Source organism: Coptis chinensis, unplaced genomic scaffold (assembly GCF_015680905.1).
Source record: "Coptis chinensis isolate HL-2020 unplaced genomic scaffold, ASM1568090v1 utg1761_pilon_pilon, whole genome shotgun sequence".
Classification (NCBI taxonomy): domain Eukaryota; kingdom Viridiplantae; phylum Streptophyta; class Magnoliopsida; order Ranunculales; family Ranunculaceae; genus Coptis; species Coptis chinensis.
The window spans coordinates 161,656-432,686 of record NW_028238113.1 but is presented as its reverse complement, the minus strand read 5'-3'; the positions used below and the strand labels follow the sequence as shown (position 1 = coordinate 432,686).

The 271,031-nt window shown below is 35.8% G+C and overlaps 26 protein-coding genes, 4 long non-coding RNA genes and 3 pseudogenes across 42 annotated transcripts; 15 read left to right on the top strand and 18 right to left on the bottom strand.

Moving 5' to 3' along the window:
• The first annotated feature begins 31,536 nt into the window (after positions 1-31,536).
• Positions 31,537-41,234, top strand: LOC147473852 (uncharacterized). Its single transcript, XR_015210275.1, has 3 exons — positions 31,537-31,747; positions 34,733-34,821; positions 41,062-41,234. It is a non-coding gene; the product is annotated as an uncharacterized LOC147473852 (long non-coding RNA).
• Positions 41,235-52,480: 11,246 nt separating this feature from the next.
• Positions 52,481-58,768, top strand: LOC147473851 (pentatricopeptide repeat-containing protein At4g15720 pseudogene; annotated as a pseudogene).
• Positions 58,769-86,481: 27,713 nt separating this feature from the next.
• On the top strand, positions 86,482-91,731 carry LOC147473850 (U11/U12 small nuclear ribonucleoprotein). Of its 4 annotated transcripts, none has more exons than XM_086587004.1 (5): positions 86,482-88,173; positions 88,383-88,497; positions 89,372-89,479; positions 89,602-90,466; positions 90,555-91,731. In XM_086587004.1, the coding sequence occupies exons 1-4, from the start codon at positions 86,876-86,878 to the stop codon at positions 90,448-90,450; spliced, it is 2,370 nt and encodes a 789-aa protein (XP_086443130.1). In that variant the 5' UTR covers positions 86,482-86,875; the 3' UTR covers positions 90,451-90,466; positions 90,555-91,731. The 4 variants fall into 4 exon arrangements, with proteins under 4 accessions (XP_086443130.1, XP_086443131.1, XP_086443129.1 ...); XM_086587005.1 differs by having other exon boundaries at positions 86,622-88,173; positions 91,393-91,731; XM_086587003.1 differs by having other exon boundaries at positions 86,750-88,173; positions 88,365-88,497; positions 91,393-91,731.
• A 1,809-nt stretch (positions 91,732-93,540) lies between these two features.
• Positions 93,541-96,494, bottom strand: LOC147473849 (isopentenyl-diphosphate Delta-isomerase I). Its single transcript, XM_086586982.1, has 6 exons — positions 95,889-96,494; positions 95,500-95,555; positions 94,611-94,702; positions 94,368-94,470; positions 94,149-94,286; positions 93,541-94,038 (listed from the first exon to the last, which is right to left on the bottom strand). Exons 1-6 carry the CDS (start codon positions 96,149-96,151, stop codon positions 93,785-93,787), a joined length of 906 nt encoding a protein of 301 aa, XP_086443108.1. The 5' UTR covers positions 96,152-96,494; the 3' UTR covers positions 93,541-93,784.
• A 593-nt stretch (positions 96,495-97,087) lies between these two features.
• On the bottom strand, positions 97,088-101,109 carry LOC147473848 (26S proteasome non-ATPase regulatory subunit 13 homolog B-like). The gene is made up of 6 exons (XM_086586981.1): positions 100,812-101,109; positions 100,270-100,716; positions 100,066-100,146; positions 99,159-99,355; positions 98,967-99,066; positions 97,088-97,546 (listed from the first exon to the last, which is right to left on the bottom strand). The coding sequence occupies exons 1-6, from the start codon at positions 100,959-100,961 to the stop codon at positions 97,361-97,363; spliced, it is 1,161 nt and encodes a 386-aa protein (XP_086443107.1). The 5' UTR covers positions 100,962-101,109; the 3' UTR covers positions 97,088-97,360.
• A 1,991-nt stretch (positions 101,110-103,100) lies between these two features.
• Positions 103,101-106,433, top strand: LOC147473847 (CDT1-like protein a, chloroplastic). Its single transcript, XM_086586999.1, has 7 exons — positions 103,101-103,462; positions 103,558-103,677; positions 103,752-103,986; positions 104,688-105,377; positions 105,597-105,798; positions 105,896-105,986; positions 106,149-106,433. Exons 1-7 carry the CDS (start codon positions 103,158-103,160, stop codon positions 106,204-106,206), a joined length of 1,701 nt encoding a protein of 566 aa, XP_086443125.1. The 5' UTR covers positions 103,101-103,157; the 3' UTR covers positions 106,207-106,433.
• Positions 106,434-107,138: 705 nt separating this feature from the next.
• LOC147473846 (uncharacterized) lies at positions 107,139-111,785 on the bottom strand (annotated as a pseudogene). Its single transcript, XR_015210278.1, has 8 exons — positions 111,778-111,785; positions 111,347-111,412; positions 110,583-110,687; positions 110,355-110,423; positions 109,377-109,866; positions 108,901-109,167; positions 107,482-107,691; positions 107,139-107,365 (listed from the first exon to the last, which is right to left on the bottom strand). The product of XR_015210278.1 is annotated as an uncharacterized LOC147473846 (transcript).
• Positions 111,786-112,108: 323 nt separating this feature from the next.
• On the bottom strand, positions 112,109-123,998 carry LOC147473843 (uncharacterized). Its single transcript, XR_015210271.1, has 3 exons — positions 123,875-123,998; positions 112,497-112,628; positions 112,109-112,386 (listed from the first exon to the last, which is right to left on the bottom strand). It is a non-coding gene; the product is annotated as an uncharacterized LOC147473843 (long non-coding RNA).
• Positions 114,295-117,287, top strand: LOC147473845 (CDT1-like protein a, chloroplastic). The gene is made up of 7 exons (XM_086586989.1): positions 114,295-114,599; positions 114,695-114,814; positions 114,890-115,124; positions 115,827-116,002; positions 116,183-116,510; positions 116,741-116,942; positions 117,040-117,287. The coding sequence occupies exons 1-7, from the start codon at positions 114,295-114,297 to the stop codon at positions 117,132-117,134; spliced, it is 1,461 nt and encodes a 486-aa protein (XP_086443115.1). The 3' UTR covers positions 117,135-117,287.
• LOC147473844 (uncharacterized) lies at positions 118,276-118,871 on the bottom strand. The gene is made up of 2 exons (XR_015210270.1): positions 118,629-118,871; positions 118,276-118,512 (listed from the first exon to the last, which is right to left on the bottom strand). It is a non-coding gene; the product is annotated as an uncharacterized LOC147473844 (long non-coding RNA).
• Positions 123,999-125,425: 1,427 nt separating the features above from the next.
• LOC147473841 (CDT1-like protein a, chloroplastic) lies at positions 125,426-128,793 on the top strand. 2 transcript variants are annotated; one of them, XM_086587008.1, is made up of 7 exons: positions 125,426-125,748; positions 125,846-125,964; positions 126,058-126,292; positions 127,060-127,675; positions 127,961-128,162; positions 128,260-128,350; positions 128,513-128,793. In XM_086587008.1, the coding sequence occupies exons 4-7, from the start codon at positions 127,280-127,282 to the stop codon at positions 128,568-128,570; spliced, it is 747 nt and encodes a 248-aa protein (XP_086443134.1). In that variant the 5' UTR covers positions 125,426-125,748; positions 125,846-125,964; positions 126,058-126,292; positions 127,060-127,279; the 3' UTR covers positions 128,571-128,793. The 2 variants fall into 2 exon arrangements, with proteins under 2 accessions (XP_086443134.1, XP_086443133.1); XM_086587007.1 differs by having other exon boundaries at positions 127,060-127,744.
• Positions 125,444-127,263, top strand: LOC147473842 (CDT1-like protein a, chloroplastic). Its single transcript, XM_086587024.1, has 4 exons — positions 125,444-125,748; positions 125,846-125,964; positions 126,081-126,292; positions 127,060-127,263. Exons 1-4 carry the CDS (start codon positions 125,444-125,446, stop codon positions 127,261-127,263), a joined length of 840 nt encoding a protein of 279 aa, XP_086443150.1.
• A 702-nt stretch (positions 128,794-129,495) lies between the features above and the next one.
• Positions 129,496-135,236, bottom strand: LOC147473840 (uncharacterized). Its single transcript, XM_086586976.1, is given in 9 exon segments — positions 129,496-129,727; positions 129,844-129,866; positions 129,868-130,053; positions 131,271-131,532; positions 131,747-132,240; positions 132,729-132,797; positions 132,957-133,062; positions 133,727-133,750; positions 135,100-135,236. Coding segments are annotated over 9 exon segments (1,236 nt in total). The 5' UTR covers positions 135,105-135,236; the 3' UTR covers positions 129,496-129,660.
• A 770-nt stretch (positions 135,237-136,006) lies between these two features.
• On the top strand, positions 136,007-141,289 carry POLH (Y-family DNA polymerase H). Its single transcript, XM_086587023.1, has 16 exons — positions 136,007-136,382; positions 136,634-136,754; positions 136,850-136,961; positions 137,054-137,221; positions 137,372-137,536; positions 137,669-137,772; positions 137,940-138,059; positions 138,262-138,385; positions 138,722-138,835; positions 138,931-139,146; positions 139,387-139,495; positions 139,604-139,734; positions 139,811-139,919; positions 140,022-140,104; positions 140,662-140,770; positions 140,881-141,289. The coding sequence occupies exons 1-16, from the start codon at positions 136,307-136,309 to the stop codon at positions 141,147-141,149; spliced, it is 2,130 nt and encodes a 709-aa protein (XP_086443149.1). The 5' UTR covers positions 136,007-136,306; the 3' UTR covers positions 141,150-141,289.
• Positions 141,290-141,515: 226 nt separating this feature from the next.
• LOC147473838 (uncharacterized protein C630.12-like) lies at positions 141,516-147,976 on the bottom strand. The gene is given in 14 exon segments (XM_086586963.1): positions 141,516-141,849; positions 141,852-142,006; positions 142,143-142,412; positions 142,503-142,660; positions 142,732-142,806; positions 142,955-143,012; positions 143,114-143,148; positions 143,307-143,407; positions 143,487-143,597; positions 144,144-144,240; positions 145,231-145,366; positions 146,052-146,230; positions 146,640-146,702; positions 147,705-147,976. Coding segments are annotated over 14 exon segments (1,665 nt in total). The 5' UTR covers positions 147,843-147,976; the 3' UTR covers positions 141,516-141,760.
• Positions 147,977-154,219: 6,243 nt separating this feature from the next.
• Positions 154,220-158,145, top strand: LOC147473837 (putative protein phosphatase 2C 33). Its single transcript, XM_086587014.1, is given in 7 exon segments — positions 154,220-154,364; positions 154,458-154,650; positions 154,653-154,829; positions 155,333-155,719; positions 155,840-155,957; positions 156,037-156,260; positions 157,287-158,145. Coding segments are annotated over 7 exon segments (1,608 nt in total). The 5' UTR covers positions 154,220-154,353; the 3' UTR covers positions 157,785-158,145.
• A 531-nt stretch (positions 158,146-158,676) lies between these two features.
• MED6 (RNA polymerase transcriptional regulation mediator-like protein) lies at positions 158,677-162,040 on the bottom strand. The gene is made up of 5 exons (XM_086587015.1): positions 161,674-162,040; positions 161,256-161,430; positions 161,050-161,119; positions 159,186-159,295; positions 158,677-159,042 (listed from the first exon to the last, which is right to left on the bottom strand). Exons 1-5 carry the CDS (start codon positions 161,919-161,921, stop codon positions 158,896-158,898), a joined length of 750 nt encoding a protein of 249 aa, XP_086443141.1. The 5' UTR covers positions 161,922-162,040; the 3' UTR covers positions 158,677-158,895.
• A 3,237-nt stretch (positions 162,041-165,277) lies between these two features.
• On the bottom strand, positions 165,278-170,676 carry SCPL20 (serine carboxypeptidase-like 20). The gene is made up of 14 exons (XM_086586998.1): positions 170,055-170,676; positions 169,824-169,969; positions 169,256-169,332; positions 169,027-169,149; positions 168,596-168,698; positions 168,478-168,515; positions 168,283-168,384; positions 168,034-168,114; positions 167,683-167,925; positions 166,781-166,849; positions 166,573-166,688; positions 166,031-166,144; positions 165,872-165,917; positions 165,278-165,639 (listed from the first exon to the last, which is right to left on the bottom strand). Exons 1-14 carry the CDS (start codon positions 170,201-170,203, stop codon positions 165,556-165,558), a joined length of 1,491 nt encoding a protein of 496 aa, XP_086443124.1. The 5' UTR covers positions 170,204-170,676; the 3' UTR covers positions 165,278-165,555.
• Positions 170,677-172,291: 1,615 nt separating this feature from the next.
• Positions 172,292-173,456, top strand: LOC147473834 (uncharacterized). The gene has a single exon (XM_086586996.1). It carries the CDS (start codon positions 172,429-172,431, stop codon positions 173,317-173,319), a length of 891 nt encoding a protein of 296 aa, XP_086443122.1. The 5' UTR covers positions 172,292-172,428; the 3' UTR covers positions 173,320-173,456.
• Positions 173,457-173,900: 444 nt separating this feature from the next.
• On the bottom strand, positions 173,901-174,382 carry LOC147473833 (uncharacterized). Its single transcript, XR_015210274.1, has 2 exons — positions 174,249-174,382; positions 173,901-173,964 (listed from the first exon to the last, which is right to left on the bottom strand). It is a non-coding gene; the product is annotated as an uncharacterized LOC147473833 (long non-coding RNA).
• A 20-nt stretch (positions 174,383-174,402) lies between these two features.
• Positions 174,403-175,546, top strand: LOC147473832 (PHD finger protein). The gene is made up of 2 exons (XM_086586997.1): positions 174,403-174,603; positions 174,746-175,546. The coding sequence occupies exons 1-2, from the start codon at positions 174,537-174,539 to the stop codon at positions 175,051-175,053; spliced, it is 375 nt and encodes a 124-aa protein (XP_086443123.1). The 5' UTR covers positions 174,403-174,536; the 3' UTR covers positions 175,054-175,546.
• Positions 175,547-175,717: 171 nt separating this feature from the next.
• On the bottom strand, positions 175,718-182,915 carry LOC147473831 (aspartic proteinase 36-like). The gene is made up of 10 exons (XM_086586994.1): positions 182,534-182,915; positions 181,694-181,823; positions 180,982-181,229; positions 179,642-179,866; positions 178,603-178,765; positions 178,448-178,521; positions 177,626-177,716; positions 176,684-176,759; positions 176,428-176,499; positions 175,718-175,942 (listed from the first exon to the last, which is right to left on the bottom strand). Exons 1-10 carry the CDS (start codon positions 182,749-182,751, stop codon positions 175,797-175,799), a joined length of 1,443 nt encoding a protein of 480 aa, XP_086443120.1. The 5' UTR covers positions 182,752-182,915; the 3' UTR covers positions 175,718-175,796.
• Positions 182,916-183,733: 818 nt separating this feature from the next.
• LOC147473830 (aspartic proteinase 36-like) lies at positions 183,734-186,867 on the bottom strand. The gene is made up of 10 exons (XM_086587006.1): positions 186,512-186,867; positions 186,109-186,238; positions 185,757-186,004; positions 185,290-185,514; positions 185,007-185,157; positions 184,849-184,922; positions 184,553-184,643; positions 184,304-184,379; positions 184,038-184,109; positions 183,734-183,944 (listed from the first exon to the last, which is right to left on the bottom strand). Exons 1-10 carry the CDS (start codon positions 186,745-186,747, stop codon positions 183,784-183,786), a joined length of 1,464 nt encoding a protein of 487 aa, XP_086443132.1. The 5' UTR covers positions 186,748-186,867; the 3' UTR covers positions 183,734-183,783.
• A 9,881-nt stretch (positions 186,868-196,748) lies between these two features.
• Positions 196,749-198,783, bottom strand: LOC147473829 (biotin carboxyl carrier protein of acetyl-CoA carboxylase 1, chloroplastic-like). The gene is given in 8 exon segments (XM_086587022.1): positions 196,749-196,992; positions 197,083-197,148; positions 197,507-197,578; positions 197,654-197,820; positions 197,823-197,977; positions 198,087-198,235; positions 198,312-198,365; positions 198,640-198,783. Coding segments are annotated over 8 exon segments (831 nt in total). The 3' UTR covers positions 196,749-196,968.
• An 896-nt stretch (positions 198,784-199,679) lies between these two features.
• LOC147473828 (S-adenosyl-L-methionine-dependent methyltransferases superfamily protein) lies at positions 199,680-204,934 on the bottom strand. Of its 2 annotated transcripts, none has more exons than XM_086586984.1 (10): positions 204,773-204,930; positions 204,538-204,685; positions 204,235-204,325; positions 203,546-203,763; positions 203,173-203,418; positions 202,344-202,475; positions 201,749-201,816; positions 201,528-201,589; positions 200,604-200,742; positions 199,680-200,242 (listed from the first exon to the last, which is right to left on the bottom strand). In XM_086586984.1, exons 1-9 carry the CDS (start codon positions 204,874-204,876, stop codon positions 200,609-200,611), a joined length of 1,203 nt encoding a protein of 400 aa, XP_086443110.1. In that variant the 5' UTR covers positions 204,877-204,930; the 3' UTR covers positions 199,680-200,242; positions 200,604-200,608. The 2 variants fall into 2 exon arrangements, with proteins under 2 accessions (XP_086443110.1, XP_086443111.1); XM_086586985.1 differs by having other exon boundaries at positions 200,207-200,332; positions 204,773-204,934.
• A 3,537-nt stretch (positions 204,935-208,471) lies between these two features.
• Positions 208,472-210,127, top strand: RGP5 (Alpha-1,4-glucan-protein synthase family protein). The gene is made up of 2 exons (XM_086586973.1): positions 208,472-208,601; positions 208,678-210,127. The coding sequence occupies exon 2, from the start codon at positions 208,773-208,775 to the stop codon at positions 209,829-209,831; it is 1,059 nt and encodes a 352-aa protein (XP_086443099.1). The 5' UTR covers positions 208,472-208,601; positions 208,678-208,772; the 3' UTR covers positions 209,832-210,127.
• A 70-nt stretch (positions 210,128-210,197) lies between these two features.
• TIC22-III (Tic22-like family protein) lies at positions 210,198-213,438 on the top strand. The gene is made up of 7 exons (XM_086586974.1): positions 210,198-210,775; positions 210,853-210,927; positions 211,857-211,913; positions 212,363-212,422; positions 212,515-212,595; positions 212,671-212,706; positions 213,128-213,438. Exons 1-7 carry the CDS (start codon positions 210,296-210,298, stop codon positions 213,227-213,229), a joined length of 891 nt encoding a protein of 296 aa, XP_086443100.1. The 5' UTR covers positions 210,198-210,295; the 3' UTR covers positions 213,230-213,438.
• Positions 213,439-213,807: 369 nt separating this feature from the next.
• ATX2 (trithorax-like protein 2) lies at positions 213,808-230,028 on the bottom strand. Its single transcript, XM_086587021.1, has 28 exons — positions 229,607-230,028; positions 229,315-229,487; positions 229,176-229,227; positions 229,015-229,089; positions 228,665-228,884; positions 227,378-227,501; positions 227,106-227,210; positions 226,191-226,381; positions 225,879-225,971; positions 225,671-225,768; positions 224,930-225,097; positions 224,093-224,236; positions 223,584-223,631; positions 223,274-223,391; positions 223,135-223,200; positions 222,978-223,039; positions 221,959-222,015; positions 221,672-221,740; positions 221,314-221,512; positions 220,480-220,761; positions 219,687-219,748; positions 219,528-219,605; positions 219,014-219,109; positions 218,642-218,745; positions 218,348-218,536; positions 216,279-216,333; positions 215,848-216,174; positions 213,808-214,768 (listed from the first exon to the last, which is right to left on the bottom strand). The coding sequence occupies exons 1-25, from the start codon at positions 229,925-229,927 to the stop codon at positions 218,395-218,397; spliced, it is 3,147 nt and encodes a 1,048-aa protein (XP_086443147.1). The 5' UTR covers positions 229,928-230,028; the 3' UTR covers positions 213,808-214,768; positions 215,848-216,174; positions 216,279-216,333; positions 218,348-218,394.
• A 2,447-nt stretch (positions 230,029-232,475) lies between these two features.
• LOC147473824 (uncharacterized) lies at positions 232,476-235,295 on the top strand. Its single transcript, XM_086586975.1, has 2 exons — positions 232,476-233,077; positions 234,739-235,295. The coding sequence occupies exons 1-2, from the start codon at positions 232,592-232,594 to the stop codon at positions 234,799-234,801; spliced, it is 549 nt and encodes a 182-aa protein (XP_086443101.1). The 5' UTR covers positions 232,476-232,591; the 3' UTR covers positions 234,802-235,295.
• Positions 235,296-235,646: 351 nt separating this feature from the next.
• On the bottom strand, positions 235,647-237,185 carry LOC147473823 (uncharacterized; annotated as a pseudogene).
• Positions 237,186-239,106: 1,921 nt separating this feature from the next.
• On the top strand, positions 239,107-248,648 carry LOC147473822 (lipase class 3 family protein). Of its 5 annotated transcripts, XM_086586967.1 has the most exons (15): positions 239,133-239,317; positions 239,430-239,541; positions 239,639-239,780; positions 240,326-240,545; positions 240,638-240,738; positions 241,462-241,583; positions 241,668-241,759; positions 242,098-242,203; positions 243,097-243,251; positions 244,681-244,802; positions 245,728-245,849; positions 247,002-247,099; positions 247,295-247,545; positions 247,692-248,094; positions 248,233-248,648. In XM_086586967.1, exons 1-15 carry the CDS (start codon positions 239,298-239,300, stop codon positions 248,306-248,308), a joined length of 2,142 nt encoding a protein of 713 aa, XP_086443093.1. In that variant the 5' UTR covers positions 239,133-239,297; the 3' UTR covers positions 248,309-248,648. The 5 variants fall into 5 exon arrangements, 4 of the variants coding, with proteins under 4 accessions (XP_086443092.1, XP_086443091.1, XP_086443090.1 ...); XR_015210265.1 differs by having other exon boundaries at positions 239,107-239,541; positions 247,651-248,094; XM_086586966.1 differs by having other exon boundaries at positions 239,111-239,541; positions 244,684-244,802.
• Positions 248,649-248,890: 242 nt separating this feature from the next.
• On the bottom strand, positions 248,891-253,036 carry LOC147473821 (Pentatricopeptide repeat (PPR) superfamily protein). Of its 3 annotated transcripts, none has more exons than XM_086586968.1 (5): positions 252,872-253,036; positions 252,619-252,787; positions 252,417-252,530; positions 250,168-252,149; positions 248,891-249,657 (listed from the first exon to the last, which is right to left on the bottom strand). In XM_086586968.1, exons 4-5 carry the CDS (start codon positions 251,783-251,785, stop codon positions 249,005-249,007), a joined length of 2,271 nt encoding a protein of 756 aa, XP_086443094.1. In that variant the 5' UTR covers positions 251,786-252,149; positions 252,417-252,530; positions 252,619-252,787; positions 252,872-253,036; the 3' UTR covers positions 248,891-249,004. The 3 variants fall into 3 exon arrangements, with proteins under 3 accessions (XP_086443094.1, XP_086443095.1, XP_086443096.1); XM_086586969.1 differs by having other exon boundaries at positions 252,417-252,524; XM_086586970.1 differs by lacking the exon at positions 252,872-253,036 and having other exon boundaries at positions 250,168-251,526; positions 251,615-252,149; positions 252,619-252,760.
• Positions 253,037-254,778: 1,742 nt separating this feature from the next.
• Positions 254,779-255,318, bottom strand: LOC147473820 (uncharacterized). The gene has a single exon (XM_086587020.1). The coding sequence runs from the start codon at positions 255,316-255,318 to the stop codon at positions 254,779-254,781; it is 540 nt and encodes a 179-aa protein (XP_086443146.1).
• Positions 255,319-271,031: the final 15,713 nt, after the last annotated feature.

Here is a 271,031-nt window from a genome sequence, read left to right as displayed (position 1 = left end):
CTTAACTCAACTTAACTTACTAACGGCCGATTAATCGTCAGTAATCCGAATTGAACTGCTACGCAGAACAATTGGTTCTTTCTAATCCCTAATTACACATGGCACTTCTACCAATTCATAACTAGCATGTGAACGATTAAACCCATTCTCATGGTGAATTAATCGTTTCTAGAGTGGAATAGAAATTACGACGACTCTACGATAATCGGAATCAAGCTTTCATCAAGGCTTCTCAACCCCCTCTAATGGAGGTTTAGCCGAGAATCATTCGCAATAATTTCCATATAAATCTAAACTAAACATAATATTAAGATTCTAACTTTACTAAATTTAACAAACAATAATTGAAATCTAATTACTACATAAGAAATGATATCAACAAGAATTTAAACTAGATCTATAAATGTAATGACAGAAAACGAATTGAATAATAATAATACTATTTTATTTATCTAATCAATGAATAACAATAGTTTTAAAGGTTTAATCTAAAACAAGAAATGAAATTAACTAAACTTAATTAAAAAAAACAATTAAAAACTAGATCTAGAACCTATTCTAATGGCTACTTTCTATCCTAAGCTCCCAGATATCTTAAGAGTTAAGTCTTCTTTGTTGATATGGAGGAAATCAGATCCAAAATCGTGCATGGGCTTGGAGCCATATTTTGGGCCAGAGAATCAGGCCTAAAACCCAATTCCTTCAGTCCACAGACCCCTTTTTAGTTGGATTCGGCTTCAATAGAATTTTTGTCCACTTCTACTCCTTTGATTGGGCCAAGACTTATACCATTGGAAAGCTCTTTCCGAGCCGGTCGTTTTGACATAAGGTAGGTCCAAATCCGAGGTCTGAGTCCAAATATACGGTCTTCAGAAGTTCTGCTGATTTTGTGCACTATTTCTGCCCGCGTGGACTTTGACTTTTCACCTTTTGACCGGGCTTTACAAAGGCTTTGTCTTCTTGAATCTTGACCTTTAATCACATAACTCCTTAGCAACCAACCATTGCTCCTTTATATCATCAAAGTGGCACATTTCTGCACATAATTGACTTTGAAGCCTAAAACGCATAAAAACACATAATCAGTATTAACTCTTAATTATTACTCACATAATTGGTCTAAAAGTATGATTATTAAGGGGTTAAAACTACAGTTTTGGGCTCTTATCAAACCACCCCCAAACAGCATTTTGCTTGTCCTCAAGCAAATATGAGAAATTAGAATAAGTGACAAAAAATGGAGTTCTAACTACTCTCGTTTCGCTGAGTGCGATTGCATTGACCATATGCAACAAGGCCTTAAACCACTAGGAATTCCCTAGTGGACGAGTTATAGCCTCGTGGGAGTTTTCCAGTGAAGGTACTCACAAACTTCATCTATACTACAATGACTAAGAAATAAAACTATTGTTTCCTTATTCATGCTCCCAATTATCTATACATCTCACTAGTAACGCATACAGAAATATCAAGTCGAAACCTAAGTTAATATATGCATAATAATCGATCATCTACGAATAAACATATATACAATGAGTAATACTATGAAATGCATTAACAGGTCCATTTCTGAAACTCGGAATAGCGTCCTTAAGTAGGTTCTCACAATAATAGTCAAGATACAACACTCTGATTTTTCTACTCAAGTTTCGCTACTCCAGTGTGTATTGGGCACACTTTACCTTACAATCTCAATGACAAACAAGGAAGCCGGAGTCGATCAAACACATCTGCCACTTACTATCACACTAACATATTCCTAATTGAGCTAGAAGTCTTTATTAGGTGTTGCGGGGATTAGGAGATGGTTTAAGAAGGAAGGAAATGGATATTCAAAAGGACAAGTCTGAGATAATAGAGTCTTCATATTATGTAACTAGAGAAAACCTTGTTATTTTCTTTTTGCTTCTATACTTTGTTTCAATCCTTAGCCATATTTTTCTTTTTTCTTTTCTTTGGCTTTTGACTCCCTTTTATTCTATTTTTGGAGTTTTTATTTATTTCTATTTTTCTTTTTATTTTCCTTGGATGGAAACTTCTTTTCTTTTCCTCAAGCAACTAACTAATTTTTGTTTACACGGTGTTTTCTCTTCTTCTTTCTTCACTCATTCTATTCTCAGACTTATTCTAGATTGGGTAAGTTGAATTTTTTTATTTTGTTTTGTTTTGTAAACAGGGTAAAGGAATTGTGGTTTATGGAAGGCTAAAGAAAGGCTCAGAGGGGCGACTAGCGTTTAATAATTCATAGGTTTGAATTTCTGGCTATATCGATCCAAAGAGGGCCTAAATTCTCGCTTAGGATATGGCATAGTGATCAAGCAAGTGGACGTGTGATTTCTCTATCCGGATTTTACTTCTCCCTTGTGTCATTTCTCAAATGTTTCGCTCATATAAGGTTTTAGGCTATATTCTCACAAGATTTGTAGAATAAGTACTCTAGCCTAGATTTCAGAAACTTACTGCTAACAATCATAGATACTCATGTAATATATTTATAGATAGATGCAAAGATTATTGCCTACATATTAACCTAAGTTTCTAACAATTATTCTAATGCAACACTACATGAGACTTCTAGATTATTAAGAGCATAAAGAAAGAACAATACCGATATTCCTAACTGTGTAGCATAAACTTTTTTTATTTATATTTTTGAATTTTTTTTTGAAATTTTACTAGAAAACAAGTGCATATTATACATATCTATATCCTAACAGATGCCTTAATTACACGTGTTTCTATGTCCACCCCCAAACAAGAAATATGCTTTGTCCTCAAAGCATTTAAATAAATAGGATAGGAAAAATACCATGGAAACGCGTGAAATTCTGGAACATCAGCAAAACAAGGTTAGAACATACTAATATAGGAAATAAAAACTGACGCAACTCTATAAGAGTTTCACCCATTATGGGGTTAGCGAGAATAAAATTGCTTGGGACATAGCGGACACTAACCGGAATTAAAACTGACCTTATCTCCCGCTTTTATTCTTCATCCTCCTCATCCTCTTCTTCTATAAAGAAGTGAGGTTCCTTCACGTCCTGCCATGCCATGATAATTTGCCAGGCTTCCCGCCATTTATCATCTATTATTTCTAACCTATTAAGCGCCACTTGGTCTGACGGGGTGTAGGGTGCAACCTGATGAGGTTGTATCCTCCACCCTTGCCAAGTCATTGCACGAAAAGATCGAATAATACTATTGGTGGGTCGTACAGTGTCGACTGTAATCCAATCAGTGAAACGTGTACAAAAAATAGGAAAGAAACATAGCATAATACGGAAAATTAGAACAGGCATAAGAAGGTACTTATGCCTCATGCTATGGGCTCGAGCTAAACTAGACATCAAGAATCTGGGAAGGTCATGGCACATACGTCCGATTGGCAAAAGCAAGGAAGACACTGCAAGTGTCATCATTCACAGAAGAAAAACGCCATTCCCCTAAAATGTTTAGCATGATCCAAAACATAACAGTTCCTATGTTCATGGACAGGCTACCAAAGGCGACGTTATATTCCCCTTGGTCCTCGATATGGAAAATGCCTACCCCATATGACTCATGCAAAAACTCATAAGTGTAGACATGCATATTATCTACCCAATAACACCATGGGTCTTGTATTTCAGCGGGCATAGCAAGTCCAAGAATAAATGCTAGCAAGAACCTGGTAATTTCCATTGGTTCATCATTGTTCTCCATCCGATCTCCCAAAGAAAATGCAATTATCATAAAAATAAGATGCAAGTGCTGGAGAATAAAGTTCATCAGGCCTTACTATAAGTGGTTCCCAGCCTACGTATGTGATCACCTCGCGAAACCAAGCACCATAATTAGTGCTTTGGAACAAATCTTCGAAAGACTGTTCCGGTATTATTGTAGGAGATGTCATCTCAAAAGCGACCCCGGAATACCGCGAATCGATCCGGGAACAACCCCAGAAAACTGGAAATTTATGGTCTACGGAGGTCGAGCCAGTGCTTTCGGGTGTTTTGGATTTACAGTGTTTTGAAAGTGGAAAGCGCTCGATTATAAAATTCGACAATGGCTTAGTAAGCAGTGCGTTCCATCTGGGGGCAGCTGCAGCCCGAGGTCTTGATTTGTGAAAATGGTGAAGAACAACGGGAAACGTGGGAGTGAAAGGTTAGAGATAGAAGTTAGGTGTAGTGTGGGTTGTGGGTGTAGAATGAATGAAGTTTTTATAGGTTTTAAGTTGCTAAAACGAATTGGAAAGTTGCCAAAAAGCTTACGGCAATTTCCGAAAATACTAAAATTTTCAAACCCGAAACGGAAACAACTCATATTCTTGATTCTAAAACAACCCTAGTATCTTTTAGGTTGAATTTAGGATAAAACTACATAACTTATCGAGATTTCATCCTAACCAATATTTATTCATAGATATGCCCAAATCGGCAATATTGTCACCCTAACTCCGAAATAACTTCTAAAAATGAGGGCCATATAAAAATCATGCTGGAATAGATAATACCACCCCCAAACAATTTGGGAAGGTGGGATCAATATTAAACAACCACGCACAATGAAAATAACCGCATCATATTAAATTTTTCATTCAAAGTACATTTCACTACAAAATTCAAATTACCGAATTAAAACTTACATTAAAACAACTAACAATAATAAAACTACAAATAAAAATCATCAAGCTATACTATCCCTAAACACGCCGGTCGATCGGTAGCGGAGGGCACACGCCGGAGATGGCTCCTGAGCTCCCGATGGGCTAGCACCATTCGTCTTTCGGCGATGACGCTCGTGCCTCGATGATGTATCCTCAGAAGGAGAATCCCCGTGAGGTGGAAAGCGTGCAAGCATATCATTTCAGAATCTGGCTACCGAGATTCAGCTCGACCCTCATCTATTCCCACCGCTCATCCCTCACTGGAGTGCGAATCTCGAAGTTATGGTGTATAGTAGCTTTGTCGAGTCCGGAGGTCTTCGCAGATAGTATTGAGTGAACGCGATGCCACGATGAATCACAGCCATCCGTTTACGTGATCCGACCAACCTCTCCAAGGTATCGGCATCAAAACATGTCAAGTCCTCCTCATCCTCCGAAGTCATTCTCATTTCGGACGTCCTCCTCGCCGACTACCCTATCCTCGGGCAACCTCCAAACTTGTTGGATACACTCCTTATAAATCCGAGGATTTCGGTGTAGGGTGAGGCAAATCCTATCAGACGTCGGAGTCGCTCTCAACTTCAGCATGATTTTGGTTATCAAAGTAGGGAGAGGTGCAATAGACTTCCCCACTCCCCTAATCATGTTAAGCAAAACTCCAAGATCACGTAACTCATACTTACGCTCCCCGGAGTATCCATAGAATGTGAAGGCAGTTCGGGCACCGATGTCGACGACCTTCTCCTTCCCTATGACATTCCTACCAATCCATCGAAGCTGCGGCCATTTGGTTGGTTCGAGGATGCCTGGCGAACACAATGCGAGCTCACATTGTAGTTCCCTTCGGTAACAGTCGTGTGCATCAAAGGCTCTACCCCAGTATATTGGGACTCCTGTAACGTGGCATCAAGATGGATTCTAGGCGGAATGCCTAGAATCTTAACCAACAACCCAGTAGTTACTTCTTTCCTCCTCTTTGCCACTGTAACAAAAATTATATTCCCCTCCAACTCCCTCGTATTGTAAAACCGTCGGACTAACTCTTCGTGGTAAAAGTCGTTGGTCGAGTACCACAAGCTATTCCAATCTCTACTAACCATTTCGTCACCGTAAAACGGCGCGAAGTGGTTGCCAGTAAATGCTTGCTCTGGCAAAATCCGACGTCTTTGAGCCATTGGAAGTTTGAACTGATTTGGGGTTTGTAGAAGGTGTAGGAAGCAATGAGGAACAACCTCACTGGAACAACAATGGTGGTGGCGCGGTGGTGGATCGGCAGCTCCAATCTTTGGATTTTTCGGTGGTTTTTTGGTTTTGCAAAATGATGGAGGTGGTGGTGGAAAGGTTTTTGAGAAGATTTGAAATTGATTTGGATGTTTGGCGTGGTGTAGTTAGGTTTCTTTTTTATTTTTTTATTTTTTTTTTGTTAGGGTTTGAAGCTTGGATGTTTGTCCATGGCAGTTTGGAATTGAAAACTCACGACTGTTGGTGGAAACAAAAGGCTTGTACCCGGTCGGTCTTGTATGAGTTGGGCCGAAGCCCAATTCAAATTTTTCGAATTTTTTGTCGATTTTTAGCACGACTTCAAACTAACATTGCCGCTTCGTTATCGGTCCGATTTTTTGCGAATGAGATATGGAAATGATTAGGAGAGAATTTCCAATCCAATGATCCATAAAACACTCTATTCCGACCGTGGATGACATATAAGATAGTGAAAAACACCTCGAAGTGCGTGCATAACGTAAGTTATGCAAACGAATGAACTCTAAATTCATAGATTATGTCAACCCGAATCGGAATACAATTAAATGGCCTAAGCAACTCTAATGGGACATAAAACATTCTAGGAAGGAAACACGAACACCCCACCCCCAAACAAATTTTTTTACAACAGAGTTTAGAAAATTTGTTTTTTTTTTTATTTTTAAAAGTGGGTCTTTTAAAGTCAGATTCCCGAGACTTCCTAGATTACTATGTTTATTATTTAATATATATATATATATATATATATATATATATATATATATATATATATATATATATATTTTTTTTTATTTTTATTTTTATAAATACGGATTAATATATAGAAAAACAATAAGCAATAAGGATATAATTCACCCCATAGAGAAACATGACTCAAAAACCGAGAAAACATGCATGAGTTTAAAACGTAAATTATGTTAAACGTGGACTTAGGATCCGGTACTTACAGCCACACACTCCATAGGGAGGGCCCGGTTACCTTAATGGTGCACTCACCAATATCTGGAAATGAAAGGAAATGCACCAAACACAAAAATTGAGTCGTTTATAGTCAGATACTCGAGACTTTATCTAAACATATGTATGAACATGCAGTTTATCATATATCAACAACCGAAATAGTTGTGGATCATTCCATAAATAAATATCACAAAAAACATACCCAAACATAATCAAGCACCAAGACTTCCTATGACGCAACCTAGTGAAATGAAAGCGAAGTCGGATAAACCTATAACGTAACCTAGCATGCACCTTCTTTTTCATCTTTGAACGAGAGGGTGTCCTAGTGAATAAGTGTGGAAAAGTGAATGGTTGTGGAGAATATGGTGGATATGGATAAGTTGTAGAAGGAAAGCATGGAAAAAATGAGGATGTGGGTTTAGCACAAAACGCATTCATGGTGTAGGTAGGGACTGTCTCAATTCTGAAAATAAAGGTGTCAAATAGTTTGTCCTTCTGAAGTATTTGTTTTCTAGGAGGATTTAAAAAATTATGAAGCATAGGAGAAACAAAAGGATCGAGTGCAAACTCGAGATTCCTTTGAAAGGGTAGAAGGAGGGGAGTCGAGGCGGATGTTGTGCAAAGTAGTTCTTGATAGGGTGACTCATCACCTGCTCTAAGAAACTCATCGAATTCTTCATCTAGCTTGGTCATATCCACATTACTATGGTATTCCTCTATATCTTTGAGAAAGTCATCTATCTCGTCCTCATCCATAATATGTGTATCGACTAGTGTAGGGATGAAAACGCGTTGGAGTCCGAACCTTCAAAGGAAAGAAATTTGGGCATCGATTATCGGGAGCGTGTTGTTGAAATAATCTCGGCGAAGCTCTCGATCGAGCTAACCTCTCCATCCATAGGCTAATCGAAGTAAGCTTGTGTCTTTGGTTTAAACACATTTACTTCAATGAAAGATGGCCAAAAGACATGGACATCGAACCATTCGCGGTAATTTATGGCGCATTGGCAGTTGCTAGGAAAGGGCCCTAAGATGATTGGGACAGAGTCGTTAGCGACCTTCGTATCGAGGATGACGAAATCACCGGATAGTAGAAATCCGAACCTTTACCAAAGCCACATTTTCAACCACACCCTTAGGATACTTAATAGACCGATCAGCTAATTGCAACGTCATTTTAGTGGGTTGCATCTCTTCTAGACCTATTTGTCTATACAAATAAAACGGGAGTAGGTTAACACTATCCCCCAGGTCTAATAACGCGGTCGTCGTATATGAATCTCCTAAGGTGCATTGTCTGATAGGGCGACCGGGGTCCTTGTACTTAACAATTCCGTTATGTTCAGATAGAGTTGGGAATTGTTCTGTTAAAAAGGCGTCTTTTGGTATATTGGTCTTACGCTTAGTAGTACACAACTCCTTAAGAAACTTAGCATGGTGTGGTAGCTTTTTAATAGCTTCGAGGAAGGGAAGGTTTATAGTTAGATTCTTGAAAACGTCCCTAATCTCCTCATAATTTGTATCCCTAGTTAACATGGCTAATTTTTGTGGAAATGGTGGTTTCTCTCTATATTTAGCATATGTATCACCTGGATGTTTAACCTTGGCTTTCTGTTTCTTAGGTTGTATTGTAACTAGTACCTCTATAGTGGTAGGCTCTTCAGTTTCTGCCCGGGTATCTAGTAAAGTAGCATGTGTAGGGGCTACTGATGGGGTAACTATAGGCATAGTTACTTTGTTATCAACCACTCTACCAGAATGGAGAGTGGTGATGGCATTTAGCTCACCTACGTTTTCATTTTCATTACTAGTATTACCGGTTACCTCAAAGGCCGTGTTTGTTGTTTTAGGATTAGGTATCGCGTGACCTGGAAACACACCTTTGGGTTGGGCTTTATCTTGGGCCAACTGTTAGCCTAAATTATTAACGGATTGTAGAAGCTGTTGGTTAGGTTGAGCCATGGTTTGGAAGAGTTGTTGGCTCACCTGTATGAAGGTGTCAAGACGATCCGGTTAGGTGGGTGTAGTGGTCACGGGTGGTGTGACTGGAACTATCCCGCGTTGATTATTTATGGGCGGATTGTGATAGTTATTATTTACTGGAATGATACCTCTATTAGCATTATAATTATTATAACTACCTTGACCTTGTGCTTGACCTTGTCGAGGTTGCGCTTGGTTGTTATAATTATTATAATTACCCTGACCCAGTCCTTGTCGTGGTGGAGCTTGGTTATAACTGTGTGTTGGCCTAACATATTGATTATTGTACCCTGGAGGTGTGACTTGTTGGTTATTTCTCCAACCGAAGTTGGGATTTTGTCTCCAAGGGGTGTTAGGTTCACTATTAATGGAACAAGCATATTCATAGACTATAGGACCGGTGAGAGTCGGGATGCTCGGGACTCAATGTAAAACTATATGGATTGGAATTTACATTCATGACGGGGATAGGCTTTTGTTGTGTAAATGGCCTCTACCTTTTAGTGAGTGATTCGATTAGAGTTTTAAGCTCGGGATCGTGTTTCATCTCAAACATACCAAATGCCTTAAGCGTATTAGAAGAACTAGCTGAGCGGTCGATATCGTCACTACCCCCCAGTTGTTATTTCGCTTAGTTTGATCCTCTAAAATTTATAAGCCTCCGAGGCTCCTTTACTTAGGAAACTACCCCCATTCATTATGTCAAGGACTTCTTTATGGTGGTGTAGAAGTCCTTTGAAAAAGGCACGAACTAACGTGTCTTTCGCTAGGTTATGATGTGGACACTCTATAAGGAGATTGGTGAAACGATTCCAAGCCTCACGAAAATGATTCATGAGGATTTTGTCGAAAAGAAATGAATCTTGGAAAGCATCTCATCCGTCTTTAGGGGTGGGTAAAAATGTTCCATAAACAATTTGAACAAGTTTAGCCCACGAGTCCACAGATTTTAGGCTTTGGGCAGTTAACCAAGATGCCGCCTTTATCCGCTAAAGTGAAGGGAAATACCACTCGAGTTTAATTTGTTCAAAGACTCACCGTAGGATGGTGGAATGTTGTAAGAACTTGTTCAATCCTACGCGATGTGCCGATAAGGTTTTTCATGGTCTAAACCATGGAAAACGGGTAACAAATTAAAATATTTGGGGATTCGAAATCCCCAATCGGTCCGCTAGAACGATGCAAGATTTGGGGCTATCGCTCAAGGCTTTATAAAAGTCGAGAGAGAGTCTCTCTTCTTCGTCGGGCATCGCGGTCGTAGAGTATGTGTGGAATAGTAGCTAGAGGTGCAATGAGTGGTATACTAGATAGGCGTGCTTGTTAACATTGCCGTGTAATTACGTTAGGTGTTTTTGTTCGACCAGACCTTAATCTCATACAAGGTTAAGACCAAACTTAACTAAACACGACAACCTCCAAACAATCCTGATATTCTAGTATAAACCTCTAACAGAAGATGCGAGGTGTGGAAGAAAGGAATACATGATTGCGTCCTTACTTCGCTTATGAATAACGTCTTGTTTACGCGTGCTCAGTGTGTATAACAAGTTAGAACACTGAAAACTTGAAGAAATGGAAGTTCGAAACAAACCTGTGGAAATCCGGCAAAAATCAGCTAAGGGCGCAGGTGCGCTCACTTTGGGCGCAGGTGTGCTCAGTGTAAACTTCGAGTTATAGTGTTTTGAGCGCGGGTCGTGCTCTGTTTGGACGCGGGTCGCGCTCAACTTCCAGTAACTTTAGCGCAGGTCGCGCTCCTTTTGGGCGCAGGTGCGCTCCGTGCAATTTTTGTGAGGAAGTTTAATGCTGAAAAGGACAACCACAGTTAGAATCGAACAAGGGCGGGTGGGTGAAATGGGATTTTAAGAAGAGTACTTATACTACGAAAACAATGCGAAAGTGAAACTAAGATGGCAGCAGCGCCATTTGATAAACGTAAAAATGATAGTTTACCTACAAAATGAACGATAAAACTCGAAACGTAAGTAAAACTAAATGAGATTACGTGCCTAGTTTTTATCAAAGATTGTTCTACTCTCTATCTATTGAACAGATATAGTGGACTAGGAAGTTCGTTCCACTCCTAGTTCTTTCACATGTAATGTTTTCTAAGTCTAATCAATCTTAACTAAAGTCTAATGAGAGATTTACGAATTATAAACTACGATGCAACTACCCACAAGATACGACCACTACTAAAAAAAGGGCTTTCTATGACGGCTATTTTTTTTCTACCTTGACGACTTCCGTATAACCCGTCATTATTTCTAACTCACCATTAATTTTATGACGCTTGATGTCAAATGTTGACGGTTATAGGTCATGCGTCATAAATATATGTGACGTTTTTTATCAATGTGTCAAGTTAGTGACTAACAATTATATACATATCGTTCATTTTATGACGCATGATGTTAATGTTGACTGTTATACGCTAGCCTTCATAAATATCTTTGACGTTTTTTATTAATGTGTCAAGTTTGGTGTCTAATTTATGAGTTCATTCTCACAAACGTCAAGTAAAAAATTGTCTAACTTTTTCCTTCTGGCACTAACCGGTGTTTAATTAATTGTCTAACCATTTGGGAACAATTAAAAACGAAACCATTGTAACCGACCGGGTCGAAAGTGAACTGTGAATATGAATAATTGGGTTAAGTCTCGGGTCGGTAATAGTATACCCATAGTTAAGTAATTCGAACGAAACTTCGAATTCACCAAATTTCGGTTTTCAAAAACGAAATTCCAAATAAAGAGTCGAAATATCCAAAATTTCGAATGTGATAGGGGTCGAAATTTAATGAATTTTGGATTTTGGATTTGTCGAAATTCGAGAATTCCGAAATTCCGAACTATGAGTATACCCAATTCTTAATAACCAAACTTTTTTTTTTGGTAACTCAATAACCAAACATCCCAAATAACCAAAACTGTGATTCCCTATCTAATACCGAAGGTAATAAAATCAATATGGAGAAAGAATTTCCCCGCTCAACAAATATACAACGCTAATTCCCGGATTCTCCTAAACCCTAACAGTTTATTATCGTAAGTTGTCAAATTGGGATTGGAGATTGGTTAACGCGCGAAAGAGGTAAATATTCCCCTTCACTCTGATTCATAGGGATTTGCTTTGGAAACCCTAGCATAGTATCTCAATTATATATAAATTTAAATGTCTGCATCTTTTAACTCATCTTGAATTTCAGAATCGTAGCAGTGTTCTCTTAGAGTCGAACTTGGAGTGGAGTGCGTTGCTTTTTCCAAAGAAGTGATTTCTTTTTAGCAAGTAAGATTTTACTTTTGTTTTTTTGTTATCCGTTAAGCATTCTATAAAGGTTTTATAATGTTGTTTTGATTTAAAATTTCATTAAATAGGGTGTTTGGAATTTTTTAAAGGTATTATCTATACATAACCTGTTTTGGGCTGCAATCTTGTTTAACACGATCACGGATTCGGATTGCTTTAGTGATTCTTTTTGGATACTATTTGGATGCTTATCACCGATGCTATTTTTGTTGGTTTGTTTGTAAAACTCTTACGAACCATGCCATAGTTTCCGAGGGATGTTTTAACATTATATTTTTAAGTGAACTTAGTTCTCCTTATTGAGTTTTATTTGAACTTATATTCTTCGCATTTTTGTGTGTGTATATATATATCGATCAAGTAGTAAGAAATGTGTCGTCAAAAATTACTTTGTTAACACTCATATACGAAGCCTGAACAGATTGGCCATCAATTTTGGTCACACTAGCCTTCTCGAAGTTAAAAGCTTGTTTAGAACCATTAACCTTTGCATCACCGTGGGGGTAGCAAGTTTGGTCAGTTGGGCTTCTTCGCTTGTTTAAAACCACTAATCTTAGCATCACCGTATGAAGGAAGAAGAGTACCGAAACTTCTTTTAGTTTATTCTTATTTGCCACCTACTTCTTTTCCCTAAGCTTGGTCTTTTTATATTGCCACTACCCTTAGTTGGAGTCGAAATGGCTACTTCCACCTTCGCCTCCTTCTCTCCATCTTTGGGTTTGCCACATTAATTTTTTTTCGCGACCGATTTGGTAGTAGCATCCGAAGCACTCTTTTTGATGACGACCTGCGAACGCCCATTAGAACTATCGCTACGAACAATAAATGCCTTTGCCCCTTTTTACTTAAATATACCAACGGGTTAGCAATAGCACTCTTCACTCCATTCTTGTCATTTAACTTGGTCGGTTTAACTGAAAAGAACCTCCTACCGATACATTCTTGCGAACCAAAATTGAATCTCACGGTACTCTCTAGACGCAGTATATGTTGTGATCATACAAGATTTTTCCGCCGTCTGAATGCTTTCTCTCCTCCTCGGCTAATGATCAATGAAAATATGGTGGAACTAGCGGATCGAGATCGGCGCACATCGCATTAGTTTTAGTTGGCTTCGCAAGAGCTATTCGTGAAAGGTAGCTATAGGGGAAAGCAGTAAGTAAGGGAAGCAACGCTCGGGTAAGCGGTTGTAAGGTAACTGAAGTCGACTATGACTTGTCATTGTCCTTCCGATCGATCATTCGAGCATAACCCGTTCCACTGGTGATAAAAGACTGGTCCGTTTCGCCTTGTTTGAGGGCGTTAAAGGTAGAAGATAGGCCTTGTAGTTCTTAGAGTAGGCGTTATTGATCGATATGAGGGTTGTATTTATTGTTGAGGGAGACAGTTCTTGTTGTTGAAGTAGTCAAGGCCTTCTTGTAAGAACTATAGGTAGAATGAGCTAACATAGAAGCCAATGTCATCATCACTTTTGATGTCTTAACCAAATCAAGAAATCGAACCGAGTCCGATCGACTCGAGATCCCGTGCCTAGGTAACTGCGGATAGAGTCCTACCTTTATGAGAGGTTAACGAAGTTTCGGGTGCGGAAAGAGAAACGGGTTTCCTCCGAATTGATGTTTTCACAAGTGAATTATACAAGTGCCCCTTCTTTTCTAAACTTAAGGTGCGAACTACATTTACTATAGTTAACACTATTATTGAATGGAGAATATTGTAAACAACTCCCCTGAATAATTCTGCGGTGTCTGCATTGTATTTGTCGAGCAAAACCACAAATAAGTGTAAGAGAATTGCTAGCGTCCTCACCCCTTTAAGGGGTAGGACCATCCTACCTCTAATTAAAACAAGAAAAGGTGACCAGTAAATGTTTTGAGCTGCTTTCTTTAAAATCATTTTTTTAAAGTGGGTTGAGTCCAATTAAAAACAAGAAACAAGAAAAGGGAAATAGAAGAGAATTCCGAGACACAAAAGGCTATGTAATTTCTTTTGATGTTTGAGTTGGTCTTCTTCAAATTGATTAAGTCATTTTCTCTTGGTTAGTTATGAACAATTATCAACATATCTTGTGGCAAAGTTGCTTTCCAAATCTGTTCCTCTTTAAATTCATAAATCTTCCAAGAAAGGTTCTTTACAACATAAGCAATCCACTAAAGCATTTGAAATTTGAACAAATCACACAAGTAGTTATATCTTGTATTGTGGTCATAGTGGAAGTGTGGAACCATGATGGGATGGAACAAAGAAAGTGAGTGCTCGGACCAGATCCCATTACAAAATATAAGAGAACGTTATGACGAATTCAGTGGTATGATATGTTCATCACTAGACCCGATTTCGGTGGGTCTTTCGGTGAGGGGTTGGTCTATTTTTAGTTTGGATGAGAAGGTAGTGAGTCAACTCACTTCTTGATTTTTGGTCTTTACTTCATTTAGTTTTAATAAAAGAGGAACCTCTAGAAATGGTCAACAAGTAAGTTCTTTTGTCAGATATAGAGGTAGGATGGTCCTACCCCTTAAAGGGGGAGGATGCTAGCAATTCTCTAAGTGTAAATAATAATAATAATAATAGTAAAATGAATAGAATTAGAGTGTGAAAAGTTAGAAGAAATAATTATTACCATGATTGGTAAACGAGATGAAGTAGAAAACTTGCCTGGTAAAGAACCGAATACAAAGAGTCTATTAAGCTGAAACGCCATTTAGAGATAATGATTATAATAATATGTTGGAATGATAATTTGTTTAGCAGTCAAACAATCCATTTAGAGTGGAGTACGCTCATTGCGTGAAAAATGAGAGAGAGAGAGTCATAGAGCAGTGTCTCCTTTTATATATAGAAGAAGTGTGAACAGTGTGTTACGGACTTACAGTGAACTAGTAATCAAATTGAGATTGTTAGTAAGTAAATTAATTTGCTCCACTGCAAATGCCTACTGGAAAGTAGTAGTGATACAAAAATTAGAGCACTTTTATGGTGCCTATGATAATACATAGTAATAGAGAAGAATAAAATCACTAACAAATTTAATGATCTTGAAGCGATTATTTTTATTTTTATTTTCTTAACTAAAAGAGTGCAAAATTTGGGTGTTTTCAGGATTTTTGTGTTATACTTTATTCAAAATGGACAAAATGTGGATGTCCAAGGATAGGCTAACAGATGAATATATGTAGGGGTTAAGAATTTTCTTCTGTTTGCAAATCCAACAGAGAGTGAGACCATTCTCATAAGATGTCCATGCAAACACTGTGTGAATCTTTGTGAGTTTACTCAAAAGGAGGTTAGAAACCACCTTTTTGAATCTGGTATCGACCAACACTATACTAACTGGATATATCACGGGGAGAAAAGTCATAATGCAGCCCCTTCTAGTGTCGATGGAAATGGAGACCATCAAGATTATCACAACATGGAAACTCCGGAAGATGCAAGCAAGTACAAAAACTTGCTAGATCTTTGGGCGTGACCAATTCACCGGTGATCTGTAGAGTTTGAACAATTGCTCCAAGATGCCGAGAAACCATTATATGAAGGGTGTACAAAGTTTACCAAGTTATCAATGGTGGTTAAACTATTCAATCTAAAAGCCAAAGGTGGGTGGTCGACAAGACTTTTTCAGAGTTCTTGAAATTGTTTGGAGAGGCTTAGGAAGGTCATTTACTACCGTCTTCACTTGAATAAGGTCAAGAAGACATTGTCCGTCTATGGAATGAAGTATGAAAAGATACATGCATGTCCTAACGATCGCGATCCTCGCATGAGGTGACACGTATAAGGATCTTACTCTGCGGTCCTACTTATGGAGCGTCAAGATATAAGGAGAATAAAAATATGACCGAGACAAGTAAAAGGTGTGCCTACAAAAGTTTTGTGGTATTTTCCACCCATCCCAAGGTTCAAAAAGATGTTTGATGCGGCAAACAGCAAAGGATTTGACATGGCATCTTTGATGCAAGAGAAGTTGATGACAAATTGCGTCACCCGCCAGATTCCCCAAAGATGGAAGACTATAGATTGCATGTGGCGAGTTTGCGCAGATTCACAAAATCTACGTCTCGCGACTCTCTATAGATGGTGTCAATCCCACCGGTTCTATGAGTAGTAGGTATAGTTGTTGGCCGGTTATGTTGATCACTTACAACCTTCCACCATGGTTTGCGTGAAGAGAAAGTTTATGATGCTTACATTGTTGATATCAGTCCACGACAACCGTGGGAACGATATTGATGTGTACTTGAGGCCCCTTGATTGACGACTTAAAAAATTTTATGGAATCTCTTTGGGGTCGATGCTTATGATGCTTACCGACATGAATCCTTTACATTGAGAGCTGTGCTAATGTGGACAATAAATGATTTTCCCGCACTTGGTAACCTATCTGGCTGTTGCGTTAAAGGATATTATGCTTGTCCAATATGCGGTGAGAATACACCTTCGCTCAGACTGAAGCATTCTAAGAAGATTGTATACATGTCCACCAGAAGATTCCTCCCAAAGAACCACCCTTACAGAAAGCAGAAGAAGATGTTTAATGGTAAACAAGAGTTTCGATCACAACCAGAACTATTAACCGGTGAGAAAGTAAAAGAAAAGGTTAAACTGCTTAATATTTCTTGGGGGAAAAAAGTTAAGAATGTAATTGCGAAGAATTTAGCAAAACCGAAAGGGCGGAAAGAAGTTACGAAACGAAAATTGAAGAAGTCAATGGGTAAAAGGAAGCGACAGGGTGCAGAGAAAAAGGCAAAGACGCCAACCACATCAGCAAGGGTTGATACTGGAGTCGATGATATTTTGAAATGTTGGAAAAAGTCGTCAATATTTTTTGAACTGGACTATTGGGAGTATTTGCCTGTTAGACACAACTTGGATGTCATGCATATTGAGAAGAATGTTTGTGACAGCATTATTGGTACATTGCTTAACATTCCTTTCAAAACAAAGGATACTGTTAACGGTCGTCTTGATCTTGAGGATATGGGAAGGGCGGAGTTGGCACCAAAGATAGGTAAAAGTAAAACTTTCCTACCCGGCTTGTTTTACATAATCTAGGGATGAAAAAGAAGAGTTTGCCAAACATTGCATGAGTTGAAAGTTCGAAGGATACTCTTCTAATTTCAAGCCCAGCGTTTCAATGGATGATCTAAAATTACAAAGGGCTGAAGTCACACGATTGCCACGTTTTGATGCATGAGTTGCTTCCCCGTGGCTATCGATCCGTCTTGCCAAAGCATGTGAGATATGCAATTATCAGGTTGTGCTTCTTCTTGATTGCACTTTGTGCAAAAGTAATAGATGTGCAGCAACTGAGTCAAATTCAAAGAGATGTTGTTGTCACCAGATGTATGCTGGAAAAATACTTTCCCCATCATTCTTTGACATCATGGTTCATCTCACGATTCATCTTGTTAGAGAGGTGAAGCTTTGTGGTCGTTTTTCTTCGATGGATGTACCCATTTGAGAGGTAAACCAACTTCTTGAGCTTTCCTTTATCCTTGGTTCAGTATGACATAGTAAGCATCATTGTACCATTTTCCCATTGAAATGTCTTAGGTACATGGTGGTGTTGAAGGGTTATGTCTGAAACCGCAATCATCCGAAGGTTGCATTGCTGAAAATTATATTATTCTTGAGAGGAAGCAATTGAGTTTTGCAGTGAATTCTTATCTCGACTTGGATGCAATTGGAGTTCCTCCCAATTGTAAAATCCTCGATGATATCTTTGGTGGAGGGAGTTACCCCGTAGGGGTTACAATTTCTTGAAGTTGATAGTATCTTGCCTTGGAGCAAAGCGATCTTTATGTGTTGCACAACATAGGAGTTGTTGAGCCTTACATAGGGTAAAATATGTTGATAGTTTATATCCATTCTTCCATTGGTTTAGAATTTCTATAGCTAAATGTGAGATTGCTTTTGGTAACTAAATAGGGAGCACATGGACTACCTAAAGAAAATCCCCCGTCACTCAAAGAAACCAACATGGTTACAAGAAGAACACAATCGTACCTTTAGTGATTGGCTTAAAGAAAGGGTACAATTAAGCAATTCTAAAGTACCATTTCTTTCAGAACTCCATTTAATTGTTACTAACCCTTAAAAGAACACAGGTTTCACAAGAGCGATGCATCACCAATAACAAAGTCTCGGATACCTTAATGTGAATATCTCAAGGGCCTCAGATGCATATATTAAATTATGAGAGCTATATCATCAATGGTTATCGGTTTTCCACAAAAAATCGGGATGCTTCACGTGTCACTCAAAACAGTGGTGTGAGCTTGGTGGCCGTAGTAATGCAAGTTGCAAGTGCGAAGGATAAGAAACCAGCCTTTTCTGATATGTCCTTTTATGGAGTTATTGTTGAAATATGGCTGCTTGATTATTTTAATTTTCACGTTCCAGTGTTCATGTGTGATTGGGTTGATAGTAGGAATGGTATCAAGAAAGATGATTTGGGTTTCACATTAGTTGATCTTGGTAGAGTTAGGCATAAATCTGATTCGTTTATCTTAGCTTCTCAAGCCAAACAAGTCTTTTTTGTTCCTGACCAACTTGATCCTAAGTGGTGGGTTGCTCTGGCGACTCTCTAAAAGATGTTATAATGTTGGCGATATTGGTAATGGCGTGTTTGATGGGGACATAGGAGACAAGGTTCATCCTGAAGTATTTCCAAGTCTTTGATTCTTTTTGATTTGATTGATGAATCTCGGTTAGTTTACACACGTGAAGACTGTGAGGGAATATGGGTTGAGAATGAATCATCTAAAACCTAGTCATTTTGTTTTATTTTCTTCTCTTTTTGTTTTTCGGGATTTTTTATTGTAAGATTCTCTATAAGTTGTCAATTGATCAAGATTTTTTTAAGCCTTAGTGAATCTTGTATTTAGTTATTTCTATTAGTTGCTTTTTCTGTTTTTCCATTTGGAGCTTTACTTATTTCATGAGTAGACTTCATCTATGCCAGGTATTATTCAAACAAATTGCTATTACTAGGTGTTTATATATATATATTTGTTTTTCCTTCTGTGCATATTCTTGTTCATCTCATATAATACTAATTAATGCCCTGTGCTTATATTCTTAAGCTTAGCCTACTAGCCATGGATCCGGAAGAGGTTGTCCATTCTGAAGATGAGGTTGTTCATTCTGAGGATGAGGTTGTCCATTCTGAAGACGAAACACCTATAAGTACCAAAGTAAAAAGGAGAGGTGCAACTGTAATGCACTGTTTTTCTGGTGATTGGGATGGTATCATCATAAGAGTTCACTTTGATGGGAAAGGTAGGCCTATAGGTCGAAAAGTTTGTAATAAGCCTTCTGGTTGGGAAGGTGCTCTTGCGAGGAGTCTGATTCCCCTAAGTGCTTTTCAAAAGTGGACGAAAGCACCACCAGAACTTTTAAAACTATTATGGGCTGGCATACTGGTAATTTATTTTGAATGTTGAATTTTTATTTTCTTGCTGTTTCTTATCTTGCTTGTAACTTGGATTCGGTTTATTTATTCGTGACCTAGATAAGATTTGATATAGATATAAGGTATAGGAAGTCAGTTTTGAAATCGTTTGGAGTTAGATGGAGGACCTTCAAGAATATGTTGGATATCAAATATATTATGCCATTTAAAGATGATCGAGGCACTTTCAAAACCACACGCAAAGTATAAGCTAATTAAAAAGCCGTTGGGATGCATTTGTGAAGTCGAGATTAATGAGGAAAGAGTTCGGTATGTGTGAGACATTTAAATAGGTATATTGTTCTATTTAAATTAATAACTTTTTTTTTTTTTATCCATTAGGAGAAAAGTAAGTTACAATCTGCACGAAGGGCAAAGGGTAAATATAATCACCGAAGTTAGTAGGCTTGGATATCTTTGGCTTGATAGATAAGATGGTAAGGACTTGTACAAACATTTTAAATCTTAATGTACATAGTAAGCCATATCAAATACTTCATAACTAAATTGATTTTTTTTTTTGTATATCTCATTATAGCAAGAAGAGTTGGGAGAATCGTTTGATGAGGGATGATAGAGCTAGCTTGTGGCTTTTAGCTCAGTGAGAACAAGAATGGCGAATACTTTTTAACGATGATACAAGGAAGGTGGCAGAAAAAATTGTAAGTTTTGAGCTATGCTAGCACGGGTAATAGAGTAAAGTACTAATGTTACTGATCCACTTTGAAGTCTAAATATCACCGACTCGTGTTCAAAGATCCCACAAGCCAATTTCAGGCCATGTCGGACCACATTCAATTTGTATTATGTGGGTTGTAGGTCATCTCGATGTAGGACAAGGTACTATTCCATATCAATTGGATAGTGCAACTGTAGGGATAATGAAGACCATGTTGGCTATATATTGGAATGCCCATTTATTTATAAGCTTTGCTTTAATTCAATATTACATTTATTGCTAGTGTCTTTGGGCGTCTTCTAGGTCCCTTGACAACAAGTCCTTAATGTGTAGGGCGATGGATTCGCTTTGAGTACAAGTCGTTAGTGTGTAGGTTGCATAAGCATGTTAGGTGAGATTTGGAGATAGCATGTATTGTGTTTGGATTGGTGATTAGCATAATCTCTTTAAACAACTCCTTTTCATTAGGTTGTTTGATTGAAAATGGCCTGACGAGAAATGGTTAATCGAGCTTGATGAAACAGGCAAACCCCTAGTTTAGTTATCAAGTTTAGATGAATTAGAGCATGTCTAGAGGAACAGATCCTTGTGTTTATGATCAGAGCATTGAACTTACCAATTCTTGTGATCATTATGGAGGTATAAAAAAGAGAGAGATTGCAGATATTGCCTTCAATACCAGTGGGAGCTAGGCATGGCATCGACTGACTTACTTAATCGACTTGCGATGCTGATCACTCGTACCGACACCCACGAGATGCAGGGATTAGCATCGAATTATGCCTGAATGCCTTACCTTTAGAGCCCAATAGTTGGTGCTATGTAGGAATTTTGGAGGTTTCAATCATTGTATGTTGTAGAAATGAACTTTAAAAGAGTTTCAATTCTGTTATCCATTATAGAGGTGTGAGTCAATTCATATCCCTTTATATGAACTAGATGTGAGTTTGAGAAAGAATTGGCTGCACTTCTTGGAAGGAATTGCCTACTTAACCGAGTCTGAGCAGACCAAAATCAAGTCAGGGTGTGGTTCATTGTCTTCATTTATAGAGATTCCATAGATGACTCTTGATGCTTTGTATGGAAAGATTTTGTAACCACATGTTATTTGAAGATCCCATATGAACCATATTGGCTGTCATTTACACCCCTGCAGGGCATGCAAGCTTGAAGTCGAATACGAAACTTATATCCCTTACCGAAAAGTTCATGATTTTTTTTTTTGATAATCTAGTTAATGAAATTATGAATGAGTACATTTACAATTTATGGGAAATCATATTGTACATCCGTCAAATTCTCTGTCACTTTGCGGAAAACAGCTTCGAGTAAACAAATTAGAGTGCAACTCTTTACTGTGTTTCTTATTAGCCTTTTTCATTTGATAAATTTTTGTATGCGGATTGATTTGATAATGTTGTAAGAGCAGATAATGTTTCTTCTTGATAGGAGCATTATATAATTGACCTTGAAAAAAGCGATATAAGTAAGAGGAATCGTCCGGATTAATTTCATTTGGATTGAGACTTTATTACTTTTAAAAATCATTTCTTGATTTACGAAGACCTCTCTTTTAATTCAGTTGTCAACAAATTCTAAAGATTTGAACTTTAGAAGTCCTTGAGATTTATAGCATTTCTAAATGTTATCCAATTAGGCATGGCCAGTTCACACGATTAGCTACACTCACTAAGAAAACACACGTTGAGAATGATGGGTTGATATTTTCTTTCTCAGTAAAAGTATGATCTATCTTGCTTAAGAAAGAGAATGTTTTCGCAGGACCAACTAAAAAAGGAAAGAGCTGAAGGGAAGTTAGTAACCCAAGGAAGCGATGATGTTCTTACGAAGGCATTGGGGACTCGAACATTGTGGCGGGGTTAGAGTAGGAGGAAATATGTCACTCCAACTACTTACTTTAATCTCCTAAGCGGGATCAAAAGCACATAGAGCAAAGATGGAGTCCACGATCCGTAAGAAAGAAGAAGAAAACCGGGCATTAAAGGAAAGAGTGAGAGAGTTGGAGACCTTACAAGGAGTGATTAGCTCATGAACACATAGAGAAAGTTGCCTCCAATGGTTCCAAGAATAATAGTAAAAAAGCGAATGGAAAGTCCAAATGATGATATATTATCTTCGGCACTAACAACAAGATAATTAATAAATGTCTTGAGAGAGCATTGGGTGTGAATTCGAGAAAGAAGTCGAGAAAGGTATTACTTTAAATAAATGGCTAGGAATGTAAATACTTTTCAGTTTTGAATTAACTTGTTCAATATGCGTAGGCAATTAGTGGTGCTAAATCCAAAAGTTTACGAGGCAGTCTCTAAACTAAAATTAGGAAATGAGCAGGTATATGTTATTTAACGTGCAATCTTTAAATGTTACTTAAAAGATTGTCGATTTTAAATTCACTGTTATATCTCTTAGGATGTGGGCTTGAAGAACAGTAGTGTTGCTAAGCTTAATATCAAAGTGGCAGTCTTTCAACATAAGTCGGGCAGCAAGCAGGTAATAGTTTTTTTTTTACTAATGAGTTAGAGAGGCATAGGAAGGTAAATGTTTTTACAACGGTGATAAACTCAAAAGTGATATGCCAATATCTATTCCGTCATCAGGAAATAAGAAGGTAAATGTTTTTTAATTTTTGAAACTTTTAAACCTACCAATAATGTTATGCTCAATTGTTCTGTTGTTTCAAAAGTGTAAGCTGGCTTTGGGCTCCAAAAGCAATATTGTTGCGGATGCTATTCTAATTGAGGGGTTGGGACCGGATGACAATATCCATAATGTTAAAATGGGAGAAGGCTATATGCGTGTACAAATCATACATGCAATTTTGGCAAATTTCTCTTACGCCAAGACCGATTCGGATGATGATATTACCACCGTAGGAGGTGCGATTGGCTACCACGTGGCTTGGCCAAGTGGCTTTGTGGTATTTGACAATTTGGCTATCTCAAAACCTATGTTAGGAAACAAGCGGTATTTGTCATTTTCATATTAACTAAAAGTAATAGTTATAGTTTACAAATATCTATTGAAAGTGTCCTTATAATGTTTGTTAGGCTGGGATCAAAGACAATGATAATGGTGCTAAAGCCGGATCAAAGGCAATGCTAATGGTGCTAATAAAGCCAAAAGTGTTATGCCAATTTCTAAACCTAAATCAGGAAATGAGAAGGTAAAATCTCTAATTTCTAAAATAATTATTCATGGTACTTACTAGAATTTTAAATTTACAATTATTTTAATGTTTGTGGTTGTTTTAAAGTGTAAACTTGCTTTGGGGTCCAAAAGCAATGTTGTTCTTGATGCTTGTATAATTGAGGGGTTTTGACCGGATGACAAGATCCATAATGATAGAATGGGAGAAGGCTATGTACGTGTACAAATCATATGTGCAATTTTGGCAAATTCTCTTCTGCCAAGACCGATTCCGGATGATGATATTACCACCGTAGGAGGTGCAATTGGCTACCACGTGGCTTGGCCAAGTGACTTTGTGGTATTTGACAATTTGGCTATCTCAAAACCTATGTTAGGAAACAAGCAGGTACTTGTCATTTTGATATTAAATAAAAGTGATAGTTATAGTTTACAAATATCTATTGAAATTGTCTTTATAATGTTTGTTAGGCTGTGGGATCAAAAGACAATGATAATGGTGCTAAAGCCGGATCAAAAGGCAATGATAATGGTGCTAATAAAGCCAAAAGTGTTATGCCAATCTCTAAACCTAAATCAGGAAATGAGAAGGTAAAATCTCTAATTTCTAAAATAATTAATCAAGGTACTCACTAGAATTTTAAATTTACAATTATTTTAATGTTTGTGGTTGTTTTAAAGTGTAAACTTGCTTTGGGGTCCAAAAGCAATATTGTTGCTGATGCTTGTATAATTGAGGGGTTTGGACCGGATGACAAGATTCATAATGATAGAATGGGTGAAGGCTATGTGCGTGTACAAATAATACGTGCAATTTCAGCGATTGCCCTTCTACCAAGACCAATTCCTGATGATGACATTACCAGAGTAGGTGGTGCAGTCGGTTACCACGTGGCTTGGCCTCGTGACTTTGTCACACTTGATAATAAGGTAAAATGTATTCTATTATATTTTTCTACCAATATTTATATAAATTAGCGCCTATTTGTATTTATTATTCATTGTTTATTTATTTTTATTTTATAGAAAAATGAGGTTCAATGTGATGAGCATGACGAAATTATATTTGAAGAATTTGCGGTTTTGGTGGGCAATATAATGAAGGGAAATCATATAAGTGAAATGGACACGAGGATTTTTGAGCGTGAACTACAGTTTTATATTGCAAAAGATGAAATAATGGATATTTGTCATAAGCAAATGTTAAATGCCAATTGCATTGTAGTATATATCAGGTGAGTGGAATCTTGGATTTATTTTTTAAGAGACGAGTTGTTTAATTTATGCGTACATGTCGTACTAATGGTAGTATGATTTTCTTTTAGATATTTGTATGAGAAATACGAAAGTTCTCGACAGAGGTTTGGATTCTGTTATCCTGGTGATTTCAACTTATATGCAGACAAAAAAGAGATGAATCGTCTGGTCTCAAATAGATTAATGGCAAGACAAAGAGACCAAGTTATTTTTCTTCCATACAATTCGGGGTATGCTTGTTGGTCATGTTCTTTAACATATATGCATTCTCATTTTATTTTTATTTTTATTTTTTATACTTTCTTAACTCCTATATATGGTTGTATAGGATTCATTGGGTTTAGTAATTATTGGCGTAAGTGCAAAAAAGTATATTTTCTTGATTCAACTGGAGGTGTCCACGATATAAAGCTAAGATGCATGGTGAACACGTGAGTTGATGAATCTTGTTTTATTTTGTATGTCATATATGCAAACAACTTGTAACTTAATTGTAAAGTTCGTTTTTTTTAGTGGGATGAAAACATTAGCATTAAGTGAAGGAAAAAGAGTGGAACAGAGTGGGACTATGTCAAGGTAAATATCTGACTTGAATGTGAAAGATTTACTTAGTGTATTGAATGTGTTTTGACAATTTGTTTATGTTTTCGTGTAGTGCCCAATTCAACCAGGAGGATACGAGTGTGGATATTATGTCTTGCATTTCATGAGACATTTTATGATAGATCCTAGTCAATCAATTAAGACAAAGGTTAGCAAATCTTTCTTGTTAATATATTCTAAAATATCTATGTAATTCTTTCTTGTAAGCATTATATCATGTATACTAAATTCTTTGTTGACTTTACGTACTCGTGTAGCTAATGGAGTTGGCCAACACTATCACCTATACCACTGCTGAGCTTATTGAAATTCGTATGGAGTTTATTGACTTCATCGAACGATTTATCTCGCCAAGCCAAATGTATGTGTATATATTGCGATAATAGTATTTTGTTTTTATTTTGTTTGCTGCTTTGAGATATGGGATGACTTTAAATGTAGTAGTGTATATCTTGAACCACAACCCATTTGCATTGTAGGTATTTTTATTTATTTTTTCTTCCGTTGTGAGAACTAGGTCCCATCGCATTGTTATCTTCATGCCTATATAAAATAATATGTTTTTGGTCAATGGCTTGAGCTTTTGGTAGCAAATATCTCTATTAGTAAAATACACCATAATTAACCTGGCCTTTTAAATTAGACCAGCCTTTTTTCTACCGCCTAATACCCCTAATTTAATACAAAAAAATATTATTCAAATGTCTTTAAAAGGACTATTTAGTCATTTAATTTTGTATTTCCATTTATACCCTTCCATTACAAACACACAGACAAAGGAGTTTTATGTAAATTAAGGGCAAAAACCAAATCCACGCCTCTATATTGACATGTACACGGTTTTTGCCACTTAACTACCATTAATACCCACATCAATTACCATTAATACTCATTAATACCGAAGTTCTTCCAACTTCCTCTCATTTCTTCAGGCAGGCGGGTAGGCCTTTTTCTTTCAAACACAAACCGGATACCCTTTAAACTCGTTCCTCGGGTGGGTTTGTTCAGGCAATCAGAAATATTTTGATTATCTGAAGTTGTCGATTTCAGTCGCGTTTCTATTTTACATCATTTGAAAGATTAAGTGAAAAAACAAGAGATAAGACCTGATCTAGCCCAACTTCAGAGTTTTGGGATTTAGGTGGCCAGGTAAGCGACATAAATTTGCATTGGAAGGTTGGTCTGCGCACAATTTGTAATTTATGTGATCGATGCTGCTTGTCCGTCTCGCTTTGAAGATTCGAAATCTGGATTGGGTTAGTGATGTTCTCTGCCCGATTTTTTCACTCACCGCTTAGCCTTGTGGTATGCATTATATTGTCATGCGAAGTTAAGTTTGGATGAATATTGTGTTTCATATATGAATGGTTTGTGCAGAAAAATCCTTCGGCAAAGATGATCTATGGGGGCACCTCTCGTTGATACTAGCTAACAAGCAGGTGAGATAGCTGCAAGATTTCTCTCTCAGGCCTATGTATTGAACTCCCATACTGCAGTTATAAAAAACTCAATGCTTTGGAGACATGGTGTACTTTCTTAATTCAACTTTTTTGCTTCCTGTTATTAAAGTACCATCATGTTGCATAACTGAATGCTGTCCATTGTTTCCATCTCAAGTCACATAAAAAAAATCACTAATAAAGATGAGATTGAAACACTACTATTGCATCTGCTTGGCTTGCTGTAGCTGTTGGCTTGAAGTGCAGGAATAACACCAAGCTGTGAAAAAAATATATGTAACAATGCATAATTGTTGAGTTATGAAGTTTTTTTTCTCTAGGCTGTTGGTAAAAGTTTCTTTGCTCATAATTAATTTTTGTAAAGTTGCTTTTGGTTTTTTACGAAACAGATAAATTTGAGTCCTCGCCTACACATATCGTTACAATACCCCACCCACTGTGAGTGTGTCTTACTGTTACAATAGGTTTGTGTATTTATGTTGGTTTTTAGTTTTTTTTTTAGTTTTTGTTGTTTAAATTATTGGGGGTGCTCTAAATTGGTTTCTCATATCAGTTTCTGTAATCGGTTTAGTTTTGTTTGTCTAAGAAAATGACTTCTTCTTAGGACACATTGGTAGACAAAGCAGTATCTAAACATATACACTCAATCTACTTCGTTCACTCTGACCCATTTTAGTCTCAACAACAACTACACATGAAAAAGATTTCAAGACTTTCGATTAAGCTTTTGGTTGCTGCAGGAAGTTTACGAATGAGAGTTACTGCCCGCCTGATGATCAGGTCACGAATTATAGTGTGCTTACATGTATTCCAAACTAAGCCTTAATCAATTGTGTTGTCGTCATGCTGTGAGCAGAGCAGTTTTTTTTTTATAATGGAACTGGCTAGAGTCGCATGGCATACATTTTCTAAACTGATATCAACCTATGCCCTCATGATAATGTGCTGCATGTCAGTTGAGGCAGTCATTATGATCTACTCAAAGAGATTTTTTTTTTCGTTTTTTCCTCTTTTCTCTAGAATGGCCCATAGGTAAAATGGTCTTTAGATTCTCCCTTCTTTCCTTATAGTAAGCTGTGTTTTATGTGGTGTTGTATGTGCCCTCAAGTGTCTTGAATATTAACTAACAGTGATACATGGTCAGAGGCATACTGTATAAGTGGCCGTGTTGGGTAACTCGTGATTGTAAGCCCGTGATTGTGGGGTCCAACACGGGCACATAAATTAGACCTTTTGATACCATATAATTAACCTTTATTAATTATAGTCCGTGACTGTTTTAGTAAATCACAGACCTCAGATTATATGCCTCACATACCTTTTAATACTGTATAATTAACCTGGCCTATTAATTTAGTGTATGTCCTTTTACGGTGAATTAATATCCTTAAGGAACCTTTCCCATTAGGAGAATAACAGAAGAAGATATATTCAGAGGAAGTTGTGTGCAAAGATTTGGAAGCAAAGTAGGCAAGGCCCGTTAGACGCGGTTCATCCAGCAGTGCCCATGAGGTTAGTACATAATCTTTCAGTAATGTTTTTCCATGAAATTCAACTAAGCACAATCACCAAATTAAAGTGTACTTACCACTCCAATTAAATGCCTTTTTTCTTAATGACTGGCATGCTTTTGCTCATCGATTTTTATTAACTTCCCACCCACAATGAGAGTGTATGTATCTTTTCAAAAACGTTTATAGAGTAATCCATTGAATGCAAATGTTCTTAATGAGAAATTGATTTGACGAGCTCCACTATCGTATAATGAAATATAAGAAATTAGGCATTGAGGCTTTAGAAAACAGGATAACAGACACAAACGTTGTGGAAAAGCAAGTATGGTTATTGCTTATTGAACACAATTTGAAAATCATGTCTGTTTCGCTTTACAAGTTACATAATTTGAAATCGGGTATGTTGTTAATTGTTCTGTTTGGAAGCATATTTACATAGTCAGTCCTTTTTTGCTATCGAGTTATTAGTATAAAGGAAGCAATTCTTGATAAAGATAGCTAAATGTTACAACTTATGCATTGATTTTGATATATGGTGACACGAGACTTGATTGTTTTTAAATTTTTCTATGTTGTTGTTCATATATTGATGGGTATTTAAGCATAGGGTTCGGATTAGCCGTAATTGAATACAGGCCTGATTGTGGTTATTAGTCATTATTGGTATTCTTTTGATCAATCTTTTGTAGTTTAGATTTTATAGCTTTTCATTTTTACTATTTATGTGGCATGATTTCACCATGAAAGTGACTAATTTCACCTGCAGCAGCCCCGTCCGCTTTGAATTCTGATATGTATTGCTCCTGTTGTTAAACCTTGGTACAATCGCCTACTCTCCTTATATTCCCCTTCTTAAAGCTTGGACACTATTCGAACAACCCCGCCCCTTAGGGGATGCCCTCTTTTCAAGCCTTTCCAACCCCTTCTCCCGCTTCCTAAATTTGATGATTTGCTTTCATAATCGTTTTAATTTGATGGTTTTGAATTGCGTTTTTTTTATAATTTCATTTTCGTTAACTCATACTTGGTAATGTTGAATTTTTTTTGTCTGGTTTGGCAATAGTGGTGACTTACTAAGTCTTCATTTGGGATTGCATTTGGGTTCAGTGCTCATTCTTATTAGTGGTTTCCCAATGCCTAAGCGACTAAAATGGAGCCATGGGTTTTAGAAACATATCTAACGCGGCTATCATTATTTTTATGGGATGAGCATGTACACATTTTCCTCATGTGTCAACCAATCGCGTGTTAGATTCTAAATACTCATACATTTGTGTATTATAACTTGACCATCCTGTATTGAAGCTGTGCTATGTGATTAAGAGAACGGCATTGGACTTTAGCTGGATATAATATGATGAACCTTTTAAAAAGACATTGCACTTAAAATAGTCCATATTAGACAACTTATAATTTAGCTTATCATACTAAAACTGGACATAGCAAATTTAGTTGAACATAACACCTTCAATGCAGGCGGTTTATACTGTATGTCATAATGGGTAGATGTTCTGTTAATTTGTTATGTTTTTGTCATGGCAGATGGTATAATTATTTCACTTTCTCGGCTCTTTTGACTTTGATGTTTATGATAGACTACATGGTTTGTTTATTAAAGTTGTATGGTTCGATATGCTTAAGTCCTAGCCAATGTTCTATATCACCATTTAGTAACAAACAGGGACAACGTCCTCTTGGTATCATTTATGTTATGTTCATTGGATGGGCTCGGTAAAAAATTGTTCTCTTCTACATCTCTATTCTCATCCTCTATGGTTACCCAACCATGTATGGGGGTTGCAAAGTCCATTAGGCATCGATTCTAATCCGATTGATTCTATTGCCGTCATGCTGATAGTTTTTTGACGTTTTGTGATTTGCTAAATGGAAATTGACCTCTTACAATAGCCACGCATTAAATCAGTGGCTACCATGTTCACAAAGTGATGATTTTGCCTTTTGTGTGCATGTGTCTTTTCAGACCGTAACTGCCATAATCTTAGTGATCATAAGCTAACAGGGTGTTTTTTTATAATGCCCATGCCTCTGGTGCTTTTGTTTTTAGGCCATTAAGGGCCAGGACAAGCTTACATGTATACTTGGAGCAGTTATTTTTTAAAATATTTAACGAACTCTTTGATCAGTATGCAAACCATAACTATTTGCGACTTCTATTGGTTTTGTTGTTTTTATGTATTTCTGGTTTTGATCTCGCCTGTCATGCTTAGTGGCCAACTGCACTATGCTTTCGTGGCCCTTTGCCCTTTACCGCACCTTTAACCAAGTGCCATCAATGTTTGCGACTTCTCTTGGATTTGTTGTTTTTATATATTTCGGATTTTGATTTCGCCTGTCATGCTTTGTAGGCGACTACACTATGCTTTCGTGGTCCTTTGCCCTTGACCGCACCTTTAACCAAGTTGCTTTTGTGTTTCAGTCTTAATGTTTCCAACATGCCTTGATTCTTGACCAAAACAAGGTCTACAATGATTAGGTTACTGGAAATCCAACAACTCTACACACATACCTACACATATTTGATGTCCCTTGCCATTCTTTGCCATGCCTGCGCATATGCCTAATCTAACACTACGTGACCAACTTCTTTGCAATAATGATTTAAAAGCTAATTCCGTATATGCAAGTTTAATTATTTATAACTGCTTTTTTATTGGCCATTCAATGTTTAATGTGGCGTGATACACAATCCCTCTACGGCGTCTCATTTTGTTTTTTTTGGTTAAGCCCGTACGGCTTTACTCTACCACTAGAATTATGGTCAACTGTCATTGTGCCCCTCATGGTCATCGACACAATAGTCATGGATAGTTTTTTATTCATCTCGGCTATGATTAGGTTTTTCATTAACATTGTTTAGATCAAATTCCCAACGTTATAAACATCATTTTTGAGCCTTACAAGGAGATTTTTTTTCCATTTTTTCCTCTTTTCTCTAGAATGGCACATAGGTAAAATGGTCTTTAGATTCTCCTTTCTTTCCTTATAGTAAGATGTGTTTTATGCGGTGTTGTATGTGCCCTCAGGTGTCTTGAATATTAACTACCAGTGATACAGGGTCAGAGGCATACTTTATAAATGGCCGTGTTGGGTAACTCGCGATTGTAAGCCCGTGATTGTTGGGTCCAACACGGGCACATAAATTAGACCTTTTGATACCATATAATTAACCTCTATTAATTATAGCCCGTGACTGTATTAGTCAATCACAGACCTCAGATTATATGCCTCACAGACCTTTTAATACTGTATAATTAACCTTGCCTATTAATTGAGTGTATGTCCTTTTATGGTGAATTAATATCCTGAAGGAACATTTCCCATAAGGAGAATAACAGAAAAAGATATATGAAGAGCAAGTTGTGTGCAAAGGTTTGGAAGCAAAGTAGGCAATGCCCGTTAGACGCGATTCATCCAGCAGTGCCCATGAGGTTAGTACATAATCTTTCAGTGATGTTTTTCCATGAAATTCAACTAAGCACAATCACCAAATTAAAGTGTACTTACCATTCCAATTAAATGCCTTTTTTCTTAATGGCTGAATGCTTTTGCTCATCGATTTTTATTTCCATCCCACCCACAATGAGAGTGTATGTATCTTTTAAAAAACGTTTATAGAGTAATCCATTGAATGCAAATGTTCTTAATGAGAAATTGATTTGACGAGTTCCACTATCGTATAATGAAATATAAGAAATTAGGCATTGAGGCTTTAGAAAACAAGATAACAGACACAAACGTTGTGGAAAAGAAAGTATGCTTATTGCTTATTGAACACAATTTGAAAATCATGTCTGTTTCGCTTTACAAGTTACATAATTTGAAATTGGGTATGTTGTTAATTGTTCTATTTGGAAGCATATTTACATAGTTAGTCCTTTTTTGCTATCAAGTTATTAGTATAAAGGAAGCAATGCTTGATAAAGATAGCTAGATGTTACAACTTATGCATTGATTTTGATATATGGTGACACGAGACTTGATTGTTTAAAATTTTTCTATGTTGTTGTTCATACATTGATGGGTATTTAAGCATAGGGTTCGGATTAGCCGTAATTGAAAACAGCCCCTGATTTGTGGTTATTAGTCATTATTGGTGTTCTTTTGATCAATCTTTTGTAGTTTAGATTTTATAGCTTTTCATTTTAACTATTTATGTGCCATGATTTCACCATTAAAGAGACTAATTTCACCTGCAGCACTGACCCGATCGCTTTTGAATTCGATAAGTATTGCTCCTTTTGTTAAACCTTGGTACAATCGCCTACTCTCATTATATTCCCTTCTTAAAGCTTGACACTATTCGAACAACCCCCCTTAGGGGATGCCCTCTTTTCAAGCCTTTCCAACCCCTTCTCCCGCTTCCTAAATTTGGTGATTTGCTTTCATAATCGTTTTAATTTGATGGTTTTGAATGCGCTTTTTTTTAATTTCATTTTTCGTTAACTCATACTTAGTAATGTTGAATTTTTTTGTCGGGTTTGGCAATAGTGGTGACTTACTAAGTCTTCATTTGGCATTGCATTTGGGTTCAGTGCTCATTCTTATTAGTGGTTTCCCAATGCCTAAACGACTAAAATGGATCCATGGGTTTTAGAAACATACGAACGCGGCTATCATTATTGTGCGGGATGAGCATGTACACATTTTCCTCATGTGTCAACGAACGTACGTGTTAGATTCTAAATACTCATACATTTGTGTATTATAACTTGACCATCCTGTGTTGAAGCTGTGCTATGTGATTAAGAGAACGGCATTGCACTTTAGTTCGATATACTATGATTAACCTTTTAAAAAGACATTGCACTTAAAATAGTCCATATTAGACAACTTATAATTTAGCTTATCATACTAAAACTTGACATAGCAAATTTAGTTGAACATAACACCTTCAATCCAAAGCGGTTTATCTCATGCGTGATAATGGGTAGATGTTACGTAAATTTGTTATGTTTTTTTCATGACAGATGGTATAATTATTTCACTTTCTCGGCTCTTTTGACTTTGATGTTTATAATAGACTATATGGTTTGTTTATTAAAGTTGTTTGGTTCGATATGCTTAAGTCCTAGCCGATGTTCTATATCACCATTTAGTAACAACCAAGAACAACGTCCTCTTGGTATCATTTATGTTATGTTCATTGCATGGGCTCGGTAAAAAATTGTTCTCTTCTACAACTCTAATCTCATCCTCTACGGTTATCCAACCATGTATGGGGGTTGCAGAGTCCATTAGGCATCGATTCTAATCCAATTGATTCTATTGTCGTCATGCTGTTAGTTTTTGGACGTTATGTGATTTGCTAAATGGAAATTGACCTCTTACAATAGCATGGGCATTAAATCAGTTGCTACCATAAGCTGCCATAACGATAAGTGATGATTTTGCCTTTTGTGTGCGTGTGTCTTTTCGAACCGTAACTGCCATAATCTTAGTGATGATAAGTTAACAGGGTGCTTTTTTATGATGCCCATGCCTCTGGTGCTTTTGTTTTTTGGGCCATTAAGGGGCAGGACAAGCTTACATGTATACTTGGAACAATGATTCTTTTAAATATTTAACAAACTCTTTGATCAGTGTGCAAACCATAACTATTTGCGACTTCTCTTGGTTTTTTTGTTTTTGTATTTCTGGTTTTGATCTACTTTGTCATGCTTAGTGGCCAACTACACTATGCTTTCGTGGTCCTTTGGCCTTGACCGCACCTTTAACCAAGTTGCTTTTGTGTTTCAGTCTTAATGTTTCCAACATGCCTTGATTCTTGACCAAAACAAGGACTACAATGATTAGGTTCTTGGAAATCCAACAACTCTACACACATGCCAAGATATTTGATGTCCCTTTCCATTCTTTGCCATGCTGCATGGATTTGCCTAATCGAAACACTACACGACTGACCAACATCTTATTTGGAATGATTTAAAAGCTAATTCCGTATATGCATGTTTAATTATTTATAACTGCTTTTTGATTGGCCATTCAATGTTTAATGTGGCGTGATACACAATCCCTCTACGGCGTCTCATTTTGCTTTATTTGGTTAAGCCGAATTATGCGGCTTTACTCTACCGCTAGAATTATGGTCAAATTCCCTGGCGTTATAAACAACATTTTTGAGCCTTATAAGGATAATTCGAGCATTGTCTTTACATATTCATTGGATCTTTGTGATTTAAATGAGGCTTACATAAAAAAAGGATGATCCCAGTTCACTTTCAAATTTTATACTATAATTATAATTATGAGATTAGTGTTACATATAAAGGTCTCGAGGTAGGATCAAGACAAGCAGCCATCATAGGCAATGCTTCAACATCTTCAATAGCCAATTTACCCCCCATTGGGAAGGGTATAGAGCCTTATGTACGTTTGCACAAGTTTTTTAACCTTTTTTCTTTTGTTGTTTGCAGTCAATACGGCTCATAAGCACTCTGTCGATCTTTTGAGCTGCGTACAACGCTATAATGATAAGTTAATCTTCGCCCAATTAGAATTTAAGGTGCGTTGGCTTCACTCTTGAACATCTTCTTCCTTCTTAGGACCGGTATTGTTCGAATCAAAGTCGTCTATTGGGATATTTAGGATCACATTTTGATTATGTTCCTCTCTCTAATCAAATGAAATACATTCTTATATTTGCCATCTTTGCATGAATCACTTAAGTTAAAAGTACATTCCAGAACTTATTTTAGTTTTTGAATAACTATGCATTACCTCACCAAATATGATGATATTATTTTAATTTTCTTGACCATCAACAACTATATATTTAATTCTTTATTCTTATTAGCCTCTCGTGTGCTTTAAGGTATGTTTAACTTATTTGTGTTTTTCTCGTACTATTATATCTTTTCGTTTTGTTTTATTAATCTATTAAATTTTTTTGTCTCTGGCGTTTTTACGTTTCTTTTCATTTTCGAATCTGTTCAGCTGGGACTGGATTAGTAACTCCCTAGATATCATTTCTTTTCCTACCTTTGAAAAGTGGTAATTGCAGGCAATATATTTTCCGTTTACAACCATTTAGACATGGATGCGCATGAGGAGCACCCAAGCTTGGGTTCCCTTAGTGATCGTGACGTACGACAACAACAACAACAAAACCGGCATAATCGAGAGAGAGCAAGAGTAAGCAATATGAGCTCGGAACAGATGGCCCAGCGAAGGGAACGTAGGCGAATAAATTATTATCAACGAATCCAAACCAAAGAAATGAAGAATTGACTTCTCGTGAGAGAGCGCGTCGCGTGTAGCGTGGCATGCCCCTCAATCGTTTTCTTGGCGATGGATCGTTGGACTCCAACAATTCGGCGCCTCGAAGTTAATCCAGGCCTACACCCATCTAGAGATGTTCCACACGTATTGCTTTACGGAGAACGTGATTTGCAACGAATACGTCTAACTCATATAAGGCAATATGCTCGGAACTGTATTAGTGCAACGGCATCTACATCGGACATTGGTGGCAATGACGGTAACTACCACCACTAATTACTTATCCGCTTAGATTCACAACCGATTATTTATCTACGGAAAATGAATTGACTCTAATCAGGTTTGGGCATCCTAGCTGATGATATTCCTTATGACTCTGCTATCAATAACGTTTTGAATGGGGTAGACATCCGGATTCAAAGCGTGAAATGGCGGGTTAAGGCGAGCCTTTTGAAGGTTACATGTGGACCTTAATCTTGACCCAATAATAGATTTGTTCTTTTTCGTTTACGTGATCTTGCAATACAAGGACCTTTATTTATTTTGTAGACATTGACGTTTAACCACGGGATTTTACGTGTTGATGCCATTAATCCATTCAATGGGATTAATACCGTAATTCACTCTGATGATGTCGGGGGGAACCATGGGGGTTCAAGAGAAGAAGTACTTCCTATGCAAGGTTAAACTTTGTCCTTGAATTAAACGTATCTATTTCATGTCTTTTAGGCTTTTCTGCTACTTGGCTTATGTGATTAGTATATTGACTTAGCAGAGTGTGTTGCATTAGATAACGGTCAGATCGGCCGGAGGAGGGGAGACACGGCTAGAAAAAGGCGGAATCATAATTGTGCACGAGGCTATGACAACTCTTTAGATGTTCAGACACATCGTTTACCACAAGCTACGAATTGTCCACAATGCCAAGAGAAACTATTTCGTCGCGAACCGCCCGGTTTTTGCTGCTCAAATGGGACAATAAAATTGCCAGCTTTAACAGCTCCGCCTGCGATGATTAATTTATTCACATCTCCATCACCAACCGCTGTCGATTTTAGGAAGAACATACGTGCATATAATCATGTCTTCTCATTTACTTCTATGGGGGTTCAGATCGACGATGATTTGGCTAATGGTCGAGAAGGAATTTACACGTATAAAGCCCGAGGCTCTATTTATCACCGTATCGGTAGCCTTTTGCCCGATCTGGTCACGGACCTAGATTTCTTCAAATGTATATATACGATACAGATCATGAGCTTGACAATCGTATGGCTGAAAATGGAGTGTTGGACTGACGGGTATTGGCTATCATTCATAATGTTTTAAAGGAGAATCCGTATGTCCAGATTTTCCACCAAGTTTCCCAGAGGTTATCATCACCGAATCTCCGTCTACTTATTAGAGATAACCCAACAGGAGCACATCAATATAGCATGCCTACATCTTCTCAAGTGGCGGCGATCTTAGTTGGTGGTGAGGATCCAACTAACCTAAATGAAAGGGACATCATAGCTCAACGAATATCTGGAGAGTTTGAGAATGTTCCCGACACGGCCGGCTATTATGATCCACTTCAATACCCTCTTCTACTCCCTTACGGCAGCCCGGGATGGAATTTGCATATGTTCCGTTCTAATAGAAAACGACTCACGAGTCAACAATTTTATTGTTACTTGCTCCAAGTAAGCTTTCAACTTTGATCTATTTAGTGTTTTGTTCTGTATTGGTTTTCCAAAACAATTACCTGACCAATGTCTTATCCCATTGTTAGATTCGACCAAATGATCCACTTCTACTTCTCCGTAGTGGCCGTCTTTTGCAACAATACATAGTTGACAACTATGTTAAAATATCAACTCTGAGATTAAGGTGGATACGTGATCACCAACAAGAAATTAGGGCCGAGCTTTATCAAGGACTACAAGACTATTTAAGCTCAGGCGAAATCCATTCAGGTGTGTATTAAGTTTTATACTTTATTACCATTTGACCGGTTAGACATCCTTATATCCATCTCTTGAAAAATATTTAGGTAATGTTGGACGCAAAACAATCTTGCCTGCATCTTTTGTTGGGTGTCCCCGTGACATGCACCGGCGATATCACGATGCTATGGCATTAGTTCAAAAGTATGGGAGGCCGGATTTGTTTATCACAATGACTTGCAATCCGTCTTGGGAGGAGATCACTGATGAGTTGTTAGAAGGTCAAGTTCCAAATGACAGGCCAGATGTGATAGTAAGGATATTTCGTGCAAAGCTTGAAGAGTTGAAGAATGATTTGTTTACTAAAGGAGTTCTTGGGAAAGTCGTGGCACACGTTCATGTTATTGAATTCCAGAAAAGAGGAATGCCTCATGCACACATCCTTCTTATTCGACGAATGACAAGCTAACAACCGCGAATGACGATTATGACCAAATTGTTAGAGCAGAAATTCCGGATCCAAATATTGAACCCGAGCTATATGAGATTGTTGTCGGAACACATGATTCATGGACCGTGGTAGTGCTGTTAATCCAACATGTGTTTGCATGAAAGATCAGAAATGTACAAGAAATTTCCCAAAACAATTTGCACCGGTAACTAATCAAGGTATTGATTCCTATGCTACATATATGAGGCGCAGACAACGGTGCTTTTGCAATTGTCCGGAATCATCGTAAAATTCGATTACCGGTCGATATAATCGTTGGGTTGTACCTTATAACCCGTGGTTGTTAAAAAAAATACAATTGCCATATCAATGTGGAGGTATGCTCGAGCATTAAAAGTGTCAAATATTTGTACAAGTATATCTACAAGGGTTGGATCAGTGGCCATGGAAGTAACATCTACAGACAAAGAAGAACAAGATGAAATCAAGCAGTATGTAGATGGACGTTGGATTTGCCCACAAGAAGCCCTTTGGAGAATTTTTGAATTCCCGCTTAGTCAAATATACCCATCTGTGTATTCTTTGCAGGTCCATCTTAAGAATATGCATGAGGTCACCTATGAAGGCAACCAACTCATTGAGGATGTTTTGGCTGATGATAAGAACTCCCGCACGATGTTAACAGAATTTTTTAAACTTAATAGCATTGATGAGGCTGCTCGGCTATATCTTTATCGTGAGATCCCTGGACATTATGTATGGAACAGGACGTCCAAGCATTGGCAAGAAAGAAATGGACATAATCGTGTCATTGGAAGGCTTTATGCAGTATCCCCTCTTGAAGGTGAGAGGTACTACTTGAGGGTATTGCTTAATCATGTTCGAGGACCAACATCATTTGAGCATCTACGAACGGTCGGATCTAATGTATACCCCACATTCAAAGAGGCGGCTGAAGCATTGGGCCTACTTGAAAAGGATGATGATGTTCACGAATGTTTGCTTGAAGCATCGAGGATACAAATGCCCTCTTCTCTACGGAAATTATTTGTTACAATTTTGGTATATTGTAATCCATCTGGAGTTCGTGATTTGTGGAATGAATTCCATAGCTATATGGCCGAAGATTACACCGCGTCGGGTTTGAACTCAACGTATGCGACAGATCGTTTGTTACACGAACTTCAAGTGTTATTGGAACAACATGGTCAAAATATTTCGGGCTATGATTTGCCTGCAATCACCGATGAACATGTCGACCTAGATGATATATCCAATTTGGTTAGAGAGGAACTGTCTATTCCCATTGCTTCAGAAGACATTACTTCTGTAAGTAAACTTACTAATGATCAAAAAAATGCTTATGAACAGATTATCATTTCGGTCCAAAGGAGAGAGGGTGCGGTATATTTCGTTGACGGACCAGGCGGAACAGGCAAAACATACTTATATAAATCCATTCTAGCAAAACTCCGGAGCGAGGGCCATATTGCTATTGCAACAGCAACTTCGGGAATTGCTGCTATAATGATGCCTGGCGGTCGTACGGCCCATTCTAGGTTCAAGATTCCAATACCAATTACATCGACGTCCACATGCAAAATAAGCAAGAAGAGCAAATTGGCATGTTTGTTACAACAGGCAAGTATACTGATATGGGATGAGGCTACAATGACACATCGTTATGCGTTTGAGGCACTGGACAGAACTTTAAAAGACATCACAGGCAGTGAATTGCCTTTTGGAGGGAAGGTTTTAGATTATGGGTGGAGATTTCCGTCAAGTACTCCCTATTGTTTCACGTGGGACAAGAGCACAGACTATTGATGCATGTATTACAAACTCACCACTTTGGGATAAAGTACATGTGGTACGTCTTAAGGAAAACATGCGAGCGAAAAATGATCCCGCTTTTGCGGAGTTTCTTATGAGCGTAGGCGATGGGACTAGACCATTTATTGATGGGGACATGATTGAACTTCCTAGAGATATTGTAGTGCCGTGGGAGAATGAGCATTCACGTGTGAATCTTATAAATGAGATATTTCCAAGATTACATGAAAATGCCGGTGACACTGACTACATGATTAAGAGGGCAATAATAACTCCTAGGAATGACACTGTTGAATTAGTGAATGATGAAATAATTAATCAGTTTCCAGGTGAAGAAGTGTCGTATTACTCTTTCGATTCGGTTGGAAATGATTCGCGTGGTTTGCACCCTCAAGAGTACTTAAATTCTATTTGTCCCAGTGGTCTGCCTCCTCACTAGTTGAAACTGAAGCTAGGAGCTCCAGTTATTTTAATGAGAAATTTAGATCCTAAGAATGGCCTATGTAATGGAACACGACTAATATGTAGAGGGTTCGACACACATGTAATTGATGCTGAAATCATTACTGGAAATTCAGCTGGTGCTAGAGTTTTCTTGCCCCGCATTCCGTTGCACCCTTCTCAAGATGCAAGGCTACCTTTTGAGCTGACTAGGAAACAATTTCCTATAAAGTTAAGCTTCGTTCTTACGATAAACAAATCACAGGGTCAAACAATACCAAATGTTGGAGTATATTTACCCGAGCATGTTTTCTCCCACGGCCAACTCTATGTTGCTTTATCAAGAGGAGTTTCACAATCTTCAACTAGAGTTTTAGTTAAGAAGGGAACATTGAGGGGTCTCTCTGGAACTTACACTAAAAATGTTGTCTACAATGACATCCTCCGTTCTTCTTGCAAAGGCACATTAGCCGTTGGTGTCTTTCGTTCTTAGTCGCCTAATTATTGCTTCATATATTCGTATGTTATTTCAATCTTCCTTACTGCGTGACGTTGATTGTGTCTCTTATGTATACAATATAGAACTACAGTTGCCTCTGCAATTTCCTTGCGTTGTGCACCGGTTAGTCCATCAAACGAGGTTTAGTGATGTGTTATCATTTGGTTTGCAATTTGACAAGTCAATTGCACTCTTTTTTGTTATAGTAGGTAATTTACATAGGTTTTTTCCAAGATAAAAATTAATTTTTATGTTGTTCCATTAAGTTCATTTCTGTTGAGAAGATATATAAATTTGTTAAATTATGCCTATACATATCCATTAACATGTGTAACCAAAGGAATTGATATTGTACTGCATGTGTTCCTGCAGCAATATTAACTACGCGAATTAGGTTTTCCTGATATCACTACATCAAGATTATGTTTGCCGTGGTTACGTTTGCTGCGAAGTTATTATATAAAACGGCGGAGTGGATAGTGTGTTGTTACAGTTTGTGATCGTTTCTTTAACTGAATGGAGCTTACTTAACTTTGGAGGCAACAAATTTTCATAGCCAAGGAAGAAGAGGAGGTAATTATAACTACTTTAAGTTCTCGCTTTACGTTGTACACTGTTGGTTGCAATGGTACGAGTGCCGAGAGCTAACTGACCTTATTGTTGAGTCTGGGATACCCTCGTGTCAGGGTGGGGAGCCTACTACTACCCTTATTGCTTCCAATATATGTTGAAGCAAATGCCAATTCCTAAATTTTTGAGGCCTTTATCTACTACCAAGGCCCCGATTTACACTAGAATAGATGGATTCGTCACCACCGTGGGTACTTAACCCGATACATCCGGCTGGGTGTGAGGTCAAATGAATAATCAACTTTTGGGAATCCGGGAAACAAAATATGCCGACGAGCTGACACAAACAAAGGCGATTATGTTGCTCACATGCCCCACCGCAAACTAAATAGGAGAGGTGAGTTATTCGGTCGAAAGGCCCGGGGGGATAAAAGGTTAGGTGGGACGTTTTGCACAAATGGTATACCTAAGAATAGGGTACTATATATATGATACGGGCAGATTACCCTAACAACAAAAAGCAGGCACTCGTGATAGTTAGTTTCGATTTTGCTTAGCAAGCTAGGGCACGGAAGGGGTTCCTACAACGGTATTATCCATTGGGTCAATCATATTCCCTCGGGTACCTAGCCATCGTGGAACACCGGTAGCCAATGTTCAGAGCAAATAGATGCCACTGGTCCGAGCTTAGGGAAGCGTCCCCGGCATGGGTTACATACAGATCCAGTCGATTATATAAGATATAAGATCCCCTGCGTGATGGTTCACAGTCGGGTCACTGCGACTAAAGAGTCATTGTGGTGGAGTCCTTTACCATCGAAAAGTCGCACTAGCCCTTCTCAGGGCTTTTAAGATTTTGAAGTCATCATGGATGGCACAAGTTGAGGAGTACAGTAGGGTGGCCGTTGAAGGGTCTCTTTCATAAAATCCCTTTTTGTGAAATAATAGGTTCTCCCCCTCTTTAATTTTATCTCTATTAGCTGTAGTGGAGAAATCGCTGATCAGAGAAAGACACCCGCAATAAGAGCCGAACAATCGCGGATCGCCTTGTGCGAAGCGAGAAAAGAGCACCTTCGCCACTTACATCCGCTAGAGCATAGGTATCCGATTAGGACGTTGAGTGCTTCCGGTAAAAGCCTATCGGGTCCAAAATATGCTGACGAGCTGACCTGAAACAAAGGCGATTATGTTGCTCACATGCCCCACCGCAAACTATATAGCAGAGGTGAGTTATTCGGTCGAAAGGCGCCAGGGATAAATGTTAGTTGGACGTTTTGCACAAATGGTTTACCTAAGAATAGGGTAGTATATGATACGGGCAGATTACCCTAACAACAAAAGCAGGCACTTTCGTGATAGTTAGTTTCGATTTTGCTTAGCAAGCCGCCGACGCGGAAGGGATTCCCACAACGGTATTATCCATTGGGTCAATCATATTCCCCTTGGGTTCCTAGCCATATGTGGAACACCGGGAGCCAATGTTCAGAGCAAATAGATGCCACGGGTCCGAAGCTTAGGGAAGCGTCCCGGCATGGGTTACATACGATCGATTCGATTATATAAGATATAAGATCCTCGTGATCGGATCCCCAGTCGCGGCTAACTAAAGAGTCATTGTGTGGTCAGTCCTTTACCACTGAAAAGCTGTACCAGCCCTTCTCCCGGGCTTTTAAGATTTTGAAGTCATAATGGATGGCACAAGTTGAGGAGTACAGTAGGGTGGCCGTTGAAGGGTCTCTTTCGTAAAATCCCTTTTTGTTAAATAATAGGTTCTCCCCCTCTTTAATTTTATCTCTATTAGCTGTAGTGGAGAAATCCTTGATCAGAGAGAGACACCCGCAATCAGAGCCGAACAATCGCGGATCGCCCTGTGCGAAGCGAGAAAAGAGCACCTTCGCCACTTACATCCGCTGGAGCGTAGGTATCCGATTATGACGTTGAGTGCTTCCGGTAAAAGCCTATCGGGTCGGGTTTCTTTGATCCTTTGATCTTGGTCCTTTCCTCTATGAGTTTCTCTTCCACCAGGTGAAGTTACAACACTCTCTTCGACAGGCCAATGGCCAAGGCTTGCTCTGAGAATGCCCGTTGTTAATAAACATTAACATTATCTTGCTCATCCATATTGAGAAGTTTTTACATTTCGAACTCTTCATTTTAGTAATGTTCTGGAATGTTAAGTACCTCAACTGGCAAGTAAGTTTGATCAATCTTCCTCTCCTAGCAGAAACGGGAAGGTTGTGAGTTTCTTTGCCCGACAGGATTTTGGGCATTTGATTAGCAAAGGCCAGGTTAGGGTCGCCCCTGAAGCCATTCGTAGTCATGGCGGCTTTCCTTTATTTTCTATTTACTGTCGAGCAATTGTTTCTTTCTTTTTAAGGGTGTGGCTCATCAGTATACCTTGCTTGTCCCTAGGAGGCCTCCCTATCCCTAACCCAGGGAGTGGCTTGAAAGGACGACAACATTCAATCCTGCAGGAAACTTGCACGTGTAGCTCAGAGCGTTTAATGAGGCTAGCTTTCGGAATACACTATGAATGAATCTTTTTGCCGCTCATATGATCATTGTTGTGGTCGGCATAACAGCCAACAAACACGGTGGCTGAATCGAACCGCGAATTAGTTATTCACCGAAAGTATTAGCTGATGAGGCTTGGTGGGTTCACATATTCAAAGATGAAATGGAGAATTATGATAACGAGTGTGTGGGAATCCGAAAAGCCATTTACCCCCAGAGATTTAAGCCCCAACACGGCGAAGTGTTAGACAATTACTCTTAACACTTAGTCTTCATTGCATTAAGAATGTAGCTACACTCCTAGAGAGTTGATACCTGATCATCCAGTCTTAGGCCCACATTCGTATTTCATTTCTTCCCAGTGAATCCCCTGTCTCCCTTGCTATAATAAGAACTTACCAAGGGACAAGGAAAACTCCATTGATTTATAGATAAATAACCATGTTCTCATTGCAGTTGTGATAGGCTTTTAATCTTATGGTCTTAAACAGATAAATTTAATTTGCATTTAATAAGTTCCACTGGCAAGTACTCACCGTTCTATCTTACTGCTCTTCTGCCAGTCTATTTTTTGTTTCTACTTTCATTTTGCAAATCATCCGAACACGGAGTAAAACCATGCTCTGTTTAGTCCTCTAAACCGACATTACGCTCGATCGGCTTTCCAAATTGAGCTGATCGCACATGAGTCATGGGGACCTTATACATTTGATAACAATACGTAGGCGTTATTGCAGTACACTTTGGCGGGTGTTTCAATGTTAGGTGGTAATGACATCATGAAATGCCGAGTAGAAATGTCATTTCCATATTTTCTCCATGCTCCTTGCTAAGTGAATTTTTGTCATAAACACTCACAAGCATGGATACTTAATTGAGAAAATGCTTTCTCGATTACAAAAAATTGACCGTAACCATGAATATACGCTACATAGTCTTGAGAGTAAAATGAAACAAAAAATGAAAGTTTTACTTTTGCAAATAAACTAAATTAGGTTAATCTACACTGTTGAAGATTTACATAGGAGAACCTAATGAAAAGTTTAATATTTGGAAGCCTAAAGCAGTCCATAAACAAAACCAAAGCAAAAAAAAATTAAGTGGTAGATACTACAGAGTCAATAAAGCAAGCAAATATCCTACGGTGGTTGTGGAATTAGTCTGATCTAAAGAAATGAGGAGGGATATTGCAACACTGCAAGAGTCATAGCATCTTTTTTGCTATAACCAACTCAAATGCTTTGGTAAAGCGTGTAGGAATCGAGTAATTATGAAATGATTTCGAATAAATAAGAGAAAATCAAGTAGCCGTTCTCACTTAATAGAAAATAAATTTCATTAAGGATAGTTTGTGTTGAAATTTCTACATGCCCCTTCTGCTATGAACTCTTTGGCAGGAAAAAGTTACAAGCATGGAGTATAAACGATTTCAATTACAAGAAGAATATAACTGCCAAGTAAGGATAGTGGCAATAAATTAAACGTTAAGTTTTTCTCATTTGTTAACTTCATCTATAAGCCTATCTGATCTGCCTTGGGAGATTTCAATTGGTTATTAGATTGTTCAGTAAGTAGATTCCTAGAATATTGTTCAAGTTGCGTCCTGCGATGATTGCAATCTGCATATTTGGTTCCTACATGGTCAAACACAATTCGATCTTAGTTCCACAACCATTCAATTCGTGCTCTCCCATGACTACATACTATGCTTCTCACCATTGATAAAAGGAAAATGATAGAGTCCTACAGCTTCTTTTTGTTAGTAACAAGCTCAACATATTATGTGGCGTCAAGGTTGGAGCTTCATTAATATAGCTGTCAGACTACCTCCGATTCTCTAAGTGTCAGAACTAAATGGTACGAAATAACATTAAAAGAAGAGTATTAACGATTGTAGATGCACCTTACATAACTTGAGCAGTATAAATGGTGCGTAAGCAATTTCTTTTTTCCTGATCTGTTTTAGCGCTTTTGATTTTAATTTGTTTCCTGTGCTGTTTAATCAAATTATTCATAGGGTCATTGATTAGTTGTTTGCCCTTTTTCTCCCCTTGATAGTTTGGAGGCTATGATTTACGTACATCTACTTATTTTTGGTTCGGCTGATGGATTCATGTCGTTTTTTCAATGGGTTTCTAGGACCAGTTGACATTGATGTTGAGCAATGTCAGGTAAGTTACATTTCTTTTTTATTTAGTTAGTTTCGTCCCTGAAGTATCTAACTTGAATTTTTTATGCATTAATTTAAATGAACAACAATAAGAACCAATAAGAACATATGGTATGGAACAAATGCACCTACCGTCTGAACTTTCAGACATACACATTTCTCTGGAATGGATATGGTCGCTTTTACCAATTTAATAGCGTTACAACTGGATAACATAAACAAAGCAATTGACTTTACGTTAGCAATATAACCTCGCTGGCAGCCAAGAATACTGAAAGGGATTCAAAAGTAGCTGTGTTCCCTCTTAATTGCCTAGGACATTATGTTTCTAAAGCCTCAGAAATAATATCTTGCGATAACTGGAAAAGTAGCTTAGCGCCAACATTGTTAGCCTCTAACGCACCTTAAACATACTATACGCGAGAAAACACATGGAACCATGCATACCGTGGCTCCACTTCCATCGATATGACTTTGAGAATCTTCGGCAAGGGCATCCGTGGCTTCCGAGCCCCCCATCCTCTCTTGCCAATTCCTCGGTCGGGGCTAACAGCACTACACTTACACCGCCTTCTCGACGAGCCTCTTTCAGTAGGCACCTAACCGGGAATCCAGTTCAAACCATACGAAAAAATCAAAAACAGGCCAAATTTACAATGACAAAGGAAGATCCAGACACGAGACCCTTGAAGGAGACAACCACAGGAAAAATAACTACTTAGTCCTTCTACAAAGGACAAGCACCTTACACAGGCACAAGCAAAGATAACCTAAGCCTAGAGCACTTGCTCAAGACAGTTAATAAGAATTTCAGACAGCTTCATTCCCTATCTTCAATCCACCAATTCACTTAACATTACATATAGAGATATAGAAAGTGTCAAGTCAAGCATCAAATGATTTGTTGATTAATGAATTTCTACCTGTTGTTTCAGGGGTGATTTAGCGACTTTGCCGACTTTTGTTTCAAACTATTCGGTGACAGGGTCAGGGAGTTGGATTCCGTCAGTGAGCCTTCAATCTTGGCTACTCATGGCTATTGAAATGGAATTATTGCTCCTGGTAGACGTTCACCACCAAACGGAAACTGTACATCAAAGTAACCAAATAGTGGTTCATGTATGGAAACCACCTTGAATTTATGCTACTGCAGCATGTTTTAAGAGGACTGATGGTGACCAAACATTTTGATATACAAAAACACCAATTCTTCATATATTTAATAACAATCAACGGACCTATACCTCATGTGAGAGCCTATATTTCTATTGTGCGCTATGGCCGTGAGATTACATCTCTAAAGTTTTCTTGCTGTTTTTTTAAAGATATTATTATTGCTTATTTTGTTTCATTTTTAACGTCCTATTGATTCAGTAGACAATACGTTAGCAAGTTATCATTTCTTGCCAATATTTATATACGTATTTTCAGTTTAATTAGGATATTTGTCCAGTTAGTAGATTCACATTGTAGTATACCAACTACGCCTAATGTGTACATTTGAACCACAAGAGAAGAAAAGTTACTAATCTACACCTCAAAACACAACTGCAGAAACTAATACTATTTTCGCATTAATAAGGCGGTATGAATTTCCCCGTATCACCACACTCAATCATTTTAATCCCAATTAAATCAAAATTCAATCATTTTAATCTCAATGATTATTCCAAGGAAAAATTATATAAATCAAATTTAAAACATCTTAATAATTAAAAAAACAAATTAAGAGCCAATAAAAAAAATAAAAAAAAAAAAAGTTAAAATCAACATAGGCAATCACAATCATAATGGGCCTCATGCGGAGCAGTTTTAACTTCATCTTGCCCATTAAATATATATATAAATATATATATATATGTAATAATTACGAAAAAAAAAAACTTATTGATTGGGTGCTACCTCCGTCATTCCTCCTTCTAAAACGCCTGCAATCTATACAACTTCCAGTCCTCCCATTAATGTATATGTTTAATATGAAAAACGTATGCAACACCCTTACAATCTTTAACCTCTTAAATTGGTCAAGACCGTTCTACTCCAAGGCTACCTAAACTATTGTTTATATACATGTTGTGCTGGACAGGTTGTTGAGCATATCGTTCAATTGATCAAGATAAAAAATTTGCACTTTCCAGGTAATCGTTGTAGTTACATACCATGCTATTATTTTCCTCTCAATCATATTAGTCTTCGCCTTATGCGCAAAAAAAACTTTCTTCTATGGCACTATAAGAAGATTATATTCTTTTTTCTTATGTAATCTAGATGCTCTTTCTTTGAAATTGTGTGTTTAAGATGCCATTTGAATTTCTTTTCAGACATTCAATATGGTTGTTTTGTAGAAATCCTTCAATGGCAACAACACAATTCCAACACCTTTCCACCGTCTTGACCGCACAACCAAATTGAAAATAAAAGTTCGATCTCGACCAGAATGTGGGAGTCAATCCTTTGGAATAACAACAATGAGGTCTTAAGTAGAGACTTTCGCGCTATTGGATGCTAAGGTAATCAACCGTGTTTGTTTTGCAATCATTTAGAATTGACCACTGATTTTTCCCCTTCTTGCCGGGGAACCCGTACATGCTAGATTGGAATCGAAAGATTTTAAAGAATTTGACAAATTTGCAAAAGGAGCTTTGTTGGAAGAGGGCAACATCTACGTCATTGAGAGATTTGACGTCGTGTTAGCAACGACCTATCGCCCAGTGGTGCATCCCTTTGTAATAAAATTCAAACCAGAAACATTGATACAGCTAGCTGATGAAGGGGGGGCTGAAATCGCAAGATACAACTTCAATTTCATTGAGTTTAACACGGTGCCATAAAAAGTTAAAGCGAGAAAACTCTTCTATCGAGGGTAATCAATCACAACCTTATGCTTAAATAGCCCCTCTCCATTTGACTTCCCTATTAAATTAAACTGTATCTTAAAGTAAACTGAAAATGATCGAAAATCTAACCTTATATTTATTTAAACAAGCAGATGTGATTGGTGTGTTGAAAAAAGTCGGCAGCACAAAACAAAAATCTGGATCAGTCTTAAAGGAGATAGTTCTCATGGATCAGAAGTTAGTAGCCCCTTTATATATCAATTTAAACAAACGAACATGTCGTTGTAACGTAATCCAATTTTTTCAACCTTTAGGCGCGCTGAAGTGACCATTACTTTATGGGGTGATTCGTGGTCGATTCAGGATGGCATACTAACACAACGAGAATGTGATCATTATAGCCACTTCATTTGACTGCAAAGGGATTATCAAGGTAATAATACATTTACCATGTTCGCAATTTGAATTGTTACTGCAAATTAATTAATCTTAATTTCTATTCTAAGCCGATGAACTTTTAATGTGTCTTTTTGTTGTAGACAAGATAACCCTTTCATCTGTTAGTGGTACAAAGATCTATGTCAACCTAGATATCCATGCTGTCACTGAATACAAGCGCCGGTGAGTTTAGCATATTTATCTAACATATTTGCATTCGTTCTTTCATACCGCATTTAAAAAATGGTTATGGAAATAAAAAAAAAATGATATATAGGACAGAAATGGCACAACATAAACAAAACAGGAAAACAATGAAGTACGAAATTAATGAAAAATCAAATGACGCAATCGCGGCAGGACTTGTGCACGTCTTCTGCGCCACACGCATGGCAAAGTGCCTCATTTGCTTGGCCAACTGAACATGTATTCTTCTTTGCCTGGATGGTGTATAAAATATATACCATCCCGTTTAACCTTCCATTCGCACCAGTGATCACATTTATTCTTATCCCTACCGAAGTTATAAATATCATAAGTTCCTTTTACATTTGCCTCGGTTCTAGAGAATCTGGACCACTGCATTTCACACCAGAAGCGTGTTGTACCCCAAAATTGGCTTTGAAACTCAACGTTGTTTCTTGTCCATCATATATTATACGGTTTCCAAGATCGTCATTCTTTGATTTGCAATGGATCTCTAGCCATCGACCGAGATTATTCGTCACCTTAACATTTACCCTCTCTAAGATCTTCGTACTAGATACCAATGAGCTTCCATATAATGCTAACACAAGTACAGCAATAGCAACTCGAAAACCATAATTGCTTCTATTGTCCAAACAACTCATTGTGGCTCTTCTTTGTTGTTATTTGTTTATTTGGGATAATGTTGGTTTTAAGTCAATTTATATAAGACTTTTAAGGCCCAAATATAGCTTGTTTTCTTACCGTTTATTATTTAGAAGATGTGATTTTATTCTTTACTAAAACAATATTCAATTAGCAAATCCGTTTTGGTGTTTATATATAGTGGTGATGCTCCGTAACAATAGCCTGATGCATTTGGTCATTTGCTTCCATTACCTATAATTAAGAAATGAAATCACTAATTTTTACATATGCAAAAATATATTGATTATCATATATGCTTATTCTTGGAGAGATCTTCTATACATAAATAGTTTGTTTAGATATATGTATCCGCGTGTATTGCAATGCAAACCAACGTTATTAGTAGAAAAGGAGAAAGAGAAGAGGCTGGAGAAAGAGAAAGAGACTGGCTGAGAGAAGAGTGAGGAGAAATCAGTTTGTGCGAGAACGAGAATGAGGACAGATTTAAACCAACCAAAATACTTTTTGGGCCACTTTACCCCCTGTCAGCCTAGAATGTTCGCCACGCTCACTTGATGAAGCTCATCATCCATTCACATCGCTGGACGACCATACCACTGCCACCCAAGCCCACCAACCTGAAACAAGAGACTGCACATACTATGTTAGCCATGCTAATCACTAATACAGTGGGATATAGAATGTCCGACAATTTTACCACGCAAAAACCAAAAACTAAACGATTTTAATCTTACAATTTAAACAGCCCTTATTGGTTTCCTTTGAAAAATTTAAATCAATCCTACTTTAAAAAACTTGAATGTTATGACTCCTACAAGGAGAATCATTCAACTCAATTAGCTTGTCATTACAAAACCTTGAACTCAATTAGATAATTAGCTTCACAATTTGTTCATCTCATTCTACAGTCGGAATCCTTGGGATACACCCATATGTCATACAGACAAGTAAGTTGAGTGATTTAAACTGTGTCGAGTCACCCTAATTACAACATTCATCATCCCCAAAGGACATTACACTTGGACTTTAAAGACCTCACATACTCGAACTGATCTAACAGTTCTGTTCTGCAATTCGACTTTGTGTTCAGTATGCATGTCAGTTTCTTTGATTTTCACATACTTCGTTACAGAATATATATACTAGAGATGTATATACCAATCACAAAATATATAAATTTATATCAATCTCACAATTCAAGATTCGTATAACATATCTTACGCCTCTACCTTCTAAGATACACCAAATTATTTGACAAGATAGCTATGGATATTGCCACAGAAACCATGGTTTGATCTTGTTGTATGCAGTAACGTCCACTAACCAACTGTGTGTCTGATATACCAAAAATCTAGTAGCAGACCTTTACCATGTTACAACTTACAACTACAGAAGCTATAATAAGAAATCTGATCAATAGAGCTTTACCTGCTGTATTACCATCGGCATTAGCCCCAAAAACAAGTTCTCACATTCAGTTTCCAGTTTCAGTTTAACTTTATTGATATATATGACTTGACAGACATCCCTGTCACCATAAGAAAGAGAATAAAAGTCAGAAAAGGAATAATTGCTAAAAAAGAAAGGCAACAATGCCACACATTTTTTGAAGAGCTTAGCTTTTTTTTTTTTTTTAAGGGAGAGAGCTCAGCGTCCTACAGGTAAGTGTTGTACAAAAAAGTCCAACTAAATTCTGTCACGTATTTCTCTATCTTCTTCTACTTTGTCTCATTTATCACACAACAAAGGACTAGTATCTGCAATCCTCTATTTCATATTTTCATGAAGCCGTAAAATATAACCTATATATGGGAAGAAGAAGAAAATATAAAGAACTTGAATCATTGAATATAGAGGACGGAAAACAACTGAAAGATAGACAGTTAAACTAAACCTGCATACCTAGGGCAGAAGTATCATACAGTGGAACTGATAAACCTCCACCCCTGCTCCTTCCTTCATATCCTCCATTACAGTCTGCTTCCAAGGAAGTAAACCGGAAAAACAAAAGATATTCAGAGTATTGACAATATCTCTGCTACAAAAGTTTAATTCAACGGCTTATAGCTTCCATTGCAAGCCGTACAAGACGCAATAGTCCTTGTACATCATGGAAATTGAAATCAAGGACCCTTTTAACAGAAGAGATGCCCTCATACCGTGACTCTTCCAGACTAGCACTGGCGACCGCGAAAGCATTCTGGGCTTTCCTTGAAGCCTCCATTGCAGAATTTACATCCTGAGTCTGCAAGTAAACACAATAAATGTCAGCAAAACTCTAGTGCATTCCTTATTGAATAGTTATAAAACAAAAGCAGTGCATTGAGCGTTACGGCCAAACATCAACCGCGCCGATGATGAATGTCCTAATCTACCCAATATTACTCTAGAATAGTAGATTAAACCGATGATGAGTGTTTTGCTATTATTCTAGAATGTCCTAATCTACCATTCTAGAGTAATATTATATTTTTATATCTTCCATTTATTTCTCCAATACAAAAGAGATCACCAAAAAACAAACCAATGGAAAAAAAAAAACACTTAAAACACTTAAAAAAAACACTGGTCTACTTTACCTAAAAAAAAAAAAAAAAATTGTCTGCTTCTCTTTCTTTCTTGGACCTCAAATTCAACTTTTTGCATACTTGTTAGCAAGAACAATTTTTTCCATGTTACAATGACCAAAATACCCCAACTGACACTAAATATTAAGTAATAAATATGAACCTGTTGTTGAAGATTCACCTTTCCGCCAAAACTTCCACACAAGCCCCCACTTCATTCAACACCTCCAAAACTCTAAAACCTTCAATTCTATCATTTCAGTCCACCCCAACATCGTAAAAGCTGGATTCCTGAATCATACCATTACAGCAAACCATCTTCTGAACGCCTATGTAAGACTTGAAAATATTAACAGTAGAAAACCTCAAAAGGCTCTTGGGGTTTTTGAAATGATGTTAAAAACTCATGTTTTGCCTAATTCGTTTACCTTCACTACTGTCATAAATGCTTGTTCCATTCTTTCGGACGTTGAAAATGGTAGAAAAATTCATGCCCATGTTGAGATTATTGGTTTAAAAGATGATATTGGAGTTTGTACTTCGCTTATCAATATGTATGGGAAGTGTAATGATGTTGTTGAAGCTCGTTTTTTTTTTTGATACGATGGTTTATAGGAATGTAGTTTCTTGGACTTCTATGATAGCAGTGTATGTGCAGAATGCATTAGGGGAGAAAGCACTCTTGTTGTTTAGGGAATTTATTGTGTCCATGTCGCCGAATCATTTTACTTTAGGAAGCATTATTAGTAATAAGCATCATACAGAGTCAAAGGACTGAAGACAAAGTCAAAGGATTGAAGACATCCAGCTCAACTTTCTGTTATTCTGTTGTAACCGTTTTCTGACACATCTCATCCTAGTCAGCAATAGTTAATTAGATTGTAGAAGTAGAGTATATATAGATGAATGTATAACAAGAATCTTTTGAGAGAAATAAATTTCAATTTTATGTTTTGAGGTTAATCCTCTTCTTCTTCTTCTTTCATTTCTGTTCTTGAATAAGAACATCTTTATGGTATCGGAGCATTCAATTACCTTACGGTATCAAATAGATCCAAATTTTTTCTTCAAATGACAAAAAATAATCAAGTTTCATTTCAAAATCATCATCAACTATCAATTTCAAACTCAACCATGAATCAAGAAACCAACCTAAATGGTGGTGCAAATGGTGTAAATGATCGAATTCCACCAAATTCACAAGTTTCTAGTGCTTCAATGGCTGCTCATTTTCATTAATCGGATTTTCTCCGGTTATTGGTTCAATGGCTGTTACTCAAGATGCATCATCTTTAGTGAGTTCGTTTCAAAATTTATCTTTTGAGAATATTTCTAATCTTGTTACCTTGGAAACTTGATAGAGAAAATGATTTACAATGGAAATCATGTTTTAGACCAATATTGAGAAATTTTAATCTTACAAATTTGGTAACCGGTAAAGAAAAGTGTCCTGAAGAATACTTGAGAGATGATATGGGCAATGAAAGTAATCAGGTTAATCCTTTATATTGTGATTGGGTGAGAAGGGATCAAACTCTATTGATTTGGCTAAATGCCACATTGTCAAGTGAATTACTACCATATGTAGTGGGAGTGTCGAATGCTCATGAACTCGAAAATATTAGAAACTAGATTCTCTACAATCTCAACAAAGACATGTTATGCAGCTAAAAGCTAAGCTACAAGCTCAAAAGAAGGGAAATTTAACTATTACACAAGATCTTCATAATATAAAGAAGATAGTCGATCATCTTGTTCTTCGCTGGAGTTCCCTGTGACAAGAGCAAGGTTTAGTGTATCAGATTCTACTGGTCTTACAAGTGATTATAAACCATTTGTTACCTCCATCATAACTAGAAAGGATCTAGTTACTCGGATGAGTTACATGCCTTGTTGTAGTGAGGAATTGTCAATGGAAGATCAAATTGGGCATATACATGATGGAAGTTCACATGCCTTTTCAACAGTAAGCAATTATCAGAATCAGAATAATCATGGAGGATATTATAACCATAATGGAAATCATAGGGGTGCTTATACAGGCAATTGGCAGAATAACAGAGGTGGAAATTTTAGAGGAAATTTTAAGAATGGTGGAAATTCTCAATTCAATGGTGGCAATTTCAGAGGTCACAGTTCAAATTACAGAGGCCATAGTCCAAATTACAGAGGTGGAAATAATAGCTCAAGGGGTCAATTTTCTAATCAAGGTAACAGATCTATTTGTCAAGTATGTAGCAAGACAGGTCATCTTGCAATTGATTGTCATCACCGAATGAGTCATTCTTATGCCGGAAGAATTCCTCCAGCCAAGCTAGCTATGATGGCTAGCATTACTAATAGTAATGCATACTCTCCTGGATATAATTTTTCTTACAATGATCCTACTAATGCTACTTCAAGTTCTTATTCTGTTTATAATGAGAATGATGGGAATATGGGGTTTTCTTCTTATGGTGGACCAAGCTCAAGCTCTATCAATTATGATGACTTCTCATATGCAAGTCAAGGATTGGGTCAGAATCATTTTGCTTTAGATTTTCCTCATGCACCAACAACAAATTATGCTTATCATGCACCAACAAAGAAATTATGCTTCTCATGCATATTCTTCGGGATCTACACCTACTTGGTATGTCGACATCAAGATCTCATCATATTACATCCGATATTTCAAATATCTCGCAGACCATCTTCTTACCGGGGCAATGATAAGGTGTTAGTTGGAAGTGGTCAAGGTTTGCTTATTCAAAACACGTGCTCTTCATCCTGTTTACCCTAGAAATTCAAAATCTTGCTTCAAAATGCATGATATTTTTTGTTTACCTTTGACTGGTAAAGTTTTTGTTTCACGAAATGTTGTTTTTAATGAAACAGAGTTTCCTTTTAAGTCTAATATTTTCAAGAATTCTGACACCATGCCTGACAACACTATACCCTACTCTTTTCAATTTTTCCAAAAATCCTTTCATTATCATCAAACTCAATCTTCAACTACTTCTACATTAGTCAATTCTATGATCAATTCATCCTTATCTCATTCTCCTGAGTCTTCACCCAGTGTTTCTTCCAATAATCAATTCATGCAAACAAGATCAAAATGTGGCATATTCAAACCTAAATCTTACATGGCCACTAAACATCCCTTACCATTAGCCCTATCAACTACAGTTCAAAAACTTCCACCTACACCTACTACATTCAAACAAGCTGTAAAAGATTCTCAGTGGAGACAAGCAATGGCAATAGAATTTAATGCCTTGTTGAAGACCAATACATGGAGTCTAGTTCCTTATGATCCTAGTCAGAATTTAGTGGATTCAAAGTGGGTTTTTAAGTTAAAGCAGAAACCAGATGGGAGTATAGATAAACATAAGGCAAGATTGGTTGCTAGAGAGTTCAGTTAGGAAAAAGGTGTCGATTTCACTGAAACCTTTAGTCCTGTTGCAAAACCAGCTACTATAAGGATGATTTTATCATTAGCTGTTCAACATGATTGGGATATTAGGCAACTCGATGTTACTAATGCTTTTCTCCATGGACATTTGAAAGAGGAGGTTTATATGCAACAACCTCAAGGTTTTGTTGATGCAGAAAAGCCAGCACACGTCTGTAAGCTTCACAGGTCCTTATATGGGCTCAAACAAGCACCTCGTGCTTGGTATGAAGAATTGGTTAAAACACTTATTTCTCATGGTTTTGTTACATCAAAGGTAGATCCTTTACTGTTTATCAGAGTACAAGATCATACAACAAAGATATATTCTAGTATATGTAGATGATATATTGATTCTGGGGACCTCATCATTTTATTATTCTTCCTTAATTCAAAACTTAGTCATACATTTGTCATGAAGGATCTTGGCTCGGCTTTTATTTCTTTCCGGGAATGGAGGTCAAGAGAGATTCAAAAGGACTATTTTGTCACAAACTAAATATATATATGATCTTTTGGAGAAAGCAAAATGATCGAGCAAAACCATGTTCAACACCCTGCTCAACATCTATTAAGCTTGATCCTTATAGTGGTGATCCTCTTCCAGATCCAACAGAGTATAGATCACTTGTTGGAGGACTTCAGTATCTCACGTGGACCAGACTAGATATATATCTCATTTTCAGTGAATCAAATTTGCCAATATATGTAGTAACCAACTACAAATCATTATGCTGCTGTAAAGAGATTGTTGAGGTATCTTAAAGGTACTATTGATAAAGGTATCTACTTTCAAAAAGGTTCAGGTCAAATTACAGCATATTCTGATGCAGATTGGGCAGGAAATCCAACTAATAGAAGGTTTGTAACTGGTTTTTGCATTTACTTTGGTTCTAATCTAATTTCATGGTGTGCAAAGAAACAATCCACGGTTTCAAGATCAAGTACAGAATCCGAATACAGAAGTCTTGCATATACAGCTGTCGAGATTTATTGGTTATGTATTTTGTTGAAGGATCTTCAAGTACCACTTAGTCATCCACCTGTGCTTTGGTGTGACAACATTAGTGCCATTTCTTTATAAAGCAATCCCATCTTCCATGCAAGAACCAAACACATAGAGGTAGACTACCACTATGTCAGAGAACTGGTCATCAACAAGCTTCTGGACATTAAGTATATCTGTACAGCTGATCAAACTGCTGATGTCTTCACAAAGGGATTATCTACTTCACGATTATATTTCTTCAGTTAATTTCCAAGCTTACAGTTCGAGCATCTCCCTTCAGCTCGAGGGAAGGTAATAAGCATCATACGAGTCAAAGGATCAAGACAAAGTCAAAGGATTGAAGACATCCAAATTTCAACTTTCTTTCATATTCTCATTTGTAACCGTTTTTCGACACATCTCATCCTAGTCGAGAATAGTTAATTAGATTGTAGAAGTAGAGTATATATAGATGAATGTATAACAAGAATCTTTTGAGAGAAATAAATTTCAATTTTATGTTTTGAGGTTAATCCTCTTCTTCTTCTTCTTTCATTTCTGTTCTTGAATAAGAACATCTTTAATTAGTGCTTGTGCAAGCTTGGGTAGGTTAGGCTGCAGGGAAAGTAGCACATGGAGCTGTATTTCGCCGTGGTTATGATGGTAGTGATGTGATTGCGAGTACACTGGTTGACATGTACGCCAAATGTGGTTGCATTACATATTCGAATAAGGTTTTTCGGATGATTGAGAACCCATCCGTTATTCCATATACATCAATGATTGTGGGAGCCGCAAAGTATGGGGGGGAAGTTGTCACTAGACCTCTTTCAAGAGATGCTTGAAAGGGGAATTAAACCCAATGATGTAACTTTTCTTGGCGTTTTGCATGCTTGTAACCATTCAGGTCTTGTTGACATAGGCCTTGAATATTTGAATTCAATGTACACAAAGTATGGGATAGTTCCCGATGCAAAACATTACATCTGTGACTGTTGATATGCTCGGTCGCACAGTCGCCTTGATGAAGCTCACCAGTTGGCTAAGACTATTTCATACAGAAGCCAAAGAGGCAGCATTGTTGTGGGGTTCACTTCTATCGGCTAGTAGGACTCATGGAAGGTTAGATATCACCGTTGAGGCTGGACAAAGGCTAATCGATTCAAACCAACAAGTTGCAGTGCATATGTGACAATGTCAAATTCATTTGCAAAATTGGGAAGTGGGATAATGCCTATAAAATACGGTCTGAGATGAAGCGACATGGTATCCGAAAAAGAACCCGGGCGAGTTGGGTTGAGATCAAAGATGCAACTTACATATTCTACGCTAGAGATTTGTCTTCATGCACGCAAGAAGCAGAAATCGCGACTGTATTGAAGGAACTACAACTGAGAATGAAGGAGAGGGGGTATGTAAGTGCTAGAAAAGGATTAGTGTTTGTCGACGTTGAAGAGGAAGTGAAGAGACTATTGTTGGTCTCCACAAGCGAGAAATTGGCGTTAGGATTTGCCTTGATAAACATTCCCAAAGGGGTGACAGTTAGAGTGATGAAAAACTTGAGAATGTGTTGGAACTGTCACGAGGCCTTCAAGCTTATCAGTGACATTGTGGAAAGGGATATTATCGTTAGAGATTTAAACAGATTTCATCATTTTAGGGACGGGTCATGCACTTGCAGGGATTTCTGGTAATCGTACATGTATCAAAAATTGTTAATATGGGGAAATGGTCTTTACCTCGGCACAAGTTCTAAATGTGGCAGGTACTCTCAGGAGGCGCTTCTCACACAAGATAAACTGGTGAGGATCAAGATATTAAAAACAGCTCTAATTGCCTCTAAATGTATATTCTGCAACAAAGAGAGAAAACACTAGTCACTTGTTCTTCAACTGTGATTACACGAGCAAGATACGGAAGGAGGTAGTCAGCGCATGGGATTCCAAAGAAATGTACAAGTCGCACATGAAGAATGGAGATGGATCTTAGACACATCAAAGAAGAAAGAACACTGCTCTGAGAAACAACAACTTCAAGAAGTGCTAATTGACCATGTTTACAGGGGAGGCCAACAGAGCAGCGGCTTTTCTGGACTCTTTAAGAGGGTCAAAGGGTAGTAACATCTTTACTAACCCCCAAACGAAGGAACTGGACAAAATCCTTGAAGAGCATAGGAATGGATTACAATATGTAAGGCTAAGATTATAAAGCCATAGATAGAAGTTGCTTTTGAGGAGGGATTACCCGAGAAAGACCTGATGTCTTCAAATGTACTTGTAAAGATTTTTTCGAAGTTAATACAAAACTGCTTGCTTTTTTTTGCAAAAAAAAATTGTTAATGTCTTCATCTTTGTGTTAATACTAGAACTTAGTCCCGCACATCATGATATTGTTGATGCCTCACAAGTTCACAACTCTTTTTAAATTTGGTGGTATCTTTGTTGAGCCGTCAACTTGCCCTTGGTTGTTCAGAAACTACATGCCATTTTTATTTCTCAAATCAACCTCGAAATGAAGCTTTAAGAAAGCAGGACATTGTTGTCGGTTCCGCTGAGTACAAATTTTACAGGGTAGGCCAGGCCAAGCACAGTGAGATCGGACTCACCTAACGAAGTTGAAATCATTTACTCCGGATTGCCGTCAATTGTATACAGTAGATGTCTTGTACATGTGATGTGAGAAATCAGGTTGCATTGACTTAATTTGGCTTCTACTTAGACGGTTGTACAGTTGTACCTTCAATTGGTTGTTGTTCTGTTCTCCTACACGGTTGAAAAGTACTATATGAAGTGTTTAGGATATCCATGGCAGTGTTGCCATTGTTTTTGTTCTTTGTTATTTTCTCTGAAGAATGTACCAATAGTAGATATACTTAAAAGCAAAACATTTAATATACAAATCTGATACATTGTTTTTTTTTTTTTTTTTGGTGCTGCACCCAAGTTACTTCATGGGCTGCCTACGTACCCTGGAGGCCAGGGTGCCTCACTTACTGGGATCAAGCACACGTAGTTCTAGAATTTAAAACAACCAATACAATACAAATTAGAATTCTTTCTTGGACGAAGATGGATGTTTCAAGGCAGACGCTTCTGCATTTCTTTTCTTGCTGAGCATGAGCAGACTTCCATGAATACGCAGTCTCATTACCGCAATGAGGAGGAGGCTCGGAACTAAAATACTCCACGTCCTTCTCGAAACTTGCAACATCATCATCTTCAGTGTTGAGAAGGCTTGTCGTCCTCTAGTAGATCACTGACGTCCATCATTATATCATTGAATAATTCACTGTTTGCTGGATTAGTAAAATACTCAAAGGGGTTCTCGAAATCTTCAGTCGTTGTATCACCCTGAGAAGGGTTGTCGTCCGCCAGTAGATCACTCAGTATTTTGTGGTTTGCTGGATTGTTTAAATTGTTCAAGGCCTCCTCCAATGATGCCACCTCATACTGATCGTCGGACGCATATGTTCTTCTGCGTTTCTTTTTTCTTAGCGAGCATCGGTTTCTAAAGGCAAAAGTCGCGGACTTAGGGATGAAGATTCATTACCCCTCCCTCTCTTGATCCTACATAGAGCCCACGATTCTTGATCACATGGATGTTCTTCCAGCATGTACTCATGCATTATCCAGCTACCAATAGCATCTTTTTGGGTACCAGCATCCAAGAAAAAATTCAACGTCCTCACATATCCGACGACCTTGGACTTATTCACCGAATCGTAAATCTTTTGGCTTTTCCGACCCTTCCCGTTCATGCGCCGTCTTTTCGATCGAAGTAAGTTCCATTACCAAACTTCTTCTTGACCAGCGTGTAAACATAAAGCTCATCGGCTGAACTCCCTTGAACATCTCCCGGCTCCTTTCCGGCTCCCATAAATTTCTACTATATCCTTTATAATATTAAGAACTTCTTCACCAACTCTATTTACTAAATAGTAAATAACTTCTTCATCCGTAGGTTGGAAACTAAAACCCAACAGGTAAATTAATCATCTTCTCTTCTCTTGGTTTGCAAAATAATGAGATTTGTGGTTTGGTGAAGTCCATTATATAACATCGTGTTATGGCGATTACACGTGGTTCTTCGATCAAGTTGTTTACGTTCGTCCGATCTAAACATTGCTCCAACTCCCGCAGGTTCGAAACTTTCTCAAGTTATTATATGCGAGTTTTTAGGACCCTTAGATAGACTGGCGGGAATAATCTGATTCGAACTTTATACCTTTGGATTGTCATTGAGATCGAGCATCATTCATGATTCATCACATAAATGCAGGCCCACTAGCTAGTTCGTGGGCAAGCCCATTACAATCTTCTTGTTTACTTGTTTAGAATAAAATCTGTCTTAATCTTCTTGTTTAGAATAAAATATGTCTTCAGGTTAACAGCCCAAGCCCGACAACTAAGTCCAACAACACTAGCCCAATACAACCCCCCCCCCCCTCAACGCATACCGGCTACCATTTTTTTCAAACCTTTTTAGCCGGTATCATCTCTCCTTGTGAAAAAAAACAAAAAAACTTCGTTTACATTTGTTTCATGCGCCGAGTGTTGAGTTATGAATCAACAATGGGAATTGAAGTTGGCGAGTTCACCCAATTCGAGTCGTGTCCCGTTTGAGTATATATTCAAACTTGGTTGGGTTGATTAAACTGGATTAGGTTGATTAAATTTAATTGGGTTGATTAAACTTGATTGGGGTGGAAGATTGGGTTGATTAAACTTGATTTTTTTTTGGAGTTTGGGTGGAAGATTGGGTTGATTAAACTTGAGTTCGAGTTTGCCTAAGCTTGATGAAGTTATTTCGAGTTTGGGTTGATTAAGTGGAAGTTGATTTTTAAAATGAACATCATGACAAACAAACCGAATTTTTTAAGTTCAAACGACCTAACCATGTCGCCCAAGATTGAGAGTCCCCAAACCACCCCGCCATGTCGTCCTAGAGACTGCCCAAACGACCCCGCCATATCGTCTATCTAAAAACTAAAAGTTTTGTCTCAAACAACACGCATAGACCACTTGAGTGTACACTCAAACTACATGGTGAGGTCGTTTGAGTGTACATTCAAACTACATGGCGAGATCATTTGAGTGTACATTCAAACTACATGGCGAGACTGTTTGAGTGTACATTCAAACCATCGCACTCAAACAACCCGAGGGTTTCGTTATGGCGAGACCGGTTGGATTGGTCGTTGGGCCTGGGCTTTGATGGCAAACTTGTAATATTTCTTTTTTTTTTGGGGGTTGCCCAATCCAATTTGATGAGTGCCCAATACAGGACCCTCAATTAAAGCCACATTGTAGTTGAAAAACTTACAACTCTTTCATCCGGTTCTCTCTTTTATTTTCTTATTTTTGGTTAAGAAAAACAAAACAAAATAACAACAAAAAGATACACAACTCTCTTCATCAGAAAACCACTTCATCCTTCCAAATTTGCTTAACCGTACCAAGGGCTTAATTAGGAATGCAAAATAATATAATGAAAATTGTAGGTTTTAAAAATTGTATTTTTTGTTAAAAAACACTACAATCTTTTGTATTTAATTTGGAAAGGAGCAATTTTTGAATATCTACCAAAATTTAACTTTCTCTACGTGATTCGATGTTGTCAATCTTTTTAACCAGAGTTTTTCAGTCCAAATATTTGTATTTTCTCAAGATTTGAAAAAATTGGTAGTGATGGAAGTCACGACGGTTATTTGGGCAAACATGGTCAAAGATGAAGAGGCAACCATGGCCTGTTACAATTGAACAAGATGAACTTCTTGCTTTCCTAATCTTGCCTCTCTTTTTCTTCTTATTTTTTTTCAAAGCAAGATTGAATAAGTAGCAAGTTTCTCTTGCGTGACGTGACATTATACCATTGGCCAGGTTGTTAGTCATCTACAAGACAATGGTTGTCCCCGTAACAGTACTCAAAGAGCCACTGCTAGACAGACCTACTTATATGACCTACTATTTCAACCTACTGATGTGTCTAAATAGGTGGCAGCCCCACGTCAGCAACACCCACAATTTTTAGTTTAGAGGTAGAACTGTCCCCACGAAAAATGTAAAATCTTCCCTCTTTCTTCTCCGTCTCTTCTCCATCATTTTTTTTCCCCGATACTGACTTACCCATATTATAGCTATTACCTTAGAAGTACATAGGCTGTATGTTCTGATCCAGCATACACTTTGGAAGACTGCTCATACTTAATTGTTGGTTAGTCCAGTTAGCTAAATCATAGGCATCCCCATTAAAACTCCTACTAATCCAAAAAAAACCTACTACAAAGCAAGGAAGTTAATTAAAAGATTGTTTATAGAGTCTCTCAAGTTTTCCAGAGCCCAAGGACAGTTTGGGCTTGTGAATGCTTTGATCACCTCCGCACAATCTCCTTGAAAAACAAATTCCTTCCATCCTGTTGCTAGTGTCATTCGAACTGCCACTTCTACTACCATCATCTCTGCTTCTTCTGCATTTCTTGCCTTGAACCTCCTTGTTGCAGCTCCCACTATTCTACCTTCATCATTGCTTGCAATACATCCAGCCTCTTGCCCATCGGTTTTCTGTAAAAGCTAACATCAAACCTGATAACCACATATTGGAAAAGTCATTTAGATAATCACTCAAATTCAGAATTGGTTTAGGGCCAGCAGTCAATTCCTTTTCTTTGAAGGCTTGTATACATTTCAAAGCCTCCAAACAATTTTTAGAGGTAGAACTGTCCCCACGAAAAATGTAAAATTTTCCCTCTTTCTTCTCCGTCTCTTCTCCATCATTTTTTTTTCTGATACTAACTTACCCATACTATAGCTATTACCTTAGAAGTACATAGGCTGTATATTCTGATCCAGCATACACTTTGGAAGACTGATCATACTTAACTGTTGGTTAGTCCAGCTAGCTAAATCATGGGCATCCCCATTAAAACTCCTACTAATCCAAAAAAACCTACTATAAAGCAAGGAAGTTAAAAGATTGTTTATAGAGTCTCTCAAGCTTTCCAGAACCCAAAGACAATTCGGGCCTGTGAATGCTTTGATCACCTTCGCACAATCTCCTTGAAAAACAAATTCCTTCCATCCTGTTGTTAGTGTCATTCGAACTGCCACTTCTACTGCCATCATCTCTGCTTCTTCTGCATTTCTTGCCTTGAACCTCCTTGTTGCAGCTCCCACTATTCTACCTTCATCATTGCTTGCAATACATCCAGCTGCATGCTGCCCATCCAGTTTCCTGTCGAAACGCAACATCAAACCTGATAACCACATATTGGAAAAGGCATTTGGATAATCACTAAAATTCCTCTTCTTTGAAGGCTTGCATACATTTCAAAGCCTCCAAAGAACTTCTTCTTATCACCCTATCTCTATTTGCTTTCCTCTGTTCAAACTTGATCTCATTTCTGGCTTTCCATATGTTATTGAGCATACAACAAGCCAAAACTCCTGCAAATGATGTAGACTCCTGATTGCTATGACTCCAGGATATATATGAAGGTTTCCACCCAGCCTTTTATGGTTCTCTTTTCAGGGCCAACCACCTTTTAGCCCAGTTCTGAGGCAAACCACAAGGCTTTGGACCATTCACATTCAAAGAACAAGTGTATGTCAAATTCCAAAGTCTTGTAATTAAAAGGACAAGATAGATCACCTGGTACTTTCTTTGGGGCCAATCTATCCCCAATGGTAGTCCAAGCATATATAGTTTCTAGATGAACAATTGTGTGCTAGTATTTGGTAGCTTGGACTTCGGATGAGAAATAGTCTTTGAGCTATAATTTGATGAATGTCCCTCCCATTCTTTATGATGTAGCAAAAGGAGTAGAGCGGTTTTTTTAATAGTTAAGCTTGAGACCTATCCTCACACCATATCATTTTGTCCTTGCTAGCCCCTAAAGGTCTAACAACAACCTCTTGGATCTTTTGCCTTATAAATGGCTCAAAATGAAGAGCTAAAAGATCGTGTCCCATCGGACCCATCTTCTTTAAACAAGCCCGACACATACATATTCTCTAGAGCAGGGTTATTGATACCCAGTTCTTTATGAGTCCTTGGCTTCCCATTTGCAAACTAGCCAAGGATCTTTAATTTAGAATTGAAGTAGTATTCCCATTATGTATATTCCAAATAAGCCCCCCACTTATAGTGTTGAACACCCTATGTATACCCTTCCAAAAGAAAGAGGCATAGTCAGGGGGCCTTTCAACATCCCCAATCCAGTTCTTGTTGTATATGCTATACAAAATTTTAGTCCACATAGACTCCACATCAGTGGCAGCCTTCCATGGCAACTTTGCCAACATGGCCACATTCATATCCCTAGTTTTTCTAAAATCCAACCCTCGATGTTTTTTAGGTTTACATATGTGTTCCTATCCTATGTGTTCCTACCTAATGGTGTGTACACTTTTTGAGGTTTTTGTCCCATTCCAGAAGAAGTCCCTACATGCTTTATCAATTTTATCACAAGTCGAAACTGGAGGCATGTAGGTGGACATAGCATACAGAGGTGTTGCTTGGGCCCACGAGTTGATAAGAGTAACTCTTCCGGCTGAGACAACACTTTGGCTTTCCAGCCCTTGATCTTCTTGTGGGCATTGTCCACCAAATACTCAAAATCTTCAACCTTCTTTTGGGATAACATTACAGAATATCCGGATATTTTTCTCCGGACTGCCTCATTTTCGAGAATCTTTTAAGCCTAAGCTTGTTTGAATCTCACATTCCTCTTGAAGAACATCTTTGGACTTATCAAAGTTAATTGTATGTCGGATGCCTCTGATGATAGTCATCAATTAAGGAGCTTTCTAAAGTGACCAATCTGTAAGGTTTGCTTTGGTGAAGATGATCGGATCATCAGTATACATTAGATGAGTAAATGTGTGTGTGTGTGTGTGTGTGGTAGTAGGGGGGTTGATTTTGATACCATGTATCTTACCCTCCTGCTCATCTCTAGCAAGAAGCCTAGAGAGTCGAGAAAACCGGGATAAAAAAATAAGGGGACAAAGGGTCCCCTTGTCATCATCCTATCGATCGAGGTTTGAATTTTTTGAGAAGGGAGTCATTAAGTAACACTTGAAAAGTGGTGATAGACAAGCATTCTTTGGATCATGTTTCTCCAATAAGCATGTGAAGGTTTAGTACATAAATTTGGTAGCAACGATGGCGGGGGATATTGAACCAAAGAGACTTGCAAATTAAATAGCAAAGGCGCATACAAAAAGAACTACTAACATGAGAATGTATTAAAATTGTTTGCATTTTAAAGCTTCACTCGTTAGCCATTTATCTCGTAAAGTTTTGGCCATCATTTCTACGGTTGTTTTATCAGTCCAATGTTGCCATGCATCACACCTTTGGATATTCTAAGGTTTAGTATATAAATTTGGTCTTTATTTGTGTATATATATGCGTCTTGCGCTTAGAAGCCAATAAAATTTTGGAGTCTTAAAGTATGTAAAAATTAAAAAACAAATAATTACATACTATGAATAAGTAGAGTGGGAGAACTAATAATATTATGTGTATGCACGGTAGAAAGAAAAGCACATGCAAACTGGTGTATGTAGGTGCACTATACACATGCATATTGGTATGCATATTGGTAGTATGCATGTGTAGCTTTAGTACATAAATTTGATATTAAGTTATTAACCATATACCTGTAAAAACAAACTTCCAACCATGAAAATAAATACTGCATATATATTGGTACGAGAGTGGTAATGAATTAAACAACTCCAGTCTAATATTTAATACTATTTGTTATATGTATGTCTTAACTACTAATATTATCCATCTATGAAAAAAAGAATTTCAAAAGAATAATATCTCTAACAAAAAACAAGAAGTTCAATCAATTGCAATAGCTTCTAATGAATATGTCTCCGGCTTGCTCCTGTGATTTCAATCCTCTTTCTCTTCGGCCTTCCAGGACCTCTCCTAACATCAGGTGACATTATATCACAATCTTCAGGAATCTCCATAAGCATCTCAATATTTGCAATAGGATGAATTGAGTGGGAGTACGACTAGGAGAAATAAGAGACAGCGAAAGTCGGATCAATGAATGAGTATACTGAACCACCAGAACTAATAATAGACGCCACTGCATATACATAGGCCGGGGAAACCGTCAATCTGCCAGTAACAACACCTACAAGACCTGTGTTCCACGTTGACATGATGAACTATGACATCCTCAAACTCAACCTCATTTGATCTAACAACCCTGAGAGATCTTGCAATATACAAGTATTTATATCCCATCTCAATCGAGTACATGGTTAGCTTCACACGGAAATCACATGGTATTTTAAATTTCTGTCCAACATGTGTAAACACCTTAGCCCAAGTCTTCGTCTTGTTTTCACGAGTAAACTCAATATCATGGTCAAGAAAAATAGAACCACCTGAGTTAGTACTCTATTCACTATCACAATTCCCAACAATAATTGAAAAAGACAAACCCAACACTACATTAAAATCAATCATGCTTATATGCTTCGCGGAACTATAACAAGCAATATATGGCTTACAGCTCGGCATCAGTTTCAATGATAGATCGCTTACCATCCGAGAAATCCATACATCAAAATCTTTTTGTACATAATTCATTCAACTTATTTCGGATCTCTTCCTTAATTTTAGAAACTGTTGAATCTATTCTGATACGAAAAGTGAAACTATCACTGTCATAGATAGGATTTGGAGTTCAGAAAGGACTTGTGTCACAGCTTGTTGTAGGCTTGTCTTAATTATTTGTAAAATTTGTTATCATTATAAATAAAATTTCCACTTAAAAACAACAACAAAACCAACATTTTCTTTTATTGAAAGAATATATAAAAAAAACATTTTCTTTTATTTGGAGAGTATATACTATAAATAAAAAAAATATCAATAACGACAACAACATTTTCTTTTATTCATAGAGTATATACTACAAAAAAACTAAAAAAAAAAAAAAAAACATCATCATTTTCTTTTTTTCGTGGATTATCCACTACAAAACCAAAAAAAAAAAAAAAAAAAAACCCCTTAAAAAAAACAAATAAAAACTAACAAAAACAAATCTAACTGAACTTATTCTGCTCAAATACAGTCGCTTGCACTACTCTAGAAACTCTTAACAACTTCCACTATTGAAGTTTGCGCCATCAATTCAGAATATACCTGTTGGTCTAACTACCTTCTGAAACATTTTTCCATATGTTCTACATCATTACAAAGCCACGATCTTCATCTAGGAAATCTGAAGATAAAAACCCCATCTTGAAAAAATTAACTTTTCACGCACATACCACGTAAGAGTGTTCATACAAAAGTCATGTCTCATTTTATGTGCTTTCTCTTTCTTATTGTGTGATAACTTGAGGAGGCTTGTAGAGTTAACCAGCGTTGTTTCCTTCCGTTCAGTTTCGACACTGTTATTTTCTTGGCACAACAATCTGTTAAGCTGCTTTAGTGATTGCAGAAAATAATGGACTACAACCTAATGACAGTTGGTTCTAACGAGTTTGTATTCAGGAGGATAGGATTTGGAGTTCAGAAAGGACTTGTGTCACAGCTTGTTGTACGCTTGTCTTAATTATTTGTAAAATTTGTTATCATTATAAATAACATTTTCACTTAAAAACAACAACAAAACCAACATTTTCTTTTATTCAAGAGAATATACAAAAAAAAAACATTTTCTTTTTATTTGAGAGTATATACTATAAATAAAAAATATCAATAACGACAACAACATTTTCTTTTATTAAGTAGAGTATATACTTCAAAAACTATAAAAAAAATAAAAAAATAAAAAAAATCAACATTTTCTTTTTTTTTTGTGGATTATCCACTACAAAAAATAAAAAAAAAAAAAAAAAAAAAAAAAAACAAATAAAAAACTAACAAAAACAAATCTAACTGAACTTATTCTGCTCAAATACAGTCGCGTGCACTACTCTAGAAGCTCTTAGCAGCTTCCACTATTGAAGTTTGCGCCATCAATTCAGAATATACGTGTTGGTCTAACTACCTTCTGAAACATTTTTCCATATGTTCTACATCATTACAAAGCCACGATCTTCATCTAGGAAATCTGAAGATAAAAACCCCATCTTGAAAAAATTAACTTTTCACGCACATACCACGTAAGAGTGTTCATACAAAAGTCATGTCTCATTTTATGTGCTTTCTCTTTCTTATTGTGTGATAACTTGAGGAGGCTTGTAGAGTTAACCAAAGATTGTTTCCTTCCGTTCGGTTCCGACATTGTTATTTTTCTTGGCACAACAACTGTTAAAGTTTTGCTTTAGTGATTGCAGAAAATAATGGACTACAACCTAATGACGGTTGGTTCTAACGAGTTTGTATTGAGGGAGGATAGGATTTGGAGTTGAAAGGACTTGTGTCAAACTTGTTTAGACGCTTGTCTTAATTATTTGTAAAATTTGTTATCATTATAAATAAAATTTCCTCTTAAAAACAACAACAAAACCAACATTTTCTTTTATTCAAGAGAATATACAAAAAAACATTTTTTTTTATTTGAGAGTATATACTATAAATAAAAAATATCAATAACGACAACAACATTTTCTTTTATTCGTAGAGTATATACTACAAAAAAACTATAAAAAAAAAAAAAAAAAAAAAAAAAAATCATCATTTTTTTTTTTTTCGTGGATTATCAACAAAAAAAAAAAAAAAAAAAAAAAAAAAAAAAAAACCCTATAAAAATAAAACAAATAAAAAACTAACAAAAACAAAGCTAACTGAACTTATTCGCTTCAAATCTGATCGGCGTGCACTACTCTAGAAGCTCTTAACGGCTTCCACTATTGAAGTTTTTCGCCATAAATTCCCGGAATATCGTGTTGGTCTAACTACCATCCGAAACATTTTTCCATATGTTCTACATCATTACAAAGCAACGATCTTCATCTAGGAAATCTGAAGTTAAAACCCCATCTTGAAAAAATTAACTTTTCACGCGACATACCCGTAAAGAGTGTTCATACAAAAAGTCATGTCTCATTTTATGTGCTTTCTCTTTCTTATTGTGTAATAACTTGAGGAGGCTTGTAGAGTTAACCAGCATTGTTTCATTCCGTTCAGTGTCGACACTGTTATTTTCTTGGCACAACAATCTGTTAAGATGCTTTAGTGATTGCAGAAAATAATGGACTACAACCTAATGACAGTTGGTTCTAACGAGTTTGTATTCAGGAGGATAGGATTTGGAGTTCAGAAAGGACTTGTGTCACAGCTTGTTGTACGCTTGTCTTAATTATTTGTAAAATTTGTTATCATTATAAATAAAATTTCCACTTAAAAACAACAACAAAACCAACATTTTCTTTTATTCGAAGAGAATATACAAAAAAAAAAAACATTTTCTTTTATTTGGAGAGTATATACTATAAATAAAAAAATATCAATAACGACAACAACATTTTCTTTTATTCGTAGAGTATATACTACAAAAAAAAAAAAAAAAAAAAAAAAAAAAAAAAACATCATTTTTTTTTTTTTTGGATTATTACAAAACCAAAAAAAAAAAAAAAAAAAAAAAAAAAAAAAAAAAAAAAAAAAAAAAAAAAAAAAAAAACTAACAAAAACAAATCTAACTGAACTTATTCTGCTCAAATACAGTCGCGTGCACTACTCTAGAAGCTCTTAACAGCTTCCACTATTGAAGTTTGAGCCATCAATTCAGAATATACTTGTTGGTCTAATTACCTTCTGAAACATTTTTCCATATGTTCTACATCATTACAAAGCCACGATCTTCATCTAGGAAATCTGAAGATAAAAACCCCATCTTGAAAAAATTAACTTTTCACGCACATACCACGTAAGAGTGTTCATACAAAAGTCATATCTCATTTTATGTGCTTTCTCTTTCTTATTGTGTGATAACTTGAGGAGGCTTGTAGAGTTAACCAGCATTGTTTCATTCCGTTCAGTTTCGACACTGTTGTTTTCTTGGCACAACAATCTGTTTAAAAATTTTGCTTTTAGTGATTGAGAAAATAATGGACTACAACCTAATGACAGTTGGTTCTAACGAGTTTGTATTCAGGAGGATAGGATTTGGAGTTCAGAAAGGACTTGTGTCACAGCTTGTTGTACGGCTTGTCTTAATTATTTGTAAAATTTGTTATCATTATAAATAAAATTTCCACTTAAAAACAACAACAAAACCAACATTTTCTTTTATTGAAAGAGAATATACAAAAAAAAAACATTTTCTTTTATTTGGAGAGTATATACTATAAATAAAAAAATATCAATAACGACAACAACATTTTCTTTTATTCGTAGAGTATATACTACAAAAAAAAAAAAAAAAAAAAAAAAAAAAACATCATCATTTTCTTTTTTTTTTGGATTATTATCCAAAACAAAAAAAAAAAAAAAAAAAAAAACCCTATAAAAAAAAACAAATAAAAAACTAACAAAAACAAAGCTAACTGAACTTATTCTGCTCAAATACAGTCGCGTGCACTACTCTAGAAGCTCTTAACAGCTTCCACTATTGAAGTTTGCGCCATCAATTTAGAATATACGTGTTGGTCTAACTACCTTCTGAAACATTTTTCCATATGTTCTACATCATTACAAAGCCACGATCTTCATCTAGGAAATCTGAAGTTAAAAACCCCATCTTGAAAAAATTAACTTTTCCGCACATACCACGTAAGAGTGTTCATACAAAAGTCATATCTCATTTTATGTGTTTTCTCTTTCTTATTGTGTGATAACTTGAGGAGGCTTGTAGAGTTAACCAGCATTGTTTCATTCCGTTCAGTTTCGACACTGTTGTTTTCTTGGCACAACAATCTGTTAAGCTGCTTTAGTGATTGCAGAAAATAATGGACTACAACCTAATGACAGTTGGTTCTAACGAGTTTGTATTCAGGAGGATAGGATTAGGAGTTCAGAAAGGACTTGTGTCACAGCTTGTTGTACGCTTGTCTTAATTATTTGTAAAATTTGTTATCATTATAAATAAAATTTCCACTTAAAAACAACAACAAAACCAACATTTTCTTTTATTGAAAAGAGAATATACAAAAAAAAACATTTTCTTTTATTTGGAGAGTATATACTATAAATAAAAAAATATCAATAACGACAACAACATTTTCTTTTATTCGTAGAGTATATACACTACAAAAAACTAAAAAAAATAAAAAAAAAAATCATCATTTTTTTTTTTCGTGGATTATCCAATTCAAAAAAAAAAAACCCCTAAAAAAAAACAAATAAAAACTAACAAAACAAATCAAAGCTGAACTTATTACGCTTCAAATACAGATTAAGCGTGCACTACTCTAGAAGCTCTTAACAACTTCCACTATTGAAGTTTTGCCATCAATTTAGAATATATACTTGTTGGTCTAACTACCTTCGAAACATTTTTCCATATGTTCTACATCATTACAAAGCCACGATCTTCATCTAGGAAATCTGAAGTTAAAACCCCATCTTGAAAAAATTAACTTTTCACGCACATACCGCGTAAGAGTGTTCATACAAAAGTCATGTCTCATTTTATGTGTTTTTCTCTTTCTTATTGTGTGATAACTTGAGGAGGCTTTGTAGAGTTAACCGGCATTGTTTCATTCCGTTCGGTTTCGATTTTTGTTGTTTTCTTGGCACAACAATCTGTTAAAAATTTTGCTTTAGTGATTTGCAGAAAATAATGGACTACAACCTAATGATGAGTTGGTTCTAACGAGTTTGTATTCGGGGAGGATAGGATTTGGAGTTCAGAAAGGACTTGTGTCACGCGACTTGTTTGCGGCTTGTCTTAATTATTTGTAAAATTTGTTATCATTATAAATAAAATTTCCACTTAAAAACAACAACAAAACCAACATTTTCTTTTATTCGAAGAGAATATAAAAAAAAAAACATTTTCTTTTATTTGGAGAGTATATACTATAAATAAAAAAAATATCAATAACGACAACAACATTTTTTTTTATTCGTAGAGTATATACTACAAAAAAAAAATAAAAAAAAAAAAAAAAAACATCATCATTTTCTTTTTTTCGTGGATTATCCACTACAAAAAAAAAAAAAAAAAAAAACCCTATAAAAATAAAACAAATAAAAAACTAACAAAAACAAAGCTAACTGAACTTATTCTGCTCAAATACAATCGCGTGCACTACTCTAGAAGCTCTTAACAGCTTCCACTATTGAAGTTTGCGCCATCAATTCAGAATATACGTGTTGGTCTAACTACCTTCTGAAACATTTTTCCATATGTTCTACATCATTACAAAGCCACGATCTTCATCTAGGAAATCTGAAGTTAAAACCCCATCTTGAAAAAATTAACTTTTTCGCGCATACATACCGCGTAAGAGTGTTCATACAAAAGTCATGTCTCATTTTATGTGCTTTCTCTTTCTTATTGTGTGATAACTTGAGGAGGCTTGTAGAGTTAACCAGCATTGTTTCATTCCGTTCAGTTTCGACACTGTTGTTTTCTTGGCACAACAATCTGTTAAGCTGCTTTAGTGATTGCAGAAAATAATGGACTACAACCTAATGACAGTTGGTTCTAACGAGTTTGTATTCAAGAGGATAGGATTTGGAGTTCAGAAAGGACTTGTGTCACAGCTTTTTTATACGCTTGTCTTAATTATTTGTAAAATTTGTTATCATTATAAATAAAATTTCCACTAAAAACAACAACAAAACCAACATTTTCTTTTTATTGAAGAGAATATACAAAAAAAAACATTTTCTTTTATTTGAGAGTATATACTATAAATAAAAAATATCAATAACGACAACAACATTTTCTTTTTTATTAAGTAGAGTATATACTAAAAAAACTATAAAAAAAAAAAAAAACATCATCATTTTTTTTTTTAGGTGGATTATATCAAAAAAACCAAAAAAAAAAAAAAAAAAAAAAAAAATAAAAAAAAACAAATAAAAACTAACAAAAACAAAGCTAAGCGAACTTATTCTCGCTTCAAATCTGATCAAGCGTGCACTACTCTAGAAGCTCTTAACAGCTTCCACTATTGAAGTTTATGCCATCAATTCAGAATATACGTGTTGGTCTAACTACCTTCTGAAACATTTTTCCATATGTTCTACATCATTACAAAGCCACGATCTTCATCTAGGAAATCTGAAGTTAAAAACCCCATCTTGAAAAAATTAACTTTTCACGCACATACCACGTAAGAGTGTTCATACAAAAGTCATGTCTCATTTTATGTGTTTTCTCTTTCTTATTGTGTGATAACAGGAGGGAGGCTTGTAGAGTTAACCCGGCATTGTTTCATTCCGTTCGGTTTCGACCTTTGTTGTTTTCTTGGCACAACAATCTGTAAAATTTTGCTTTAGTGATTGCAGAAAATAATGGACTACAACCTAATGGCCGGTTGGTTCTAACGAGTTTGTATTCGGGGAGGATAGGATTTGGAGTTCGAAAAGGACTTGTGTCCGCGGCTTGTTTATGACGCTTGTCTTAATTATTTGTAAAATTTGTTATCATTATAAATAAAATTTCCACTTAAAAACAACAACAAAACCAACATTTTCTTTTTATTGAAGAGAAATATACAAAAAACATTTTCTTTTATTTGGGTAGTATATACTATAAATAAAAAAATATCAATAACGACAACAACATTTTCTTTTATTTGGTAGATATATATACTACAAAAAAAAAAAAAAAAAAAAAAAAAAAAAAAAATCATCATTTTTTGGAGAGTAAAATCAAAAATTAAAAAAAAAAAAAAAAAAAAAAAAAAAAAAATAAAAAAAAAACAAATAAAAACTAACAAAAACAAAGCTAAGCCCAACTTATTACGCTCAAATCTGATGGCGTGCACTACTCTAGAAGCTCTTAATGCGGCTTCCACTATTGAAGTTTGCGCCATCCATTTAGAATATACGTGTTGGTCTAACTACCTTCTGAAACATTTTTCCATATGTTCTACATCATTACAAAGCCACGATCTTCATCTAGGAAATCTGAAGTTAAAAACCCCATCTTGAAAAAATTAACTTTTCACGCACATACCACGTAAGAGTGTTCATACAAAAGTCATGTCTCATTTTATGTGTTTTCTCTTTCTTATTGTGTGATAACTTGAGGAGGCTTGTAGAGTTAACCAGCATTGTTTCATTCCGTTCAGTTTCGACACTGTTGTTTTCTTGGCACAACAATCTGTTAAGCTGCTTTAGTGATTGCAGAAAATAATGGACTACAACCTAATGACAGTTGGTTCTAACGAGTTTGTATTCAGGAGGATAGGATTTGGAGTTCAGAAAGGACTTGTGTCACAGCTTGTTTATACGCTTGTCTTAATTATTTGTAAAATTTGTTATCATTATAAATAAAATTTCCACTTAAAAACAACAACAAAACCAAAATTTTTCTTTTATTGTAAGAGAATATACAAAAAAAAAACATTTCTTTTATTTGGAGAGTATATACTATAAATAAAAAAATATCAATAACGACAACAACATTTTCTTTTATTAAGTAAGATATATACTACAAAAACTACTAAAAAAAAAAAAAAAAAAAAAAAATCATCATTTTTTTTTTAAAATTGGATTATCACTACAAAAAAAAAAAAAAAAAAAAAAAAAAAAAAAAAAAAAAAAAAAAAAAAACTAAAAAAAACAAAGCTAACTGAACTTATTCTGCTCAAATACAGTCGCGTGCACTACTCTAGAAGCTCTTAACAGCTTCCACTATTGAAGTTTGCGCCATCAATTTAGAATATACGTGTTGGTCTAACTACCTTCTGAAACATTTTTCCATATGTTCTACATCATTACAAAGCCACGATCTTCATCTAGGAAATCTGAAGATAAAAACCCCATCTTGAAAAAATTAACTTTTCACGCACATACCACGTAAGAGTGTTCATACAAAAGTCATGTCTCATTTTATGTGCTTTCTCTTTCTTATTGTGATAACTTGAGGAGGCTTGTAGAGTTAACCAGCATTGTTTCATTCCGTTCGGTTCGACCTTCGTTTTTTCTTGGCACAACAATCTGTTAAAATTTGCTTTAGTGATTGAAGAAAATAATGGACTACAACCTAATAACGGTTTGGTTCTAACGAGTTTGTATTGAGGGAGGATAGGATTAGGAGTTCAGAAAAGGACTTGTGTCACGGCTTGTTGTATGACGCTTGTCTTAATTATTTGTAAAATTTGTTATCATTATAAATAAAATTTCCACTTAAAACAACAACAAAACCAACATTTTCTTTTTATTGAAGAGAATATACAAAAAAACATTTTCTTTTATTTGAGAGTATATACTATAAATAAAAAAAATATCAATAACGACAACAACATTTTCTTTTATTAGTAGAGTATATACTACAAAAAAATAAAAAAAAAAAAAAAAAAATCATCATCATTTTTTTTTTTTTGGTGGATTATCCACTACAAAAAAAAAAAAAAAAAAACCTATAAAAATAAAAAAAAAAAAAAACTAACAAAAACAAAGCTTAAAATGAACAACTTTTTGCTCAAATACAAATCGGCGTGCACTACTCTAGAAGCTCTTAAACTTCCTTTATTGAAGTTTCGCCATCAATTGAGAATATACGTGTTGGTCTAACTTACCTTCGAAACATTTTTTCCATATGTTCTACATCATTACAAAGCCCACGATCTTCATCTAGAAATCAAGAATATAAAAACCCCATCTTGAAAAATTAACTTTTTTCACGACATACCACGTAAAAGTGTTCATACAAAAGTCATGTCTCATTTTATGTGCTTTCTCTTTATTATTGTGTGATAACTTGAGGAGGCTTGTAGAGTTAACCAACATTGTTTCATTCCGTTCAGTTTCGACACTGTTGTTTTCTTGGCACAACAATCTGTTAAGCTGCTTTAGTGATTGCAGAAAATAATGGACTACAACCTAATGACAGTTGGTTCTAACGAGTTTGTATTCAGGAGGATAGGATTTGGAGTTCAGAAAGGACTTGTGTCACAGCTTGTTATACGCTTGTCTTAATTATTTGTAAAATTTGTTATCATTATAAATAAAATTTCCACTTAAAAACAACAACAAAACCAACATTTTCTTTTTATTGAAAGAGAATATACAAAAAAAACATTTTCTTTTATTTGGAGAGTATATACTATAAAAAAAAAATATCAATAACGACAACAACATTTTCCTTTTATTCGTAGAGTATATACTAAAAAAAAAAAAAAAAAAAAAAAAAAAAAAAAAAAAAAAAAAAACATCATCATTTTTTTTTTTTCGTGGATTATCCACTACAAAACCAAAAAAAAAAAAAAAAAAAAAAAATAAAAAAAAAAAAAAATAAAAAACTAACAAAAACAAAGCTAAATCGAACTTATATTCTCGCTCAAATCTGATGGCGTGCACTACTCTAGAAGCTCTTAACAGCTTCCACTATTGAAGTTTGCGCCATCAATTTAGAATATACGTGTTGGTCTAACTACCTTCTGAAACATTTTTCCATATGTTCAACATCATTACAAAGCCCCGATCTTCATCTAGGAAATCTGAAGTTAAAACCCCATCTTGAAAAATTAACTTTTCACGCGACATACCACGTAAGAGTGTTCATACAAAGTCATGTCTCATTTTATGTGTTTTCTCTTTCTTATTGTGTGATAACTTGAGGGAGGCTTGTAGAGTTAACCAAAGATTGTTTCATTCGATTCGTTTTCGATATTTTGTTGTTTTTCTTGGCACAACAACTGTTAAGCCGCTTTAGTGATTTGAGAAAATAATGGACTACAACCTAATGACGGTTGGTTCTAACGAGTTTGTATTGAGGAGGATAGGATTTGGAGTTCATAAAGGACTTGTCACAAACTTTTTATCACGGTTTGTCTTAATTATTTGTAAAATTTGTTATCATTATAAATAAAATTTCCACTTAAAAAACAACAACAAAACCAACATTTTCTTTTATTGAAAGAGAATAAAAAAAAAAAACATTTTCTTTTATTTGGAGAGTATATACTATAAATAAAAAAATATCAATAACGACAACAACATTTTCTTTTATTCGTAGAGTATATACTACAAAAAACTAAAAAAAAAAAAAAAAATCATCATTTTTTTTTTTTTCGTGGATTATCCACTACAAAACCAAAAAAAAAAAAAAAAAAAAAAAAACCCTAAAAAAATAAAACAAATAAAAAACTAACAAAAACAAAGCTAACTGAACTTATTCTGCTCAAATACAGTCGCGTGCACTACTCTAGAAGCTCTTAACAGCTTCCACTATTGAAGTTTGCGCCATCAATTTAGAATATACGTGTTGGTATAACTACCTTCTGAAACATTTTTCCATATGTTCTACATCATTACAAAGCCACGATCTTCATTTAGGAAATCTGAAGTTAAAAACCCCATCTTGAAAAAATTAACTTTTCTCGCACATACCACGTAAGAGTGTTCATACAAAAGTCATGTCTCATTTTATGTGTTTTCTCTTTCTTATTGTGTGATAACTTGAGGAGGCTTGTAGAGTTAACCAGCATTGTTTCATTCCGTTCAATTTAAATTAATTGTTTTTTTTTGGCACAACAATCTGTTAAGCCGCTTTAGTGATTGTAGAAAATAATGGACTACAACCTAATAACAAGTTGGTTCTAACGATTTTTTGTATTTAGGAGGATAGGATTTGGAGTTCATAAAGGACTTGTGTCACTTGCTTGTTTATGCGCTTGTCTTAATTATTTGTAAAATTTGTTATCATTATAAAAAAATTTCCACTTAAAAACAACAACAAAACCAACATTTTCTTTTATTGAAGAGAATATAAAAAAAAAACATTTTCTTTTATTTGGAGAGTATATACTATAAATAAAAAAAAATATCAATAACGACAACAACATTTTCTTTTATTAAGTAGAGTATATACTACAAAAAACTATAAAAAAAAAACATCATCATTTTTTCTTTTTTTGTGGATTATTATCCACAAAAAAAAAAAAAAAAAAAAAAAAAAAAAAACAAAAAAAATAAAAAAAAAAAAAAAAAAAAAAAAAAAAAATAAAAAAATAAAAAAAAAAAAATAAAAAAAAAAAAACAAAAACTAACAAAAACAAAAACTTCAAATCAAATCTGATGGCGTGCACTACTCTGAAGCTCTTAACGGCTTCCACTATTGAAGTTTCGCCATCAATTGAATATGTGTTGGTCTAACTACCTTCCTCAAACATTTTTCCATATGTTCTACATCATTACAAAGCCACGATCTTCATCTAGGAAATCTGAAGTTAAAAACCCCATCTTGAAAAAATTAACTTTTCACGCACATACCACGTAAGAGTGTTCATACAAAAGTCATGTCTCATTTTATGTGTTTTCTCTTTCTTATTGTGTGATAACTTGAGGAGGCTTGTAGAGTTAACCAGCATTGTTTCATTCCGTTAAGTTTCGACACTGTTGTTTTCTTGGCACAACAATCTGTTAAGCTGCTTTAGTGATTGCAGAAAATAATGGACTACAACCTAATGACAGTTGGTTCTAACGAGTTTGTATTCAGGAGGATAGGATTTGGAGTTCAGAAAGGACTTGTGTCACAGCTTGTTGTACGCTTGTCTTAATTATTTGTAAAATTTGTTATCATTATAAATAAAATTTCCACTTAAAAACAACAACAAAACCAACATTTTCTTTTATTCGAAGAGAATATACAAAAAAAAAACATTTTCTTTTTATTTGGAGTATATACTATAAATAAAAAAAATATCAATAACATTAAACAACATTTTCTTTTATTCATAGAGTATATACTACAAAAAAAAAAAAAAAAAAAAAAAAAAATCATCATTTTTCTTTTTTTTTATTTACAAAAACCAAAAAAAAAAAAAAAAAAAAAAAACCCTTAAAAAAAACCCCTAAAAAAAAAAACAAATAAAAAAAAACTAAAAAAACAAATAAAAAACTAACAAAAACTAATCTAACTGAACTTATTCTGCTCAAATACAGTCGCGTGCACTACTCTAGAAGCTCTTAACAGCTTCCACTATTGAAGTTTGCGCCATCAATTCAGAATATACCTGTTGGTCTAACTACCTTCTGAAACATTTTTCCATATGTTCTACATCATTACAAAGCCACGATCTTCATCTAGGAAATCTGAAGATAAAAACTCCATCTTGAAAAAATTAACTTTTTCACGCATACATACCACGTAAAGAGTGTTCATACAAAAGTCATGTCTCATTTTATGTGCTTTCTCTTTCTTATTGTGTGATAACTTGAGGAGGCTTGTAGAGTTAACCAAACATTGTTTCATTGGATTCGGTTTTCGACACCTGTTGTTTTCTTGGCACAACAACTGTTTCGCTTTTAGTGATTGCAGAAAATAATGGACTACAACCTAATGACGGTTGGTTCTAACGAGTTTGTATTCGAGGAGGATAGGATTTGGAGTTGAGAGAAAGGACTTGTGTCATAGCTTGTTGTCGCTTGTCTTAATTATTTGTAAAATTTGTTATCATTATAAATAAAATTTCCACAAAAACAACAACAAAACCAACATTTTCTTTTATTCAAGAGAATATAAAAAAAAACATTTTCTTTTATTTGGAGAGTATATACTATAAATAAAAAAATATCAATAACGACAACAACATTTTCTTTTATTCATAGAGTATATACTACAAAAAAACTATAAAAAAAAAAAAAAAAAAAAAAAAAAAAAAAAAAAAAAAAAAACATCATCATTTTTTTTTTTTTTCGTGGATTATCCACTACAAAAAAAAAAAAAAAAAAAAAAAAAAAAAAAAAAAAAAAAAAAAAAAAAAAACCCTTAAAAAAAAACCCTTAAAAACCCTAAAAAAACAAATAAAAAACTAACAAAAACAAATCTAACTGAACTTATTCTGCTCAAATACAGTCGCGTGCACTACTCTAGAAGCTCTTAACAGCTTCCACTATTGAAGTTTGCGCCATCAATTCAGAATATACGTGTTGGTCTAACTACCTTCTGAAACATTTTTCCATATGTTCTACATCATTACAAAGCCACGATCTTCATCTAGGAAATCTGAAGATAAAAACCCCATCTTGAAAAAATTAACTTTTAACACATACCCACGTAAGAGTGTTCATACAAAAGTCATGTCTCATTTTATGTGCTTTCTCTTTCTTATTGTGTGATAACTTGAGGAGCTTTTTAGAGTTAACCGGCGTTGTTTCCTTCGTTCGGTTTAAGACCACGGTTATTTTCTTGGCACAACAATCTGTTAAAAGGCGCTTTAGTGATTGCGAGAAAATAATGGACTACAACCTAATGACGGTTGGTTCTAACGAGTTTGTATTCGGAGGATAGGATTTGGAGTTCAGAAAGGACTTGTGGTCACAGCTTGTTTGTTGCAGCTTGTCTTAATTATTTGTAAAATTTGTTATCATTATAAATAAAATTTCCTCTTAAAACAACAATAAAACCAACATTTTCTTTTATTCAAGAGAATATATAAAAAAAACATTTTCTTTTTATTTGGAGAGTATATACTATAAAATAAAAAATATCAATAACGACAACATCATTTTCTTTTTTATTAAGTAGAGTATATACTACAAAAAAAATAAAAAAAAAAAACATCATCATTTTTTTTTTTTCGTGGATTATCCACTGAAAAACAAAAAAAAAAAAAAAAAAAAAAATAAAAAAAAAAAAAAATAAACTAACAAAACAAAACAAATTGAACAAAACAAATCTAATTGAACTTATTCTGCTTCAAATCTGGTCGGCGTGCACTACTCTAGAAGCTCTTAACAAACTTCCACTATTGAAGTTTCGCCATCAATTCGAGAATATAATGTTGGTCTAACTACCTTCAAAACATTTTTCCATATGTTCTACATCATTACAAAGCCCCGCGATCTTCATCTAGGAAATCGAAGATAAAAACCCCATCTTGAAAAATTAACTTTTCACGCATACGCCTCGTAAGAGTGTTCATAAAAAAAGTCATGTCTCATTTTATGTGTTTTCTTTCTTATTGTGTGATAACTGAGGGGAGGCTTGTAGAGTTAACGGCGTTGTTTCATTCAGATTCGGTTTCGACCACGGTTATTTTCTTGGCACAACAACAATTAAAAAGTCGCTTGCTTTAGTGATTCTGAAAAAAATAATGGACTACAACCTAATGTTGGTTGGTTCTAGTTTGTATGTATAAGGAGGATAGGATTTGGAGTTCAGAAAGGACTTATGTCACGACTTGTTTTGTCAGCTTGTCTTAATTATTTGTAAAATTTGTTATCATTATAAATAAAAATTTCCTCTTAAAAAACAACAACAAAACCAACATTTTCTTTTATTCGAAGAGAATATAAAAAAAAACATTTTCTTTTATTTGGAGAGTATATACTATAAATAAAAAAATATCAATAACGACAACAACATTTTCTTTTATTCGTAAAGTATATACTACAAAAAACTAAAAAAAAAAAAAAAAACATCATCATTTTTTTTTTTTTCGTGGATTATCCACTACAAAAACAAAAAAAAAAAATGAAAAAAAAAACAAATAAAAACTAACAAAAAAACAAATCTAACTGAACTTATTATGCTCAAATAATTCGTGCACTACTCTAGAAGCTCTTAACACGACTTCCACTATTGAAGTTTCATGCCATCAATTCGAAATATACGTGTTGGTCTAATTACCTTTCAAACATTTTTCCATATGTTCTACATCATTACAAAGCCACGATCTTAATCTAGGAAATCTGAAGTTAAAACCCCATCTTGAAAAAATTAACTTTCACGCGACATACCGCGTAAGAGTGTTCATACAAAAGTCATATCTCATTTTATGTGTTTTCTCTTTCTTATTGTGTGATAACTTGAGGAGGCTTGTAGAGTTAACCAAAGATTGTTTCATTCCGATTCGGTTTCGAATTTGTTGTTTTCTTGGCATAACAATCTGTTAAAAGCCTGCTTTAGTGATTGCAGAAAATAATGGACTACAACCTAAATGATGAGTTGGTTCTAACGAGTTTGTATTCGTGGAGGATAGGATTTGGAGTTGAAAGGACTTATGTCGGCACTTGTTTGTATGCGGCTTGTCTTAATTATTTGTAAAATTTGTTATCATTATAAATAAAATTTCCACTTAAAAACAACAACAAAACCAACATTTTCTTTTATTCGAAGAGAATATACAAAAAAAAAACATTTTCTTTTATTTGGATAGTATATATATAAAAAAAAAAAAATCAATAACGACAACAACATTTTTTTTTTATTAGAGTATATATATAAAAAAAAACTATAAAATAAAAAAAAAAAAAAAATTTTCTTTTTTTTTTTTTTCGTGGATTATCCACTAAAAAAAAAAAAAAAAAAAAAAAAAAAAAAAAAAAAAAAAAAAAAAAAAAAAAAAAAAAAAAAAAAAACCCTATAAAAAAAAAAAAAAATAAAAAACTAACAAAACAAATCCTAACTGAACTTATTACGCTTCAAATACGGTTCGGCGTGCACTACTCTCTAAGTTCTCTTAACGGCTTCCACTATTGAAGTTTTCGCCATTAATTGAGAATATACGTGTTGTTGGTCTAACTACCTTCAAACATTTTTCCATATGTTCTACATCATTACAAAGCCAACGATCTTCATTTAGGAAATCTGAAGTTAAAAACCCCATCTTGAAAAATTAACTTTTCTCGCTTTACATACCACGTAAGAGTGTTCATACAAAAGTCATGTCTCATTTTATGTGTTTTCTCTTTCTTATTGTGTGATAAGCGGGAGGCTTGTAGAGTTAACCAAAGATTGTTTCATTCCGATTCGTTTCAACAATTGTTGTTTTCTTGGCACAACAACTGTTAAAGTTTCGCTTTAGTGATTGCAGAAAATAATGGACTACAACCTAATGACAGTTGGTTCTAACGAGTTTGTATTCAGGAGGATAGGATTTGGAGTTCAGAAAGGACTTGTGTCACAGCTTGTTATACGCTTGTCTTAATTATTTGTAAAATTTGTTATCATTATAAATAAAATTTCCACTTAAAAACAACAACAAAACCAACATTTTTTTTTATTCGAAGAGAATATACAAAAAAAAACATTTTCTTTTATTTGGAGAGTATATACTATAAATAAAAAAATATCAATAACGACAACAACATTTTCTTTTTTATTCAGAGTATATATACTACAAAAACTAAAAAAAAAAAAAAAAAAAAATCATCATCATTTTTTTTTTTCGTGGATTATCCACTACAAAAACAAAAAAAAAAAAAAAAAAAAAAAAAAACCCCCTAAAAAAAAACAAATAAAAAACTAACAAAAACAAATCTAACGAACTTATTTCGCTTCAAATACGATAAGGTGCACTACTCTATATAAGCTCTTAACGGCTTCCACTATTGAAGTTCATGCCATCAATTGAGAATATACTGTTGGTCTAACTACTACCTCGAAACATTTTTCCATATGTTCTACATCATTACAAAGCCACGATCTTCATCTAGGAAATCTGAAGTTAAAAACCCCATCTTGAAAAAATTAACTTTTCACATACATACCACGTAAGAGTGTTCATACAAAAGTCATGTCTCATTTTATGTGCTTTCTCTTTCTTATTGTGTGATAACTTGAGGAGGCTTGTAGAGTTAACCAGCATTGTTTCATTCCGTTCAGTTTCGACACTGTTATTTTCTTGGCACAACAATCTGTTAAGCTGCTTTAGTGATTGCAGAAAATAATGGACTACAACCTAATGACAGTTGGTTCTAACGAGTTTGTATTAGGGAGGATAGGATTTGGAGTTCAGAAAGGACTTGTGTCACAGCTTGTTGTACGCTTGTCTTAATTATTTGTAAAATTTGTTATCATTATAAATAAAATTTCCTCTTAAAAACAACAACAAAACCAACATTTTCTTTTATTCGAAGAGAATATACAAAAAAAAAAAATATTTTCTTTTATTTGGAGAGTATATACTATAAATAAAAAAATATCAATAACGACAACAACATTTTCTTTTATTCGTAGAGTATATACTACGAAAAAACTAAAAAAAAACATCATCATTTTATTTTTTTCGTGGATTATCCACTACAAAAAAAAAATCTTGTTAGTCCAATGAAACTACTGAACTTAAATCTACTAGCAAGTAAGCTTAAGGATAGAGTTCCTGATTGCTACTAATTGCCAATGACAAAGTACTACTCCGGCCTTCCAGAGCAGCACTGATGACTGATTTGTTGTCACCTTTAAACAAATACTCTTCTATGCCCATTCTAGTACCAAAATAGCCACAACTTATGCAGCAACCATCTCTGGTTCTTCGCATCCCTAGCTTTAAACCTCCTAGCTCCTGCCCCTAGTGGTTGACCTTCCTTATCCCATGCTATTACACTTGCTTCAGCCCATCTACTGTTCCTGTCAAAATCAGCATCGAACTTAACAAGTACGTGCGGAGTCTCATAAGTAATCAAGTAAGCGGAGCGAACGATCTGGGCAGAAAGGAGGGTTATGCGGACAAAAACTAAGTTGGTTAGTTTCTATCTGTCTGTCCTCACCTATCTCTCCTTCCTTCCCTCCCTTTCAACCAAACCCTAACTATCTCTCTCTCCCCACCCACAAACCGATCTCTCCCTTTCTCTTCTCCACTCTCCGCTCACGCCCCACTGCTTAGTAGTTATCTAGTAATAGGAAATAGATCAGCTATATGTTAGAAAAAAAAATGAATTTGCACAAATCCATTAAAATATGAATGAGTAGTTTGTCTCCCAAGTTACCCCACTTGAGATGAAATGGGTTTTTTCTTGAAACAGTACATGTGAGAAAAACCTTTTCAAAATGATGCACTTGTTCGCTTGATTGCATTATGCGAAAAAGGTGCGACCTTTCGAAATATGCCTTTGGTTTCAAATGATCATCATCTTAGAAAAGGTGTGACCTTTCGAAATATAGGCCAGCGGTTGAAATGATGCTTTATCTGCCGAAAATGGTGTCTTTTCGAAACATGTGACTTTTCAAAAAGTTGCTTACTTTTTCCAAAGTTATTTGTGTTGTTTGTTTGAAGAGGCACCACTCACCTATAAATAGTGGATGAATTTGAAGAAAAATACACCCGGATCACACGCGAGTTATGATCTTTTCTTCTCCCTTTGTTCTTAGTCAAATACTTATGTTGTGTTCGTTGATTTATAGAATTGAAGTCTTAGCTTTACATAGAAGAAAATCCGTTTATCTTGGGAGGCAGGTTTCCCATCAACCTTCAAACACCGTGAGGTGGAAAATCTGTCTTAAGGACATAATGTATCTACACTATGCTTTCGGATTTAATTAAAGTCAACAAGACACTTACAAGACAAAAGATTTGTATAGTTTGGTAATTGGTAGAAAAGAACTACAATTAATTAATTTGTATATTAAGTTGTTAATATTTTGAAGGGTTGAAGATGCATGATGTATTCCCTTTCTTTAGTAAATGCCAACATGCATTTACTGCCTTGTTCCATGCTTCTTCTCATTGTTCCACCTCTTGCCCTGGCTGCATTATCCTCTTCAAACTTTATCTTGTTTCTTGTTTCCCATATTGCATGCATAGTACTGATAGTAGTACATGCCATGATCCCTTTATGTGCCAAATCCTCAATTCTGCTACAACTCCATTTGAGTATGTCTTCCATCCAAGTTCTTATATTCATACCTTGTCATGTGTTTTTTTAAAGGTCTTATTCTGAATTTGGCACACGAGCATATATAAACCCATGCACAAACAGTTTATTATGACAAATTGTACCAAAAAGATCAAAACTTTGAGCTAAAACCTGAAAACTCCTCCACCCATGAATCAAAATTTCACTTTCCTTCCTCCTCAAAACCCACACTCTTCCATTCGAACCACACTCTCCAATCTCAAAAACTTGATTGATATAGCAGAAACAACCTTAAACTCTACAACCAATCTTCTCAATTTATCAAATGAACAACAAAAAGACGACTTCATTCCTTGCCCATTCAATTCTAACCATCGAATGCCACCTCAATACTTATTCCCACACACCCTTCAATGCCAGAATTCGATTGATTTCACTCTTTTGGACTCTTTGCATTACCCGAATTCGATTAAGTCCCAAGACGAATTGCGTAAAGATGATCTTTTTATTCAGTGTTTGAGTGAAGGGGATGGTGATTTGTGCTTTTCGATCGATGGGTATGGTGATTTTGGATTGAATTTCTTTTATAAAGATTGCCCAGGTGTTTATTGTTCTTCTTCTTCTGAGGTTGAAACTACTAGTAAGAGGACTTTTACACTTCCTAGTGTTTTGTCAATACACTGTGCTAATTTTGTAGTTAGTAGTGATGTTAGGATAAGTAAATGTGTTTCGAATCAATGCTTGGGCATTATACTTCCTTCGGATTTCTTAGCTTTGAGAAGTGAAGTTGAGAGGTGGAATGGTTTTCCTAGTTTGTATGGATTTTCGGTGCTTAGAGTGGTTTCGTGTTTACAAATGGTTAAGGATAGTGATTTGTTGAAATGGGTGATTTCAAACTCGCCTTTTTATGGGGTTGTTATTGATGTGCCTATGAGGGATCATATATGTTTGCTTTTGAGGCTTTGTTTGAAAGCGGTTGCAGTGGAAGCACATTGGTTAAATGAGTCAATGTCGAACAAAGATGTTAAAGAGGGGAATGTGAGGTCTTTAAGTTTTAACTGTCCAGTCCTAGTTGAAGCTATGAATTGGTTAGCATCTCAACTTTCTGTATTGTATGGAGAAGCAAACGGGAGGTTCTTTGCTATTAACATGCTAAAACATTGTGTATTGAATGCTGCATCTAGTGTATTGTTGTTTTCTTCAGAGAAGGAAAAGATAGGAATCAGTGCTTCGAAAGAAGGATGTGGAAAGTTATGCGACACTATTACTGAAATGGATTCCGAGTTCTCTAGTGACAAAGTGGTTGGGAATGTCAAAGTTGAAGAACTACCTGAGGAATGTGAAAGGCTTAGTACTGAAAACACAAGTCATGGATTAGTTTTTGTATCACAGATTGCAGCAGCAATTGCTGCGTTGCATGAGCGATCGCTGCTTGAGGAAAAAATCAAGGGGTTACGTGATGCCCAGTCAATTTCCAAGTCACAGCTGTATGTTTCATTTGGCACTAATCAATATGTCTGTCAATTTTTCTGTGTATATTAGATTAGATGGTCACCTCATTCTTGCGAGAGGACCTTTTAACATTTGCACGAAGAAGTCATTTATTTTTTGTAGTCTTTACATCCTTCTTTAGGCAACAAACTGATCTTTTAGTTCGAAGTTTTAATTAATCTTACAGTGTTCCTTTACATTGTAGACTAGCTGAACATTCTTATGTGACAACAAGAGCTGACGAGGAGAGGAGAAAACGCTCTAACTATAGACCTATTGTTGAGCATGATGGACTTCTTTGGCATCGATCACGTAATCAGGTATGTTTTTTAGTTGTACTGGTCTTGTTTTACCATGATGGTCTTTGAATCTGTAGAATAACAACAGGACATCTTATTATCCAAAATTGGAAAAAGTGTTAGGGTTTTGTAATACCGAAGTACATGGCTATTTTCTTTATGACCTTAGTAGCCTTCTTTTATTTAGTTAAGAAGAGTTTAGTTAATTACCTCATCCATTGAGGCCCAATAGAGCCATGCCCTTTGTCCAGTGATGTCATATAAATGGAAAGGAAGGGAAACTGGAAGTTCTTTGACATTGACTCATGAGACTAGGGAGGGGGTTGGAGGATGGGTTGAGTTCATTGATGCATTACAAAATGAAAGTGCGGCGAGCTGTTTGAATCCTTATTCTTATATAGGGAAGTCTAGTTTAAAGTAGTTTTTTTTACTAGTTGTACAAATCATTTGACGTGTCAGATGAGAGAATTGGACAAATGCATTTACTTGGTTTCTGACTTATCTAAGTGTATTTCCAGTTGACTGTGTTTGGTGGCTGTTGCATACTGAACGTGGATATAGTTTATTCTTTATAGACGCATTACAAAAACGAAAATGTGGCGAACTGTTTAAGTCCTTATTCCTATATTGGGAAGTCTAGTTTAAAGTATTCTCTTTCACATTAGTAGTACATTAATTTTATGATGTTTCAAATAAGAGGAATGGACAAATGCATTGGCATAGTATCCGACTTAGCTAAGTGTATTTCCACTTGATTGTGTTAGGATTTAATAACTGATGTGGCTGTTGCATATGGATTACAGAACGTGATCCCCCCCCTCCAAAAAAAACAGCATCAATGATTTGTGGTTATTATATTGCCGTTTGACATTTCTGTTTTAATTAATTTTTTAAGGATTCAAATAAGTCAAAGACAAGAGAAGAGTTTTTGGCTGAGGAAAGGGACTACAAACGCCGAAGAATGTCATATCGTGGCAAGAAAGTGAAGAGATCAAAAACTGAGGTAGATAAAGGCTTCTTTTGTTGAGCTCCTGAAATTCTTCATGGAATAAGTTCTTTGTTTGAAATGTATGCTTTAAGTACCTAACACTTGTAGTTGTTCCTTTTCTTGTCTATTTCATGAAGGTACTGCGGGACATAATTGAGGAGCACATGGACGAAATTAAGGAAGCAGGTGGTATTGGGTGTTTTGTGAAAGGTTCTGCAGAGAGTGGGGTTTTCCCACCTAGATCTGTCTCTGTTAATGATGTGACAACAGATGATAAGCTAAAGAGAAACTTAGGTGATTCACCCGAACCAAGTCGAGGGCAATCACATGGTAACTGGAAACTGTTGCAATCTAAGCATAGAAACGAGTCTATCAAATTGGAGGGTTCTCCTTTTGAAAATCACTTAGACACTAAGAATTCACATGAGAGGCAAAGACGAAAATCTCATGGGCCCCGTGAATCTCTTGAGGGTCATAAGAGAAGTAGTAGGAAAGAAAAACATGATAAAGAGTATAGATCCAGAAGTCCAGAAAGAGACCGAAGTCGTGGACGGTCATATGAAAAACATAAGCATCGGAGGGATAAAAATGAGATAGAAAGGGCTAGAACCAAGTATGGGAAACATGACTCTGTTGCTTCTCACAGGTCCTACTATCGTGATAACAGACACATCTCTTCTGTTTCAGATCCTCCCACTGATGACAGTGAGTATGATCAGATGTCAGAAAGTAAAGATCAATTAAGGGGTAGAAGATATGGGAGTCGTAGATCAGAATCTGTTGCACATTCTATGTTTGAAGACAGATATGATCCTTCAGTATCAGATAGTACCTATGAGGATGCCTTCGAGGATAGATCTTCTGGCAGCAAGTATGTCAGACAAGAAAAGTTGTATAACCTGAATAATGAAAAGTGTATGGATGAAACACAGAGAACAAGGTACACTGAGGAAGGGTGTTATCATAAGCCTCATGAGAAGTCTTAAAATCTTCCATTGTTCGGTAAGTATTTTGATGTCCCTCTCATTCTGTGCTAATTTACTTTTATGAGGCTGTGTCCTTGACTTTCTTTGTTGACACAACTGTGCAGTAAGAAGTAATTCAGGCTTCAGGAATATCTTTCTGCATCTGTATCCTTCTTTGTATCCTTAAAGTGTTTGTTTTATTTCGCGCACTTCATGCTAAATTGTAAATTGGGAAGAATGCAAATGGTTAACTTTTGGTTCTTTTTTTTTTTGGTTAAATTAGGATTTTTTTTTTACAATGTTATTACTATCTTTCAGTAACCTAGAAGAAACTTTCATTACGTTGCATATATTTACAAGTTTTGCATGTACACTGATACGGGTTTAGAACTCCAACTCCAATACAGCGTTGGATTTTGGAAGACCAATGATTAGATATATGAACTCAACTTTGCACCGAAATTATTTAGAGCAGAACAACTGACTATAGATTTTGTTATGGAATGTCTTGATATTTTCGTATCATAATTCATAAAGATGAACTATCCAAACATAGTGACTTTAAGAATAACTCTCTAAAACTTATGCTAGAAGCATGATTCTATGCAAGAGCTATAGGTTCTTTATTGAGTTGAAACACCCAAAGTGTTTAGTCTCGAGAGATACATTTTTAAAGCAGTTTCAGAGTTGCGTCCAGGTTCACCCTGGATTTGAGGTTTATCATTCTTAGGTTTAATTATTTCAAATGTTTCATTGTCCATTTCTTTACGACTGTTTGCTTATTCTGCATAAGAAATCCATCACTTCATACATATCTTATCCTGAGTTGTTATTGCTTATACATAATATTTGCTTGTTCGAGATTCAGTTCATTTTGTTATCGTTTGTGTGGTTTTTAGTGGTTTCCATGCTAATGGTTTAAGGCCAGCTCATATTTTTCAAGCACGCTTCTCCATTTTGTAGATTGTACAAGTTAGAGGCAGAAAGCTTTGCTGAGGACATGACCTGCAACTACAGATTCCTTAATACAAGGAGAAGAATGTGATTGGTGCCTGTTGTCGGTTTCATTTCCAGAAAACGTCTGATTGACATTTCCTCTACATGAGCAGTGGAACTACTCGAATGTTTGCTGAAAGTTACATCATTCAGAAATGTCCAAGTTAAACTAGTATGATGTCTGACATTTTTATTAACTATGTGATTCTCAGAAGATCACAATAGCGCCATAGCGGGCCAATTATACTATGGTTGGAAAGGAAACAACATGATTTCTTTATTAAGTGTATTTAGACTTTTTTAGCACATTCTGCCCACACGGTAGACATTGATGAGTTCAGTCTCAACATGATATCTCTAGCATTTGTAGATGCACTCCGCCTGCTCATACATTCCCTCACACATTTATCGTGACAACAGTTCCCGTTCCACAGTACTTTCGTGCAAACGTGAGGCTGCTGATAGCTTGCACACGGCATAACTAAATCTTTAAAAAAAACTTGGTCTAATTTTTGAACGAACTTAACGCAACTAACAGTAAACTGTTTATATAAAGTGATTAGCTTGGTATTTGAGTATGGTTAACCAGGGTAGAACATGCATCTTAGTGAAGAACTAAGGGGTAGATAAAAGAATGGATATGTAAATATGTTGAGAATAAGCTGGAAATTGAACATTTGAAAATAGGATTACGATTACAAGTGCAATAAAATCAAGCAAGAATTTATGTTCAGAATAGGCGCGTTATAACTTTTATTATGGTTGCCAGTTTCAACTAGTCTAAAGAGCATGCAGTGATGAGTTACAAGTTACAACTCAACAGAAGTCTGAAGCACATTGACACTCAATAATATCTCTATCATTGTAGATGCATTTTCCAATTCCAATGAACATCTTGTCACAAGTGTCTGCGCATTTATCGTTACAACAATTCCCGTTCCACAGTGCTTTGACGCAATAGTGAGGATTATGATCGCTTGCTACGGTTGTGGTCAGCCATTGGCTTCAATCTATTGGTGGCTGCAGCTGCAGGAATCATAATCAATGAGAAAAAAGAAAATTTACAACTGAATTCTTTTTCCTTCGTCTCCGGCTGTAAATTCGTTGGCGATGCCCCGAGTGCTTTCATGGTTTCATCGTCAAAATTTATTAGTAAACAAAAACTAAAAATACATAAAAATCAATGGAGCTGCCTATCACTTGGCAGACCGATAACAGTGTAATTTCAATATCTTGTAGAAGTTTACTAGTCGGGGTGCACCGTGCAGGTGTACCTAATGTCAGCAAACCTCTCCTTGAGAGAAAGAAATTACAACTTAGCATACAGTATAGTAAGAGTGTAAGACACTAAGATCTATACGCGATCATATAAGTTACAATATGGTAGCATGAATAAAAATAAACAAACCTGAATGTGACAATAAGAGCAAAGCACAAGAAGAAATTGGTGAAATAAAACTTGGCCATATCTAACTCGGAGACTACAGTACAGTAATGCCTTGTGCTATGAGAGTAACTCAAGGTTCAACTGCAGCTATTTATAATAGTTCTGGAATCTGGATATGAATGTAACACTTATTTTAGGATAAAATCAAGCATTCAAGCCTAGTTCTCGTGAGAATAGGTAGTCCGAGGTCTGGTCTACCACAGATCCTATCTTTCTCAATGCATAACGCATAACTGAAGTTCTGTACTTCCGTTAAAAAAACAAAAACACACAGCGCAGAATTGGGACTTAATGGCTACTGCTAATACCTCATTGGTACCTCAATGTTCTTTGCAGTTCTTACACGTTGGGTAATATATATATATATATATAAGGGGAGGGATAGAGCCACTCCCATTAGAGTCACTCCAGAGCCACTCCCAAAACATACAAATATTAGAACAGGGTAATATTTTGATAATAGGGTAATATTTTGTTTGTAAAGCACATTGTGAACCTTTTGGAAATTGATTATTAGACAATGCAGCTCCAACCAAATATTCCCTAAGGAAGTCTGTTAATGGCGTCCAAACACAGTTTTTTCATTTTTCGACTGTTCTAAAAACAAAGCATTGCTACAACTTCACACTGGAGCGCATAATATATTAGAGACATCCTATAACATGTGATTTATCCCTAAATATTGTAATGCCATTGAAAAGTGAAAACCTTGATTCAAATCCAAAATACAAATGTCAGATTTATTACGTACGTTACATTCAAACAGAGATGCATTCAATCCTCAAAACCTGATGAAAATAAAAGATTTGAGCAGACCTCAAAGGAAATGCTCAACCCAGCCAACTTATTGAAGCAAAATTCTACTGGTACAACACAACTCAAATGCCACCCAAGTCCCAAGCATGGCAGGCCTCAAGTCAATTTGTGAATAGTTTTCATGTCAGCAGCTTCCTTGAGTGTTCCCTTTTCTACATGGTCCCACCACTTGAACAAGAAATTCTCCACCACCAGTTTAAACCAAGGAGATAGTTTCAGTCCCTCCTCACCTGCATCTGCTTTTCTCAGTAATTCTTTCAGCTGCTCGCGGTTCACGTACTTAACATCCACAACTTCATCAGGATTGGGTTGGAATTTAACATCACGGACCATGAAGAGCAGATAATCCACTGCGATTTAAGCATGAATTCTAAAGTCAAAATAGCAGAAAGAAAAAGTACATATAGTAAATAAAATGTAAGAAACTGGATACTGAGAACAATCGAGTTAGCTTAATTACATTCATGCTCCCCCCACTTGCCATCAGATGGTGCCTTGTACAAAATGCGTCCAAGTGGAATGAATTCATCAACTGGCACATCTTCTGCAGGAATACCCAGTTCATCAAACAGCTTCCTTTGTGCAGCATTCCTTACCCCTGTGCAAGTAAAATGGAAAATCATATACTGCAAAAGGGACAAAACAACTAAGAAGTACTCCATATTAGACAGATAAATACCAAGATAGTTCTCCTCTATAAGCTCAGAATCACGATAAAGTGGATGGCTGCAACAGGTGTTTGTCCATACCAATGGAAATGTTACTTTAGTTGCAGACCTTTGCTGTCAAACAGGTGTATATGATGTCAATACTAGAAAAGAAACTCATGGCAACTCATCCATACACTATAAATCTCAAAACATTGAGGAAAGATGGGTATCCCAACAAAAGTACAAAAAATATATTTCCCAGATTTACATACCTGAAGAAGCAACTCATACTTTGAGTTGAACAGAAAAACACTGAAGGCTCGATGCAGCAGATTATCTGCTTCAATCTTTTCCATCAAATGGCCTGAAAAACAATGGAAGAGTTACAATAAAGAAAACGATCCACCTCCAACCATCCATACTAATGCAACCACTGCTAAGTAATATATGTCCTATAATTGACCTTAATATACCCATCAAAGAGCTTCTGGACTTGCACCATTCAATTAGTCAAGAGAGATCCAGTGTAACAGACTTGTCAAGAGGAACATATTCATGACTGATTACATGCAGAACAAATCAGATTTTCGACACAAACACAAACGCCTTCAGGCTTGTAAGCAATACTAACAAAGTAACAAGCACTTAAGCGTGTCCAATATATTTTATTGTCACCCATAAAAACCATTTGTAATCCCATTGTGGTTGATCATTCTGGTATGACTGCAGGCCTTTTCCTTATCTTTTTTGGACTGCTTAACTATCGAAGACTACATGCAGTAAGACCATTAACTCAGGGTGATGTGGTTGATGGCCAAAGAAGTCTCATATGATATCATGCTTTGTGTGAAGTAAAGAGAACTAAATCAGAGCATCTAAAGTCATCCTTCACATGTCTGCTCCCTTGCAAATCTAAATCTTTTTTGGGTTTCAATTTTATCTCTCCAAAGGCAGCAGGATTGCATCCATATGGTTGCTTTATTAGTATGTAACCTTTCGGGATTTCTCCTCTTTGCGCATTAATCCCATCTATGAGTAAATTGTGTACTGAGGGTTTCTGGCTAGAAAGTAGCCAGAGTTTTGATATTAGGGACACAATACAGAGGGCTGTGTAACTTAAGTACAGAAACAGTTAAAAGTAGTCTGCAATAACACACTTACAGTTATATTTGGAATCATGTCCAACGACATTATCATGCTCATCCACCAGAATACATCTGCAAAAAAAATCGATTTCAAACTAGTACATACATAAGAAGCATAACCATAGTCATAGATTCAAGGATTAAGATTGAATGAGTATATCATTGAGTTTTCTGAGGCGTAAGAAAGAAGCAAATGAAAAGTCAATAATATGAGATCAAATCAAATAATTAAACACGTAATATAGCAATAATAATTTGATTTGATCCAGTCTTCCATGGCAAAATGCATATGAACAGTAATAAAAAACAAATCTTTACCAAAAAAAAACACAAAAACAATAATGCCATCAATTTATATCCCAATTATAAAATAAAAAAATGAAAGGTATTGAGAAAAGAAGTAACTCGTCTTCAAACATGAGACGTTTCTGAACAGCGTCCATGGCAGAATCCGTAACTTCACCCATCTCCGTTTTAGTCGTGGCTGAATACAACTTAGTATTATGAAAACCAACGCCGGGACGAGAGCAGGAAAGAGAGACAGGTGCAAGGTTGTGGTGGTGGTGGTGGTGGTGGTGGTGGTGGTGGTGGTGGAGAGAAGGTGTTAAAGTTTTAGTGGTGGTGGAAAGTATGCTTAATATAGGGAAGCCAATCCTGATTCCCGACATATATTATTTTTGGGATTCCCGAATTTTATTATTACTCTTTTTAGTTTCTTTCTTTCCAAAACACTTTTTTTTTTATCACCCTTTTTAACCACTCTCCTATTGTTTCTTTGTATTGAGAGTTTGAGAGTTTGTATTGAGAGTTTGAGACTTGGACTTGTTTTGTGTTTGGGAATTGGGAGGGAAGTGATGACAGATGGTGAGAAGGGTAGCTGAGACAAAGTCAATGGAGTAGCTTTGATTACATTTGGGGTTGGAAATTTTTGTATTGTTTAACGTGGTACTCCAAATAATTAATCAGTAACATTGGTGACAGCAATTTTCTTTTTAAAAAATAGATATGGGTGATAATGTGTGATACAAAATCATACAATCATATATTTCTCAACGTTTTCATCATTGTGCTGATACAATGGGACTTGGTAACCGTGTTATCTCGCCGTTGATCCGAATCCAAAATGTGTGTGTGTGTGCTGAGATACGAGATGTGTGTGTGGTACAAAGATTGATCTCTATACCCAGTTATAGAGTTGGCAATGTCCCATGTACAGCAACTCAGCTTTTGGGGCAATTCCAGCGCCCTAGGTAGAGAGAGTCCCAAAACTAGTACTGTAAGCTAAAGATCCAGAGGAAAATATCCCATATCTTAAATTACTTGTTATAAAAAAAAGCACAGCGTGAATAATTTTAAGTATTAGCCTGTGTGATGCTTCTATAAAAAATAAAAATAAAATCGTATAGTAAACACAACATGGATAATTTAGTATTAGCTCGTGTTGCAAGTTGCAGCAGTATTCTAGAACTATTTTGACTTGATTATTTCAAGTATTGGGGCATGAGTGCATGACCATGTCAAGAGCATAAACCTCAATTTCCCTTTATTTTTGGCAACCAAACATTTAAAGCCCATTAAACTTGCATGAAATAAACCTCGGCTCATGCAGTCGAAGGCAAATCTCATTTTCCATCTGAATCTCAAAACTAGAGGAAATGAAATACAAACCTCACAGCAAAGATGCTGTGCTTCTGAAAACATTTGAGCAGAATTAACGAGAAATAAAGCCCTTATATCATCAAGGGTCTCAAAATTCTTTTCCTTCAGTTTTTCCTTGTATTTTCAGGTAGCAGTAGACTGTTACAGAACAGAGAAAAGAAGCCAACAGAAAAAGAAATCCATGCTGCCACTAAATCAACACCAACAGAAAAATAAACTCATGCTGCCACTAAATCAGGTGTCTCCGCCTCAACAGACAACACAGTATTGTGTACTTTATCCAGCCAATTGTCCAGCTTATCACGCAAGGATTTGATCTGGGGTATCCCAAGAACCCTTGGCTGCACCCAAGAGATATGAACAGTTCCATCTACTTGATCAATTATGCCCTCAATGAGATGAACCTGCGACGAGTTATGCAGCATTTAGCTATTATTCCACATCATTTTCACAATTAATAACTCATAACAAAGAATCTATACTATTGCAAAGACAAACAAAATGAATCATTACTAAACGTAACAATACACCAAAGAAGACAATCAATGGGTTAAAAGTAGATCACTTCAGTATCGCTAAGCTAATATACATTTCCATCTTCATTAATGACCAAGGACCCTCAATGTCAATCAATTTATACATGCAATTAGTTCCAGTCAAACAAATCAGAAATCTTATTTCATGCTTCCCGACGTTCATGACCGACCATATATATGCAGTGTTGCCTTCTCTACTAATTTTGTAAACAGAAGTAATATGCAGTTGAAACCCTTTCTGAACCCCACCATTCAGCAGGTTCATTCAAATTTGATTTATTTTCTATGAATGCCATCACAAAATCTAAGTTACTTTGACACGGGTACGTGTATCTGTATCCGATACGGGTATGAAGTGTCAGGTATATCGCATACAATATGTGTGTACCGCATCCAACACAGACACATATCTGACATGGATTATTTTTAGAATATGGTGTGTCCATGTAATTTGGCACAAAATAAGTTACTGTAAAAGATATCTCCAGGAAGAACGGATGTAGGATTAATCAACTAAACATAGCAACTAGGTTAAGATTTATGATGGTACTGAACAAGGCGTGTATACAAATTCACTACACGAGGCAGATACTTCATGTAATAAGAAAGGCAATAGGGGTGGTGGTAAAATTAGAAGCACTGTGAAACCTTTTAAGAGAAACCAGAACCTATCACGGGTTAGGAAAAAATAATCACACAGCCACCCAATAGAGACAATCCTAATATTTAGAGACTCTTTCCTCCAATGCCATGTACCTACCTGAGCCAGTAAATAAAAACAAAAGTTTAGGCCTAGCCTCCCCCTTCCCACCAACAAGGGAAAAGAAAGGAATAAAATATACTACTCTTTCCCTCCAATGTCTGACATGAAATCATGGTTGAAGACTGAGCCAGAAAGGATACCTTTCCAGGCACCGCAACCAAATAGTTTAGGTAAAGTTGGGTCCCCTTTCCCACCAACAAGGGAAAATAAAGGAATAAAAGATACTACTCTTTCCCTCTAATGTCTGACATGAAATCATCGGTTGAAGACTGAGCCATAAAGGATACCTTTCCAGGCACCACAACCAAATAGTTTAGGTAAAGTTGGGTCCCCAACCAAAACCACAGAACATGACGAGATAGCACAGAGGTTGAAATCTAAAGATGAAAAGCGTATGATACTTTAACACGCTGACACGGGTTCATATTCGTGATCAGACCAGAATTAAATGAGTTTCCTGGGATACCTAACCAAGCTAAGGCACACAGTCATAACGAGGAACTCAAAAGAAGAAAAATCACTTACAGAAAGGCTCCTCATGAGAAGAAATTCCACTTCCTCAATAGACAGCTTAGTGTGCTCAGCAATGACACTTAATGGAATAGTTCGGTCCTCAGAGGGTCGGCTGCAACAAGGAAATCCAGGATCAGATTCACCAGTTTTTTACCAAATAGGAGCACAATAAATAACCAAATAGAACTGCTACATAGAAATTACCTAAAAATTATCTCCATCAGACAAAGAATGTTTATCTTTTCTAATAGCTTCTTCTCGTTTTCTACTAATGCTGGCTGAGAAATCAGTGCAGCTCTGTGAACTTGACAGAGTTCCTGATAACGCACTAAATCGCCAGCATTGAATGCCTGGAGGATATAGTAGATCCACTCCACCTTAGTTCCGAGTAGACTTTTGATCTTTAGTTTCCAAAAGAGAACAAATAAAAATAGTTAGTGCCCTACAGTTATTGAGTACAATATGCAAATGAAGAGAACATGAAACAGCAGATAATTCCACCAGAGGTATTTGTAGTAGCCAAATAAGAACCTTCCAGGGTTAAGTAAGATCAACTGGTTATAGATTTTGGTTTAGTTTGTTCTACTAACCACAACCATTTTGCATGTACATTGAAGGTACACAAGAGTACCAGACAGGTCCTATTAGAGCTTCGGGGAATTGACAAGATTTTTGTGCTCATCAAGTGAAAACCACAATCATGTGTGGTTAACGTGTCACATGCATGTACCATTGAGAAATATATATCAGTCGCATTGATTTTACAAGTTAGGTGCACTCATGCCAGTTCAATGATATCTCTCTAGGATGGTTACACTACATATAAATTTTAGTGACATACGTAAATTTTTTTTGGGTCGGTAAAATTCAGTGTGATGGCTTCCGTAACTCAAGATACCAACACAAGTGCATCCAAAGTGATTATCTAACTTCCAATCATACCGAAAGGAAAGGAAAGGAAAGAGAAAATTACTAACTTCACAATCTTAAGCTTAAGTTTTTACAAATTGATAAAAATAATACGATGTTCACAAATCCAATAAACTCTACATACATACCCATCAAAACACATAAATATTCAAAGACTAAAGACAAAAAAAAAAAATCTTACGATGGGATGTGAAAGCAGTTCGGCAAAGTTATACACGTTATCTCCCAGTAAAGCAGAAAGAGATAAATCAAATGCCAAGTCCTGCAATATGAAAATTAAACAAAATCAATAAAACTCCAGATATAAGTACCCAAGATCACTGCTTAAACAATGAAAGCATCAATGAGGTAATAAGGGCATTTATTTCAACAGAGAAAACCATACCAGCTTAAATGTTTCTGAAAGAGAATCCACTGACGTGTACGCCAAATAAAGAAGTGCACTCCTATAGAATTCAGAAAATTCTCGACGACATTTATAGTATTGAGACGAAACCCAGTAGTAACTTGCATAAACAGATGGATCAATATCAGTCATGCTATCAAGGGTAGTCTTCCCATCATCCAATAAGTTTTTGCATTCTTTTTGGTCCCCTTTCTCAAGTCGAAACGCAGCTATCTGCAACTTGGAATACAATATTGGCTCCTGAATTCGCAGTTCCTTTGTATCTTGAAGCTTTTCAATAACAACTTGAAGAAAACTAATAGCTTCTAATCTTTCAGGAAACTGGCGAGACACTTTGACAGCAAAATGCGAAAGCTTAAGCGGGTTGATCTTAGTCTCAAATTCCGTAATGAAGTTGTTATAAAGATCAATCAAAGCATTCCCAACCTATTATAATGAGTATAGATAAAAAAAGAACGGTTCTTTATGTAAAATATTGAAGTTAAATCAATCAAATGAGTGATGTGTGTGTGTATGTATACCTGAAAGATGGGGAGTGAGATGAACTGATCAAGCTTAAGAGTGAGTTGATGCCATAGCTTCCTTTCATACAAATCAGCTAACTCAGTGTACCATTCAGCTAGTTCTGGGTGTGATTCACGTTGTGAATCTAAATAATGCAAACCCGCCATGATTTTTTTTTCTTTGGCTTCCTTAGTTTTGAGACAAACCCTAATTTTAGTATTTTAGAGAGAGAAAACAAAATCTTTTTCTTTTCTTCTTCCCCAATTCATCTTCTTTTGAGCCTAGATCTATTTTATTCGGCCCATGAAAAGGCCCGATACTATTTGTGTTTTCATTTTCTTTTTAGCTTAGAAATAAGATAATAAGAAACATTTTTTGAAATATATATCTACGTTTTATTCCTTCTTTGGCTATTTACCAATCTTTCCAACAAAATAAAACTTCTTAATGAACTTGAAAGTAAATGGACTCGGAATGAACTATATATAGACACATAATCACATGCAATTACTGAAAAAATTAGAAATTCGACATAAATTTTTTTCATAATACAATATATTAAATAAATCATTATTGTAAACATGAATGAGATCATAATTAAAATATTTATCTAACTCATTCTTTTTATATAAGATTAGTAGTATGCAATTGAAACTGAATTTGGAGTTCGGTTTCGGGTTTTTTAACCATTTTAACGGGTTTAGGGCTAAATTATCGGGTCGGGCTCGGGTTTAGAGAGTGTGACCAAACCCTATCCTATGTATTTTGGTATGGGTTCGGGTTTTGTTGGGTTCGGTGCAGGTTTTTTGTTTGGGTTTTGGGCGAGTTTCGGGTTTCGGGGCAAGATGGACATCCCTAAGCCACGTCGTTTTCTTGTCTATGAACGTAAGAAATCAAACAAGGGTCAATCTTCTTCAATAATGCCTGTGATTAATTTTCATAAGCTAAAATAATAATGACGAGCGATTGATTCATCCATTTCTGTTTTGGTTACACAGAGCAAACATTTTTGCAAAATAAAAAGACGGGCAACACAAATAAAATTGCTCCTTACAAAATTTACAGGGCCAAGGATCGTATTTAAAACGTGTTTTCTTTTTGCTTTACTTTTTTTTAAAGCATTCTTTTGCTTTTGGATTTGGGCAGGTCCCGTCCATCTTAACCGTCATGTCTTGCTCGGTTCAAGTGATTCCACCTAGGGAGCCTATTGATGTAGCGCCGCTATTATGTTTTGAATGAGAATTACATAAAAACGTTTCGTTTCAATGTAGAAAAACTAATTTTGCATAAGTAAGATTAATTCTCTCCTATCTTTCTATCTCTTTTATTTAAGAAACAAAATTAATTTATAATAACTTGTTTAGTAAGTCGTCTTAGGAAGTAGAAATATATCATTAAAAAAAAACTTTTTTCACATGGTTTTCTAAGGGTAAAATTTCAATTGTGATAATTGATCTAGTCCTAAAATTTGAACGAATTCCTTACTCTAATTATACACGCGTTACGCGTGAGTAAAGTGAAATTTGAATATTAGTACCTTTTGAGAATTCGTGTCACAAATACATTAAACTATCAAAAGAGCCAACATCAAATGGCGTTGCTGCAACGCCTAAGGACTAAAGGAACATCCCTAAACACCTATATTAACTCAACAGGGAACCCACCCATCCCCAAAATCTCTAAACCCTACATCTATTTCATTTTTTATTTCCGTTTCCGTTTGTTTGCTGCAAAGTGCATGAAGTGCTCATTTGAGTATTTTTACACAAACAGGTATTTCGGACCCAAACTTGGAAAAGGACTTGTAAAAACTTCTAAGGACTCTAGAAATATGAGGTTATGTCTCACTCCTTATTCGGTTTTCATCAGTATAATCAGATTTCACTAAGTACATGTGAGCTCAATCGAACGCTTATTTTTTTAGCGGAATTGCAGGACGTTTACAGATTCTAAGTTTTTCATATTTTAAATTGTAAGACATATAGTATAAATGCATGTTATGTTTACATTTATGTAATATATATTTTGTTTAAACATTTAGATTAGCATGTTAGAATATCTTTCCATGATCGCATATATAAGCATGGAATAAACATATATACTTTTTGAGTTGTACACATAGTAATCACCATCTTTTCCTATCAGAATCACACGTGTGATCTCAATTCGGAAAAATCTCAACCACGTGTGACATTAATCGTAGTAAAATCTGATTTGGCAATATGACACGTGGAATGCCACATCAGCTTTCCCGCCAAAAAGCACCGTTCCCTCCCGCCATTTATCACTCTACCCTATAAATAGCTTCTTCACTCTTGACACACTAAAAAACTATTTCATCTTTCCATACCAATCCTCAAAACATGAATAACAACCTCCCTCCATCATCACCCTTCACACCCTTCAAATCAAAGAAGATCATACGATCTACCTCGAATTCATCACCATCTCCATCCAATGAAATCCAACCGTTAGATCCAAAAACCCCAGGGAAAGAGAAAACCAAAAGCTTTGCTTTTACACTAAATCAAGTGAAAAAAGCAGCTGCAAAGCTCAATGAATCAAGCACACCTCTCAATTTGACTGAATCCATTACACCATCAGCTGAGAAAGAACGTAAATTTGGGAAGAAGAAGACGCCCAGAGTTTTAATCAAACTTCCTGAAAAGTAAAGTTTTGATCTTTTTTGCTGTTTTTTTTTAGTGATTTGGTTAAAATTAATGCCTGGGTAATTTTTTTAGCTAAGTATTTGATTCTTTACAGGTTTGAGTCACTAGCTAAATTCTTTGATGATATGCAATCGACGTATCGGTTGTTAAAGCTGAAGGGGACATTGAGGAACTTCACTAACATTTGCCCCGGGGTTGAATCGTTATCAGACAGGTATTTTATTTGGGGTTTTTTTTTTGTGATTTTTTATGGGCATGGGCATAGAGTAAATTTTGACTGTGTTTTAGGAGGTTTAGTTATGAACATTTAGCACAAATGAAGTATGTCTTACCTGAGGCTATTGAATTGAAGAGGGTTAATGTGGTTGATGAGCGTACGTGTTGTACCAAGTCTGATATTGAGGTTATGTTGCTGATTGATGCGGTGGAATGTGATGGGAAAGGGAAAATAGGAAGTGGATATTCTAACTTGAGCAAAGTGTTCAGAACTCGGCTTTTGGAGTTTGTGAAAAACCAGCCCGAGGTAATTATTTACCATATTGTTTATAAGTTATTTGTGTTTGAGTAAAAGCATTGTTATATTTCTAAGAGAAGCATTGTTGTCGTGTTATTGCTTGTTTGATGCTATTGGAACATAGAAGCTAGATGGAAGAATGTGGTTTTAGGTCTCCAATGCTGCTCTCAAATTTGATGTTATTCGAGATCTTGTATTGTTATTTAGACAAAGTGTGTTTATTGTTTTCTTTAATCTAAAAACTTTGTACGAACTACTTGTACTATTTGGTTAAGGTTTGGTGTTGCTTCCATTTAATGATTTGGTGCATAATATTGACAAATAGGATTATTTATGAATCATGTTTTCGTCTACCTTAGTCTTTAATTTTCCTGGAAATGACATGGAAGGATTTTCTTTGGTCCCTCGCCATGATTGTAGCTCACTTCTAGCTGGGACTTACAGTGATCTGTATATAGAGGGTTGACACGTTTTATAGAATTCAGTTTGGGATTTAGGTAGAGAGTGGCTTAGTCTTTAATCGCATCCGTATACTGAGTGCCATGCAATTCTTCCTGTCAATTGTTTTGTTGTTACTCGTGTTAGTTAGCTATAGTAGTGGACAACATAGAGTCGATAACCATTGTTATAGGGATTTGATTCTGGATTGGAATCTTCTTTTTAGTGATTGCAGTTCTGAAATAACCTATATCTTGTTTTGCTATCATCAGGAAAGAGAAATCCCGATGGGAGAACTTCCAGAGCCATTTAATACAAGAATGCAGAACAGCCTTTGGACTTTGAAAGAGAACTGCAAGTCCCCAGTACCTGTTCATTCATCATCTAATTCCACTCCCCAGCAAAGTACTGTAGCAGCATCCCACTTATCTCGGTCTTTCAAGACCCGGTTTTCGCAGAAGTCTTCTTTTCCTGAATCAGAGAAAACCGGAATGCTATCAACTACTCGCAAACATTTATCTCATTCTGAAGAAGCCCGTTCAAGTGTGGCAACTCAATCTTCCAAGCTACGAACCATCAAAAACATATCGTTGCTAGAAGTTTCTTCTGTTAATTTACCCCCTCAAAGTCCTGTGGAACCTGATGATGAGGAAACCAATCACATAAAAGATAAAGACTATCTGCTAAAAGAAATCAATCCCTCTGAAGAGACACCTGCCAAGGTAGTATCTACTCCTGCAAGGATGATGACCACTACACCTGTCTTGCAGACACCGAAGAGATGCCACACTGCCCCAGATGATGTTTGCTCTCCCTCACCAAAAAAGTTAGTGAGGCGCCCTCTGATGTTTCCTACTCCTGTAAAGAATGCAAAAGCTGAGGTTGAGGTAAATGAGACGGAGTCACCAAACAATGCATATATTATGAGATTACTTCCAGAGGCGCGGGTTCTAATTCAGTATGTTCTTCACGTAACTCTCCTTCCCCTATATTGATTGTCGTATTTTATATGAAATCATTTGGTCAATTGAGTTTCATACATCAATTTAGCTTGATGTATCTTCACCTTAGTACCACCCACCCCCAATACACACAAATGTTTAAGAGATGTGCTTTCCTCTTAAATGTGATAGAACCACCATTCCTTGTTCTGCATTTCTTATAGCTGTCCCTCTTTTTAGATAATGGAGAAAGAGAAAAAGGCAATGAAGGAACATGATATAGCCATTTCTCAAGCAAAAAGGCGGAGACAGATGATTGCTTGCCTGCCAAAGCTGTTTAACATGATCCATCTCATGTTCCAGTCCAATAAGGGTAGTATTATGACAAAGGAAGAGCTTATGCACAAGCTTATTAGAAGTCACTTGGATATAGTTGATAGAGGTAAGGTCTTGTAGATTACAGTCCTAACAGTTTCCTGGTTCATCCAACTAATTTTGTAGGTTGATATTAACTAAGAGGGTCTTATATGGATTTGCAGCTGAACTGGAAGAGCAGTTGAAGTTAATGAAAGAACTGGTTCCAGATTGGATTGCGGAGAAGACAGCATCTTGTGGGGATCTTCTCTTAAGGTAAGCTTGTTATGTCGATGCCTTAATTATGTTTCTGAGTGTTAGGGGTGCTTCAGCAAATTTAAGTGGTTAAAGCACATATAAGCAACCAATTTGGTTGGATAGTAAGAGCCAATGATGTTGTGAAGCACCTTATGATGTACGAATCATTATGTTTTGCAGTATCAACAAAAGTTCATGTCCTGATTCAATTCGTAGGAGACTGACGGCAGCTTTGTGAAGATATTGTTTCGCCCAAATTCAGGGGGGCACCCATAGTTTATACAGTTTGAAGAAATCAGGTCATCGAGTTTCGTGTTCATCAATTTGCCAATTCATCGAGATGGCCGGTGCTCAGACCTCTATCACAAGTTCATAACTAAGGATGACAAAATGTATAGGAGATAGAGATTCTGGGATATAATAGAAATGAAAGAAGATATCAAAAGAAACATAAATTTGCAGTTAGATCTGTAGTGCAAGTACGTTGCCCATGATGAATATTGAATGGATATAAATCATCATCATAATCTCAATATGCTGAATGGGGGTCCAGAAACTGAAACAAAGTAACTTGTAAGAACACCTGAGGAAGAAGTACTAGCACACCACTAATGGATGTGGTTTATCTAATTATATAAAGTGATTAACCAAACTCACAATACACTAATACAGCAATACACTGTTTTTTGTTGCTTCAGAGCAAACGTTTTTGCAAAATAAAAAGACGCAACACACCTCCTTACAAAATTTACAAGGCCAAGGATCGTATATGTATTAGAGGTGGGGAGTTTGAATTCGTGTTTTCTTTTTGCATTACATTTTTTTTTTTAAAGCATTCTTTTTTTTTTTGGAGCATTGTGTTTTGAACGAGAATTACATAAAAACGTTTCGTTTCAATGTAGAAAACCGTAGACATTTCTTCCTGCGGGAAAGCATCACAATGGGATTCTACAAGAATAAAACTCCCTAGTCACATTGGCAAATCAAATACCACTAATATTTTGTAAACATGCTGGAAGCAGCTTTCAACATTTCTCAACAACTATTTTAGCAACAGCCTTCAGTATAGCCTGGTAAAAAACTGACACAGACACCAATAAATCATCCATTACTTGTGTGCGTCTGTAAGAGCATTACTTGTGTTACACCACTCAGTATATGTTGAGAGTATAAAAACTGAAATTTATTGAATATGATAACCGGTTTTCATCATCATCATCATCATCAATAGCACACCAGTGACAAGATACTACGAAATTTTCAATAATTCAAAGTAGACATTAACAATATCATTAGATCGTAGATCATGAATCTGTTACACAATCTTTACTTATTCTTCCTCTTCAGCTTCTTCTAGCCAGTTCACAAATGGTTCCAAAGCCTTGACAAAGGTTTGCCTGCAGTGCCAAGAAGTGAAATGAAGCATTGACTCTCTAAAACATACTCACCACTACCGGCATACTAAGTAATTTATAAAAGAAAGCAGACTATATGAGATACGAAATATGCATACCTGCCCTTTGAGTTAGTTCCTTTACTGAAACCAGAGGAGAACAGTATCTTCTGCAAGCACGTCCTGATCATAGAGAGATCTCACAATTTCTGGGAATAGCTTCATTAGTTTGGCATCCTCATAACACTGGATCTGTACTTTGTACATCAGTTCTAGCTCCAACTTGCCACTGGTACAATAGATATTCAGAAGTTTCGCCCATGTTTTCACCTGTCCAAAATAGCATGGTTGTCAAGAAGTTTCTCATACTTGATGCATGAAGTTAAGAACCTATGTGGAGAAGGTGGATCAGGAAATGATCACCACAGAACACCTTTGAAAGGCTGAGGCACTGAAATGAGAGGGGCATATAATATAAAGTTGTTCACAAATATAGTTGAGTCAACTAGGGATCCAAAAATTCTCCTTTGTCTGAATGCTGACTCAATGCAGTATCTGGTCTTATGGTCATATTGCAGAGACGAGTAGTAGAGCCACTGCATACATCCATCAGACCATGAGCTTTATAAGTTTGAAGTGTTTGAGTGCTTACTCAAATCACTCAACACAGTATCTGGTCTTTATGGTCATGTTGCAGAAACAACAAGTAAGACCTCTGCTTACATCCATGACCTTTAAAAGTTTAAAGTGTTTCAGGTAGGAGGGACATAATATCATCGTATTCAAGGACACGAATCGGTTACGATCCTCAAGATTTTTTCTTTTCTTTTATTTTTTTTTCAGTGAAACATAGCAGGAGCAAAATGAAAAAATAATTGCGGGATGTGTGGTCTGATGGTGCTTTACCAAGTACACAGGAAAAATATAGGGAAATAAGTAGTACAGATAATCAAATATATTAATATTATTTACAAATTTATTACTCCCAAGTCATAAACATATATGAAACACTTTAAAATAATTTTAACAACACATTAGTATTTTGTTATTTCCTGAACCTACCAAACCCAAAAATCGGGAAACAAAAATAAAACCTCTCCAACATCTCCAAAGAAGATACTATTATAGCCCCAATTGAAAGTAATCTTTACTTATAGTTTCCATCCAAGTGTAGTATACTACCATGCGACCATATAGTAAAACTGTATTGAAGTTTTACGGATATAAATGCAAAGGGCATGACCATGCTCCAACACCGTGGCGTTGTTATTGTGACACCGGGCGTCCGGACAACAAAATTTATTTTTACATTTCAACTACATTTGTGAAGGAAATGAGGTTTTGTCCCATTGAAGCTATTGTTGTGTTATGCCCGGACTCTGAGTGGCCAAGGATAACACCAAATGGCTAATTTCTATATTAACTTTATATGCGGCAATCCGCCAAAAGAACAACAAGAAAAATATGTAAAACACCAACTAAAATTTAGAAATCAATAAAATGGTGCAACAAAAACTAATGAAATGGTAAAGCACAAACTGGCATGGCGAATGCAAAAGCATTGGCATTTTGCTGCTGATTTTTCCCGACCACCGAGCGGCATCCATAATTACATCCCATAGAATGCGTCACGACCTCGGCGTCGGCGGCGGCTTAAGCGTCCTTAACACGTTGCTTCCACGGTGTCAATGACTTGGATATGTCGGGTCTCCTCACGCTATCCGGGTGGTCAATGCAGATTTCATTTCCTTGAGTTTGATCTCAAATATTTTCTTCTCATTGTATTGACGACCAACCGGGGCCTTCCTTGCTTGTGAATAGAAATAGACATTACGCAACATAAAGCACAATTACAACTTCAAGAAATCCAATACCACTCACGGCATCACATGAATAAATTACTCCATAAACTTATATTGGCTATTCCCTAATTTCATCATTTTAGGCATATAAATGGTATTCGAAATGCACTACGAAAACAAAGATATGCTTTAATCTTTGAAAGGAACACTCACGTGAAATGCTCAGAGAAACCTTCAGGAGAGCGCTTTGCGGAAGGAAAAAAATCAAGGAGATTGTCCTCCATCTTACCCCGCTTCAGGAGTGTAATCAAATCATCAACACTTGTTATCAATCGGTACTCCTTGAAGAAGTCTGTTATGAATGTAAGCACTAGCCCCTTTCCCACAAGATTATCCTTGAGTGGCGGCTGCATAACGTCTCCGGGGAAGTCCGGACAACCACGGGAGAATGTAAGGGCTGTGAAAATAGCAAGCTTCTTTCTTTCATTCTCTTCAAAAGCTCCAATGACTGCAGGAATCGTCGCATAACATTTTCGAGATTCTTTATGAGGAAAGGCCTCCTGCGCAAGATCTTCTGTAGGTAAAGAACAGAAGGCAAAATAGCTTCACGTGTTGGCTCACAATCTATGACAGAATAGGTATGTCGCTCCCCTCATCAGATTTTGTTGTGCCAGGGCTGTGTTCGGCCTCCTATGAAAACCACCTGCAGTTTCAAAACCATTAGACCCTACTACCACAATAACAATAAGAAACCATCAGCCCTTGAATAAAATGGCAAGATAAGAGAACAACATGTCCCCTGTGCTAATATGAGATCAAATAAATACTTCAGAGTCTTTTCTACTCTGTAAATGTACCTCTTACTTGACCTAGCAAGTAGGTAGGATTACATAATCAGGACTACAAAGAGCTTCTATATAAAAGGACAAGAAAAGATACTTGACTGTTTTTGTAGATATCTCAAAGAGATGACATATCTACAGTGCTCATATAGAGAGCTCTTACACCTGATTTTCTTAATTACTTTTTCTATTTATAAACTTTATGTTTTCCAGAAATAATCAGTGTCTGACCTTATGATTTTCTACTAAGGGATACAATTTCCAAGAAAATGATAACACAAAACATTCAGAGAATAATTTATTCAATCAAAGACATGAGAGGTCATTATAAGTGTACGAAAATGCCTACCTCGAAAAAGGTGTCACCGTATCTTGAAAAGTTAAGGTCTGCAGATTCGATGCTCTTGGCTGTAAGTTCCTGTATATAGAATACCCTTGGTCAAACATACGATAACTACTGAATTACAAAATGTGTTTTAAAACCACCCAAAGACAATAATGGCAAGCATATGCTCATGTCATACACTAGACCTTAAAAATAGTTATATCAATTAAAATCAGAATAATAGGAACTCACCAAATCACCAGCATTATCCAGATATATCTGGACCACTGCATCTGCAAATGCGGCAGGGTCCAGAGGAGCTGCTATATTCGTTTGAGGGTCTTGATCCGCGTGCCACTAAATATACAGGAAAAAAAACACAGCAAATCATTACCTAATTTGAAGAACGAAAACATATAAAGAACAAGCAAAAAACATTAATATAGTCACTCCTATCTACAGTTTACATATTATTCAAAGTGGACCAATGTGACATTTCAATCTAATTGGCCCAAACGAATTGCTATAATGTGGGTACCACCGTCCGTAAACAATGATCTATATAACACCGTTTCATTGTTAACAGTAAAGTCGGTCTTTAAGGTCATCCATTAAACTGGAACCTAATCCTTTGGAATGGAAATTGCTTCTTGAAGTCTAACAAGGGAATTAAATTATACGAAGATTTTTCACCAAACAAAACTGTGTCATTATATCGAAACATAAAACATATTAAGGCGGTGTCCAAAGGAGAAGTTTCTAGAGTTGCAGTTAATTAAAAACATCCAGTAGAACTTGAGAAAATTCCAAGCATTTTGACACCTCAAAATCTTATGCAAGTTTCATTTCCTTTTCCCGAGGGGAAGGGTGCTGAACTGATTTTAGCTAATTGAAAAAACAAATTATAAGGGAGTTAGAAGTGCTCCAGGTGATGAGGCTAAAAGCATGAGTAGGAACTAAATGGTATCCTCTACAGCTAAAAACCGAGTGGAAACAAGAAATCTACAGAAACATACCCGAGAGTGGGTCTCTCCTTCGAGCTGCAAAAAAAAAGATAACATAGAATCCATAAGTAAAACAGACTTTGAATATCTCAAAAGTTTCATGCATAAAAAAGAAATCCCATAAAACAACATTTAAGATCTAATATTGACCTCAAAGCACTTAAACAGATGCTGAGAAAAGAAAATTCTATCCAAATACTAAAATCTTAATTAATCCCAAAAGATATCATTACTAGATAGCATGGCATACTAAAATCTTTAATTAATCCCAAAATATGTCATTACTAGATAGCATGGCATACTAAAATTAGAAGCCTTAATTACAATTTTCAATTCAAAGCACTGAAGAGTGACCAACAAAAACGCAAAACATTTTATCTGACGTAAGATCACACTTTAACCTCAAAATAGTCCCATTAGATCATCACACTATCTAATAGTACAATAACATGGACGGTACATTATACTTATCCAAGATTATTCTAAAGCTAGCCTAGATTATTTTAAAACTCAGAACACCATAAAAGACTTGACACTGGATTCTAAACACCATACCAAGACCCAATTGATCATCACTAGAACTGACCACACTTACAAACCTCAGATTTCAAAAACATGCATGTAAAGTGGATTGAATATTATCCTATAATAAATAATGTTCTAAACAAGAAAAGAGAGTGGATTGAACATTATCACTCTCAATCTCAGAACACCTGAGACCAGCCAATATGCAAAGAAAGATATGCAAAGAAACGAAGATAAAGATATGGCAATATTTGTATCGGTGAAGTCCCATATGTAAAGAAAGACCCGAAGATAAGGTATACAAGTGACATAGCAAATAGGTAAAGAATAAGAAAATAGAAAAAGAGGATAATTTGGTAGATAATGAGAGGGAAACATTGTAGGAGTATTAGTACCTGAAAACTATGAGGTTGGTGGAGGGTAAGCCTATCTGGTGGAGGGACAAAGACACGTTTTTTCTTGTTAAGAGGATCAAGAGAATGGTCCAGTGGGCGCTTTCTGTTTTGTAGGTTTGGTCGGTCTGGCCGCTATATAAAGAACGAAGAGAAAGTTAGAGAAGGAGAAAATATAAAAGCAAACTTGATGTGCAATGTCAACAGTAAGTATAATAAATTACATAAGACCGCAATTCAATTACCTGAAAGCCACGAGGTGGTTGAAGGTTGAGTCTATCTTGGAGAGGGATAAAAGTGTTTTTCGGCCGGTTCGAAGGATCAAGAGAAGGGTCCATTGGGCGTTTTCCCTTGTCTAGGGTTGGTCGGTTTGGATGCTATATACATAACCCAACAAACATATAAATCATGAGACCAGTAAGAAATAAGTACCATGTGGATTAACGAACCAATGTAATAGAAACAACAAGAATACACGGAAGCGGGGAGGTGGTTGAAGGTTCAACCTATCTGTTGCAGGAATCGAATATTTAATTTTTTTGTTCGAAGGATCCTTAAATGGGTCCATTGGCCGTTTTCCCTTATCCACCATCAAGTTCAATCCTTCATAGAAATTGTACACTCAAAATTTAAAAACGGAGAAAAGAGAAGTAAGAACATATTGAACACCCAAATTAAGCAAAGTATATTGAAAACGCCTAATTAACAAGCTAGGATATACACGCAATACATGTAAAGATGAGTCAACTTGCAATCATAGGTAGACATACAGAGAAATATGTCAAATGATTTTGCCAACTGGACAAGTGTAAGGCTTAAGTTGTAACTGACCAAACCAGATAAGTGGGGAAGGTTTTTGTCTGAGACGGGCGGTACAGTGCTGAAAAATAAGTACCAGGCTACTGACACTATTCAGAACAATTACTACTGTTCGTCTGTGATTATATCATACCCTCGTGATCATTCCTTAGCAATGTAAGTGTGCTCCTTATTGATTAAAAAAATGGTGAGGGAAAGAACGTGACAACTGTATCGCTATCACTATGAATATCTGAGACCACCACCTAAGTATATGTTTAAGCATTGTTAGGATTTTCTTTTTTCCAAGTTCTCTTCCAACTTACTTTTCTCTTAGATAGATTAGTAACTATTTCTTATTTCTAACATGGTCACCAAACTGGAGCAGACCTCGGTTATTTTGGATTCACAAAAGTGAGCTTTTTTTCTTTCTTTCTAACATGGTCACCAAACTGGAGCAGACCTCGGTTCTTTTGGATTCACAAAAGTGAGCTTTTTTTCTTTCTTCAATACAGAGTACCATATAATCATTTGAGAAAGCTACTTTTACACACAAATAATAACTTACCTTTAGTGCTGAATGTCGTTAGTAATTTGATCTCAGTGAAGGCGCACTTTGCTTTCAATCTCAGTAATTTGGAGTGTTCCACAAACACAAAAAAACAGAATTGGAGTGATGGGGTTTGTTTGGAGAAAAGAAGAGGAGGAGGCGTGGGTTATCGCGATACTATGGGCCGGTCTGTGGCAAGTAAAGAGACATACCACTTAATAGTCTTAGATCCTGCCATGTCATAAGCAGGGTGAAACTGTGAGAATGTGTTTGCGACCGTCGGATGGATGGAGACCCTTCCCTAATTTGTTATATAGATATGTGCATGTTATGCTTGTATCTATATAATATATATTTTGTTTAAACATTTAGATTAGCATCTTAAAATATCTTTCCATGATCGCATATATAAGCATAGAATAAACATATATACTTTTTGAGTTGTACACATAGCAATCACCATCTTTTCCTATCAGAATCACACGTGTGACCCCAATTTGAAAAGATCTCGATCACGTGTGACATTAATTGCAGTAAAATCTGATTTGGCAATATGACACGTGGAATGCCACCTCAGCTTTCCCGCCAAAAAGCACCGTTCCCTCCCGCCATTTATCACTCTACTCTATAAATAGCTTCTTCACTCTTGACACACTAAAAAAACTATTTCATCTTTCCATACCAATCCTCAAAACATGAATAACAACCTCCCTCCATCATCACCCTTCACACCCTTCAAATCAAAGAAGATCATACGATCCACCTCGAATTCATCACCATCTCCATCCAATGAAATCCAACCGTTAGATCCAAAACCCCAGGGAAAAGAGAAAACCAAAAACTTTGCTTTTACACTAAATCAAGTGAAAAAAGCAGCTGCAAAGCTCAATGAATCAAGCACACCTCTCAATTTGACTGAATCCATTACACCATCAGCTGAGAAAGAACGTAAATTTGGGAAGAAGAAGACGCCCAGAGTTTTAATCAAACTTCCTGAAAAGTAAAGTTTTGATCTTTTTTGCTGTTTTTTTTTAGTGATTTGGTTAAAATTAATGCCTGGGTAATTTTTTTAGCTAAGTATTTGATTCTTTACAGGTTTGAGTCACTAGCTAAATTCTTTGATGATATGCAATCGACGTATCGGTTGTTAAAGCTGAAGGGGACATTGAGGAACTTCACTAACATTTGCCCCGGGGTTGAATCGTTATCAGACAGGTATTTTATTTGGGGGTTTTTTTTTTGTGATTTTTTATGGGCATGGGCATAGAGTAAATTTTGACTGTGTTTTAGGAGGTTTAGTTATGAACATTTAGCACAAATGAAGTATGTCTTACCTGAGGCTATTGAATTGAAGAGGGTTAATGTGGTTGATGAGCGTACGTGTTGTACCAAGTCTGATATTGAGGTTATGTTGCTGATTGATGCGGTGGAATGTGATGGGAAAGGGAAAATAGGAAGTGGATATTCTAACTTGAGCAAAGTGTTCAGAACTCGGCTTTTGGAGTTTGTGAAAAACCAGCCCGAGGTAATTATTTACCATATTGTTTATAAGTTATTTGTGTTTGAGTAAAAGCATTGTTATATTTCTAAGAGAAGCATTGTTGTCGTGTTATTGCTTGTTTGATGCTATTGGAACATAGAAGCTAGATGGAAGAATGTGGTTTTAGGTCTCCAATGCTGCTCTCAAATTTGATGTTATTCGAGATCTTGTATTGTTATTTAGACAAAGTGTGTTTATTGTTTTCTTTAATCTAAAAACTTTGTACCTAACTACTTGTACTATTTGGTTAAGGTTTGGTGTTGCTTCCATTTAATGATTTGGTGCATAATATTGACAAATAGGATTATTTATGAATCATGTTTTCGTCTACCTTAGTCTTTAATTTTCCTGGAAATGACATGGAAGGATTTTCTTTGGTCCCTCGCCATGATTGTAGCTCACTTCTAGCTGGGACTTACAGTGATCTGTATATAGAGGGTTGACACGTTTTATAGAATTCAGTTTGGGATTTAGGTAGAGAGTGGCTTAGTCTTTAATCGCATCCGTATACTGAGTGCCATGCAATTCTTCCTGTCAATTGTTTTGTTGTTACTCGTGTTAGTTAGCTATAGTAGTGGACAACATAGAGTCGATAACCATTGTTATAGGGATTTGATTCTGGATTGGAATCTTCTTTTTAGTGATTGCAGTTCTGAAATAACCTATATCTTGTTTTGCTATCATCAGGAAAGAGAAATCCCGATGGGAGAACTTCCAGAGCCATTTAATACAAGAATGCAGAACAGCCTTTGGACTTTGAAAGAGAACTGCAAGTCCCCAGTACCTGTTCATTCATCATCTAATTCCACTCCCCAGCAAAGTACTGTAGCAGCATCCCACTTATCTCGGTCTTTCAAGACCCGGTTTTCAAGAGAAGTCTTCTTTTCCTGAATCAGAGAAAACCGGAATGCTATCAACTACTCGCAAACATTTATCTCATTCTGAAGAAGCCCGTTCAAGTGTGGCAACTCAATCTTCCAAGCTACTGAACCATAAAAACATATCGTTGCTAGAAGTTTCTTCTGTTAATTTACCCCTCAAAGTCCTGTGGAACCTGATGATGAGGAAACCAATCACATAAAAGATAAAGACTATCTGCTAAAAGAAATCAATCCCTCTGAAGAGACACCTGCCAAGGTAGTATCTACTCCTGCAAGGATGATGACCACTACACCTGTCTTGCAGACACCGAAGAGATGCCACACTGCCCCAGATGATGTTTGCTCTCCCTCACCAAAAAAGTTAGTGAGGCGCCCTCTGATGTTTCCTACTCCTGTAAAGAATGCAAAAGCTGAGGTTGAGGTAAATGAGACGGAGTCACCAAACAATGCATATATTATGAGATTACTTCCAGAGGCGGTTCGCAATTCAGTATGTTCTTCACGTAACTCTCCTTCCCCTATATTGATTGTCGTATTTTATATGAAATCATTTGGTCAATTGAGTTTCATACATCAATTTAGCTTGATGTATCTTCACCTTAGTACCACCCACCCCCCCCCCCCAATACACACAAATGTTTAAGAGATGTGCTTTCCTCTTAAATGTGATAGAACCACCATTCCTTGTTCTGCATTTCTTATAGCTGTCCCTCTTTTTAGATAATGGAGAAAGAGAAAAAGGCAATGAAGGAACATGATATAGCCATTTCTCAAGCAAAAAGGCGGAGACAGATGATTGCTTGCCTGCCAAAGCTGTTTAACATGATCCATCTCATGTTCCAGTCCAATAAGGGTAGTATTATGACAAAGGAAGAGCTTATGCACAAGCTTATTAGAAGTCACTTGGATATAGTTGATAGAGGTAAGGTCTTGTAGATTACAGTCCTAACAGTTTCCTGGTTCATCCAACTAATTTTGTAGGTTGATATTAACTAAGAGGGTCTTATATGGATTTGCAGCTGAACTGGAAGAGCAGTTGAAGTTAATGAAAGAACTGGTTCCAGATTGGATTGCGGAGAAGACAGCATCTTGTGGGGATCTTCTCTTAAGGTAAGCTTGTTATGTCGATGCCTTAATTATGTTTCTGAGTGTTAGGGGTGCTTCAGCAAATTTAAGTGGTTAAAGCACATATAAGCAACCAATTTGGTTGGATAGTAAGAGCCAATGATGTTGTGAAGCACCTTATGATGTACGAATCATTATGTTTTGCAGTATCAACAAAAGTTCATGTCCTGATTCAATTCTGTAGGAGACTGACGGCAGCTTTGTGAAGATATTGTTTCGCCCAAATTCAGGGGGGCACCCATAGTTTATACAGTTTGAAGAAATCAGGTCATCGAGTTTTCGTGGTTCATCAATTTGCCAATTCATCGAGATGGCCGGTGCTCAGACCTCTATCACAAGTTCATAACTAAGGATGACAAAATGTATAGGAGATAGAGATTCTGGGATATAATAGAAATGAAAGAAGATATCAAAAGAAACATAAATTTGCAGTTAGATCTGTAGTGCAAGTACGTTGCCCATGATGAATATTGAATGGATATAAATCATCATCATAATCTCAATATGCTGAATGGGGGGGTCCAGAAACTGAAACAAAGTAACTTGTAAGGACACCTGAGGAAGAAGTACTAGCACACCACTAATGGATGTGGTTTATCTAATTATATAAAGTGATTAACCAAACTCACAATACACTAATACAGCAATACACTGTTTTTTGTTGCTTCAGAGCAAACGTTTTTGCAAAATAAAAAGACGCAACACACCTCCTTACAAAATTTACAAGGCCAAGGATCGTATATGTATTAGAGGTGGGGAGTTTGAATTCGTGTTTTCTTTTTGCATTACATTTTTTTTTAAAGCATTCTTTTGCTTTTGGAGCATTGTGTTTTGAACGAGAATTACATAAAAACGTTTCGTTTCAATGTAGAAAACCGTAGACATTTCTTCCTGCGGGAAAGCATCACAATGGGATTCTACAAGAATAAAACTCCCTAGTCACATTGGCAAATCAAATACCACTAATATTTTGTAAACATGCTGGAAGCAGCTTTCAACATTTCTCAACAACTATTTTAGCAACAGCCTTCAGTATAGCCTGGTAAAAAACTGACACAGACACCAATAAATCATCCATTACTTGTGTGCGTCTGTAAGAGCATTACTTGTGTTACACCACTCAGTATATGTTGAGAGTATTAAAAACTGAAATTTATTGAATATGATAACCGGTTTTCATCATCATCATCATCATCAATAGCACACCAGTGACAAGATACTACGAAATTTTCAATAATTCAAAGTAGACATTAACAATATCATTAGATCGTAGATCATGAATCTGTTACACAATCTTTACTTATTCTTCCTCTTCAGCTTCTTCTAGCCAGTTCACAAATGGTTCCAAAGCCTTGACAAAGGTTTGCCTGCAGTGCCAAGAAGTGAAATGAAGCATTGACTCTCTAAAACATACTCACCACTACCGGCATACTAAGTAATTTATAAAAGAAAGCAGACTATATGAGATACGAAATATGCATACCTGCCCTTTGAGTTAGTTCCTTTACGAAACCAGAGGAGAACAGTATCTTCTGCAAGCACGTCCTGATCATAGAGAGATCTCACAATTTCTGGGAATAGCTTCATTAGTTTGGCATCCTCATAACACTGGATCTGTACTTTGTACATCAGTTCTAGCTCCAACTTGCCACTGGTACAATAGATATTCAGAAGTTTCGCCCATGTTTTCACCTGTCCAAAATAGCATGGTTGTCAAGAAGTTTCTCATACTTGATGCATGAAGTTAAGAACCTATGTGGAGAAGGTGGATCAGGAAATGATCACCACAGAACACCTTTGAAAGGCTGAGGCACTGAAATGAGAGGGGCATATAATATAAAGTTGTTCACAAATATAGTTGAGTCAACTAGGGATCCAAAAATTCTCCTTTGTCTGAATGCTGACTCAATGCAGTATCTGGTCTTATGGTCATATTGCAGAGACGAAAGTAGTAGAGCCACTGCATACATCCATCAGACCATGAGCTTTATAAGTTTGAAGTGTTTGAGTGCTTACTCAAATCACTCAACACAATATCTGGTCTTTATGGTCATGTTGCAGAAACAACAAGTAAGACCTCTGCTTACATCCATGACCTTTTAAAAGTTTAAAGTGTTTCAGGTAGGAGGGACATAATATCATCAGATTCAAGGACATTTAATCGGTTACGATCCTCAAGATTTTTTTCTTTTCTTTTATTTTTTTTCAGTGAAACATAGCAGGAGCAAAATGAAAAAAATAATTATGGATGTGTGGTCTGATGGTGCTTTACCAAGTACACAGGAAAAATATAGGGAAATAAGTAGTACAGATAATCAAATATATTAATATTATTTACAAATTTATTACTCCCAAGTCATAAACATATATGAAACACTTTAAAATAATTTTAACAACACATTAGTATTTTGTTATTTCCTGAACCTACCAAACCCAAAAATCGGGAAACAAAAATAAAACCTCTCCAACATCTCCAAAGAAGATACTATTATAGCCCCAATTGAAAGTAATCTTTACTTATAGTTTCCATCCAAGTGTAGTATACTACCATGCCTGACCATAGTAAAACTGTATTGAAGTTTTACAGATATAAATGCAAAGGGCATGACCATGCTCCAACACCGTGACGTTGTTATTGTGACACCAGACGTCCAGACAACAAAATTTATTTACATTTCAACTACATTTGTGAAGCGGAAATGAGGTTTTGTCCCATTGAAGCTATTGTTGTGTTATGCCCGACTACTGAGTGGCCAAGGATAACACCAAATGGCTAATTTCTATATTAACTTTATATGCAAAAGCAATCCATGAAAAGAACAACAAGAAAAATATGTAAAACACCAACTAAAATTTAGAAATCAATAAAATGGTGCAACAAAAACTAATGAAATGGTAAAGCACAAACTGGCGCTAATGCAAAGCATTGGCATTTTGCTGCTGATTTTTCCCTGACCACTGAACAGCATCCATAATTACATCCCATAGAATGCGCACGACCTCGACGTCAGCCTTTTAGCGTCCTTAACACGCGTTGCTTCACAAAGTGTCAATGACTTCGATATGTCAGTCTCTCCTCGCTATCCGGGTGGTCAATGCAGATTTCATTTCCTTGAGTTTGATCTCAAATATTTTCTTCTCATTGTATTCGACCAACCCAGTCAGGCCTTCCTTGCTGAATAGAAATAGACATTACGCAACATAAAGCACAATTACAACTCAGTAAATCCAATACCACTACGGCATCACATGAATAAATTACTCCATAAACTTATATTGGCTATTCCCTAATTTCATCATTTTAGGCATATAAATGGTATTCTGAAATGCACTACGAAAACAAAGATATGCTTTAATCTTTGAAAGGAACACTCACTTGAAATGCTCGAGAGAAACCTTCAGAGAGCTTTGGCGGAAGGAAAAAATCAAGGAGATTGTCCTCCATCTTTACCCTTTCAGAGTGTAATCAAATCATCAACACTGTTATCAATCAGGTACTCCTTGAAGAAGTCTGTTATGAATGTAAGCACTAGCCCCTTTCCCACAAGATTATCCTTGAGTGGCGGCTGCATAACTGTCTCCGGGAAGTCCGCATAACAGGGGAGAATGTAAGGGCTGTGAAAATAGCAAGCTTCTTTCTTTCATTCTCTTCAAAAAGCTCCAATGACTGCAGGAATCGTCGCATAACATTTTCGAGATTCTTTATGAGGAAAGGCCTCCTGCGCAAGATCTTCTGTAGGTAAAGAACAGAAGGCAAAATAGCTTCACGTGTTGGCTCACAATCTATGACAGAATAGGTATGTCGCTCCCCCTCATCAGATTTTGTTGTGCCAGGCTGTGTTCGGCCTCCTATGAAAACCACCTGCAGTTTCAAAACCATTAGACCCTACTACCACAATAACAATAAGAAACCATCAGCCCTTGAATAAAATGGCAAGATAAGAGAACAACATGTCCCCTGTGCTAATATGAGATCAAATAAATACTTCAGAGTCTTTTCTACTCTGTAAATGTACCTCTTACTTGACCTAGCAAGTAGGTAGGATTACATAATCAGGACTACAAAGAGCTTCTATATAAAAGGACAAGAAAAGATACTTGACTGTTTTTGTAGATATCTCAAAGAGATGACATATCTACAGTGCTCATATAGAGAGCTCTTACACCTGATTTTCTTAATTACTTTTTCTATTTATAAACTTTATGTTTTCCAGAAATAATCGATTGTCCCGACCTTATGATTTTCTACTAAGGGATACAATTTCCAAGAAAATGATAACACAAAACATTCAGAGAATAATTTATTCAATCAAAGACATGAGAGGTCATTATAAGTGTAATGCGAAAATGCCTACCTCAAAAAGGTGTCACCGTATCTTGAAAAGTTAAGGTCTGCAGATTCGATGCTCTTGGCTGTAAGTTCCTGTATATAGAATACCCTTGGTCAAACATAACGATAACTACTGAATTACAAAATGTGTTTTAAAACCACCCAAAGACAATAATGGCAAGCATATGCTCATGTCATACACTAGACCTTAAAAATAGTTATATCAATTAAAATCAGAATAATAGGAACTCACCAAATCACCAAAGATTATCAGATATATCCGGACCCTTTGATCTGCAAATCTGCGGGGTCCAGAGGAGCTGCTATATTCCGTTTGCGGGTCTTGATCCGCGTGCCACTAAATATACAGGAAAAAAAACACAGCAAATCATTACCTAATTTGAAGAACGAAAACATATAAAGAACAAGCAAAAAACATTAATATAGTCACTCCTATCTACAGTTTACATATTATTCAAAGTGGACCAATGTGACATTTCAATCTAATTGGCCCAAACGAATTGCTATAATGTGGGTACCACCGTCCGTAAACAATGATCTATATAACACCGTTTCATTGTTAACAGTAAAGTCGGTCTTTAAGGTCATCCATTAAACTGGAACCTAATCCTTTGGAATGGAAATTGCTTCTTGAAGTCTAACAAGGGAATTAAATTATACGAAGATTTTTCACCAAACAAAACTGTGTCATTATATCGAAACATAAAACATATTAAGGCGGTGTCCAAAGGAGAAGTTTCTAGAGTTGCAGTTAATTAAAAACATCCAGTAGAACTTGAGAAAATTCCAAGCATTTTGACACCTCAAAATCTTATGCAAGTTTCATTTCCTTTTCCCGAGGGGAAGGGTGCTGAACTGATTTTAGCTAATTGAAAAAACAAATTATAAGGGAGTTAGAAGTGCTCCAGGTGATGAGGCTAAAAGCATGAGTAGGAACTAAATGGTATCCTCTACTGACTAAAACCGAAAGTGGAAACAAGAAATCTACGTAAACATACCCGAGTGGGTCTCTCCTTCGAAAGCTGCAAAAAAAAAAGATAACATAGAATCCATAAGTAAAACAGACTTTGAATATCTCAAAAGTTTCATGCATAAAAAAGAAATCCCATAAAACAACATTTAAGATCTAATATTGACCTCAAAGCACTTAAACAGATGCTGAGAAAAGAAAATTCTATCCAAATACTAAAATCTTAATTAATCCCAAAAGATATCATTACTAGATAGCATGGCATACTAAAATCTTTAATTAATCCCAAAATATGTCATTACTAGATAGCATGGCATACTAAAATTAGAAGCCTTAATTACAATTTTCAATTCAAAGCACTGAAGAGTGACCAACAAAAACGCAAACATTTTAATACAGAAGATCACACTTTAACCTCAAAATAGTCCCATTAGATCATCACACTATCTAATAGTACAATAACATGGACGGTACATTATACTTATCCAAGATTATTCTAAAGCTAGCCTAGATTATTTTAAAACTCAGAACACCATAAAAGACTTGACACTGGATTCTAAACACCATACCAAGACCCAATTGATCATCACTAGAACTGACCACACTTACAAACCTCAGATTTCAAAAACATGCATGTAAAGTGGATTGAATATTATCCTATAATAAATAATGTTCTAAACAAGAAAAGAGAGTGGATTGAACATTATCACTCTCAATCTCAACACCCGAGACCAGCCAATATGCAAAGAAAGATATGCAAAGAAACGAAGATAAAGATATGGCAATATTTGTATCGGTGAAGTCCCATATGTAAAGAAAGACCCGAAGATAAGGTATACAAGTGACATAGCAAATAGGTAAAGAATAAGAAAATAGAAAAAGAGGATAATTTGGTAGATAATGAGAGGGAAACATTGTAGGAGTATTAGTACCGAAAACTATGAGGTTGGTGGAGGGTAAGCCCTATCCGGTGGAGGGACAAAGACACGCTTTTTTCTTGTTAAGAGGATCAAGAGAATGGTCCAAAGGCTTTTCTTTCGCATTTTGTAGGTTTGGTCGGTCTGGCCGCTATATAAAGAACGAAGAGAAAGTTAGAGAAGGAGAAAATATAAAAGCAAACTTGATGTGCAATGTCAACAGTAAGTATAATAAATTACATAAGACCGCAATTCAATTACCTGAAAGCCACGAGGTGGTTGAAGGTTGAGTCTATCTTGGAGAGGGATAAAAGTGTTTTTCGGCCGGTTCGAAGGATCAAGAGAAGGGTCCATTAAGGCGTTTCCCTTGTCTAGGGTTGGTCGGTTTGGATGCTATATACATAACCCAACAAACATATAAATCATGAGACCAGTAAGAAATAAGTACCATGTGGATTAACGAACCAATGTAATAGAAACAACAAGAATACCTGGAAGCCAGGAGGTGGTTGAAGGTTCAACCTATCTGTTGCAGGAATCGAATATTTAATTTTTTTGTTCGAAGGATCCTTAAATGGGTCCATTGGCCGTTTTCCCTTATCCACCATCAAGTTCAATCCTTCATAGAAATTGTACACTCAAAATTTAAAAACGGAGAAAAGAGAAGTAAGAACATATTGAACACCCAAATTAAGCAAAGTATATTGAAAACGCCTAATTAACAAGCTAGGATATACACGCAATACATGTAAAGATGAGTCAACTTGCAATCATAGGTAGACATACAGAGAAATATGTCAAATGATTTTGCCAACTGGACAAGTGTAAGGCTTAAGTTGTAACTGACCAAACCAGATAAGTGGGGAAGGTTTTTGTCTGAGACGGGCGGTACAGTGCTGAAAAATAAGTACCAGGCTACTGACACTATTCAGAACAATTACTACTGTTCGTCTGTGATTATATCATACCCTCGTGATCATTCCTTAGCAATGTAAGTGTGCTCCTTATTGATTAAAAAAATGGTGAGGGAAAGAACGTGACAACTGTATCGCTATCACTATGAATATCTGAGACCACCACCTAAGTATATGTTTAAGCATTGTTAGGATTTCTTTTTTTCCAAGTTCTCTTCCAACTTACTTTTCTCTTAGATAGATTAGTAACTATTTCTTATTTCTAACATGGTCACCAAACTGGAGCAGACCTCGGTTATTTTGGATTCACAAAAGTGAGCTTTTTTTCTTTCTTTCTAACATGGTCACCAAACTGGAGCAGACCTCGGTTCTTTTGGATTCACAAAAGTGAGCTTTTTTTCTTTCTTCAATACAGAGTACCATATAATCATTTGAGAAAGCTACTTTTACACACAAATAATAACTTACCTTTAGTGCTGAATGTCGTTAGTAATTTGATCTCAGTGAAGGCGCACTTTGCTTTCAATCTCAGTAATTTGGAGTGTTCCACAAACACAAAAAAACAGAATTGGAGTGATGAGGGGTTTGTTTGGAGAAAAGAAGAGGAGGAGGCGTGGGTTATCGCGATACTATGGGCCGGTCTGTGGCAAGTAAAGAGACATACCACTTAATAGTCTTAGATCCTGCCATGTCATAAGCAGGGTGAAACTGTGAGAATGTGTTTGCGACCGTCGGATGGATGGAGACCCTTCCCTAATTTGTTATATAGATATGTGCATGTTATGCTTGTATCTATATAATATATATTTTGTTTAAACATTTAGATTAGCATCTTAAAATATCTTTCCATGATCGCATATATAAGCATAGAATAAACATATATACTTTTGAGTTGTACACATAGCAATCACCATCTTTTCCTATCAGAATCACACGTGTGACCCCAATTTGAAAAGATCTCGATCACGTGTGACATTAATTGCAGTAAAATCTGATTTGGCAATATGACACGTGGAATGCCACCTCAGCTTTCCCGCCAAAAAGCACCGTTCCCTCCCGCCATTTATCACTCTACTCTATAAATAGCTTCTTCACTCTTGACACACTAAAAAAACTATTTCATCTTTCCATACCAATCCTCAAAACATGAATAACAACCTCCCTCCATCATCACCCTTCACACCCTTCAAATCAAAGAAGATCATACGATCCACCTCGAATTCATCACCATCTCCATCCAATGAAATCCAACCGTTAGATCCAAAAACCCCAGGGAAAGAGAAAACCAAAAACTTTGCTTTTACACTAAATCAAGTGAAAAAAGCAGCTGCAAAGCTCAATGAATCAAGCACACCTCTCAATTTGACTGAATCCATTACACCATCAGCTGAGAAAGAACGTAAATTTGGGAAGAAGAAGACGCCCAGAGTTTTAATCAAGCTTCCTGAAAAGTAAAGTTTTGATCTTTTTTGCTGTTTTTTTAGTTATTTGGTTAAAATTAATGCCTGGGTAATTTTTTTAGTTAAGTTTGTTTTAATTTCTTTACAGGTTTGAGTTACTAGCTAAATTCTTTGATGATATGCAATCGACGTATCGGTTGTTAAAGCTGAAGGGGACATTGAGGAACTTCACTAACATTTGCCCCGGGTTGAATCGTTATCAGACAGGTATTTTATTTGGGTTTTTTTTTTGTTGTGATTTTTTATGGGCATGGGCATAGAGTAAATTTTGATTGTGATTTTATTTTGATTGTGTTTTAGGAGGTTTAGTTATGAACATTTAGCACAAATGAAGTATGTCTTACCTGAGGCTATTGAATTGAAGAGGGTTAATGTGGTTGATGAGCGTACGTGTTGTACCAAGTCTGATATTGAGGTTATGTTGCTGATTGATGCGGTGGAATGTGATGGGAAAGGGAAAATAGGAAGTGGATATTCTAACTTGAGCAAAGTGTTCAGAACTCGGCTTTTGGAGTTTGTCAAAAACCAGCCCGAGGTAATTATTTACCATATTGTTTATAAGTTATTTGTGTTTGAGTAAAAGCATTGTTATATTTCTAAGAGAAGAATTGTTGTCGTGTTATTGCTTGTTTGATGCTATTGGAACATAGAAGCTAGATGGAAGAATGTGGTTTTAGGTCTCCAATGCTGCTCTCAAATTTGATGTTATTCGAGATCTTGTATTGTTATTTAGACAAAGTGTGTTTATTGTTTTCTTTAATCTAAAAACTTTGTACGAACTACTTGTACTATTTGGTTAAGGTTTGGTGTTGCTTCCATTTAATGATTTGGTGCATATATTGACAAATAGGATTATTTATGAATCATGTTTTCGTCTACCTTAGTCTTTAATTTTCCTGGAAATGACATGGAAGGATTTTCTTTGGTCCCTCGCCATGATTGTAGCTCACTTCTAGCTGGGACTTATAGTGATCTGTATATAGAGGGTTGACACGTTTTATAGAATTCAGTTTGGGATTTAGGTAGAGAGTGGCTTAGTCTTTAATCGCATCCGTATACTGAGTGCCATGCAATTCTTCCTGTCAATTGTTTTGTTGTTACTCGTGTTAGTTAGCTATAGTAGTGGACAACATAGAGTCGATAACCATTCTTATAGGGATTTGATTCTGGATTGGAATCTTCTTTTTAGTGATTGCAGTTCTGAAATAACCTATATCTTGTTTTGCTATCATCAGGAAAGAGAAATCCCTTTTTAGTGATTGCAGTTCTGAAATAACCTATATCTTGTTTTGCTATCATCAGGAAAGAGAAATCCCGATGGGAGAACTTCCAGAGCCATTTAATACAAGAATGCAGAACAGCCTTTGGACTTTGAAAGAGAACTGCAAGTCCCCAGTACCTGTTCATTCATCATCTAATTCCACTCCCCAGCAAAGTACTGTAGCAGCATCCCACTTATCTCGGTCTTTCAAGACCCGGTTTTCAAGAGAAGTCTTCTTTCCCTGAATCAGAGAAAACCGGAATGCTATCAACTACTCGCAAACATTTATCTCATTCTGAAGAAGCCCGTTCAAGTGTGGCAACTCAATCTTCCAAGCTACGAACCATCAAAAACATATCGTTGCTAGAAGTTTCTTCTGTTAATTTACCCCCTCAAAGTCCTGTGGAACCTGATGATGAGGAAACCAATCACATAAAAGATAAAGACTATCTGCTAAAAGAAATCAATCCCTCTGAAGAGACACCTGCCAAGGTAGTCTCTACTCCTGCAAGGATGATGACCACTACACCTGTCTTGCAGACACCGAAGAGATGCCACACTGCCCCAGATGATGTTTGCTCTCCCTCACCAAAAAAGTTAGTGAGGCGCCCTCTGATGTTTCCTACTCCTGTAAAGAATGCAAAAGCTGAGGTTGAGGTAAATGAGACGGAGTCACCAAACAATGCATATATTATGAGATTACTTCCAGAGGCGGTTCGCAATTCAGTATGTTCTTCACGTAACTCTCCTTCCCCTATATTGATTGTCCTATTTTATATGAAATCATTTGGTCAATTGAGTTTCATACATCAATTTAGCTTGATGTATCTTCACCTTAGTACCCCCAATACACACAAATGTTTAAGAGATGTGCTTTCCTCTTAAATGTGATAGAACCACCATTCCTTGTTCTGCATTTCTTATAGCTGTCCCTCTTTTTAGATAATGGAGAAAGAGAAAAAGGCAACGAAGGAACATGATATAGCCATTTCTCAAGCAAAAAGGCGGAGACAGATGATTGCTTGCCTGCCAAAGCTGTTTAACATGATCCATCTCATGTTCCAGTCCAATAAGGGTAGTATTATCACAAAGGAAGAGCTTATGCACAAGCTTATTAGAAGTCACTTGGATATAGTTGATAGAGGTAAGGTCTTGTAGATTACAGTCCTAACAGTTTCCTGGTTCATCCAACTAATTTTGTAGGTTGATATTAACTAAGAGGGTCTTATATGGATTTGCAGCTGAACTGGAAGAGCAGTTGAAGTTAATGAAAGAACTGGTTCCAGATTGGATTGCGGAGAAGACAGCATCTTGTGGGGATCTTCTCTTAAGGTAAGCTTGTTATGTCGATGCCTTAATTATGTTTCTGAGTGTTAGGGGTGCTTCAGCAAATTTAAGTGGTTAAAGCACATATGAGTAACCAATTTGGTTGGATAGTAAGAGCCAATGATGTTGTGAAGCACCTTATGATGTACGAATCATTATGTTTTGCAGTATCAACAAAAGTTCATGTCCTGATTCAATTCGTAGGAGACTGACGGCAGCTTTGTGAAGATATTGTTTTGCCCAAATTCAGGGGCACCCATAGTTTATACAGTTTGAAGAAATCAGGTCATCGAGTTTCAACTGTGTTCATCAATTTGCCAATTCATCGAGATGGCCGGTGCTCAGACCTCTATCACAAGTTCATAACTAAGGATGACAAAATGTATAGGAGATAGAGATTCTGGGATATAATAGAAATGAAAGAAGATATCAAAAGAAACATAAATTTGCAGTTAGATCTGTAGCAGTTAAGTACGTTGCCCATGATGAATATTGAATGGATATAAATCATCATCATAATCTCAATATGCTAAATGGGGGTCCAGAAACTGAAACAAAGTAACTTGTAAGAACACCTGAGGAAGAAGTACTAGCACACCACCAATGGATGTGGTTTATCTAATTATATAAAGTGATTAACCAAACTCACAATACACTAATACAGCAATACACTGTTTTTGTTGCTTCAGAGCAAACGTTTTTGCAAAATAAAAGACGCAAACACCTCCTTACAAAATTTACAAGGCCAAGGATCGTATATGTATTAGAGGTGGGGAGTTTGAATTCGTGTTTTCTTTTTGCATTACATTATTTTTTAAAGCATTCTTTTGCTTTTGGAGCATTGTGTTTTGAACGAGAATTACATAAAAACGTTTCGTTTCAATGTAGAAAACCGTAGACATTTCTTCCTGCGGGAAAGCATCACAATGGGATTCTACAAGAATAAAACTCCCTAGTCACATTGGCAAATCAAATACCACTAATATTTTGTAAACATGCTGGAAGCAGCTTTCAACATTTCTCAACAACTATTTTAGCAACAGCCTTCAGTATAGCCTGGTAAAAAACTGACACAGACACCAATAAATCATCCATTACTTGTGTGCTTCTGTAAGAGCATTACTTGTGTTACACTACTCAGTATATGTTGAGAGTATTAAAACTGAAATTTATTGAATATGATAACCGGTTTTCATCATCATCATCATCATCAATAGCACACCAGTGACAAGATACTACGAAATTTTCAATAATTCAAAGTTGACATTAACAATATCATTAGATCGTAGATCATGAATCTGTTACACAATCTTTACTTATTCTTCCTCTTCAGCTTCTTCTAGCCAGTTCACAAATGGCTCCAAAGCCTTGACAAAGGTTTGCCTGCAGTGCCAAGAAGTGAAATGAAGCATTGACTCTCTAAAACATACTCACCACTACCGGCATACTAAGTAATTTATAAAAGAAAGCAGACTATATGAGATACGAAATATGCATACCTGCCCTTTGAGTTAGTTCTTTTACTTAAACCAGAGGAGAACAGTATCTTCTGCAAGCACGTCCTGATCATAGAGAGATCTCACAATTTCTGGGAATAGCTTCATTAGTTTGGCATCCTCATAACACTGGATCTGTACTTTGTACATCAGTTCTAGCTCCAACTTGCCACTGGTACAATAGATATTCAGAAGTTTCGCCCATGTTTTCACCTGTCCAAAATAGCATGGTTGTCAAGAAGTTTCTCATACTATTTTCATTGATGCATGAAGTTAAGAACCTATGTGGAGAAGGTGGATCAGGAAATGATCACCACAGAACACCTTTGAAAGGTTGAGGCACTGAAATGAGAGGGGCATATAATATAAAGTTGTTCACAAATATAGTTGAGTCAACTAGGGATCCAAAAATTCTCCTTTGTCTGAATGCTGACTCAATGCAGTATCTGGTCTTATGGTCATATTGCAGAGACGAGTAGTAGAGCCACTGCATACATCCATCAGACCATGAGCTTTATAAGTTTGAAGTGTTTGAGTGCTTACTCAAATCACTCAACACAGTATCTGGTCTTTATGGTCATGTTGCAGAAACAACAAGTAAGACCTCTGCTTACATCCATGACCTTTAAAAGTTTAAAGTGTTTCAGGTAGGAGGGACATAATATCATCGTATTCAAGGACATGAATCGGTTACGATCCTCAAGATTTTTTATTTTCTTTTATTTTTTTTTCAGTGAAACATAGCAGGAGCAAAATGAAAAAATAATTGCGGGATGTGTGGTCTGATGGTGCTTTACCAAGTACACAGGAAAAATAGAGGGAAATAAGTAGTACAGATAATCAAATATATTAATATTATTTACAAATTTATTACTCCCAAGTCATAAACATATATGAAACACTTAAAAATAATTTTAACAACACATTAGTATTTTGTTATTTCCTGAACCTACCAAACCCAAAAATCGGGAAACAAAAATAAAACCTCTCCAACATCTCCAAAGAAGATACTATTATAGCCCCAATTGAAAGTAATCTTTACTTATAGTTTCCATCCAAGTGTAGTATACTACCATGCCTGACCATAGTAAAACTGTATTGAAGTTTTACAGATATAAATGCAAAGGGCATGACCACGCTCCAACACCGTGACGTTGTTATTGTGACACCAGACGTCCAGACAACAAAATTTATTTACATTTCAACTACATTTGTGAAGGGAAATGAGGTTTTGTCCCATTGAAGCTATTGTTGTGTTATGCCCAGACTACAGAGTGGCCAAGGATAACACCAAATGGCTAATTTCTATATTAACTTTATATGCAGCAATCCGCAAAAGAACAACAAGAAAAATATGTAAAACACCAACTAAAATTTAGAAATCAATAAAATGGTGCAACTAAAAACTAATGAAATGGTAAAGCACAAACCTGGCGCAATGCAGCATTGGCATTTTGCTGCTGATTTTTCCCTGACCACTGAACAGCATCCATAATTACATCCCATAGAATGCGTACGACCTCAACGTCAGGCAGCTTAGCGTCCTTAACACGTTGCTTCACAGTGTCAATGACTTCAGATATGTCAGTCTCCTCTGCTATCTGGGTGGTCAATGCAGATTTCATTTCCTTGAGTTTGATCTCAAATATTTTCTTCTCATTGTATTCGACCAACCCAGTCAGGCCTTCCTTGCTGAATAGAAATAGACATAACGCAACATAAAGCACAATTAAAACTCAGTAAATCCAATACCACTACGGCATCACATGAATAAATTACTCCATAAACTTATTAATTTTCATCTCATTGGCTATTCCCTAATTTCATCATTTTAGGCATATAAATGGTATTCTGAAATGCACTACGAAAACAAAGATATGCTTTAATCTTCGAAAGGAACACTCACGTGAAATGCTCAGAGAAACCTTCAGGAGAGCGCTTTGCGGAAGGAAAAAAATCAAGGAGATTGTCCTCCATCTTACCCCGCTTCAGGAGTGTAATCAAATCATCAACACTGTTATCAATCAGGTACTCCTTGAAGAAGTCTGTTATGAATGTAAGCACTAGCCCCTTTCCCACAAGATTATCCTTGAGTAGCGGTTGCATAACTGTCTCCGGGGGAAGTCCAGACAACTTCTGGGAGAATGTAAGGGCTGTGAAAATAGCAAGCTTCTTTCTTTCATTCTCTTCAAAAAGCTCCAATGACTGCAGGAATCGTCGCATAACATTTTCGAGATTCTTTATGAGGAAAGGCCTCCTGCGCAAGATCTTCTGTAGGTAAAGAACAGAAGGCAAAATAGCTTCACGTGTTGGCTCACAATCTATGACAGAATAGGTATGTCGCTCCCCCTCATCAGATTTTGTTGTGCCAGGCTGTGTTCGGCCTCCTATGAAAACCACCTGCAGTTTCAAAACCATTAGATCCTAATACCACAATAACAATAAGAAACCATCAGCCCTTGAATAAAATGGCAAGATAAGAGAACAACATGTCCCCTGTGCTAATATGAGATCAAATAAATACTTCAGAGTCTTTTCAACTCTGTAAATGTACCTCTTACTTGAACTAGCAAGTAGGTAGGATTACATAATCAAGACTACAAAGAGCTTCTATATAAAAGGACAAGAAAAGAGACTTGACTGTTTTTGTAGATATCTCAAAGAGATGACACATCTACAGTGCTCATATAGAGAGCTCTTACACCTGATTTTCTTAATTACTTTTTCTATTTATAAACTTTATGTTTTCCAGAAATAATCAGTGCCTGACCTTATGATTTTCTACTAAGGGATACAATTTCCAAGAAAATGATAACACAAAACATTCAGAGAATAATTTATTCAATCAAAGACATGAGAGGTCATTATAAGTGTACGAAAATGCCTACCTCGAAAAAGGTGTCACCGTATCTTGAAAAGTTAAGGTCTGCAGATTCGATGCTCTTGGCTGTAAGTTCCTGTATATAGAATACCCTTGGTCAAACATACGATAACTACTGAATTACAAAATGTGTTTTAAAACCACCCAAAGACAATAATGGCAAGCATATGCTCATGTCATGCACTAGACCTTAAAAATAGTTATATCAATTAAAATCAGAATAATAGGAACTCACCAAATCACCAGCATTATCCAGATATATCTGGACCACTGCATCTGCAAATGCGGCAGGGTCCAGAGGAGCTGCTATATTCCGTTTGAGGGTCTTGATCCGCGTGCCACTAAATATACAGGAAAAAAAACACAGCAAATCATTACCTAATTTGAAGAACGAAAACATATAAAGAACAAGCAAAAAACGTTAGAATAGTCACTCCTATCTACAGTTGTACATATTATTCAAAGTGGACCAATGTGACATTTCAATCTAATTGGCCCAAACGAATTGCTATAATGTGGGTACCACCGTCCGTAAACAATGATCTATATAACACCATTTCATTGTTAACAGTAAAGTCAGTCTTTAAGGCCATCCATTAAACTGGAACCTAATCCTTTGGAATGGAAATTGCTTCTTGAAGTCTAACAAGGGAATTAAATTATACGAAGAATTTTCACCAAACAAAACTGTGTCATTATATCGAAACATAAAACATATTAAGGCAGTGTCCAAAGGAGAAGTTTCTAGAGTTGCAGTTAATTAAAAACATCCAGTAGAACTTGAGAAAATTCCAAGCATTTTGACGCCTCAAAATCTTATGCAAGTCTCATTTCCTTTTCCCAAGGAGGGGAAGGGTGCTGAACTAATTTTAGCTAATTGAAAAAAACAAATTATAAGGGAGTTAGAAGTGCTCCAGGTGATGAGGCTAAAAGCATGAGTAGGAACTAAATGGTATCCTCTACAGCTAAAAACTGAGTGGAAACAAGAAATCTACAGAAACATACCCGAGAGTGGGTCTCTCCTTCGAGCTGCAAAAAAAAAAGATAACATAGAATCCATAAGTAAAACAGACTTTGAATATCTCAAAAGTTTCATGCATAAAAAAGAAATCCCATAAAACAACATTTAAGATTTAATATTGACCTCAAAGCACTTAAATAGACGCTGAGAAAAGAAAATTCTATCCAAATACTAAAATCTTAATTAATCCCAAAAGATATCGTTACTAGATAGCATGGCATACTAAAATCTTTAATTAATCCCAAAAGATGTCATTACTAGATAGCATGGCATACTAAAATTAGTAGCATTAATTACAGTTTTCAATTTAAAGCATTGAAGAGTGACCAACAAAAACGCAAACATTTTCAATAAAAAACAGAAGATCACACTTTAAACTCAAAATAGTCCCATTAGATCATCACACTATCTAATAGTACAATAACATGGACGGTACATTATACTTATCCAAGAAAAAACTAGCCTAGATTATTCTAAAACTCAGAACACCATAAAAGGACTTGACACTGGATTCTAAACACCATACCAAGATCCAATTGATCAAGCAACATCAAATCAAATCACTAGAACTGACCACACTTACAAACCTCAGATTTCAATAACATGCCTGTAAAGTGGATTGAACATTATCCTATAATAAATAATGTTCTAAACAAGAAAAGAGAAGTGGATTGAACATTATCACTCTCAATCTCAGAACACCTGAGACCAGCCAACAAGAAATGATTCTAAACACGATACCAGAAACCCAAATTGATCCCAATATTAACTAGTAATGATGTAATATCATCAAAACTACTATCACTTACCAATCTCAGATTTCAATAACATGCATATATTCTTATTCCCAAAAACATTAAATACCAATCTCATTTCAAAATAACATTTATGGAACATTATCCTTTGAAAACTAGCCAAGAGAACCCGCAAACTCAGAACATCCCAAGACCCGATTCTAAACACGATACATACATCCAATAATACCTAACGAAATTACCACTTCATCAGAATTACTAACACTTAACAAATCTCATATTTCAAATCACTCCACAAAACAGTTAACACCCATGACCAAAATTAACATTTCTCGATCTAATACAAAAACCCCCAATTCTTCAAGACTTAAAAGAACCCTAAATCCACAAACATTCATACCATAAACCATCTAGAACATCAAAATCAGATGAATTACTAATAAATAAACAATCTTTTTACAAAAAATCCAAACAAAAACAATAACCCAATTCACAATCATACAAAAAACAGAAAACCTACTAGTAAACATGAAATAAAACAGATTTTAATCAATGAAAAGAACATAAAGAATGGATCTTTAATGAGTGGAAGTTACAATTACCTCATAAACCAGGATCGATAGAGATCGGAAGAGAGAGAAAGTGTTGTTTAGAAATGAAAAAAGAGGTTGTGGCTTGTTTGGAAGAAGAAAAAAGAAAGAAAGATATTATTTTTATTCTTAAACTTAAAACTGAGATAATTGCGTTGTGTGAATTTGTACATGTACTTTGATAGGAAGTTACTTTTTAGTCCTTTAATGCTGTTTGCTCTGCACGTGTTGTTTACTATCTTTTCAGTTTGGTTTTGAGATCTTCTCTCTTTTTTATTAACTTGTGAACAGGTCTTCATTAAGAGTGCTATATTTTCATAGTCAACAATACTAAAAAAAAAAAAAAAATGTGTCAATGGTAATGAAATTTGGATTGCATTATTCCATATAATTGTCATGTCACATGGCGTATTATTTGAGTGAGATCACATTCTAAAGTTGCAATAGTGTCTTGATTTCTAATAGCCCACCTAGTAATTTCATGGGTCTTCTAGTTAAATAGCATACTAATCCAATACATACGAACTATAACTATACTACGAGATATAACTTTATTAAGAAAAAGTTTTGAAACTGTTACAATAGACTCTAATTATCACTCTAGGTTCTCAAAAGTATTGGCGCATTTGAGTACTGGGAATAGCATGTTGTAGTGCAGTCACTTGCCATGGGCAACAAAATCTGATTGGTCCAACTATCAAAGTAAACAACTTTAGCTATTGATGAACCAACGACTTAACACCAAAGCACCATTTTATCAATTTTATTATTATGTTTACATGTATTGTTAAGTTTTGACCAAATAAAATTTTAGGCTATTTAGTCAAAATGTTCATACATTTATCCTTTAAAATTGATAAACCAACGACTGCACAAATCACATTTTATTAATTTTATTCATTTTTTATATGTATTGTTAATTTTGAAAATTTTAAACTATTTCCATCAAAATGTTAACTTTTTCCTTTCCATACTGACTGCATATCACATTGTTTTTATTTCCATTAGTTAAAATTTAACAAGTAGACTCTTGGTCTATGTGCACGGGCGGTAGTATCGCAGTTGGGCTTTATGGCCCAATTACAAACACCGGCGCACGTTAGAAAAACAATATCCAAATTTGCTAACTTGTCCACCTAGAGGACTCTGCAAAAGCCAGTTTTTTTTTTTTGTTTTGTTTTTGTTGGTTTTGGAGGGAAAAGAGGTGAAGGCAAAGAAGATGCCAATCTCTCGACCAGAACCATCAGACGCACGTGTAATTGCACATGTCGACATGGATTGCTTTTATGTTCAAGGTCCACTCTTTTTTTTTCCCTTGTTCAGTTTTACTCAATTAAGTAAAATAAAACATTGTATTGCTTTAAATTCTTAGAATTTAAAGTTATTTATACAAAATTGCAAATACTTATTTCAAGTTTCTGGTCTATGATGTTAACTACACTGTAAAGTTTTAAACTTTGTAGTTAAATAGGCAAAATTCCAGATGGGCCCATTTGAATTTGACTGTTTTTAATGAGTTGTATGTCATGTGGTTTATACTTTATAGTGGAGCAGAGGAAACAACCAGAATTGAGGGGTTTACCGACTGCTGTCATACAGTACAATGCCTGGAAGGGTGGGGCTTTAATTGCTGTTGGTTACGAAGCTCGTAGCTTTGGTGTGAAGCGGTTAGTAGATTATGTATTATGTTACTATGTATACATTTATTTGTTTGGTTTATTAGATTTTGAAGTTGACTGGAAATTGATGTGTGGCCCATTAGCTCAATGCGAGGAGATGAAGCTAAGAATGCATGCCCTCAAATCCATTTGGTTCAGGTTCCAGTCGCTCGTAATAAAGCTGACTTGAGTATCTATCGTAATGCAGGTTCAGAGGTTAGAACCTTTGCATGCATGGAATTGATGTTGTTATACAGTTTACATTCACCTTGACATATAGTATATTGAAGAGTTTCAATTGCAAGCAGGTGGTTGCAATTCTTTCCCAGAGGGGTCGATGTGAGAGAGCGTCAATTGATGAAGTGTACCTTGATCTTACTGATGCAGCAGAAACTATGCTATCAGAAAATCCTCCAGAGAAGTTGGAAGCAATTGATGAAGAGGTTCTCAAATCACATGTTTTGGGGCTTAATGAGGTAAGAGAGGATCACTATTTTTTTGTTCCGTTGGCTTACTGCATGTTTCCATTATGCACTTATCACGGCATTACCATTTGCTGATAAAAAAATATTGTGATATGTAATTGTACTTTCATCACGGGTGGCACTGATTGGTTTTTAAATCAGAATGGCAACAAGAAAAGAGAAAATGTGAGAGAATGGATCTGCAGTAGTAATGCTAATCATAACGATAAGCTACTAGCTTGTGGGGCTATTATTGTGGAAGAACTTCGGATGCAGGTCTTGAAGGAAACCGAGTTTACATGTTCTGCGGGCATTGCTCACAACAAGGTAGGAAAAAATATGATGTCCTTTTCCATCCCATTTTGCCAGCAAAGAAAAAAAAAAAAAAAAAGAAAAAGAAAAAGCTCTATCTGTAAATGTGTTTTGGGCCAGTTATATGATGGGTGATATTGTTGGCAGATGTTAGCAAAACTTGCAAGCAGCATGAATAAGCCTGCACAACAAACAGTTGTTCCCTTCTCAGCAGTGACTGAACTGTTAGCATCCTTGCCTATAAAAAAAATGTTTTTTTTTTTTTTTCTTTTGGCCTGCTTGATTTCTGTTTCTCTTTCTTATTATGCATCTTCCATTTCAACCCCCACCACCATCGTGTCCATCATCACTTCATAACAAGTCACCACTTGATTCTAATTATAGATATTAATCTTTTGCTCTGGAACAATATGGCCAGGAAGCAACTTGGAGGAAAGCTTGGGAGTTCTGTACAAACTGACCTTGGTGTAAATAGTGTTGGAGATCTGTTGCAATTTTCAGAAGACTATCTACAAGAGCGTTATGGCGTGAATACCGGGTGTGTTTACTATTGACTATGTGTCCTCTACAATCTTTAGAAATGACAATTTAATGGGCTTTCCATGTGGTTTTGAGTTTATTACTGTATCATATCAAAAGCCTCCTAATTCTCTAATTACCCTTAAGAACTAATACCAGCTCAGATAAACTGTGCAACTTTCCTGCCTTAGTTTGCTGTCTGACATTAACTTCTACTCCAGCACATGGTTATGGAATACTGCAAGAGGCGTCAATGGGGATGAAGTTGAAGGTCGTCTTCTTCCCAAGAGCCATGGTTCTGGAAAGACATTCCCAGGTCCACAAGCTCTAAAGACAATCACTTCCGTAAGAAAATTTCTCTCTAATTTTTTCTTGCAAAACTTTCCGAGTGCAAGTTCTTCTTGGCCTCCTCTACCCCCAATACATGTAGACACATCAGTACATATGGTGACGTTTTATGTTAACTGTCACGACCCTTTTCAGGGGGCACATTGGGTGATGAGTTTAGGACTGGCTTTTCATGAATTATGAGTTCTCATTGCAAAAACTAACTCAATCTGCAACAGCCCCAGAATCAACATTGTTGAGAGCTAAAGATTAGTTTTATCTTTTTTAAAATTCTAGAAATGAAGTATTTAAACTAATTATCTTTTTTCTCCCATCTATTCCTCTCTGCTGCAGGTTGAATGCTGGCTTAATAATCTTTGTGAAGAGTTGAGTGAACGAATTCAGTCTGACTTGGATCAAAACAACAGGGTCGCTCACACACTTACACTCAATGCTAGAGTGTACAAGGTGTATATGCTATTTCTTTCTTGTAGACCCTTTCTTCAAAGGAAAATTAAGTACACATCAGTTCATAACTATACTAAATTGATGTTATTTGGTAGACCAATGATTCAGATTCATTCAAGAAATTTCCTTCCAAATCTTGCCCGCTAAGGTATGGAACTGCAAAGATTCAAGAAGATGCACTGAAACTGTTTAATTCTGGGCTACGTGAGTTCTTAGGTTCATACAGAGCCGAGACCTCTGGAAATCAAAACAATAAGTGGGGAGTAACAAGTCTTTCTGTTACGGCGGGTAAAATATTAGCTACACCACTTGTAAGTTCCTTTTTTTTATTTGATGACATGGTTAATGTGTTAATGGTCGTCTTTTCTTCAGTATTCAAGAAACCTAGTTGTTTGTGTTGTCACCTTTGTGTGTCAACTTAGTAAGGGTGTTTAGTGGTAGTGTTGATATCTTGCATTGCTCAAGTCCTTGCCTCAGTGCCTCCTTAGCAATAAGTGTTGCTCGGATTCTTAAGCACTATCTTAGTGTGTTGCAAAATGTCTTACTGGCAGGGGACATGTTCAATCATGAAATATTTTCAGGGCAAAGAGCCTTCTTGCTCTTTAGAAGAGCATATATGCAACGAAACTACCCAAGAAACGCAGCCAGCGTCACATTCAGGTAAAATGGACTTGCTGACTGATCCATACCACTTATAGTTCTCTTTCATACTATTTTTTTTGTTCAGCCTTTTCGTATCTGTGAAAAAGTGATGGGTGTTTAACACAGGAACTGAGAGCTGTTCAGGTGGAAATGCAACTGTGCTACCAAAGGAGTCTTCCTGTAAAGAAACAAAAACAAATTTCAGCAACTTTGATTTGGATCGAGATGGAAGAACAATGGATAAACTGAATAGCAAGGTTAACTTCAAACCAAGCATCTCTCTCTCTCTCTCTCTCTCTCTCTAAACTTACAACCAATAACTGCTTCTGGTAGGGATCAAGTTCAATATTGAGATTCTTTCATAGTCGCGATCCTTCTTGCTCTTCAGCAGAGCAAGCCTGCAGTGGGATTATCCACGATGGCGAACAAATTTTTCCTTCAGGTACTTTCATGCTCTACTGGATTGCATCGCATAACAAGTATTTTTCCATCCATCTTTTCATTATCTTTCCTACTATTAAAAGTGGGGTTTGTTTTCTTCCAGGGAGTAATATTTGTCGAGAATTAAATCAAACTGAAGTACAGAAGACTGCGGTAAACTCTGCGACTCATGGTCCTTCGTCAAGGTGAACCGAAAAGGGTATGTTGGATCATAAATCGTAAAGTTGGAAGTGACTGTGTTCTACTCTTTTTTGTTTTGCATCTCTGCAACAACCAATCTTGTCGTCACTTAGCCCCTTTCTGGTCTCCTTTGTGTTTTGTTTTGTTTTTATATAATTTAATTTTCCTTTGTCATAGCAAAGCTTTACTTCTTGAGATACTTGGGAAAGCTTCAGCTCAGAAATATAACTTTTCAACCTTGATCTAAAAAATTGTGCGGGAAATGGTGTTTATATTGTCTTTTATTTGGTGTTCTTAGGGGTCACTCTTGTCCTAGTGTGTTCATTTTCTCAGTAAGAGAAAAGATTGGCTGATCTTAGGACCATGTTTTGTCCCTGCTTGCTCGCACTCGAAATCTTCCATCATGCCTGTTAGAGGACACATGGTCTGCAGTGCAAAGGACCATGATGGCCTTGGGATCAGTTAATCTGTTCATAGTTAATAAGCTCCGCTGAATGGAACTTACCTCTACAATCACGTTAGGAACTCCTATTGTCTTAAGTAGTGCTCTTAACTTGTGGCAGGGAACAAGTTCTATCTTGAAATTCTTCGGTAGCCAAAGTCCATCTGGCTCTTCATCGCAGCATGTACATGATGGGATCCTCCAAGATCCGGGACCATTGTCACCTTCAGGTATCTTTATGTAGATACAACCAGTCCTGATATCACTTACTTATAATCCCTCTCTTTTGGAAGCCTTTTCATTCCTTTCTGAAATCAATATTGGATTCTCATTTAATCAGGGGGGAGTTTTTCAGGATGCAATCCAGGGGAACCTAAGGAAGGGTCTGAACAAGGAGAGACTAGAATTCACAGTTCTAAGCGTAGTTTGGATCAACATGAACAAGGGAAGCAGAATTGGAGTTTCAATGTTGAGGATATTGACCCCTCAGTGATTGACGAGCTGCCTCCAGAATTTCAAGATGAAGTACGAGGCTGGATTAAACCGCCAAAGCGTGCTAATACAGTGAAGCGAGGCTCCAGTATAGCTCATTACTTCTTACCGAAGTAGGGAGTTCAAACTTCTAAGTATTCAAGAGTTCTAAGAAAAATTCTTGAGCGAGCAAGGAGATTGTACATATAAAGTGCGAATCAAATTATTCCAGTTATTTGTAATTTGTATTGACATATAAAGTAGCCATGCTAACCAAATTATTCCAGTGATGATTGTATTTAATTTGTAGAATACCAGTCAATGGCCAAAAGTATATTAAGAGTTTCACTCGGAATTTTTCTTTCTCCTCATGCAATTGGTCGAAAGCATTGGAAAGTGGCCTGTCAAGAACAAATTGAGAAATTGTTTGAACGTTATGCTAAAATAGAGTTTTAAAATGAGCATCACCATGAGCAAGAAAAAAATGGATGTAAATCTAATCTAGGACCAAGAGTTGGTAAATCTCATTGACCTCCAAAAGAAATTTGTCGACCATGTACAGTTCACATCCAGTTACTAAATAGGTAAAGAATAAACGAACACTGCTGGACTGCTGGTACATTGAATTGCAGTAAAGCTCACTGATGGACAAAGAATAGAAAATATCCATCAACTGGCTGTTTATGAGATCCAAATTTTCAATCAGTGCTAATTGCAACCATTTCTTCTACACGCCAATTCCATCGTCATTATTCTGTCCAATCTTTGAATAGCAACATCATGTACAAGGGAATGTTCACAGCAGCAATGATTATAAGCACACGTAATGTCCTGACGCACGTAAGATGACCGATTTTCTCTTTATTTTATCTGATCTTTGCAGTATCGTTCCAGTATCATCCAATTGCACATCTGTATCCATCTTTAATGCAAGAGATGGCTCTATATCCAGAGATATATGTTTCTTTGCAGTTGGCCGCGCCATGACATTACCACTGCAAATTTGTTACACAAGTTCAGCCAGTTAGTCATTATAATTCAAAATGCTTTATGTATCGGCTGACCACAGTACCCTGATTTATGTATGCATATGAAATTAATTTTGCACGAGGCACCTGTACGCCAACGCACCTTCCGATCAAGCTAGAGTCATTTGAATGTTTAGATTCTGCCTTCGTTACTGCTTTCTTTATAAGATGCATTGACCCTTCTGCATCCCAAATCTCCTCATACTCACAGATCTCATCATCATCCTTCAATTTACTTCCAGTGTTAGCTGTGATACTACTAAGTGCCCTTCCAATAGACCCCAGAAGATCACCCCAACGACTCTGATGGCCAAGCCCAGTTGTCGGCCAGAAGATGAGCACAAGAATGGTAAAGACAAACAGAGACAGATACCTGAAGTTTATTTTGCACAGAGATGTCAGAACAAGAGACATAAGATAGCCTTTCAAAAACTTGATGCAATTCATCACGGCGGTGAGTTACCATATGTAGATGTGTGTTTGCAATGGGAGAAAGCATAACTGAGTGGATACTGCAACTTCTGGGTTGCTTATGTTTGTGTCTGCACGGTTACTTGCAGACAAAAGCATGAATGATGGATACAAGTTCCCTTGTTGCCAACTTAAGGTCCCTACAGTGTGCTGCAGTGACAAGCATAATTCTATATCATTTCCTCCTCTTGAAAAATTTAGCCCAGCTATTTAGTCTTTACCTCTCTTACAAGCCCATTATGTGTTCGATGGGTCACAGTACACTGATCATGATCGTGACCAGACAAAACAAGTACCTGCGGCGAGTGAATTCAAGTACAATCAGATCCTTTCCCCCCACTTTGATCTTATTTACTATTCTTTTTTTCTCTTCACTCTTTATTTGGATTTTGTTTTGAACCATAACAAAAATCATGTCATCAAGAAGGGAAAAAGAAAACTTACAGGCCTGATCATGTTGAGTAACAAGTCTGATGTATCATTGGTGAGATAATTTTGGTACCTAATTGATAGAGCAACTGTTAAACTCTATATTACCGCTTTTTTAGACAATATGATATAAATCCACTATGAAAACACGACGAAAATGGCATGGCAACTTACATTACTTCTTGATCAGGAAATGAACGTGTAAGCCTCTGGACACGAAGAATGGAAAACATTTATGAGCTTTACTACAATATACATTTACTTTAGAACCAATTATTTGATAATTGAGGACCCTGAAAGTTTATTAGTCAATAATCAGTAGAAGAAGAATGTTATATGATTGACCAAGAGAATTCTAGTTCCATACCTGGTTGATAACTGGCGAAGAGCGCTGTTGGCCACATGCGGTCCAATCAGGTCGATACAATGGGATATGAGTCAGCAATACCCTTGGACTCAAAGTACCATCTACAAATACATAGAAAAGGTTGATGAACTTATTGATTTTTGCTAGCCTGAATCCCCAAAAGGATAAAGCATCACATACCCGTGGATAGATTTTTTACAAAATTCCATGACTTAGATTTCCAATCCCCTTCCTTTAATCCTGCAGAACCAATATGTACTTTTCTCAATCCTGTGTATTTCATGTATGCCACTACGCCAGTTTTAGTGTATAATTTACGAAAACATAACTCCAACATGCAAAAAAACTTGTCCAAAAGCATAATTTCCGATTTCAGTACTGTATCAGCACATGAACAAATAGTATCATCAAATGGTACATTCTGAATTTACAAGGGGAAGCAATTAGGAAGTGAAAAATGGTACGGGATCAAGTTATATTTTATAACTTACGATTCGGGGGAAGAAATTTGTCATAATAATACATATATGCTTTAATCATGCTGACACAAATTAATCCAACAACACTCTAAATAACAATAATGGGAAGGTCCAGGACTCATTTGGCTGAGAAACTTTCTTTTTTTTTTCAAACCAAAACTTCCACACTCAAAAGTCAAAACCATAGGCAGTGTCCTAAAAAATACTGAGGGTCTAAGAATTCCAAACACAACCTAAGAGATTTGGGAAACAAGATACAAAAAATTGTAACGGTTACTGAATTTCTCCCCCAATTAAAATTTTAAAGTTGTAAGACATACATAATACATGTCAAATAGATAGTGGCCTTGTCATTTACCATCAAGAGTTTGGGAATCAACAGCAACAAATTCTAGTTTTCCTACTGAAAACCGATTGTTTCTAGGTCCGAATTCCTTTTCATAACGACTGATAACCTGTTCAAAAGTAAATTGCATTAAGGAGTCATGATCAATCCCATCTAATTTTTATAGGCATATCTGCAAATGCCTTAACAACAGCTACTCAATTATTTGCAAGAGAAAATTTAAATTGACAAATAGTTGATAACAAAAAAACTGCAACTATTGCCAAGCAAAAAAATGAGAAACCAAAAATCACAAAGAATAAATCATTTTTGTCATTAAAAGCCAGATTAACCATATGGCATAATGGCATGTAGAGTTAGGTTCAACAGCCAAAAACAATTAGGACACGAGCTCCGAGTACCTAGGACTGGCACGTCTCAAAGTTCATGCAGAATCTATATGGATTGATCCGGAGTCATTATGAGGAAGAAAACACGATAAAACTATGGAAGTAAATACTCTCGCATTTGTCCTGTAATTCATTTGACAAACAATTACACAAATGACAACATCCCTCGAATTTTTGAGACACATTTCAACCTTAGAAGGCAGTCCAGTCAGTCATCATTAGAAAAGTTGGCTCGATATCCTCTATAGGTTATTATTCAGAAACATTCCATGAAAAGATGACACATATGAGAGAAATTGAGAATGTGTGCTTCATCTCTGAGAAGTACCATTTTGAGAGAGATTTTAGTTGGACTAGTTTAGCCTGATGAAGATGAGTGGCACTAATTTCCTGTAGTTACACTTTAAATTCTCCAACTATCTTCAAGAATCACACATTCAACTCAAGCCTAAACCATTAGTTTTAGATTAAGTGGATGCAATATTGAACCTAAAAATTACAAGGCACCAATGCTTAGTCTATGAATCACTTAACGGCTCCACTAGAATCAAAATGTCCACATATTTGTCAACTGGAACGGACAGTGTGTCATATTTTACCAAATAATTTAATTAGGATATCGAGTTATAATCTTAAAATACCATAAAGGTGAAACAATACCAGGAAAATGCACTTTCCTACAAACTATACTTTAGTAAATTAAGGTGTACCTCTGGCTTACGAGAGAGCAGACTTCCATAACCAATATCATGGTTCCCAGGAATATAGTATGTGGGGATGCCTGAGCTCCTTCCTTTATGATCCAAATTAAAAATGTGCTTAAATCGACTCATCGAATCCTGCCACCTGTAAATTAAAGAATGTCAGGGTGTGGAATAGTGGGGACCGTCTGATGTTCTACTCCAGCACCATTCAAGACAAGCAGTTCTATTTGGAAAGTTGGTGGGGGTGACAGAGATCTATATAACATACTGCTAGTTAGGTTCACAAACTATCTAGAATATGACCAACTAATGATCCAGAAAGTATAAGTTACTAATTAACGATTGAGATAAAAGTTTGGTGGAAACTTCATTCAGCTGCTGCTTATTCTGCTAAGAACCTAGGTTAAAGTCCATCTGCACACTTTCATCCTTTAGCTGTTTGTGCTAGCTCCAGTGGGATATTGAATGTTGGAACGCCTTTTCAATGACATAGGCATGAAGAAGATTGATAGCGACTCCAAAGTGAAGAATGGTATAGCTAAGACTAAAAACTCAAAGGGCAAGAGGATTCACCCACCAAGCCCTTGAGGTCTCCCAGAGTTTTGGGTTTCGAAATTGATCTGATGTAAGATTGTACATCCAATTAAATGGACAACTCTCAGTATGATATAAATAAGGTAAGAAACAACGGCAATATTGCAGGAATCAACCTATAGGTAGTATTTCTTGTATATCGAAAGCATAAAAAGACTTATTCATATCTAGTGGCAGTAATTAAGTCCACTTTTATGCCATTATCTACTTAAAAGGAGATTCAATTGCCTTACTCTTCATCAGACAAAAGAGGCCCTCCATCGAAATAGTCACCAAGGAATAAAATCAGATCAGGTTTGAAAGGCAGTACAGACTCAAGAAATGATCTCCGCATGTACAAATCTGTGTAGAACTGTAACATCTCCAAAGCCAGTGATTTTGGAGCAAGTCCGTGTGAGGTCCTGTCCAGAAGCTGCTCATGGCAATTTATATTAGTAAAGGGAAGAGAAGCTCTGACTAAAAAAACAAACACAATCACACACTTGGTCACTTTAATGGCGGCCTTAGAAAATCAAGTGTTGATAATTGGCGAAGATCATCTATCATCATATACATCATCCTTAAAATATTTCATCGAAATTTAGGACTTGTTACTGAACAAGGTCTTGGTTGAAATTTGTGTAAAAATGATGGCCCTGGTTGTACTAATCTACTACTACTAGACAAAGAGGTTTCAGGTTTCCATGAAAATTTGATGAAGATGATCTCCATGATTAGGATATCATTCTTGCCAATGTTAGCCCTGGATGTATATAGATGTGAGTTTTAGGGACAACAGAGAGAGAAAAACACTTGTCCTAAAAGATGGAAGATAGGCTCACCTGTGGATCAGCAAGAACAGCAACTTTCACAGGATCACTTATATGAGCTGTATCATTCATTATCTACACTATGAAGACATGGAGTTAACACATACAAGTTGAATTAAGTGGCATAAATGACAAATACCTACCATGGGTTGTGTGCGTAAAATGGTCACCAACTCTCATTGCAAATGGAACAAAAAGAAAAAAACAAAGAAAACAAGAACAAGTACATAAAGCAGTGTGTGCTCCACAATGAACTGAATAAGTGACTTAAAATTTGAAAGAAAACAATTGAATAAATAAAGGAAAACGTTTTTTGCAACAACAAATGCTTTGGTGGAAATAGATCAGTTTTTCTCTGTTTATTTTTTCATGTAGGGGGCAAATTACTGCACTTCTACAAATTTTCAGGAGATTTCTGAAGACCAAAGGAAAATAATTCTTATATAATTAGTTATTTCTTAAACCTTCACCAACCAACTGTCAATCAGGTCCTTGTTTACATGTCTGTTAGAAGACTGGCCCTTGACAGGAGTGATAAATCTAATGAAGCTGCTGCTGCTGTGCTGAGGCAGACTGTTTGAAATGTTTTTTAACTAATTAAGTATATTGTGTCTCGTTAGGAGGACCGACGACATTACAACGACAACTCCTATAGTCATCTACCCATGTAACACATACACCAACTAGGTGTGAAACTTGATGAAACTCTAGACAGAGCAATGAAACCAAGAGATGTATTTGCACTGGTGAATATACATTCACAAACCAAAGAACATCTTGTTTTACAAATTATGAGTAGGCGTATGGACATCATATCATTTAGTTTTTAAGCAACACCATCAATTGAGACAAAAACTAGCAATTGGAATTTGAAATATCAAGTACATTGTTGAAATCTCAAGACAAAAACTGTTGATCTTACTAAGGTGGCATGGCATGGCATGTATGCAACTCACTCTGTTACTTAGCAGTTAGCAAACTCAGATCATATATCAAAATTTCCAATAGATTTATTTATGCCAATGCAAAATTGTCTCCGCAAAAATAGGATTGAGCTAAAATCAGTTGGTTATTTACCTTGGAAGCAGGGAATTGCGTTGGCCAAGAACAAGTCCAAAGATAAGGTACCCAAAAAGATATCATTTCGCCATATAAAAGGCTCAAAGCCCATATACAGCATAGAAACACTGTCAACTTGCTCCCTCTCTTCTTCATCTTCTTGTTCTAATATTCGACCACTCACAACTACTTCTTCTTCTGCTGATATCAGATCTCTTTCTTTTATTATTATTATTATTTCATTTTCTACTGTTCTAGTTATATTTCTGTGTTGTTTTCTACACTGTTCATCCATGGTTGATTTATGAGCTATGGTCAACTTAGCATTGGGATGTGCGCGCGTATTTTTCATTTTTTATCCTCTTCCTCGTTTTTTATCATACAATATTTTACCCCGCCAACACTCTAAGCTGATGCAATGACTCACCGTTCCTTCAAAAGTGGGGGAGTGGTGGTGGTTTTTGCCCCTTATCTCTATATAACTCTCAGTATATAGAGAGTAATATTGAGCACATTCCATGTGAGTTGAAATGGTGATTTGTAAAAACCCAAACGGCACCACTTGAAGTGGCGTGAAATTTATTTTTCAATTTCATACCGTGCCATTTGAAGTGACGTGGTTTGTAAAATCCCAAACGACACCCCTTAAAATGGCATGGAATACATTTTTATTTATTTTTTAATTCCGCATCCTCAAAACATTGTTTTTATAGAATGGAGATAGAAGATGATGCACCAGCCTAAATGGCAAACCGCGTGTAATTTACTGACGTAGTGTATATGCAACTCCAGGAGTACCACTAATTAATCCACCCCGTCATTTCTCTTTCCAGGTTTGACATTTGAACTTTTTTCATTCACTTGACACCGTGTTAAAAGTTGTTAACTATCGTTCTTATTACGCAAGGTCTCTACTGGAGATATATATATATATATATATATATATATATATAGATATAAATTGAAGTGAGTGGATGGATGTGGATGTGGATGTGGTTGTGGATGTGAATATGAATAGGACAGGCATTTTGGTCGACTATATGTGGCCAGAATATTGATTCTCAAAAAAGAGAGTGACACTGTGGAGGGAATTGGCGTGTTGATACCGAAGTGTGAAAACATTTGGGTCTCTTCTTTTGGGCGTATAAGTTTTATTATTATGTGTGGCCAGATTCCTTGAGCACTTAAGGACCAAGAGGCAAAAAAATCAATAGCAACTCTCTCCATACTCCGTCCTTCTCACATCACAAAATTTAGATACTACAATAATCACTTTTGTCTTAATGGAACTCCACTTGTTGGTTGTCAATTCCCGTGTAAAGTTTCAATGTGTTTCAAGTTTAACGACTTTCAAGTGTTGTAAAAAGACTGTGAACAAATTAATATTTCACGACCACATACATAAGTTTAGAGGAATAGATATCTACATGGACACTTTTACACTTAAATTGGCCTTTACGAGCCCTCTCCTCTGTATGTCCGATCATGTGTGACACCAAGAGTGCCGGCTCGTCCATAAGGCGAGTTAGGCAATTGTCTAAGGCCTCGAGTGAAAAAAAGCCTCAAATTTCCACAAAAATCGTACTATGCAACATGAAATTCCTACTAAATAGCCAATAAATCTTACTAAAAGATTTTTGGATACTACAAAACATAATACATATCCCATAAAAGTCTCCTAATAAAAGATAATAACTCTCCTTCTCTTATGTTAAAAAGAATTTCTGAAAATACCTCAAATTTCAAATGGTCTCTATACTATATCTCCACAAATGATAAGTCTGACGAGTGATTTTTTTTGCTCCCGCGATATTGCTCCAAGGCTGGGTAAAATAAGAAAGCCGGATAGTCAAAACCCATCGAAAATCTTGACTTCCTATTTTATCCCTATAAAATATAAAAAAAAAAAGAGAAAAAGGTTTTGAGTAAACACTACAAATTTTAATTTAGTAAAAATATATATGATATCAATATCACAATTACCAAACTAAATCAAGATTTGACTTTAGTTCCCTAACTTGATGAATACAAGGTTGAGTGAATCACATACTCAAGTGGAGAAGATGAAGAGAAATTCTATTTTTATTTAAAGGTAAAGGGACAAATTAGGAAGTTGAAAATAGAGTGGGTTACTCGCTAAGTTGGGTTTCTAGTTATGATGGACAGGTGGTTGGCTCTAGAGTCCCCCTTGGAGGCCTTGGAGCAATATCGCCTGGGAGCAAAAAATCACTCTAAACCAGACACTATGAGAAACAAATTAAATTAGGCAAAGAAAACTTACTATGTAGTATAGAATTGCAAACAAAAAAATGGAGTAACTGACTTAAAATTTGGTTTGGAAAAAGGCCTCAAGTTCTGAGTTTCGCTTAAGGCCTCACTGAAACTAGGGCCGGCCCTGCCAAGGGTGGTCCTCGCCTCCCAATTCACCACTCCTTTCTAGTTAATCTCCTCTAGCAAATGCAATTGCCATGATTTGAACCGCATCACTTATGGGTAAATGCAATTGCCATGATTTGAACCGCGTCACTTCTGGGTTCACCAGATGTGAAAGGCTTGTCAACTTATGTGCCTAATAGTTTCCCTAATTTATAGTTTCTAGGGAAAGAGAAGTTTGGTCATCATTTGATACTTTCTGGTAGGCCCAATTTTATCTTATATATAATCATCACAATGCTCTTTTTTTTTCCGCCCATAGTGTCATTTTAAAGATTTAACGACCCAGAATAAGTTTGCGGACAGGCAACTGTTTGTTGTCCACAAAACTTCAGTTGCTGATTAGTGGAGTGGCTGTCTGAAAAACTATTTTATTGTCCAAAAAAACTGTTAAACTGCCCGAAAATGGATTTGACTAATAGAAACGTGTTGTTTGCGTCGATCCACAAATTCCGACTCTGATCTTAACTACCTCGACAAATAGGCCTTTCAGTCATTCAGAGCTTTGACAAATTCCGACTCTGATCTTAACTACCTCGACAAATAGGCCTTTCAGTCATTCAAAGCTTTATTGTGAAACAGTTAAACCACTAATTAAAAGTGAGGTTCAAGTGTTCAACGATATCCATAAACTAAATTTGATTATTGATCCAATTAGTTCTTAGAGTGGAGTTCAATGTGGAATTAGATTGGATAAGTTGTGGCATAATTTATGGTTTAATGATGCATGCCTTAGACAAAAAAAAGTTACTGATTAATCTCTTTTGGGCCGATGGAACAGCAGATATGTCCCAGTTTGAACTTTTTAATGCTAGATCCATTTTGGATAATTCATTCTTAGCAAGTGGCACAACATGGATTAAATAAAAACTTTTTTTATTTAATCTATGTTCTCCTTCTCTTTATTGCTAAATTTGACTAGTCGCATATGAATTTCTTCCAAGGTTACAATTGGTGAAAGGTAAGAGCATTCCCAATGCAACCAACTTTTTTTCACCTATACCTAGGATTATTTCCTCTATTTCCCCTCTTTGCTATTTTGTGGTGAAAAACAATAAAGGGTTGCCCAATGTGAAATGAATGCATAAGTGATTTTAAACCTCGGATGGAATGTTTGATTCCGTCTGAATGTAAAAATCGAAAAAACGCGCGGGACATAATAAAATTCCGTATGAAATTAAAAAAAAAAAAAAAAAAAATTAAAAAACACACAGGACGGAATAAAATGAATATTCCGTCCGAAAAAAAATTGATTTAAAAAAAAACACATAAAACGGAATAAAACATTCCGTCCGAAATTCAGAACTCAGTTACTATCTCGGTAGCAATTGAAAACTCTCAATTTTCCTTGTTTCTCACTTGCATTGATAATGCTCTAATAGCACGTTTGTTTACTATGAATTGGATTTGAGGAGTGAGATTAACTATAATCTTTGGTGGACCACTCATTTTGGCATGTTTGGGAGGCATGGAATCCAATCATAGTTCAGGATTTCAAAATTATTGAAATTCTGACAAATCCAAAAACCGAAATTCATAACATTTCGGCCCATGTCAAATTAAGAATATCGACTAATTTTAGAATCACTAATATTTCAACTCTATGTTGTTTTTTCCGGTTTTTTTAAAAACCGAAATATTTGACGGAATTCTAATATTCCGTTCGGAATCATGAACATTGAATCCAATAGAGTTGAATTCTAAATGGACTCCAACTCTTTTTATTAAGTGACCCTGTTAATCCAATGGAATTTTAAATTATGGAAATCGGTTTTTTATTTCTAATCCAAAAATAGAAATAAAATTAAATAAAATTAACTAAAAGTTGGAGTATGTTAGAGGATTATATACGACAACCAAACACAAAAATTTAAGTAGGAATTGAATTTCAATGATTTATAAATGTTTGCAAAATACATATTTTGTAAGTTGGAATCGAATTCTATTTTAGTATATTCCATTCCAATAGTTTCCAATTCCATTATATTATTGATTAGTTTACCTGTTTCAGTTGCCAAACACACCCTACAAGTGAAACACTAAGATTATATTTTTATCCAAAACTTGGACCATGGTTTGTATTTTGTACTTTGTAGTGCCATTAAATGGAGTTTATCTTATTATCTATTAAATGGATATGGTCCTGAAATCTATTGCTAAAATAGAACAAATCATTTAGTTCCGTAATCAATGGGAATACATACATGTCCAAAAATGAAAAAAATACAAACCATGTATACTTTCGGCCAAAAATTACACAATGACACATCAGAACCGCATTTGTCTATAATTATATTTCATTTTTATGTCAGGTATTTCGTGTAAGAATGTTGGCTTGATTAGAATTTGTATCATGGCTTCTGTTAAAAAGAGGTAGAAACAGAACTGCATATTAAGATTTCTTCAAATAATGCCTGGTAAACTAATTGAGCTGCTCGATTTACTCTTCTCATTTATTTTTTTGGTATACCTCATTTTTAAGTTTGTTAAAAACAAGTTGGGCTTCCCCAACATACTTAATTCAACTACCAGCCCTGATCCCATGCCCACAGGAGGAACTGTTGTCAGGCTAGCAAACCAGCAACATTAATTGTCCATACGTTGATATATGGGTGCTGTGTGACTGTGTCCCCGATAAAGGTGATAATGTATTATTGGTCGACATTGTCCAACGGTCCAACCAAAAGATCTTCATTGTTGTAATTTGTACTCTATTTATAAAATATAATATATAGCAATTTTTTTTTTTTTTTTTTTGTAATGTCAACTTAATAACTTAAATAAAAGGTGGTATTAGACACACTCACACACTCATAAAAACACTTCCGTATTCTAATTTTAAAATAAATAAATAAAATTATTTTAGACACATTTAGATTTCTAAATTATCATTATTTTTATTAGGGTCGTGGGACTATTAAGTATTCCATACTAAACTCTATATACTCTACGTTATTTACTTGTAACTAAAAAAAAAAAATGCTATTGATTTCTCATGTTGTCATGCAAACATTTCATTTTGATTTGAATCAACCATACCACAATATTGACGATGAATGTTATCTAATGAGAATGAAAAAAAATCAAAATTAAATTTTGTCAAATGAGAGTGCTCATAAGACTATTATTGTTTGGATTACTATAGGCAAGTCAAAATAATTTTATCTCTTTTTCACAGTTTTTGGTGAAAAACAATTTTGGTGAAAAAAAACAATACAAATGTGAAAAATATATCTCGGATGGGATGTTGGATTATGTCTGGACGTAAAAATCGAAAAAACGCTCTCGACGGAATGAAACATCCCGGCTGAAATTAAAAAAAAAACCGAAAAATCATGTGAGAGACAAAATCCAACATCCCATCCGAAATTAACAAGTCAATCAACTATCTCGGTGATGAGATTTCATCTTGAAATCAACTTAGCAAAATATTCACCAAATAATCACCTGCATTGCAGAGCAAGTTTTTCTCCAAAACTGGTGACTATAGTAACAAACTCCTTGAAATCCCCTGCATTGGGAATACTCTAATGAACAAATACAAATATCTATATTTTTTGTTTGGCCTAAGTTTCGACCAACAACATCTAATAGTTTTATATTATGAAGTGCAAGAACACAAAACCACAAAAAATAATCATGAATAATTATTGGATCGAGGTAGTTATTGAGGTATGACAAAAACTTTAATTAGTTACGTATATGGGTGACTGGATGTGTCCCATACTCCAAGATCACCATTAATAAAGTCTTGCAAACTATAAAATTATTTTCAAAAAAAAAACTAGATTTTCTTACCTTACAGTCAAGTCAATGAAGTCAGTAATACAACCACTCGTTTACCTGAAAACATCCAAACTCCCAACTGGCATTATCATTATCTCAGTTTTTTTATCGCGTTTTTTAGATAAGGTATAACAAAAAAAAAAAAAAAACGAAATAAAAACATTGTCACAGAAAAAAAAAAAATCTACAATCAAAATAAATAAATAATCATTGATCGGGTCAAAAAAAGTATCAAAATTTCCTCTTCCTCATTGTCTGCTCATGCTATACACTCAACTTTCCAATTTAATCAAACACGAAAAAAACTGGGTGTAGTTTGATTAGATATAAAACTCTTTGCAACTTTTCCTATATAAAGTACAAATCTTTTCGTGTTTATATTATTATTATTAGATCCGTGTTAGTTTTATTGGAATTGGGGCAATTGAGTTTCAATGATCTGTGTGGAATGATTCTCTGGTGAGTTGTTTATCTTGATTGTACTTTTTTGATTGATAAGAAATTGAAATTGAAATTGAAATTGTTGTTATTGGGTGTGTTTTTGGATTGAAGGAGAGGAGAAAAGGAGATATCAAGATTGTTACTGACGGATTCTTCAATAGATAATAGTGGTGGCTGTAACTGTGTAGCTGGTCTGGAGTGCTTACTAAGTATAATCAGGGCCCTTAGTATGGGGTCCTGTTTATCGGCAGATGGGAGAAGTTCTATCTCCTATTCTCCGACCTCTACTTCTTCCGGGGGTGGGGGAAGAAGCTGAAGAGGAATTTGAAGAAGAAACTCGGGGCAAAGAACTATTCTTTAAGCGATGAAAAGCTTCGGAGAACTCCTGGTAGAATGTTTTTGAATGGGTCTAGTGATGTTGCGTCGATGTTTACTCAGCAAGGCAAGAAAGGGACCAACCAGGATGCTATGATTGTATGGGAGGTAACGTCTCAATTTGTAAACTTAGAAAATTTTATAATATGGATGGTTTGGAAATTAAGACTTTTCACCAAGTCATATTTGTTTCGATTTCACTGCTCTGTTTACATCAGTTGGTTTGTTATTTGTATGCTAAATTTGTATCACAAGGTTTGATTTGTTTATTGGTTCTTGCCGAGAATGTTAAATTTTATCCCCATGTGTAGTGATACATCCATTTTTGACAGTCAAATCTTGTATTGAAATGTTTATACTGCTGATTACCGAAAGAAGTGCGAAGGAATGGTTATATCAATTCCACCCATGGGTACATCTTCCGGCTTGTTTGATATAATAAAATATTTGACTATTGCTCTGGCCATCTCTAACGAGCAATCACCAGATTTAAGTTTTCAGTTGACTCAAAACTCCTCTTTGTTTAGACCAGTCTATGACGTCCTTTTCTTACACACCCTTCTATCTAGGGCACCAGAGTTTTTTCTGAACTGATTCTTTTGCATATGCAGAACTTTGGATCAAGGACGGACACAGTCTTCTGTGGGGTTTTTGATGGCCATGGTCCCTGCGGCCACATGGTTGCTAAGAGAGTGAGGGACTCTCTTCCTCTGAAGCTCAGCGCGCATTGGCATATAAATACAGGTGCCGAAGGTGGGTTTAAAGAGAACATGAGTGCGATGGGAAGCATGAACTCAGAAGAAACTGCCTCTTTATGTGCTGATGAGGAATCTGGTGCCTGCATGGACCTTGAAGAAAAGGAGAAGCATCCAGAAATCTTTCAGACACTGAAAGAGTCATTTCTAAAGGCATTTAAAGTTATAGATAATGAGCTGAGAATGCACCGCAACATCGACTGCTTCTGCAGTGGGACAACCGCAGTTACACTGGTCAAACAGGTAATATATATTGTTTTTCTTTCGTGGCTCCCTCCAGTCAATTTTTTGTAACATTAAAGATTTTGGTTGATTTCATTAATTTATTTGTATTTTTTTTCCCCCTTCCTTAATTTTATTTAGGGTCAAGATCTTGTAATTGGAAATATCGGGGACTCAAGAGCCATACTGGGAACTAGAGATCAAGATGGCTCTCTTATTGCAGTTCAGTTGACTGTCGATCTTAAACCAAATCTCCCTGGTTTGTCTCCAGCTTTCTCCTTCTCTTGAGGCAATTTTTGTATTGAATGTGCTCTAACTATTGTTATTCTATTTTATAGCGGAAGCAGAGAGGATCAGGAGATGTAGGGGGCGGGTTTTCGCCCTTCAGGATGAGCCAGAAGTTGCTCGAGTCTGGCTACCAAACAATGACTCTCCTGGTCTAGCGATGGCCAGAGCGTTTGGAGACTTTTGCCTCAAGGATTTTGGTTTGATCTCTGTGCCTGAAATTTCATATCGGCGTCTCACTGAGAAGGATTAATTTGTTGTGCTGGCCACTGATGGGGTAAGGATTTTTTTCTCCGTTCTCTGTTATAAGGGATTGATCTTTTTTAGGATCATTATTTATATTTGGAACTTTTTGAAATTCGCTGTGACGCTGTAGACTGTTTACTAAAAACTACACATGGTATCTACTTGAAGAAATTTCGTTTACACACAAATACAGGTGTCTGTAGATAGGGACATGTGTGAACGTACCTATCTATGTACGAAGCACGAACTTGGTATCACTGGAAGAAAATTCGTTTACACACAACTACATGTGTCTCTATGTATGCCTGTAGATAGGAACATGTCTATTCTATGTACGGAGTACGTCCATACAGTTCGGTTGATACAAACACAAAATGAAAGCGACACTGGGAAATCTGTGTTGTGAAATAAATTATTACAATGACAGTTCAATTGGTGAAGTGATTCATTTACATCTGTTCTTGTTGAATTTGCATGTAGTTGGTCCAATCAATTTGAAATTGAGGGTGATGAGAGGTTCAATCTTGGTTATACTTGTCCAACTTGTTGTGCTTCCCGTTTGGTCCGCTATTCGTTTGACTTTATTAAACTGCTATTATGACCTGCATGTGGGCATGTGGGCCCCTGTAAAGTGAAAAAAACATAATATAAAGAAACATCAAATTGGAAGATGAAATCTAGGTTTTTTTGGAATTTTGTGGCCCAGTTCTCCACTTTGGTTTGGGGGGATTACTCCCCTCAAAGCACCGTGCCTGTTATCAAATTTTAGTGTGTGCAACTATCTGGAAGGTGTGGAACTGGTTGGTTCTGTTTTGGATCCATATGGCTTGCATCGCTTAGAAGTTCTTTTGAATCGTTAGGGCGTTGTTTTATAATATATATATCAATCCCTTATGGCAAGCAGCTTCTTTCTCTGTTAACTAATGTAAAGAGCACTGTTCTGGCAAACAAGGAAATACATCAAAGACGAAAGTGCTTGAGTTATCTTTTCGTTGTTGGAATGATCAGATCTAAATGAAATTGACTAATTATACAACTTTCTATTTCCATGTGACAGGTATGGGATGTACTATCAAACAAGGAAGTAGTAGACATAATTGCTGCAGCTCCAACCAGGTCTTTGGCATCGAGGTTTCTAGTTGAACATGCAGTCCGAGCCTGGAGGTTGAAGTATCCAACGTCCAAGGTTGATGACTGCGCTGTAGTTTGTCTATTTCTTGACTCCAATCTGAATAGTTCTTCCACCCTCATTTCAAAATCTGGTGAAGAGTCGGCATCAGCGGATCCAATGACCATCCAAAAGGAGAACGAAGAAGAGATACCAGTGGGTCCATCTGAATTGGAACGATCAGGAACTGTACGAACCCCAGATGAGATTTTGCCAGAGAAGAATGGGGAAGAATCCTCAAAGGAATTGGCTACTTCTATGGGACAGGGAGATGAATGGTCTGCACTTGAAGGTGTCTCACGTGTGAACACGATGTTGACTTTACCAAGGTTTGTTGCGGGGAAGGAGGAGAAGAGGCCACTGGGAGAAACAAAGGCTCAAAAGTAAATTGAGGGGAAAGAGTTTGTTTTACTGGGATTGCCTCTAGTGGTCATAAATATATAATGATGATTATTTTCATTCCTAATCTTCTCGTCATATTCTGTTTTACTGGCGGTTCCCCTTCCTACAGAGAAATGGTTTAATGTTTTGTAGGGGGGAGTTGTATTATTTTCATTTTTTGTTCAAAATCGGAGATGTTGACCCGGCTGTATTAGTTTGTCTGGGGAATCCTCCTTTATCTTCTGGCTCTGAAGCGTGGGTAGAATTGGAATTTTTGTAAAACCCAACTCTCCGTCGTTTTGTTAGTGTGATTTGTTGTTACTCTCTGTTAATAAATATGTGAAGTTGAAGGGGTTTGCCAGTTGCATGGATCAATTGTTTCTTTCATTTGCTTCCATATTTTCTGAAAGTTCCAGAACAATGATTTTATGTTAATAAGGATGTCAATAATATGTTCTAAGGTTGTTTCTTCCCTTTTTGCTGAAACTTGCTTTGGCAATTGGATGTTCACTTTAAGTTGGACTTGTCATTTCTTTGTGAGAAAGAGTAATACAAGTTGGCTATCAGTTCTGGTTGATTTCTTAGATATACAGCTCAATGCTTAATCCGGTTTTGAAGGAATGGGTGGTCAGCTGATTTATTAACCATGTATGAAACCAACTCATCATCATAATCATCAGGCTGGTGCATGATTCTCTTTTACAATCTTTTGTGTTACAAATCGTGTCTGTTTCTGTTAACTTCCTAAAATCATTTTCTTAAGAAACCACTCTTACATGGAACAAAAACGTAACTTGCGAATTGGTTTTCATGTTGAAGATTCTTTGTAGCAAGGAAAGAAACAGGAAGCTTAGGTTCATTGCCTCTTGTTCGCCTGAACAACAATATCCTCTTGATATGGTTACATCTGGCACTGTTTACATTATTTTTTCTTAAATGAAGGTCTCTGTAATACATTCAACAATATTCTGGTTTTGAACATGAAGTTTGGTCTCTTACAAGAACAGACTGAATTACCAGAATCACTCATTTTTCAGCTGAGCAATCAAGTTTACAAAATTTTGATCACCTGTGCATGGCAGAAGATAATGTAACCATGGAGTTCTAGTCTAATATTTTATCCTTTAGATGGACCTTGGTCAATGATAGGGTCCAGAGGCAATTGTGTCTCAGTCCCTTGCTGGTTTTCAGAACCTTTCTCTGCTTCAGACGTTGGAGGCACATAACCTTCTGGGAATGGTGGTGGAGGAGGGGCTGGTCCAAGCTGCGTGAATATAATATATTATACAAAACTCAACTTTGGTAATCTTAATATAGTTTAGTTTGCAGAAATATGATCACTACAACAATGACCATTGATTTACCAAGGGAGCAAAGTTGAGATACCAGGTAAGAAAATCAATGTACCTTACGTTGTAATGATGCAAGAATGTGGTCTACTCGTTTAACTTCCTTAAAATCAATTGATTCTTTTGCGACCTTAGGTTCAAGGGTAGCAGTTTCAGACTCACCATCAACTGCATCACATATACCATTGTAGCTGCATCAGGGCATAGAAAGCTAACCATTGACGTTTAGAAGCAACAAATAACCGGGAGTGAACAATAAGAAGAGAGCAGCATTAAGTGTCAGAATTGATGCTAACTTTGAGCCCATAAATTTTATTTGGTTATATCCAGCATTTCTAGAGTTCTGAAAGGAAACTGGTGTCATTGCCGTAAAATACTCTTATTTTGGACATAACCTAGTTTAAAGTGTCAAATTTGAGAAAAACTTAAACCTCTTAGAAAAGAGTTGCAATATCTCAGTAAGTGATGAAAGATCATAAAAATATCATCAAAGCTGGATTAAACATTCAAAATAACTAAACGCCCACACACACACACACACACACAAAAGAAAGCCATGTTACTGTGTAAGAAATCAGTAAGCAGAGAGAGGAGATGAAATTTATGTCTCCCTTCCTGTGGAAGGGAAACTTTGTCGAATTTAAAAACACTGGAAGTGTTAACCCGCCCTTAACTATGTACGGTCATCCTATCTAGGAATTACAGTATTAAAGCCCATGCGCACAAAGGAAGTGTATACAGTAAACAGTTTGGGATTTCAGATAATCCCCAAGAAGCATATCAACACACTAAACAATCGAATTGCACAGATATGAACCTCCACAAACCCACAACTCAATAACATGCATTATTACCACTCAAACTAGACCTTAACTAAAGTGTGTGATGACAATCAAGGACCTACTATTTAAGACGCCAGGAGCTGCTATAAAATAATGGGGAGCCCGGAAGGAGAGATAAATTTAAATCGGATTGGATAAGTAACATAATTGATTATTTCGCTAAATAGGTGCCTTAATACTGTTTATTAAAGTAAAATTATACAGCTAATGATATGTTATAACTTATCTATTTTAACTGAAGTGGGGCTTACAACTTGGTTTGACAGACCAAAAATGCATGGAACATTATTACATTAAGAATGTTATGAACTTTGTCAAGCTATGTAATAAAATTTTAACAGTATAAGAAGCTTTCATTTTTTTCTTTAAATTAGAAGTAAGTTTTAAGGCTGTAATAAACATTTGGCTGAAAGTGGAACATGAGACAGACCACTCTATTACATAACATACTAATATACTACGTGATGCAGAGCATGTCACGCTGATGCCAGTATCAGACCATGATGGTTTAGTCATTAGCTCTTATATCCGATTTAGTTCCTTGTTTAGTAATTAGTAAACAGGTATCTATTTTATTAGTTGCTTATATGTTTTTAAAATAGGGTTATTTAGTTTCTATTTCCATTTCCACTTAGAATAAGAAACAAGTTTTCCTATTTAAAGGCATCTAGCCCTTCATTGTTAAATTGGTTACTATTGAATATTTATCTTAAAGAATTGTTATTCTGGTTTGAAGGTTAGAACCCTAGTTTTAGGGGTTTGTTTAAATAAAATGCATTGGTGTTTATCATTGAAGTTCGCTTCCACCTTTGATTAAATCACTACGTTAAACCATAATATAGTATGAAAAAACATCAGTGTATATTAGAATCATCGTATATAAGCATAAATCTGTGCAGAACGTAAGACGGCTAGCAACTATTGCTCTCCAAATAAGGAAGTTGTGTTGTGTTAAAATTAAATGCTAACACCTATTACTTAATAGAACTTGGCTTGATACATCATAAACCCTTTTTCTCTCTCTATGCACATTAAGGAAAAAAGGTGGCACTAAAAAAGATCTTACAGAATTTTAATTACCAAATCCAATCTTTTCCAACTTTGATGCAGCAGTCGTGAAAGATTTTGATATATGATAAAGCGCTCTTCCCTGCCACATAAGAACAACAAGACTCAAACATTTAGCTCAGAAAGCAAACGCGTAAGAAGCGAACAACTATGGGATGCGTTTATTAGTAAACTGGAAACAAACACAAAAACGAAATAAGAACGAAAAGAAAACTTACAATTCGAGCTGCAAACACATTGCACAGTTGTGGGGCTTGGTAAATTGAACCATCCAAAACATAGTAAGTAAGCATCGGTGTTACTTTCTCTGCAGTATCCCTCTTTTGCTTCCGGAAGACAAAAAGGTGAGGCTCCATAACTTCACTAAGCGTGTACTCGATTCCCGTCATTTTCCTATATACAACACAATACCACATTGTAGATAGTTTACCTATTTAATTCCCCAAGTCTTCCAGCAGTTCTACATTACATCTATGGCTTGAAGGGATAAGTGTTTGGCATTCAACACACTTTTCAATAAAATTTTACTCACTTTTGGCATACATTACTGCAGATACGATGTAAAAATATGATCTTTATTCTAGTAAGTATTGTAAAATTATAGTTCATAAATAAAGAAAGGGAAAGAAATCATACGAGAGATGAGAAATATCCAAAGGATGAATGGAGCGAACTCTGAGCTGTTCATTATTGCAAGAGAAATCATAGAATGGAGATAAAGCAAAGTAATCGAAAACCAAGTTTCGATCAAGAGGGTATGAATTGAGCCATAGTTGATCCCTGAAACAAATTCCAGTCATGTCTGTTCCTGGTACTGCTGGGGAACCTTCCAAAACTGGGTTGCCTATTGCTTGATTTTGTTGCATTAATGGTGTTCCCGCCATTTTTCTCTCAACTTCTTCTTCTTCTCCTCCTCTGTGGTTCAAATGTGAAGTTGGGGGAGGAAAGGCCTTTTTTTTCCAACTTGAGTTTTATGGGCTTACAGACAATTACTGGGCTATATTTTCATGTTTGAGCTATATTATCAACACTTACCTTCTTCATCACATCCAGGATTATAAGAAGTCTATGTTTAATGAAACATCTTTGATCTACAATTAAAAACACACACTAACAAGAAGATCATGCTTCACATTATACGTACAAGAGTTGTTATTCGACTTATTCAGTTATTCCACAAGAACTTAACATTTGATTGTGAGACAGTTCCAAACACCCCCAGTAAGTAATATGGGCTTCTCACCCATGCATGCGTGAACATCATGAGTAGCTAAAGAATTAAAAATGTAATGTGGGTTTTCCAGGATTAGCTATGTTTTTAGGATTAAAATACCAATCTAGCATCAAATATTAAATTCCCAAGAATAATTTGGTTGTTTTTTCAATTTCACCCATGCATGCGTGAACATCATGAGTAGCTAAAGAATTAAAAATGTTGGGTTTTGAAAACAGTGATACCAAACAAAACTAAACCAAATTTGGTGTTTTTTCCCAATACATGTTGGTGTTGAAAAAAAAACACCAAACCAAACACCAAATCGCCCAATACTTGGTTCTAGCTTTGGTGCTATATCAAATCACTCACGCGGTTTTAGAAAAATTGTGCGGTTTTACCAACACCACGTGGGCTTGGGCTAGATTTTGGGTTTCAATCACGCGTTTTGCCAAAACCGCGCGAGAGATTGGGAAAGAAAAAAAATAAGAAAGTTGATCGCGGGGTTTTTGAAAAGCCGCCTTTTATATGGGCTTCACTGGCACGGTGTTGGGAAAACTGTGTGGGGTATATGGCGCGATTTATCCAAAACCGCGTCATTTGATGTCGAAAATTTGATGTTGCTCCTAAACATGGTTGATATTTTTTTGGTTTGGTGTTTGGTTTGGTTCAAAATTTTAGTGTTTTTTTGGTTGTTCTCCTAAAAATGCTCTAAGGAACCAAGCTCCCTCAACACTAACAAAAGAACTCAACACCAACAAATATTGAAGTGATATACTACATGTCATCTACAACTGCTTCTGCGCGCATGTGTTGAACAACATCATCTAAGTTTGGATAGACAAATGTCGTACCTAAAGAAAATAGTTTGATGAATCAACAAAAACATTAAAATCCAACATGAAAATTATAAAGTTTTATAACAGACCAGTTAAAATTGTAGGATGCACTTCAAGCATGTTCAGTTCGTGTCGATCGTTTCATTGATATTGTTGTGTTTGTATAGTTGTTCAACTAAGAGTGTGTTTGTTACGATGGAAATACTATGGAAAGGAAAAGAAAATAAGAGTGGTCCACCTACCTTTTCTATAGTTTTTAAGGCGTTTGTTTACCAATGGAAAGGAAATGAACTTTTCCATATGGAAACAAATAGAAAAGGTTTTGTGTTCTTAGCTAACCCCTGAAAATTTTGTGGAAAGGAAAGGAAAGGAAATATATAGATAGGGACTTACTACTAATACACCCATGACCCAACAATACAATTATTCCTTTCCATAGCTTTTGTAAACAAACATGATTATTCCTTTCCCCAGTTTTTATTTTCCTTTCCCCAGTTTTTACTTTCCTTTCCCCAGTTTACCAAACACATACCATTTAAAATTATTTCATTTCCATTCCATTCCATAGTGGACCACCCATTTTATTTCCTTTCCTTTCCATGAGTTAAAATTTAACAAACACACCCTAAATCCTCATTAGATGGTAAGAACTCATCCATCTTAAACCTCTCCTTCTCTCATTATGAATCACAATACCATTATTAATGTTACCCTATTGTTTTTCACCTACATAAATCTATCCCCTCATTTTGCTAGAAATTAACATTAAGTTCAATTATCCCTGCCTAACCCCACATCATTAGTACTCATTTAAAAAAAAATACTTATTTTTTTCCCTTCTTCTCTTCTTCCTGTAATATATAAACCAAAACGGTATCTAATTCCTGTTTGTTGATTTTGCTTTTTAGTTTCTATTTTGTTTCTTCCCTCTTTCTCTCTTTTTTTTTTTCAATATTTATCTGAATTTTTGAAGAACATCTATATAAAAAAATAAGAATAATAATAATGACTTAAATACAATCTTCAAAGAAATTCATTCAAGAGTAGTTTTTAACAATTAATCAAAAACATCCCTTTTGATACACATTTGATTATACATTTAAGCTATGGTAACTTAACAACAAATCTTCAAAAAAACATATTAAAGAACTTTTATTCAAGAAAAAATACAACTAGATAAAATCTTTCTTGAAATTATATTTTTTTTTCCGAACTCTTGAAATTATAAAAAGATAAAATATCTCTTGAATATAACTAGACCACCGATAACATTTTTGCATAAATGTTTGGAAACTGGAGACCTTTGGGAAGGTATTTCTCTCCCTTTATGTTGTGTTCTTAATTTCCCTTTCTATTCCTACGACAACAAAAATTAAAGTTGTTAACAAAAACAACTTTGTTGTTTATCTGAGTAACTAATAAACCTTTAACCGATTCACATCCAAATTATTGTAGATATTCAAAGGTGCATTCACACTAATTTTAATGTCTCGGCTTCTTTTTATGTTTATATACATTGTCTCGGCTTCTTTTTATGTTTATATACATTTTTGTTTTTTTTGAGAAGTATGAGTTTGAGTCTCTCCTCTCCATCATGATAATGTTTTAAGAAAAACACTGAAAACTAAAAATGTATTTTTCATTTCTTACTTTCAATTGTTACAAAATACTCTTTATATACTAACTCATACAAAGTTGTTACAGGTTGTTATCAAACACAATTGTCAAAATTCTAACTGAATCTTGTTTGTTACACTTGCTGACGTGTCCTCTTTACATCTATCAAAAATATGGAGCAATAAGAATTGTGCTTTAATTGTGCTGTTGAGGTTCTAAAGTGATGAAGTTGTTTGATGATGTTTTTTTTTGTTTGGTAACTTATTTTGTTTTTAGTCGTCAAATCAGTGCTACGAAAAGAGAGAGGTGGTTCTCGGGGGATATGTATGTTCTAGGCCATGTCTTCAGCTCTTCATAGGAATAGGAATAGGAAGGGCACATAAATTTTGCGCCAATATAAAGGCGGAATAGACAAGTCCAAGTGTCATCCCACATGCTAATGTAGGTGATGTGACAGATCTAGTTTCGCACCCCAAAATTGTGAAAAGAAAATTGAGCATTAGAAACTTCATTTCCGAGTAATCTATGGTGCTACAAGAACCAAAATATTCTTCTTCAGACTCCCCCCAAATGCAAGCCAAATTCAATACATTTTACTATTTTACAGATAATTGAACAGAATATTGAAAAGGAAATCGTAGTTTTATTCACTAATAAAACGAAGTTTCTCATTTTGCTGTGATTATTATCCACCAAAATAATGGGACACTGAAGATTAAACCCCCTCTTTAATTATTTTCTTCCTGTAAGGGGGTGCTAAATAGTTGCTGAAAAACAAAAGAGAAATGTAGTTTTATAATGTACAATGTGTCAAGAGCAAAGTATTCCCCAGCACAACCCTGACTTCATTCATATTTTTTCTCCAGCCAGCCAGCCATTATAAAAGGCTAATGCCTCTCGTGGCTTGTATTCAGGAACAGTATGCCCAGCTCCCTAGTGGACAAAGACATGAAAATCTTAATCAGACATAAAAGTGAAGAAAGATTTGAAGTATAAGATCAATTTAGTTTTTCCATAACATAAACACAAAGGAGAAGATATCAGATATGTACATGGTAACATGGTACATTGGTACATCCAATTAGTACTGTAAGAAAAGCAAGGTAGATACTCTTTTCTAAATAAAGATTACAAGGCAAAGTTAAGGCAGTGAGTTGCATTTAACCTTTATGGTGAGAAAGGTGAGGTTCTTATCGTATCCTTGTGTGTACCTGCAATATATCAGAGAGTTCAGCATGAGACTCACCCCGTGTGATATGTTCACTAAATTCTTCCTGCATTAAGAAATATCTAAGATTGACAAGAAGTTAGAGATCCAATGTACCCTGCAACTTGTTCATTGAAAATCCAAGGCCTCCATTCATCCACAATCTTATATCCCAGTGATCTAGTCCATGCTTGGCTACCCGTATAAGGTACACACATATCATGGTCACCACTGCCAGCAAAGTACAGAAAATCAACCATCTCAGAAAAATGAACTACCAAAAGAAAGAGCAACAATTTTGCAGCATATACATATGAAATGAATATACATTTTTGCTATCTATTTGCTTATAATAACATGAAACCAAGCATGTTATCCACACACTTTAAAGTAGAGCTATGAGTTCTGAGCAGAGAAGACTTTTCAGATTACATTCTTTTATAAGAGTATAACATGTGGAAGTCCTGACCAAACATCACATGAAGTGCCTTGGGATTTCATTGTACATTTACAAAAGTCACCAAGGAGTTAGTATCTAAAAGGTGTTAGTTTCACAAGAGCTAATAACAAAGGCTGCTGCTTGTTAAAGATTTTCTAGCGACTCTCTTTGTGAAAAAGCCCAAGAACATTGATCAGACAGTTGGGACTTGGGAGCATACCTGAATATAAGTGCCCGATATCCACGCTCTGTCAGGTTCTTGTGGTACTTGATCATGCTCCCTGCATCGTGATGATAAGAGATACTGCCCGTACATAGCTCCCAAGTAAGGCTTCCCTAATGGTAGATATGCGAGAGAGAATTCAGGACTTCACTAGATTTGGATATATTGAACTGAATTGAATAGTATAAACACAACAAACACTTACTGCTTGCTTTGCGTGAATTGCTTTCCTAACTGCTTCATTGTTAAGCCATGCCGTTGCAACTTTATCACTCTAGAATGTCATAACTCATCAATATTTTGATCAGTAAAGTTAGACGGGAAGCCGGAGACATTCCCGTTGAGAGAGATATGTTAAGACAGTTAGAGAATACTTTTTAGAAATCTAATCATTTTAAGCAAAATATTCTCATAATCTTCAAAATTTAAAATTATAGACAATTAAAAAAGACATCAACATAATTTGGTTCAAGCATAAGGTACGAATAGTCTGTAACTCCAACTAAACTCAACAGATAACATATGCTTTAATAATTCCAGCATAAGGACCCAAAGTACAGAAAAACACGTGCTTATCAGTTCCATAAGAAATTTGCAGTTAAGGAACAATCTATGCTCACTTGTTCTTGCACTAGTAGCGAACAGTTCATTGCAATCACTTCACGGAAAAAAACTGAAGATATCATACACTCGGAAAAAACTGAAGATATCATACACTAAGTAGATATGAAGAGAACAGCTAGAAAATGAGAGTAGAGAGGATATGCAATGAAAGCAGATTTTAAAAAGGTCAAATAAACATCAAATCAGAAAATCGTAGAATATTGTCATGGGCCACTTCTGTTTGCAGTTAGAATTAACACCAAAAGTTATTGAATCAAATCTTTTCCTCTTCAGCAGTAAAATGGTGGCTCAGAATTCAACAAGACTTCACAATCTAAATTATGTATACTTCCTACAATTTGTGGACACCTTTCCAAATGCAAAATATATATGCCTTTGACCTTGCGGCACTAATAACACAAAGCAATATCTATATATATGAAGCATTCTACTAGAAGATTTCAACTTAATAGAGTCCAAAAGGAATACCACTTAGAAACTTACAGTGCAAGGAACATTACTGCTATGCAGCAGCTGTGGCCATGTAGGAACAAATCCATCTCGTATGGAAGCTCGTAGAGGCCAAGCACGTCCAAACAACCTTTTCCTGACAGGAAGGGGCCTATCAGTCTCACCTAGTTCCTTGAAGCTAGATGGTAACTTGATGTTAACAGTTGAAACATCTCTTGCTTCTGGATCGTGGTAGCAGGGCTCAAGGATATCATAGATATTTAGACCATCGATGTCCTGCATGCGGAGAAGAGCTCTTATAAAAAGAAATAACAGATTCAAGTACCATGAAGAAATAAAATAAAATAAAAGCTTCAGAAGAAATTGTAACTGGACAGAAAGTACCTCGTCAACTTTATCAAGCAATTTACTACAGTCTCCATTGATGGGGTTCCAGAAATTTCCTTTACAGGCGGTACTGGCCTCCTGAAATGAACCAAAGTTATCTCAAAAAGGGAATTGAACATACACTAGGTGGATATATATGCCTCTTAAAACCTGATTCAGTAAGCAGCTATTTAAGCCAATATATGTATGTAAACAACAAAATTGGTATAAGGTAATCCTAGGCAGTGCATAAGAACTTTCCCGCACCTGAAATAGATCATCCGAGATAAGGCCCATTCCATGTGCAAAAGGTACAAGAGCATTACCATCAAATACATTGTCAGTAACCCCATTTCCAACCATGTAACCCTGTATCAAATGAACATTAACTCAAAATGAGGCAATGCAAACATCACCACTACACTCTGCAAAAACACGAAGCCACCAATATATAGGACCAACCTTCAAGTTGATATTAGGCTTTACACCAGCATCAATTCCTGCAAGAGAGCTCAAGTTGTAAGTTGTAATAAAATTATGGTTCCAAAACAAAAGAGGTCCTTATAACTTATGTATCTACCTTTTACTACTTCAGAAGCCAGAGTTGGGACATACACACCAGCAAATGACTCCCCGGCAATGAAAAAGGGGTTAGATAGAAACTCTGGGTATTGCTCAAACCACTGCATGAATCAGAAGAGTTCGGAGATTTATATGAACATTCTTATGGGCTAGGTAAATGTTAAAACTTAAAAGGTGAAAAATAGAGGAAACCTATCTAGTTTTAAGACTTTGTTCAAATCATAGGTATCTGCGAAACACGCATTGAAATTATTTTCACGTCTACATGTTCATTATGGAAAAATAGCTATTACTAGGTAAACAGGCCAATTTCATGCAATGTAAACTGTGTGGTGTGTATTCTACATTAAAGGGAAGAGAAATGTACAGGCCGGGCTCCTATCGAAACCAAAACGATGAATGAATAATTATTTCAAGTTTGTGTAGTACCTTGAGGAGAAACGTGTGAGTATCAGAGGCAGTCTTAATGTCCCCAGTATAGTAGTCATCTTGATTTTCAGAGTAAGACAATCCAACACCAGCAGGAGAATCCAGATAGATAATATTGGAAACCTGAATTCAAAATAAAAGTCCATAAGGAACAAAAAGTTAACCTAATAACTAAGGATGTAAGCAACAATTATTCCAAGATTATATATTTGCTTTCCAGTATTTTAACCTTGGACCAGCTGTGTGGATTAAGATGCAGTTGGGGCAGGCTTCCACTAGTCTTTCCTGCTTGAAAATTGAACGGACCTGCCAAAATGCAGCAGAGATATTGATATGCCTCCTTCCCATAAACATTCAAGTCAATTCAAGCGTATTACATACAAAATTAGAGACTTTGTGGAAGACCACAAGAAATTAAGAAGGCATTTGTATATGCAAAAACAATAGAAAGATACGAATTTCATATTGGGAGGTGCCATTACACTAATTCACTTCCCCATAGAGTCATAGACCATACCTCATTTTATAAACAGATTTCTACCCAAACATAATGGGCAAACAAGAGTGTATCAAACCATCAGTAAGCCACTTAAGCAATGATTTTCTAGATTCTAGGTTGATGAAATGGCCTAAATAAATCTCTCATTGCACCAAACATTTTGGATAAGGTAGTTTCCTATCAATGGTTTCAACAACTAACTAAACAACTTCTACATAGTACATATACCATATTAAATATGCGGAACAGGAAAAATTAAGTCATATCAATCAGAGTGCTAATTAAGTGAAACCAATACCATGCTCATACACGAAGCCATCGAAGCTAGAACACCCAGGTCCACCATTGAGCCATAGAACAACAGGGTCCTTGGATGGGTTCCTCTCAGAAGCAATAAAATAGTAGAACAGATTCTTCCCATGACTCTCATCAATGTTCACATACCTTCAATACCCAAGTCATAAATATACATAAGTTTGTAGACTGTTAAAACTTTTAAACAAAATAATAAAGCCAAAAAAAGAGTTACCCAGAGTAATGTTTGGAAGGAAAAGTGCCATTGAAACCAGGAAGGTTTGTGATGATAGCATTCTCAGGGGCTGCTTTAGAGAATGACAAAAAACATAATAAACCAAACAACACAGTACTACCATAGATGAAAAGTTTATCCATGATCATAGTACAGTTGAAGGAATGAATGTGTGTGTGAGTTATAATGATTGGTAATTATATAGTTGAGGGAGTTGGTAAATAAAGATTGGTTGATCAGTAAGCTAAGGCAATAAAGTTCAAAAGATAAGTAACTGACAAACAGAATGCTTTTTTACATAACAAACTCCAATCAGAATCAAGACAAGCAAATATTCTGATTGATCCAATACTGTTTTTTCTCCTTCTATTGTGGGGCCAAGGTCTCCAAAACCAAAGATAGTTTTCAAGGTTGCCCAAACTTCCAAACTTTGCAATTAGTGATTGAGATACTCAACATTAATTACACATTTACAGTTTTACACTAGGAACATATATCATGTGTGCATGCTTTCTCTTAAACTGATTGGACAAGTGTTTTGAACAACTTTTTCATTTACTAAGCTGTTAAAGGCACTATATAACATATCCGTAAACAGATAAGCCATAAAGAACAATGAGTACTAGCCTAAAAAAAAAATAAGACTTTATTCTTTTGATTATCAAATCAAAGTCTAGAATTTATTATTCTCAATTTATTTTCCCACTTACTTCTTTATAAATTATATTTTTTTATTCACATCCAAAGTCCAAAGTTTTTAACTAAAAGTTTCCCGGCCCACACCATTAAAAGCTAAAAATCTGAGCGGACATTTTCAGAATACATAAACCAAAAAAATAATCTTTGTCTGAAAAATAACATTTGTAAAACGAAGAAATATATAGACCCGGCCCTAAAACCCGACCCAATCCTATGCTGATTTTAGGACCGGACCAACCCAATCTTAATATCTAAAGGACTTTTAAATATTTAGGACCGGACTAACCCGACCCGGCCCATTACCCACCCTAGTATCAGTGTATGTATGGATTAGCGTATCTTGGGTGGGGTCCAATATGTAGAAATGCATTTTGTTTGGCATCTAAACAATAGAGGAAATTCATTTCCTATAAGTGTAAAGATGCTTGAAATAAATTTAATGATTATTATTTTCAACCTAAAAAGACAAACATGAAACATCAGAAGATCCTGTAACTATATGGAGTATATTCATAATTTTATGGATAATTTCCACCAAAGTTAAAGTTATTCAAGGGTCGCATGGAGGTCTGTGTCAACACTCAACAGTGGCATGCTTAACCGAGGCCACCCCAGCCCATCAGGCAAGCCGAATAAATAGGCTTACGGATGGATTGTAATATTCCATGGGCCAAATAACCATGCCCGAAATACACACTGCTATCTGTTGGTATGTTGCGGCATATTTGCAGATGAGGTGCATCTCCACATATGGTCACGGACTAAAATATCGATATCGGTGAATATATGTACTCAAAAACCGATATATATCGGATATATAGGATATATCTTTTTTTTTGTGACCAATCTAAATTATTTAAAATATCAGAAATATCGGATATATTATAAATATATTAGAAATATCAGATTTATATTAAAAATTAGTAAAAAAGTCAAACGATATATATCATAAATATCGTATATATCAATTATATCGGCAATATAAAGTTTTATATCAGAAATTCCGATATATATCGGAGAAAAAAGAGTTCAATATTCGGTAGATATATATAGGAAATATCGATATTGATGTACCAAAAAAACGATATATATCAGATGTATCGGCGATATTTTGGTCCTTGTTTTTAACTACGTTATTTTCCTTAATGAATTTCAAAGTGGTAAATGCAAATTATGCTCTCAGTTTTTGTACCTATGATGTATCAGTTGTATGCTGAAGTGCTAACTAGGGATTAAACAGTACTGGTCTAAAATAATGTGTAAAATCATATACTTGTAGGTTTGTAGCATTTCACACAGTATAAGACTATTGTATTTGAGATTTTGAGATTGATGATTGATCCAAATAAGTAGGAACCGCTATGAATTCCAAGGTTATGTTCATGCATTTACCGCCCTACATCTCCTCCCAAAAATGCACAAAACGTCGAATATGAATGACTTTAACGCCACATAAAAGTCTTGTCCAATTACTCCAATCAGAAACTTCCCGTGTAATGGTAGGGTAATTACCATCGCCATTGGCTTCCCATGCATCTTTTGTCATGTGAATACTGTAAAGGTTTTTCTCTACCGCTTCATTCACTCTATTCACGTTGAACCTTGTTCCTAACCAACCCTTTTATTCATTTTAGTTTCCCTTCATCCTCATTCCTCTTCACAACATACATCACTCATGAAAGACTTGTCTTTCCTTCTTCTCAAGAATAATCTAGGAGCTAAGATGAGAAAAGGTTTCAAGAACTTCTGCAATGGGGATGGATCAACGTCAACGCTAAACCAAAGGAGAAACGACCAAGACATGTCTTGCATGGTGACTCCATCTCTTGACAGTTCCTCCTATTTGGGAGACAACAATGTAGCAAATCGGACACCAACGTTGGAGGAGATGATATTGCAATTAGAGTTAGAAGAGGAAGCTGCTAGGAAGGTGAAGTTGAATGAATATGAAGAGATACGACGAAGAATGTCCTGTGTAACCAACTCCGATGTTCTACGGTCTGCAAGGAATGCACTGAACCAATATCCTCGTTTCTCCCTTGATGGAAAGGATGCCATGTATCGATCATCCTTTAGAAACATTACTCCTGTAATGGGAGGTGGCTACAAAGATGGTCGAAAATCAGTTTGTTGTGGAAGTGGACTTACCGAGCGAATTCTGCTTGGAGGTGGATATGGTCTAGGCATTGAGAAGAATCTCAACTTGCCTCACACCATTGGAGGAAAAAGTGTGATTTGGTGCAAACCAAGTGTGGTAGCTACGTTGATGGGTCTTGAGGCCATGCCAATACCTATAACTAGAAAACTTGGTAAAGGAAGATTGGGCTGTAAAGTAAAGAGCCAAAATCTCAGGAGAGCTGAAAGGCATGAAATGGAGAAGCAGAGAGGGTTCACTAGGGGTATGAATGGCTGGAAGGAGATAGGTACTGAAGCTAGACGTTCATTTTCAACAACCAATAGTAGCTGTGTGACGAAGGCGATTCCTCCCGTTGAGCTTCCAAGACCTAAACGCAAGGATTGCCTGATTAATAATGAGAGGAATTTCTACAATACACAACACACTTAAAAATCCTAGTGTTTCTTTGAGTTTCCAGTAAGTACAAATGAAAACAATGGTGACTTATCTTGTAACTATTTGGAATGTTAGTTGTAAATCTATATAACCTGTCATCTCTCAAACTTATGAAAGTTAGCCTTCTGAAACGTTAGTAAAACAGTTGGAGTTACAAGCTAATCTACAAACTTTTTTCTATAATCAAATCTGATCATTTAGGTTGGGCAATGATTTTACCCAAGCCCACCCAACTAAAGTTCTACTCTCGTCTGATACAGATAGTCCTAGTCTAAACGCAAAACCTAGTGTCATATATGCAAGCCCACTCAACTGACAGAATAATAAACACACATAAGATGGAAGTATGGAACTAACTTTAAAACATTTTTTCGTAGTATTTGGTGGGGCAAGTGTTGCAAGAAAGTCTCGTGAACAAGAATCATCACGTGAATGGAAAACTACTATTGTGATGGAGACTGCATGAGAGTGATCTGCAATGTTACAACTTAGAATTTAGAAGGGAGAAATTAGTGGCCTGAAACATCAGCAAGAATTGAAAGCGATCCAAGTATAGTTTGATGATCAACTTCAACTTTTGAATACCAAGCTGATAACCCACACCCCACATGTTAGGCTAGCTATATATACACATTAGACCTGGCAAACAAAGAAAAATTAAAATTGCAAGCCACCGGAATAGTCCTTAATTTGAAAAGAACCACAGGACTAAGAAATTGTTATGGATAAGACTAAGACATGCACGAATCGAATAATGTGGAGGATTTCCAAGTGCATTAAGTAAAAGTTATAATAAATGGATGCATGGCAAGTCGTCACAAAGTAAGTGACATAAACATGTGGGTGTTATGTGTAAACCCATGTGCTGGGAAGTGGGAAAGAGAAGACCTACAGAAGAGGGACGTGTAGCGAATGTAGTTTACCTGGTGAGGGAACTTTAGCAGAGTTAAAAGACTTCATCATACATTGGGTCGTCTGGTTAGGTAGGAGGCAAGCAAGTTCTACATCTTACTCCATCCTCTCATTCTTGCACCTTTTTCACCTTATCGTGCATGTGACCCTCTCCAAATAATGATGTCCAACGAATATCATACCAATTACCAAGTCATCACACTTGCACATTAGCCCAAGTCCCATACAATCCTTGACAAACTATATAACAGGGTAAGGTGGTATGTCTTGCACTCAAAACTTCCTGTAAAACAGATAAAATGCTGAACCAGACAGCCTTCAAGCTTTTGTGTGCTCTTCTTGCTTTTGCCTATTTCTTTCATCACGGTCAGTAGTTCCTCTCCTTTCCCCCAAAGTCACTAAAAGAAAGGGAAACATAGGCTAAAAAGTTTTTTGAGTAACAAAACTGTAGTTCTAACAATCTTTTTTATTGATGAATTTTCCATTGACTGGTATCACACAATTGCAGGGTGGAGTGCGAAGTGTGTTGCCAACAATCCAACTGTGCGGCAGACCCAGGTTGGATTCGAGAAGCCTCCCAAGTTCCTCGTGGAAGTCCAGAACAACTGCCCAATGTGCCCTGTCATCGACGTCCACCTGAAATGTGGAACCTTTCCTCAGAATCTTGTCAACCCCAGGCTGTTCAAAGTATTGGGTCAAAATGATTGTGTTGTTAATGGTGGCTTGCCATTAGGTCCACTGCAGAAAGTTTCCTTCAGTTATTCTCACCAGAAGTTTCTCATGTCGCCTAGTACCTGGTTCTTCCAGTGCGAGTGAAACCTGGTACTTCAGTACTTCTGGGAGTTACATATATTTTACCAATTCGCAAATTGCATAACTCTGCTTGCTGATGCTGTTTCTTATACTTGTGTAGATAAGTTTCTTTAGGTTTCAGACTCACAAGATGATAAAAAAACCCAGACCAGGGCAACCAAATCTGATGAATCTGAAATTGAGAATAAACTCACCAATCAGTATATTGGAATCTGATTCCACACTCTTGTTTCTGAGGAAAGGACCAAATATCCACTCTTCTTTCAGGGAGCACATTGAGAACTGATTGAGCATATCTGAGCTACAAAAATCCTATTTAGATATTTTTATATGTACAAATGCTATAGGTTGTCGGGTATTCAGGATGCAAGGCATGAATAAGTGTAGGTAGAACTGTACAATAGAGAATGGAAGCTTCCTATCAAGAAAAAAAAGAAATGTAGAATCGAGACCTGGGTCCCAGGTGATATTATACATAACCAATTTAACACTTTAACCACACTGTAGCTGGGTAACATAGTGCAACAAAGATGAAAATAAATTAATGCCAGTAAAAAAGCAGGGGGGGGGGGGGGGGTGGTTTACGATATATTTGAGGCTTCTGTAAACTGATGTTTGGCATGCACAATAATGTGGTGATGTGAACTCCAGTATAAATCCAATCAGATAAAGAAAACAACGCTTTCCATTGACTTTGTACTATACATCGAAACAATGGAGTTTTTGAAACCCACTATCAGCAACAATCAATTAATCAAACTTTGCATGACAGTTAGTAACAGCAATATTAGGAGTCTTTGAATGTACAGAATGCTTGCAGAAGATATATTGTGAGAACCTACAAGATGTACTGTTCCAGACTGCTCATCCTGCAGTTTAATACTTGAAGAGCCTGTAGAAGTAAGATGAACAACAAAAACAACAGCAAAGTCAAGGAACTTATATGACCCCTGCAGCCCTTCAAACTATAGTAACTGACAAATGATTTCCATCAGAATCAAATTTAAACGCAAAAACATTTGAGTAACTGTTCATTCGCCTATCAAAAAAAGTAAATGTTCATTCCCATAAGGCCATAAAAGTTCACTAATATAGGCTTAGCTGGAAGGATAATTCACTAGTATGAGTAAAATTAGTATTTTTCTTTACAATATAAATTAGAACTACAAATATGGTGAATGCTAAGTACTGCGAGTCACATTACCAGGTAAGATGAGTATGAGGAGAGCTACATCATATACTAAGCCCTTAAGACAGAAGAATAATTTGCAAAAGATTACCATAAATATACAACCCGTACTGACACACTTGACTAAGCATGGTTAAACAATCAGAGTACATATACAAAAATATGAGAAAGCATGCATGTTTACTCACAGTTGTATTCAGTCCATCCAATGACCTGATTCTCAAGATCATACAACACTAGCTTATTTGACAATACCAAGTCTGCATGTAAAATACTGAATAAATGAAGGCGAAGAACATAAATGAAACAATCACTATTAAACTCAACTGTTAAAATTTGTCATTGATCAAGTTGATGAAGCCAATTTTTTCAAAAGATTTTTTAAAAATGACAAATTCAATTTATTAGTAGCCTAAAAGAGAATTATTAAAATATGACAAATACCTCCCAAAAGAGTCATGTCCCTCCCATCTTTTGACTGCCGAGCACTATTTTGCCAACCAATGCACCATGTATCACCCTGTAAAAGGAATAAATTGCAGAATAAAAAAGTTAAACTACACCCATAATTACATTCCCATAGCATCAGCAAACATTAAACATTCTACTGCTTTTTTGCACCGTGGAATTAAGCATTTGCTAGAAAAACAAATGTGGAGTGGACTGTGGACTGTGGACCAGAAGGGTGGACAGAGTATCAACATCTGATAGAGAAGATACCTCTTTTCTCATTTCCCATACACGTAGTAAAATACTTGTGCGGTAGATCTGATCTTTAAAACAAATATTTCCCATTTGCTACTTGTCAGGACATTTTAGTATTCACCAATTTCAGTGCAAACATATATATGTGTTCTATCATTAACCAAGTTTCAACAATTCTTTACTAGTATTTCCATCCTACACAGAATGGGATCACCACTGTTGAATCATTTCGTTTGTTGAACAGGTAAGAAATCTTAATAGAAATCAACTTTCCAAGTTTTGACTTAGGAGTACAATCGGTATATATTGTAACAGATGGCATGTTTAGAGCAGGATCCAAATCTTCCATCTATTTTTCGGAGATTCGTGGAAGACTTTTTATCTTCTTTAGGGAAGGGTGAACAGGCAATAAACAACTCCAGGGAGAGGAGTCACTGATTTATGCTTTCACATCCTCTTTAGCTTGCAGCTGTTGCAGTTTTGTTAAATAACAGAAAATTCCATAAATAGACAGGTAAAACTATGGTAACAATCACAAACAAATAATTAAGGGAAGCACAGCATGATTATGGTAAAACACTTATAAATAACAATGAATTGAAGAAGAAAACTAAGTGCATTTGCCCCAGCGCGCACATGCACAAAAAAAATATTGTACTGGGTTTTGTAGTTTTTACTTACACCATGATTGAACAAATACTCATGAGGATATACCACCAATGGTAGCGAATTTTCAAAATTAAGAGTAACAATAGGAAACGTATCATCCACACTGCAAGTGAGAGGCAAACATTCAAATTAGTGGAGATGTTTTTGTTATTTTAAATAAATAAGTGCAGGGGGAAAAAAAAATTGGAAAACTGTAACTATACAACGAAATAGAGTTCAATGCAGCATAGAACACAAAAATTAACTTTCTGGTGCACCAAAACAATATAAGTGAAACGTTTCTAGTTTTCCTTTTATTTTCTGACATATTTCTCTCACCCAGAAAGCATATGGAACTCTTAAATAAATCTCATAAGACCACACAAAGTACATTAAACAGAATAGAGGTAGAGGTAGCAATGTAGTATGAACAGAATCATGACTAGAAACAATTGACAGAGAGACTGATATCTTGGAAGTTGAAGCTAAACTCAAATGCGAAAAGTTAAGAATACTGTTTTTTTTTTTTTTTTTTTGATTGGTAAGCCTGTTTTAAATGAGATCAGTAACTCTTTGATGTTGGCGGGGTTCGAGCCCCATACCTCTGGTATCATCACCCAAAGGTTTTCCCGACTTTGCTAGTCGGCACCTGCAAGAATACTGTTCAAAGTCTGCATCTTAATTATCTGCTAATATTTGATTCATCTTAATAAAAGTTTCAATTTCACATATGTTTTTTTTTTATAAATAATAACACTAATAGGAAATATATCATTAGAATGTATATTAGAAATTCTGACTAGTAGTATAACAAACCCCCAAAACAAAAAACAATCTGATTCACAAGAGACCTACCTTTCACTGTATGTAAAACATGTAAACTGCTCTTCAACACCATACAATCTTGAATCAGACAGGTTGGACAGTATCTAATGAATTTAAGAAGGGAAAAAATGAGCATATGTGCGGGAGAATCTACAGGTGGGGACAATTTAGACAAGATCACATACCTTACTTATTAATGGATCATAAACCACCTCTGGAAGATAAGCCAAGGTTGTTCCACTATCTATTATTGTCCCTTTCCTCTCTCCAGTTTCAAACACATCTGTGGGCAGTTGCAGAGTGACATTACCAACCTCAATTGCCTTCAAATTCACATTGTAATGTAGCCTGTGATATATCCAAATCTTAAAGACATAAAAACCTTATAAACAAATATCTGAATCTTTCGAGAAATGAACAAAACACCTTCAATCAGAATATCTCCATTATGTCAACCAACATGCCCATATGTGCACATATTGCCTGTAGCTCTACACCCCAAGTGAATATGGTGTACCTGAGCTTATTTGCACCAATTTATATGACGAGCAAATCAAGTCTCAAATGGACCAATTAAATGTCTTAATCCTCAACAAAAAATCATGCCATGTCAAAAACAACAACCATAATCCTCTTCAAGGAACACATAAGCCTAATCTACATTTACGTGATCCCCATCTTCTGGTTCAAAACATTATTATTCTACCATGTCCTCATTACTTTCTACAGTAACAAGTTCCTGCCCCAGAAGTCCCTCTCCCACATCCTTGTTTAGTTAGGGTCAGAGGAAAGTAATGTCCGAATAAAGTCATGAATCAATATACATACATGTGGGGCTCTAGCACAATAAAAAATTTCATACAAGATGGGTCTAAACTCAGGCGCCTGCTTCTTTCAAGTAGCCCTGTTTGGTTATAGGCAATGTGCCTTAAACCCGCCTTGCCTTACATGTCCTTGAGTCCTTCTAATATACTATTTCAATAAATGTGGGGCAGTGTGGAAAATCTGCAAGCTCAAGAGTGCAGAGAATCAATATGAAGAGCAAGCAGACCTTGACCAAGTCTCTCCTACTCATTCCAATAACTGTTTTTAGAACTCTGGAACCTTAGAAGAAGTAACTAGATCATATTCATTGAACTAATGCAAGATATTGTACTCGGTCAATTAGGAAAAAGATAATGGACAACTATGAAATTCTTCGATAAGTAAGAAAACATCACTTACTGGTTTGGTACTAATGGAGTTGTATTCACTTTTGGCTGCACCACACTACCAATAGCAAATATTCCACCACCATTCTTGCGATCTAAGCAGTGAGAAAACACCCTCTTCACTTTTCCTGATGATGCTAGCTGTGAAATAATAGAAGAATTTGATTGACCAAAACCCAGTAGTCCATCTAATGCTTCAGGACCTGTGTCTAGATCCCCTGATTGTTTAGCACCACACCTATCACAACATATATCCTTTGTTGATGATGAAAAACCAATCCAGAGAAAGATTCAAACAGAAACAAATAACTGCAATTTGATGAAGACTATCATTTTCTATTAAAAACTCAAACAAGACAACTGAGACAATTATAGAATACGATATCATGAAAGTCTGAATGTAATAAGTGGTCAGAAAAGATGCTCAGGGATCAGACAAAATGCTTTAGCTCTATGTTACACGGACACGCCATGTTCTAAAAATAATCAGTGTCAGATGTGTATCCACGTGTCCTTGTCGGACACATACTGTATGTGAGATACCTCAAGTTTTGATATTTCGTCGTGTCAGACACTTCGTATCCATGTCAATGCAACAACATAAAATTAAAATAAATAAATAATATATACATTCCAATAAGTATTATCATCTTCTTCTTTTCTTATATGTTTTTTCCTTGTATTACTATCTCTTTTTCTTTTTGGTGCGTTCATGTGTGGCAGAATCGGGAGGGGGGACCTGAGCTGGTTTTGACAAGAGGACCTCTTGGTTGGAATACACTTTACAACCAGCAAAAGAGATGTTCCTCATTGTGGGTGACATTCTAATGAACACCAGGGTCTTCTTAACCCTACTTATTATCCAAAATGAACAAATTGAATTTTAATTGACAGACGGCATAAAATTTATACATCAACAGCCCAATTATACAGCATAGACAAAGTATGAATTGACAAGTAGATACTGATTGAAGATCTAACACAGAGGAAAAGTATCATTTATGTATTATGTATAAAATGAAAAATTTGATTAAGTCAGGTTTAAAATGTTTCACACATCGAAATAAAAATGTTTCCATAACAGGAGATGCATTATTTTCAACAATAGACGGCTTCAACCCACGTAAACAATCCTAATTCAACTCACTAAAAGGTACCTAACAGTGAAAATATGCTTAGCACTTCATATACGTATGGCACTCATCAATTCATATATATGCTTGGCAATTCATATTTAAGAGTTGAAAATACAAATAGTTCGTATAGCTTGCAACTGGAGAGCAGCACAAACTCAAGAGGTATGTGATCTGCAATTTGGTCACGACTACAGTCTTCCAAACAAACTTTACTTACCCAAATATAACACTTGTATTTGCTGGTGCCGTTAGATAATTTCCAGCTACTCTGTCAAACTTCACAAAATCCCTAACGAAGTATCCAATGCTCGAACTCCCATCTCCATAGAGCACGCTATATTCACAAAGTGATTCCTCTGTACAACCAGGAATAGGTCCAGATTGTGTTGAAGCGCAAAAAGTATCATTACAGGAAACCATTTTTGAAGTTGCAGAGGCCCTCGGATCATAAAGTTTGAGTTCTATCTGCGCAAAGAACGATAAATCCAACATATTATAACCAGAACAAAAACCCACCCAAGAACCAAAGTTAAATATACCATACAGTTTGGTGCTTGTAGATTAATGTGTATTCCAGCCAAAAAATTCACAACTCTCGCATATGCATGAAATGAGCTGTGATTGTCTATATTGCATTTGTCACAAGAATTACCATATGTTCCATTCTGGAATGCTGAAGCCGAAACATCCAAATTGGAAGCAAAGATGTGGATAAAATGACATTTTAACACATATAGCAACATAACTAGAAGGTCCAAAACGCCATACCATCTTGCTGTTTCGTTATGTAAATAACACCGCATCTTTTAGCTAACATTATGTTCTCGAAAGTTAAAGCCAAACACTTCGAACTGGGACAGAACACATTGATCCATGATATTAATTACATATAGGGACAAAAGTGAACTTCTAAGACAGAAGAAACATACACCGAGGCCGCTCTTCTTTGGACAGTGAGTACATTGGATGCAATTGACCCAGAAAATGTCACTTCCGGTGTCGACTTGCACAAAATAGTCCTTTGAAGGAGTTCCCATCCCTATTTTAGTATAGTAAAGCCTGATTCATTAGAAACAAAAACTAATCAATTAAAGAGAAACAGATTCACAAAATGCTAAAAAACATAAACCAATACCACGCCAGTGAAAGACATGGTTTACAGTTGTTGCTTTATAAAATGATCCAGCAAGTTCATTCTCAGATGCCCGAGTTATGCTCATCCAAAGAGGTGGAGAAAAAAAACAAAAAAACTCTTTCCTTTTCTAATAGTTTTCAATACCATGACTATGTCTCTCAAAGTATTATCAATACAACTGTTTCTAAAACAATTAAACTCATTTCTTAACTAATTATTTATAAAGTAGCTAATCATGAACCAAAATCAAGAAGACTTGACTTCTCAAAAAAAAAAAAAAAAGTTCAAGTCCTTCTCAAAAAACAACTAAAAATAAAAATACCAACAGAAAGACTTGACTTCAAAAGCTACTAGTTTCCGTACAAAATCAAATTAATTAACAAATTTTTTTCTTATCACAATTAAAGAAAACATACTCATTATTCTTGCAAATTAGTTTAAAATTCATTCATTCATTCATTCTTCTTAAGAATACCAATTCCAACAAACTACTCATTTCAATAAAGGCCCCTTATAAAAACACTTGTTTATTCCAAAAGACTATTCATTTAATCATTTTCTTCATAAAAACTTCACACTAGACTAAATTCATAACAAATTTAACAACAAATAACACAAAAGAAAGTAACTTTACCCAGTGCCAATAGGACTACCATCACCACCTAATGGAAAATCAACATTAGCTAACATTCTACTATGTCTAAGACTATCATGTGCTTTCAGTGCACTTAAAGATCTTTCTTTTCCAGCAAACTTATGCACCACTTTGAAAACTTTCCCCTTTCCATTTACAACCATCACTACAAACACTTGAACCAATACAAGAAGCCAAATTCCATATTTCAGACTCATCCTTAAAAAACCACACTTTCTCTCTTGCACAGCTTTTTCAGAGAAGAAATGGTTTTGAGGCCAGAGAAAAACAAGCAAGCAAATACAGGTGTGGACTGCTTAGTGACGGAAGTCAGTAAGTGATCTGCTGGAAATTTTGTCTATAGTTGGAAAGTTCGTTGGACACGTGTTGTCTGATTATTGGTTTATTTATGATACTGCCGTTATTTCGTTGAATCTCGGAGCAGTTGGTATTGTGAAATTTTACGGCATTTCGTACTATGTAAGGTGTACTAGTTAGTTTGTCTGGTAATCTGGTTAGGTAGGTTCGGAAATCGAAACTGATGCTATCCAAACTCCAAAGTCTATAACAACGTTGACTAATGAGGCCTATCCACTTACAGGTTTTCATTTGACACACGGAACATATATATTGACACACGTTTTTCTCTATTTGGTATAAGGGGCACCCGCGCCCTATGTGTGCTTATGTCTTTGGCGACTTCCAGTGTTTTTGGCGCGCCTACGTTCGATTTTTGCCTGGTCGAGAGTGTGCCCGCGTTTTACCGTTTTCAAGATTTAATTCGGGATCGTTTCGAAGTTTTTGAAACAAGATAAATATAGGTTTTTCAAGAAAAAACCCAAAACCAAAACCAAAGAAGAGAGAGAAAGAATTTTTTGTGAGTTGAGTGTTTCATTCTTTTATGAAGCGAATTGAGAGAATTTGTAATCTGTTACTCCGGACATCTAGTAAAATTTGGAACTTCGCGGTGTGGGACGAAAAGCAATTCGTCGAACCACAATATATCTCGCCTTGTGGTTTGTTCTTCTTTACATTAATTGTTTACTTTATATCTTTGTTATTCGATATCGGTAAATGTTGGGATATTACTTGGAGGGTGTTGAAGTCTAGCTTGTTTAGTGAGAAAGATCAATCTTTGCGTAGGATTGATCTATTTGTTGTGTACTGTAATTAATTAAGATACATCCATCTACAACACCATTATCACGAAATAGTTTGAAAATTAGAAATGTGAGGCCGGCCTGGAAAGACTACTGTATGTATGTTAACATCTGAAATATTGCACTGAGCAGTAGCAACAGCATAATGCTACGCATATCTTGACCATGAGCAGAAGAAGCAGTAAGATCGTGAGCACCAACTTGATATATTGAATTTGATTGCTCATCTTGAATTCCAATGGTTGAGGAGCCTGTAACCAACCACGCGAAATTCACAAATTTGAACTGGAAATAAGAAGACAATGGGACAATATTTAGGAAACAAAGGCATGTACGTTACTCACAGTTGTACTCGGTCCATCCAAGGGCTTGCTTTTCAATATCATACAGAACAAGTTTGTTTGATAACACTAAATCTGTAAGAAATTTAGGAACAAGGGGTCAGAGAACAAGGATATTCCTCCTTCAAGATCAATCCTAATGGTTATTTATCAAAAAATAAGCTCAATCCATCGATGATTTACCAACAACTTTTTTTTTGTTTGTTTTTTGAAAAGAAACGGGTTTGAAATTGCTAACTAACTTTCATGAATCTTTGGTACGTACATACCTCCCAAAATAGTCATGGCTACCACGTCCTTCAATTCAGTTCCACTGTTTTGCCATCCAATGCAATATGAGTTACCCTGCATTGGTGCGACTAATACATTAGATTGCGCCTACACATGTTTGAAGTTTCAAGCGGGAGTGTGGTGGGCAGTATTAGTATAGTCAAAGCAGATTTCAAAAAAAAAAAAAAAAATGGAACAAGATGATGCACCATCACTGATGATTTTCATAAGAACTTATTTCAACTTACATCATATTTAAATAGATAGTCATGAGGATAAACCACTAGCTGTAGGGAACCTTCAAAAACAAGAGTAACAGTGGGAAATCCATCGTCCACGCTGCAATGGAAGAAGAACATCTTATCAATCAAAACCTGATGATACTTACCACTTGAAAATGGAATAAATAAACATAAACGAATCGAAAGGTGCAATGAGAGAAAAGGAACAAATCATGCAGAAGGATCTATTGTACTTTTCGTACAGCTATCTATAAACTACACTAGAGTAATGAATAAATTAAAGAATGTCACAAATACTATACCTGCTAGTATAGTCAAAGCACTGAAAATGCTCCTGAACGGTACGCACATTTAAATCACCATGGTTCAACATTATCTGAGGCAAAAAATGAACTGAAAGATTAAGCATTTGTTTTCTAAAATGGATATCGAGAAGAGCAGGCTTTACATTTATCTGTACCTTGCTAATTAATGGCTCATAAATCTCCTGTGGAAAATAAGCCAAGGTCGTACCACTATCGACTATTGTTTCATTACCAAATCCACCTGCTGGAATCGGAAGAGAGTCCTTTCCAACATCAATTCCCACCATATTGATATTATAATGTGGCCTGAAAGAATGAACGGCAATCATTAATATGTCATAACCCTGAAACTGAAAATCCTACTGAGCAGAGAAGACAGGTAAAAGGAAAATTTTAACAGATAGGAACTAAATTATGGGTATAGTTGACGCTACGTACTTATTTGGCACTAGTGGAGTTGTATTTACTTTAGGCTGCACCACATTTCCCATGGCAAAGATTCCACCTCCATTTGTTCCGTCTAAGCAATGAGCAAACATCTTTTTCATTGATCCAGCTGCAGCCATCTGTGACATCATGGAATTACTTGACTGTCCAAAACCAAGTATCCCATCAAGTGCTGTACTGGGATCAACAAGATTTCCCGTCTGTTGAAGACCACACCTATATAGCATTACATACGAAAATTAAAAAGAGAGCACAAAGAAAGTCCACTCGACTTGCATCAATTGCAACCTATTGAAAGACTATATGTATAGTCCAACTAATTTTCAGTCAGAACTTAATATCAAGAAGTTAAGACGACGAATACTGACGCTAAGGATCGAACACTATCACACCAGTGACACAACATATTGAGTTGATGCTTCAGATGATGGTGTGAATGTAATAACTAAATGACTTACCCAAATATAACACTTGAGTTGCCTGTTGTTGTAGCGAGATTTCCAGATACTCGATCATACTGAATGCTATCTCTCACAAAGTATCCAACAGTTGAGCTTCCATCTCCATACTGCAGGGAATATCCACAGCGCACGCCAGAAGTGCAACCAGGATCAGGACCATTCTTATTTGCCAAGCAAAATGGTTGATCACAGTAAATTAATTGTCCAGTCGCAGAGCTGCTTGGATCGTATAGTTTGAGATGCACCTATTCCCAAAAAATGAGACCCCTATAATAGTTAGAAATTGTACATGATAATTTTTAAGGACTGCTATAAGTTATATTGAAATTAAAGCAAGAAAAAAACATACTCCAAGGCCACTCTTCTTTGGACAGTTGCTGCATCCAGCGCAGTTTACCCACAAAATGTCACTTCCAGTATCAACATGCACATAGTGATCCTGGGAAGGAGTTCCGATCCCAATCTTAGTGTAGTAGAGCCTGAACCAATTAAACAACCGAAAAACAAATAACTAAGCCAAGCAATATAGCGGCGAAAAATATACAGTATATATGAAGGTATTATTAATTCTCCGTGAGATAATTCTTGCAACAATTGTGTCGATCAATGAAAAATACAGTCAATACTATTAGAAGAATTAAATGTTCTAACATGTTCAAAATGACGGTATTCATTGTACTTGTCCTTATATTGCCTAATGCGTTTGAAACAGAAAGGAACACAAAATGGGAATAAACTACCCAACTACTAACCCAGTTCCAGTAGGCTTTCCATCTCCACCCAACGGGATGTCAACTGCAAATAGAAGCCTTTGGTGGCGTTGTCTGTCATGATCTTTGAGAGCAGTTAGAGAAGTTTGCTGACCAGCAAATTTGTGTTGTACGCGAAAAACTCCCCCAGTGGCAGAGACTTTGGAGGCAACAACCAGTAGAAGCAATAAGGGTATGGATATAACATCAACAACAATCCATCTGGGATTTATCACCATTATGATAATGAAGATGATGAGCAGACCAGGTTATAATACAGTTAGACAGTTGGAAAAGTTCAAACTGAAGACAATGATCATAAAATATTGAAGGGTTTTTATACCTTTATCAAATTGAATAGGACAATGGGAAGGCAAATATACGGTGAAGGACACAATGTAAGGCCGTCGATGTCTCGATGACCACGACCATGTCATGACAAGGCAATGCAATGCAATGCAAGGAAAGGTAAAGGCAATTTCCTCTTGTCCATTGTGGTGAAAGTGATGAAGTGATTAAAGTAACGAACATATTAATTGATCTTCTTCTATTCGGCCCAAGTAGTCCCAAGGAAATGTTTTCCTTAGTAATGATCAAACAACTTGGTTGTTAATTGGTATTAGTCAACAGGAGCTAGTTCAATTATATATCCACATTGTCTTGGCTGGTAATAGAATATGCTTCATGTCAACCTTAATTATGTCACCTTCTCCATCTACTATGCATGACAAGCAAGTGAGCAACAGCCGGCCTCTTTCAAAAAGATAAAAGAGACTTCAATCACGCGTAATTCTTTCTCTTTGTTTTTTTTCTTGGTAAGTTAACATGCAATTGTATGAACGAAGAAATATTGGGAAAAAGATATTACATTCCTTTCATAAACAAGGAAGTTGATCAAACAAGCCAATTTCTAGGAAAGAACTAACTATCAGCCAGTATCAGGCATCTCCAGAATTATAAATTTCCTAAGTTCATTTTAGTGAGTTTTTTTTTAGCACCCTGCCAACCTCAATCACGCGTAAGTGGTAGCTCTTAATCCTCCCTACAAACAGCGGTCAACAATTGCTAAAAGACTTTAAAATCACGTTCCTTCTCATTATACGATATCAAAGAGAGAGAGAGAGAGAGCACGTAACAAGGGTTAAAAAAATACAAAAATACTTTGACACTGGCCAGTGGTTATGGCTCTTTTGAAAATATTTTGATTTTTTAAAAAAAATTGGGACTACCGTTTCTCTAACCCGTTTTAATTTTCTAAAAAATTATTTTAATTAAGTTTTAAAAACCCATTTTTTTAATTGGGAGAGAGATCATGTTTTAATAAGAGAATAATTCTCGTTTTAATTAGATATCTTTAGATTTTTTTTTTCAATATAAGTAGATAAAAAACCTTTTCTTAAAATTTTATCTCCATTCTTAAATTTTATCTCAATCTTACTCCATTTTCAAACACTTATCATTTCCCCTTTTAAAACAAAGAAAAGGAATTCCCATTTTAATAGAAGAATGATTCCTTTCTAAGACCATTAATCTTGAAAGTAGTTGAGAATGCTGCTTTAGGTGACCCACGATCTTTTCCCTTTTTCTCTGCGGAAATATATCTAACACTTTTTAAAGATTGCCCAAAATACAAAATACATAAAAATCCAAAATAGATAAGTAGATAAAAACCTTTTTCTTAAATTTTATCTCCATTCTTAAATCTTATCTCCATTCTTAAACAAAAGAAAACCTGAAAAGTGAGAGCCCCGGTAAGTTACTTTTTGTTTAATCTACTTCACTTTTGTCTTTTGGATATGTGGAGGTAATAGTGGAAACAGATTTTGCGTGAAAGTTTAAGATATTGATTTCAACACTATCATTTTGCTTTAGACAAATTAAAAAGATGTGATGCAGGGATTCTACCAGCCAAAAATGGTTAGACGAAAGAAAGACTACCCACTTGTATATTTGAAACCACATGGAAGAAGTCATAAGGTTCTTTGAGACTAACCACAAGGTAACATTGTACTTACAATTCACCATTTAATATTTCTTAATATTATTAGCATTATCGAACTTTGCCCAAATGTTTTAATCGCACTCCAAAATCTATCCCCCACCCAAAAAAATGATCCCCACTATAATCTTCATCAAATCCGGTAACGGATGAATGGTTTCCCATTACCACAAGACAATCTTTTTATTTTTATATTACATTTATTGCAATCCATGTTAAAATCACCCCTTCACCCCAATTCCCTCAAAGTAGTACCCTTTATCATCAATGAAGTATCTTAATAGATAAAATAGTTGGATCTCCATGACCATTACTATGAATTTTCTATTGGTTTGTGAATTTTCTATTGGTGTTACCAATTGTTAATTTTTTTATATGACGGTCATTGTAGGATTCCCAAAATCCAATTTTGGAACAAAAGGGGTTGCACCAAAGAAGTACAAAGAGCTTCGGAAACTGTCCTCTTTCCATGCATCATCTCAAAAGGAGAAGAGTACAAATTGCCCACCATAATGGATAGTACAAGTGACGGGCTAACTTGATTCCTTAAAACGTTGAAAAAAATAGGTTACTCATGTACACTTTGAAACCAAAGACGAGCTCATGTAGATGTAGCTTTTGAATTCAAACTTAGCTATATTGGATACTAGACAGATTGTATTTAGGTTAAGTTGATCGACTTAGCATTATTACTCATATAATACTATTTGTAACTTACGGATCAAACACTAATGTAAGAATGCATTCAACAGATATGGTCTACTCGCTCTTGATGAGGATTCTATTACATTGATAACACTGATACTGTGATACATAGCAGGAAATTGAAGGTATATGAGTTATCTGCAGAAGATCCTTTGGATACTTGATCTTAGCTCCTTTTTATTCCTTCAATAATTTGCTTGAAAATTTTTCTTGCAGGAGAATTTTGATCCAAGCACCAAGAGGAAGAGCCACACTGACTTGAATTTGGAGGACGACCACCCTATTGATCCTGTTCCCAGTTCATTAAAAGCCACCATTAAGGCCAAACCAATTGCACATGGCTCTCCTCTTATGCCTTATATTACAACTGCTAAACGGATCTGCATAGCCAACTGTCAAGAGTGTGTTTTCTTCTTGGGGGTAAATCAGCAACCATTCAGGTGATAATCATAAATTGCATTTCTTTCTTTTCTTTTTTTTTACACTATTTTTTGTCACTGCAGTGGCATTGTTTCCACACTCTTCTCCTTGAGACCTATATATTGAGGTCAAATAATCTTAATCCTGTTAGGGGAGTATTATTTAAAAACCGACTTTGCTTACCTTCACTTTGTACACTTTGTACAAGAACTTATGGTCATTTTTTCGTCGGGTTGCACCGCACAATACATTTTATCCACAATTGGAGGAGCACATGAGTCAAGTTGGTGTTGATGCAACTATCAACAGTGGAATGAACCCCTGGTTTTGGGAATGGTTGATCCACATGACTCATTGTCTCATCCCTGGGGTCTCGATGTTCAAGCCGAAGTCCGCTACATCTCTTGACCCGACCGGTTCACAAATTTTTTATATATGGTCTTACTTTTTGAGTATTAGGTTTCATTTTTAATTTTTATTTAATTTTTAAAAATTTCATTTATTTTTTAATTTTTGTTGTCCACATTCTGGTTCAACTATATATGGAGTCGTTCATGGTGCTGTGGTTTTCCTCAGTGGTCTACTAGAATTCAGTGTAATGTTCCTGTATAGTCTCTTAGCAATATAGAACCAGACCATTTAAAATGTCTAGATTGGGGTGGGGAAAATGTCATCATCTGAAACATGGATTTGTTAACTCCCAAGATTCCAAGCAAGTTGTATGTTCCTCTTTGCATATTGGGGACATGTATGCCAGCAACCAACTTTCTTCTCTACTTTCCAGTCGATCGTTTAAGTTAAAAATAGTTATCTGCTTAAACTAGTCGACAAAGCGAGAAGGTGAACATACAAACTTTTGGGAAAAAAAAATATAGTTAAGCCCTAAACTTCGCCAAGTTTAAATTTCACTTCTTTAAACTAGGACATGTCCTAATATTATGCCCTTTACCATTACATACGACACAGGAGTAGCTTCTACCTTCATGGGCCATCAAGCCTTTCTTCAATGTAGCACTTGGTTTCATCTCCGGTTGCTTGAGGGCATGTCCTGCGATTATGACCACTTCCACCACAAACCCGACAGGTGATGGTGCCTTGTGAGCCTACTCTTGGACTCACTTGATCTTGAAATATGATAGGTTCTCGGTTATGCCCCTTTGCCCACATAACCGCATCCAAACGCCTATCCACAAGCCGTTCTTTGTAAGTTCGGGGCAGTAGTTTCTCCTATGTCCTTCTCTTCCGCAATTACTACAATAAAGTTTCACTCTGGCCAAAGAATTACTTATCGGACATCACTCTACTAACGACCATAAATAATGCAGAAGCAACATAAGAATGGAACACAAACAAAATACACAGGTCCTGGTTTGGTCTTGACTGGTTTAGGCAAATTGTTCATGCATCATAAAAACTTAAAAAATTGGAGAATATTTGGTAAATACATGAATAAGCATATAATGCTGCAAGCTTAGTAAAATGAACATGATGACCTTTCATGGAAATGCTTCTCCTACGACGGTTCTTTGGATCACGGATTTCCAACGGGGACGTTGTATGGAAATATCTAAGCACTTTATACTCTTATATTATTAATGTTATTAGTGTTTTTAAAAAAAAAAAAACATTTCTTTAATTTTCTTGGCATGCAGATTCCTAACTAGTTTGGAGAAGAATCATCACTGTCCACATAACAAAATCCTTTCCCATTACCTGAGGTTTACATGGCATCTCAAAGAGAAAAATGTATGTTTCTTGAATTATGTTGATTCTTGCCGAGGTTCACCCCTGTTAGCCACAACTTTTCCTTCTAACACCACAATTACTTTGCAAAGATCGAGTTTAGAAGAGATTAAGCAAGCCTTGCAGGATATTCCTCTTGAGGAGAATCGGAAATGGGAATTATCATGTGCCCTTCATGTGTACTTTAAAGATTGGTTGCATGGTAAAACATCTGGCCCCTCCATATATACATTAACTTATTTTACTAGGTTTATTTACATTCTAAAACCATGTTTCTACTTTTTAGTCGTTAGTGAGTTCATTGACATATGCTGCTAATCTTTTTTTTCCACAATAATATGTTTGCTTCCATCCAGATCTTTAGTTATTTCATATGCTATTGTCAGATGGTTAAGCATTTTTCTTTTTTTCTTTTTTAGGAGATATCAACATTGTTTGTCGATTATAAGCAGAAGTTTTTGCTTCAATAATACACTCAATGAAGGAATGACATCTTCATCCCCCAGCATTACATATAGAGATAAAGTTCATAGATTACCTTGTTCTACAAGGTTAAAAGAACAATTTCTTTATCCAGGCATAGAAAACACTAGACTTGAATCACTGAATTCACTTGAAATTAACCAATGGAGTACCACTGTATATAGGGTACTACAATAGAACTAAAGGAGAGCAGATTCAAAGTCCATCCATCCTACAGATACTTGATTGTGAAAAAGCTTTTGTGCATCACTTGGTGAAATGATTAGAAGCTGGCATTCCCCAAGTTTCGGTTAATATATATTTTTGCCACCATGCAGTGGACCTAGAGATTATTAAATTTGATGGGCCGAGTACTAGCTCTTCACTTATCTTTATATATATAAATATATAATAGCAGTCCGGATGACAAAAAAACAAAACTACAAAAGTATTTCTCTCTGAAAATCAGGAGAGAAATAAGCAAGATTACGAGGAAAAAAACTGCTGATAAAAAAGAGAAACAAGCTGCGAGAAAAAAACTAAATAGGAGTTCAAAAAATAAGTCTTGCAGAACGACCTAATGAAGGTAGTATTACAAATAAGACTAAACACCCACCACAAGCTCTCTTTGGTCAGGATAAACACTCGCCACTGTTTTGGCTTTAACAGCTTCCAACATCCTCTTACTAATTTCTTTAGAATAGATCTGAAGAATCACAATCCCATCATCTTCTTCTTTTAAATCTTCTTCACCACCCGTTTTTGAATCAGATAAAAAAGAAGAAATAGCGACGGTAAAAGTTTCTTCTTCGATTATTTTAGCGGCTAAAGAAGCTTCGTCGGCTGATAATGAGCTATAACACTTGGAGAGAATAGAGGGTGTTGATAGGGTTTCGATTAATCGGTTTGTTACGGCCTCACGTGTGCGTTGTGAGGGTGGCCATATGCTTAAGGACATGTTCATTTTTTCAAATTTTTGTGTTATGTTTTCTGCTTCTTTTGGTTGGTTTTGTTTTGGTGAAGGAGTTTCTTCGGTTTCTGACATTGTTTTTTAAATGCTAGCAGTTAAGAACCTAAGAAAATCAGTTGGGTTATTGCAGCTTCTTCAATATATTATCTTTCTTGAGACGCCTATGTGTTTATAATTATGCGAATAGAATGACGATGATTCCGTTATGTGCATACTATCTTAATTATGGATAGAACGTATGAACAATGCTAGGAAATTTGTTCATTATTGATTCCTATATTCCTAATTTCTTATGTTATTTGACTGATTATTATATTCATGTTGAGCTTTTATGTAATGTCATTAATGTCATTTGCTTTTTTTCTCTGCAGAAAATCCTCTGTAAATGTCATTGATGCAAAAACAATGTCACCAGATCCTGTTGTTGTCATTGAGCTCCCAAATAGAGTTCCATATGGGTTTCATGCATTCTTTGTAATAGAGGTTTGTATTAGTGGGTTTAATTAGTTTATGCAATATCCATCTTCCTTAATTTGGTAGTTGATTGAAGCAAAAAAGAGAGTAATGATGGAAATAATGGAATTACATCCTTAATGGAGAAATAACAGAGTTCTGTCCAATACGGCGATACTAAATTCCTCATAAAAGTTAATTTTCCTCGGATAGCAGGGGATTCAAGTTGATCTTATTAAACTAAACCATGCGCTTTTCTTTTGCACTCAGATACAAACTCATGGAAATTAATATTTCAAGTAGCATGATGAACATACCTATTGGCATTTCTATTATCAAGTTCAATTATTCCATTTTATTTTGGCTAAATAAGTACAACCACTGCTTAAATGATATATAGAACAAACCATTAAAATAGTCACATCATTTATATCTCAAAAATGTATTTGGGCATTGCATGTTATTATTAACACGAGAAGACGGAAAGTTAATTAGGTTAGTATCTTAGCTTGGTTGTTTCAAATGACTATTTTACCTGGAAAGTCCTTCAGATGGCTCAACATGGAGGTTCTTGCGTCAGATCATTGAGTGTCCAAACTATGTTCGACTTGAATACTTGAGCATTATTCTGTCTAAGTTGGTTTTTCCAGATTTTGTTGTTTTGCTTTCTCAACTAGGATTACTTTTTTTTTTTTTTTTTTTGGAAAACTACTTCTAATTAGGTTTTTTTGTCTTCTGAACAAGAGCAACTTCGAGAACAAGCCAAACTATGAACCAAAACACGTCCAATATGATGGTGTTTGTAATTGGCAACTTGCAGTAGCATTTGTGGTGCCATAACTCAATTAGCCAAATATGTGTATGTCAATGTAATCAATCCGATCGAAAGTAAGATACTTCGGCAAGCATTTTCAGACTTCCTTAATATTAAAATTATTTATCTTTGTTTGAGTCCTAGATAAGGGTTTGTTTTAGTAGGGTGAAAAAATGTGGATTTACTGCTAAATTGAATGTTGTTGGTGCATGGTTGTCAACATTTATAGAATATGTGAGCATTCAATACAGATATGATGAGGACATGTTTGAAGTTATATCAAGTGCAACTTTTAATCCATCACTTACAACAATTCGAATTTTTTTTGTATAGTTGGGCAGAAGCCAAGCAAGGCCAAATACTATTTAAATGATACTGCTGAAGTGGTAAGGATGGTTCAAGGACTTGCATTTGCTTCCTGTCATAAGCCAAGATGGCAAGATATAGTTCTAACACTGAAGCCTCTTTTGAGTGTTGCATGAAATACACCTGAATCATAAATATTTTGTTCTTTAGTTGCATACAAGTGCGATGATGTCGATATGGTATGGATTAGACCACATGCCCGATAGTATACTTTGGATTGTGTACTTGCATGTCCTCTGGAATAGGCTCTCCCTTCAAAAAATTATAAAAGCATAAACCCTTCAAACAAAGTATACATATATTATAAGCAATGAATCATTAGCTATCAATATACATATATTATTTATTCAAGTAGACTTTAGGCTTTTGAGTCATTAGTTATCTATGTAGCAAGTCCGGCCATAGGCCGGGCCAAATGGCTAGTTAATTAGAAGTGATTGAATTTGTTTTAATAGAAAAAGAATTCTCGTTATAATAGGAGAGGAAATCTTATTAAAAAAGATGACGTGGAATTTTAATAGAACTCGAAAAATACCCCTTGTGGGAGTCTTAATATTAAGACTAGCTTGTAGGCCAGTGCAAACACACCGGCTCTTTTGAAAATATTTAGATTTTTTTTAGAAAATTGGGACTACCGTTTTAGTTGCTAACTGGTTTTAATTTTCTAACAAATTGATTAAATAAAGTTTTAATTAAGTTTTTAAAACCCGCTTTTTTCAATTGGGAGAGAGATCATGTTTTAATAAGAAAATAATTTCCATTTTAATTAGATATGCTAGATTTTTCCTTTTCAATAGGTGAGGAATTCCCATTTTAATTGGAGAATGATTCCCGCTTTAATTAGAAGTGCTAGAATTTGTTTTAATAGGAAATTAATTCTCGTTATAATAGGAGAGAAATTTCCGTTGTAAAAAAATATTTTCGTTTTTTAAATAGGAGAGAAATTCCCGTTTTAATAGAAGATGACGTGGAATTTTAATAGAGCTCGAAAAATACCCTTTGTGGGAACTTTAATATTAAGGCTAGCTAAGCCCGTGCATACACACCGGTCCTTTTGAAAATATTTATATTTTTTTTTGAAAATTGGGATTACCGTTTTAGTCTCTAACCCGTTTTAATTTTCTAACAAATTGTTTTATTTAAGTTTTAAAAACCCATTTTTTTTCAATTGGGAGGGAGATCATGTTTTAATAGAAGAATAATTTTCGTTTTAATTAGATATGCTAGATTTTCCCTTTTCAATAGGGGAGGAATTTCCATTTTAATAGGAGAATGATTCCGCTTTAATTAGAAGTGTTATAATTTGTTTTAATAGGAGAGGAATTCCCGTTGTAAAAAAAAAAAAAAATCTCGTTTTTCAAATAGGAGATAAATTCTTGTTTTAATAGGAGAGGAATTCCCGTTGCACTAAAAAAAGATTCCCGTTTTTCAAATATGAAAGAAATTCCTATTTTAATAGGAGATAACGTGGAATTTTAATAGAACTCGAAAAATATCCCTTGTGGGAGCTTTAATATTTTTAAAACCCGTTTTTTGAATTGGGAGAGAGATTTTGTTTTAATAGGAGAAGAATTCTGGTTATAATAAAAGAGAAATTCCTATTTTTTAAATAGGAGGAAAATTCTCATTTTAATAGGAGATGATGTGGAATTTTAATAGAGCTTGAAAAATACTCTTTATAGGAGCTTTAATATTAAGATATAGATATAGATAGATAGGTTGATGGAGCTCGTCATCCATCTACCATTCTACCTAAACTAAGTAGTTCAAGACCATGGAATATATACTCGAGGCAGGTTCCGTGGATGGATTAAGGGTTCTGGGTTCGGTCTCCACATACATTCAAGTCACAACAAGTGATGAAGTCAATGAAGTTTAATTTGAATTATTGCTGATTTGAATACTAAAATGAATCCTTCTTTTGACAAAAGATTACATAGCCTTCCTTTGGCAAAAATTACATATTTCTTAAAACAAGCATTAAGCGATTTTTGTCCAAAAGAAGATGAACATGGTTTAAAGAAAATCTAACAATTTGATTTTTATCCACGCGTTGTTGATGATGCTTTAATTTGTGATATGCATTGTTGGCCTCAAAATATATAAAAATGTCTCCGAGTCAGTTGTGTGCATCCGAAGCATCATGCAGATCTTGATGAGGGGTTTTATCACTTGTAAATGGGGTAGGGGAGCTCATCCTTAAGTAGAAGCAATAGCATACATTTCCTGTCAAAGTATCAACTATATAACGCACTTGGACTTCGATACTCATTCGAGCTTCCAATGGTATGGTTCTGCCCCAGGAGAATACAATCATCATACTAGTGACATGGTTACTCTTATTTCTGAAATTCTGAGTACTAAAATTTTGCAACAGTCATTATACAGTATTTCAACGAATGACCAAACCGAATTAAGTTCTTCTTAACTTAGTTCTTCTTAAATAACGGGTATGAAGGAACAATAACAAAAGTTCTTCTTAACTGGTCTATCTCAGCCAAAACATCTACGAAAGAAACAAGGCCTCACTACGGTTCAATCACGAAGAGGGGCTGCAAAGAATAAGAGGACAGCAAATGTTGAGTAATATATACCTCAGTACAATACTGCTTAAAATTCAGATATTCATGCAACTAACTCACCAAATCCACGCTCACAGGCTTGCCATCGTCTACAAGGATTTCAACTATGGTTCCTGTTCGATCAGCCTACAGAGAAGATTAATAAACCACCGTTAGGACTGTCAATCAAACCTGAAATGCAATTTCTACATATAGCAGATTGCATGAAAACTTCTAAGTCAGATATCAGACATGGTTTATATGACATAAAAAAAGGTCAACTTCTCAAATGTTAGGGTGCATAGGTGCATCAATGCATGGGTTTAAGAATGACGGAAAAAGCATATTCTTCATTATAAATCACCAATTCCATAAGAAAGGCTGAGCTGAAGCCATTCAAATAAAAATGAGAAGTCCATTGAATTCCATCACTCTGTGATTGTTTTGTGTATATAGCTAATTATCTTAACCGTGTACAAAAGTAACAAGAGGGAAACAGACTTACTTCAATTTCGTTCATCAATTTCATTGCTTCAATGATGCACACAACCTGGCCCTTCTGAACTTTGTCTCCGACCTACAAAAATGACACATTAAGTTATGCAACACATAGAAGAGGAAAAAACTGCAGTTGTACCATTGAGAGAATCACCTTCACAAATACGGGTTCACCAGGTGCGGGACTTCTATAAAATGTTCCAGCCATGGGGCATTTAAGGGGTGAAAGAGATGATTTGGCCGACGGAGGAGGTGTAGGGGCTTGGGTTGAAGAAGAAGCAGGTGACGGTGTTGGTACAGCTGCAGGTGGTGCAGGGGCAAAGCTGATGGTGTAACTGCTGATGTACGGGGTGAATGCATCATAACCATATTATTAGGTGGTGGTGGTGGCTGAGGCAAGGCTTCCTTTTTACGTATAACAAGTTCGCAGTCAGATTGTTTCAATTGCAACTCCACGATATCTCTCGAGTCCACAAGCCTGCAAAACGGAGAAAAATGACCAACACCAATCTTGTTGGGGAGTAAATGTTAAATAAATACACAACACAGAAGGTGGAAAAAAAAAATATTGTTGCTCGCTTGCTTACTTAATGAGGATTGAAACTCGAGCCATAAATTCAGATATGGATGCCTCTGAAGCCAAAGCTGCTGCTTGCTTCACATCCTTTTTTCCAATTTTGGTCCTGCCAACTTGGGTTCCGGAGTTGCCATAGCATTTGAGGTTCGAACCGCATGAATTATGACATCAATACATGACTCCAAAACAATGAGGCCAAATAAGAACAATTAGAAACCAGACCCTGGATGCTCACCTCATTCGATTGGGCTTTCACCACAGTTGAATGATTCCTCTTCGACTGCAGAACCTACAGAGTCCAATGTTACCAACATCATCATTACTTCATGGTTCCTATAAAATTTCAAAAGGCTCATCTGTTTGCACTGTTTGCAACTTGGCTTACAAGTTTAGATAAAACGATAACCAAAACATAACCAGAAACATAAAAAATCAACCATATACGGTTTTCCACTTTCATGCCAACGTGTTCAACAATTCCTACAACCTTTCTACCTTATCTAATCAAACATCAATGAATCTATACATATAATTTTTACAAAACAGACTTGAAATGAAGTTACCTTCGGTGAGAAACAAAGCTTGGATACCCAAGGACAAGAGAAACTGAAAGAAACGACATTTGAAGAATGACGAAAACAGCATTGGGATTGTTGGGTTTTGGTAGTTTTGGTTATAGAAGCTGCTGGAAGTATCAAAGAAGCCATTTTTTTTCAAATGTTTTGCAGTTCAATGAAGGAATGTAAGTAGTTTCCAAAGAAGAAGAAACAAATAGAGAAAAGAGTAAAGGGAATAGAGAAGTCCGAGACAACATTAATTACTTCGATGAAAACGAGACGAGAGATCAAATTCTCTTTGTTACTGAATATTGGCTTTTGTTGTTACTGTGCGTGTTGTTTGGTTTATTCGGGGAAGATTTATGATCCAAATCCCAAGATTTATATATAGTGTTACAGACTTACAGTGGAGGTACTACATCACAAATTTTCCCCTATCTGGTTTCCATGCATTATAATGAAGCATTAATATCATGTCTGGCAAAATCTCTCTATCATGTCTGGCAAAATCTCTCAAAGATTTAGCAATTTTTAGTGATTCACAGTTTGTTGACAGCCAAATCAATAAAGAATGAAGCTTAGAGACTTCAATAACTTTAATAAAAATAAAACTTCACCACCTAAATAGATGAGAAAATAGTCATAGATGAGAAAATAATCATGTTAATGCTTTTGCAATGTAGGAAAATACCAAAGATTATTGTGCTGAGAGAATAGATCATTACAACTAATTTTGAGAAAAACAATATAAAATCCACTAAACATTTCGGAAAAATATGGGTTAAGACTTGAGAAGATGACTGACACAAGATAGCCCTTTAAAATTAGTGTACAACAAGAATCAAACTCATTTGGATGTTTAATAGTTGAAGTTTAATTCCACTTATCATCAAAATCAATTAGGTTGAACATTTGGTAAAAATGTCAAACACATAGTCAAAGTACTTTCACAATTAGAATATCCTTTCGCCTCTCTTTTATTTTTTTATTTTTATTTTATTTTTTTTTTTTATTTTTATTTTATTCCGTGGCCAATTTCAAAGATAAACTCTGCTAAGTATAAAATATAAATTGGTTAGAAAAGCACTTGTTTAATTAAAACACACATTTAGGCTTGAGGTTAACACATAAAAAAAAATTGGAAGGCCTTAGGCAAGGTTGTGAAATAAGAATCCAGGAAAGTGTACAGATTAACACCTCTAGAACCCAACATTTAGACGTTGGACCAAGAACCCACTTGAGAGACACCCAGCTGAATGTTCTCAAGATTCTTCGTATTCAGTTGATATTAGAGCATATTTGTCCACCTTCAGAGTCATATATGGCAAAGATCCTCCCCCAACTGATCATACGCCTGAAGTCCAAACTCCCTTGGAGTCGGATCATTGCATGTTCTGCAGTTCTGCACATCACATCACTTAGAGCCTTTTTATGCACTAGCCTTCACTGTCCACTGGAATTTGGAGCCCCAGTATTGTACTGAAAATTGCAGCTTAACAGGCCATGCGCTTCTGAGCTGGCAAACTGTCGACACTTTGAAAACTTCTTGCACTTCCTATCTCTCTCCACTCTCTCTTTAGCTTCTTAGACAAATGTCTCAATTAGAAACCTGCAAAAATTCACATGTTTACAAGCCGGGCCAGAAGAGTCAACAGAATCAGGATAAAGCCCTCAGTCACCAAAAATTGATTGACCTCATCTATAATTTAGAGAAGTTTGAGCATACATGAACAAAAAGTCATTTAGTGCCAACTATTATTCTAAAATGCGTGAACCAATAACGACAAATGTATAGTATGCATTCCCTAATGTTAAATAACAAAAGTAATTTCAACGTCTCTGTAAAATGGATTTTACGCAAGTAGTACTTGACAACACAAGAAACTAACATATTTCTCTGAATTTAAAAGAAAGTGTGGTAAAAAAATAAGGTAACGATAGGTAATAATGATATAACATGAGAACCAAACCTTGACTAAACTGCACATTTTGTGAACTTTGCCATAAAAAGTCCACTAGTTTGGGATGTCAAAGGATCAAACCGCAAAGTCTTTGGTATTTCCCCACTCCTACAAGGCCAATCTTTAGCAGCATCGATCACTTGTAACTCTACAAGATCAGAAAAAAAATAATTGTACCGATGAAGATAAGAAAGTAAATATTACTTACTTTTGTAAGAACATAAAACGGCAGAACATGCTCAAAAGTAAAAACATTAGAAGTGGGATGGAAATTGGAGAGGATCATTTAATGGATTTGATGTTAGAGTCGTAGCCCATCAACTGGTGATCATTTTGAGCACGCCACAGCTAAAGAACATGGAGCAGATATAACCACACTACAAGAGGCATCTTTGCTCCACAGGATATTCAAGTTTCATCATTGTGGAATACTCCAAATGGCATTCCAAAAAATCCTTAAAGTCACCATTCCGTTCTTAAACGGTTTTTCAGTCAATTAGTTATCATTTGTGTGTTTAGATTAATACTGTCCTACTGTTCTAACTTGACCTATTTCTATTATATCAAATTCTCAATAACCTGATGCAAGGAATTGTCATTTTAGTGACCGCTTGCAAGTACAATAGGGAATGAAAAAGAAAGAGACAGTATCACTTAGACATATAAGTTGGGTATACATTTTATGCATCTCCTAAATCCTTATCCATATCCCTTCCGGCCCATGTATGAGCTCCAACTCAAAACCTATGGAACAGCCTCCAATGATCTTGTGAACTGATACTCAGTAAGTTGGGTATCTTACAACATTTCGATATAATTAGATTCAAATATCTAATATTACGAGAAATGATACATCTACTCAGTTCAGCTAGCAGCATAAAAAACCTAGGCGGCATGAACTGAACATCACTTCCATTACGTCAAATAACTTACCAGCAGAAGGATTCTCAGAGAGAAACTGCTCCACCACATCCTCATTTTGAGCTACAGTTAAACTGTTTCAAGACGAAGATATTGTAAGGCATGTATAAGGGAGAGAGAGTTCCCACAGAAAAACCGTCATATTCCAAAATAATCATTTCTTATTTTTTTTATAAGCTGTTAACAAGTTTCAGTTTAAACATAGAGTACAAGAATAATGTAAACGTGAGCACCTGCAAGTGCTATAGACAAGAGCTCCACCGACTTTTAGCAATCTGAAACCATTGGTCAGAAGTTGCAACTGCAAAAGATGAAAAAAAAAATAACATGAAGCCGTTGATAAATTCTGAAACCTTAGATCACTAACAACAATGATTTTCGTTTGCTTATTTCATCAGAGAAAATACATTGATAATTTCTCGAGGCATTTTTCAATTAGTACTTTTTCTTTTATAATTTCAATTTTATTTGTATCAAGATGTTACAATTAGCTTTGCAGAAATCCACAAAAACAAAAAGAATGGAATTAAATTTCAAAAATTTGTATTCATGCAAAATAATTCTCAACTATACATGACTTGGCGACATGCTTTTGATTGTTTTGAGATGTTAAATAGCTTTGGAAAAATAAAATGCAGTTTAAAAGGAAAAAAAAAAACACAACTGCAGAAACCACAATTCATTTTTTAACAGGAACCAGCAAGTGCCTAAGGATAGTAGGTCAATATTAAACAACTGGGATTATAGCTATCAAGTACAAGTGTATGCCATGGAGAAAGATAATAACAATAAGTATACATTAAACGTATAGAAGAGGATAAAACATGCCTGGAGGTTTGTCAAAATGTCAGTTCGTTTTGCATCCAGCACTCGCCGTTGAAGAGTTGTCCAACCCCAACTTTCAAACTTATGAATGTGTTTAATTGACCCATCATGAGTACACTCTGCATCAACGAGGACCTGATTAAAATTGAAAAAAGTTACAAATTATCCAAACAAGACAAAAATAATAGAAAACCAGCAAATTACAGAATGCCCACTCATTGTACCAAACATCCAGACTACAGCCAAAAGCCCTTCTTCAGTGCAGACTACCACTGAACATTAGGTGGCACAAGAACGGCATTTGCTAATATGCAGAGGAGCCATGAGTTGACTTTTGCAGAAAAGTAAATAATCATGAGGAGATTATTTTCACCAAAATAAGCCCAACACTTGGCTCCATGTGGGTCACATGAGTATTTGTCATTCAATGTTTCATAACAACACACCAAACAAACATACAAGTTACCCACGCTCGAGTTTGACTTTTAATGTCGACCAATAAGGCAACAGTAAATTCATCCACTGTGGGAGTAGCATGTTTTTTTTTTCTTTTATGTGTATAGTAATTATATTTTGCATCAAAAGATTCTAGCTCTCTGATACTGACGTGTGGTCAGACGCATGGACACATGTTTTCATATATTCTTTACACAGGTAAAGGAGCTGTGTCTTTCTCGCATCTAAAAAGGCAGAAAAAGGAGAACATTAGGCCCCAAAACTCAAAACCAAGGTTTGGGATCTCGGGTGAAATTTTTAGCCATAGAAGCCACCTAGAGTCAATCAATACGCATCTTGATACATTTCCTTCTAGTAAATCCAAAAGGCACAATACCTTGTCATAGCCTGAATCTAGTGAATCGGTGCTACATGATATTCGAAATAATTCACTCTTTGCAAGTCCGACAACTCCTGAATGTCGCCCATAAAATATCAGTTCTGGTTCCTGACTTCCAGTAACTAATTGTGAAGGAGTACCATTCCTTGCTCTACTAGCTCTTCTTTCTTTCCATGACCTTTTAGGTTTCCACTCCTTGAATGTCTCCTTTGTTTCCTCAATAGACAATGCACCTATACATTTCTAGACACACAATAGTAATTAAATTCATACACATAGGTGCAAAAGAGGAAGCTCCAAAAAGAAATGTCGGTGCACGAGTTTCAGTTTGAACTAGAAGTGTTTGCAATGATGTTAATTTATTGCTGACCTTCTCTCCAGAGTCAGTGTAAGGTTTCGAGTCACACAAATCCCGCAGAGGTAGAAGGGAAAATAAAGTCCCATTTGCAACATAGAGTCGGCAAAGGTCACCCAGCGAGTACTTTTGTAGCATTGTTCGACAAGCTGCTAGGCGATGTCTGGCAATATCAACACCAGTAAGGGAACCGGAGGTACCAAGAAGGTCCAAGAGCATACACAGCTTAGCACCTACAATGGGATGGAGAAAAAGTAAATATTGTGTAATCATTGAGACATAAAATACGAAGTAATACGAACAAAATAAGTTATACTATAAGTACTATCAGTACCGTTTTTCTGTAATTAGTAAAACTAAAAAAATGGGAAAGTAAAAGTAAAATTGAATATTCTAGGAAATTAAATTTTTTTTTTTTCTTGGAAGAATATTCTAGGCAATTGATATATATATGTAACATGAGTGTACCAAAGTGTCTTAACAGGTAGTCTCCACTATCAAAGACTAATGCCTCCACTTACTCACGGAGGAAGCTTAAACCCTGTTATGCTCAACAAGCTAGCTCAACATTCAACAACCATTGCAGATATTAAAACTCAATGTCATGGATCCACGTTCAAAACACCCTCTCAAAAGAATCCCAATTTCAAAGTTACTATTTTACATCAGTTTATTCAGAATGAAAGTAGTATAAGAACTATAACCTGGAGCAGCACACAGATCAAGGACATGATCTCCTGGTGAGACATTCAAAGCTAGTACAGCAGCTCCAGATGCTGCATCCATTCCATATATCTGAAGGACCATAAGCCAAGCAACTAAGAAAACCAAGCATGGTCTATGAAAAGAAACACAAGTGAACTTCATACATAACACTTCAAGTTGGGGTCTTTTGATGTCTCAATGCTCATACATTGCTAGGCAAAATTGTAAATGTAGTCTAGAATTCAATAAAGTGTCCTTCTTTAACAAAATTGTAATGGTATACACAATGAATGCTTAATTACTTTGCCATCTTTATAACACTTAGTGCTAGCAATCTGAATATGAGGTGGAAGTGAATAGAAACTTGGTAACCAATCAACTTTCTCAACTTTACACTTTAGTTCATCTTCTATTTCTGATACATAAACCTCCCCATCATTGGGTTTTAGCCTAATAAGACCAAAAAAAAAACCGTTAAGTTAGTTAAAAGCCAAAAAAAAAAAAAATGCAAGGGGTTTATGGTTTAAGAGTAACTACCTGATGTAACGAGGTGTTGATTGGGTGGTTGTGGATGTATAAATAGATTGATCCAAACCATTCTGGTTGAGGAAATCAATGAAGGCTTCTGGCAATGGCTTCATTTTCTTTTTCTGGATTTCGGTTTGCCATAAAACCAAAGTGTTTTTACTTTTTATAAAAAGGTTTGTGTTATATTTCGCGAAATGTCACAATATGCCAGACGCGAATGTCAAATTATCAACACATTTCGAGAACTCATCTAAATAAAAATCAATACTATGTCGGTAATTTACAAAATGTTTTTATACAGTTTGGGCATTACACCAAATATGATTTTAGTTTGGGAGAGATTTATTGAAAAAGTATTTGGTTAGTAGAGATTGTACATAACAAAAAGATAAATAGACACAAGAATTTAAGTGGTTCGGAATAGTTGTTGTTGTTGTTTTTGTCTACAGGGGTTAGATAATTTATTAATGAAAATTGTAGTAATGGTGATTATAATAATTTGAATGTGTATGGAATGAGTTTTAAGTTACCACATTCTATATACATATACATGTGAAGACATTAAAAGCAATTAGAGAGTGAAGAAAAAGATAAAAAGGAAGAAACCATTTGAGAGTTACAACTTACAAACTCAATATCCTCATCCTAATCTATTTCCAACACCCAAACTTACCCAAAACAATTTTGTCAATAAATCTCGACTAAAAAACCCTCATAGTATTTTGAGCAAAGGTAGATCCCCCTAAAAACAAATATGGTATAGTAGAGTAGTAGTATTTTGATTGGGAAAATGTTGAAAGATAGTTGGTAGTATAATATTTGTAAATTAAATGAAATTAAATATTATTATAATAAATACAATATAATGCCTATTTGAATTTTATTTTCCAATTTTAATATTTTTGTTTTCTATATCTGAGTTCAAAATAGGCTAACTATATTTTTATATGACTAATGGGCTATATGTAAAAAATGTTTCCTCCAAATAACACAATTACACATAAGGACGACTAGTACGTTTCCTACAAATGACAGAATGGATCATTACAACATTAGATAGATTTTGATTATTTTTGTTTCCTCCATCTGAGGGAAGGAGTTAGTCTTGAATCCGTTCCCCTAAATGACAGGATAGATCATTACAACATCTATAACTCTGGAAGTAGTATAAACATTAATCAACGTTGAGAAAATGTATGGTAAGGGTATGGGGTGAGAGAAAAGTGGGGCATTGCAAGAATGAAAACAACCTCTGATTTGGTAGGAGTTCTTATATAAATTTATTACAGTTTGAGTTGGAGTCAGAATAACATTTATATATTTCCGTTGAACTTGGTTGAACGGTACAATCTCATTAGAATATGCCCTCGCCACTAATAATCCCATATAATATATATCGGTGGATAGCGATATTTCGGATATTTTGAAGAATGACATGTTGGGGAGTAGGGGTGGCAATGGGTCGTGTTGGGTCGGGTTCGTGTCGTGTCATACTCGGGTCACGTGTTAGGAGAGCAAACCCAAACCCGACCCAATTACTAATCATGTCAAGTTTGTCAAATCCAAACCCAATCCGCATATGTAACGGGTTACCCAACAGGTGACCCGCTAAGCCAGCGGGTCAATTTCGGATTGGGTTAACAGATAACCCGTAAGTTTATATATATATTTTTTTGGATAAAGAATATTTATTAATCTAAATAATAAAAGAACTTGCAAAAGTGCGCAGAGTTGTTAAAGCACATGCATCTGGATTGAGCGCTGAACCAAACAAGTGAAACAACCCATAAATAGCCAAAAAAAAACATAACCAAACTTAAAACAACAACCATGACGCCAGTTTTTCCATCTTTTTCTATATCTCGGTAAGCAAACCTATTATTAAATAAATGCAAATATCATTGTGACTTTGACGGCTTCATTGTTCTCTTTATATAATTAAGACTAGGGTAAGGGTTCAATGTTAATGTATGTGATAATATATTTTATTGAATGAATCTATAATATTCTATATGCTGGATTGCCAACTTATCCTTCTAAATCTAGTTGATCATTTTCTGTTTAGTATTTTCTTTTAGGTAATTGGGATTATGAGATTTAATAAAATTCGGAAACATATATGTTTAAGGACTTAAAACAGGTCATACAGGTCACGGGTTGATGACCCGACCCATTGGACTTGGGAACTAATCGGGTATACTAACGGGTTACCCGGGTTAACATGTGTGACCCTAATCCAACCCATTTATTTGACGGGTTTGGCGGGTCAACCCTTAAATGACCCAAAAGCCTTTTTTTCCAACCCAAACCCGCTAATTTCGTGGTCGTATACAAAACTGCCACCCCTATTGGGGAGGGAGAGAAAATCGAGGGTAAGACTGAGTGAGAGGTCCGCAAAGGAAGGTTTGGGTTTTTGACCGAGTTGAATAAATTTTAATGAACGAATGAATGAGTGACAGCACATCATCACCGTCCCTTCTTTCCCTCTCAATTGATTCTGCTATCCTTAACATCTCTCATATCTTTGATCTCTCTTCTATTCCTGATCCCATTCTTCTTCCAACTCTTTCTGGTAACATTTTTTCTTTCTTTTTATTTTCCACATTTACTTTTCTGTGTTTTATTTATGCCAAAATCGTTAGTAGTAATGCAATTTTGAGGATGGGGATGGGGACAAAAATATATTACAATTGTAGTTTTAGGTGCAATTTCTGGCTAATCCGGTCTATATAACTAATAAATGTGGCCCAATTTGTTTTGATAGAATTGAAAGGAGGTTTCTTTATCTACTTTAAATTTTCTGAATGTATTTAGAGTATGTTTGGCAATTGAGACTGGAAACTAATTAGGAATAGAATGGGCTCTGTGTTGCATGGGTACCCCGGACGAAGATTTGGACATGGCAAGATCTGAGAATTAGGGTACTGTTTTGCTTGTGTCCGGGTGCACGGGTACGCGAAATAGAGGAAATTAGGGTGTACCCATGCAACAGAGGAATGGAGTAGGAAACCATTGGAATGGAATATATTAGAATAGAATTTGATTAAAACTTACAAAATGTGTATTTGGCAAACATTTCAGAAATCATCGGAATTCAATTCCTATTTAAATTAATGTGTTTGGTTGCTGTATAGAATCGTCTAACAGACTCCAATATTTAGTTTATTTCCACATTTTCAGATTAGAAATAAAAAACCGATTCACATGGTCTAGTATTCCTTTGGATTGACAGGGGTCTGTCAAAGACTTAATAAAAGGAATTGGAGTCCGTAGAATTGGATTCTATGTCTCCAAATAGGCCAAAAGTGAGTGGTCCACCAAGGATTCCAGTTAATTCCACTCCTCAAGTCCGATTCCTGGTAAACAAACGGATACAATAGGAGTTGAAGTTTTATGTTAAAAACATGAGGAAGAATGGCTTGTTAAAACTCTAACTCTACCTGAATGCTTTTGTTTCCACTATTTGTTCAAAACAGTAAAACGACAGCGAACTGAGCTAGGGATCTCCTATCAAAAAATTTTAAGTCCGTGTGTTTGATGTATAGGCACTTCATTGCCTGTCTTGTTATATGCTTTTAAAAAGGTTTTTCATTCTTTTTTACCCTGTGCAATTTGTTTTAGTGGTTTTAGTGTGCTTCTGCATGTCTGTGCTTGTGACGAGGAGGTTGTTGTATCTTATTCTGATTTATTTAATTGCTTATTTGGTAGAGAACATTGAGAGCTGGAAAGTTGACAGAGAAAGTCCTTAAAGTGTTTATAGCTACTGGAAGCGACGAAGTTTTGTCTTGTATTGACGCACTTAATATCCAGCACATCATCTCCCCTGTCCTTCCCACCAGTAAGCATTCATTTAATTCACTACTTTTATCTGGCTATCCTGGAGGACACATTCTTACCTGCATACGTTTATACAGGGTGCTCCGAGAAGTTTTAGAGTTTTGGATATAGTTGGACCTGCAGCTGGTTTTTGGTGGAGCAAAAGTTGGGTTTTGAAAGAATCTTCTAGAAAATGTCTTCTCATACAGTTATCAAGGATGACGAAGTCGACATCGTTATAGCAGCACTGCGTTCTGACCTTACTTCCTTCATGGAGGAATGGAGAAGAATCTTCTCACGATTTCATTTGATAATCGTTAAAGACCCTGATCTTGTGGAGGACCTCAAGATACCAGATGGCTTCAATCATGAGGTGTACACCAAATCTGATATAGACAAACGTGTGGGCTCTGCTACGACTAGCATTCTCTTTTCAGGCTATTCGTGTCGGTATTTCGGTTATTTGGTATCCCGCAAAAAGTATATTGTATCAATTGATGATGATTGTGTTCCTGCAAGAGATGATAAGGGCCAAATAGTGGATGCAGTGGCCCAGCACATCTGGAACCTAAGGACTCCTGCCACGCCATTCTTCTTCAATACACTCTATGACCCTTACTGCGCAGGTGCAGACTTTGTTCGGGGATACCCATTCAGCCTCCGCAGTGGGGTGACATGTACTCTATCTTGTGGGCTGTGGCTCAATTTGGCCGACTTAGATGCACCCACTCAAGCACTGAAGCCAGAAATGAGGAATTCCCGGTATGTGGATGCAGTCCTAACAGTGCCTGCAAGGACAATGATGCCGTTAAGTGGAATTAATGTGGCATTCAATCGAGAGATAATAGGACCTGCACTTTTCCCTGGACTGCGGTTAGCTGGGGAGGGAAAGCTGAGGTGGGAGACTGTTGAAGACGTCTTCTCTGGAATGTGTGCTAAGGTTGTGTCTGACCACCTAGGGCTTGGGGTAAAGAGTGGATTGCCATACGTGTGGAGGAAGGAGAACGGTAACGCAATAGACAGTTTGAAAAAGGAATGGGAAGGGGTGAAACTAATGGAGGAGGTGGTCCCTTTTTTCCAGACAGCTAGGTTATCAAGGTCTGCAGTCACCGCAGAGGACTGTGTCATTGAGATTGCGAAGATGGTAAAGGAACAACTTGGGCCATCAGATGCCGTGTTTGCACGCGCTGCAGATGCCATGCTGGAGTGGATCAAGCTTTGGAAGGCTGTTGCATCTGAGCCAACAGCATAAAGCGAAAAATGGATTCTACTCTCTTTTTATGGAAATATTTTGCTGTTAGTAGATAAAACTTCAGGAAGAAGAATAAGAATATTACTACCTACTTTCCTACTGTTCTTTATAATTTTAGACATACCTCCTTTGGTTTCATTAGTGATTCTTTCAGCTGGTGCTACTGTCTGAGAGATGTGCAAATTCTTGCTTCAGTTGTCTTTATTTGTCTGGGTAACATTGCTAATCTGTGATGTATGATTTAACACTTCGATGTGTGCAAACTTATAAAACAACTATGATAATTTGTGGTGCCATTTATTTACCAGTTCATTCCTTATTTCATCTGATGTGAAATCTAATAAAGAAAGTCGATTAAGTACAAGATTACTATTACACGTCAGCATCCACCCATATAAATTATTTCCCAAACCCTCTTAAACCCCACCACCTCTCATCTTCATCAACTCATCAAACAAACAAACATGAAGTTGAAAAACCCAGAACTCCAGACAACCCCTCAAAACTTGATTCAACATATCCAAAACCAATGTTCTTCACTCCTCCAAAACCACCACGTCCAAACAATTATCCACCAAACTAAACACACCCTTGAAACAACCATATCCAACTTCACTTCAGCTTCATTTAATCAAAGCAAGAAGAAACCTTTATGGGCTAATCTTTCTTTTAACCATACCCAGTCTACAAATGACCACCCTATTCATCGTTTCGACCTCGCTTTAGCTACTGAAGCTATTGAAGAGCGTCTGTCTGGTGTACCTGTTTATGCTCTCAGTAATTCTAATGAAGAGTTTGTTTTGATTTCTGGTGTTAAAACTGGGAAATCATTGGGCTTGTTTTGTTTTAATAAAAAAGATGCTGATTCCCTTTTGGAACGAATGAGGTCTATGGACCCTGGAATGCGACGTGGCTCGAAAGTTGTAGCTGTTGCTTTGAACAAGGTTGATACTTACTTTGATGTTTTTTGTTGTTATTTTTAGTTTTGAGAATTAATGAGTGGTGTTTGTTTTGTTTACAGGTTTTCCAGCTTAAGATTAATGGGGTTGCTTTTAGGTTCATACCTGATTCTTCTCAAATTATGAATGCAATCAAGGTGATTGGTTTTCTAGCCTTAATTGATGACAATTATGTTTTTTTTTTCAGTGAAAATAATTGTATTAGCTTACAAAGTCACAAAATTAAAATGTATTTGGGCATTTGTTTCTTTGTCGATTCGTTTTCCTGATAATAACAAAGACACAAGTATTAAAAGACATAGGAATAATGTCAACCGTTGCACACAAATCTTAAGTTTTATGTGTACATAGGAATTACATGTTGATGTAAATGCTTAAAGTTTTACAGGTCTACATTTCTACATTTCTTGCAAGCATCCTATTGTCGGGGGTTTCTTAAGTAAGTTATTTTGATAGGATCACAAATTCTAGAGTTACTTGATGAAAACATCAACTTAGAAGTCACAAAAGTTATGATGTAGTTTGCCATGTGCTTCTTTGTCCATTCATTTTCTCAATTACAACAAAGACACAAGTATCAGAGGACTTAGGGACAATACCAACCACTGCGACCATATCTTAATTTCTACAAGTTTACACAGGAATTAGAGTATATAGGTCTAAATGCCTAAAGTTTCTCCCTGCACACTAATTCTTGGTTGGCACTTCCAGACAAATAATCAGGGGTGGTACACATGAAACACAGTTTGGGGACCATAAGAAAATTCACAAAGCCATTGTACAGACTCGTATGTAGAATTGTTCATCGATGTTGGTATCAGCCCACATCTCTCTTCTTATATGGCCTCCAAACCTAAGTCTATGGCTTAGATCCCCTTGTTCCAGTTATCCTTTCCCACTGTATTTGTTTCACAATTAGGCGATTTGTGATTCCAAATGTTTGATCGGTTTCATATATAAACAGTATTCTGTGGCATTCTTCTCATTTTTTCCAGTTTTTAGTTACCTCTAAACTATACATAGGTTATTCTCTTTGATCTGATTGTCATGATCATTCCTTTTACAGGTGAAGCAAAACGCTGGGCTTTCTAGTTCAGACTTCTCAGGGGTTCCAGTTTTTCAGGTTATTATCTTAATGCTACCTTGTTACTGTAGCTGCTATGGCATTGATTCTTGTACATCTCTGCTAGAAGTTTATTTTGTTTTCACGATCTATAGTGAACTATACAGACAAGTATATGATTGTTAAAGATCCTGAGTCCCAGACACATCTCGGAATTTAATTATTATACAAAGGAATACCATTGAAATGTTCATCCCCTAGGGACAGGTACAAAACCAAAGAGTTTGTAACCTGTTTCTTCAAAGATCAACTTATGATTCACATTTGAGACTACCTATGAATTTAGTGGGATTTAATATGGCGAGTTGTAGACTTGGAAGGATCTGAGTACTTCTTGACTTCCTCTCATTTAGTTGACTGTGCAAGATGATATTTTTTATGCCATCTGTTTGTTGCTCACATGGGTTATTAAGGCTAACCTCAAAGCCTTGGTTTTATGACATGTACAGTCACAGAGTTTGATCTTGAAGAGCGATAACAAGAGATATCGTCCTGTTTTTTTCAGAAAGGTTAGTCAATAATGTTACTAACTGTACAGTTTAATTGGTTGTCTTGACGAGTAAAGTAAAACTCTTTTTGTTTTGTCTGCACATTTTGAAAGGAGGATCTAGAGAATTCACTGAAAGTAGCCTCTCTCGAGCAAAGGAAATTAAATCCTGCTTTCAGACAGGGAGATATTCAGGTATAGTGCTTGATACCCCATCAACTTTGAGAAGAGGTTAAGAGCTACTTTACTGATATATTATGCTTGATGTAGGTTTCTGTTCTCGAGGAGATAATTACAGGGATGAAGGTAAAAACAAATACGAGCGTGTCTTGATCATTTTTAATGAGTTAGAGTAGGGCACCCTCGAACGCCAACTAAACCATGTCATGTGACTTTTCTTTTTTTCATTGAGCTTATTTGTCATACATTTTCATGGCCTCCCCTTGATGAAACCACAGGCAAATTAAATATAACGCAACAAGAGTATATATATCAGAGTGTTTTTCTTTTAAGTTTTTACAAAGTACACGTCAAATGGCTGCAAATCGTTAGAAGTTCTGTACGGGTCTAAGTGGAGAACCACTCATCCATTCAAGCAATGGAGTTAATAAACATATCAGATGGCATGATTTGGTTGTGTATTGTGGGTGCCCTGTCGAAGTAAATAATATGTTTATCTTGTTCGAATTGAATATACAAGTGAAGAACTGACTAAACGTAATTGCAGGGGAGTTCCACATCAAAGTGGGACGATGTTGTTTTCATCCCTCCTGGTTTTGATGTTTCGGCTGATCTATCCCAGCAGGAGAAGCTTACTGCTAGTGGATAGGCATTGACATTCTTGTACTAATCTACCAGAGTATTGTAGGCATTGGTGAACTCTCTCCCTCAGTCAAGCTTTCAGCTATCATGAAGCAGACATTTGTTTTTTTATTTTCCTCATACCAGGTGAACAGAATGATAATCAGTGTAGTAAAGAGTGGATTTTTTTTATACTAGCTATGTCTTATATATCTAATCGTCAGATGTTTTGTGTTATTTTGCTTTTCAGTAGCATGCAATTTTATATTTCGGAAGGCATCGCAATGATTCGTGAAAGATTAATTAAACAAATGGTTGAATTCTAAAACAGTAACAGGTAGTTACAAGTTGAGCATTTATGTGCGACCTGGATTCAAATGCTCTCCACTAGTCCACTAGAGTTGCGAGATAATTGTTTTGCCACCTCCGGTCTCACTGTTTAGGTTTAGGGATAATTGATTTTCGACCTTGATTCAAGAAACCTGCTCCAATTCTTTTTATAGAAAATCAACTCATCTTAAGTCACTTTTTGTGTACTAGTCATCCTTAAAAGTAAAAAACAAACCGACAAATCAAGTTAAACTAGTTTTTCCACTTTGAAGTAAATCATCTGCAAGATCTCCGACCATGTATTTATATTGAAAGACATTACATTATTCATTTAAGTCACAAAAATAATTGAGTCGATGAGAACATCGCTGCTTCAGAGCCCTAAAGTCTCGTAAATGAAAACAAAAATCTAGTGGGTACATGACCAGATTTAAAACCAGATTTCAGTGTAGGTCATGTCCTCAATCCAGAACTCCAGGATTGAGGTTCCAAACTCCTGTCAGAACTTTGCATATCCGCATCAGTTGTGAAGTTAATACCAAAGTATTCACAGCATCCACTTTGTTGAACAGTTGTTCACATAAAACAACAGTGAATGACAAGGCAAATTCCACTACAGATATTCAATCCCTTTGCAATGCATCTTCACCAAACAGACTCCCAGATAGTGATCCTAACGCAAGGGAGGCTGTTAGGCTAAAGGCAATGACAATATATGCAAAGATATAAATTGTCTCTTCAAATGTGTAACAGCACATTCTTAGGTAGAATTTGCCTATTTCCTACCCAGGAGCCGCCTATGAGAAGCAGGTTGAGCATACAGAGATCTGCAGTAACAACCATTGGTACAGGTAATACTGCAACTTGTTAAGGTTGTAAGCCTTACTATATGCAGCAGCAGGTAGTGGCATAACTTTCTTTTGAACCTCCATTGACTACTTGCTATACCAGACGGACAGCCAGCAAACAACTATCAACCAGCTTTTAACCTCACTTTTTGTTCCGTTAGAAGGAACTTTTAGAAAGTGCTGTCGGCCTCTTAGCTGTTAAGGTGCTTTCAGGGAGGCTAATAAATTGGTGGAGGAAGTGCCAAGCAAAGCACATGCATGGCGTTTCTGCACTTAAATTGGTGACATGAACTAAGAGTTAGTATGTACTAGGGTTCAGGCAGTTAGATTGAAGGCGCTTTCAAACTTCTTCCCTCTTCAGATAAGCATCAGCAATAAATCCTTGAAACCTGTCCCAAAAGTACATACCAAACATTTTAAAAGATGAAAGTTGGTTCACTCAACTCATAAACTTCTTTCGTCGAGTCTATGCATTGTCAACATATATCAATTGTAAAGCAACTACTATGAACAATCTTCACAAAAAATTTCAACAAAAGGTGCAAGTGAATCATAGACTTCCCAATAGATCCAATGAAAATCTAAAACGTGATTTCCTCAGACAGGTGTTCATCATGAAAGGCACATAAATGTTGCCACGTCCTATTACTGACTCAATCTAACATTGGATAGATTGAACTACCTCCACATTTTGTGTTATCACTTCAGCAACGAGACCAAGGGATCTCAAGCTTGACTGAAAAAACTGTAACAGTGACCCTCGAAGAAGAATAACCTAAAAGGCTAATAATAATGCTTCTCTAGTTATTCAAGTGAGTAGGAAACAACAGCTATAACAGATTTGCTGACAAAGAACCAAAATAATGACAGTTAAAAGAGAATATGAATAACGAACAAATACCATGCAAATAAAATGACAATGACAAATACCAAAATGTTAACGGACTGAACTAGAAAAAAACAAATATGAAGGGAAAGAAGTGACCAACTTCAGATACCCATTTTTGTCAAACTAACTACTGGCTATCCTATTAATCCAACCATAAGCTCAAGCATGAAAGGCAATTGTGTTTACTGCTATGCAACTTGGTGAAACAAAACCATCTACAAAGGCATCCCTTCTTTTTTTTCAGAAGCAAAAGACTACGTGAATTAGGAGGCAATCTTCAAAAGAAATATTGCTCCACTTGGAGTCCATATCTAAGGACAACGTGACAACGGTCTTAACACTACACTCCTATAGTTCTGAATACACCCTAAAAAACACCAAACATTCGTCTACCCTGAATGTGTCATTTCTTATTCCTGATTTTGGGATCAACATTGTGTAGCCAAGAACATCTACTTAAGTAACTCTGTTATCTCTCTGAATTCCGCTTTGACATATATGTGAGACTTATGATAGTAATCGGTGAAAATGTAGAAAAGTTGAAAAAAAAAAACAGATAAAGACAGGTGATGAACTCACTCGAGAATATATAATTTTCTAATCACACTACATGTAATCAGGAGGCTCAAGCACGATGAAACGAATACATATATTGGATAAGATAATTGTCAAAATCTGTACAGTGTACATCAACTCAGGCATGGCCATCTTGTTCGTCATATGGATATTCTCGATTCCCCTAATCTCAAGAACAGGAAGAGTGCACCTCATTCCATCAGTAACGAGAAAGCAAATTGAGAAGACATTTCATACAAGATTTTCCGAGGGGAGCTCCCAAATGACCCAGAAGCAATGAAACTGTAGGAGGTGCAGGCAACAGACTTGCAGCTAGGCCATGTAATCAATCTGCAAATCCTGTCAGATTGTCATAACAATGAACATAAAATATATGTATGCACCAACACACAAGCAACAAATTTGAAGGGCTAATTATAGTTAAAACAACTTACACTCTGCAGGTTTACACTGTCGTTGACACTGATGCTGAGAATCAAATTTTGATATCTGCAGCAGAAACAGAGATTTAGTAAAGATATTTTACCTTGGTTTTATACTATTTTGGCAGATCATGTAGTACTTAAGATTGTACTAGATAACAAAATCAATGCTAGAAAATTCTGGAAATCTGAGAAACCGATCAAAGGATTTAAAAATAGCCAAAGCAAGACACCATATACTGACACATTCAATATCATCATTTGAGCTAAAGATAAAAAAACTCATGGACAAGAAAAATGTAAAACAGAATACTTATGCAACCTGTGTCTATCATGCACAGAAATGGTGTAATCAAGCAGACTAGAATTAGAGTTTGATGATTAACCTTTAAAGGACATTCCCAAAAGGTGAAATATTAGTTATATGTATATCATAACCTTGCCTCCCCACTCCAAGACAGGTAGAGAGAGAGCATGTGAAACTCGGCATTATGGGTTTAGATTGTCACCAAAGTGATTGTATAGGAAAACTCCATTTAATGGGGTTTTCTTAAACAGCAGGACATCCAACTCAAAACCAATTGGTAATGAGTGGAGAGGCCCAAAAATATTTAAACTATACTGCAAGCCTTTAAGCATCCCACGTGGGACTAAACTAAACATCTCAACACGCCCCCTCATGTGTGGCATTACTTCATTTACTTGAGCCTACCTGACAACATACTTCATTTACGCGGAGTAAACGGGGACTTTGGGCCAAAGACCACTTACACTGATACCATCTTAAACATCAGGGCATCTAACTCAATACCAATTCGTAATGAGTGGAGAGGTCCAAGGACATTTAAACTATACTAGAAAGCTTTAAACATCCCGTGTGGGACCAGTGTTTTAAAAAACGCTAGGCAGTAGTCGGGCGGTGGGAGAGCGCCTAGGCCTTCTAGGCAGTGCCTAAACGGGCTAGGCGCTAGGCTGTTTTTTTTCCTAATATATATAGTAATACACACATAAACTACAAGAAATGAAGAAAATCATTTACCATAACTCAAAAAATAAACACAAACAAAGATACTTATTACAAAAATGCGTAATAGTTGAGGAATATTGACTTCATATAAAAACATACTCTTTGTTATAGTGGCATATAATTTACATTAGACTTAAGTCTTTTAAACTCATTCAAATCTTAAGCCTACACGGGCTTTTATTTTTCGACATTTAATCATTCAAAAAAAAAACTTGACTGAACTGCCTAGAGGCCGCCTAGACCTGACTAGCCCGCCTAATCGGTCCGCCAAGACCCGCCTAGTCGGTCCACCAATTTTTTAAACGACTAGAGCCTAAGCGAGTCGGTTGGGCACCGCCTAGCGCCTAGAGACTGCCTAGACCGATTTTTAGAACAGTGTGTGGGACTAACTTAATATCCCAACAGGTATGTTGGAAAGGCCAAGTCAACAAGGTGATGAGCACCAAGGTTCAGCCCATGGTTTTACGACTCGGCCGGTTTAACATAGAAACGGTTTCATCACCGACTTGAACTGTCCGATTCAAATAAGAAACCGGTAAAATCGGTGGTTCAAGCATAACTCAGGTTAAAAAATCGGCTCAACTCGGTAATTTTTAATCAACCCGTCAGAGTTGACTCAACCCAAACATTAAATACTTTTCTTTATTAACCTTAAATATATAGTATTTTTTGGAACTTTTCTAACACAACCGAACGGGTTTTATTTGAACCGGGACCAGTCTGGCCTGATCCGGTTAAAAAAACCAGTTCTGAAAACCATGGTTCAGCCCCTCAGAAGCTACAAAATTGTCTTGGATTCTGGATGTATTAGTAACTATTTATACAACTTAGGTCTATATAAAAGAAAAAGAAAAAAAACAACAATGGCATAAAATGATAAAAACAGATTATATTCTGAATTTTCTTATGAATACTATGATGATATGATCAAAGACTGTAAAATAATCCGACAATACAATATAGATAATCACTAAATATTTCAGAGCGGATAATAGATAATAGTCTGAGACGATCTCCTAGAACTATATCATAGAAAAATGGTAACAGGACCCACTATGTTCATAAACCACTACAAGAAAGCCGATGAACTCCAATGTGCATTTAATCTCCTTTCCAATCAATCAATTCACTGCGAGGCACACAAAGCTTTGTTACTTGCTCCTCCACATCAATATCATTGACAACACCACGACATCTTGCAAAGCCACAATAGCATGCAAGTTGTTCGTCAATCGAGAAAAATCTGTAAATATGAAACAGGGGGTTGTGGGGGAAAGGGGGAGGAGGGGGATTAGTATCAACAGATAACCAAGAAAAAAGGGCACCAACAGAAAGACCAGAAGGAAACCTGTAATCATATGTTAGTTCTTCCCATACACATATATCTCTTTTGGCAAAGATAATTATACGCTCTTCACCACGAATATTCACACCTCTTGAATAACAATTAGGCTGAAAAACAAATACGGAAAAAGACAGTGAGAGATCCTAAAAACAAGTCCACCCAACATATTATAAACATCAGGCTTTCTCTTAAACGGACTGTCAGTTTATAAGAGTCCGTTTAAGAGAAAGCCTCTTATAAACATAAAAAACAAAAAAAAAAAAGATTAGGCCTGAAAACAGGAAACAGTGAAACTATAAACAACATGCATGAACTATTTCATTAGTGCTTAACAAACTGAGTAATGTGAGGAAGTTGTGATAAAAAATTACATACTTCACATGAGTGGTTAATTAAATGAGCAATGCTCCCTGCCCTGGTTGCATCAATGACATGCTCATCATCTATTCGAAACATATATGTCCCAGCACCCTGCATAGGATTGAAGAGAAAAGAGTTGTCAAATTTGTAAGCTCACCTTCCTTGACCATTACCTTTGTCTATAATAACAGGAAGATGCAAATTCTCTGATGTCTAGAAATATTGTTGGTTGCATATAGTGGGATATAACCAAGTTTATTAGCATTACATATTTAGATCTCATCAAACAATATGGAAAATGGTAGAGCATATTTTGCCTGTAAAATCTTTGTACACTAAAAGATGCTACAGATTCTCTTAAAATCTGTGATTCACCATGGGTTGTTTTTTCTTTTTCTTTAGACAAACCTTCCCTGAGTTTGAAATATATCACACTAATACATTGATTACAGTATTACACACAAACCTTCTATAACAAGTTCTTTAAATAGTTTGAGAGGTTAGACTAAAATACAGAGGAAAAGCTTACCACCAACGAATTATATATGAAATGTTCCCTTCTATCAGCAATTGAAGGTCTAACAAGCTCACCAGTGTACTCAATCACCTAAAACGCATTGAGATGGTTATTTCTTCATGCAATATGAAACTAAAAGTAGAAGTAGATACCGAGAAAAACAATGTGTACCATATCTCCTGCTCTATGTGGATGTTTTGCAAATATTCCAAACCCATGTATTCCTGATTTCCCTGCAAGTAACATTAATAACTAAATCAACTCAGAGAAGTTGGGCCCATATATATACCCCACACAAAGAGAAGAAACAATTCCCATGTTTCCGCCCAGTATTCTAGAAGGCATGATCTTTGTTGTTATGGTTAACGGAGAAGCAATCATATTATGAAGGACAAAGTTTCTATTCATCAAATGAAAAACAAAAAATTAATATAATAATAATAACAAGAAACCATTCTGTATGAATTTAGTCTTGATAGTACAATTGAAAACAATGAGTGATTTACCTACAGTACCGAAACAGTCCAACAGAACACAATAATCAACCGGTCCTTCAGGGCATGAAGGTCCTAAATGATAGGAAAATGATCTCTTTTCTGTTTGCCTAAGCAGAGCAAGGTATATAACTAGTAACAACACTATATTGAGCTATTCCTTCTTGAATCTACTTTATACACGCTAAAACAGTCAATACATTGTTGAGTCCTCCCAAATACTTTTTCTTAACGTATCCATTATATACGCAAAGAATACATGGTTGAGACTTGAGAGATTGACGTGCTTCATGCTTTTGGCCTCTAAGGCCTAGTGTTCAAAACACTGGTTTGAAAATAACATACAGTGAATATATCAACTCCAGTGTATGTTTAAAAAAAAGGCTTCTTCCAATTGCAAGTATGATTAATGAAGCAAAGGTAAACATCCTAAACACAATTGATAAAAACATATGGGCAAGATTGCTTACCAAATGCTAATCTCTTTCTGAATGTTTCCTTCATGTATTTGTATTTTTCAGCTACAGAAAGGACACTCTTGGATGTATCAAGTTCTGAAACTTTTGATTTTTGAAAGCTAGCAGAGAATCTTGACAGTGCAATTTTATTTGGCGAAGATGTATTTTTCACAGTTCCATTTCGGCAATAACCAGTAACCAAGTACGGTCTGTTCTCCACATATAACCGTTTCAAGGATGCAGCAGCGAGTGCTTCGGGTTCTTTCCTTCCCCTCCGGAGAAAATCATAAGGCTCTGTGCACAACAATGAGAGAAGAAATATATGAAACCAAAAGGATCCATTTAATGAAAAACAGTTATTTACATATTTAAATTCCATACACTTAACAGACAAAGTTCTAATAGAAAAGCTATAATTGCATCTTACAACATAAAGAATGTCACAAGAATAAGTTTGATACTGAAAGCAGATGTAATTATTCCTAATCTTCGGAAACAGTCATCTGGACCATCTTTACGATTCACAAAGAGCACAAATTTTCATTTTATTTTTTAATTTTTTTAACAATACACCAAACTAATCCACTTAGTCTGACTATACATAAAAAGCGTGTGATGCACACTTCATTTATAACTTCAATTAGGTCAAAGTCAAACAAGTGAATAAAATTCTCACATAATTTGTATTTGTCAAAATTCCAAAAACTTCTTTTAAGTTATTCAATAATAGAATTATTAAGTATACTCACAAATTTTCCAAATTGAACCCTTCTCCAGATAAATACGGAATCCAAAATCCAAATGTAGTTCAAGATAAGTTACAAAATGAGAGAAAATAGGAGTTACCAGTACGAGCACAACCAGATGGATTTGATGGTGGAATATATTTGGAACAATGACGGACAACTGTTTGCATTTGCTCATCAGAAGGAAAACGTTCATTCGATGGCGGTCTATGTTTCTTGCAAAAGGAAAGCAGACGAATGCATTGATTGTCTTCATCCTCGTCAAAGGACATCAGATGGAGCCTGTCCTCATCTTCAAGCTAGTCAGACACAAAAGAGCAGAACAAACGAACAATAAGACTCTAGAGGGCCAAAATATTGTTTTCCCGTCATTATCACTATAAAAGTAAGAAATCCGCCAGCCTAAATTAATTGATATGAATCACATCGATGCATTACAAGAACACAAGAACGGATACCTCAACACAAAGACCAGCAGCACGAGCACATAGTGGATGATATGCTACACGGCAGGTACTATTGGAACACTGCAAAAAAAAAGGTAAAAATTAAACTTAGATAACAATAATACTTAAGCGATCACAAGAGTATAAGTGATTAAGCTAACAAATAAGCAAAAGTGTGCCACTCTGAAGTACGGAGGAACAGACATTCTTACATCAGAAACAGTCAAACTAGTAAAACACCCAATTAGAAAGAGAGGGAACGCTAATGATGTTAATGTTTGAGGCCATTTCATAACTACCTGGATGCAAGCTCCATAAGAAACACCGCAAATGCAACACAAAAGCTTCCACCGGTCCTGTGTATTTCATAAAACAAAAGGAATATAAATTGTGGACCTTGCTAGACAGATGAGCCCATAAACTACACGTTCAAAGCATATATGTGACACTAAAATATCAAACACTGAGAATAGACCATCTTAACTGTTCAGACACAGCTAGACTGCTATGCTGTCAAAGGCATAAGGTGGGGGAAGTATAGACCAATTTCAGAACGCCTTGACGCCGCCTTTGACCAGTCAACCAATAGTCCCCCCCCCCCAAACACACACACACCAAAAAAAAAATCCTATGTTTTACAGTAGCTTATACTACATCATTAAGTTCCATTCATATGCAGTTTCATATTTTACTAATAACTTGTGAATATATTCTTAAAATCATAAACAATACATTAATATTTCAAAAACAAAGTGATAAATCATGCATACTTTGCATAGCTTTCATAGCTCAGTGAGGGTAGAGCGTCCACTTAGTATGCGGGAGGTCCTAAATTTTAATTGAAAAGTGTTTTTCTATTTTCAGCTTCTTTCGGAGTTTTCTTCTGTTGGGCTTTTATGTTTTTGAAGTTGCTTTTACTTTTTACACACCTTCCCCGCCTTACAAAACGCTGTCGTCTAGGCAGCACCACCACGCTGGGTTGCTGAACAGTGTCCATTCAGGTAGGCAAAGCATTGGTGATAGAAAAAAAAAACCTGCCCAGGTGGCGCCTTTGACAGCATAGCTAGACAGTATAAGATGGTATAGATATATAGATACTATCGAAAGTGCCTTCTCGACAGTCAAGTCATTGTGTATGAACAGTCAAGATGGTTTGCATTTTGTTCATGTGCTACACTGCTACTGATCTAGGAGAATCTCCCGACAACACATATTTGCACATAATTAGTATATAGAGATTTAATATTAGTCTTGAAGAAGGCAAAAACTGTTGAAACCTACTATATCCATGGATAAAATAAATAACACACAAAAGTACCTTATTTATTCTTTTCAGTCCGTCAATGGGTTCCATTCTCTTGATATCTAAAAGGCAGGTTTCTGCAAATTGTTGGTTCAGTTTACATGGCATCAGTCAAAAATGTTTTCCCATCTCAAACCTTGATGAAATTTTTAAGCAAAAGCAAAATAAGTACCAGGTATCCATATTGCACATGCCAGATGAGCCCATCGTCCATCAGTCGTGCACTTCATTGCACCCCCTAGCAAGTGGATTTCCAGTTCAACAAATGCATTTTATGACTCCAAACAAAAAATTCTGAGCACATGAAATACCTATAACAGGACACAGGCAGCAGGGCGGAGGAAATTCAGGTGCCTCTGGGTAACATAAATTACACAACCAAAGTACCCCATCAACTGGTTCTGTTTCACCATAGCACTTAGCATGGACCTGAGCAGTATTGGAGAATTAGGGAGCAAAAAGTAATAAGACATGTAGATATACAGAGCCAAGTCAAAACATATCAAAATACGGAGCATTATAGCAATGTGAATAAGAAAGTAGATCATCATCAATGATTTAATCGGAACTTCATATAACAAGCTTCATTCGGGAAAAAAAATACAAGATAAAACTCCTTACCATCATTCGACATTTATCACATTGCATGAACAAATTATCAGCATATTCCTGAAAACGACAAAATATGAATCAATCTAAGTGAATAAATGATAAATCCAGAATAAAACCTGCATCTTATACAAAGAAACATCAGCTCTCCTATTATGTGAACTCATACAATTTTAAATTTTAATATGATGGTTGATCAGCCAATATATATATATATATATGCTCTCCTCTTATGTACATGTATCAAGACACAATAATGCTCATTAAAAGGGGAAGTGTTCCTGTTTTTGTGGGACATTTCCCAAGGGGATACACACCTTACAGAGAATGGATTTTTTAACAGAAAGAATGCATTTCTTCAGGAACTAAAATTATCACATGAATCCTTTAACATTATCAATATTCATGCTATGTGAAAAGGACTTCAAAGTAAAACCTACACCTAAACCGTGCGGTAAGTGTGAGTCTACCAAATTCTTGTGAGAATGCACATTTTTAGCTTATCAAATATAGGTACAAACCTCATCCATGTGGCAAACATTACACCTATCCAGATCCTTCCATTCAACACGAACAGGCCTATAACCAACAGGCAGATCCTGATATCTTTTGGGTGCTAACTTGCAACGAGAGTACCTTGAGGAAGTTTTACAAGATGACAATTCCTGCAAAACTAAGGAAGTTATACTAGGCTGAAAGATAGCAAAAGATGATTAAGATTAAAGATTGGCATATGATCCACTAACAATAAGCAATATGTTGCTTGAAGTGTGTTCAGACATTCACAATTGAAGTTGTTAGCATTATAAAGGTTGCTCAAAGAAGTATTCAGAGAATATGAAAAAGAGAATAATTGAAAGTTACATCTGGTCAGAAGACAGCACTAAGTAGTAACAAACTACTCGAGAAACATACCAAACTATCGATACGGAGTACCAACTTAATTGCTATATATTTTTCCTAGGCTATTATTATATCTCCTATTTAAGTGATATACATTTTGCCTAAGCTGTCATTATATCTCCTAATTGAAAACTGTGTAAAGCAACATCAATAATATTTTAAGAGAGAAGGGGCTTTTAACTGTATAACAAAATTCTGGATATGAGCAACACTTTAACCCTTAATGAGACCTCAGTTGCACGACTTAGAAACTTAGAAAGAAAGTTTATAGTATAAAAAAATATATACGATAGTTTGGAGAAAGAAGTGACATGAAAACAGAGGTATACTATATAGTTTCAGTCCCAAGCTACCCACAAAAGATGAAAAACTAAGACAACACGACACCAAGTAACACCATCAGCAAATTAGAGTAGCATATCTTCAGTTATTAGTTGCATAGGGTAACACCACACCTTTATGATTTTTGAGACTTCAGTACTCGAAAAACCAAACATTTGAGAACCAGACTTTGTTTTTTCTAGTCCATCTGCTGCACTAAACCCATTACTAACACCACCGCCAATCTTCTTTATCCTTCTGTAAATTTTGTTCCAGCAAGCTAGTGGAGTAGATCCTTTGAACTGCAATAAAAAGAGATACAATCATAAGGAACATGAAAAGTGAATCATATGTATAATGATATAGAAAGTTGCGGGTGCCAACTAGCAAAGTTGGTAAAACCTTTGGGTGATGATACCAGAGGTCTGGGGTTTGAACCCTGCCACATCAACGAGTCACTGATCTAGTTTTACCAGCTTGCCAATCAAATATATATAGAAAGTCTGATCCGGGTATGTTTTTTAGTCATGTCTGTCTCCTCAAGGGAGACTATCTATATTCCCATGCCAAGTCTAGACCACTCAAACACATCTACTGAACGTGCTTGAATAACTTGCCCCCGTGAGGTGGGAGTCTTCATTCTAGCATTGTTGTAAGGGTAGTTGGACCTTGGGTTGTAGTGCCTCCTTAATATCTTGCCAAAGTAGTGGGAGGGGGGATCCTTTATTCCCCGTCTACATGGAATAAACTCACGCAAGCATAGCAGAGAACAAACTAGCCCAGAAAAAAAATAGAGTGCAAAACACAACGAAAGGGAAAAGGAAACATACAATTTACAGATTCATAAATTTGAAAGCTAATTAAGAATAACTCACCTGCTCCTCATTATCCATTGTTACTCTAAACAATGGTCGGAACTTTGATTCAGGATTTCTCAGGACTTCCATTTTATAGCAAGCTTGTACGCTTGGATCTGAACACAAAATAAACAAATATATAAAATCAAGAAACAAAATTTTCTGTGCAGAATAAGTGTGACGGTCAATTGCAAATTTTGTATAGGGCCTCGAAGAAACAAGTCACCTTTTGCTGAAATGAACTTCCTCTCAGCTGTATATCCTTCAGGCCAGATACATTGCTCATCATGGAAATACTCAGAGTCCGTAACAATTTTTCCTGTAATATACTCATGTATGTCAAACAGTAAATATGGGTGTTCACCAATCTTTCTATTAGTAACAGTTCACAATACATAAACAGAGGATTCAATATCAAGAGATCACATATATATTGCAATGCAGAATAGAATATTTTTGTTTACCTAAAAAAAAATAATAGTATATTTCAGGGCACGCCAAATTGAAAATTGGCAGGAAGTCTAATGTTGAGACAAACCTAAGCTAATTACACGCAAATCACCAACTTCGAATGGGCACGTTTTTATGAGACTCAATATCCTCTGTGTTTGTTCATCGCCAGAACCATCACTCCCATCATCTTCTCCACTAGCACTCTCACAATCACCAACTTCAATTCCATTTTGCAGCCGCAGCATTTTATTTGGAAGCTTTTGTTCGCTTAGGTACCTAATGAAACCCAATAATTATTAGGAAATATATACAATACATGCGCCGAAGTAATTTTCCATGGAAACTATACTACTGGCGATATATGCATCAAGTATACACAATTAAACAGAAACAAGAAGAAGTTTCACAAACTTAATGCACAAAGTCATACAATCAATTCAAACTCCATTTTCTGGTCTTATTTCGTTTGCATGTTCTCCATCACCCTCCCTTGGACCCACTGATTTGTGAAGTCGAACTTCCCTTTTTTCATCCCACTAGCATCCTCACCAATCTGTCCAAATCTGACATGGTCTAGTGCCTCCAGACCTTATATATAGAGTTTTCATTTAAGAAGGAGCTTTCCCAAAGAGGACATACGCAAAAAAAAATCTCTCATTAAATAAACCGCGACCGTTGTTAATGCTTCCTTTAACCCATAAAGAATGAAATCAGATTCAAGTGCACTTCATTGAAGACTTCATTGCCAGATTGATTCCGAAATGAATGTTTACTTATTTGATTAGGAAGAGAAAGTAACTGTCGCAATTGATCAGTAACTAAATTTATCACATTCTAAGCATGAAAGACCTATTAAGCCCTTAAGACAACATGACACTATGAAGTCAATATGCCTAATCCCCAGTATGCAGTATAAGCAGTAATTATGTCCACATTTAAGCATACTCTTCATGTAACAGATTAAGAAAAAATAAAAATAAAAAATTGAGGATGCGCTTACATTTTGGTTTCTTCCAAGCCTTTACGAAAACGTGTTTGCTTGCATTTCATATGATAAGATAAATGAAGACCTCTGAGAAATGAAATAACCTGTTTCATGGTAACCCTGCAAAATGACAGGAACAAACAATGGGTTTAAGACAGTAAGCATGACACAAGCACAAAAGTCAGCAGGATACCCCAAAAAAATATAACAGTAACAGAAATAACTGTTCTTACTAAAAGAAAGAATGACGTAATTGTTCACACAGATTGAGTTTAGCAGTAACATACCATGCAAAATCATGGGTCCCAAAAAATTGCACAGGTACTGATCTCTCTCCATGACTAGGCTTCAAACCTTTACGTACACCAACATTTGACTCATTCAAGACAACTGCTGGCCAAATGGCATGACCTGGATTATGATAAAATTAGTATGACAATAATATTATGAACAAAGTAACTGAGAAGTATGGAATAGCTCGAAACAAAAGCTAATAACAACATCCTACCGAGCATATCACAGAATTGGAGCAACAAGTTGCAATTTCCGAACAAGTATTTAATACAAATGAAGCGAAAACTAAATCAGAAGAGTTCCCAGAACTTCCTCAAGAACAAATTTGGTAAGTCAACATGTCACTGGCATTGCACCCATAACATAAGAATTATGGACTCAGAAGTTAGAGATAAGATGGTGACATCCTGATAGACAGACATGACTTTCTTTCTGTATTGGGGGAGGGGGGAGAGGGGGTGTCGCAAAAGTAAACGTGCCAGTAAAAGCCACAAATATTGCCAAATCCTTATTTCTCCTTGAACCTAGTAGTGACACAAAAGGTGTCTTCCTATACATAGAAACAATTAAAAGCATAAAGGTGGGGAGTAGAAGATTGAGCAATGAAAAGTTGCAATCAATTCCAGAAAATTTTTAAATACAGAACTTGGTTGCTGAAGGATGTCAATATCTGGATTTGGTACAAGGTAGAGGGAAAAAAATAAGAATTCTAAGACCCATGCATTACATATGAAACTATTAATAAAAAAAATAAAAGTATTACTTCAAAATTATCCCAAAAAAAAATGATGATGTCCCTCATAATGATCAGAATGACGGTAGATGTGTACGAAGATAAATAACCTGGAATTAATAAAATGGGGAATCAATATTCAGCAGTAAATGCTAAACAATATGTTGCAAATAAAAGTATGACGTTCTTACTATTATATAGGTTGCCAAATGGGGGAAGAAGTTCACACAGTAATGTTTAATGTCAAATCTAAACAAGCGTAGTTCAACTTTTATCAGCATTACATGCACACAATAAAAACAATTTTTCCATTACATGCACCGCCACGGACACGTAATAGTTACATTAAAGAGATAAAATAAGACAAACTGCCAAACTAAAAGGAGGAACAATCCACTTTATGCAACAATAATTATGCAAGGGCAATGTAAGATTTGATATGATTATGCAGGGATGCTGTAAAGAATGGTATTTCCATGTCTCAAATAGTCAAATCCAAAACGCATACAGATAGTACTTCTCAAAAGGAAATATATGCCTAACAAACCTGTGAGTTTCGCCCATATAATATCGCCAGGCTCAACATCACCACAGTCATCAAAAATAGCAGCCAACACAACTAGCTCATCATAATTGAGGTCTATACTGTCCTTGTTTGTAACATTTTGCTTTAAATTCAATCGTTGCATTTGCTCACGAGAAATGTAAAATTTAATCTTCTCTTTTCGAAATGCCAAACTTTCTTCATCACCATCACCATATTTAACCTGCATTCGTAATTAATTAGCTCCCGTGATTCCCGCATATCAAAAAAATACTACTAATTAATTAAACTACGCTGTTCCCAGTATCATAATTCGCACAGAATATAACATTATTTAGGGTTTGTAACCATACGTGATGCTTTGTGGTTTCTGAATCATAACTGGCAACACAACCAGAATACCATTCATCATCCAAAGGCCAATAAACCTACAATTCAATAAATACAAATCTCAGAAACAAATATTGTGCATGATCAAAACATACATAAATACGTATAAATATCAACCACTTGCCTTGCATTTTAAGCCAGTAAATATACTCGGATCCACATTCTCGTAGCTCAACCTGAATCAATAATCAAACAATTAAAATTTTCTCCCAAAAGAAACCAATTCAATTACTGATTTACAGAAGACAAAAAACAAAACTTACTCAAGCCATTTCTTGGTTTGGTCGGCATTATTAATCAATGGCGAAACCTGAGAATCAGTTACCGCCTTTCTCTTCCTTGTAGTACTAGCCACACCATTACTATAACAATTTTTATTTTCCCAAGTCCTCGAACTCGAAGAATCAATGTTACTATTATTACCAAAACAGGAAAACTAAACTAACTAAATCAGCAGTATTCTTCCTCCTCTTCTTAAAAGAATCCTTACTAGCCAATCCCAAAACAACCTCACTACCATTCTTCTTCTTCTTCTTCTTCTTCTCCTCAATTTTACTCAAACCCAGCCTCTTCTTCAACTTTAATCTCAATTAATGAACTGTTAGAACTACCAGGCTTCAATTTTTTACCTTTCCTACGTGTATAAACACGAAGAGGAGATTCAGATGGTAATAAAGATCCGTTCTTTTTCACCTCTTGTTCATCGACAATGTTAAGTTTACGAGCTTTAATTTTCTTAGACATACAAGGAACAGTAGCAGAGTATAAATGATCTAATGGTAAATAACGTACCGGTGTTCCTGTCTCAGTTACTTCTTCTTCTTCTTCTTCTTCTTCTTCGAATTTCTTCTTTAATGGGGAACACAATAGCGCCATTAAAGAGAGAGAAATTGAAAAAGGGAGAAGAATGATTTTTAATTTTGAGGACTGAGCTAATATTTCGGTTTTATGTTTTGTTTGTTTTTTTTTTTTTTTTTTTTTAGGGTTTTTTAAAGACAGAGAAAATGGATTTTTATGGAAAGAATGTATACGTTTTTTTTTTTTTTTTTTTTTTTTTCCCACTAAAAATATTCACCTGGTTTTTGTTTCCCGCCGTTAGAGTTTTGGGACCCATACTTTTGGTTTTGATATCCTAGGTGATGTGTCATACAATTGTTCATTTACTCACTATATACAAACAAAAAAAATGGATATGTCTGTTTACAAAAAAAAGTCCTACAGTAAATCATATTATTAGCTAAAAACTTTGTTTTAAATTAAAAATAAAAACAAACAAACAAAATTGTAGGGAGAGACTGAGAGATTGTTTGCTTATAATCTATTAGAGAGTGTGGAATGGACACATTTTGTTTTTCTTTTGTTGCATTGACAATTAATAATATTTTGCACTCGGAATTTATGTTTTTTTTTCTTTTTGATAAAGATGCAATAATTATATGTTAGAAACCACTCAAATCTGACTGCAGGTTGTTGAATATTTTGTTGTAAAAAAATGAATATTTTGTTGAAAACTTGAAATTGGGATATATAATCTATATATGCTCCATGTTCAGCATACCCATATTTTTCACTTTTAAACTCTTGTAGGTATATATTATCGTGATTCAATCACATAAGTCAACAATAATGTAGTAGAGGAATTAGGATTAGATATAGCTTTTGAATAGTTTGTCCACGGATGTCAATCTCACATCAACCCTTTAGGTGTTATACTTATGGATGAACGAAAACAAAATCGAACTAGACAAAAACATTGTTGTTTTGTGAAACATCAAATTTGAGTTTTCAGTTGAAGATTTTTGTGAAACATAGTAAAAAAGTGGTGTTGTTTTTTCTTATGAACCGAACGTCATGGTTAAAAATTGTTGTGATTTTTTTTTGTACAACTGGTTAAGAGGCAACTGGAAAACTCCTCGCCATTGTATTAAATATAGTATGTACTGGGACTAGTTTATGATTGTTATGGGACCACTAGAATTAGAATTCCGTAGAAATATTCATCATTAAAATGAACGAAAGTATTATATATAGACAAGTTGAACAATCAATGAAAGATGTCACGGTACGATATACCTTCCGTTTTTACTATATGCGATATAGAATTCATAAATGATTGTATCATGCTCCAATAAATCATTCCAATTACTATAACACCATATTTAAACCATTACAAACTCGAGCCTTTTTACTATTAGCAACTATAAGCCTACAACTCTTCAATGCTCATCAATCCTAAGTACATAATTCACTTTAAATGATCTTTATTTCAAGGTAGAAGATCGAAGAGATAGAAAAGAAAAACAAAAAATGTATAGTCACATACAATTAAGAGCATATAAGCGGGGAGTGAAAATTAAAAAATAATATAAAATATGTAACTACTACAACCCGTGCATACAAAATCACTTGAAATATTAATTTTCAAATTCCTTCAATCAACTGTAATATACAAGCAAATCACTTATTATCACTTATTATACATAGAAACTAAAATCAATGTGTCTACCTATAATACAAACATACAATTAAGAGCATAAAGGTGAGGAGTTGGAAGCTTGAGTAAGGAAAAGTTGCAAATTGCTTATTACAACCCTTCTGCATCCAATAGTTGTGTAGGGTCTGTACCTATTCCTTGTGCAACATCTTTGTTGGTTGAAAACTATTGTTATCCGAATAGCACTGCACTTAGCTTCACAACTTAGAATTACTCCAATAGTTGTTGGAACGGATTTCAATTTCCTATGCGATCTCCTTAATCGTCAAAATAGCCAAATTCTATGGGAAATTAAATAAATTGTATAAGATATATGGAAATTGATAAGTGGGATTCCACAAACTTTGATTCGATATTGTTATCGTGAGTGTAACTCTGGGGCAGATTGTCTTGTAAGAATGGAATCGACACTAGCTCAACAAACACATTGGTCATCCTCTCATCAACTTCTTAATGAAGACTATCCCTTTCTCTCTATTTATAGTGAACTTTGGTTCTCCACACCTTCATATTTTTTATGTAATCAAGTAATCATATGCGAACGTCCCTTCCCTAATAGTTTCTCTCTCTCTTTCATCTTCCTCCTCCTCTCATCTCCTAATCTTACTACGCTCACTTCTAGTATACTTAGTATGGACGCCACTGTGTGTAGTATGATGGACTTATGAAAACAGACACTAAAACGCTACATACAGAGTCACGCATGGTGGACTGTAGAGCCAAAAAGCCCAACCCTATTAAAATCAGATACGGACATACGATGGAATTTGTAGGCCGAACAAAAAAAAAAAACCCAAACAAACTACTTACTTATTATTACTTAGTCATTAACGGTCAAATCAAGTGTGAACAGGTCAGCCAAAAACCCACCCCACCTGGCCAACTGTAATTAGACCACATCCAATAATTGGAAAAACTAATTATTCTTCCTATCTCAATCCTAACTGTAGTTTCGCTGTCACCCCCTGTCTTCTCCTCAAAAACAAAAAAACATTTCCTCTTCTTAACCCATTCCCTCTCTTCTCTTCAGCTCAATCCTCAAAACAATGCATTCCATTCTTCTTCTTCTCTTCTTCCTCTTCATTTCAACATCTCTTTCATCTACTACACCTTCAATATACGAACAGCTTCAGTTACATGGTTTACCAATAGGACTCATACCAAAAGGAGTCAAGAATTTTACCGTAGATGAAAAGGGTAACTTTGAAGTACACCTTGAACAAGCATGTGATGCTAAGTTCGAAAACATTGTACATTATGATCAAATTGTATCGGGTGTTTTAAGTTATGGGCAGATCCGAGCTCTTTCTGGTATTTCAGCTCAAGAACTATTTTTATGGTTTCCTGTGAAAGGTATTCGTGTTGATATACCGAGCTCGGGGATTATTTACTTCGATGTTGGTGTTATTTATAAAAGATTCTCTCTTTCGTTATTTGAAACACCACCTGATTGTAAAGTCGTCGTTGGCAATCGTATTGGCCGGTTGAATGATCTTGAAGAGGGGAGAGCTATTGCCAAGACTGTATCCGAGGTAGATTTCTCGCCCTGGTTTTCATTGATTGATTGAACTTATGTGACATCTGATTATAGCCCTGTATAATTTTAGTTAGTTGGTGCAATGAAGTATGTAAAGCTTTATTGTATTGATTGATTGATTGATGGAATGTCTTTGATTATGTAATTATGTACAATATCTAATTAGAGCATTTTGTGTTTTCACGAGCATATGCCCCTAGTGTATATGCGATAGCAGATATTTGTTACAACCTGAACCGTTCAGTATATGAACACGTTTTATCTTAGTTAGTAAGGCTATACAAACTAATAGCATGCAGATGGTAGTCTGGGCTGTTCGATTAACTCAACCTGTTTTTCTTACCAATTTAAATTATATTGGGTTTCTGGGGAAGTTGGTAATGGCTGATTGTATATTTTCATATAACCTCGTATGTATTTTTGGTAGTGGTTGTTCATACTCGCCTTTTCATGATTAAGACATGATTAATATTTCCAATCCCCCCCCTAGATCCATTACTGGGTCTGTGGAATGGAGTTAACAAAGACCTGCACAAGCGACGGTCTAATTTGACGTAGAGCTAAGGTGGAAGAAGAAGACACCCTCTCCTGTTCATTTTAGTGTAACATGCTCTTTATCCAGTGGCATTCGAAGAATATAGAGATTCGTTACTCATTCCTTGATTTCTCATCTATAATTTGAAAACGTAGCTTGTCATTGGTGGGACGAGATATGGAACTGATGACTAAAATACCAGTTGATTTGGTTTGAGTTAGTGCCAGGTTTGATTGATCCAACTAAGTCGACAATATATGCTCTCAATCACTAGTGTAAATGAGATGTCAGAGCATTTGGTCTAATTGGTTCTGGCTTATGTACTTCCTATCTGTCTTCACCCTAGGGACCAGTAATAGGATCTAAACTACTAGATTTGGACGATGGAAAAGGTGGCTCAAGTGTTAGCAATTCGAGTCCCTGTAGAAATGCTCGCCAAGTTGCCATCAAGTACTCCAACCCCAATTTCCTGTAAAAGCAAGTCCAATCCAATTGTGTGTGTGGGGGGGGAGGGGGGAGGTATATGGGCTGCTAAATGCAATATAGCACCCCAAATAAAATAAAAAAAGTGTTCCCAATGGGGCTGCAACATGAACTCTAGATTTAGCTGGTTTGATAATCTCAACTAAATTTAAGAGCTCATGTAACAGATTCTAAAACTTAAGTGATGGACAGATGGCAACTTTGTGCCGTTGGAACTTAAGTTACTAACGGACGGCTAACTTTGTACCGCCAAACCCATACTTCTCCTTTTAAGGCACACACTAATGGACAGATGGCTGAAATTGAGCCATTCATAAATTTTTAGCATGCCAAAGTTAAATTATTGCATTGGAATGACTTTAGGTGTCAAATATGCCATGAGTTGGATAAGTGCTAAAATACGGATATGGGCGTGATCAGCGTGATGTAGGCTTCTTTCAAGGAAAAAAACAAAGAATTTTGATTAACAAAAATAAAGTAGGTTTTCATGTATATAATAGGTTTTTGTTGTGCATGCAATGGTTTACCTTCATTTTAATGCATTTAGATTAATTCCATAATTGTCAAGCAGAACCAACCATAATTGTTTGTCTCTGTAGATACATTTTTCTTAAAAAATATATTGGATATCAATGCAGAGTCTATCTGGAAAGCTCCGGTATGAACTCGATCAGGAACATGTTCAAAGAGCTGATATATAGAATGTGCAAGCAGAGGACGTTCCAGGAGTCACAATTGCTCAATCAGATTCGTGATTTTTGATTTACCCATATGAGGTTGTCACAGAGTCTGGTTTAACCTACATGTCTTTTGCTTCCATGGTGTGTGCTTGAATTGCTTACAGTATAGTACAGGCTAGTTGAGTCCACTCTATCAGTGGGGAGGACAGGAAAGTCGTGCCTAGAGCAACATTAAGGAGGAGGAGGGAGGGAGGAAGGAAGAAGATCGTGCAGGATGTTTCTAAATGTGAAAGGGTGAGAACAAAATTGGAGGGTGTACATGAGTGTTGGATTGAGTAGATGTAAATGCTGGAACCTGTCTGTTCATGTGTCTTTATTAAATAATGTCTTCTGTTGGGGACCTAAGAGTGTGTCCTGCTCCAAATAAAGGATTACATGTAAATTTTCTTTGTGTCACACACCTGAAAACTAGTGGTAGTACCTCACATTCTTTATTTCTTGCTGCCTTTTCTGCATCTGTTCTCTAACACATTACGTCTGCTAGGGCTTTGGTATTGGGAATTTGGCGTTACTTACAGAACCTTTGAATGTCAAATTGCAAAATACTGGGATGAACTAAATTGGGAGTTCTGGTACTAACAGCAATGTTAAGCTATATTCATTGTACTGTATCTATGACATCTGTACATGTAACAAATTCAGGCCAGGTCTACTTCTTGTTGGCATTCTACAATATTAATTTACAGTTGTTACGATATGATACAGTTTAATTTTGTTATGCCTGTTTGGCATCATGACTTGTTTACCACATTGGTCACATGTGAAAGCACTTGCAGAGTTGCAGTAGCAGAAATTGCCAGCATCCAAACGTAAAGTGGTCATTATATTATGGAAAACTTCGTAGTTCATACCATGCAAAAAATAGATTTTAACTCTTACATGGAGGTAGAGGAGAACCACATAAACAGTCATTTCCTATAAATGCATTAGCCGAGAACTTTGTCGCTGGAATCCGACCACAGAGATGATTGTAACTTATGTTAACAGTTGCCAACCCAGAAATGCTCCCAGGCACTTTTCCAAACACAAGATTTCGAGACAAGTCCAAGTATTTCAGGCTCTTGGGTAATATCAGATTGGACATGTTAAACTTTAGATCATGTTACCTGAAGCCCAAAATCCTTTTAATAGAGTAGTCTGGTTCAACAATTTAACTGGACTACCTGTGATCTGATTATCCGATAAATCGATAAAATCGTAGAAATATGTTTGTGATGGTTTAAAATCATCTAATCGAAATTTCAACCCACATCCAGCAAGTTTAAGTGAGAAAATGATGGGAGATGACTCGACCCATTTTGGGATCCGGCCCAAATTGAAACTGTTGTAAGAGAGATCCAGCGATTCGATACCTCTAACATTCATTTCAGGAAACGGGTCAACAAAATAGTTGCGGGCCAGATTGAGATTGAAAATTTTCGTGAGATTTTTGAAACTTTTCGGCACAGTTCCAATCAACTTATTGAACGAAAGATCCAATGTATCGAGTCCTTTGAAATTTCCGAGATAATCCGGAATTTTACCTGTCAAATTGTTGTGGCCCAGCTCGAGATACATGAGTTTCGGTGCAAGAAATGAAATAGATGCTGGAATATCGCCTGAGAACTTGTTATGAGAAAGCGATAAAACTCGTAAATCGGAAAACGATGCGAAAAAATCTGGAATTTTGCCGGAAAGTTCGTTCTTCTCGAGATTCAAATATGTCAAGTTTCTCAACCGTCGAATTCCATCAGGAATTGGGCCGTACAAAATGTTCCCACCAAGTTTAAGCTGAGTCAACTCAATGAGTTTTGAAATCGAACTAGGAATCATACCAGTAAATCGGTTTCCAGATACACTAAATGCATCAAGTTGAGAAAGTTGGCCTATATCAATAGGAAGTGGGCCTGAAAGTTTGTTATTCTCAATGTAGACATATTTCATATTTGGAAGACTGAAAAGAAATTTCGGAAATGTGCCGGAAATGTTTAGGAGATTTATGAAGTAAATGCCATTTAAATATCGGAGTTTTGAAAGGGTAGGTGAAATTGTACCGGATAAATAACCTTTCGGGTTATCGAGATTTCCGTAAAGTGATAAAGTCGTGACTCGTTTATCACTTCCACACGATACACCTGACCACATGCAACAATCTGTACTTGAATTCCATGAACTGAGCATGCCAGAAGGATCTTGCAAAATGCCAGACTTGAAAGCACGTAAACCAGTTTCATCATCTATGTGACATTTTCCCAAGCAAGGATGTATAGATATTGAGAGGAATAGAAACACAAGAGTGAGTTGAGAAACGAATGCAAGTGCCATTTTTTGAGCTGCTGCTGTGTAGTGAGAACTGGGACGTACTTATATAAGTTTTCAGTGCTTGCGGCGTCATTGTCATACTATTTTCATTTATATCTAAAAAACGTTAACAGTTGTCCAATGATCTTCTTATTTGACTTGCTCATACGGCACTAACACTTAGGTGGATGTTGGTCTGTAGTCAAATATGATGGCTGCATTTTGTGGTCAAAGATAGTTGTAATTAAAAGACACAACTGCTGTTTTCCACTTCCCAAATGCAAGAGCCACATGATTGCCTTTAATTCTTTGTATGCTGTCCAAATGTCCAATTAATTCTGATCCAGTTTTGGGGCTATTGTCTCATTTGTCTGTACTATATATTGGTTTTTGGCTTATTATACCCCACGGAACAGTTTCAAACCAGCTAAAGAATGCCATACTACCGAAAGTCCGAAACCAAGCAAAATTACGTCAAACAAAAGCAAAACAAAATCCAGTTGTCATATGTTTTTTTCTTCGTTCAAACTTTCTTGAAGTTTCAGGTTGGCTTGAAGATACAACTAATTTTGCTGCAATTGATAACATGCTAAATACTTTAAGCTGGAATGAGCGGCCCGAGCCTTTGAGAAATTATATCGAAATTAAAATATATATCGGAAAAAAATATTCAATATTCGTAGATATATATAGATATATCGATGAGCCCATGACGCCATCTTGTTGTCTTTGGAAGAGGGGTTACTTTAGTTTTGGGTATATCGAATTTAGTATTCTATTTCACACTATTTTGCAGGTGCCGACTAACAAAAATGGTCAAACTTTTGGGTAATGATACTAGAGGTTTTAGTTGAAGAACAACCCAATTGATAACATGCTAAAGCATTAAAAGAGTTGACCCAAACCTTTGAGAAATCTGAAGCCATTTAAAACAAACATACTCATACTAAAATATTAAAAAAAAAAAATAGTAGTGATTGTTCTTGGTGGAATTTTGGCGATTTCTGTAAAATGTAGCGGTACGGTGGAATGATACTTCCATCTGTGATTGTTGTCGTTAGTTCTACTATTAGGATTGTGTCGGTGATTGGTACTAGAATTGTGCAACAAGCGAGTACAACTGACGATCGTTGGCTCCCCTTCGTCGGAGTCTTTAAATGCTGGAATGTCTGTCCATCTGTTTTATTAGTCTTTAGTTGAGGATAGAAAAATGTTTCCTGCTCTATATAAAGAATTACATGTAAAGTTTCTTTGTGTCACACACCTGAAACTGTAGCTTGCATGCATTGTTCTCTCAACATATTTCATCTCCTTGGGCTTTGGTATATCGGGAATTTGGCATTACTTACCGAACCTCTGAATGTCAAATTGCGAAATATAAGAAGATAAGCTACAGTATATTCATTGTACTCATCTATATGCATGAGATCTGTACTTCTAGCGAAATCAGGCCATGTCTACTATTTACTCAAGGCATCTGAGCTGGCATTAATGTCCAGCAGTCAAGAAGTATATGATGGCTACAGAGGGAGAGTACGGGGACAAAAATGTGTTTGGTTAGTTTCTATCTGTGTGTCCTCATTTCTTTTTCATCCTTCTCCCTTTCTCTCTCCACGCACTTTCAATCTCCACTCCTCTCTCTCCGCTCACGCCCCCACTGCTTAGTAATATACTAGCGTAATTGAAGACACAACTATTGTTCAATCTCCACTCCTCCCTCTCCCTCTTTATTTTCTCCAAGAAATCCCTACTAGTGTAATTGAAGACACAACTACTTAAATATCATTTATTTTCTAAAATTATTCATTTCAAATAAAATCAAATTAATTCAATCTCCACCTCTTCCTTTCCGCTCAAGCCCCCACTGCTTAGTAGTATACTAGCGTAATTGAAGACACAACTACTGTATTTTTCCAGTTCCATATTGTCCTCAGTTCTGTTTTGGGCTTATTGTGAGGCCCAATAGTTTTGAAAGGCAGCTAGAGAATAAAAACTCATCTATTTTTTCTTCATTCACAACTTTCTTCAAACATCTATAAAACGAGACCATGCCTAAAAATGCATGAAAACGATGCAATCACATCCTCAATTCCTCTCATCTCAAATTCTTCTAAAGGGATTTTGGAGACAATTGTTTCTTTATCTGTAATGTGGATTTCCAAAATAAAAACCCTACGATGGGTTACTTTAGTTTTGGGTATATCGAATTTAGTAGTGATTGTTCTTGGTGGAATTTTAGTAATTTCTTCGAAATGTAGCAGTGGAATGATACTTCCATTTGTGATTGTTGTTGTTTGTTCTACTATTAGGATTATGTCAATGATTGGTACTGGAATCGCTCAACAAGCCACTGCTACTACGATCATTGGCTCCCCTTCGGATTCTTTAGCTGTTGATGCTGTTATTCGCCACGAAAGACGGGTAATTTACTCAACTGATGTTTGGTGTTCATAAAGTGTCAATCTTTTTACTGCATTCAAAAATGAATTTGAATTATGACTTATTTATGGGTGAACAGACGAGATACAAAAGATGGCTGTGGTGGACTCGTTTTGGAATGATAATTACTGTATTGCAATTTGTGGGGGCTATTTATTTAATGTTCATCGTAGTGAGATATGTTTCCCATATTGGAGGAGAATCAAGGGGCTGTTTTATAGGTAAATGCCAGTTTATTCAATCTTTTATTACAATTATTTTATGATTGCCCTTTTATATGAACCTCGTGATTAAGTTACATTGGGCTGCTAAAATATTAGGGCATGTATTTGAGTCATTGCATCTTTCAGAAATATATAACAGCTTACCCCAAGCTTAGATAGCTTGTATTTATGCCATAAATGTTCAGATGTGCACCAACTTTATGTCGTTAGGCTTCTATCTATGTTTTAAAACTTTGTCAGTAAACATTTAGTTATGCAAAGTGCTAATTAGTTGAGTCTAATATTCTTCCATTAATTTACTTGAAACTTCTGTATTGGTTCTATTTTAATTGTCTTTTTAATGTTCATTCGGATTGTTTGGGAAACTTTTAGCTTTTTTACTGTGTTTAGTACCCTTAGGATCTTTTTTTGGTTGAAAACTCAGTATATGTTGGTGCGTTGACAGTTCCATGCACAGATATTGATGACTTGTATTCACTGTCTACTTTAAATATGACCAAGTGTTCTGGAAATTTGATTGTGAAGTATCTTCTTTGATGTAGGGACGGACCCAAATGGTAGCGGATGGGAGGGAAATATACTGTTCTTTTTTATCATCATAGTGTGGTTTTTGGTTAGTTTGCAATGCATTGCGGGGTCGGATGTATTAAGATGGAGATCTTTTTATGCAACACATGATAATGCATGGAAAGCTCATTACAGCGAGGTATTTGATCATGGGATTCGTGAAGCTTTATGCTGCCTGGGACGTGTAAAATACTTGTAAGCTTCTCTTTGATTTTTATACTAATTGCTAGAGCAATCTATCATGTTCCACCTTTAATAATTTCTTTTATCTTCTGTAATTCAAACAGAAGTGTCTTGGAGGAAGATGAGGTTTATTCTGTAGCACGGCTCTTGGGTGATCTTGTTGCATATCGTGCATCAGGAACTGGGCATTTGGAGCTCTTGGCAGGTTAGTCTCATCTATGCAGTGGTGTTATAATATATATAGTTACTTATTGATGTCCAGTCTATACTTTTATGAGAATCTCATATCATGCTACTTGGTGTACTCTTCTGTCTATAGATAGAGTTTTCTGTTGGAAAAAAGAATCTGTATTCCGTAATTTTGGAAATCCAATGTTATTATCTTTGAAAATTGACTAATAATTTGAGTTTAAGAAGATCCACTGTTTGCTCGTATGAATTTTGGTAAAAACAATAGCAAAGTATCCGACTGGCATAGCTTTTCCATTTATATGCACTCATCATCTTTTTGGAGTGCCCACTGGACCACTGGTAGAGCCTTGGAAGTTGGCCCCCAAGGTCTTGGGATCCATGCCAACCTCCACCTGGGTGAGGTGTTTGAGGATTAATATTAGGCTAAGTTCTTTCAAATACCAGAAAAGAACATTTTAAGGAAAAAAACACAAAAGGAACACAGAAAAAAGTAGGTTGATCACAGCATATATATATTAAATTCTTGAGCTGTATACTGTCTTTGTTATGCATCTTTTTCTGACCTGTGACAGTATCACCTATTAGATGCAAAATTCGTCTCACCTTTCCCAGAGTCTTATCGAATATACACGGAGATGCATTGGTCCTTTTAGTGGATATGCAAATTAAGCCTATTTCTACATTCTGTTTATTGCACGCATTTCTCTGCAAATGACATCAGAAGGGCGTGTTTCAGGACTTGCATTGTTGCAAAGACAGAGGCATTCAACAACATCATATGAAGAATATATGGAAGCACCTGAAGAGCAAATTCAAGAGGCTGCTTCTTTTCATCCATTTGCGGAGGCTGCCTATACGGTCTTGTCACGCAACATTTCCTTGTCCCATGTATTCTGCTTGTGGTTTTGTAAAAGCGCTTACCAAATTTTTTCCATGGTGTAGGGTCCATTGCTTGATTTTGGAAGAAACCCAATACTATTTCCTTGTGCATGGCTCTATCGGCAAGGGGTCTTCACTCCCTGGACTCGTGAGAGGTCTTTCGCTTACCTAGATTGGTGGTTTCAACAATCTTCATATGTACCATAAACTTAGGTTAATAGGGTCTTCGGAGGCACAGCTGGTGAGGCTTTAGGGGGTTGTATCCAAGCTCATGGTTTCGACTCCCACTTCCATGTAAATGGTTGTATTGAAGACCATTTTAACTCTTAGCTAATGATTGATGTGGATCAGTTTTTTGGTCCATATTTGGTTTATCTATTTCTGCCAAACAATATGAAAATTCATGGTCCTGGGTTTTTGTTGGGCACTTTTGAGTGAACTTCTTTCCATTTTTCACACTATCTAATCTTTGTAGTATGCACCTATTTTCCAGAAGGCCCATTCTTGAAGGTGATAACTGGTGGAGAGGCCATGCAGCAGCATTTCTAAAGTATGTTGATCTATCCCCAGAAGCACTTCGTCAAGGACGTGTTAGTCAGGTGAACTAATTAAAACTAAACGCTGCTTCTATTTTCTTACGTGTTGTGCATGAGAAATTCGGAAACCACACTACTTGTTGAGACTCGAGACATTCATTTCCATGAGCTTTGATAGTAGCAACCATGAGACGTATGAATTGAAATTGAGATATCATTGCATTTGTATGGTGTAAAATTATCATGATGTGTTTTCCCTAATTGGCTTCAGCTTATATACCTATCAAAAGGCGCCTTTTGGATTCACAAGCATTTTCAGAAATCTATTAAAATAATTTTACAAACCGTTAATATCTTCATAGCTTATGATGGAATAATTTTTCACTTCAATTATTTTAATTAGAAGTTACCATTTGTTGAAAGTTTAAGAATTGGAAAGTGGAAACGATATTGATGCGAGCGGAATTACTGAATTTTCTCATATAAAATGTCTTGCTTATAACTATGACTTAAGTAATAAATAAACATTTAAAAGAATTAGGACACACCGGAACTTTTCCAGTGAGACATTTTCACTTAATTTACGGGGGTATTAAGATGGTTGTTTAATGTGAACCAAAGCAGTATTGCCAGTTCTTTTTTTCCACTTAAAACATGTTACACTATTGCCAGTTCTGAATCATACTAATTCCTAACAATTCCGATCCTGGAATTATGGTCTCAGTCATCCAGAACGAAGTTCATAACTGGTTTTATTACAGGGTTTATCAGTTCTTGTGGCAACATGTAATTTGTAGTTTTATGTTGGTTGTGGTACCACTTTTATGACAACTGGGAAATCTTTTATTGTACTCTTACTTCCCTCAAATGTCTTTCCTCTTCCAGCATTTCTTAAGCATTTACAATTTTCCTATCCTATGTTTTTTTTTCATGACATTTCCTCCTCTTTTTTTCAGGCAAAGTGTGAAGCTGCATATTTTATTGTGGTTCTACATCATATAAGGACTGTTGTCATTGCTGTTCGTGGAACCGAGACTCCTGAAGATCTTATTACTGATGGTTTATGCAGGGAACGACCTCTAGTTATGGAAGATTTGGATGGGCTGATAAAGTCAGTCTCTCTCTCTCTCTCTCTCTCTCTCTCTCTCTCTCTCTCTCCGCTTTAATTCAGCTCGTTTGCTTGTATAAGTTGTTGCTATTGCATAATGAGAACTGTAATTTTAGGCTGATTTTTAAATTCCTAATTTTTGTTATTATGCTTGCAATCTTTAAAAACAATGTACATTTAAACTATTTTGGTACATATATACTGCTTTTATTCTGAATGACAATGAACAGATCTGAGGGGAATGAAGATAGACATGGGGTTATTGGATAGGAATAATTAAAAGGAACTATTCTTTTTAATAATTATAAATTTATTAAATTAGATGGTAAAGCAAGAATATTGGCTTGAATAAAGCAAATATATGTCAGAATAAGACAAAATCTCAAAAATGGTTCAAGGTTCAGAGCTTCAACAAACAAATGTAAATATCTCTATACTGTTTCTTATTGGGCCTGATACCCGTGTTCAAACAAACCTACTTTTTGTAGCCACATATTTCAAGTTTTTATTTCTTAATGACAATGTATATAATGAATGCATAGACAATAATAGGTTATTGCCTAGAAACAACAAAAGGAACTATTCTCATGGGGTGCATACTTACTCATATATTGAGCACTCACAGAGTAGAAGCAAGAATATTAATAGGAACAAAGCAAATATGGGATAGATTTTAAGACAAAATCTCTGATGCTTTGGTTGTTTTTTTATGGTAGCTTCAACAAACAAATGTAAATATCTCTATACTTTATTTACAAATTTAGATTTTACCAATCAGAAAACAAGCCCAGAATCTGTAGCCACATATTTCAAGTTGTCATTTGGCAGATTTACACTATATATATAGAAGTGTCATAGTCATAAGGATCAGTTAATATTAATTTGAAAACAAATGATGTACTGTTGAATAGTACTATTAGAAGCATGATCTGGGACTGGGTTTTTGTCTCTCCTGTAATGAGAAGATTTGTTTTTAATAGGTACATAGTGGATTGGGATAGTATTTTAATTTGATGATATTTGTGATATTTGGGTATATTTTGCGATATTTTTGCGATATTTTGTATATATAACAATTTTATTTAATATTTACCATTATATTTTATTAAAACAAATAATTATTTGATATATCTTGAAATTTTTGTTTTCCAAATATTTTTCGATATTTATGAATATATTTCTCACTTATTTTTGGATATATCATATTTTGATATATACTATATTTGCATGTGAAACAATGTCAAATATCCCCAAAAGCAGATATATCCCTTATACATATCCAAAAAATCTATCGATAAATACCCATTCATATTTTGTTAATGGTTAAAAATGCATGGACTTGTTAACATACATTTGTGGTCTTACAATTTGGAAACTATGTAGCTTATTCCCTTTTTTGGGTCAGTTCTTAACTTACTTTCTGTCTCTACAGTAGCAATCATGTTAGCGCTGATGTGAAGCAAAGAGTTATCTCATCTTTTCCCCACTATGGGCATTCAGGGATAGTTGAAACTGCAAGGGAGTTGTTCACGCAAGTTGATGGGAAACCAGGAGGTAAAGTTAGTTTTAAAACAATGACAATTTTTTTTTCTGCAAGTGGTTTTTATGCGGTCCACTGTTATTTTCACCGTCACCAATTTCATTATGCTCCTAAAGGCTTTGTTCTTAATGTTTCAGTTGTTACCTAAGATATATGGACTTCATTTCAGGTGTCTCTCTCTTTAGAAAAATTAAACCGTTGATTCATTCGTATGCGAATAGGGCTGGATGATAATATCACGTTCACAACCTTACAATAAAAAGCACCAATACAACAGGATGAGTTTAGGGATGTTTTTAGGTGAACAAATTTACACAAGGATGAGTTTAGGGATGTCTTTAGGTGAACAAATTTTTGTCTTAATTGAGATACTGAAACTTCTGAATCTTATAAGAAAAAAGGCATTGTGGAATTTGTACAAAATCACTCTATCACAAACTTCAATTTAAGACTTGAAAAGGTTAGAAAATTCAAAATGTGATATTTCTATAAAGATTATCTCCATCATCAGGAAATCATGTTCAACTGCCCCTCCCTACCCCGCCCTTCCCACAGAAGGCAGGCAGCAAGAGGGGAGCAAGCCTTTTACTCATTGTTGTGATCTGTGAAAATGGTTTTCATATAAGTGTCATCTATAACAGAAATGTAGTTGAACACTGAATTTTAAGATCTCACCAGAAATACAATACCCATTTTAAGAAGACACTACTTGGTAATTGTTTGTTAGGTTAGGAGACGCACGTTGATTATTTGACATCTGGTAGTTTACTCAAATTTTGTCCATTCACCTACTAGGTTACACTCATAGGCCTACTTGTTTTACTAGATACTGCATATATTTATTACTTTATTCATTGATTGGCTATTTGCGGATTTGCCTATTTGGCTATTTTTTACTCCTTCACTTACTATGTCTTTATCATGTAATTACATATGTAGATAAGGATTCTACGGGGACTCTTTCCTCATTGTTGGGTGTTGGATGTGAGTGTCATGGATACAATGTTCGCATTGTTGGTCATTCTTTAGGCGGTGCTGTTGGTGCATTACTAGGACTAAGGGTAAGAGTTTATTTTTTTCAACTGATGCTACTGTACCATAATATGCTGTTCGTGCGTTGCTATACCATATTATGCTTCTCGTTTGCATTTCAATATTTGGAAACCACATTTGTACTAAAGAAGGCATTAAAACACCGTGCAGTCTTTCATAGGATTTTCAGAATGAATTCCAGTAAACCATATTCTTCTGATCTAAGTAGCGAATGAGATTAGGTCTGTCCCAAGAGCCGATGTAAAATAGGTGCAATCTGAAGTCCTTTAAATTCTGATGACTATAACTTGTTTCTTACACAGTTTTCTGTAGAATAGATGCAATCTGAAGCTCTTTTAATTCTGATGACTGAAACTTATTCTTACAAAGTTTTCTGTTGGGTTAGTTAGGGACACCCCTCACCATTAATAGGTGCAATTAGGGATACCCACCCATTTTCAAAAATATTAGGGATATACCCCCTAGTTGCAAGATCCAATGGTAATGCTTCTTCATGTGAAAAAAAAAACTCATAGCCGTTGGATTTGCAACTGGACTGGGGGGTATCCCTAATTGCAACTATTAATTTGGGAGGGTGGGTATCCCAAACTAACCCTTTTCTGTTTAATGAGGTTTCTATAACATACTTTTAACTCCATAAAAGTCTATCATAACTCTCTGTAATCATGGTGACACAATTGTGGTAAGGACTACTAGCTGAAAGATACATTTAAGGTGTATGAAGGGAAATTGACCATCAGTTACATCCCCTAAAGAGGTTTAGAGAAAGGGAAAAATTAAATAAGTAAATAAATAACGGACAAAAGAAAAATTCTAACTCATTGAGATGCTTGTTTATAAGTTGATAACTAAGTAAACTTACCAGTTTTGTTTCTCTCCTAAGTTTGATAATAATCTTGGACATTTATCTTAAGCTTGAAAATAAGATTAGATTGCTTCTTTGGCTCAGTTGGTTTCAAACTATGTAACATGGACAAGCCAAATTTTGACAATAATCCGTGTTGGACACATATTGTATGTGATATACCTCAATTTTCGAAAATGAGCCGTGTCAGACTCTTCATAGCCATGTTGGATATGGACACACCTATCCATGTCAATGTATCTTAGGTTGCAAATGGATTGATTTTGTCATTTCTTTTTCGTTTCTTTTTTTGCAGTTATACTGTCGTTACCCAAACTTACATGTGTATTCATATGGGACCCTTCCATGTGTGGACCCTATCATTGCAGAAGCATGTTCAGATTTCGTAACAAGGTGACTATTATGCAAATGTTTGTCCTCAAGCAAACCTTTGTGAGATCCGCTTCTGGTAGTTTGGTGGGACTCCCCTCACCAGGTTACTACTCAGTTCACTTTCATCCATGACGTTCTACCAACATGCTATGATTCTCACTTGTTTATCTTTTTATTCAAAACACTTGATGTACTGACCTCATGATTTTTTGCCAGCATTGTATACCGTGATGAGTTTTCTGCACGCCTTTCAGTTAATTCAATCATGAGGCTTCGTGCTGCGGCTATCTCGGCATTGTCACAGGATGCCTCTGCTGATTCCGCAATGATTGCCAAACTTGCACAGCGGGTCTTTCATATAAGCAAGTGTTACAGGACCAAGGAGGAAACACTTTCTGACCCAACTTTTCACTCTGGAACTGTGGCAGATGAAGACGATAAATATCGTATGCACAGGAGAAAGCACTGTAAGCATGCTATCACGGGTGAATTTTTCCTATTTGCTTATGTGATTTGTTGCATTCTGAATATGCATAATTAAGTATTCATCATAAACCTTGATGTGTAATAAGGGCTGAGAAACAAAAGGTTCTTATGAAAAGGCCTTCTGCAGGGAGCTGTGAAGAGGATCAAGAGATCCATATTTTGGAAACAGCTGACTCTATAGAACAACTGAATGCTTCAAGAGAGAGTTTTGACGGATTTAACTGTGCACAAAGTAGTTTCGCTCCATTCTTTGATACAGATGATGTTTCCCGTCCATGTGAGAATCTAGTGCCTGGCGTCCCAGGGAACGTCTCCCAGCCCAGCGAAGCATCAACTGGAGATCCTCCAGAGATGTATATTCCAGGCCTTGTTATTCATATTGTAGCACAAAAGGCGAGCTTTCTTCCTTTATGGAAAAACTGGAGTATTAATGAGAGGGAGCATAATTATAGATCCTATATAGCAAACAGAGAGAACTTCAAGGATATCATTGTTTCGCCATGTATGTTCCTTGATCATCTCCCTTGGAGGTAATGATGAAATAGTATTACATTCCTATAGTTTCAGTTTCATCATTTCTTCTTATGTAAAATGCCAACTGGTGAAGAACTTGGAGAGAACTAATCTCAACTACAACATAATTTTTATTTGCACGTTGATATTTGCAGATGCCACTATGCCATGCAGAAAGCACTGGAAACAAGAAGAGCTCAAGTTGAAGCCAGTGAGCCTGATATAGTCTGAATTATCTTTACTTCTTCAGTGAAGCCAATTGCTATTGCTGTTTGCAGACAGTTTCTATTACTCCTCTCCCTTGTATGGTCAGTCACCCATGTCATGTAAATGTTACGACCTAATGAGGCCATGAATATGGGCCCTCTAAGAGAGGGGATATAGAGAGACGGAGCTGGGGAGCAAAATTTGTGCGATCATTTTTCAGTGGCTAATGCTGCTACTTCATTCAATATCATTTAAAACAGCATAATCAATATTCAATCTTGTAACTATTTTCAATCAGGAATATGACTGTTCGTGAACCAATGAAGCACACAAAGTTATACTAAGTCCATAAGTTTGCTTTCAATGTTACTGTATTGAGACTATTTCCTCTGAGTTATAAAATATATAGAACTAATTTTGGCGAACTGAATATCTACCTTTTTCTTAATGAAGCTAAGGAAATTTGCAACTTTTGGCAAGAGACGTTGCATGGCATGATCACGCAATGTGAAAACGAGAGGTAATAAAATAACCCACAAGTAACAGAAACCAACAGTTTTTAAAAGAAGTAACCAATACTGCTTAAACTAGTAATTGACTACTAAATTCTACCAACTGCTATGAAAACTGCATATGCATCAATTGTGCAAAGATCAGTTAATATGAGGTCACAACCCACTAAAAAGCTGTCTAAGAAGTAAGAACAATTGGGTTTGGATTCTAATTAACGGATAAGCAACAGAGAAATGGTGACCATCTTAATTTCCTTTTTTGCCTACTAGGAAGTCTTGCCGGAGAATTCCATCCTTTCTCTACATTTCTTTTCAAACCATTATTAGTAGATACTCCAGGAGCTGCAACTGGAGGCACAAACTCAGTGTGGGCATCATTGTCTAATGTAGAGGCGGCATCATCTTTCTGTGGTGGAAGTCTTGGATCGCCATGTAAAGCTGCTTCCTGCTTGCTTTCAAAGTTTGGCTCTACCAGGAAACTCTTCAAGGGAGCGCGTATCCTACCAGGACTCCAATTCGCCACCTTTTCAATGATTTCTTCATTCTTCTTTCTGCCTTGTGATTCAATATTGGCTCGATTAAGAGAAGGACACAACCCAGCTTGTGATGATGATGCATGTGACTGTTGTAAGCTTTTTATTGCCTGAATTTCAGAAGCGGACTGCTGAGTATTCCCTCTGCAAGACTCAATCAAGGTCATTAAAGAAGGTGCCTCAAATATACCAGTGCTGCTGCTCATCCTTTTCAATTCTGGTACTTGATTTTCTTCTTTTACGGCCGACGAATCAGTCCCTCCTAGAGTATCGGCAGCAAGGATGGATGACGAATTTACAGCATGTCTTGAGGAACGAACTGTGCCATCTGCAACAACCCGAAACTAAGCTTAAGGACTGGTACTAAAAAAAATATATTATTACACAGTTTACTAACCACACCGCCATACAGAATTTAATTTTCTCCATTTCATTGGGGTGGGTATTATACATTTAGGATAATTTGATGCTTATGCAACTCAATAGTTTGAATCTCATTTCATTGCTCCTGTCATAAATATTACATTAAGTCCAGATAGTTTTAGAGCCTCGACATGGACTTCTTATTGAAGATGAAACCAAACAACGCCCAATTCATCATGTTCCATGAAACTTAAAACTGAGCAAACTGACGGAAGAAACTTAAGTACACTGACAAAAGAAATATGTTTTACAGCAAGAAATGTCAAGAAACCTAGTTGCAAAAATTAAGTAAACTAGTAATCAATGAAGGTGTGAAGGAGTTAGTTATTTCAGGCCAGTCACATGTAACTCATGTGCAACACGTGGCTCACCAATACTACCAAATAAAGCAAACAAGTAACACGGTAAGATATACCTGAAACAGAGCCCCAACAACCTTCTACACTATCGGTTTGGCTAATAGAATCAAAAGGTGTATTTGTCAAAGCTTCAAGCTGATTTTCAAGAAGAAGGTTCTCATCCTCCTTCAAAGACGGAGAAGAAACATCTCCTGAAACCAAAACCTCGGTACCATCTTTCAAACTGCTGGATTGCAGATCACAAGGTACAGAGTCCAGTGCTGGAGAGACTGGTTCTTTGATTGGAGTGTTTTCTGCACTGTGGAATACATCTAGCTCAGTACCAAAGTCAGACTTTCTTCCTTCTTGAAGAGGTCCGGCAATGCTACAATCTGCACCAACATACTTTACCTGATCTGTTTTGCTAACAGTGTTTTTCGTTTCAACTTCTTTTGAACTTTCCACCAGATTCTCACCCTGGCAATCCTGTAAATCAGAGACAGATTCTATTGTATTTTGCAATTGGCTGGCTTCCATTACAACTGCATTTGAATCACCAATCCTTTTAGGTGGAATGGATATTGTTTCTCGTAAACTCTCTTCAAAATCAGTCTCACAGTTGATCTTCCATTGCATGGAATTTTCCTCTAAAGCTCCTTTTCCATTGTAGTTTACAGCATTATCAGGATTGCCTTGTCTAGCTTCTTCATAAATAGCACCACTTTTTCCACTAATAGAGTCCACTGCTTCATGAAGTACAGCATCTTCAGGAGAAACTATGGAGTTTTCAGCTGCAATTTTTTCCTCTTCAATGAAATTTCCAGCATCGTCAGCATTGCTTTTTCTAGCCTCTTCATGAAGAGAACCATCTTTCCCACTAACAGCAACCATCGGCTCATGAACCACAGTGTCTTCAGGAGAAACTATACCATCAGCTGCACGTACTGTTACGGCTTGAGGAAGGGACTTCAATGATATATCCTGCTGTGAATAAATAGGCTCCTGTTCATTCACCTCTATGCCACTAATTGCTGTTTTGCAGGCCGTGGAACCTGGAAAGCCTTCCATTTCATGTGATTCTGGACTTTCATTCCAATCCTTAGCTTCAGAAACATCGGCCTCATGTCCTGTAGAAGCCCCTTCAGCCATATTTTTGCTGCATACCACTTCATGTTGATGGTTCTCTTCAAGAACACTAGGTAATAGAGCCACATCTCCACTCTCACTTGTTACACTTGATAGAAGGCCAGAATGCGCACCTTCAGAGAGACAACTTTGATCTTTCATCTCAGCTGTTGCTTCACCACAGCAAGTGCTTGGAGATACCTCTGATTTTACCGGTAGGCTCTTTTTAGTAGCTGTAACAATCAGCTCAGGAAGTTCTTCTGAAGGCACATACGCAGGTTTAGAAAGTTTGCTCAACTCTATTGAATAGCCTGCATCAACATCATCATTATGATTCTCAATGCCTGATTTGATTGTAGAATTTACTTCAACTGGAGAGCTGTCCTCAGAGGAACATACATTCGCAATTGCGCCAGATTCAACAGGGCATGAGCATGTACCAAACAGGACTTCATTTACGGGCGCCTTTTGTCCCAAGGCATCAGTTTCCATTTCCTTCAAGTCGACAACCAAATCCATGGGTAAAGCAATGTTCGTGTTACTGGCATCACTGACATCAGGTCCATCCATCTTTTGTAAATCAGCAACTCCCTCGAACTCCTTGCTTGCAGATTCATGGAACAGAGGTTCCAGCACTGATAAGTTTCCATTTGAATCACGCTTTTCCTCTGTATCCACCGCCTTCGAATATGAACATCTTCTGGACCTTCATTTTTTATAAATACAGCAGAAGCACAACCATTTGCTTCCTGCACATGGAAAGTTGATGACTTGACTTCCTTGTCCGAAACGAGACCCACAACTGAGTCCACTGTAGACCTTGTGGAATGATATTTGAATTGTGCTTCACCCTCCAACTGAGACACTACATTCTTTAAAGCTTCAGGAGTTCTGGATGAATTATCATCATTTGGCGTGTCTGATAATTGGATACCTGCACAATCAAAGTTGAAATTGCAAACCCAGCATATTTGTATATAGCAACTGAGCAAATATGATAGAGGGGTGATACAATAATTGGAAGAAGAACACATCTAGAAACACTTTCATGTATCTTCATTACCCATTACATGTAAAACAGTTTCTCCATCTCATTGCTATTTAAAACTCACTCAATACATTATAAAACAAAAGAAGCTAATATTTACACACACACACCCAAAACCTTAAACATTAATGAATGAGAGTAAAAAATGGTTACCAAAACTATTACTACGCCTCAGATCTGCTTCTGAAAAATCACTAACAGCATCTGAAAACTCCTCCTCTTCTGATTTATTAGATACTTGTCTACCAAATAAGCCACTCCCTGTAACTTCACCAAACATAAAAAAGACACAAACTTATCAAACAAACTCAACTAACATAAACAAAGGGCCCAAGAAAGTTAACAATATGGTCACCTTCAAAAAGGGGATCTTTTTCATCTTGGGGTTTAAGTATCTTAAACCCTTGAAGATTCCCACATACTTTCTTATGAGCTCTACGTTGTTTAGCACTTGGATGTGGGTTAGCATAACTCCACCCACATCTACAACAAATGTGTCCATGGCTCTGCATTTTTTCTTCAATCTAAAAACAAACAACACCAGTTAACAAAAAAACAGTCATATGAACTCTTAAAAAAAAACAAACAAAGAGTTGCCATCATCATACCATGTGTGTGTGAAAAGACGAAACGAGTCTTTGATGTTTCTCTATCACTGTTTTTGTTATCTAGTGGGAAAAAAATAATGGATGTGTGTGTGGCACCTTTGGATTCTTTTTTTTTTAGTTTACTTTGTTTTAAAGGTTTTAAGGTTGAAGCTCCCAAAACAAAAGTCACACTCTTAATAATTAATCTTTAAGCAGAAGTGATTTATTTGGTAGAGAATTTGATACCAAGTAATTAATTCATCATTATCAACGTAGACTTGTAGAGTTGTAGTGCTAAACTATCTTTATTATATACAAACTAAAGAGGTCTCATTGGCATTGTAAGGGCCATAAGCCCATATATATGTTTTCTATGCTATCATGTCAAACCAATGAAAACCACAAACCATGCGAATCAAGATGAGCCTTTTAGTCAGGGGCTGACCCAGCATTTCAACTCTCTCCGGGCTAAACAACGATAACCAGTTTTAAACAAAAAAAATAATAATAGACACATTCCAAATAAACAAATGAAACACCAGAATTCACAACTAGCCAAATATATATACTAATTCATCAAAATATCTAATCAAGTTTGACTACAAATATATTTAAAAAGCAAAACTACTTAAATGGTATTTTGCGAGTCTTGCGAGCGTCAAAATCATCTATTACCAAATCCAGATTAATATCATTAGCAAAATCTCTTTCAATGTAGATGACCATTGAATCTGCTAAAAACTCATCTTCCATCTTGTTTCGGTCGTGTTTTGATAAGTTTCATGGCCGAGAATGAAGTTGCTGTAGATATGGGAAGAGTGAGTACAAGACTAACCAATCTATCAATCAAGTGGTAGGACTTGACTTTCCGGTTTCAACTAATCTTCTACACGGCTCGGACATCGTGGACATATTATGAAAAACCGAATTACGACAAACATCAATCTCATAGTCTTCATGTTTCGAAGTCCTCAATATAAGTAACTCTTGATCACCTGAAATCTCGAAGTAAAATCTCTCAAAGAAACGCAAATATCATCAATCTTAAATGATCTGAAAGCATCTTTAGGGGTCAAAGCAAAACTAAGAGTAAAAAGCTCTATTGTTTCCTCGGTGAATCTACTTTTCAACTCTATTAACTGAAAATCATTGGCACTGTTATATATATCAACACGATACCGATGCTCAAACGTTATGGAATCATGTTGTTGACAAGAACGGCCCGTGCCCATCGTATAACGTGCATCCATATCAGGCATATCAATGTTATTCTTCTTGCAAAACAAGTAAACTTCACAAAAAAAAGTGCTCCAACCATCGTCTCTCAGTTTTTGAAGGAGTACTTTTGTGGTAGAGACTAAATGCATAGCGTTAATAATGTCTTGAGATTGATCTTGTAGAGCTTTGCAAAGTATGTCAGTGATTCCCATAGTCTTATGTAGCAAATGTAACATGAAGACAAACTCAAACGATCTAAGTGCAATAAGATTACCCTTAGCTTCCCCGCGGTTAGAATTAGTTGATCCGTTTTTTGTGTTGTTCTCAAGAACACGAGAAAGTGCACTAAATGAAACTATCAAACTCTTCTGGTCGAAAAATGGGAGCTCCAACGAGTAGACCCCCACTCTTTGCAATGTCATAATCTGATTCTCCCCCTTCCTGCCTCCAGTTCACCATAATCAATCAATTTTTGAATTTCTTCGACTGAACAACTAGTAACTCGGCCATGTTTTTAGGAGAAGCCTTAAAATAATTACCAATTGTGCCCAACTTAAAAAAGCAACCAAATATCTCGATACATCTTTAGCAAACTGCAACCAATGCTAATTGTAAACGATGAATTAAAACTAGAGCACTCCCTAAGAAATAAAGCTTGCAATCCATTCCAAGCACCGCATGTTGCTAGCACCATCATACCCCCTTGACCCTCATATCATCAACAAAGAGATTGTTTGAACAAGAATATCACATATTTCATTCTTGAGGGTTTGTGAACAAGTGTCATCAACACAAACAACATCTAAAAACCGTTCACGTACAAAACCATCATAGTCAACAAATCTGAATACAATAGCCATTTGTTCTCTATTTGAAACATCTTGTGATTCATCAACAAGAATACAAAACTTAGCATCTCCAACTTTCTCGCGAATCTTACCCCTCACATGATCACTAATAATATTCAAAAGCTCTTTTTGAATATTCGGAGAAGTATATGTAGCTTTTTCAAAAGCATTATCTAAAACACGATCAATATCAGGATCCAATTCAGCTAAGAACTTAATAAATTCAAGAAAGTTTCCACGATTACTTGACTTGATTGATTCATCATGTCCTCTAAGTGCACAACCTTGTAATACAAGCCATCGGAGAGTCCGTAAAATAGTTTTCAACATAAACCTATTCTTCACTATCTCCTGTTTGTATTGGGCATTTAAAAGACTACCAATGTGCCGAGATGAATTCATTAGATCCCACAAGCGATTCATACAAAGACATATGAACGGAGGAAAGGGCCTCCAACATGTTGCAAAAATGCACATTTAACTCCACAATGAACTCTCTTCCAACTTCAAATCCATTAACAACAAAATTAGAACGTCTAGAACTAAAGACAAAGCAAGGAAAACAGAAAACACTATCTTTTTTTCTTCATAATATTCTAGCTAAGGAAAATCGTCAAACCAATGACTATTAAAATACCGGTTTTGTTTTTCCATCAATGGTGGGCGGATATTCGTCGAAGTCTGGCCCCAATGTGACATAAGTGAATGATTAATAGGATATTCACTTACTCAAGGAACTAGTAACACCGGTTTGACTAGATTCAATCCCTTGAGAGTTGGGACTAACTTGTTCAATGGGTTCAACTCTTTGGAACTTTGAACGGCCTTGATCATCCTTTTCAATAGTACTAGCAACATTGGATGTGTCGGCCGTTTCTTTTGGTTTAAAAAAGAATCTATCTTTTCGCACTCCCCTTCGACATTGAATGTCTAAAAAAAAAAAAAAAAAAAAAATCACACATTTATTTATAAACTGCCCGATGAGAAACCTAAATGAGAACTACATGGTTTCAATACACTTGCACAAAAAGATCCTACCCAAGTCCATGGGAGAGGAGAAATGGTTTTGCAATTTATGAAATATTTTATTCACCCAATTCTAATTCAAACAACCATAACAAGATTATACTATAATCGGACCAACTCATGCAACTGAAATCTATAAAAAACAACAACTAAACCAATGTAACAAATGAACAACAAATCTAATTAATTACCACCAATGAGCCAATCTCGACGTAAATAAAATCACCCGCGAATAGTTAGTTCAAAAGGTTAGTTGCTCGTTGACAATAAAAGTAAGATAATTAGTTGCTTAAGTTAACAACAACATTCAAAAATCTTTATATATAGTAAGGATAACATAGTCCTTTAACAACAACATTCAAAATTCCAACCATATATATTGTAAAAATAATAATAATAATAATAAGCGGAACATACCTTCAAGTTTGAGCAGTCAATGTGTAAAAGCTTGAGGCCTTATAATCAATATCCGAAATCATATATCCGAATAACATAATAGAATAATCCTCAATTCGGTAGAGAAATAAGGTAGAGAGAAAGAATGGGGTTCGTCCTACCGTAGAGTCAGAAAGTCGTTCAGACTTTGTTTTTTTTTTGTTCCTCAGATATGGCTAATGGGTTTTCGTGAGTTTCAATGATGCCTACTAATTTTTTTTAAGTAAACTAAGCCTTATAATTGGTCATACCGCTTTTAGTTGCATGCCCTCTTAAAAGTAATAGGTGTTCAATATTCATCACGATTACTAAGGTAAGTAATATAAGAATTCACTGCTGTATTGAATAAATGACACTTTCTTATATACACCCCTTTTATTCTCTTGTAATATATCTAAAATAAGTGAAGAAATAAACAACTTTCAAGTATTATTCATCATTTTGTAGGTTTTGGTCCTCTTAAATAATTGGTATGTATTTGGGGTTTTGTCTACAATAATTAATTTATTAAGCTTTGGTCCACCTAAATATATCATTTTGACTAACAAGCAACAAACAATTAACTTTGTAAATCGAGTATTGGTCAAGACGATTTAGGAGAACCAAAACCTAATAATTCAATTAGTGAGGATCAAACCCCAAATACCAAGTGATTTTTTGCTCCCAGGATTTGCTCCAAGAGCTCCAAGGGAAACAGGAACCAACCAAGTCTCCACTAAAAAGGGGTTAACAGTTATCAAATTTCCACCTTAATATATGTTTCCTGATTTACCCCCAACCTTAAAAAAATAAAAGAAAAAAACTTAACCAGTTACAAAATCTAGTTTTTGGTCTTAATTGTTGGAAAAAAAAATGAATAAAAAACTTGAACTGCAGTGACACTTCTTTCAAACTAAAAAAGATAAAAAAAATCTTTAGCTAATGAAGGGAAGAACTCTTAATTAATTTTCTTTTTATTTATTTCTATTTTTAGTGGGGACAAATCAGGAAATTTGTTCTAAGGAACGAATTTGATAACTGTCAATCTCTTTTTAGTGGACACGTGGCTGGTTCTTGTTTAGCTTGGAGCTCTTGGAGCAAATCCCACTGGGAGCAAAAAATCACTCCCAAATACCCATTATTTAAGAGGACCACAACCTAAAAGAACTTAAACTTTTATTCATTTGTTGCGCACTTGCGCCCCAGGTAGTTTCAGCAAATTTTGATTTCGTTTTCCTTAATAAAAAACATGCTTGTCAAACTATGTACTACTGTAATGCCCGGAGATCGGCCCAGCCCTTGGTTAATTAAAGGCCCATGAACAAACTTTCTTTGTGTTTTTTCTATTATATATGAGGAGGAAACGAAGAGGTGTTTTCAGATTTCTATTATGCCAAAGCAGATGCATGCAGCTGTGACATTTTGCTCTCTGTCTCTATTGTGGGCAATGGCTGAGAGATGCTTTCAAATTTGTTTGTTTCAGGGCAATGTCTTGGAAAACAAACTAAGTTTTGCATATATAGTTACAGGGTGGTTACACACCCCTTTTATATGCTTCATCAACTACCACGATTTGTTTCCTCCTCTTCTCCCTCGTTTGAAGAACAACAACAATGCCAATTGATGATGATGATTATTATCGAAGGCAGAAGGATAAGAATTATGTGCGGGCTGCCGTTGGCTGGTGCGACCATTAATTGGTTTAGGGTGCATTAGTGCATACTGCATAGTGTGGAGTGTGGACTCACGGATTCCATTCTGCTTCCAACTTTGCACTTAATGGTGCTTGTATGGTGGCTGCTCCCAAAGCAATTTATGCTTATTATGAGTGTAAGTATCCACATACTGTGAAAGACGAGGAACTTAAAATCACTAGAGATGCGCTTTTGCAGCTCGCCAGCTCTTGGTGTAAGAATATACGATTGTGGTTGCTTGACGATGGCTTTTGGTTACAGGGTTGCGTGTTTGATGTTTCATTGATCTTATGTTGGCTTTAGGAGATCTAGGTGGTACTGTTGCTAAGTGTTATGTTATTTGAATAAAAATGGTTTAAGTGTAAGCGAGTTAAAGACTCGAGGTCACGTTCTGAAGATTTCTTAGATAAAGACCCAGGCCACCATGCCACCAAAGATAGCATCAAGGTCTACCACTTTTTTTCAAACATTTTAATACAAAATCATGTTCTTTTGTACATTTCCATGTAAAAAATAAATAAATAAATAACCCTAGTTTTCGTTTGGTTCTTATTTAGTGTTGAGTTGTGAATCAACAATGGAAATTGAAGTAATGGGAGTTCACCCTATTCGAAAGGTAGCGGTCGCCTTTAAGTATATATTCAAACTTTTTTCAGTTGATTAAATTTGGATTAGGTTGATCAAATTTGATTGGGTTGATTAAACTTGATTGGGTTGATTAAACTTGATTTTTTTTGGAGTTTGGGTGGAAGGGGTTGATTAAACTTGAGTTCGAGTTTGCCTATGACGTTCGAAATGGTTCGTAGTTTGAGTTTAGTATGGGTTGATTATGTACAACTTTTAAAATAAGCATCATGACAAACAAAACCAGATTTTTTTAAGTTCAAACCAATCGTAACCATCCAAGATTGAGAGCACCCCAAAATGAGAAGTTACAAAATCTCAGATGCCCAAACGATTGCAATATCCATTTTTGGCATAAGATGTTTTGTCTCAAACAAAAATCAACCGTTCATCTTGAGTGTGTGTACACTCAAACTACATGGTGAGGTCGTTTGAGTGTACATTCAAACTAACATGGCAAAATCGTAATAATGTACATTCAAACTATATATATATTATATATGTTTAAGTGTATTCAAAAAATCGCGACTCAAACAATCCGGGGTTTAGTTATGGCGAGACCGGTTGGATTGGTCGTTGGGCTTTCACGGGCTTTGATGGCAAACTTGTAATATTTCTTTTTTTTTGGGGTTGTCCAATCCAATTTGGTGAGTGCAATCAATACAACCATTCAGTTAAAGCCACATTGTAGTTGAAAAACTTACAACTCTTTCATCCGGAAAATCTCTTTTATTTTTCTTATTTTTGGTTAAGAAAAACAAAACAAAATAACAACAAAAAGATACACAATATCTCTTCATCGAAAACCACTTCATTTTTCCAAATTTGCTTAACCATTTATTTCACCAAGGGCTTAATTAGGAATGCAAAATAATATAATGAAAATCAAGGTTTTAAAATTGTATTTTTGTTAAAAAATACTACAAAATTTTGTATTTAATTTGGAAAGGATCAATTTTTGAATATCTACCAAAATTTAATTCTCTATGATGATTCGATGTTGTCAATCTTTTTAATTATGTGTTTTTTCAATCCAAATATTTGTATTTTCTCAAGATTTGAAAAAATTGATTGTTCATAACCCAAAATATATATGAACAATAAATGTTCATACCCAAAACATATATGAACATTGATTGAATTAGAAAGCACGAAATGAAGTGCACATCATGTTCAAGTGAAACGATCGTTTGATGGTTAAAGAAGTTAAATGGACTTGTATACAAAGGGTATGCCATGCCCTCTTACCGAGCGCAGCGGCGCGCTCTTTGTTTTGAAAAATGAACAATCAATGTTCATATAAGAAGTTTTGGGTATGAACATTTATTGTTCATATATATTTGACAAATGAACAATCAATGTTCATATTTGTTATGGATTCATGTTTTTTTTTTGTATGAATACGGATTGTTCATACCTAAAGTCCATTTAACTTCTTTAACCATCCCACGATTACGTTTCACTTGAACATGATGTGCACTTCATTTCAGGCTTTCTAATTCCATTGTCTTTTTCTCCTTCAAGTTCTTGTAATCTTTAAGTATGTTTAAAACACAATCCGTTTTTAAGACGTCTCTTTTTCCTACACACTTTACTTCGCTAATAAGCCCATAAGGAATATTTGATCGTTGGAAAGCATGGGGTGTGTGACCATTTCTTCATATATTTTATCACATATATAACTTCTCAATCAACTATATAGTTGTTCTTCATCAGAGAGCTTATTAAAAACAGATATGAACAATAATGGTTCATACTCCAAATTATGAACATTAGCTATGAACTATGTTATAAAAACACGATGCGGGATTCGGACACTAACAAGTGCTTTTAGGCCATTCGACCTTGGTGATTTCGGTTATATCTCAAAAAGTAGGTCTAGATATGCAAAACCCATGAAATTAATTAATATTTATAATTTTATTTTATATAAATTAAATATTAAAAACTTAATTAAATGTATCAACATTCATAAATTCAAAACTATTAAAGATAAATAGCCACACAAAAATTAAGTTTAATATTTCCTAATCAAACTTTAAAAATATATTATAAGTCTTAACAAAACAAAAAAAATGAAAAAATTGAGTTTTTAATATTATTTTGATTTATTTTTATTTTTTTAGGTCAAAATCCACAATATCGACCATGTTGACCGGCGTCATTCGAATGTCTTGACCAGCGTCCTAACCATGTTGACCCGCCCAACGAACTTTCTTAATATCGTTATGATCTTTCGTGTCATCGTATAAGTTCACGCGGACACAACCTATTAGGAGGTGCTCATCCGCTTTAGAGGCTATGAACAATAGGTATGAACAATAAATGTTCACAAAAAACATGAACCCAAATCAGGGACATGAACATTGATTGCTTCATATTCAAAACATATATGAACAATAAATGTTCATACCAAAAAACATATATGAACATTGATTGTTCATTTTTTTAACAAAGCGTTTTGGCGTCGAGGTCTCGTAATATTATGCGGGGCATAACTTCAAAGATTGGTGGGCGTTTTTCTTTGATAACACGAGGTCACATTTTCAAATAAAAAATATAATAAAATGAGATAAGACAAATTTCGGTAGACACACCTGGGCACCCTAAGGCTAAACAAAGAGAGTTGATCATGGTACCAAATAGGGGTGTTCATGGGTCGGTTTTTTACAACCAGTTTCGAAGTTGCATTCTATTTTAAATGGTTCCTAAAGGTTTGGTTATTTTATTTTATTTTTAAGAAAACCAAACTATACCCATTAATTAAGTTGGTTTCGGGTTTTTCTTGGGTTATATATTATTATTACTAAAATTACGTTTTTAATTACGTAATAGATATAAAAGTTAGTTTTTAGTGCAACAATAACACTTATAATGGTCATAAATTCGATAATCTTTGAATTTTTTAGAAAAACTTTAAGTACAACTCATAAATTTTCAACGCATGTATTAATTTCCATTTTAAATCGAACAAGAGTACATTATACTATACATATATACATACGATCTATATAAATATATATTACACACTAAATTTTAACATAAACTATTAATTAATTCGGTTCGGTTTTAATTCCGCTATTAACATTTTAAACCCATAACCGCTATAAACAGTTCTAATTCGATTCGGTTTTGGGTAATTAAATACCCATACACTCTCTAGCTCCCAAACATATATAGGATACTCACAAAGTAATATTTTCTTTGCTTGGGATTAAAAAAGAGATAATCAAAAGCTCCCGCACATAGCGCAAAGTTTGGTGGAACTTTAGTTTTGTCAAATTATGGTGGACACATTTTAAAACAATGGAATTGAAAATTAAGAAATGAGATTTGATAATTTTCGATAAACTTTTGATTAGGCAACCAATGGATAAACAAAGATTGATATGTGTACCACATACTTAATGGTTATGAACAATAGGTATGAACAAGATAGATATGAACAATTTTGTTTTCATACCCGGATTTGAATACGGATTGTTCATACCTTGAAAATTAAGAAATGAGATATGACAAAGTTCTGGTGAACACACCTGGGCAACCAATGGATAGACAAAGATTGATATGTGTACCACATACTTAATGGTTATGAACAATAGGTATGAATTAAAACAGATATGAACAATAAATAAACCCAAAAACAGATATGAACATTGATTGTTCATACCTACCCAAAAAACATGAACCCAAAACAAATATGAACATTAATTGTTCATACTGATCAAAACATATATTTGTAATAAATGTTCATACCCAATAGATGTTACATGAACATTGATTATTGGTACCCCAAAACATATATGAACATGATTGTTCATTTATGAATAGTTTGAGTTCGGTCAATTTTTAGTGGGCGTTTACCCGGGTATTTCTATGACGTGGGTGCAGAATGGTTCGTAGTTTGAATATGGTTTTGTTTTTTTGTAAGCTTGTAAGATAAGTTACCAGTAAAATTCCAGATTTTTTCACGCTGTTTTTCCTATCGTAGGGATCCAACACTTTGATTGGCACTGTGCCAAGAAGTTACAAAATCTCATGAAAATTTCCGATTGCAATAACCATTTTTTGGTATAGCTGGTCAGCTAATTTTGGGAAAATCAACCCTTCATCATAGGACTGTATCTTTGTAACAAAGCATTTTTAATGGTTTATCATGGAGTTAAGTTACTCTCGACTATAGAGGACGCGCAGTAGCCTTTTGGCACTCTATAGTCTATACAACAAATTCCCTGTTTCGTATAGATGTTACATGGCCACATGCAATAGTAGAATTCGCACTTTGGCTTGCAATAACAAGGCATTAACAATTCAGCTTATAGTTAAGGTTGAGCTTTGGGGGAGTTGTACTTTTTTATATGTTAGATATATAGTCATGGGCTTATCGTAGATCAAGATTTAATGATTTATAATCTAAAAGCTTGACTATTGAGAGAAAAATGTACCAAAAAGAAAAGTTGTCAGCTTAAGAAAAGACTTTTCTTCACCACAAAACCTATTTAAATTCATTGTTTCTTCCTCCAGTTGCATAAAATATCGGAGTCTTCAAGCAGCCTTGCATGGAACACTTTCTCCCAAACTTTTGCTCTAGTGTGTTATGGTAGGCAAATTTGTACCTTATAATTAGAAAAATATGCATTCTATAAAAACAGTCAATATAATTAACGAAATCTAATGACTTCATAACTACAGAAATACAAAATCACAAGCAAACCACCTAAGTCCGACAAGTGCTCTAAACTTCTAAAGCAAGAAGTCATTGGCCTTCCAGGAAGAAACAGAAAAGAAGTTATCTATGAATGGAAGTTTGATTCCACAAAGAATAAAAGTAAAAAGTTTAAGGGTAGATTCAATGAAGAGAAAGACCATTACTATTTGGCAAAGACACAGATAAAGAGTATTCAAAGATCAATTTCAATTCCAAGCATTTTCAATCAAGTAAATGAAACTCTACATAATTTTCGTATTAGATCAAAAGCTGGTTGCATTGACATATATAATATATATTCAACAAGGATATTCTCGAGTGGTCTTGATCGACAGTCGAACATGCACGTCTGTTTTCTTCTTTTGAATACTCTACTTTTCCTTTTATCTTTCTAAAGTTCTGACTACATGTCTACGTATACGCCATAATCAAAGACGCTTGTTCTATGTGACAAAGTGGTTCACTATAAATACTAGATTTTCAGTAGTTTGGCTAGTTAAACAAGAATTGTAACCATAATCTTGCGTAATAGTGACTTTATTAGAGGATATCCTTTTCAATGTCAAATCACTTTGTTAAAGTATAAGATTCATATAGTGATATAGGTATCCTACTAAAACAATTAATGTGACTATCTGAGGGCGCAATGTTGACGTACTTCAGGTGATTTTAGTGACGGACGCACTTCTTCATTGGTGAAGAATGCACCCTCACATTTTCCACCACGGACGATTATTTAAGATTGTGGTTAAATACACATTTTCTTCTTCGTGGAAGAATATGAAGTTAAAAATTAGTTATGCAATAATTGTTGGAAAATTTATCGTGTTTATATAGTGTAATTCATCTTAGGGGTGAAACTGAAAAAGAAGTTCATATGAACGTTGAAGTGCTCAGCTGAGCACGTATGAGAGATAAACAGTAACAAATATCAGGTCCAAAGCGAAGGCCCATCTCATTGGTTTCGACTTTGAATCCTTTTTCAAAGAGTTTTTTTTATATAAATTATAAATATCCAAGTTTTGCACTATAGGTCACTTGTCCCTACAATCCTTTTTGTTGCGTCTTACGCTACAAAGGGACATATTACACATCGATTTCGTCTATGCCCCAAAAAGAGTTTACAACACGGATATTATACTAAGATTTTAGTAGATGGTTGTAGAACAGTAGTAAGCATGGGGGATGGATGCCACTCAAGGAGGGGCTGGTACTACTAACACACTACAAATGTTTTTTTAGGGTGAATTATACACTATAATAACTGCCCCTTGGATCCGCCCATTAGTAGTAGGTCTTCAAAATCCATTAATCCATTCATACATGTCCCACGACAAAGAAACAAAAGGCAAAAGTTATACTGACATGGCTGTGAGTTGTGTTTCTAGGCTTATGTGGTAAGTAATGCTGACATGGCAACACCGTATCTATAAGGTCATACTAATTCTCAACTAATTACAAGACAGCACGACACTCACATTTGCCTTAGTATGGAAACTTTGCTCTAACAGCCAGCCAACCTCCAAAATCTCTAGCGATCGATCTATAATCTTGCTCCGTAGACCGTCCTCAATGGTCTACTATGCATCCTCTGATACGACTAGTTTTCAAACTTGTCCTACGAACGGATACCGTTGTATTAAATTATTTTAAAAAATATTAACAATTATGCAGAGTTATGAGATATATATGAAAATTATATTAATCACTCATTCAAATTTCTTACATCACTCTCAATAAAAATAAAACACCAAATCTTAGATAAAACCTATCAACTTTTTTAGTTGTTAGGTTTAATAATTGAAGTTTGATGAGAATGTTCAATGTGGCGAAAATGATATTGAAATTACTTGAATAACAAGACACTCTCAATCATAATAAAATAATTATGATAAACACAATTTAAAATGAAAAACTATACTTGTCGAGACATTATATTCTCCTACAAATAATACAACTATGTTTCGAAATTAGTTTAATGCATTTGCATCAAGTTTTCGATTTTCTGTTAATTATTCATTGAGGTTAGTTCAATGTAGTTATTGCATCTAGTTTATGATTTCTCATTAATTATTTTTTGAGGTTAGTTTAATGCAGTTGCATCAAATTTTGATTTTTGTTAATTATTCTTTGAGGTTAATTCAGTGTAGTTGCATCAAGTCAATGAATTCTTGTTAGTTATTCATTAAGGTTAATTTAGTATAATTGCATCCAGTTTTCGATATTTCGATAATTAGTTTTTGAGATTAGTTCATTGCATTTCCATCCAGGTTCCAATTTATCGTTAATTACTCTTTCAGATTAGTTAAATACATCTACATCCAATTTATGATTTCCAATTAATTATTTTTAGATGTTAGCTCAATATTCAATGCATTTGCATATAATTTCAAATTTATGGTTATTTATGATTTGAAGTTAGTTCGACCAGTTACATTCGATTTCTGATTTATTGTTAACTATTCTTTGAAGTTATTTCAATGTATTTGTATTAAGTTTTTGATTTCCCGTTAAATATTCCTCAAGATAGTGCATCCAGTTTCTGATTTACCATTAGTTAATATCTTATATTAGTTTAATGCAGTTGCATCCAGTTTCTGATTTTTCGTTAATTATTATTTGAGGTTAGCTCAATGTAGTTGCATCCAATTTTTATTTATAGTTAATTGTTCTTTGAGGTTAGTTCAATACATTTACATCAAGTTTCGATTTCTTGTTAATTATTTTTTGAGGTTAGTTCAATATAGTTGCATCAAATTTATGATTTTTTGTTAATTATTCATTGAGATTAGTTTATTGCAGTTGCATCCATTTTTTGATATTTTGTTAATTAATTAGTCTTTGAGATTAGTTCATTGCATTTGCATACAATTTCTGATTTCCTGTTAATAATTCTTTTAGGTTAGTTCAATATATCTGCATCTAGTTTTTGATTATTTATGCTTTGAGGTTACTTCGATGCAAATGCATCCGGTTTCTGATTTTTCGTTAACTATTCTTTGAGGTTATTTCAATGCATTTGCATCTAATTTCTGATTTCTCGCTAATTATTCTATGATGTTAGTTCAACGCAGTTGCATTCGGTTTTTGATTTTCTGTTAATTATTTTTTGAGATTAGTTCAATGCATTTGCTTATAGTTTTCGATTTCCTGTTAATTATTATTTGAAGTTTGTATGATGTATTTGCATACCGTTTCCAATTTCCTATTAAATATTTTTCAAAAATTTGCATCCAATTTATAATTTCTCGTTAGTTATTCTCTGACGTTAGTTTAATGCAGTTACATCCAGTTTATGATTTTTAGTTAATTACTTTTTTAGTCTGGTTTATTGTATTTGCATAAAGTTTCTGATTTCCTATTAATTACTCTTTGAATCCAGTTTCCGATTTTCTTTTAATTATCCGATGTAGTGTGTAATACCAACTTCAAACAGGACATAAAAATAAATTATGTTTCATTTACTATGTGGGATCATAAAAAATTATTCAGTTCCCGATTTATCGTTAGTTATTTTTTAAATTATACATGACTCACTATGTGGGATATTCAAAGATTATCTATGAACGTGTGATGTTATATTAATTATTTGCAACTATATATGCAGAACTATTATATATGAATATTATATTGATCACTTATCCAAATTTCTTATATCGTGAAAACCCCACTATCAATTAAAAAAAAAGAACTCACCCTTGATAAAACCCTTCAACTTCATTTTGTTGTTTAATAATTGAAGTTTGATTGAAGTTTTGCGAGATTGCCTAATAAGGCGAAGTTCATTGGAGCTACTTGAATAGCAAGGCGTTCTCAATTATACGTAAAGAGATAAGATAAACACTATTTTAAATGCAAAATTATACTTATTGAGACATTCCCACAACATATAACACAACTATGTTTTGAGGTTAGTTCAATGTATTTGCATCCAGTTCTGATTTTCAATTTCGTTATTTATTTTTTATGTTAGTTCAATGCAATTGCATCTAGTTTCCAATTTTCCGTTATTTATTTTTTGAGGTTAGTTCAATACATTTACATCCAATTTCCAATTTTCTGTTAATTGTTCTTCGAGGTCAATTTAGTGCATTTGCATCCAATTTTCAATTTTCCGTTAATTATTATTTGAGATTATTTTAATGCATTTGCATCCAGTTTCCGATTACCCGTTAATTATTGTTAGAGGTTAGTTCAATGAATTTTTATCCAGTTTTCGATTTTTCGTTAATTATTTCTTAAGGTTAGTTCAATGCATTTGCATCTAGTTTATTTTTTGAAATTAGTTCAATGCAGTTGCATCCGATTTCTGATTTCCCATTAATTATTATTTAAAATTAGTTCTACGCATTCGCATCATGTTCCCAATTTATAGTTAATTTTTCTTTGATGTTAGTTCAATGCAGTTGCATCAAGTTTCTAATTTCCCATTAATTTAATCATTGAGGGTTAGTTCAATGCATTTCCAACCAGTTTTATATTTCCCGACAATTATTTTTTTTATGTTAATTCGATGTATTTGCATCCAAGTTTTGATTTCCGTTAATTATTCTTTGAGGTTAGTTTAATGTAGTTGTATCCATAGTCCGATTTCTCATTTATTATTTTTTAAGATTAGTTTAATGGTTGCATTTGCATCAAATTTTCGATTTTCTGTTAAATATTATTTGAGGTTAGTTCGATGCATTTGCATCCAATTTTTGGTTTCCCATTAATTGTTCTTTGAGTTTATTTTCATGTAGTATTATATATATATTTTAAAATATTTGTCATTATTGGTTTGTCGTTATTTTTTTATTTTTTTATATACATGTGAGTTTGCATTAAAATGAATGCAAAATTTTCTATTATATGTTTTGTGATGTTATTTTTTGTATAATTTAATTTTCCATTGTAATTTGTTTTGGTTTTGTATATTATAAAATTGGAAATTATATTATAGTGTTGAAAAAAAAAACTATAAATTTAAAATTTTAATTTGAATATGTCGTAATTACTGTGTTTTTTGAAATCCTTAACAATGATTAAATATATAAATCCCAAAGTTGATGGTGCATTAAATCTATCCAACTTTATTTGTTTAGGCCCATATAGACATATAGTGCACACAATACAATTTTTCCTTTTTTGTCCCAATCACATGTGAGGTTAACAAATATATAAAGTAAATGTTAAGGCAACTCAATTCATTTTTTACTTTGTTATTTCATTGTCTTTTTTTAGAAATAAACTTTGTTATGTTAAACTTCACCTAAGATTAGTGTGGGAATTATTCTTTGTAGCGCAAGAGTTTTAGGAAAATCGTTTTCGGTGGAAACTATTGTTTTTAGCAATTTAGTTTTTTTTTTTCTCCTATTTTTTTTCATAATTAGCTATAATGTTTAGGAAAAGTTGGAGAATTTGTGAAACTCTAGATGGGATTGTTTCCTTCTTTATATCATATTTTTTTTCGTAATTAGTAATAGAGTTTTAAAAAAAACTGGAGTCTATGTGAGTGCTCCAATTGTCTGATTTTTCCATATTAGTCTCCTACTTTTTCATAATTATCCAAAGAGTTTTACAAATATTGGAGACTCTTGAATGCTCAAAAAATAGAGTCAAGAGGGTATATCTATAATATATATCTCTATTGTTTTTAGCAATTTAGTTTTTTTGTCTCTTTTTTTTTTCGTAATTAGCTATAGTATTTAGGAAAAATTGTAGAATCTATGAAACTCTAAATGGGATTGTTTTCTTCTTTATATCATATTTTTTCGTAATTAGTAATAGAGTTTAGAAAAAACTGAAGTCGTGCTCCAATTGTCTGATTTTTCCATATTAGTCTACTACTTTTTCGTAATTAGCCAAAAATTTTACAAATATTGGAGACTTTGTGAATGCTCAAAAAATAGAGCCAAGAGGATACATCTATAATATATATCTAAAGATCATATCACATGACATCAACTCTTGACAAACCCATTATTTTTATTTTTATTGGTAAGTTTGTTTTAAATGAGATCAGTAACTATTTGATACTAGCGGGATTTGAGCCCCAAATCTCTGGTATCATCACCCAAAAGTTTTACCGACTTTGTTAGTCAGCACCTGACCTGACAAGCCCATCATTGGTATTAGATCTTTACCTAGCTAGTACAACACTCACCATCAACCATCATTAAAATATTGCTTACACACCTTCATCATCAACTCGGGCATCACAATCTCAAGAACCACTCCACACGTGTACCAGGCACAACGTAGTACGTCTACGATCAAAACAATTACCTTTTGAACACGTGTAGAGATCCATGCATGCTAACAACACCTATAAAACTAATCCAAAACTACATTGGCTTGATTCCACTCTCTCAATTTTTTTTTTTTTTTTTTTTTTAAAATAAAAGAGGTGATATTTAATAAAAATAGGGCCAAAGATTCATCACATCTTCTCCTTAAAGGGAGACGCGAGGGAGGTCCTCAAACTCAGATGAACACAACTTATCTAGTCAAAACAAAAGAAACATCCGTGAGAAGGCTTGCACCATACACGTGCCGGTTTCGCCTCGAGTGGAGCTATGAGAGAATCCCAATTCACCATCATATCAGCAAAGAAGAAGTTACTCCTATCCTTATGAACCCATCCAAAATCATAGGATTCCTTTGATATCCTTAATGATTCTATCAACCCTCACACCACCATTAAAAAAAAATTACATTGTTCCTCGAGTTCCATAACCCCCATATGATGGCATATGGCAGCAGACACCACAACTGATCTGCAAACCCATTTGACATAGGAAGCTTGTGCCACTTCTTGAGCAGTTCACACACTGATGTAACATGGGAGATAGAGAGATGTGAGAGATAGGAAGCTTGGGCCCATACTTGAATTGGATACATAGACATCTTCTTCCATATAGAAAAACAGCCACTTCCGATTCACACCATCATAACCTCCCCTTAACTATCTTAATCTTTATTATCTATTTGATGTAATGTTAGATATTATCTTAGTAGATTAAACCAAACATTTACATTATCCTATATTCCTATCTATACAAAAATGTAAGATGTGGATGGTTGATAATAAGCAAATAAATGCTTGGCGAGCAGTATTCGTTGTTCGTTTTTTCTAAGCAAATAAATAATTGGATTATTAAATAAACTAAAGAGATTACAGAAAACATAGTCCATATTTTTTTTTCATGTACGTGAAAACTCTGAAATTCTCAATGGATGATATATTTTACCGTGCAATGCAAATATGCAGTATGCCAATATGTAATCATGTGCTTGCTAGATGCAATCATTTTCCATGATCTTGAATAATATAGTAGCTGCGCCAAGTACCGATTTCCGTATATGGTCCACTACGGCCTTTGGGAACTAGTGGGTTCAACCACTTATGTGGTCGGTGTACTCAAACTATGTGCGACATGGCGCAGTGTTGGCCTCAAATAAGGCAGTTATACTTCGCAATCTGAGTCACACGAGCCAAGGGACCAGTTCTCAAATGTCTTGATCACTGGTGGGGAATCAATTTGTAGTTTTGTACTATTAATAAATGGTGACAATAATTTATTGGAATCATATACGTATACCATCTCACTAATTTTTCATTTTCATTTCCGGGAACGTATTTTTGCGAGGGTAATAGGTTTAAGGAA

Coding starts and splice junctions, on each gene's coding strand:
- LOC147473850 (XM_086587003.1), top strand. CDS start 86,876: ATGAATCAAAATTTCACTTTCCTTCCTCCTCAAAACCCACACTCTTCC. Junction 88,498..89,371: donor GGCATCGATCACGTAATCAG/GTATGTTTTTTA, acceptor TAATTTTTTAAG/GATTCAAATAAGTCAAAGAC. Junction 89,480..89,601: donor TGAAGAGATCAAAAACTGAG/GTAGATAAAGGC, acceptor TATTTCATGAAG/GTACTGCGGGACATAATTGA.
- LOC147473849 (XM_086586982.1), bottom strand. CDS start 96,151: ATGTCGGGAATCAGGATTGGCTTCCCTATATTAAGCATACTTTCCACC. Junction 94,703..95,499: donor ACATGATTCCAAATATAACT/GTAAGTGTGTTA, acceptor ATTGTTTTTCAG/GCCATTTGATGGAAAAGATT. Junction 94,039..94,148: donor CAAGTGGGGGGAGCATGAAT/GTAATTAAGCTA, acceptor CTTAAATCGCAG/TGGATTATCTGCTCTTCATG.
- LOC147473848 (XM_086586981.1), bottom strand. CDS start 100,961: ATGGCGGGTTTGCATTATTTAGATTCACAACGTGAATCACACCCAGAA. Junction 100,717..100,811: donor TCTCACTCCCCATCTTTCAG/GTATACATACAC, acceptor TCATTATAATAG/GTTGGGAATGCTTTGATTGA. Junction 97,547..98,966: donor TTCTCATGAGGAGCCTTTCT/GTAAGTGATTTT, acceptor AACTCGTCGCAG/GTTCATCTCATTGAGGGCAT.
- LOC147473847 (XM_086586999.1), top strand. CDS start 103,158: ATGAATAACAACCTCCCTCCATCATCACCCTTCACACCCTTCAAATCA. Junction 103,987..104,687: donor TTGTGAAAAACCAGCCCGAG/GTAATTATTTAC, acceptor TGCTATCATCAG/GAAAGAGAAATCCCGATGGG. Junction 105,799..105,895: donor CTTGGATATAGTTGATAGAG/GTAAGGTCTTGT, acceptor ATGGATTTGCAG/CTGAACTGGAAGAGCAGTTG.
- LOC147473845 (XM_086586989.1), top strand. CDS start 114,295: ATGAATAACAACCTCCCTCCATCATCACCCTTCACACCCTTCAAATCA. Junction 114,815..114,889: donor GTTGAATCGTTATCAGACAG/GTATTTTATTTG, acceptor ACTGTGTTTTAG/GAGGTTTAGTTATGAACATT. Junction 116,943..117,039: donor CTTGGATATAGTTGATAGAG/GTAAGGTCTTGT, acceptor ATGGATTTGCAG/CTGAACTGGAAGAGCAGTTG.
- LOC147473842 (XM_086587024.1), top strand. CDS start 125,444: ATGAATAACAACCTCCCTCCATCATCACCCTTCACACCCTTCAAATCA. Junction 125,749..125,845: donor TTAATCAAGCTTCCTGAAAA/GTAAAGTTTTGA, acceptor ATTTCTTTACAG/GTTTGAGTTACTAGCTAAAT. Junction 125,965..126,080: donor GTTGAATCGTTATCAGACAG/GTATTTTATTTG, acceptor ATGAACATTTAG/CACAAATGAAGTATGTCTTA.
- LOC147473841 (XM_086587007.1), top strand. CDS start 127,280: ATGCTATCAACTACTCGCAAACATTTATCTCATTCTGAAGAAGCCCGT. Junction 127,745..127,960: donor CAGAGGCGGTTCGCAATTCA/GTATGTTCTTCA, acceptor CCCTCTTTTTAG/ATAATGGAGAAAGAGAAAAA. Junction 128,351..128,512: donor TGTGGGGATCTTCTCTTAAG/GTAAGCTTGTTA, acceptor TATGTTTTGCAG/TATCAACAAAAGTTCATGTC.
- POLH (XM_086587023.1), top strand. CDS start 136,307: ATGCCAATCTCTCGACCAGAACCATCAGACGCACGTGTAATTGCACAT. Junction 137,222..137,371: donor ATGTTTTGGGGCTTAATGAG/GTAAGAGAGGAT, acceptor TTTTTAAATCAG/AATGGCAACAAGAAAAGAGA. Junction 139,920..140,021: donor CGAACAAATTTTTCCTTCAG/GTACTTTCATGC, acceptor GTTTTCTTCCAG/GGAGTAATATTTGTCGAGAA.
- MED6 (XM_086587015.1), bottom strand. CDS start 161,921: ATGGCGGGAACACCATTAATGCAACAAAATCAAGCAATAGGCAACCCA. Junction 161,120..161,255: donor ATGTGTTTGCAGCTCGAATT/GTAAGTTTTCTT, acceptor CTTATGTGGCAG/GGAAGAGCGCTTTATCATAT. Junction 159,296..161,049: donor GTTGGAAAAGATTGGATTTG/GTAATTAAAATT, acceptor TATGTGATGCAG/TTGATGGTGAGTCTGAAACT.
- SCPL20 (XM_086586998.1), bottom strand. CDS start 170,203: ATGATCATGGATAAACTTTTCATCTATGGTAGTACTGTGTTGTTTGGT. Junction 168,516..168,595: donor GGCTTCTGAAGTAGTAAAAG/GTAGATACATAA, acceptor GCTCTCTTGCAG/GAATTGATGCTGGTGTAAAG. Junction 165,640..165,871: donor TCACCTTTCTCACCATAAAG/GTTAAATGCAAC, acceptor TTTGTCCACTAG/GGAGCTGGGCATACTGTTCC.
- LOC147473834 (XM_086586996.1), top strand. CDS start 172,429: ATGAAAGACTTGTCTTTCCTTCTTCTCAAGAATAATCTAGGAGCTAAG.
- LOC147473832 (XM_086586997.1), top strand. CDS start 174,537: ATGCTGAACCAGACAGCCTTCAAGCTTTTGTGTGCTCTTCTTGCTTTT. Junction 174,604..174,745: donor TGCCTATTTCTTTCATCACG/GTCAGTAGTTCC, acceptor ACACAATTGCAG/GGTGGAGTGCGAAGTGTGTT.
- LOC147473831 (XM_086586994.1), bottom strand. CDS start 182,751: ATGAGTCTGAAATATGGAATTTGGCTTCTTGTATTGGTTCAAGTGTTT. Junction 178,522..178,602: donor ATGATCCATTAATAAGTAAG/GTATGTGATCTT, acceptor TAAATTCATTAG/ATACTGTCCAACCTGTCTGA. Junction 176,500..176,683: donor GGACATGACTCTTTTGGGAG/GTATTTGTCATA, acceptor TTTTACATGCAG/ACTTGGTATTGTCAAATAAG.
- LOC147473830 (XM_086587006.1), bottom strand. CDS start 186,747: ATGGTGATAAATCCCAGATGGATTGTTGTTGATGTTATATCCATACCC. Junction 184,644..184,848: donor TGCTTTGACTATACTAGCAG/GTATAGTATTTG, acceptor CTTCCATTGCAG/CGTGGACGATGGATTTCCCA. Junction 184,380..184,552: donor ACTATCTATTTAAATATGAT/GTAAGTTGAAAT, acceptor GCACCAATGCAG/GGTAACTCATATTGCATTGG.
- LOC147473828 (XM_086586985.1), bottom strand. CDS start 204,876: ATGAAGCCATTGCCAGAAGCCTTCATTGATTTCCTCAACCAGAATGGT. Junction 203,764..204,234: donor TGATCTGTGTGCTGCTCCAG/GTTATAGTTCTT, acceptor ATCCCATTGTAG/GTGCTAAGCTGTGTATGCTC. Junction 203,419..203,545: donor ACACTGACTCTGGAGAGAAG/GTCAGCAATAAA, acceptor TTGTGTGTCTAG/AAATGTATAGGTGCATTGTC.
- RGP5 (XM_086586973.1), top strand. CDS start 208,773: ATGTCTTCTCATACAGTTATCAAGGATGACGAAGTCGACATCGTTATA.
- TIC22-III (XM_086586974.1), top strand. CDS start 210,296: ATGAAGTTGAAAAACCCAGAACTCCAGACAACCCCTCAAAACTTGATT. Junction 211,914..212,362: donor CAGGGGTTCCAGTTTTTCAG/GTTATTATCTTA, acceptor TGACATGTACAG/TCACAGAGTTTGATCTTGAA. Junction 212,707..213,127: donor AGATAATTACAGGGATGAAG/GTAAAAACAAAT, acceptor ACGTAATTGCAG/GGGAGTTCCACATCAAAGTG.
- ATX2 (XM_086587021.1), bottom strand. CDS start 229,927: ATGGCGCTATTGTGTTCCCCATTAAAGAAGAAATTCGAAGAAGAAGAA. Junction 227,502..228,664: donor TATATGGGCGAAACTCACAG/GTTTGTTAGGCA, acceptor ATCATAATCCAG/GTCATGCCATTTGGCCAGCA. Junction 223,632..224,092: donor ATGTTTGCCACATGGATGAG/GTTTGTACCTAT, acceptor TGTCGTTTTCAG/GAATATGCTGATAATTTGTT.
- LOC147473824 (XM_086586975.1), top strand. CDS start 232,592: ATGCATTCCATTCTTCTTCTTCTCTTCTTCCTCTTCATTTCAACATCT. Junction 233,078..234,738: donor TTGCCAAGACTGTATCCGAG/GTAGATTTCTCG, acceptor ATATCAATGCAG/AGTCTATCTGGAAAGCTCCG.
- LOC147473822 (XM_086586964.1), top strand. CDS start 239,179: ATGCATGAAAACGATGCAATCACATCCTCAATTCCTCTCATCTCAAAT. Junction 242,204..243,096: donor GTCAAGGACGTGTTAGTCAG/GTGAACTAATTA, acceptor TCTTTTTTTCAG/GCAAAGTGTGAAGCTGCATA. Junction 247,100..247,294: donor TGTTCAGATTTCGTAACAAG/GTGACTATTATG, acceptor ATTTTTTGCCAG/CATTGTATACCGTGATGAGT.
- LOC147473821 (XM_086586968.1), bottom strand. CDS start 251,785: ATGGATGGACCTGATGTCAGTGATGCCAGTAACACGAACATTGCTTTA. Junction 249,658..250,167: donor TTGTTGGGGCTCTGTTTCAG/GTATATCTTACC, acceptor GGGTTGTTGCAG/ATGGCACAGTTCGTTCCTCA.
- LOC147473820 (XM_086587020.1), bottom strand. CDS start 255,318: ATGAATTCATCTCGGCACATTGGTAGTCTTTTAAATGCCCAATACAAA.